The sequence below is a fragment of the Oryzias latipes genome, chromosome 8, assembly GCF_002234675.1.
Source record: "Oryzias latipes chromosome 8, ASM223467v1".
In the NCBI taxonomy this organism is placed as follows: Eukaryota; Metazoa; Chordata; class Actinopteri; order Beloniformes; family Adrianichthyidae; genus Oryzias; species Oryzias latipes.
Genome location: NC_019866.2, coordinates 11,282,687 through 11,507,215, shown reverse-complemented (window position 1 = coordinate 11,507,215; position 224,529 = coordinate 11,282,687). Strand labels below are relative to the sequence as shown.

Here is a 224,529-nt window from a genome sequence, read left to right as displayed (position 1 = left end):
TTCACAGCCATGAGGCTGAAAAGTTAGTGGCAGAACTGAGCGCGGTGTGCAGACGCTCAGGCAGAGAAAGAATGAAAAGGCTGCAGGAGCAGTCTTAGAGCGCAGGGCCCTCAGCTCCTCAAGGTCACCCAGCTGCTGTGTAAAGCCGTGTAGGCAGCTGCTTCGTGTTGCTCCACAAAACCTGCGCTCTGAAACACGCATTTGGTTTGTGTAACGCTGCAAACACAGATTCTTCAGCAGGGCGAATCACCCCCACCGCTTCTCCTCGGTTCTGTCGAGACAGGACTGTCGAGATGCAGTCTGACACCGGTCGGACAGACGGCATTGCCGTCTGATCGTCCGAATGCCCGTCGGTCGGGTGGGAATCTGACCAGACCCTCTCGCTCCCTTCCCGATCTCGCAGCAGCAGCTTTGCACGTGAGATTTCAGCTGCAGTCTTCTCTAGGCTCTACGAAGAGAGCTCCTTCACAGAGAAGATTTAGTGGCCGTTCCGGTGGGGATTTGCCCTGCCGTAAAACGGGACGGTCTGAGCGAGGCACTTGGAGTGCACCGCAGTGCAAGAAAAACCCCTTCCTTCTCTCATGACCTGTGAGCGAGGAAAGCGAACGGTTTCTGTGTTTCAAAGCAGTGAGGTTCTCAGGGAACACGGAGCGCCCTGCAACAAAAGTGTCTCTTAGCTGTGCTGAGGCAGGATTTGAAGTATCACTAATCACGAAGATAAAAATAAATGAGTTTGTTCCAAGCTGGTTTTGTTTCAGACACACGTGAATGATTTCTTTCACTAGATGTACCGAAACACTGAAAAGGGTTTTTGTATCCCGTGACTGAAACAGCGCTAAATGATGATGGAAGCTGCTCTTTGGGGCAGACGGTGCAGTCATGAGCAGCAGGCCTCCTAGTCTCAGCTGGACGAAGACCGGGCAGGACGCAATGTGCATTTTTACTTTTTAAAACAAAATATAGTGGTATGAAGTATGAAGTATGAAGACGTATGTCTGGGCCAGTGCAGTCAGGTCTCCTAATCTGAGATGGGAGGCTCAGAAGTCACTTTTAACTGTACCTGTTTTACATGAGCTCTCATTCTTATTCATTTCTACGTTTTTAATGTTAAAACTACTATTGTAAATGTAATTTATTGTTTCCTCCCCCTAGCCAAGACTCCCTTGAAAAAAGGAGATTCTTAATCTCAATGGGACGATTCCTAAGTAAATGAAAGTTACATTAAAAAAGTGTCCACTTCACAGCCATGAGGCCGAAAAGTTAGTGGCAGAACTGAGGTCGAGGTGCAGACGCTCAGGCAGAGAAAGAATGAAAAGGCTGCAGGAGCAGTCGCAGAGCGCAGGGCCCTCAGCTCCTCAAGGTCACCCAGCTGCTGTGTAAAGCCGTGTAGGCAGCTCCATCGTGTTGCTCCACAAAACCTGCGCTCTGAAACACGCATTTGGTTTGTGTAACGCTGCAAACGCAGATTCTTCAGCAGGGCGAATCACCCCCACCGCTTCTCCTGGGTTCTGTCGAGACAGGACTGTCGAGATGCAGTCTGACACCGGTCGGACAGACGGCATTGCGGTCTGATCGTCCGAATGCCCGTCGGTCGGGTGGGAATCTGACCGGACCCGCTCGCTCCCTTCCCGATCTCGCAGCAGCAGCTTTGCACGTGAGATTTCAGCTGCAGTCTTCTCTAGGCTCTACGAAGAGAGCTCCTTCACAGAGAGGATTTAGTGGCCGTTCCGGTGGGGATTTGCCCTGCCGTAAAACGGGACGGTCTGAGCGAGGCACTTGGAGTGCACCGCAGTGCAAGAAAAACCCCTTCCTTCTCTCATGACCTGTGAGCGAGGAAAGCGAACGGTTTCTGTGTTTCAAAGCAGTGAGGTTCTCAGGGAACACGGAGCGCCCTGCAACAAAAGTGTCTCTTAGCTGTGCTGAGGCAGGATTTGAAGTATCACTAATCACGAAGATAAAAATAAATGAGTTTGTTCCAAGCTGGTTTTGTTTCAGACACACGTGAATGATTTCTTTCACTAGATGTACCGAAACACTGAAAAGGGTTTTTGTATCCCGTGACTGAAACAGCGCTAAATGATGATGGAAGCTGCTCTTTGGGGCAGACGGTGCAGTCATGAGCAGCAGGCCTCCTAGTCTCAGCTGGACGAAGACCGGGCAGGACGCAATGTGCATTTTTACTTTTTAAAACAAAATATAGTGGTATGAAGTATGAAGTATGAAGACGTATGTCTGGGCCAGTGCAGTCAGGTCTCCTAATCTGAGATGGGAGGCTCAGAAGTCACTTTTAACTGTACCTGTTTTACATGAGCTCTCATTCTTATTCATTTCTACGTTTTTAATGTTGAAACGTCTATTGTAAATGTAATTTATTGTTTCCTCCCCCTAGCCAAGACTCCCTTGAAAAAAGGAGATTCTTAATCTCAATGGGACAATTCCTAAGTAAATGAAAGTTACATTAAAAAAGTGTCCACTTCACAGCCATGAGGCTGAAAAGTTAGTGGCAGAACTGAGGTCGAGGTGCAGACGCTCAGGCAGAGAAAGAATGAAAAGGCTTCAGGAGCAGTCGCAGAGCGCAGGGCCCTCAGCTCCTCAAGGTCACCCAGCTGCTGTGTAAAGCCGTGTAGGCAGCTCCATCGTGTTGCTCCACAAAACCTGCGCTCTGAAACACGCATTTGGTTTGTGTAACGCTGCAAACACAGATTCTTCAGCAGGGCGAATCACCCCCACCGCTTCTCCTGGGTTCTGTCGAGACAGGACTGTCGAGATGCAGTCTGACACCGGTCGGACAGACGGCATTGCCGTCTGATCGTCCGAATGCCCGTCGGTCGGGTGGGAATCTGACCGGACCCGCTCGCTCCCTTCCCGATCTCGCAGCAGCAGCTTTGCACGTGAGATTTCAGCGGCAGTCTTCTCTAGGCTCTACGAAGAGAGCTCCTTCACAGAGAGGATTTAGTGGCCGTTCCGGTGGGGATTTGCCCTGCCGTAAAACGGGACGGTCTGAGCGAGGCACTTGGAGTGCACCGCAGTGCAAGAAAAACCCCTTCCTTCTCTCATGACCTGTGAGCGAGGAAAGCGAACGGTTTCTGTGTTTCAAAGCAGTGAGGTTCTCAGGGAACACGGAGCGCCCTGCAACAAAAGTGTCTCTTAGCTGTGCTGAGGCAGGATTTGAAGTATCACTAATCACGAAGATAAAAATAAATGAGTTTGTTCCAAGCTGGTTTTGTTTCAGACACACGTGAATGATTCCTTTCACTAGATGTACCGAATAAACTGAAAAGGGTTTTTGTATCCCGTGACTGAAACAGCGCTAAATGATGATGGAAGCTGCTCTTGTGGGCAGACGGTGCAGTCATGAGCAGCAGGCCTCCTAGTCTCAGCTGGACGAAGACCGGGCAGGACGCAATGTGCATTTTTACTTTTTAAAACAAAATATAGTGGTATGAAGTATGAAGTATGAAGACGTATGTCTGGGCCAGTGCAGTCAGGTCTCCTAGTCTGAGATGGGAGGCTCAGAAGTCACTTTTAACTGTACCTGTTTTACATGAGCTCTCATTCTTTTTTATTTCTATGTTTTTAATGTTGAAACGTCTATTGTAAATGTAATTTATTGTTTCCCCCAACCTAGCCAAGACTCCCTTGAAAAAAGGAGATTCTTAATCTCAATGGGACGATTCCTAAGTAAATGAAAGTTACATTAAAAAAGTGTCCACTTCACAGCCATGAGGCCGAAAAGTTAGTGGCAGAACTGAGGTCGAGGTGCAGACGCTCAGGCAGAGAAAGAATGAAAAGGCTGCAGGAGCAGTCTTAGAGCGCAGGGCCCTCAGCTCCTCAAGGTCACCCAGCTGCTGTGTAAAGCCGTGTAGGCAGCTCCATCGTGTTGCTCCACAAAACCTGCGCTCTGAAACACGCATTTGGTTTGTGTAACGCTGCAAACACAGATTCTTCAGCAGGGCGAATCACCCCCACCGCTTCTCCTGGGTTCTGTCGAGACAGGACTGTCGAGATGCAGTCTGACACCGGTCGGACAGACAGCATTGCCGTCTGATCGTCCGAATGCCCGTCGGTCGGGTGGGAATCTGACCGGACCCGCTCGCTCCCTTACCGATTTCACAGCAGCAGCTTTGCACGTGAGATTTCAGCTGCAGTCTTCTCTAGGCTCTACGAAGAGAGCTCCTTCACAGAGAGGATTTAGTGGCCGTTCCGGTGGGGATTTGCCCTGCCGTAGAACGGAACGGTCTGAGCGAGGCACTCGGAGTGCACCGCAGTCTCAGAAAAACCCCTCCCTTCTCTCATGACCTGTGAGCGAGGAAAGCGAAAGGTTTCTGTGTTTCAAAGCAGGGAGGTTCTCAGGGAACACGGAGCAGAGAGCGCCCTGCAACAAAATGTGTCTTAGCTGTGCTGAGGCAGGATTTGCAGTATCACTAATCACGAAGATAAAAATAAATGAGTTTGTTCCAAGCTGGTTTTGTTTCAGACACACGTGAATGATTTCTTTCACTAGATGTACCGAAACACTGAAAAGGGTTTTTGTATCCCGTGACTGAAACAGCGCTAAATGATGATGGAAGCTGCTCTTTGGGTCAGACGGTGCAGTCATGAGCAGCAGGCCTCCTAGTCTCAGCTGGACGAAGACCGGGCAGGACGCAATGTGCATTTTTACTCTTTAAAACAAAATATAGTAGTATGAAGTATGAAGTATGAAGACGTGTGTGGGACAGTGCAGTCAGGTCTCCTAGTCTTAGATGGGAGGCGAAAGTCACTTTTAACTGTACCTGTTTTACATGAGCTCTCATTCTTATTTATTTCTATGTTTTTAATGTTGACATTTTTATTGTAAATGTAATTTATTGTTTCCTCCCCCTAGCCAAGACTCCCTTGAAAAAAGGAAATTCTTAATCTCAATGGGACGATTCCTAAGTAAATGAAAGTTAAATTTAAAAAAAAGTGTCCACTTCACAGCCATGAGGCTGAAAAGTTAGTGGCAGAACTGAGGTCGAGGTGCAGACGCTCAGGCAGAAAAAGAATGAAAAGGCTGCAGGAGCAGTCGCAGAGCGCAGGGCCCTCAGCTCTCCAAGGTCACCCAGCTGCTGTGTAAAGCCGTGTAGGCAGCTCCTTTGTGTTGCTCCACAAAACCTGCGCTCTGAAACACGCATTTGGTTTGTGTAATGCTGCAAACGCAGATTCTTCAGCAGGGTGAATCACCCCCACCGCTTCTCCTGGGTTCTGTCGAGACAGGACTGTCGAGATGCAGTCTGACACCGGTCGGACAGACAGCATTGCCGTCTGATCGTCCGAATGCCCGTCGGTCGGGTGGGAATCTGACCGGACTCGCTCGCTCCCTTACCGATTTCACAGCAGCAGCTTTGCACGTGAGATTTCAGCTGCAGTCTTCTCTAGGCTCTACGAAGAGAGCTCCTTCACAGAGAGGATTTAGTGGCCGTTCCGGTGGGGATTTGCCCTGCCGTAGAACGTGACGGTCTGAGCGAGGCACTTGGAGTGCACCGCAGTCTCAGAAAAACCCCTCCCTTCTTTCATTCCTCGTGAGCGAGGAAAGCGAAAGGTTTCTGTGTTTCAAAGCAGTGAGGTTCTCAGGGAACACGGAGCAGAGAGCGCCCTGCAACAAAATGTGTCTTAGCTGTGCTGAGGCAGGATTTGCAGTATCACTAATCACGAAGATAAAAATAAATGAGTTTGTTCCAAGCTGGTTTTGTTTCAGACACACGTGAATGATTTCTTTCACTAGATGTACCGAAACACTGAAAAGGGTTTTTGTATCCCGTGACTGAAACAGCGCTAAATGATGATGGAAGCTGCTCTTTGGGGCAGACGGTGCAGTCATGAGCAGCAGGCCTCCTAGTCTCAGCTGGACGAAGACCGGGCAGGACGCAATGTGCATTTTTACTTTTTAAAACAAAATATAGTGGTATGAAGTATGAAGTATGAAGATGTATGTCTGGGCCAGTGCAGTCAGGTCTCCTAGTCTGAGATGGGAGGCTCAGAAGTCACTTTCAACTGTACCTGTTTTACATGAGCTCTCATTCTTTTTTATTTCTATGGTTTTTAATGTTGACATTTTTATTGTAAATGTAATTTATTGTTTCCCCCCCCTAGCCAAGACTCCCTTGAAAAAAGGAGATTCTTAATCTCAATGGGACGATTCCTAAGTAAATGAAAGTTACATTAAAAAAGTCTCCACTTCACAGCCATGAGGCCGAAAAGTTAGTGGCAGAACTGAGGTCGAGGTGCAGACGCTCAGGCAGAGAAAGAATGAAAAGGCTTCAGGAGCAGTCGCAGAGCGCAGGGCCCTCAGCTCCTCAAGGTCACCCAGCTGCTGTGTAAAGCCGTGTAGGCAGCTCCATCGTGTTGCTCCACAAAACCTGCGCTCTGAAACACGCATTTGGTTTGTGTAACGCTGCAAACACAGATTCTTCAGCAGGGCGAATCACCCCCACCGCTTCTCCTGGGTTCTGTCGAGACAGGACTGTCGAGATGCAGTCTGACACCGGTCGGACAGACGGCATTGCCGTCTGATCGTCCGAATGCCCGTCGGTCGGGTGGGAATCTGACCGGACCCGCTCGCTCCCTTCCCGATCTCGCAGCAGCAGCTTTGCACGTGAGATTTCAGCTGCAGTCTTCTCTAGGCTCTACGAAGAGAGCTCCTTCACAGAGAGGATTTAGTGGCCGTTCCGGTGGGGATTTGCCCTGCCGTAAAACGGGACGGTCTGAGCGAGGCACTTGGAGTGCACCGCAGTGCAAGAAAAACCCCTTCCTTCTCTCATGACCTGTGAGCGAGGAAAGCGAACGGTTTCTGTGTTTCAAAGCAGTGAGGTTCTCAGGGAACACGGAGCGCCCTGCAACAAAAGTGTCTCTTAGCTGTGCTGAGGCAGGATTTGAAGTATCACTAATCACGAAGATAAAAATAAATGAGTTTGTTCCAAGCTGGTTTTGTTTCAGACACACGTGAATGATTTCTTTCACTAGATGTACCGAAACACTGAAAAGGGTTTTTGTATCCCGTGACTGAAACAGCGCTAAATGATGATGGAAGCTGCTCTTATGGGCAGACGGTGCAGTCATGAGCAGCAGGCCTCCTAGTCTCAGCTGGACGAAGACTGGGCAGGACCCAATGTGCATTTTTACTTTTTAAAACAAAATATAGTGGTAAGAAGTATGAAGACGTATGTCTGGGACAGTGCAGTCAGGTCTCCTAGTCTGAGATGGGAGGCTCAGAAGTCACTTTTAACTGTACCTGTTTTACATGAGCTCTCATTCTTATTTATTTCTATGGTTTTTAATGTTGGAACGTCTATTGTAAATGTAATTTATTGTTTCCCCCCCCTAGCCAAGACTCCCTTGAAAAAAGGAGATTCTTAATCTCAATGGGACGATTCCTAAGTAAATGAAAGTTACATTAAAAAAGTCTCCACTTCACAGCCATGAGGCCGAAAAGTTAGTGGCAGAACTGAGGTCGAGGTGCAGACGCTCAGGCAGAGAAAGAATGAAAAGGCTTCAGGAGCAGTCGCAGAGCGCAGGGCCCTCAGCTCCTCAAGGTCACCCAGCTGCTGTGTAAAGCCGTGTAGGCAGCTCCATCGTGTTGCTCCACAAAACCTGCGCTCTGAAACACGCATTTGGTTTGTGTAACGCTGCAAACACAGATTCTTCAGCAGGGCGAATCACCCCCACCGCTTCTCCTGGGTTCTGTCGAGACAGGACTGTCGAGATGCAGTCTGACACCGGTCGGACAGACGGCATTGCCGTCTGATCGTCCGAATGCCCGTCGGTCGGGTGGGAATCTGACCGGACCCGCTCGCTCCCTTCCCGATCTCGCAGCAGCAGCTTTGCACGTGAGATTTCAGCTGCAGTCTTCTCTAGGCTCTACGAAGAGAGCTCCTTCACAGAGAGGATTTAGTGGCCGTTCCGGTGGGGATTTGCCCTGCCGTAAAACGGGACGGTCTGAGCGAGGCACTCGGAGTGCACCGCAGTCTCAGAAAAACCCCTCCCTTCTTTCATGACTTGTGAGCGAGGAAAGCGAACGGTTTCTGTGTTTCAAAGCAGTGAGGTTCTCAGGGAACACGGAGCGCCCTGCAACAAAAGTGTCTCTTAGCTGTGCTGAGGCAGGATTTGAAGTATCACTAATCACAAAGATAAAAATAAATGAGTTTGTTCCAAGCTGGTTTTGTTTCAGACACACGTGAATGATTTCTTTCACTAGATGTACCGAAACACTGAAAAGGGTTTTTGTATCCCGTGACTGAAACAGCGCTAAATGATGATGGAAGCTGCTCTTTGGGGCAGACGGTGCAGTCATGAGCAGCAGGCCTCCTAGTCTCAGCTGGACGAAGACTGGGCAGGACGCAACGTGCATTTTTCCTTTTTAAAACAAAATATAGTGGTATGAAGTATGAAGTATGAAGACGTATGTCTGGGCCAGTGCAGTCAGGTCTCCTAATCTGAGATGGGAGGCTCAGAAGTCACTTTTAACTGTACCTGTTTTACATGAGCTCTCATTCTTATTCATTTCTACGTTTTTAATGTTGGAACGTCTATTGTAAATGTAATTTATTGTTTCCCCCCCCTAGCCAAGACTCCCTTGAAAAGGAGATTCTTAATCTCAACGCGACGATTCCTAAGTAAATGAAAGTTACATTAAAAAAGTGTCCACTTCACAGCCATGAGGCTGAAAAGTTAGTGGCAGAACTGAGGTCGAGGTGCAGACGCTCAGGCAGAGAAAGAATGAAAAGGCTGCAGGAGCAGTCTTAGAGCGCACGGCCCACTGCTCTTCAAGGTCACCCAGCTGCTGTGTAAAGCCGTGTAGGCAGCTCCTTTGTGTTGCTCCACAAAACCTGCGCTCTGAAACACGTATTTGGTTTGTGTAATGCTGCAAACGCAGATTCTTCAGCAGGGCGAATCACCCCCACCGCTTCTCCTCGGTTCTGTCGAGACAGGACTGTCGAGATGCAGTCTGACACCGGTCGGACAGACAGCATTGCCGTCTGATCGTCCGAATGCCCGTCGGTCGGGTGGGAATCTGACCGGACCCTTCCCGATCTCGCAGCAGCAGCTTTGCACGTGAGATTTCAGCGGCAGTCTTCTCTAGGCTCTACGAAGAGAGCTCCGTCACAGAGAGGATTTAGTGGCTGTTCCGGTGGGGATTTGCCCTGCCGTAGAACGGAACGGTCTAAGCGAGGCACTCGGAGTGCACCGCAGTGCCACAAAAAACCCCTCCCTTCTCTCCTGACTTGTGAGCGAGGAAAGCGAACGGCGTCTGTGTTTCAGAGCTGGGAGGTTCTCAGGGAGCAGGCAGCACCCTGCTCAAGCCGTGTTCGCTCCCCTGTTTTGACTGTGATCAAACACTGTCACAGTCACTGAGATCATCATCTCATCACTCCAGCCAGTTAAGGAATTCTGAGGTGAGTGTTTGAGTGTTTGTCATTATTTGTCATTTGACCAAAAATCTAGTCCCCACTAAAATAACATTGAATTCAATGTTAACATTGCCAAAAAAAATGTCCTGTCAAAGTTTTGGGAGTTTTGTGTGTGTGTGTGTGTGTGTGTGTTTGTCATTAATACATTAAGGGGACCTCAGCCTGGTAGCACACTCACGGTGTGGGGACCAATTTTATTGTGGGGACCAAAAACCTGGTAACCCACTAAAATAACAATGAATGTTGTATTTTTTTGTGTGCATGGATTTATTTACTGGGTGACCAGAGGCATGGCATTCAACGCCATGATTTTTTCACAAAGACAGGTCAAATGATGGAATCCATTTCAGAAACCAGGACCTGCGGCAGGTTGGAGCCCCGCTAGGCCTGAAACATTCACTTGAAACGGTATATCACCCACAGTCTGCCTCTGAGCTGAGCCTCCCTGACACAGCGCTCTGTGGTGTGACTGGTCGCTGAGGCCTTCGTGCGGTTCCCTTCACCCCACCCCACCTGAGTTTTTCTATGGAGCTTCATGACTTTCAGAGGGCAGAGGAGGACCTGCGTGCTCCCCTGATGGTGCAGGCTGCGTGGATTCCTCAGACGCGACAGGCTGCGGCCTGCCTCGGAGCTGAGCCTCGCTGACACAGCGCTCTGGGGTGTGACTGGTCGCTTAAGCCGCTCGTGCGGTTCCCTGCACCTAAACCTGAGCCTTTCCATGAAGCTTCATGACCTGTCAGAGGGGAGAGGATTGGACCTGCTGGCTGTTCTCAGTCAAGGCGCTCCGCCAGCCCGCCCGTCAGTCGGCAGTATTTGGGAATCTCTCCGTACCAGGAGCCATGGGAGCATCGCCACAGCGTCAGCCCTGACTGGGACGGCAGCAGAGTCCGCTTCACAGCCGTGTGGCTGCGAACTTAGACTTCGGCTGCTGTTTGGCAGCAGAAATGAGGACGAGGCAAAGCTGCAGGACGAGGTGCAGAAACTCAGGCAGAACGAGCAACGGCTGCAGAAGGTGTCGAAGAGCGCAGCTGCCCGTCTCATCAAGGTCACCAAGCTTCTGTGTGATCGCAACAAGCCGTGTCGGCTCCCCTGTTTTGCCTGTGATCAGTCACCGTCACTGAGATCGCAGTCTCATCACTCCAGCAAGGTAAGAAATTCTGAGATGAAGTTTGAAAATCACATCGACTGTGTGTGTGTGTTTTACAGACACGGTGACCTCCGTCAGAGGTCAGAGCCTCTCTGACACAGCGCACTTTGGTGTGACTCGTCGCAGCTCGTGCAGTTCCCTTCACCCAACCTGAACCTTTCTATAGAGCTACGAGTGCTGTCAGAGGGGAGAGGATGGACCTGCCGGCTGCTCTCAGTCACGGCGCTCTCCAGCCTGCCTCTCGGTTTGCTGCCCTGCAGGTGCGGGGCTGATCTGCGGCTTTGCTCCATCGGGGTTGCTTCACATGTCTACGAGCTCTCCACCTGAAGCTATTGTGAATGTTTTGTGAAGTTTTCACTGGCTGTAAAATAAAAAAAATAAAAAAAAAACAGAATAGAATATCCAAACGAACCCAGAATGTTTTTTTTGTATGATGACGTTTTTATTACAACATGACTCGGGGATCCAACCCCAGGCATGGTCCCGAAACAGCCCACAGGTCAGCGGAATGGAGAGAGAGAGAGAGAGAGAGTCGGCCTTCCAGCACCACATCTGAAGCTATTGCTAATGTTCTGTCAGGTATTCACTGGCTGTAAAATTAAAAACAAAAAATAAAAAACAGGACAGAATATCCAAACGAAACCACAATTGTCTCTTTACAGAAGCTTTTCGGAGTGTTTTGATGTCGTGTAACTGTATATGTGTGGGTTTTTTTTTTACCTTGTGATCTGTGTATGTTTTGATTTTATTTTGAGAACCTGGGGTGAAATTGACTTTATGCTTGTGGTTTATGAGGTTCGTGAAAAAGGGCACAGCAAAGGGTAGCACATCTTCACAATGAGGCTGGCTCGTGAGAGACGTCATCAGCTTTTCAGCTTTCTCTAGATTGTCCGGATATACATCATCCTCCTTGTCCTCTTGATCTGCAGCAGCTCCATCCTCTAGGCTTCTCCAACTCCTCAACACTTACTGTCTGTTCTGGTTTCTCTTCCACAGTTCCTTTGTGTTTCAGATTCTGGGGCACCGGACTCTGTGTTTTTTTCTTTCCTTTTTCTTCTCATGTCTGATGGAACCAGCTGACCCAAGCAGCGGCATCGTCAGTTGTCTGTCTTCTTCATCGTGATCTTTCTTTTTTTCAGGTGTGATTACGTCTGTTGTGATTTCGTGTTTTGTGTTTGTTGCTTTTTTTTGTTGTTGCTTTTTGTTTGTTCACTTGGTTTTGTTTTTGTTTGTTTGTGGTTTGATTGGTTCACTCGTAGTCCACCTCCTTTCCTCCGCCATTGACAGCCGGGTCCCAAAGGTAGACGATGACCTTTTTGGCAGCAGGTAGTCCGGGGTTTGGTGGGTGGTGAGGGAGATCCGGTGGTACTGTGTTTGTTATATTTTGTCTATCTGTTGCTTTGTTTGTGTGTGTGTGTGTGTGGATATTGTGGGGAGTAGATCCAAACGGGGGTATTGTGGAGGTATGTTCTAAATTATTTCTATTAAGCATTGAATGGATTCTATATATGCATGTATACTGTATTGCAGAAATATGCTTGATTCCTTTCCTCAGTAGCAGATAGCAGGTATCACGGTCACCAGTAGGCGTGTATAGTTCAGCGCGCTGCCTTGTGGGGTACGTGACTTTCGGTCTCTGTTTTCTCTCTGTACTGGAGTGTTTATGGAGCCACGACACCAGCGATGCAGACTAAACAAAAACACACCAGTCTAATGTTGTATTTTGTATGTTTTCATCTTCCCTTACGGGATAAATTTAATGAAAAAGTTTTTGTTTTGTTTGCCTTTAGGCCGGAGAGAGCAGACAGCCACAGAGCCTAACAGGTCGTGTTTCTCCACCTCTCCCCTCTTACAAAAGGTTTGAAAATTCATGCAAACTCTTGTTTGACCTTTAGTTTCCCATTTCATTTTTTATGACGTCCTGAACCATGCGAATCTGCGAAGGCTGGACAAGACGCCGACAGAAGAAAGCCGCTAAAATCTCACTCCCAAAGCTGCAGCTGTGAGGGGGTCCGAACGAGATATCAACCCCTCCGACCAGCGCCGGCAGGTGGGTTCTATCTGTTTTTTTTTCCCACTCTGTGAAAATCAAGTGAAAATTCTGACTGAAAGAAAAAAAAAAGGTTCTGCTCCAAAAAAGCAGTTTCGCTGCCTTGTTGGGTCCGCGGTGACCCCAACAGAAACCTGGATGATATATAGTCCCGCACGCTGCCTCGCGGGGTCTGCGGTGACCCCAGCGGTAACCTGGACGATGTATAGTCCCGCACGCTGCCTCGTGGGGTCGCCGGCGACCCCAGCGGAAACCTGGACCAAATATAGTCCTGGGCGCTGCTTTGTGGGGTCTGCGGGTAACCTTGTCAAGACAGCGTAGGGGATCGTCAAATCAGCCTAAGGGGTGCGGGAGGGTTATAATGAGACTGTCGGTAAGAGAGAGTTCTCACGTTGATGGTGGGAAAACGCTATGTTTTGTCTGTCAGGACCGGCTGGTAGGAGACAGTTCTCACGTTGATGGTGGGAAAACGCTATGTTTTGTCTGTCAGGACCGGCTGGTAGGAGACAGTTCTCACGTTGATGGTGGGAAAACGGGATGTTTTGTCTGTCAAGACCAAGATCCAAGGTCGCTCTGTGTCCGTTATCTGTGAGAAAAGAAGAGTTTTTGCAGGACCAAACATAATATAGAAAGTTAATGAAAAGACGGAAATGTTAAAATTACTGTTTTCTGACAGAAAAACAAGCCCAAGCTCTAGCCTCTTCCCCGCGCTGCCTCGTGGGGTCTGCGGGTAACCTTGTCAAGACAGCGTAGGGGATCTTCAAATAAGCCTTAGGGGTGCGGGAGGGTTATGGTGAGAATGTTGGTAAGAGAGAGTTCTCACGTTGATGGTGGGAAAACGCTATGTTTTGTCTGTCAAGACCAGGTGGTAGGAGACAGTTCTCACGTTGATGGTGGGAAAACGCTATGTTTTGTCTGTCAAGACCAGGTGGTAGGAGACAGTTCTCACGTTGACTGTGGGAAAACGCTATGTTTTGTCTGTCAGGACCAGGTGGTAGGAGACAGTTCTCACGTTGACGGTGGGAAAACGCTATGTTTTGTCTGTCAGGACCAGGTGGTAGGAGACAGTTCTCACGTTGACGGTGGGAAAACGCTATGTTTTGTCTGTCAGGACCAGGTGGTAGGAGACAGTTCTCACGTTGACGGTGGGATAACGCTATGTTTTGTCTGTCAGGACCAGGTGGTAGGAGACAGTTCTCACGTTGACGGTGGGAAAACGGGATGTTTTGTCTGTCAAGACCAGGATCCAAGGTCGCTCTGTGTCCGTTATCTGTGAGAAAAGAAGAGTGTTTGCAGGACCAAACATAATATAGAAAGTTAATGAAAAGACGGAAATGTTAAAATTACTGTTTTCTGACAGAAAAACAAGCCCAAGCTCTAGCCTTTCCCCCGCGCTGCCTCGTGGGGTCTGCGGGTAACCTTGTCAAGACAGCGTAGGGCATCTTCAAATCAGCCTTAGGGGTGCGGGAGGGTTATGGTGAGAATGTTGGTAAGAGAGAGTTCTCACGTTGATGGTGGGAAAACGCTATGTTTTGTCTGTCAAGACCAGGTGGTAGGAGACAGTTCTCACGTTGACGGTGGGAAAACGCTATGTTTTGTCTGTCAAGACCAGGTGGTAGGAGACAGTTCTCACGTTGACGGTGGGAAAACGCTATGTTTTGTCTGTCAAGACCAGGTGGTAGGAGACAGTTCTCACGTTGACGGTGGGAAAACGCTATGTTTTGTCTATCAGGACCAGGTGGTAGGAGACAGTTCTCACGTTGACGGTGGGAAAACGCTATGTTTTGTCTGTCAGGACCAGGTGGTAGGAGACAGTTCTCACGTTGACGGTGGGAAAACGGGATGTTTTGTCTGTCAAGACCAGGATCCAAGGTCGCTCTGTGTCCGTTATCTGTGAGAAAAGAAGAGTGTTTGCAGGACCAAACATAATATAGAAAGTTAATGAAAAGATGGAAATGTTAAAATTACTGTTTTCTGACAGAAAAACAAGCCCAAGCTCTAGCCTCTTCCCTGCGCTGCCTTTCGGGGTCTGAGGTACCCCAACGTAAACTTAAAGAAAATATAGTTCCGTGCGGCCTTGTGGGGCTCTGAGGTACCCCAACGTAAACTTAAATAAAATACATTCCAGCGTGCTGCTTTGTGGGGTCCGCGGGGATCCCCACGTAAACCAAAACAAATTACAGTCCCGTACGCTGCCTTGTGGGGTCCTGCAAACCCCTCATGACAGATAACGTAAACCAAAATAAAATATAGTTCAGCGCGCTGCCTTGTGGGGTACAGGTGACCCCTCTAGACAGACAAAGTAAACCAAAACAGAATATAGTTCAGCGCGCTGCATTGTGGGGTCACGCGAACCCCTCAAGACATACAGGATAGACCGAAACAAAACACAGTTTAGCGCGTTACCTTGTGGGGTACGCGAGACCCCTCAAACCAGCCTAAGGGGCGCGGGAGGGATACTTGGCCTTTGGAGGACTATATTTCTCACCGTAAAGGTGGGGTCACTTGGAGAACTAGTCGAAATAACGTTGGGGTCGTGTGGACCCCTCGAGACAGCGTTGGGGTTCCTCAAATCAGCCTAAGGGGAGCTGGAGGGATACTTGGCCTTCGTAGGACTACATTTCTCAAAGTAAAGGTGGGGTCACTTGGAGAACTCATAGAAGTAAGAGTGGGGTCGCGCTGACCCCTCGAGGCAGCGTTGGGGTTCCTCAAATCAGCCTAAGGGGAGTGGGAGGGATACTTGGCCTTCGTAGGACTACATTTCTCAAAGTAAAGGTGGGGTCACTTGGAGAACTCGTAGAAGTAAGGTCGGGGTCGCGTGGACCCCTCGAGACAGCGTTGGGGTTCCTCGAATTAGCCTAAGGGGAGCTGTAGGGATACTTGGCCTTCGTAGGACTACATTTCTCAAAGTAAAGGTGGGGTCACTTGGAGAACTCGTAGAAGTAAGGTTCGGGTCGCGTGGACCCCTCGAGACAGCGTTGGGGTTCCTCAAATCAGCCTGAGTGGCGCGGGAGGGTTATGGTGAGACTGTGGGTAGGAGACAGTTCTCGCGTTGATGGTGGGAAAACGCTACGTTTTGTCTGTCAAGACCAGGTGGTAGGAGGCAGTTCTCACGTTGATGGTGGGAAAACAGGATGTTTTGTCTGTGAAGACCAGGATCCAAGGCCGCTCTGTGTACCCTTTTCAATGTAAGGGCTGTATTCCCTAACTGTGTGACAATCGAGTGAACATTCTGACAGCCTAAGGGTAAGGTGGGATCACTTGGAGAACTTGTCAGAGTAAGTTTGGGGTCATGTGGACCCTTCATTACAGCGTAGGGGATCCTGAAACCAGTCTTAGGGGAGTGGGAGGGTTAAGTGTACTTCTGTTTCATCTCAAACTTTAGAAATATAAAAACACAACACAATTTAGAAGTAAAAAAGAGATCTACCATGACTCAAAATATAAATGTCTCAACTCTGACCTTGTTCAGGAAATATCCAAGCCCCTTCTTAAAAAAACACAAGACTCTGGAGGAATTTCTTTTTTGTAATATTGACCAAATTAGATTTCAAAGGTATTTATTTGACATAGTGTAGTTAAAGTTTGGCAACATTCAAAATGAAATAAAATATTGTATTAACATATTTAAAATAGTTTTTATTAAAGCAACATTTGGAAAAAGGCTATATAGATAATTATATAGATTAATCATCAGTTTTGGCCATAGATTTGTTCAGAGAGTCTGTATTTATAGGAATCAGTCTTTTATGTTAGATGGAGTTAAAAATGCTTAAAAAATAGATCATTTCAAACACACTATAATGGCCTCAATTACCAAGACACATTTTAAAATATTAAAAACTCTCCATAAATCCTGAGACAAAATTTATCCCAGATTAATGATTTAGCTAATTAATTAATAGATTTTGGCCTTTAAAAAGGCATGTTGAATTGCCTGGCAAAACAAACACAAGCAGGTAGCTGCACGAGGTTAAGGGTGTTTGGAACCCGCAGGGAAAGGTTGCGCTCAGCATATTGGAACGCGTCCTTCCAGCGTGTTGCTGTTTCTAGGAGGCGCTGTTGGAGGCCGGAAGAGTTGGAGACAAGCACGATGACGGTGGTCGAACAGGGGTTGAGAAAGACTAAGCAAAATGAGTCCCTGCTACTGAAGCTTCGTGCGCCTCAGCGGCAGCAATCTGCGTCTAACAGAAACCGTCGGGACTGAAGGAAACACGTTGCTTTCTTCTGTCTTCTTTCCGTTGTGAAGGTATGGAAATCGATGTTATCCTCCCACTAATACTAATGCGACTAATGTCGAATTACATCCATAAAGGCGTCGATAGTGATAGGAAACAGGGAGGGATCTAAGTCAAATTCTCCGCTCCTGCGTGATCACGCGTGGATCAGGCATATCAGTTCCAATGCATGTCCTCTACTTCTTCCTGACTGATGGATGGATGGATCATGGATACATAGATGGATGTAGCAGATGGTACCAATATTTTTCCATTGTTTCATTCATGATAAGGCGCACAGGTTAACGCCTGCTTACGTTTCCTGTGCCCTGCATGCTGACAGACTCAGACAGATGGCTACAGGAATAGAAACTGTATTGATCAGTGCCTCCGTTGTGGTGGTATGTATTTGTGAGACTGAAACAGGAAAGAGTCACCAGCTAGTTCTGAAAGAATGACAGGAATTTGATGAATGTGATAAAAAAATAAAGATGGCACACTGGCTGTTCTGTCCCCCCCTGCCCTTTCCTCTTTTTCAGTATGATCTCAGACGTTTGCCCCCCTCTGGGCAACTGAACCTCACATGTCCACGGAACTGTGATCTACTTCCACGTTTGATTCATCAGGCTGTTAGTGGGGGGGGCTTCATGGTGTGTGTTTCCTGTCCGGAGTGCGGATGCGTGGGCGTACAGACATGGAGAGCTATGAGGAGTTCTGTCTGCGGAGTTTGGTCTTACTGCAAGAAGAGCGGAAACTTCGAAAGAAGTGTGAACCTTTCTTCTCCCTAAAGGCTCAATCTGCCATCTGCTTTTATGGAAGAGCCGTGCTTTCCCCTCTGGTGAGGAAAAAAAAAGATATTTTTCTATTAAGTTTAGTTAAAAACATGGGTGCACCTTCTTTCCATGACTGACGATTGGTCCATCACTTAATTCCAATCTCCATGCTTAGGAATTTTTGTCAAGTGAAGAGAAGTTCTGCTGCACAACAGTTTGTTTAAATCAGCAGTTAGCAGGGAAAAGCTAATTGATGATGTGGAAAATCAGGCCTCTTTGAGGGACTCATCTGTCTTGTGACTGCTGACAAATTGAGTCCTCAAGAAGTCACATGACTCAAGTCCCTAACTAAATTTAAAGAGCGACAAAAACATACAAGAAGGTTGGAAGTCCGTGTGTCATTGGATTTCATCTGTGCTGCTGCTCTCCAGAAACTCTTAAAGTATATTTTTGTTGTGGTAGAGAGGAAAGGGATGTTAAAACGTGTGGCGCTTTTTCCAGCTGAGCGCACAGCAACGCTCCGAGATGTGCGGCTACAAACAGAAGGCGGTCCAGCTGGAGCAAGACAGACAGAACCAGCAGAGAAACAAGCTGCCGGCTCAGAACATTCTGGATCAAGCTCAGGTCAGCAGCACAGTGTGAATTTCTGTATTTTCATACAAGTGCAACACGTTAGAAACATTTTCCTGTACAAGTTGTAAGGCTTCCCCCTTTTTAACATAATAAAGCTGAAGTAAAGCCTTCCTGTTGCCTCTGCTGACATTTGGAGCTTTTGCAAGCTTTTGTGAATCATTCTAATTTTAACTGAGGACAGTCGGAGCTTCTCTGTTTTACTTACAAAGTGAAAGTTCTTTAAGAATTTCCAATTGTCAAATCTCTATTGTAGCTTTTATATTACCACTGTTTAGTAATAAATTCCAGTTTGGTTATTAGATTACATAATTGGAGACACAGGAAAACATAAACTAAACAAAGATGGTAAAAAGATTTTATATAATATTTATGAAGGGAATATAAGAATTAGTGTTATTATTTTGGAAGTATTCCTGTTCTGTTTAGCCAAACTCCCAAACCGTAAGAAAGTAGATTTTTTCCTATCTAATGTAGTCTTTTAATTTCTTTGATTTAAAGATAAAATTATACTTTAGATGTGCTGACAATTGTGATCTCATCTTTAAGTCTGTATTTATTTTATTAGGGATTTATTCTGCTGTGCATCTAATAGTTTTATTTGTCAAACTCCGTAGCGTTGTTATGATTTTGTAATGTGGTAGGACATAGTAGAATATGTTTTCCTTTTGATTCTGACAGGCAGATATTATTTATTTTGTGAGTTTGATTTCTCTTTTTCTTCTCCTTTAATGGAAATCCTTGAGCAGGACTTTTTGCTTCCTGTTTTTGGCATCTCCTGTGAATTTTGGTAAATTTTTTTGCAGGCTTCCAGAAGTCAAATCTGCAAGAAACATGTTTTAAGCAGGATGCTCATTTAGATATTGCCCTAAATTGAATTCCCTGTTGTTTTTTGATAGTTCTTTTGTTTTGAACCATCAGTTCACTTGGTTGATTGTATTTCCTGATAGTTGACCACAGTATTTGTTTAAAGCTGTGTGAGTTTTCCAAAACTTGTCACTTTCTAATTTGACTAATTGCATGATACAGAAAAAAAGTCCAAAGTTCTTTCAAAGTTCTGGTTTACACAGTCTGATGATCTGATTAACTGGCATTAGTTAGAGTAAAAATACTTTAGTATCTTTTGTCTTTTGTACGACAGTAAAGCAAATGAATGCCAAAGTTTAGGTGCAGAAAATAATAATTGGTTTTTATAGCAAAATGGACGAGGACCTAGAAAAATAAAGCATAAAAACAATAAAATTTGCTCTCAAACCAAAACTGTAACCTATCTTTACAATCCGATCACCACGCATTATTTCCCTCAGGTGCAGAACGTTTCAAGCAAATGGGATGACAAGGCACCAGTGTTTCAATCTCCAAAATCTGGTGGGTACACCCTGGTTACTGACTCACCCGGGCTCCTCAGAGACCCAGGATGTGGACTTCAAGTTAAGGAGCCAGCGACTTTGTGCTCTGAGACCTCAACCCTCAATGGTTACAGAACAGAAGAAGACGTGACAGCAGAAAAGAGCGATGATGAAGGTGATGACGATGAGGATATTAGCTTGGACAGCCTTCTTAAGAGGTCGAGGGAGTATGTGAAGAAGGAGCAGCAGGGATCCAAAGCTGACCGTACAGTCAGCAAGACTCCTTCAACAGAGGCCGCGTCCCGGAAAGAAGAGAAGAGCCCTGTGAAGGACACAGGAGTTGAGTTTGGATTCAGTCTGCACCACAGCCCAATTGGCCTGCCTCCCATCCACCATCAAGCTCTGTATGACCCCAGCTCTCAAAAGTCAGTCTCACCAAGCAAATCCGAACACAATGCTTCTCCTCCCTCTCTGGAGCCCAGCGTCCTCTCCTTTTCAAACAGACGCAAACCACGGCCTCTGTCTACGGGGAACATCCATATTTCCTTCCCAATTAGCCCAACTGACCTTATTCCTCGAAGCCCAGGAAGGTCAGAGGAAGCTTCATCAGCAGCTTTTCCATCCACTGTTCAGTGTTGCCCGATGAAGAAGGATGGTGTCAATCATCGATCCACTCACTGTGATACTAGTCCAGAGCTGGAGAACAGACAGCCTGGTAACGCCACAGTGCCCACCCCTGTGTTACACCATGATCATCTGACTGCAGGTTTTCGCCGCCGCTGCCACACGCTGGACAGTCAGATGAACATTTACCAGACTGCTGCTGGGCATATGGACCGCAGTCAAGAAAGAGTGCCTCGCTTCATGGCAGGGGTTGTGCGCCTTCCCCCAACCCGACACACCCCTGCAGCAACTTCAGAGCAGTCTTATGAAGGGGACGGCACCTTTTCATCTCTGCCAAGGCCACACACAACTCCTGATTCAGTCTCATTTAGGCTTAAGTCTGATCACTCTCAGGAGCCAAACAGTGGTATGAAAGCATCAACTGTCTTCAGAAACTCAGCCGCCAACGCAGGTGAGTCTATCTGGAACAGCCTGTTTTCACTCGTCTGTTTATTACTCTGTCCATTTAATCACAGAAACTTTATAGTGATAAAAACAAAATAATGTGAACGACGCTATACCAACAGAAGACTCCCAGTGGCGAGCACAAGCTCTGGAAAACTTACAAAGGCGCCTGGATGAGGAGCATGGCTTGAAGATGTCTCTGCTCCTTGCTGAGCAGGAGAAAGAGCAACAGTGTCCCCACTTGGTCAGCTCATGCAATCACAAAGTATGTCAAAAATCCTAAATCGATATTTTGTGTAATGAGCTGTATTCGAATATTTATAGTACAATTTCTCCGTTAAAACGTGAAATAAAAATATTTTTGTTTTACCTTGTGATTTTGTGTGTGTGCAGGAGCTTGAGGAGAGAAGGCCAAAGAAACAGGGTTTTGTGCAGCCATTAAGTGAAGATCCCTGTGGTTGGAACTGTAGGTGTGTGAACAGCAGCTGTCCTGCTATTAGTCCCTCCTGTCCTGGACTAAGCCCAGTTAGAACACCGTCTGAGCTATCCCCTGGACACAGTTTAGGTACCACTTCAAACTACATATTCAAAAGAGTAATTTTACTGTAGCATTCATTCCCACAATGAAAGTATGTGATGTTTTTCTTCTCCAGGTTTTCACAATCCTAGTGTAACCTTTCCCTCTGTCCAGCTTCCTGTTTATCTGTGGGGTTCCACTCGAGGCGCCAACAAATCAAGAGCAAGGTTGAGCCTGGTGGGTACAATCCTGTATGTGTTTGATGCCATTCCGTTTGGTTTTTAGGCCTTGTGTTTTGAAGCTGTGCTTTTTCTGAACTGCCTTTATTTCTCAAATAACACCCTCCCTCTGGGGTTTGCAGGTTTTGACAGCAGAGCAGCAGAGAGCGTTCTGCCGAATCTGCGCCATCATTCGCGGCTTTCTTGTGCGCAGGCTGCTCAAGACAGAAAAAGTCAAAAATCTTCGCCAAACTATCGTGGTACGCTCGTCCACTTAAAAACAGGATGCCAAATTGTTGTTCAACAAAAGCCTGCAATTTTCTATCAATAAATAATTGATCTAAGCTGCAACAAAAGATGTAAACTGTTAATGTGTTTTCAGGACACACAGGAGTTTATCCGCTCATTTCAGAATGAAGCAGAGCAGAAGAAGAGCACCTACTCAGAACAAGATGTCTCTTTGCAGGAGCGAGTCAGAGCCCAGGTATGACTGTAGTTACCATCTGCAGACAGCAGAGGTCCCTCTTTCTCTGTGTTTACATGACTTTACTGTCATTTCAGTTGCGTGCAGCCCTGTATGACATCCATGACATTTTTTTTGAAATGTCATTGATGGATCGCTTAACGCTCCTGCAGCAGGAGAGGCAGCTGCGTGCAGAGAGGAAACTGCGAGACTTGGTAAACTGAAAACACTGGATCGTAATAGTGACAAATGAGAGGAAGGCATCTCTTTTGTGGCTCTTAAAATAAAAAAAGAAATCCACATGTTGTTCTCTGCAGGAGAAAGCCAAGAGCACCAAGGAGAGATTGTCTCTTTCTGCTGCCACACAGAGATCTCTGGACAGAAAAAAGAGGTGAAATATGATGAAATTACAAAAGATGTTCTTGTTTTTGATTTAAAAAAACCTTCAGAGGCTTTATTTAGCATTTTTCTTATTCTTTTTGCTTCTTCAGAGTCGGTGAATCTCCAGCACAGGCCAGGAAGGTGCCGCCGAAGCAAAAAAGCCCCGCCGCCAACAGGTCCCAGATTTTATGTTATTCAATTCAATTCTTTTTTATTTATTTAGCCCAATATTACAACAATAGTTGTCTCAATGGGCTCATACCGGTAATTGTATAATAAACATGAAATCATGAAGAACATAAAGTCCTAGAATTGAAAACTATACAGACTAAGCTAAACTGGGCATCCCTGTCCTTAGACCCTTCTCGGTAAGGAAAAGCCCCCCCCCTAAAAAAAAGGATTCCCTATTATTTAAGGTTCTTTTTATTTTCAAGTATATGTTGTCTTGAATCCCAACATTTAAAGCATTTTTATTTATGTTTTCCACCACTTTCAGAGTTCAGAAGACAAGTCAAGGCCAGAATTGCTCCGGTCAACTGAACCGTCAGGGGTGAGTTCAAATTTCTATATCACGGTTTTGTTACAAAGCATTTTACTGTTTGTAAGGATATACATTTTTTTGAGTAATTGGAACCAAATAAATAATTCAAAACTGTGAATATGGTTTTTAAACTCAAGCTTTGGTTTTATGCTGATTTAAACTTCTTTTTTTTCTATTAAAGTAATAGTTTTGGCCATTCTCCACTACTTTCTCTTGAAAACTATTTTACATTATGTTTTACATTATAAGTAATCTGAATCAAATTGCACTTTCTTTTAGTTAATTTTATTGATGGATTATATATATTATTGATGGAAAAGAATAAACATATATTTTTAGAACAAAATAAAACAGTTTTGCTTGATTGTCAAATCAGTTTGATTGTCATTTAAGAAAAGATCGAATATTCGTAATTGTGAATGTTTTCCTTGTTTATATAAATCTACATTTGTTTTGTTCTTTAAAATCTTAATGCAGTTATCAGCTCTGCTTTCTGACTTGCAAAAACAGTTTAGCTGTTGCTAAAAAAAAATTAGGATTCAAAGGTACAATTTTTGTTAGATGCGCACAGAAAAATAGCTGTATTTATGCCAGGTTAAATGAAATATTTAATGCATGTTTAGCCTAAATGAACTGAGTGTCTCTGTTTTCAGGAGCTGGTACAGAAAGACTCCAGAGGAGAGAGTAAGGCGCTCAGACAGCCTAAAGAAGCAGCATTCTCTGGGTTAACACAAGAAAATCCTGTGAACTTGAATGTTTTTTCATGTATTACATATCCCGCATCACTGAAACTCACCAGTACTGCTGAAAAAGAACAATAACGCTGTTTTGTGTCTATTGTTTGAATTGAAATGGTGATAATCACTACCACACTTTATATCACTCATAAACACTGTCACACGTCACGCTGCTTTTTGACTTGTGCCACCTGCGAATGTAGTTTTTATGTTTTCTCAAAGTGTCACCCTTTAAGCTTAAGAGAACACTGCTGTTGAAGGAAATTAGTCGTGTGTATAAAAAAAAAGCGTAAGAAAGGTCACAGGTAAATGTAAAGATTATGGATCTGTGCCTCTAATTAAGCTTTAGTACACTAAGCATGCAAGTTTGTGAATAACATGGAGACATTAAGTGCTTATACATTCAAAGCCATTTAACTGAACATATTTATTATTATAAATACATACCTTAAGTCATAAATATATGGTTTTGTTTAAGGGCTTTGAGTATCATGTGCTTTCTGAGTTTAAGGTGCTGAATTTTCATGAATCCTAACACTTTATTTAAAGAAAAAAATGTATTTATATCCATATGAGTTTGTTTATACTTTTTTGGTGCTGTTACAGTAATGTAGCTTTACATGGAGATGCACAGCAGCCAAACAGTTTTGTTAAAAAAAAAAAAAGACTGTAGTAAAATAAAGGAAAGCCTTACAGACAAAAAGTCGTATAAATTCCTGGTCAAAGCACATGTCACTGAATTTATATGTGGTAACTAACTACAGACCTTCATGTAGTCCTCACACCGTCATAGAATTTGGTGTCCTGTAATATTTCTGTGATGTCTTTAGGTATATTTATTTGTTTTTATTTAATATTATTGTGTTTTATAAGGCCTAAAATGAACACTTCATAAATCCATGTTTTATATTACAAATGTATAGTTGAATAATCTTGTCAGATGATGAAGCTGCAATGTTTTACACAACTGACTGTCTTGATGTAACTACAGCGACAAACAATTACTAGTAAATGTCCAACACTAAAAGGTAAGAGGATTACATCACAACCCTAACACTGGAGAATTCACAGGGTCAAATTTGGCTATGGTATTTATTTTTTTATTGTATCTATTTGTTTCTATTTTTCTTATTTTATAATTTTATTTTTTGGTCTCTGTTAATAGCTTCAAAAAGGGGGGGGGGGGGGGGGGGGGGGGGGAGAGCTATATTAACTTAAAAAACCCAGAAGAAAATTGTTCTCCAGGGAAAAATGTTTATCACAGATTTTTTTTAAGAAATACAGCTTGTATTTTGGTTTCTGTTTTTACTCATCTCCTTCTGTTATTGTATACAAGAAAGTTCATTTTAGTTTTGGATCATTTTTTAGAGTTTATTGTTTGCTTCAATAAACTGGGGTCACCGGTTGCCATGAAAAAAACCTTAAAGTATGATTGTTCTGCCTTCATGCTTTATAGTTAAGAAGTGCTCATTATAGTCAATTCTGCATCCCCTTTTCTACTTTGAGTTGAAAGATAAATCGAATTGAATTCAACATTATTTTCTTACAAGTTTTCTTTAAATTCATTCAGTTCATTATCAAAATATGTAAAAACAATATTAAATTTTTACAAACTGAAATGATAACAGGAAAACATAATCTGTTGTATTTTTTGAAGTTTTAAAAGTAGACAAAAATCTCAGCAATTGTCAGTAAAACAGTTTTAGCCATCAGTGTTACCAAATACACATTCACAAACTGATGGCAGCTCTGCTGCCGAACACTGGCGCCAACCCACAACCACCGGGAGCAATGTGGGGTTCAGTGTCTTACCCAAGGACACTTTGACACATTTGATGGGATGGGCGGGAACTGAACTTGCGATCTTCCACTCTATCTCTGCACCTCAGTAATCTTATTTAACAAATCGTTTTTTTTTATTCTGAGTTTGCTTCTTTCCTGTAATTATTCAGTAGAATAGCTTTTGTATTTATCCTGAAGTTAGTGTCAATAACAGCATCATTATAACAGAACAAATTATTTATTTGTTCCCATGCTATAAGCATTAAAACATTAATTGTTTGTTGTGTTCTTTACTTTTTATACATAGATTTCCTAAAGGAAAGATTATAGTTTGTTTTAATTATTAATATTTTATAAACTGGATATATTAGTAGGAAGTTGATTTGACCAACTTGTGCACATAAAAATCTAAAAAAAACATTCTACCCTCAGAGTGTCACACAAGGGGGCAGCATAGTCGGTGTTTAAGCATGCAACAATAAATATACGCTTTAATTTTGAAAAACCTTCTTAATTTATTTTAAGGAAAGATGACAGTAGAAAAAATAAAACAAAAACAATTAGAAATAATTATAGTGAATTGATATTTTTGATGGGAATGAACATGTGTTTGTTAACAACATCAAACTGTAAACTTTGTGCAACTTGTCCCATTTGGGCCCCTTTTCACCTGCTTTAGGTGCCAAGCCCAGCTAAACAGACCTTTCCATGACCCTGTTTAGTGGTAACAGGTGTAGCCAGTGACTTTGGAACAGCACACCGCCCCAAAATCAGCCCAACAAAAGTTCTTTCAGAACCCAATCCCTCAAGGGAGACAGGCTTGATCCTGGACTGGACCTGACTCAGCTGAAGCCACCCAGGTGTGTCATGGCTCCCTCGACTCAATGGATCTTTTATTTACCACCTGTTTACCTCACTTTAACCTCATTTCCCTTCATTTTCCTGGCCTGTATTTTTAGATGTGTGAAGAAACGGGGGATTTTTCTGTTGTCTCAAACAGGAAAATGTAGAAAAACAGATTAGTGGTCATGGTGACCCCATTGATATAAAAATAAACGAGTGAAAAACACAACATGGGGGCGCAAAATGGTAAAGGCCTCCACCAAACACAAAGATCAATAAAACCATGTGCTAAAAAGAGTCTAACTTTGGGAGTGCCTCTGCAGTTTTCTTTCTTCAGCGATGTGGGTTTTTGTTGCATGAATGTCAACTTCTGGCCAAAAAGGGTCATTTTAAGGGCAGTTAAAAAAAAGAGTTAATCTCCCTCATCTCATGTGTCCAGTTGAACCTAATGCCACAAAGCTGCATTTTCTACTGAAACAGGTAACACAAATAGCGTGTGTGATAAACTGAGGCAAGCATGTTTTGTTTTTCCATTCTTGTGCTTGTATGACAATTTTGTGACATATACACATTTTTGAAATCATATCATCACATTAAAAATCTTTAAAAAAAATTAACAATTCTATTGTTGGGAGACGGTGGATCACACGTTCAACAGATTTTCTGGTCAAGATGACCTTTGCCAACTCTGGCAGTGAGGCAATGTGTTTATTAGCAAGCCAAACAAACAGAATGAATGTTTCATTTTTTTAACCCTTGTGCTATCTTAGATGACCCCACCCTTGCATTGACGTGTTCTCCCTACCACGACAAAGGTGGATAAAGGTGGAAAGTAATCCATGGACACCAGTGAAGATCACAAATCATTGAAGAAAAATGGTTCAGCGCACTGTCTAGTGGGTCTAGATGACCCAACTCCCAATGTTAAAGTGTCTAGGATAGCACAAGGGTTAATTAATCCTAAACTAAACAAAAATGAAAAGTTTGTGATGCTGTGTTCTCAGATTAAATGCTTTCCTCTCTGATGTGCTTTTAAGCTCGCTGCTGTTTTCAGTCTGGAATTAACCTGGATTTGTGTCATATTTTTGCAGGCAACAAAAAGCTACTGTTATTTTTTCTCTGTTCAACCCTATAAAAGGTAGGTACGTCATGTGAAGGAGTGCAGCTGTGTCACTTTGTAACATTCATATGTGCACTGGCTCATTTTGCTCATCTAAAAGTAAGGTATCCTGTACTAAACCTAAGAGTGTATAAATAATTGTGTACTGTTAGCTGTCAATGCCGGAAAGTGAAATGACAATGAAAAAATGATAAACTCTCAGTAGCTCTCCGTGTCAGAGAAATGTAGAATTTCCCAAAATAAAACATTTTCTGCTGTTTTTGCCTTTTAGTGTCACACATTAGAATTGAATTGTAGTAATAAAAGCTCCACCGATGAGCCTGTGTGTGACGTGTTATTATTTTAAGGCTCTCATTAGCTCTTTTTTAAACCATTTTCTTGTGCAGTATACTTTGCTTTTCACATTCATTTGACCATTTTGAGTCTGCCAGCCTGTTGTTTCTTGGAGATTCCGTTGATCAATTAGGAAACCTCTTGGGTCTCTCATTGACCCAGTGCCACCTCATCTTTTTAGAGATCTCCAACTTGGTAACATCAAGAATGGGGCCTTTGAGAAATGTTATTTTGCTTAGTTGGTGCTGCACATGACCAAAAGTCATCATTGAAACTTGTGACATTTGTTGTAAACCAGAAAAAAAAATCTGCACAAACCTGTGCTGAAAATCCTCATGGCATCATTTTGTGTCTGTTTGAGGTATGAGAACTGATGAAGGTGAAGCAGATAGTCTGTTTTAGAGGACCTGGATCCAGTTCACCAAAACACAGGAAATGATGCCATTGTGCATTAAGGCATTTCTGGAATGATGCTTCCACAAACTGAGGATCACCAGAATGATTTAGGAGGTTTAAGTTAAGATTTAGATGGAGGAGATCAACAAGGCTTGTCACCTGGTAACTAAACAGCCTGTCACATGCTTCAAAAGTATTTTTGCAGGAGACAAAAACCTGTCGTTCTTTTTTCTCTGTTCAACCCCATAAAAGGCAGGAATGCTGTGTGAAGGACTGCAGCTGGTACTCTGGTGCCACTTTGCTGAGTCCCTGCAATTTCTCCAGTCAGTTTCATCCACAGCTGACAGCAAGAGGGAAGCCCCCCCCCCCCCCCCCCCCCCCCCATCCTACGGAAGAAAAATACATCCTGATCTTCTCACTAACTCGGGTTAAGATGCAGCAACACACTGCAGCTTTATTTCAGTTGGACAATATGCTCCTTGACAACAAAGGCACAGTGCAGCCGAAATCTATTTTACTCAGATAAAACCGTTTTTACTCCTTTTTGCTATTTTTTTTTTTGCACATTTGAAAATGTTTCACCTCACAGATGTCTCTTTCTTTGATTTCCATGCAATTTTTCCCATTTTAGTACCATTTATAGCCTTTTGGGAATATTAGCTCAGATGTTTCCCGCAACTTATAAAGCAAAGGTCTAGCCAAGTATGAAGCATTTTATGGAGCACCCTACACTTAGAAGAAGGAGTAATGGTTCACCTTTGGATTTCTGTATAAAATGAACACCTCTTTACTTTTATGGTCAGGAATGAAGTGAGAGCTGTTCAAGTCTGTTTCAGTAAATGGAAAACCCAGAACTGAACACATAGCGCGTGCACACATCCGCACACCAACATAAATAAATGTTGATGGAGCCACGGCTGTCCCACAACTCTGCGGGACTCTGGGAGCGTTAACAATGTCTCTTTTGCTCCCGAAGGCTCTTCTTCCATCCCCTCCTTCCTTCCCACATGAAGCCTTCTTTCCTTCCATAACCTACTTAAAACCGCCAGCGGTAACCTCAACTTCAGTATGAAAATAGACAGCTTCCCCTCGTTTCCATATGCCACTGAGCATGTCACATTTAAAGCGGTCCTATACTGCGTTTGACAGTAGGCCTTAAATAAAAACCATGGTGGATTTTCTTTTTAGTGACACAAAAGGGTTGGTTTCTGAGAGGAGATGTAACATCCGTCTAAAGAATAGAGCCATAAAAATTAGAACCAAAGTCACTTGAGCTAATAGGGTGCATCACGTGGTTTAAGATCAAGTTGTTGTTGTTCACCTTTCAGCATACCCCTTCAGGGGTTCGCCAATGCGAATCAGCTTTCACTGATTTACACAGGTGGTTTGGCAGAGATTTTTACACCACATGCCTAACCTAACACAAGCCTGTATTTTATCAGGGCTGGAGACCAACACAGGGGAAACCAGACTTGGGCCCCCTTGTTCCCACATAGTTAGGGTCTTACCCAAGAACCCAGACTGGATGAAGTTCATCGCGCACCCTGGGAAACAAATCCGGGTTTCCCCTGTGTTGGTCCTGCACCCAGCCAACTGATCCATCCAGCCGCTACATGGTGTGAGATCTTTTAAAGATGGAAAAGTTTCTGCTACGGGAGAGACCAACACAGGTGACCTAGATCAGTAGAAGAGCTGGAAATCTGTGGTACTCAAAGGATCTTTTGGTCCAGAAGGATTTGGCTATGTCCATTTTTAAATTAGAATTAGAATTATTTTAAAGAAACATGTTTATTCTTACTTGCATATCCTTAAATGACTGGCCAACTTTTGGTGAAAAGCAGAAATTGTAAAATACTGAGCAACGTTTGTCGAATTTTGATGCACATGTTGCGTTGAGACAGTACAGATTAAGTTTGAGTACATGTGAATCCATGTGATTCTTTCCAGTTTGTGGCCTTGTCTCCTGCTTCATGCGGCAGGTTCACTCACCAGGCGTGGGAAGACTTCTGTACCCATCAGCAGCATGGCTGAGCTTGTGGCTTAACTGCTGCCACACTACACAATTATAAACCATCCCAGGATATGCTTTGTAATCTTCTCTCACACCCATTTTGTCAGAGTTTTAATCAGCTGTCAGGACTGCGCTGTGAGTCTATGATCCATTCTGGAAGAAAAAAAAACAGCATTCCTTCACTGTGAACAAGGTTGACAAGCACAGGATTATTTCATTAACAGGCTTGTGTTTGGCTGAATATCAAGGCCCATTCCATTCAAGATTGCACTGCTGTATTTCATCTTGTTTATGTATTCCTTCATTACTTCATAGTCAACGTCCAACAAGGCTCAGAGCAGGCAGAGGCTCAAAATTTAGTACCTGGCTATGCTCCTGTGGGTGTGAGTGCTTAACATGAAGCAGAACTGTGTCCATCCATCTTACATCTCCTCCATTATTATCTTACTTTCACTGCCTGAAAACTAGATAATAAACATAATTTTGCCTTTTTCTTATCTGTTTCTGATGTATTTTAACAACATATTAAACTTATGAAGCTGTGGGATGGTCTAAAGAGGAAGAACAGGTGCAAAGGCAAAGACTTTCTCCCTATTAGTTGACACATGACATTTTAAAGTCTTTTATTTTCCTCAGCCTCACCTTTGGTTGATTTATAAAGAGATTTTAGCTTGCAAATGTTATCTTTTTGGCTGTTTAGGGAGTGCAACAATGGGGATACCATCGTGAGGATTCAATTCTTCTTCTTTGGCACATGGATTGAAGGGAATAATTTAGAGTGAAAAGGGGGGAAAGTGGAGGGCTTATCCTCATAGACTGCCTAAATGAAACGCATTATTGTTAAAAGAGGGAAATCCACCAAAGAGGAAAAATATTTTCATGGTGAAAGAATAAAATGTATTATTCATTGTTTAACCTAGCAAAGGATTTAAGAAACCCATTCACAGTTTGACCTTTTCTCCTCTCTCCCCTCCTGGGTTTCCCTCCGTGCTGCCATTAACACAAAAAAACAAGTCCAAACTTATTCAGAGTGGGAAAATATAAAGCCAAGGGGAACTTTATGGCTGAGAAATCCTTGTTTTGTTGGCAAGTCTGTGTTTATTTCTATTTTTTTTTTGGTTTAAAAAAACTTTCCAATAGGCGTGCTGCATGTGTCAGGAAAAACTAAATCTTTATTTTACTGCTGACTTGTGGGAGGTGCAAACATTTGAATCAGAAAGTGTGAAAGCAATTTCCACCATAAGCCGAATGATGAACATGCAGCCGCACACAGCTCTTCATCGATTTGGAAAAACTGTTTTCACCTAAAATGTGTCATTTCATTTTTTTTAAAAAGGAACAAATCTGCTTTTGATGAATTGGGATCATTTCCAAGGAGCAGTTATGTAGATTCATACATTCCGTGACCTATAGATGGTGCAATATAACCAGTCAATTGGCAGTTTGATTGTACCCCAAATAAAAGGTAATGGCTCCTTATTTTTTGTGTGAGAGCTTAAGGGTTAAATAAAAATATCAAATCCATATTTATTAGCCTTTTTAGACATAATCATGTTAATGTTAAGCATCTCGAATGTCATTCTTGTTTACCTAGAAAAATAAACATGAAGGGTAGATTCAGTTGCTGATGTGTTATAATTTTTTTTGCTCAATGCCAAATTTAGGCACTGAATACCTCATGCTTAAAAGAAAGTGATCAAATATTTATTTGATCTATAGGGGAAAAAAATCCCTAAATAGGTTAATTTTTCTAGGCCATTAACATGGAAATGAAAGAAGTTCATTTACGTTTTCACTATCTGGGAACTTAATGACTTGTATGACTCAATTTTGACTACATGGACAAATCTCTGCTGCAGAACGAACACTTTAGTCTTCATTGATGCCCAAATACTTCTGTGTACTCCATGTAAACATATTAAACTATATCCGACTCTGGAAGCTTCTCTCTAACTCTTTTGGGGCAGCAGTGTTCCTGGACTCCTGGCTGGCTCTAGTGGGATCCTCCTCCTGGCTGGTAGATTTTAACCACAAAGGAGAGCAACTTCCCGATTATCTTTCCACACTCACCTTTGCCAGTAGGTGAAAAAGAGGCTAAGATTGCACCACAAGAGATCAGAAGTGAAGACATGTGGCATTTCACTGCAAAGATCTAAATTTCAGATCTTTATTAAATCTTGAAAACATCCCAGAAAAGCCACAAGGACATATCAATATTTGTTGTACTGGTGGAAGACTTCCTCTTTGCTCTGTGATCATAACTACTACATAACTAACTTTGTAATGTATAAATATAGGCTAAGAGCACGAGAAGACATGCAAACATGCCACGTACCTACCTGTAATTCTCATTTCTTTGGTAGAGACTATACCTAATTTACTCCAATTTAAAGGTATCTAATTTAAAGGTATCTGCAAACGTTGATGGAGCATTTGAGCATTTTCAAAGCATTTAGGTTTAAAACATGTTTTTTTTTTAAATCTTTGCATTGAGAGTGATGAATATATGACAGGAAACAAGAGAAAATATGCAATCAAAGTTATTGGCTGGAGTCGAAATGGGGACATGCTGCTGGTCCATCACAATGTCCTGAAGCAGATCTCTTGTAGTCCCAAAGGTCTCACACCCCAGAGTAAACAATTGAGCTCCCATCAGGTGAGTGCTTGTGGGTGGGATACACCTGAGTCATAAACCTTTCCTCTATAAACTACTATCCCCTCAGCTAATAGCTCATTAGATTGACTCTCTGACCCAACTTCACCGCCCAGAGGATCAAAAATAGCAGGTCTGAAAGGAGCAATTGTAGAAGAAAGGAGGGGAGGGGGTGGGGGTCATCATTTCTTCAGGGTAACTCCTTGATACCTTAAGGGATGAACACATCTAATGTGATGTCAGCACAAAAGTAAACTTTTCCATGCAGTGGAAGTAAAAAAAAAAAAAAGTAAAGTTGGCCTTTGCAAGTAGGCCTGAAGTGTGCTGAAGCTCATATAACTCAAACATAATCACATGCCTGTTAAACTGATAAAATCTGAATCAAAGGCTTGAGAAGCTTCCTTGCTCTCATATAGAAAGTGCTAAATGCCAAAGCTAGATAAGGCCCACTGGCTTGAGGCCCAAATCCAGATCCTATTGAAGTTTATTCAACCTATAATTCAACCTTTAACCAACAAACACGTCTTTCAGTAAAAACGGAGAGAAAGGAAGACGTTGCCAGCGGAGAAGAACTGTGTACACAGAAGCATGTTTCTATACGAGCAGAGGAGTCAAAATCCCTCAACATTGGATCGTTCCCAAGAGAGAAATGCATACAGATATCATGTTTCTTCTTGCAGCTTGTAACACAAGCGCCCAAAGGTGTCTTAAGCTGTTTCCCTTCTTCTCTCTATGAAAGTTCTTGTAGTTCAAAGAGGTCAGCTTAGTAGAGGGGAAAAAACACACCTAAAGCCTGAAGTCTGATGTTGTTTTACCCATGCACCGTGATAGCACCTGGTTACTGTTTTCTGTGATGCGCTTTAGTTGCCGCCATTTTTCATGTCAGACTGCCAGTGGCATCCCGCAGGGTTGAATTTTGGGTCACGTCAGCGTGGTGCCAAGTGTCCTGGTGTCTCCATTGCTGAGAAGTCACACTAACACGCATAGATGTACAAGGAATTTACATGCGCAGACAAATGGCACACTCGTAACTGCTGGTGGTCCGGTGTGACATGATAACTGCACATGCACACTTCCACAGACCCCAGTCCTCTGTCTGTTTGCCACATGATTAATTATCCCAGCTGCCATTATACATTCAGGGAAGACATTCCTCAAAATTATGCATGCACACACATGTGTGTATATATCTAAATTCGTACAATGCAAGTGATGACGTTTTGCTTTAAACAAATGGGAAAAGCTAACATAGATTTAAAAGTTGATTAAAAAAGTCATTTCCTAAGATGTTTCCCAAAATCGAACTAGTTTTTTAGGATCTTGTTTTCTTAATTTGGATCACTTCTCTAAAACTGTGGACCAGAATTAAATAAAAATAGTCTGAAAAAAGCACATCAGATTAAAAGCTTTGATCAAAGAATAAAACTACAACTTTATCTTATGTCATTATGCGTGTTTTGGAGCACACTTCACTGGAAGCTAAAGAAAAGGGGTGAATAGTAAAGCCTTTATGCATTGGGCACTTTATCTCCCCACATTGACTATAATCTTTCACCTCATCCCCCCTCCCTCTCGGTTCTTTGATTTTTCTCTTTCTTCTTTTTGCTGAAGGAGCTGACTGTGCTGCTCTGTGAGCGCTCCGAGTGCACCTGTCTGTTGTGCTTTGTTCCCTTTTCCACAATATGATGGGAAAAGCTTGAATTAACAATGCATATGGGTGCTTTGGGGAGGGGGGCCCTCTGCACCCTGTTTAATCATTCTTCGGGTTCTGGTACCTAATCGTGAGGCTCCATGCAGCTCTCCTGCAGGTGTGGCCCCTCTGAACCCCTTCCAGACACATTTCACATGTATTCCTTCTTCTACACACATATAGCATCATTTTCAGAAAATGCATTTTAAAACATTTTGCAACTTTGCATCTGTTCTGATGAAAAAGCAAGAGAAGTTCAAGCATACGTCAGCCCTGTTCAAGGGAGGGCAAACACACGAACACCAAGCAAGCTACAAGACAGGATTATCAGGATCTGACCTGCTGACCCTGAGGAGGTCATGTGTGAGGTGTCGGCTGCAATTGGTGGCCACACCCACACTCTGTCTGATGTTTCAGGAATCTCTGCAGTGCCGTCCTGGAAGACCACACAGGACAAAGTGAAGCAGAACATATCTTTGAGAGGAGGCCAAAAATCATATTTAGGGAACTGACAAATGTGCTTTCCTGTGTGTTTTGTATTTGTATTTAACCATCATCTTTCTCTATTTGAAAAGCATTTGGAACACTAAAGGTTGTCTGCAGAGTTATTGTTGGAATAAAGTTGTTGACCAACAAACTAAAATGGCAAACAGGTAACATAATCTTTTGATTAAATAGGTCATTTCAGGTAGAAAGGTAGGACCATGAGTTTAAGACTTTATAAGAATTAGATGTTTCATGTATTCACAGCATTAACCTTCATGCACTCCACTAACATGTAGTGATTTCTTTTCTCTTCACTCTGCAAGTTCTGTTCTTTGTTATCGATAATTTTAACTCAGTTGATGATGTAATAAAACCCAAAAACCGAGATGTTAATTAGGCTACCATTGATTATGATTGCATTTTTTAGACTCAATTATTTTAAATGCAATGACAATCAATCGAAACGTATTAGTCCCAAGATGTCTTTGCTGTCAACAGTTCTTAGACTGCCTCTGACACAAATATATGTTTAAAAAAAATTGGAACCAGCAACAAAAAGAATATTTTAAAAAATCGTGTGCTAGCATTAAACTTTGGTTTCTCTAAGTTTATCAGAGTTTAAAAAAAAAAATGTTTGCTAAGACAATTTTGACCTTTTGACCGGAAGCCATTAAAAAACATTCATGCAACAAAGTTGTTTTTTAAAGTTTGTTGGATCTGATGAATACTGTTATAATAAAAAGAAAAGCAGATTGAGGTAGATGGCGTGTGGTAGCTGACACGAGACGCTGATGGACCAACTTGACATCAACTTTTCTAACGATATTTAGATTCCTGGACAATTGTGTGTGTCTCTCATCTTTCCCTGTGTTCATGTTTGGGGCTTCAGATACCTGATGGAGTTCACAGAAATGACAGGTTCACCTAAGTGTAGCCCAACTTTTGGTGTTGAAACCTTTAGTGTCGACTTTTACTCAGGCACAGCAGGAACTCAGCTTGAACGTCTTTTGTGCGTCTGAATCCTCTCTGTCGCTTTGGCATAAACTAGCTGGAAAGTTGTCAACTCTCTTTGTGTGGCGTTGATCTACTGCATCAAATGTTTCTCTTTGGGTTGGTCTCCACGTTCCACGCCTTCTTTCTACTTGCTGCAGCGTCTGTCTTCTCAATTAGTGGCTCAAATACACAAAAGCATGAAATAATAGCAGGTTTAATTCATGTTGGTTCCTTCGTCTGTGTTTATATTGTGAGGTGAACCTTCATTTAGAATATGAAAAGCCCATGAGTGCTCTGCAGCGTTTGAGCAGTCTCTTCTGAAGGCATGCACCTCCTACCTTTCCTTGGTCTTAACATCAACACCACAAAATTTCCCTAGACTCCTTGTGTGCATGCATGGATATTCATTTAACATGTGCTGCCATGTGTGCACATAACCATGAGCCGATGTGTATGTCAAATAATTGTGTATGTATATATCTGACTGTGCTTTTGCAGGAGTTGGTGCTGGCCGCAATCACTTTTGATGAATATCTACTTTGGCTTTGGAGAGTTGTGCTTTTTCCAGTGGGTGACTCATGGGGCTTCTGACGGATGCCTGTACCAATTTACTGCTACGACCACTGCTGCTGCTCCTGTTCCCCACCCCAAGTGTGTCTCTGAGTTTGTGTGTGCAATGCAAGTCAATGAATCAGTGTTCTGTGAATTTGCTGGTTGTGGTTGCAGTTTCCAGATTCTGATTATGGACTTTCCACTTCTCTGTTGAACAGCAGACGAGGAGAGTAAAAAAGGGGTGCGGGACAGCCACAGTTCTTTTACGAGACACTATACAATCTCACACATACACAAACACAGCTTAGTATGGTGTTCCTGGCAACATTGACTTGCCATCAGATCGAAACACCACATGCAGTCACATACATCACATAGGAGACAAATGGTTCCCCCTTTTAGGTGTTATTTATCAAATAGTAACAAGCGTTCATCTGGTCCTTGCCTGACCTTTGAAATACTGAAATAATACTTGATAATAGCTGGGTTTTTCGAGATAAAACATTATCTTCGTTATTTTCAATTCGTCACAGATTGGCTCATTCTTTTCAAAGTTTTGCTTCATTTCTTTACTGTTTACAGGGTTTTGCATGACAGCTTCTCAATCACGTTGAGACATGGACTTTAGTTGGGCTTAAGAGCCCACCCTAATTATGCAGTTGCAGGTTTTACGCTCTGTGTGAACATATCATCTCATTGAATGACCCAATTCCAGGTAATGTCTAGACCACCAGAAATCATAGTGGAAAGTTGTTTGTGCCAATATTCTGTTTCACTCCTGCACTGCGGACAAACATCTTTCCTTTGTTTTGCTACAATCGTGTAATTAGTGAAACGCAAAAGGTGCCGCTTTGTTTGATTCAGGGAGAAGAGGCGTCTTACTGGAAACTTTTTCAAATGCTTTAGAAATATAATGTTTTTTAGGAGTAGTGTTGAGACTTCCCAATACACAGAATTGTGGACCTTGCAATCAATCTGTTCAATCAATCTGAAGTTTTAAGGTTTTTCTGAGCATTTTAGGGAAAGGAAAATTACTCCTGAAATTGTCACTATCTCCAAATGAGACAATTTCTTTCATCAAGAGCAATGGAGACTAAGTTGTTTGGAATTGTCCCTAAAACTTCTCCCATAAGCAGCTGCAGTTTCTTATTTGAAATGCTGCAGATGCTATTTCACTTGCATAGCAGTAGCAGGGACGCAATGTATTCATTATGAACTTGAAAGGATATCATAACATTTAGAAGTATCACATACTGATCTTGAACGTTGTATTTGTCAAAATTTAGACCCACTGAGAACAATAGAATAGAATAGAATAGAATAGAATAGAATAGATTAGGACGTTATGGATTCCACAAAGGAGAAATTACCTAAAAGTCCCAACTGAGGAAACACAGAAAAAAAAACATTTTTTTTCAGTACTGTTGACGACCTAAATTAAACCCAGGATGGACCCTTAGGGGACACCTCTAAAGCTACGGTCACACCGCCCTTTGCAACGCATATTCAAGAGGCCACTTCCAATGAAAAGTTTATGTAAATGAGATTAAACACGTGTCTCGGGCTTCCACATTGAAAACTCTCTTGTTTTCTTGTGTCGCTATGCAAGTTTCTACAACAGTTTACAGGCTCAATGTACAAACGGCGCAGCCATTGAATGTGCGTTCTTGTTTAATCAGGTGAACTTTGACCAATCAGGGACTCGGATTTGGAGGTGATTCATTAGAAAAAAGCCCCTTCCTGCTTGTCCAGTGTGAACACAATAGGCTAAATGCGCATTCAAGAACCCACGTTTAGAACGTTCTTGAGCATGGATCACATGCCCTGTGTGTTCGTAGCTTAGGAAATGCAGCCTTTGGCATGTACACACTGGGTTCAGTTAGAAAAGCAACCATGAAATGTGTGTCTATTTTATCAAATATGCTTGAGAAGTCAACAAATATAATACAAGTCAACAAATATAATGTGAACTCTAAGAGTTAGTCTGAGCCGAAGGAATCCTAATTTTACAACTGTATTTGGCTTGTTATTATGCAGTGGCTTGTCTGTGCAGGTATAAAGACAACATAAAGTTTCAGACTTTAGGCTAAATGTCTTCAAATAAAACTCATCGTGAAGCCCCACCAAGACTTTTAAAAGATAAAGAAAATCTGTGAAATCAAAGGAGGAAACTTTGGTTATTTCAGAATAGCATTGGAGGATTTAAATGAACCTGTCAAAATTGAAGTCAAGCAGGACAATATTTCTGTTCAAAATAGCAGCTGCCTATTTTACATCCACAGTTGAGTGCACAGGCTGCTGGTGTTAAGTCGAGGGGCCACAGGGCAATCAAACAAGCTTTTAAAACCAGAAAACGTGACTTCATCAAGGTAAATGGAATAAAGATTCATGGTCATTACTGATCCCCAGGTTAAAATTGTAAAGCTTGGACTAACAGTCACACTGTAAGAGCAATACTTGTTTGTACTCATGGTACTTGTCTTCATTTTGAAAAACATTGACATCATTCAACAGGACATGGATGAAATGCATAAACCTTTTTAAGACTGCGTGACTAATTGCTGGCTGCTCTTAAGCCATCACAAACTTCAATCCATGGCCAGCTCATTGAGATCATGAAGATACACGTCATCCTTTGCGCCACGCATTCTTTTATTTTTACCTTTCATTTTCCACTAGACAGCAGGAGGAAAGAGTTCAATCTTTGGGGGCTTTGATGCCCCATGTGAATGACTTGCCCACCTAGCCAGGAGTCCCTCTTAATTCTCTTCAGATGGTAAAAAGTGCCAAATTTCATTTAGTTGTTACCGGTGTGCCAGAAGCGGAGCCTTTTATCAGGTATCCTCCCTGTGGGTGGAAAGACTTAATTCCATTCACCCTGTTTTAGCAATTCCTTTCCTCAAAGGTGAGTACTGGAGCCCAAAGTAACCAATCCAATTTCTGTTTTCATCCCAGGACTGAGTTTACCCAGCAGCATGTGACTACACCCAAATTTAGCTGCCCACAGAGTGCCTGAGTCAAATCATCTGTGTTTGTCATGCAAATAATAAATATTTCTTAATGGCTCTTCTATGATTCTCCAGATCCTTCCTCATTATTTTCTGTCAGTTCTGTGATCTCAACAGAGATTTTATCCTCTGGACTTCCAGAAATAATCCTATACCAATATTGACACGTGCTAAAGAAGTTCACCTGTGGTGGAAGAGTTGGGGCAGAGGACTGGGAGGAGGGTTGTGGAACTGAGGGCCAAACCACAAGGTTGCACATATGAAGGAAGGATGGTCAGCGGAACAACAGTGCTTCAAAGACCCCTGTTGGAACCACAAATGTGAACACTGCTCACTTCGCCTCTAAAGCTCAGTTCTTTTTTCAAAAAAGGCCAACATGAGAGCATTATTTCCAAACAGCCATTTTCAGGGGTAAGACTAACTTCTATATGTCTTGTGTATGCACTTATGCATGGAAACTTGTGTGTGATTTTTCACAGACCTCATATTTACCTTTACAGGTTTAGCTCATGGAGAATCATACTCTTTTGGCACCAAAGCCCCCTATCTGTTCTGCCCAGTTCTGTGGCTCAGATATGGATAGACTTGGCCGGGCAGGGTCGCTCTGGGCACCAGTCCCATCTTCACATTGAAGTGATGAAGGAGGACTCTGTCCCACAGCAAAATCTCCTTCAACCACAGCTGCAGAGGTGAGGAGGCACCCAGGGGACACGCTGGCTGGCGTCTGAGGAGACGTTCACACAACTGGCAAGCGCGAGTTTGGCTGTTCTGGAGGTGGCGGTGCCAGCATGTCTTACCCACTGCTGCCATGCTCAGCTGTCAAGTTCTGTGTTCCTGTGGGTCAGCAAACGCTATCTCTTTGTGAAAAGACAGCATGGAGGTTCATGTGTGTCTGGATGCATTACAGATTATATTTTAGTGATAAATGCTGTTCGTCTTTTTTATTTCACAAATGTAAAATTAACCTCTAATGCTACGTTGGCACTGGGCACATGCAAGCGTTCAAGAACCCACTTAACTCAGGTTAGTGAAAGCACTTATAGGATATAGTTTTCATTCTGTACTGTTGTTCAATGTCCATGCGTTTTGCATGAAGAGCCCAAAAACACACTTAAAACTTGAGTAGCTACTTCTGAACACATGACTTTTGAATGCGGAAGCCCAAAATATGCATATACATGTGTTAACATAGACTTTTCACTGGACGTGGTCACTTGACCGCACGTTGCTGAGGTCGGTGTGAACGTAGCAGAAGGACTTTGTTTCTTCCACTTTACCCTTCTCTTCAAGTCGATCATTTCTTTTCATAACACGCTGGTGAGCTTTTACTGTAATCTGCCCAGGTGCTGGTGAAGATGGAGCTGTGATAATGGACCATCACATGAAAGAAGGATCAAAGCTTCTCTTGAAGATCTGATGATGGTTGAGGGTCCCTGCATAGGGGTAGGGCCTCGTGCTTCAGAGATTTGTTTGTCAGTGAAAAGGCCTATCATACCGGTTTGCAGTGCTTTCTTCAGTTAAGAACTAAAGCAACTTAAATGTCTGAAACGTCTTGGAAATCCCTGGTTAATACAAAATACTGAGTAAACCTGGCAATTTGTGGTCATAGCATAATTAAGGTTTTAGGTTTAAATGTTAGCAATAAAGTATGAGGTGTAGAACGTTTTTTTGTTTTGGGCCAGTCTTGACTCACGTGAGTAGCACAGCTTGCCACCTGTTTCATGGGAAAGCAATATTCGTCACAAGAATTCTCAAATCCAAGGGGGGATAAAGAGAGATGAGGAATAAAGAAGAATGGAAAAGCATTTAGTTTGAGCATGCAGAGTGCATTCCGAGGCTCAGTTCACAGGTTCCAAAGACAAGCTGATGGAAGTGAGCCAGGATCCCTCGCACGGGAGGGTATGAGAGGGAAAGAGAGGACAGAAGAAGATGGAGTGGGAAAGGGGGAGCTTTTGAGAATGGTTTGCCAGTTGAAGAGGGCATTAAAGGTGTATTTTCTTTAATCTGGAGCCTTCAGGTTGCTGATGGACAAAGCACAGTGAGTGATGGAGGGACGAAAAAGAGGAGAGGCATGAGAAGATCTACAGCTGGACTTCCTCAATACCCTTTACCCTCGTAACCTCTGTTTGCCTTCTGTTTGCCCCGTATCAACTCCTCCCAAAAAAATGTAACAGTCTCCTTGCTAAGGCTCCAAAATTTATTGGATGAAAGAAAAAGATGAATGTGGCAGTGATGGAATAAGGATGTTCCGTGAATTGTTGACCTCAACTGTTAGGTAAAAGAGGGGCTTTGACTAGGAGCAGCTGCCAACCGGTGTCCTGCCAGGACTGATACTTCAAGGGGAAACCGTAAGACAACCGCGCCACTAGTGGTTTATCACGCCCTCTCCAGTTTGTCTTTGTCCCACACACAGATGCACGGCAGCCCAGACTCCAGGATCCCAGACTCTCAGACGAGACTTAGTTAAAGTGTGGAGGACAAGCAATGCTCTTTGTGCAATGACAACACTGTTCTTTCCTCCGAAAGGAACTCACTGACAGATGGTTCAGCTGTTAGCAGAAAGATGGATGGGAACACTTTGTAACTTTAAGAGATACTGAGAAGAAACAAACTGATATGACCAGGAGATATAGAGATCAAGAAGACATGGGAACTGGAAAAAAAAAAACTGCATGAAATTGAATTTGTTGAGATCAGACCTGAAGCAACACGGACCACAGTTGAGACGCAGTGACATAGCAGGCCAGATTACTGTCTCCACTGTCTCTCAGTTGGACCTCACTGCCACCCAATCTCCATCCATGGGGGCTTGAAACCCAGGCCATGAGAGGGTGGGGCAGGGTCAGAGGTTGTGAGTTACAGGGTTGACAGACAAGAGAGATTGATGTCCGTTGACAAAACCTGAGCCTAACTCAGTCTGAGCAGCAGCCTGTTTCCCAGGGGAGCGGGCAAGAGGGAGATCAGAAAACAGCCCCCCATTTCTTTATGACTGTGGTCAACTAGCACCTCACAAATACCCCGCTTTTTTTCTTTTTAGATCATAGCTTTTTAAATCCTTGGTCTTTTAAAATAAATGTTAAAGGAAAAATGTTAGAATTAAATTGAATAACTGTTTTTTTTTTTTTCAAAAGATGCATGAAAGTAAGAGGGTGCATGATAGCTGCATGAACTTTCACAGATAGGGTTACATGGGGATAAATTCTTAGACTAAAACATACTTAAACTTGCAAAAAGATATTGTTAAACTCAGACAGCTGTGCTCATGAAAAATGAAGACAGGCTACGCTTTATTGGTTGTTTTGACGTAAGAATGTCCCAGCACTTCCTGCAGAGCAGAGTCAGCGTGGAAGATGTAAATAGAACCCCGGACCACTGTGAGAGTGGACTTTTTTACTCTCTTCTTCTTTTTCTTCTCTTGTTACATGAAGTCATTCATGTGGAACATGAGAGCCGCCTCCAGCCCTCTGCTCAGAGAAAGTGACACATAGGTTATACAGTGTTTAAAGATGTGCACAGAGTTGTAAACTTCAACAGCGTGGGGCAGATCTGTGTTGTCTGACACTCATGCTGCCGCAGAGCCGCTGACGAGACGTCACGTCTGGCTATGCGGTCCCTCTTAGAGAGAGCAGCGCAGTTATATTTAAGCTCAAAATTCAAAAAAAGAAAAAAAGACTACCAGTATTTAAAAAAAAATTATTCTGTCATCAAAGAGTTTGAATAACCACAAGTAAGAAAGACTGTAACAATCCTCTTTCACAAAATGGACCATAAAAAGTTGATTATTTCAACATCTTGTCACCTGAAATTATTTCCAGCTATGAAAAAAATAACTTATGTGTTTAGCTCTTAAGTAGTTGCAAAATGAAGGTCAGTTTGGAGCAAAAAACATTGATCAATAGTCATCAAGGGGTTAAAAACTGTATGTCAAATTTGAATTATAATTTAGTTTTTTTTTAAATATACCAAAGGTTTTCAACCTAGAACACTTTAAAGCCATTTACGGGTTGATTTCTTACTAACTACAACCAAAGTAGGAGCCACAAAGTCTGACTTTACCCAGTAAAAAGACACTAATTTGTATCTATGTTATTGTTACTATTATGATTACCATAAATAAACTATTATTTTGGCAAGATTTAAACATAATAACCTTTTTTGTCTAAATCTAAAATAGTTTGTAACTTTTCACAAAGGCTCACATGAGGGTTTTTTTCAAAATAAGACACCCTGTGTCAGATATGGTCATTTCACTGCAACAAATGTAGTAGTAGGCAACATATTTTCAGTTTATTCTTGTTGGTGAACTTCTGTCATGAATTCACAAACATAACAAACTAAAATTAAATAAGATCCAACTAAGGTACCCTAAGTGACTGGCGTTTTTTGGACCAAATTTCACTTTAATTCTTAAAAATTGTAATTTTTAATCCTATAAATTATTTCCTGATGTGCCAAAACCAATATTAACGTACACATTTATTGGGTATATTTGATTCCTATACCTTTTTAAAAGTCAAGCACTCTCTGGTTGGAATTATGGAAGGAAAAGTTTAATTCCACTTAAAAAGAATCTCAGAAAACTGATAGACCCTTTTCCCAGATTTCAGACTACAACAGAAAAAGAGTGTTCTAATTCGCTGAACTTTCAGGTTTGAACCGGTCGACCTTCCTCCATCTCCGCTGGAGTTCAGCCTGTCAGATGGAAAAGGTGAGAATTAGTTGTAAACAGAGAATCTGTGGCTGTTTGAAGCCAAACGGGGAGGTCATGTTCACATCGCTGGTCACTTCCACCCGGTTTCCTCCATTGATTGGGAATGTTTATCACATTAGAGAAAGGTCAAGGAGGGCTCAAGTCAGAAAGAGGTTGGTAGCTGCCACCCTGCAGTCTGACTAATGATAGTGTCCAGAGTCTGAGCACAGACTGGAAACTTGTTGAGAAGGACTGATGTTGAAAGAACAAACACATGTGGATGTAGATCAAGAAGTGCTTTAGAAACAACGCCAGTTTCTTTGTCAAACATATAAATACTCTGATAATATCCTCACTCCTCCCCTTTAATTTGCAGCATTTGCAGGTCTCATGTCATCAACACACTCACACAATGCTTTCATCTCCAGACAGAGTCCTGGTTAAGGGTGTCCCTCTCTGACCTGCGCCGTGTCGTGGGTTAGCCTTCAGCACAAAGGCATCCTTTTTCAAAAGTGACAGACCAAGGAGACCCCCACCACCACCTCTTCTAAGTTTGACCCCCTTGTTGACTTAATTGTTTGCAATGCCAGGGCCATTCCCCACCCAATTGTAGTCACACCCTAGGCCATTGCAGGGAGGCCCAAAGGCCAATTATTTCCTTATTGTTGACACAGAGAACCAAAATTCCCTCCTCCCACCCGGCTCCTGTCCTCCCATGTACTCTGGTGTCTCCCTGGTTCTCTCTCTCTCCTAAATCTTTTTCAGGACCACCTAGGTATTTGGACTCACTAATGCATACTTGAAATAGAGTTTTTTTTCTTCTGTTTTGGTGTTGGCAGGATTTCTCTCTGCTCATGCTCTACATACCATTGGAGATCCATTAACAATGTTGCCCTTAGGGCTGACTGACAGGCAGGTGTGAGGGGTTAAAGGCCGACTGCCATACAGGCAAATTCCTTTGTTTACTTTGTGACATTTAGGTTTAAAAGAAAATAATTCATGTTATTTGATGAATTTTCTTCAATTTTGCTCAAACCTGTCGCACTTGTCAGACAGGAATTTCCCTAGTGGTTCTTTTCTTATTGTTCAATAATAAATAGGTTTGGAGAACCCACTAGAAATACACAATATCTTCTCTTTCCCTTTTTTTAATCTTAAAGAAATGTGCAAGAAAATGTTTCTTTTTACATAATTGTTCTAAAACATTACAAGCAAGTTACTCATTTTGATTTTTTTAATGGAAATTGTATTTTGACAGTTTACAACAATGAATGATTTGTCCTTGAAAACATTACTTAGTGATATTTCTCTGACTGTAATATACTTTTAAATTATAATTTTTATAAAACACGTGTTATGTATATACGGTCTATGTAGATATACAGTAATAATAAATTTACCTATATATACTGTATAACAAATCTTTCATTTTTGTAGAGCTCTCTTTCAGTTTTTGTGTTTTGACGGTTTTAGTTTGGGTTCAATTTGAACAAGTTATGTTCACACCTGTGCTATATTTATCTGAGCTTGTTAGTTTAAATATTTCTCAATGTTATAAATCCTTGATAGAAAAATAATTTGACACATTCTTGCCTTTTCATTTTTTATTTCTATTTTTTATTTTGTTTGTTTGTTTCCAGCTTTCTAGGTTTTAATTTTCGCTCATTTATCTTTTTTTTGCCATCTGTAACCCCCATCTGTAACTAAAGGCACATTTTGGATTCAAATTTATGCAAGAAGCAGAAACACACAAAGTGGAGTTGGCCATGACGGATGCCATTCTGCCATCCTTCCAGAGGCACAAGTCTAATTTTCTGTCCATGGTCCTTAAGTTAAACAATTAAGTACAACAATTTCTAATCCATGTGCGGTTACTGATCACAAAACAGACAAACTCTTGTGCATATATTTTTAAAAGTATGAGTATAGAATGACTGCTTCATTTTTCAAATGAGCATTTTTTGGTAAAAGCAAGCACGCTGCTCTTTAATTCCAGTGCATGCTGAAAATCCCACCTATACTGAGAGGTTATGCTCACATCTGCATCCTGTTCTCCTTCTGTGGCTGTGCTGCACGGTATTTTGCAGTACAGTGTATTTCAACAAAGTTGTCTTTATGTTCAGCCGTTCAGTGTGACTGCATGTGTCATTAAGCCAAAACAGAGTGCAAGAGCGTGGTTTTGGTATTCATTAGCATGTGCCCAGATCCCCTCTTTGTTTGCCACACAGAAAGGTTCACGTTTTTGCACAGTGTGTGACAATAAATGCTCTGCAGAGGATACAAGTCCCACCAGGTGTGTGTGTGAAGAGTGTGACGCCTCGATGATTTACTGCTGCAGGTCTGTGCTTTTTAACAAGTTGGAGGAGCCTCTCAAAAAGGATGGATAAGTTGGGCCCTTGGGAGCCATACTGGCTACTACAGAGAGGTTCCTGAGCCACCAGAGACGGAGCTGCAAACAGGGTGTCGGTCCAGGGCGGTGTGGGCTGGAGCAAAGCTGTGGTGTGACGAATGGGACACCCGAGCCTAACTGTAACACCACCAGCGTGGTAGGTCCCCCTAATCACTCTGGCAGCATAACTGGCAGCATCATGTTTCAGATTCTTCTGTGTGAGATGGTGGAGATCTGGCCCAGTGGGGTTGAAGTGTCTGGATCACTTTGTCAACAAACATTTACGGATTCTCCTGCACACACCTCCACATGCCCAGCAATACTTGCATTAAAAAAAACCATCAATTGCTTCCATACACACACACATGGGGGTGCACAAGGCTGCCACAGCAAATGATTTATGACTGGAATCTGCTGAAATGTGATCACTTTTCATGCTTTCAGTAAAGAGAAACTTCTAAAGTGAAGTTAATGCTCCAAACTGTTTTTTTCTAATAAAAACTAGTCCACTTTAGGTAAAAAGTTTTAAAAATCTGTGTTATTTGTTCTTTAAATTTGCTGCACGATTGCATAAACGTTAAAATAAAATGTTTTTCTGTGAATAAAGACTTCTCTAAATTTGCAACTGAGGTTAAAAGAGGCTTCCAGATTTTAAAAGCTGATGCTGGGAGATACAGTCCTCTGTTGACATGGTAAACTATCAGTTACCCAAGTTAATTAAACATCTAATAGCTTGCGTTGAGCAGATGGCTGGAGGTGAAGCATGTCCTGCTCCCCATGCTCTTTGGGGTTTTATTTCGGGATCAGCTATAGTGGGGTGGGGTGAGAAGGGGGCAGCGGACTGTCTCTGTGCCCAGGACTAAAGCCCCCCTGTTTTGGCACAGGAGACCCACACCTCCCCTCATCTTTGCCGACATCCACCAAGAGCCAAATTTAGGTGGTGGGAGGGGAACTGCACAGGCAGATATTTTAGTGCGCTGTGTGTCAATAGTGGTGTGTGCCAAACTAAACTCCGTTTGCACTTGTTTCTCCACTTAATCGCTCATCTAAACAAGCTTGAGGGTTGGTGGGAAAAGAGGAAGAAGAACTCGGAGGGGGGTTTGGAAGGTGGAAAGGTGAGGAGGCAAGAGGAGGGGAGTGGATGGACTTTGCCAAAATAAATGGATGAATGCTGTCTTTGACTGAGTCATATCTTTGAAGTAAGTTATAATTGCAGGGCGCGTGTTGAGTCCGTGCAAAAGGCCAAACGGAGATGCTTGACTGTGTCATCACTTGACTACAAACAACATCAGTTGGGCTCAAACTTATTATTTTCTTTGAAAAAAAAAATAAGTGCAACATTCAGAGATTTTGCCATAACTGATAATGAGGAGGCAACGCAACCTGGTGTTGAGCATTCTCACAAAGCTCCTTTCACAGCAGCATGCAGCTGTAAGCAAACACTTGAATCTGTGTGCTCTGCATACATGTTTGTATGTGAATCTCTGTTCCCTGCTGCACATACATCAGAGAGACAGAACGTGTGTGCTGCAACATGAAAGCTGGTCATAGTGGGGTTAAACCTTTTCTGACCACGATGTTTTTCCATACAGGGGGGTGACAGGGTTGCATATGCTTTGATTAATACACAGGCCCTTGATGTCTTATTTATGAAAAATAAACCAGAGCAGCTCAGCAATTATTAAAGTAAGCTCCCTGAAGAATACCTCACAATACACCTTTCAGCTACTAAAAAAAAAAAAAAAAGAATTTCTGAGGCCAAAAAAGTGTTTTTTAATGTTCCACTGCTGCACTTCAGAAGCGGGAAAATCCCGGCTTGGTGTTGCCTTACAATAGCTCTCGGTGTAAAGTTTTTTTTAAATGGAAAAGTAAACAAAGGCAGGATCAGTGAAGTGTTGCACAGAGCGGGAAGTGTACTTGTCAGGGCAGGGCCTAAAGAGGATGCTAGGTGTTTCTGGTCTTTTGTTCCAATAAAAAGAGACAAAGATTCCTGAAAGTTGAACTAGTGTGATGAGAAGATGGAGTGGCTGATCTACTTGAAGCAGCTGTTTGATGTTTCTCTGGAACGACTGATCCCTGACACTTTTTTACAAATTAATGTCACATTAGAATAAAATCAGTATGGGAGGATTTGTAGTTTTGATTTTTTGCTCATTATTTTTAATTTAGTTAGAATGAAAAAATAAAATAAAGAAAACATTTAGTTGATTTAAAGCAAAATTTAGTTGATTTAAAGCAAAAGTGTATACAATTGCAGCTGAAAATTCAAGTTTTCCCAAGTGCACTTGATCAATTTAATTTTTTTGGTCTGGATAACAAATCTGTGCTAAAATTTCAAAGTTTCAGAACAGCTATGATCAATGATAGTGATTTACACCACAGTAAACGGCCTGTGCCTTCATCACTGCCAGGCAAAGAGTGAGAACAGATCAGGCTAAACTGAGATGTCAGCAACCATAAAAAAGGGTAAATTTCATGGCCACCCAAAACTGCTCTAGTTTTCATTCTTGCTTCCAACTCCATGCATTCTGTGGCAAGGACTTTGTCTTGGGCAACAGCAGACAGATTTCCTCTTTGCATGCAAACCATGATTCTTACTGCACAATTTCAGGGACAAGTGGACAAAAGCAGAAAGTTTTTTTTAGGGATCAGGTTTTTTTACAAATCTTTCGAATGTGTTCAGTTCTGAGCAAAAGCTTCAAAACTAATGAAGGGCAATATTTAATCAAAACAAAAGGTGATATTTTGGGCTACCTCACCTCTCCTCAGATTAGATAACTAAAGCTGTAGCAAATGCTTAAAGTCTTCCATTGCCTTTCTCCACGCATGCCAACCAGAGGGAGGAAAGAACGACAGCCTTTGTGTTGTTTTTCTTTTAGTCAACCAGTCCGAACGCTTGGCCCCACCAACCACTGCTGCAGCACAGAAAGTCTGGAAGAAAGGATAAAAACTATCAAGGTCACAAAGATGTGAAGTATTGAGAAAGAAAAAGTTATAAGTAAAGGACAAGGAACCTTGTCAAAAATAAAAACGTATTATTTAGGAAGAAGTGTGAGAACAAGTGGAAACGTTTTAGGGAAAAAAGGATGAAAAAATATACACATAAATATATATATATATATATATATATATATATATATATATATATATATATATATATATATATATATATATATATATATATATATATATATATATATATATATATACACACACACACACACACACACACACACACACACATATATATATATATATTAGGATAAAGCCTAGAATAGCTGGTATGAACTGAATATTGCCATCATTTTAAAACAAACAGAGAAAGATGGGGAAGAAAATGATGATAGAAGACAGATCTGGATTATATCCAAGTCAAATAACACACACTTGTGTTTCTTTGTTGTACAACTCTGCTAACTGAGCTGCCCTGGGTCCCTTTCATCTCCAGCTCTGAAGGGACAGCCAGCATACGTGAAAATGGCTCATGTAACAAAGGTACAAACGCCTAGTTCCTCAAGTCATTCGCAAGCTGCAGACAGCATGCAGACAGATGGAAGGCCTGCATGTGCCAAACAAAGATGTCATACCTGTACAGCAAACCGGGGGAGACAAGATGAGAAGATGGTAAAAAACATAGTGAACCAATGCATGCATGACAGCATTAATCAGGAAAAAACAAGATTTATTTAAGGATGTCCTCTTATAGGTGAAAAAATGAAATTGAAAAGGACAGGATGAAATTACAAAATTTTACAAAGGACATGCATATCATTTGAGAGAATACCTAATGAAAATAAATAATTTATGATTTTTTCGTTTTGTGTAGACAACATAGGTTTGAACAAACAGTCAAATCTTGAAGAACATTGAATAAACGTTTCCAGTGTTTTGTGTTGTTTTGTGGTGACTGTTGCATGGGTTGAATCCACAGTTTACCTTACCTTAGTGACAGGAAATTACACTGGCTTATCGACAGGTAACATCGATGAATAAAGATCGAATGATAAAGAAAGATGGCATGAATACACATAACTCTTTCACTAAGACAACCACACTACCAAGCAAAACAGATGAGTTGGCAAACTTTTGGAAAACTTACAAGTGCTCAGTCAAAACAAAATAAATGTGAAAGTGTATTAAAGTGTTTATTTCTCACAAAAAAACAACCCCAAAGTGATATTTTGTTCCATTCTCGCTTCTCTGAGCATTCCTCTAAAAACCTCTGAGCACTAGCGCCTCCCAATTCACGATAACTAGTGGATTCTCATATTCATACATAGGAAAGTGAGGAACAGCCCCATCCAGTAAAGATGCTAAAAATTTTCTTTTATAGGCATAATATGCACTACTATCTCTGCGAAAGTTTGGATGTTTGTTTTTGTGGGCAACATGCAGAAACACTGCCGAGACCGGCGCTAGGTTGACTTCATGAAATGGGCGGCACCCACAAGGAGCGAAAGCCTGTGCCTCCAAGTTTCAGGCATCTTACTTCCAGGTTGGAACTTTTCTGCAAAATCAACAAATGTTTTAATAAAAAATAATCTTTCGTGTGCCAAAAGGTAATATATTTTCACAAGTGTGGATATTGTATTTCTCTGAAAAGCACGAAATAGACCCTCTGACGTTGTAATGTAACATCGAAAAACACATTAGAATGCAATTAAGGTTCAAACTGAGCATAAATATTTTATGTGTGACAACCAAGACCCCAGCTTACATTCTTAAAGTTGATGCAAAACCAGGAAGTACCAAATTTGCAGTTCTTTAATAGACCACTTGAGGCTGGTGTCAGAAATTTCCTAATGATGTAAAAATTTCAGTTTTTACACCGAAAACTACTGGATTCCATTTTTTTATTGGTATTGTTTTATTTCTAATCCATGCCAACTGTGGGTCTGGTTAAAATGATGTTGAGTTGGAGTTGTTGTTGTCATTGTGCTCCCCCTATTCAGACAGTATTTTTACCTCATAGAATCCAACGAGTGAAGTAAGAGGTTAACTGCCCGGAGTATTAATGTCTGTGGTAACAAATGTATTCACTGGGATTCTGAACAGTGAAAAAAATCTACAAAGGCACGGCCATATTGACTGAGGTTTACTACACCCAAAAACAAACTCCCACTTTGCTCAACAGAGTGAAGTGGGAGTTTTGTTGAGTCTACCGGGGTCCACCCACCTGCTAATCACAAAAACACATAATTTGGTCCAAATGTAGGTATTATGAAAAAAAAAATTAACAACAGGCAGAACACACAATTTAATTACATTAAATCTGACTTTTCAACATGTGTGTCAATAGGAAGTTGCTCCTCTCTTCTGTTTGGTTGCACAAATATGTTATCTTCCACTGATACTACACAACATTGGGAATTCAGTTTGCATGTCAACATTTTGTGTGGTTAATATTATATTTAATCACCAATTTGTCTAATTATAATAATAATAATAATAATAATAATAATAATAATAATAATAATAATAATAATAATAGAATAGTCCAAGAAAGCTGAACAGTGCAGTTTAAAACTTATTTTTAGATTAGCAAACAAAAAGCAAATTATTTTGTTCACAGTACAAATCTTAACACTCAATACAACTCAAAAAAGTAAAAAGAACTACTCTGTGTTGACTGACAGGACAGTAGAATCTCCTTCAAAACATAAAAAATATGAATTCCTGTCTTTTTTCATCTCACTGAATACAAGAAAGTGTTTTTCTTTGACTGCAAATTTGGATTAATATAATAAGTCTGATATCATTTATGTTTAAAAGCAAAGAAAGTATAATCGTTCTTTCAAAATACAAGACAATGAACTCATGTGGCCTTCACTGTTTCGTCATGACAACTTACATCTTAGTCAGATTTTTGTAGAATGACAGACCTGGAGGTGGCAGGACGCTGTAGCATGAGCAAAGAGATGTGTTTTGCTGATGTTATCAGAACAGCTGTAAACAATTCTTTCTCAGAACAATCTCTGAGACAAAGTGAACACAGAGGTTTGCTGATTGTAAACTAAAACATATTACTGTGATAAAAAAAGACATATGCTAGCGATTTATACAGAACCAACAATTTGCATGGCAAAAGTTATTTTATAACTTTCGTTTTTATTGATCGTGTCTTTTATGAAACTTTATTTCTCAATTTGTAACTTGCCATATTTTAGTCTGTGATCCGGATGTTATCTCACCTATCGCATTACCTCCGTCTTTTCTTTTCCAGCTTACCCGTCACAGCTCAGTTCCACTCCACCATACGCACCGACATCAAACCTCTCACCGTCCTTTTGAAGAAAAAAAAACATTCTAGTTACATTTTGACCCTCATCTCATGCATCCATTTGTCAGCTGGACTGAAACGTGATCCGTCACACAGACTGTGAATTGAAATCTATCTAAACTTCTGCAGTGGGTTTGTTTTTTCTTCCGTAGGCATGTCTGCTTTCTTGTCTTGTTTGATTGCATTGGAAGGTGCAGATGTCAAAACCTTGTCACATTGTTGACGCATTTTCTGCAAATTGAATAGATGGCTGCATGGAAATGCAGTAGAAACTGAGGTTGTGAGAGCCTTTATACTCAGATACAATCTCATCAAATCCATTTATTGTACACTAAGGGATAAGGGAGAGGATAAGGCAGCACACAGTCTCTGTTTTGTCCTATCCGTCTGAAGCAGTGACATGTGGCCAGGTTTTTCCCACCTGATCCCAATCAGTGAATCAGACACGGTTAATATTTCCTCAGCAGACATCCAGTTCATAAATTTATTGAAACGTCCTCTTCAACCCTGTCTGATTCTCTGTGAATAATCTCCCATCTGTACAGTCTCTGTGTACAGATGCTCGTGTTGACTAATATTTTGGAGCAGGGCAGGATTTGTTAGCAGGTTTCTGCACAGTAAGGACATTCCTCTGAACGTCTGTTTTCCGCCTGTGTCTTATAGTCTTGTTCCGAGCAGCTCATTAAGCTCTGTGCCTTCAGGCCTCAGCTTTTTTCACCTCTTGTTGTTTTCTTTTTTAAAGAGATTCAATGACTCACAAATGAAAGGTGAACAGGAGACCCAAACAAACAGGAATGCATGTCATTCAAAAAAGCAGATGGAAATGAATTTTTTTTTTTTGCTTTTTGAAAAACTATTTGTCGTTTTGTTGTGTAATGGTGGCTCTGAAATGGGAACATTTTCTAAAATGAACCGCACATGAAATGAAGAGAGAGAAATGACTAGAAGTGGTACCATGCTGCCAAAATACCAGAAAAAAACAACAATATGAGGAAGTATTTAATATTCATATATGTTTTGATGTTCAAGACTTGCTGAACCCATTTAAAGATTGACTAAACACTAACATCTGTTACTGTTTAGTCATAATAACGCAGATGAGCTCCTGATCAGATTATCAGAATTATCTTAATAAGCAAATTACTTGCACTTTGATTCTCCTTTGCATCATCTGTTTTGTAATAAATAATACCACATGGTAAATGTGACTGCCTTGTTTAGTCTTTGGCTCAACGGAGAGACATGCAGACAGACGGAAATGCTGTCTGAATAACTCGAAGTCTGTGAATTTAAGGTTGTCTGATGGTAATAAAATGGAATTAAAAAATTGCCTAACTTCCATGCACCCATCCATCCATCTTCTTCCGCTCATCCAGACCAGGTCTAAGCAAAGATGCCCAGACTTCCCTAGCCCCGGCCACTCCTCTGGGGGACTCCGAGACGTTCCCAAGCCAGGTTAAAGACTTAGCGTCTGCAGCGTGTCCTGGCTCTTCCCCGGGACCTCCGCCCAGTGGGACATGCCCTTAACACCTCCCCAGGGAGGCGTCCAGGAGGCACCAGACTACATGTCCGAGCAACCTTAACTGCCTCCTTTCGATGTGGAGGAGTAGCAGCTCTACTCCGAGCTCTCTGCGGGTGACCAAGCTTCTCACCCTATCCCCCAGGGGTTTCGCCCAGCCATCCTACGGAGGAAGCTCATCTCAGCTGCTTCACCCACCCAGAGAGGGCAAACTGCCTTTCTCCAGTCAAATTGTCTAACTATTATCAAAGTAACATGTGGCTGTGTCAGTTCAACCAAAAAGCAAAACAATTTTTGATCAGAAAATTGAAAAAAAGAAAAAAAATAATTCTACAGCAAACCATGGAATTGCAACCAATGTCACACAATCATAAAGGGCCAAAGGGTTTACTTAAGTTTTTCTCCTTTATAGTTTTTTTTCTTCAATTACTTGCATTATCTTTCACAAAAATTGTACAATATTCTCAAAAATTAATCCTGTTAAGCCACTATCTTATACAATGTTGGTGGAAAGCAGCAGAGACAATCCCCACTCTCTGTCTTTGAATCAGAAGCACACAAGCATTTCTTAATGCTTTTTAAGCATTTATAAAATGAAACATATCTCTCAGCACTAATCAATGTCATTAGGTGAGCCTTATTGATTTATAATAAAGAAGAAAGAGGCTAAAAAGTAAAGTCTCTGCAAGTCCTTCTCGGTTGAGCACATTAACAAAGGAGTACGCACATGTGACCACCAACACACAACCTCTGTGTGAAACAAAGAGAGCTTTGTTTGGCAGAGGAGAATTAAACCGGTGATTCTTTTTCACTTTTTTTCACAGTTGGAAAGACATATCATTATTATGCTGTACGTACATGGAGTGCATTACATCACCTTTTTCCAAATGAGTCCCGCCCTCCTGTTGGGACTCATCTGTGGATGTAATTTGCAATGGAAAAATGTTTCCATTTTGAAAAAACCTTTGTTTATTAAGAGGCCAGTCTTAGCATGTCTTTTTCAAAACTGTATTTTAAAGTCATTAAAATACATAAAAGACATAACTTTTTCACATTTATAACCTCAGTAACTTTCCGGGCACATCTAATAAAAGTTTATCAGCCGTAAAAGAGAATCAAAGTTTACCAGCTTCTATAACTTGTTTCTTGCATTTATCAAATTATTGTAGATTTTTGAAAAGAGAAAGGTATATGTTGAAAAAGAAACAATAAATAGTTGAAGCCCACATTGTTTTGATTCTATCCATCCATTGCTTTGTCCTGTGGAGGGTCATGCAGCCTAAACCAGCCTTTGTAGGGTGAAGCAGGGCAATCCCTGGAAAGGCCCTCATTTCATCGCAGGGGGGGGTGTTATTATAATAAAATATTAAACTTTGGACAGCCACAAACAGTTGCACATTTGAAGTCTTCTTGTTTGAACTGCAGCACAAATCACGTCAGCATGATGTGTGAAACAAGCTCTGAGCACGATCCATTCAGGAGATTTAAATCACAAGCTTTTCCAAAGATGATATAAGTATGAATCCAGTTCACTGCTGCTTACATTCTGCAATTGTGTCTGGAGTGTCTGAGCCTAAAAAGACTTTGAGCTTTTGCAACAGTTTAAAGACCTGTTCTCGTGGTATTTTTCTCAAGATAGGGCACATGTACAAGAAAAATAAAGCTTAAAACTGCATTTCTGATCATTTCTTTGTTCAAATTGTTGTTAGTCTGGTGCAGAGAAAAAATGTAGTTGGAAAAAGCTTGTAGTTCTCCCTGCTTAGACTTATACTTTACTGTATCAATATTGATATGCTAAAAATTCAGATTTTTCTATTCTGTCATAATTATTACCATCCGCCATATCTGCCATAATGCGTGCAACTTCCTATTAACATGTTTGAATTAAATTTCAATAACAATTTGTCGATAGTAGGCTGGTAGAAGTTAGAAACTGGGAAAAGTACGAGGCATCATTGTATTTTATGACTAATTTTATGTTTTGTACAATTAGTATAGCCCATTGAGCTTACCTAGTTGTAATTTTGGGCTATACAAATAAAACTGAATTGACTTGAATTAAATAGTTGTGACAAAGAAGCTACTACAGCAAACTGCAACCTCGCTGCTCCGCTCCAATTTCATGCACTTATAGACGACTAGATCCATGTAAGTCTTAGTTTTCCTCATTCGAGTTGGCAGCTGGCTCAAAGCTGTATGGCTGGATAGATGCAATTATACCACAATATTGCTCCAGCAATCCAGCTTGGATGGCAGGAAGTAGGGGTGGGCTTCCTCTGCACTAAAGTTTCCGCTCACAACTCAGAGGTGAATTTCTAAAAAACTGCTGCTGCTCTGTAGAAACAATGTCCTATAAAACTAAGTCCTAGTTTTTAGATTTTGGCCAAAAACTCCATTAAAAGATAATTGGAGAAGGACTTTAAATTTTTTTTTAAACAATCAAACTGCTGTATTTGGAGTAAAAGAGCCAATACTAATGGCTAATGCCATGCTTTCAAGTCCCAAATGAAATAATCTTATATGGGTTTTTTCAATCAAAAGCCCTTTTTTTCTGTATACATGTGCATTGGAAAGCATCATCTTTCTAATCTTTCTGCGCCATTAAAGGAAAGAGCACACTTCTCCTTAAATGATTTCAACACCTTGACTTCTTAAGCCAGAGAGCTTCGAGCTGTCAAGCATGATATCATTCATCTAGAGCTCAGGAAGACTGATACGACTGTTGTGGTCGCTGCCTGCTGACATCTCTGTTGTGGTCGCGTTTCAAAGATAAATCAAATGGAATCTTGTTTGTATGGTCTTTGGGGGAAGTGATAAAGAGTGACTTCACAGGTGAGCTGAAATATTATTTTGAGCTCAAGTTACAAACCAGTTACTTTCCTGAGCAGATCATTTTAAGAAAATCACATTCCATAAATCTTTTATTAAACTCCCTTCAATCTCTCTTTGACATGTTGAGCTTGCATCAACCTGAATTCAATAGCCAACGTCCAAATCTTATCTCTTAATTAACCTTCACAACTTCCAACCTGTTTTTGTTCTCTTTTCATGTCACCCTCTAACCCCGTGCTCTGTTTTTACATCCCTGCAGGTCGCCAGTCTTTCAAACACAGGAAATCTGTTCTGGAAAACTAAGTTTGTGTGTCGCTCTCCTTTAAAGTGAAGGCATCAAGCAGGAAAGTAAATATTGGACGGGGAAAGTAGCAGCCAAACAAAGTGAAGCTAAATTGGCGTGGCTGCATAGCTGAGCTCTGGCTGATGTCCATGCTGATAGAAGCTCAGGCAGGAGGACACTAGCATCTCCAGGTTGAGAGAAGAAGAAAAATAGGCATCTGGTTCTATCAGTGGTGTGTTAGGGCTGTGAGGGATGCAGTTGTTGATTTGATTAAAGCAGACCACTTAGATTTTTTAAAGCTTTTTTAAAAACAGCAAAGGATGAGCAGAGCTCACCTATGAAGCGCAGACTGAGGCTAGCTTCATTTTAAATTTTTTAAAGCACATTTTCTCAAATGTTTGTCCCTCTTGTTTATCAATTGCACACATTTAAAAGAATTTAAAAGAAAAAAAAAAGAAACTGATGGGCAATAATATTTATTTAAAACTGATCCTGTCTCAAACCTTGGATTATGGCTCTCATATGTTACACATCAGGCTTATCAGCGTCCTGAAGCACTCTGGCCCCTCCCACCTTGCACATTTCAAAGTTGGAAAAAAGTGTCTCATTTCCACACCAGACAATTCAAGCAACTCAAATCAGCAGTATGAATATTCGTCTGTGGGTAAACCGATAGGAATGTCTTAAGACACAACACGTAATTTGGCAAGCGATGAGTTAAAAGAGGGGATATTTCCCAACATGTCCAAACGATGTTGCTCTTCAAAGATGCTGCGTGGAGATTTAAATGGTGGAATGTGGGGTGAAATCAAAGCCTGCATATTAAGCAGCCCAGCAAAGGAGGGGGAAAAAAACGATACACAGATATGTTTAGGTGAAGGGGGGTGTGCTGAACATTCCTATAAAGTTGCCGTGGGGACAGTCAAAGCTGTGTTCCATGAGCGTGTCCACATGTTGACAGCTTTACGCTTTCGGTCCGTCTTTTTAACTGCTTCCCTGGAGAAAAAAACCCAAAGCAATCGTCTCTCATTGCCCTCGCTGTAGAAGCTGAAAGAAAAATCTGTCTCAGGCTGAAGTTAAAGCATGGCGATTAACACCTAAGCAGAAAGAGAAACACTACGGAACAGGAAGGCCGTATCCTTTGAAAAGGTCAACAAGTATTAAAATGTTTCCACTCACAACAGGTGATCTGTCCAAAATCCAGACAACTTCACGGAGCAGACATCAGATGAACACGTTGGTTGAGTTTGCAAACTTATAAACCTTTTTTACGACCCAAAGAAAAAGCATAAAGCTGCACCCTTAATCGCAGTAGATGGAGCATGGTCTGTTTGAATCTGACAGAAAACGTCACAGGCTGTTGAGAAAGTTATATGGCAAACTCAGTAAAAGTACTTTTTCCCTATTAGTCACAATAATACATTGTCAAGGAGAGGAGTTGGGTATTCTTTCGAAAACCAAAATTCGGACTAATTTTAACATTGTGGGGGGAAAAAGCCCAATAAAGTCCCACTCCGATCATCTTTTGATCTATTGTCAAAGCCTTCCCGATGGTCTTTTGTTTATGATTATGCTGTTTTTATAGAAACTGTCATTTTCAAGGACACAGTTTCTGTAGAGCTGCGGTAGTTCATCAGAAATACACCTCGAAGTTGTGAGCGGGAATGTTGGCGCTGAGTAAGCCCGCCCTTACTTTCCGTCATCCATCTGTTTACATACTCGAGCAACACTGGAGCTGTCCAGCTGTACAGTTTTGAGCCTTATGCCAGCTCGGACAAGAAAGATGAAGCTGACATGGATCCATTCATCAAGTGGATGCATCCAGATGGAAGCAATGAGCTTGTGGCCAATAGTAGTTTGTATGTAACAACTACAAGCTTTATTGTCTGCTCCTGATTCACCACAATTTCAATAAATAGATACTCAGAAACAAAATTTTTAGCTTATTTTCTTTATATATATGTCCTCCATCATGAGAAAAAATGCAGAATGTTAAAAACATTGAAAACATCATTTTCTTTTAACCCTTGTGCTATTTAAGATGACCCCACCCTTACATTGACTTGTTCTCCCTACCGTGACAAAGGTTGATAAAGGTGGAAAGATTTCATGTAATCCATGGACACCAGTGAAGATCACAAATCATTGAAGAAAAAAGGTTCAGAACACTGTCTAGTGGGTCTAGATGACCCAACTCCCAATGTTAAAGTGCCAAGGATAGGACAAGGGTTAAGTAGGTTTTCAAAACTTCTTGACATTGCATCACTTGTATTAAGTTTTATTAGTAGTAATTTTCAGTGAATGTTCAAATAGATAAACATTCACTTTTTAATATTGTGCCTTTCTCTTTACAGTTTTTTCAAACTTTTTACTTACATGCTGTTCCCAAATTGGTACAAGACTCAGATTTTTTAGTATAAATAGCGTCAAAAGAGGAATTGTGCCAGACTGGAATATCCTCCTCAAGGGCGTCTGCTGGATGATGCCCAGACTGCTGCAACAGAAAATGACCAAGAACAGGAAGGATAGGGAGGGGGTGCAAAAATAAAAGAGATAAAATGTAGAAATGTGGGCCATCAAAAACAAGAAAATAAAAAATTGACTGAGTGGAAAATAGAATTAAAAATGGTAGAAAGTTTAAAAAGCGGACCAAGGAATTTTTTGGAGAACATGGGAGGAAACCAACAGAGGTGATATCTGTTTTGCTTGAAGCACAGGAGGCAGATTGAGTAAAAAGGAGGACGCATTCAGAACAAGTTATTTCACATTTTTGTCAGCATGATACTCCCCTCCTAGCTGTAAGCTATTTAGTAATTTCTTTTCTTTCCGACAAAACAGTTTTCCTGCATCAGAAAGAAACACTGGCAGTTCTGAAATATGAGACATAAAAAGTGCACCTGTCAAAAGCAGAATTCATGCAAAAAAAAAAAAAATTAGTAGCAATTTCTTACTGGAGTGCCACTGTAAAACATATAAAGTACGTCATGTGTAGTTGCGTAAACTGTGAATGCATTTCAGCATGACAGCACTGTGTCAGTTGTGCGTCTGTGTGCATGCAGCCACAGAAGCTTTGTTTATAGCAACAGCAGCCACTGTCAGTCGGAAAGCGACCGTGCTATTTTATGGGGGTTAAAGGTGTGAGGTCAATGAGGCGACACTTGGAACTGTGGGGGGAAACTGGAGTGGACCATTCCACGCCTGTCGCAGTTGAGACACAATAACAGAACGTCCTGACCTTGTTCCTTGGGTGTTTTTGAGGTACAAGAAGAGACGGATTAGTTTTGATAATAGATTTCGTGAAAAGAAACAAGGAAGCTGAATGTGTCAAGTTACCAGCACAGTAATGAGAAATGACCACAAAGTCACGTCACTTTTGTGAATTCCAATCTGGCACACCATGAATCAGTAGTCACACTGTTAAACTTCAAGAAAAAAGGAAGTACATGGCCATAATTGAGAAATTTGTGGTTAATAAAAGAGCCAACAAGGCCTCCCAGAAGGGCTACAGCCTGAGGAACGAGTTCCCGAAAGATTTTGGGGGGTTAACTGAACTTTTAGGCTCAAGATCTGTTTCTGATAAAAACACAAAAGCCATACAAGCTTCATGTCGGCCCATTCAGCTGGAAGATCTTTGCACTAACACAATGCCACCACTGTCACTCCAGTGAGCCTGCAGATGCTTGCTTTTGATGTCCCATCACGCTAAGTCACACTCAAAAATAGATGAAAAAGTCTTGTTTTTTTCTGCAGGCTATGTGGTATTTCACTCCTCCAACTTTATTCTGGGTTTGCCATCAAGGTCTATTTTCAGAATTCAACTCTCCATCTGGTGACTTCAAGGATAATTATTGGAATTGGAATGCAGGAGTGAAAATTTAAAAAAAAAAATTTTTTAAAAGAGACAAAAAGTAACTGCTTTCTGTGGTCAAGTCAGAGGGGCAAAAAAACAAGTGCTCAATAACATTATCAACCCATCTGTTCCCTCTTTAATCCCCCAGGCCTGAATACCATGACAGTTTTCCCTCCTCAGACATGAATCTTCAGGAGGCAACATTGGTTTTAACCCAAAACCTGAAGCAGACTTGTGATAATATTAGCTTAGGCTCATTTTTATTCCAGACTTTTTCTAAAGCAAATCCGTACTGACAAGAAATTCAATCAAAGTCTCTCAGCTCAAAAAGGAAATACTATGAAGGAAAGATTTAATGAGAAGGTTCCATCACATAAACAGTAAAACAGATGATACTTCTCATAGGCATGACAACACTAAATGCCACCCACACTTTAGCCTGGCATCCACCACATGCATGCGTGGTACTAGAACTTGATCAAAGTGTTTGTTCGCGTCATGAGACAAGAGACGAAAAGAGGCAGAAGATTGGAATAAAGAACAGAATGTTGTCTCATCTGATGAATTCGAAGATATGACTTTAAATCTTTGTGCGTTATCACAAAGCAGAGATCAACATGAAGACAGGGCAACGAGGAAGAGAGCAATAAGAGGAGCGTGCCTATCTCAGCTCGCCATCTATTCTACAGCAACTTGACCAATAACACGGGGGATAAAGCTGTGGCAAAAACAACACATAAACAAGCAAGTGTTTGGCGTCTGATACACAAGGCTGAGTACAACAAACATAACAAATAAAGCTCTTTTTCCTTACAAACTCCAGGTACCACTTAATCTTTCAATAATTCCTCATCTTTTATTTATAGTTTCTTCATTTTTTAGCTTAAAAAGTCATGTTAGCCTCCTGCTCTTCACTTCCTTCCCTCCACTTTCTCTCACATTCAGAACCTCAATCTCACTCTGTTTTCCTCTCTTCTTACATGTCCTTACACATTTACACACATGGCTCGCTGCCAGGAGTTCACATACAAGAGCCTTTGTCCCAATTTGCTTTAAGACAAATGTTTCAAGCTTTAAACGTCCTCAAATTATCAAACAAAAACATTGTCCCAGTGAAGTATTGGTTTCTGCTGTACAAACTTACCATCATTGCCCTTTGACTCCCACATACACACGAGCCTCCGAGCGCTCGGCGTCTTGAATCAACTCAAAGCTGAAATGCACACTTGCGCCACTGGCACATAAGCAACAAAGGTCTACACAGACGCTGTTGTTCTGGGACAGTAAGGTAGTTATCCATGCCACAGTGGGAACATAAAGCAGTCAATAGATGAATGCTATCTTTATATCTACTGCACCAGAGGTGATTTGAAACGTTGCCACTGGACGTCATGGAGCCCCTCTCTGAAACCCGGCCTTTGAAGCACTGACAGGGCCGACAGAATAAGCGCCAGCTCTTTGATAGCAGCGGTGGGGAAAGGAAAACTTGAGGGTTTAGAGGAAGCATTATTTAGTTACAGCTCGGTCAAATACTCTGCATTTTATAGAGGAGAGCTGGAATGAACCACATTGGACGGAAAGTCCTTTTGTCAAGACAATTAAGTGAAAAGTGAATTCCCCTTAGACTTAAAGACCCACTCCAAGAAAAATTGGGTTTTTGGTGTTTTTAACATGTTCTTGTGGCATTTGTCTTAAAATTGCCATTCTGAGTATTTCTTTGTTCCTTGGGAATCAGGAGCAGACAAAAGAAAACTGTGTAGTTGTGACGTAGAACTTACAACAAACTCCCTGCTCCGCTCCATTTTGACGCATCCACTTGTAAATGACTAGATCCATGTAGGTCTTTGTTTTCCTCATTTAAGCCGGCATCTGGCTCAAAACGGAACAGCTGGAAAGGGCATATATTCGTTGCCATTTTTGTTGCACTGGTAATGTTAGATTGGGGGTGTGAGGGGCTGTCAGCTAGCAGGACTTATGTCCTCAAAATTGACACAGGTTTTTAGATTTGGGCTAAAAATGGCATAATCAAAAGTTGAAAGACCACTGGGAACGCTTTTAAGATAGATCAAAAAATGAATGAAGTGGGACTCTAAAGATCACAAAAATACCATTTCACACTTTTTGAAAAACAAAAGCAATTATTCAACCCAAATGAAGTAACTTTTACGTCCTGTTTTCCCGTCACACATCATCAAAGGACCCTTTGGCACTTTCTGCCGGTAAGAAGTCAGAACTCTGTCTCCTCCTCTGGTCACCGGTGGGAACCGTCTACAGAGTTCAAAATGCACTTCATCTCCCAGCAACCCCAGTGCACAGTTCCTGGATGCCACACACCTGACTTTCATTTGCAATCACTCACATTACACTTAAGCACTGCACTGAGCATCACTCGGTGTAAAGTATTGTTAGTGCCACTCTGCCTGCATTACAAAACGTTATATCCTGACTTGATCTATATATATGTATATGTATATTGCCCTGGCTCCAAGAACGGAAATGCAGATGCACTTCCTCGTCTATATGACACCTCTGCGGAGGAACCAGTCGCACCAGAACCCGTCGTGCCCTCATCGCTGATCCTGGCTCCCGTACAGTGGGACATAATGACTGAGTTATCTGAGCACAATGCTACTGAGGCTCTACCGCCGTCCTGTCGGCTGATAGGGTGCACGTCCCTCCATCCCATCGTCAACAGGGTCTCAACCTTGTGCTTGACTTGCCTGCAGCCGGACACCCAGGTATGGCCAGCACACAATCAATAACTGCAAACTCTTTCATGGTGGCACACGCTGCAGGCAGACATCTGCCTGTTTTGTGACTCTGCCTATAGGACTTCAGGTAAACCAATACATTACGTCAGTAAGCAGCTCGTGTCTCGCCACTTCAGGCCCCAGAGGGCTTTCAGAAGAGAACCATAAACACAATGGCTGGCAGAGGGGGAGAGAGTTAATTACTGTAGCTGATTCATTTGCCAACAACCGGTTCACCTCTGATGGGTGGTTCTAATGAGATTCAGGCTTCCAAAAAGCACAATGTGTTTTTCATGGGACTTTGAACCGAAAAGGCCACAAACTGAGTCACTGCTTTAACTTGTGGTGAAGACAGTGGTCTCATTACAAGTTTGGTAATATAAAGCCTTTGGGATAATTACAGCTGTTGAGAAAAAATCATAACAATCAACTATTTCTCATTTTTATTTTCTGTTAGTAAACTAATTTGACAAATTTTCATAGTAGCTCTGGCTTACACTTGAATTTCCACCCCTGTGTTTGCTAATACAGGGCAAATAAGAATTTGGATCTGAGAGTGGTAGACTCCTGACCTTTGGAGGGTGGACCCCACCATTCACTCAATGAGTTTAAGATGCTCCGGAGCTCCCACAACCCTAAACAGGAAAATCTGGTTATGGAACGGTCAGATCTGCCAGTAGGTAAGGTTTGTTGCGAGGAATGCAAATCACGTTTCAATTCACCTGGAGATGATTATCCTGCTGTTTGAAATACGAAGCCCAAGCAAAAATGCCATAAACCTACGTTCTGCTCAGCAGCCGACCACAAATGACTCCTGCGACTGCTTAAAAAAAGTAATTAACATGGAAGCCTGTGAGAAAATGACTTCACTTGTCACTTGATTTGTGACCTCAGAAAACATTTTCTTAATGAGTTTCTGACCTCATTTGTTTATTCTGCAGATGACTCAACAGAAAAACATGTGAATTTGTAAACTATGGTCTGTTTAAGGTGAAAAAATGTAAGGAGCACTATGTTTATAACAGCAAATAACATGCAACAGTAATGAGTTAGGTTTATGACAACAGTCAATGCTAAAATAGCAGATCCACCACTTTTGGGATTCATGATTTAATTGTAAGAGCAGAAAATGAGGTGTTTATTATTTTTCCGGTCACATTTAATGCACAAAAAAATAATTTCTTCCGAATGTTTTTCAGAATCAGGGCATGTATTTTTTGAAAAACATAAATAAAGCACAGAGTGCAATAAAAACACACAGGATGGTCTGATAACAATTTACTTGACTGCATTTTTTTAAATTTCCTTTGCATGAACTTGTTTAACATAAGTTTATATTCAACTGAAAGTGTTCAACTTTACAAACTCCAAAGACAAATCAAGCAATTTAAGCTTCGAAAACATTTTTAAAAATTAAAAATAAAATAAAATTTCATTTTTGTGAGGACAGCATGACCTTTTGGACCTTCGTTATGGTAGCAGAGCAAAAAAAGACAGACAGTTGTTCTTTCAGTATGTTGTTTACATGGTAAAGACTGTAATGAGCACAGAACACTGCGTCCAACACTGAAAAACAAAAGTCCTGTGTATGCCATTACCTAAAATCTCACATGTTCGCTACACAAATCTACTAATTGACATTCCGTTGTGGTTGTTTGTGGTATGCCGGCACATTATCTCGCACATTTTGTATCGTGTATTTCTGGGACGAAGAGGCCCAACTCTCTGGTTGTAAGCGAACAAAATCAGGTCAGTCCGGCCAACAGCAACATTTTTAAGAAACAAATGACATCAAACCTCAATAAATTCCTCTATAGATCATACATTCATTACAAAATTCTGTTCAAAATCCTCAAAGTGCCCTAATGAATGCTTTTCTTTGCCCCATGATTCTGGCTGCAACTTAGACTGAACAGTTAGCACTTTCAAAATAAAGGGGTACCAGATTAATCGCATTTGAAAACAATTGCATCACAAGTTTTGAAAATTTGAAACAGAAATCATAACTCAGTCAATCTAAGGTAGTGTTAGATGTAAAAGCAATGACCTGTGTTGTATTTTTAAAAAAAGGGTAATTTATCTTGTCAAAAGGGACACTGACAGTTATAAAAAAAATAAAATTATTTTTTCACACTTAAAAAAGGAGGAAAAATGCAAATAAAAGAGCAACAGACCTTTAAAAACATCAAACTTACATTTTTTTGAACAAATATAAACTACAATACATCATAAAAAACATAAACATTGGGGCAGACATGTAGAAAAAAGAAAACAGGGTACGGTTGGGGCTCCTGCCAGAAGACACAATGTCTGTCAATATGGTAATTTAACCCCCATCCTAGTTGCTCAAACCACAGTGTTACGGGAACTATTATGAAGTTTTGGATCATAATTTGTCTATTTTTTTTTAATCAAACCGAGAAATTGGACCACAAGAGCCACAGAAATGAATGGCAAGGTTAGAGGACAAATATGGACTGTGGTGTGTACATTACGAAGTGTAATTGAGCATCGTGATGTAACAGAAGTAAAAAATGACAAGGCAGCATTATTTTTACAGTGGTCATCTGTGTGTGCTGCCCACTACATCAAAGAGAATGCGACGGAAAAAAGAGGATCACAAAGCTTACCCTAAACTTGTCACCACAGCTCCCTGAGGCAAGACAGAGGATTACTGAGGTCTTTATAGAGGCCTTCACACCCCAGAGGACCCCACCCACAGCTAAGCATGGGTTCACAGAATCACACACATATACCTACATCAAACACAATCACCCATGGCTTTCTGCAGTCTGTGTAAACCTTTGTCAAGTGTCAGCAGCTGATGAAATGAAACTTTAAATTAAAAATATCTTGATTTTTTTGAATTTAGTTGGTATGTAGAATGCAGATGCAAAGGGATTCCTAAAACCTAAAAGGTTTTTACATGTGCTATGTCTAATAAAAATGCTATGTAGCAGTATAAGTTCACAGTCATTTTGACTGCTTTCAAAATTTGCAACATCATAACTTGGATAACTTGGTTTAAAAAAAAAAACTATGGACTGATACGACTCGTATGTTTCCTAAACGTGTGTATATTTTGTTCTATCATTGTTTTATCATTAAAAAAACAAAAGAGATCTGAGTATTACTATCTTAAATGACCATGGGAGTCAATCTGACTGCATGTTTTTTTTCAGGGGGTTTCATGTTTCACTAGTTGCTACATTTTCCCGCTCTTCCTCCATCTCTGTTGTCTTCTTGCTTTTTATGCTCCCTGAAACTAAAACCCCGTTATGGCTTTATTCTAAACCCCAGAGAGGCAAACATAACACATATAAAGAAAATGAGCATTACAAAGGGTTACCATAAAATGGAAAAGGCCTGATAAGATGAAAATTCCATGAAGTAAAACTAAGTGGGTTCCAATGTTTAGGGTTACATTTTAGTCAAAAGTCATTTTTAATGTATTGTTGATACATTTGTTCCCAAATTAAATTAATGGAACGTATTATTTAACTGTTGGTGAGTGAAGGTAAAAATCTTAAGACATCCTACATCAATTCAATTCAATTCAATTCAATTCAATTTTATTTGTATAGCCCAAAATCACAACAACAATCGTCTCGGTGGGCTTCGAAGTAAAACATGAACTCAAAAGGATCATGAATACAAAGAGTTCAACAGGAAAATACTAAAATGAACTAACAAACTGACTAAGCTATGCTGGCATCCCTGCCCTTAGACCCCCCTTCGCGTTAAGGAAAAACTCCTAAAAAACCTTTTCACAAACTTTTTCTCTATTATGTTGCAATAAAAGAAAAACGCTAATTTTGAAGTTTTTCGCCTAGTTTCATTATAAATTGTTGAGCAGGTAAAACTCTCCTCACCTATAAAGCTACGGAAACACTCAACATGCATTCAATAACGTGTAAAACGTGTATTATTTAATGTGCATTAAGCCCAAGGCATCTTTTTCTTTTGCTACTGTTTACTAGCAGCGCATGTCTGCCACTGAACACCAGGAAGAGGCCTGGTGTGAAATTTGGAAGGGGTGAAAATCTAGCTAATCAGTCTGCAGGCTTTTCCTTTCAGAGCTCTAGTCCAGCAATTTCAAATGGTTGCCAATTCCATGAATGTAAAGGGACGCCATCCATGAATCTCTACCAAATCCGAGACCCTGATTGGTCAAAGTTCGACCAACTTGCAACACGCGCTTAATGGAACGTAGAGCCCAACAACGGTCGTAGAAACTTGGATAGTGACCCATGAACCAGAGAGTTTTGAGTGCAAAAGTCCAAAATGCATATTTACGGATGTCTATATAAAAGTGGCTGTCTGAACACACGTTGCCAAGGGGGGTGTGAACATAGCTTTAGAGTTAAAAAATGCTAAACTTATAGAAATGGGCTAACAAACACATACTGTAATACATATGAGGCATTTTATGGATCAATACAGTCTTTAGCTTGAATTGTAGAACACTCAGCAAACCCAGCTCTTGAATAATGAACACTGTGTGATGGATATGTGTCTCTTGGGTAGAGCTTAAATAAGAAAGTGGGAGTGAAAGAGGCATTCCCGGACGGTGAGCACATGCTCTTTCCTTTACCAGCAGGTCTGACATGACAGTCTTTTCCCTCTGAGCAAATGTGCGTGGCATCGTGCAATGATTTACACCTCCAGCTCAGCACAACAATGAATTTTTCTTTTAAAATAGCAGGTGTTGAAGAGTTTTTAGCTCTTGGAGAGCAAATTAAAGGGAAAGGTGGACAGAGGCAGGGCTGAGCCAGAGTTAAGCATTCTTATTGTGTTGTCAAACGTGCCTGCAGTTCAGAGAGTTTCCAAACCGCTGGCGGGCCTGTTTCTCATCTTACGACAATAACTTCCAGCAGTTCACTACTGGTTGCACTTATGGTGCTGCTGTTATTAGCTTTGGGGAAAGTCATCTCTGAGATATGCAGGTCAGACTGGAACCACTGAAAATAAACCATGGGTTAGTGGGAACTGTGCATGTATGCATTTAAGGATCTGCACAATCTGCAATGACATCATCTCACCAAGCACAGAAAATATGAAAAAGCTGTGCAGATAAACCAGACCGACTGAATCACCAGACAAAGCATTCCACGAAATCTGAAAAAGGCTGGGAGCAACCATTGGGGATTGAAGTGTAAAGGAGCAACACAAAGGGAAGCCCTCATCTTACCAAATGAGAGATCAAAGTTATAGCAGATGAGGTGCTTCAGCAAGAACTAAAATGAGACCATTGGAAGTTAGGACAAAACAAATGGGGTACTGTGAGATTTGAGATTTGCTAATGTTAACATGCTGTCAGGATCCCTTAATGTTCCCCCCACCATTTCCCCATCGCTCATTCCCTCCTGCCCCTCTGTCATGACCTTCCCCACTCCAACCAGACGGCTTCCACTCCGGCTCTTACAGCCTCACCTCTCATCAAAGACGGTCATGTGGGGGGTTTCTTCAGAAGATAACCTCACAAAAATGCATGTAGCTTTTGAGTGAACATAGCTGGAAGTTCACAGCAAGAAGAAAGAGGCTTCAGAAGGTTTTTAACATAGAAATCACAAGATTATTAGTGTGACATTTTCCTTGTAGAACAGCTACACATATATTAAATGCATTTAAATTACCTTCTAATTTTTACTAAGGTATTTTCTGCTTGTTTTTTCACAACAATATTAATTTTGGGTGGGAATTTAAGATCTTTTGTTAAAATGTTTTTGTAATTCTTAAAATACCCACTCGTGCGAAAATGGACATTTTTCTGATGATAGAGATTTAAAGAAAATTAAGCTCAAAATTGCATTTCTGAGTATTTCTTTGATCAAATTGTTGTGAATCAGGAGCAGACAAAAAATGCCATTTAAAAAAGCTTGTAGTTGAGACAGAAGCTACTACAGCAAGCCACAAGCTCCCTACTGCTCCATTCTGATGCATCCACTTGCAGATGACTAGCTCCATGTACGTCTTTGTTTTCCTCAATCTGAGCTGGAATCTGGACCAATACAGTATGGCTGGATAGCTCCAATATTGCCCGCCATTTATTTTGCACTGGCAATGTTAGGTTGGGGTTATGAGGGTCTGTGAGCTAGCGGGAGAGTGTGTAAGAGAACGGATGACGGGAAATAGAAGAGGGCTTACTCTTTTTAATGTTTCTAGTTGTTTAGTTATCTTAGTTACTATCTTATTATTTCTAGTTGTTTATGCTCTTATTTTCTTTTGGTTAATTACCCATTAATCCTAAGTTTCTCTTATAACAGAATTAAGTCTAAGCCATCAGTAGACGATTATCTGACAGGTAGTTTCACAGATATATTGTTAAAAAGAAAATTATAGATGCAATTGTTTTTGAAGGAGCTTCTGGAAATTTTATATAATTTAAATTTTAATGTAGTAAACAGGTAACAAACAAAAAAGTCAGACTCAGATCTCTGTAAAGACAAAAATTATCAGTCTTCCCTGACCAAAATCAATCAAAAAAGAGTTTGGAACCATTTTCATAATATGTAAAATGGAGAGAAAAAACTTTTGTTTATCTGTCTCTGACCTAAAAAAGGGCAATAATACCTAAATTACAAGGTTACAAGACTTCATTATCCCTAACAAGACAAAAATCTTCTGAAAATGTCCACATGATTACCTCAACCAGTCCCACAGTCGTGCACACTGTTCTCTTTTTTTCTGTTTTTTCCCCCTTAATTCTTGTGAAATGTGTGGGTTTAGCACCAGGTGCGTCTGACACCTGCCAGCTGGGGTGAACAGTGTGAGGTCTGCTGTGATGCTCTCATCATACCCTCATCAGACAGGTAGAAGGGCACCTGATTCCCACAATCTCTGAGTAAACCCCTGCAACACAGAGACACTTCAAAAAGCTCGCCCATTTTCCTTGTCTACAAAATAGCCTGAAACCAGGTGGTCCTCTCAAATGTAGAATTATGGGATGTTGAATACTTTTAAGGGGAACCTCAATCTGAACATCATCAGACAGACAAAACTCCCTAAGATGAGAAAGAGGCTGACTTCTGCAGAGCTCATTACTCTTGAAGTAGTGGCTGGATCAAAGTAAACACTGATAATGGTTACACCACACTTAATACTCCGGCTCAAGAATGTTGGTCAGGCTGGCTACTCCCGACCTCACACATGTAATTGCACACACAAAAGCTCATGCACATCCATGTGCATTCATGCACATGCACATTCTAGACTTTCTTCCTCTTTTCCCACAAACCGAACGCCGCTAACGCCTTCTTTCTAATTGTAGATTGATTTACTCGATGTGCAAAGACAAACTGGCTTCCCTTTCCGTGCTGCCATAGGAAAATGTGCACACTCACAAGCACCCATGAAGTCGACCTTTTTTCTCCTAATTACAACACACCCTAACTTCCTCTCAGAGCATTAGAAGCTGACTTATCACCCTCCAGAGGCCTCTGCTCTCTGCAGTTCCTGCGACACGCCTTTCTTCACTCCCATCTCTTCTTGATTCTCTCCTCCCTCCGTTTAATAAAAACTGACAGAGGCCCTGCCAGGTTCACTTCAGTCAGAAAATACTTAGGAGGTAAAAGGAGTTGTGTACTTATGGATCAGCTGTGAGGCTTTCCAGGCATTCCTTAAACCTCCACACAGATGCTGACAACAACTTCCAGAAATACAGATTTGACTAAGAGGAAGTGGAAACTAATTCCATCACTTTTCCAGTAAAGCCTGTAAATCCAGGATTGCATGGATTAGTGCAGCCTGTGCCCGTTTCATTTAAAAAAAATTGATAAAGGTTTGTCTCAAGTTTGGGCAGTCGGTTTTGTGAAGTTTAACTGGATAAAGTTTGCATTGAAGTGGAAGCGTGAATAAGAGAGAGATCCTGTGTCAGCAAATTTCCATTGAGGGATCGAGGAGGCAACAGTTCATCTCCAGGCTATCAGCGGCATCAGCCACCCCCAGCATCCCCCCTTCTCCCCAAGGGATCCAGAGTGCAATGATCCAGTTTCAGAGCTGTTCTTTTGGGGCCAAAATGTGGTCTCATCTTTTGCTATGGCCCAGAAAGCTGACAGGTGATGGGACGGTGACAAAGGGTTGTAAAGAAAAGTGAGCAAAGAAGGTTGATATGGGAAAGAAGGAAGTAGAGCAGGGAGGAGGTCAAACTTTGATCCTCATTGAAACCCTTTTAGTAGAAATCTTAAATAGCCTTTTATACATTCTATACCACAGGTTTGAATTAAACTTTAATATGAGCGAAAAGAAAGTAAAAGAAAGTAGCAATGCTTGTTACTTATCTTCCTTTTATCCTTGCTTGCATGAAGGGAAAGTCGATAGTCTGCCACCCATGACTGAAACTAGAGACCACAACTCAGAAATGAAGGCAAGCACCATCACCTCAACTATCTTGCTCCTGAATCAGCCTTTGCTGCCCTAATCCAGTGTTTACATTTTACGCTGGGCAGTAATGATAGCCATGAGACCATGGACCACACCACGACCCTATACACCTTCCTCTCTCCCACCGCCCCCACCACATTTCACTGCTAACCCCAAGCTGTTTTCACAGGAGCCAAATACCTTAAATATATAATTAGCAGGGTCATTTGTACAAAGGGGGCCCTGGCAAAGTCATGAGCAGAACTGTGTTAGAGTTAGAGTGTGTGTGGGGGGCAGAGAGAGGCTGATGAAGGAGGAAAAAAAAGACGGGGGGGGGGGGGGGGGGGGGGATATGAAGACATGAGTGAGCGGCAAACAACAAAGACCAGCATATGCGGCTGTGGCCTCAAACAAACCCTGCCGCCGCCTTGCTCAAAGGCCATCTCTGCCTTTCCTCAAAACCCAGAGGCCACAGTCTGGGGCAGGGAGGAGAAACATAAGAGGGGGACAGGAAGGAGGCATGAAGTTAAAGAGATCTGTACTCTGGGAAGGAAATAGTCAAAGGTAATTATGAGGAGTTTTCTGTCAATCAAACCAAGTTCTGTCAATCAAATTACCAACAGGCAATGAACATGGAAACTCAATATTTTCGCTAGAATGGGCACATTTTACATTTACATTCATTGTAAAATCTCACTTTTCTGCATGCCAATGGTGTATGGTTAACCTACGGGCACCGTCGCACTCATGTGCACTCTATGCACACGCTGCACACATACTTAATCACACGCAAACATAAAGCCCATTCAGGAGCCCTCTTAACACCTTACCTGCCCCCTGGTGCCCCTCTGGCATTGTTTATAAAAGCACGTCCACTTAAGCGCTGACCTGTCTGGCCTTTCTTGCTGTGGTGCCGATTACCCACATCCTGAGTCCACTCCATTCCCTCTTTTCTGCCCCCCACCCCCCACCAGCCTTTGGACTCTCACTCCTCGGGATATTCCCAATCCTCCTCCCGTTTTCCCCACCGTGACATATTGTTTTTCTTTCCCCGCACTGTGAATGCACTGCACTCACCATTCTAAACCTCCAGTTCAACCCTCCCCACATCTCTGTGAATAAAGCTGTGCAGGTCAGATAAAAACAATAAAATCAATCAAGCCACTGCTCTTCCTTTTATCTTTACTTTATTGACTTTATCCTCTGTTCCACTGGCTGGCCCAGTCGCTGTTTCTCTGATCCTTTCTTTCTTTTATGTTTTGCCTTTCTTTATCTGACTCCCTATTGAGGTAATAAGCTGGGTGTACGGCTGGGAAGTGCAAAGGAGAAGGACTTTCATGTCCCTCAGCCCTGGGATTAGAGTGAGCTCGGGCAAAAGCAATAAAGCCCCCAGAACGCGCCGTCTGCTGCTGGTAGATCCTGGAATAAAGCCCAGCTCCTGCTTGGCCCACAAGCCTGAGAAAGCTCACATTTCCTGTGTACACCACCCTCACATCCAGCTTCCGTTTTGCCTGCATCAAGACATGGCAGCTCCACATGTTCTCGTCTACAAAATGAGTACATCTGTCACTTATTTCAAACACTTTAAATTACCCTTAACTTGCTTATAAGTTGACAGTTTTTTGTGTGCATAATGTGTTAAGTTTTTATGTTGAATGACTAATAACTTTATTTAAATGTTAAACTTCTCAATCATTTTTATATAGAACTCAAGATTTACTCAAGATAAAGAATTTTAGAGTGGAGTTTTTTTTATTGTGAATTAGAATTGTTTCTGTTTCTTCAATCAAAGGGAAGTATTTGGCTCCATGTGTGGTCCCTTGTTTCCTGAGAGCACTACAGTAGTGAAACATCACTGCTTCAGATAAAGCAGAAGTGGTTAGTTTGCTCATGGTCAGCTGTGTGTTGTTGTGTCCACAGATGATCAGACATTGATACAACTGTGACTCAGTCAGGCATTTCTCGCTTGTCTTTCGGTTCACTGTGACTCATTCATTGCTCTGTAAGTCCGACTAACCCCAGACGACTTCTCATTGCAAAACAGGGTGGGAGAAAACTGTTGTTTTGGCCCAGATTGCACATTTATCACTGCTAAAAGAACTAGCAGGAAAGTACTTGTTTGTTCCGCTGGAGTGCAGGGTCAGGTCAGCACTGTAATGTTTTCAGACCACCTCAGCGCACATCATCATCTGTGCTGATTGTACGCGGCTGCATAGACATCCCTCCACGGGGTGGAGTGATTTGTTCTCCTGTCAACTGGGAAGTTAAGCCTAACTAAACAATGAGCCCATTCATGAACTCGTCCATTTACTTTGCTCACTCATTCACTCTTTAAGATGGACTTTGCTCTTTGCCAGAACAACATATGGGCTTATGAAGGCTATGAAGCTATGAAGCAAAGCGGCGGCCAGCTTCCTTATCAGCACCAACGATGCATAAAACGACCTGCCTTTATGAGCAGAGAGGCTGTGTCTGTTTTTGTGGGGATTTTGTTTGTCCGAAACAGATTCACACTGCAAATAGAATAAATGTAGAATATTTATGCTTGTTTGGAATAAATCTGTTAAGTTTTGCTTCTTAAGACTATTACTTTAAACCTTGTTAGCATTTCCAGTTTGTATGGAGATGAGCAGAAAAGGTAAAATACAGGTTAAACCCAAAACATTTAGAAACAAGCTTTAGAATTTCTAAAGATTGGCTCCAGATTTCTATACTTTTATGACAAATTAATGTCACCGCAAATAAAACATAAATGCTTTTATGATTTGGTTGCCTAATATGAAAAATGAATTGTGCCATAAAGACACTTAAACCACTGCAGCATATGCCAAATTACTCAGCCACTGGCTGTTAAGATTCCTGTCTGAGCTGCTTTATCCCTTTATCCTTCTTTCTTTTTTCACAGCTGATGTAAACAAGCTAACAAACACTGGCAGCCATGACTTCTTTGTCCATTTTTCCGACTTTTCTTTTTCTTCATTGATGAAATTTTGTCATTCAACCACAACAAAGACAAATAACATATATGGATATAAGTATGCATAATATATTTCATTAAAAAAAATAAAGCATCTTCCTGTACTGACTTTCACATCCCCTCCTTGCACACACATATTCAAACCATATGCAAAAGTTCAATCAGATATACTGCAATATAATACGAAACATGGTTTTGAAAGAGAAAAACTAAAAAAACATTGACACTGAGATTGTGATACTGAAGAATACAAAGAACCATACCACACAGACAACTTGCATTTCTGTGAGATCATAAAAAAAACTTTTTCTGCCTTTTCTTAACTATTGAAAGAGACAGAAAAAATTGTCCACACGTATAAATAGTTTGTAAGTAGCGACGCGTCCTCGGTTTTTAAATTTAAACTGTACATAGCAGGTGAGCAAAGTCACAGAGGTTCTTGGAAAAAAAAAAAAAGGATTTGCTTCTATTCAGAGCAAATCTCCAACACCCATCTGCTGTCTGTCACTCATTCTTTTTGCATTATTGTTCCAAAACCTGTCTCTTATTTTACTTCTTCTTGGGTGTGGGAGACACATTTAAACTACGGAGGGCCCTCATGATGAGTTGGTGAGCTGGATTCCCATCAAAGCCTGATCCAATATCTGTTTTTGTCCAAAGTCTGCTGAAAAAGTTGAGTCCAAATCCCTTTCATCGTCTCCCATCGGGATCATTCTGTCCTGTTCGAGCTGCACCTTCTTCTCTGTCGGTGGAACAGTTCAGCTGGCGGGGTATGGGGCAGAGTTCTTCCTGTTTTAAGCACCTTTGGCATCTTTCTGGGTTTAGCCTGTTGTCTCTTTTTCAGCCACTTTATTGAAAAGTCTTTAGCAAAGATCGCATGGCGATGGGGAAGAGGACAGAGCAGGTGTCCTGTTGGTGGCATCCTCTTTTTTTTAATGTCCCTTCCAAGGAGAAGTGCCTTGCTCTGACCGGTCTCACCTCACATCCACTGAGAAAAGGAGAGGGAAGATGAAAATGAGTGACAAGGCAACTAAAAAACGCTTTTTGGATCAGAAGATATTTCCTTAATTACTTCATGCATTTTATTAACAAGATTGCCTGATTGACAAATGAGGGGGGTCATCAATTTTTTTTCTTTTATGGTTTAACACTGAGACCTTTGTTTTTCTCTGTTTTGGGAGCGTGCAAGAACAGAAACACCAAAAATGTCCTCTATTTGAGACAGTGATGACAAGGTGGGAACATCAAAAACAACAAACACATAAGAAAAAGATGTGTCTTTTCAAGAAACTGCACAAACTGTGGTTTTACAGCACAATGCAACAGAAAGAGGTGCAAAAAAAAGCCCCCAAACACACTGAAGCATGACACAAAGAGCAAATATGGGAAGTGAGTGTGCTCAGCAGACCACAAGTTCAACATGCAGCTTTGGGGACAATGCTCATCAGCCCTCCTCACACTGATTGGTTGTGTGATGTGACTGGTGACAGTGATTGGCAGGCCCTCGTTGTGCCCTGATTGAGCTGGTGAAACACCAAAACGTGAGACGTCAGCACACGAGTCCTACCTGTTCCTTTCTCGGCCTTCCAGTAGATTTTTGGGTAATGAGATCAACTTTATTATGTCACCAATAAGTCCTTGCTGGGTCTTAGCATTTTAGGTTTCCTTTTTTTACCTTTAGCCCTACGATGGCCTGAAAATACAGTTGAGAAGGGGGGATAGGCAGGAGGATTAAAAGCAAAAAGCAGGGTTTTTGAGACAAAAAAGCACAACAGCCTTGAGATTGAAAAGTGCAAAGATATAACTATGAATTCTTTGCATGCCTTGTCAGCGAACACATTACAGCACTTATCTACTCCCAAGGAAAGAAAAGCTTCAGGAAATGGCAGTTACTTGCAGTCATGCCAAGCAGCCTTTGAACACACATTTGCACAAACTGTCCCATATGAAGCACAAGCAGGAAGCTTTTGAGCTTTGCTGCAGGTGGACGTGTCTGCTCAGTGATTATCAAGTCAGTCAACGCAAAGCCAGGGAGAGGCGCACATAAGAAAAGGGAGCAGGTTTCAGCTACAAAACTCTGCAGAAACTCTGCAATAAGCGTCACATTTACCTGTGTCTGCATCTGAGTGCTCTAATACATGATGCTGCGACGTGCACACACACTCCAGGTGGTCTTCTAACCGCACAAAGACTTCTTTCAGCTTAGGTTTCCTCCTGATGTATTCCACCTTGGCTACCTAAAGAGAGAAATATTTAAAAGGATTAATAACAATCTTTAATATGTTCAGTTCTCTTTGAAGCCATCAGTTCTTTGTCACCAATGTCAAAACTATAGACTTTTATTCCTGCTCCATAGGAGTTTAAGGAACTCTGATCATGTCTTGATCTATTGCAAAAGTGTTCCCAGTGGTCTTTTAATGATGATTATGCTGTTTTAGGCTAAATACAAAAAACGTGTGTCGTTATTGAGGACATAGTTTTTGCAGAGCAGCAGTTGTTCATTAGAAATTTCACCTTTTTGAGTTGTTGATGGCACTGTTAATGTAAGCCTGCCCTCATTTCCCCTCATCCCTTTGTTTCCACTCTCTCAACAAAAATGGCGAACACTATTGGAGCTATCCAGCTATACAGTTTTGAGCCAGATACCAGCTCAGACAATGAAAACATAGACAAACATGGATGTATTTGTCTGCAAGTGGATGCATCAGAATGGAGCAGAGCAGGGAGCTTGTGGCTTGCTATTATAGGTTCTACGTCACAGAGGCTAATTCCATTTACATTATTTTTCATCTGCTACTGATTCACAACAATTTTAATTAAAAATTAAAATAGCAATTTTTAGTTAAATTGTTTTATATATGTCCTCCACCATGAAAAATGCAACAAGAACATGTTAAAAACACAATTTTCATTTTTAAAACATCAGTAAAGAAAGGATGGAGGGCATGGTTGGGGGGTGGGGGTGGGGTTCTACTGTGGGAATATTAAATCTGGCAGCACATAGGAAACTGGGAGATCCCCCAGCACCATGACTGAAGCATCCACATCCAAACAGACACCCACCTAAACTCATTTGTCTTGTCCTAACATGTTAGTTTAAAGCCATGTTCTTACATGGATACCTTTTGTATTGCATAGCATGCAAAAAAGAAGTACAGATCCTCTGGTCTGTTTAGGACAGGAAAAGCTCAGACAGCAACATTTACAACCTAATAAAGACTAAGAGCTAGACAAGAATTCCTGGGACTCCAGGTAACACCCTGTCAGGACCTTTCCTTCCCACGTGGAAGCTGGAAACTCTCAGTCCTAACTGGAGGTTATGCATATGTCAACATTTGAGGATGAGCTTAGATAAAAGCTAAATAGAAGTTAAAAAAGGGTGGCTGCATGCTTTCGGTTCTCGGAGGAGAGCAGGTAACATCCCAGCCCAAGACTGATGAGCCCCAAGCAACAGGAAGCATTATTCCTCTCTCAATAAATCTGCTGCACGAGAAATTATATTAGCCAACAAACTTCAGTAATTATTGGTGTTATGAAAGCACTGTTCTGCAGTGGGCAAATACAAATGAGAAGCAGAGAGATTAGGGCTTTAACAGTAGCTGGAGGCTGATCTGGTGTAGCTGGAAATGAGGAAGAAGTAGGGAAACACCAGCTTGAGAAGCCACTCCTTTGCAACAGTTTCTAACCATGGAAGGAAAAGAAAGAAGAAAAAAAAGGGAGTGAAAAGAGGATAAGTAAGCAGGAGAGGTATGTGGTGAGCAAACAGATGACAAAGGGTGTCTGGCTTATTGGTGGTGTGTTTGCTGTTACCGAGCCCTGAAAGAGAAGGAGAGCGGGTGAAAGGCCAGAGTGAGAAGAGCGGCGAGTAGGAAGGTGAACCAGCGCTCTCATTAGAGAACGCAAGGGTGTATGTGTCTGTTTGTGTGTGTGTGTGTGCGTGCGTGCGTGTGTGGGTGTGCATGTGTGTGTGTGAACAAATAGATGGGTTTTTTTGGAGGAGGGGGTATTTAAAGAGGGAAAAGACAGACTAATTACGGCTCAAATGAGATGACGTTCATGTGTAATATATTACTGTCTAGTTTTTGACCCAATACCTGTAGAATGTAATAGAACAACAGGAAGCATGGATATGTTATCAATAGTGCATTATCTGATGAACACAAGGACAAACAATTTCTAGAAAAATGCTGATTCGTGTTTAATCGCATTATCTCGCTGAAAAATGGGGGAAGAAGAAGAGATGAAAGAAGCAGCTGCCTAAGTGAGTGGCTCTGCTGCCACTGGTTACAGGGACGTCTGTGCTGAGGGGGCTTTAGACCAATAGGAAGCAGAAAGCCCCATCTGATGCTCCTGATGACCAATGCAGAAGCAACCAAACAGCTATTTACAGAAGGTTGGAGCAACACTCTCCCACGATTTAAAAGCATGCCTGCTTACCCCTCAAGCACCAGGGCTCAAAACCCTTCCCTACAAAGTTTACAATCATGCACACAGGTTTGTTTATATAATCTTATTTCCCTCTAATGGCTTTTTTTCTTTAAAAAAAGTCTATGCTAGAAGAAAATAAATTAGTTGCTTTTCTATGTCTCAGTTTGCCACTTCCACTCCAGCTCAGTGTCACTTAATTCCCACATCAAACATAGATCAGAAACAGTGGACAGAGGCCCTGCACTCTCTTGCATAAATCAAATGACTGTAGACTCCCTGGAAGGACTGGGCCATGTGAAAAAAGTTCCCTGAGTGGCTGAGATCCAGAGGTTTTAAGGGTGAGACGTAAGGCTCTGGGAATTACACCCCCTCGGTTACTCCTGTGTCACCACAACCCTCCCAGTGAAGCTCATTGTCCCACTCAGACTAATTGGGAATACCCTAAGCAGAGAAAACAGATGAGAGCCCATCAGAGGGGAAAGCTTTTCTCCAGCCCTCCAAGAACAACACAGCAGGGATGTGGATGTGCACTGCAGGCCATGGCAAACTGGAACAGTGACAGAGGCAAGCAAAAATAAATAAAGTCTATGTATGTGTTTGCAGAATGGAAACAGGCATGGTAGGGTTACAATCCTCTGGTCAATGGGGGCATTAGTCTACAGAGGCGGTCAGTGTTTGCAGCCCAGAAAAAAGAAGAGGTTTGTTTGTACACCTGTCCCTGGAAATTAGAGGAAAAATATAAGAGAACCAGAAAAGACTGAAGATCCTGGGACAGCATGCTGCCCCACTCACTGAGGTTAACTTAGGGAGTTTTAGAAGAAGGAAACTGTATTTATCTTCAAAAATAAATAAATAAACGCCCCAAAACTCATGTCGCATCTTTAAAATGCATTTCTTCCATTTAATATTTTCTCTGAATAATAAAAGATTTAAAGACAAACTTAACATCTAAACACTAACATGTAGAAAAAAATTCTGGTAAAATTTGACAATTTTTGATAAAAGAAAAAGCAAGTAAAAAGAGACTGAACAGCTATAACAGACAATCAGACCCTACTACCAAGGGGGTCCACAGAAAAGGAGGATGACGTCACTGGGAGAAGAAGGGGTTGAGTGAAAAGGTGAAATATGATTTTAAAAAGCTGCTTTTTTCGCTGGAGATGATGCATTCCAGCTTGTGCAGCGGTAGCCAAGCTCTCAGGCTCCTGACTTTGTCGAGACACTCCCAGGGTCTGTGACCTGCCCCACATGCACACACAGCTATACACACAAACTCCCTCACCCTTCCTCATCTCAAGTTGAGTGAATCAAAGGGAAAATAATTCACAGCTGTAAAAGACTTCAAACGGGGGAGGCCCCTCATTCCTCTCTGAAGCCCCCACCCTGCCGCACCCAGTCCTTCCAATGATCATAAATCATTCTCACTGTATCGCAGCTTTTTATTTATGAAACACCCCGTAAGTCCAAATCCTGCACAACCACGCTAGCGCTTAGCCCAGAACGGGGTCTGTAGAGGTAACTGTCGATGTGTATGTTTGTGCACAGGGGATGGGATTGGGAGCGGTGCTGAGAGATGTGGGGACCCCGACACTCAGTGGCTCGCCTGTTTCCGCCTGGCCTCGGTCAGCCTCCGCTTTGATCCAGCAGCCATCAACACTTCATTACTCCGCCGCCCGTCTCCCCTTGACTGCAGCTTCACACAAATGGCCTCATAGGGTCTCCCAGTGTGAAGCGCTTACTCTCTCCCAACGCTCAGCTTGGGATGACATACATGTGTGCTGATGACCCACAGTGACCTCTGCAAAGTACTCACTTCATCGACGATTGAGTGGGAGCTATTAAACAAAAAGGAAATTACAGACATGGCTAAACAGCAACAGTAATGTGTCAAATTACTGCATTGAAACCATGTTGGTAGTTGATTCTCATGTTCCTCTGCTATTTTAACACATGTGGTCTCCAAGCCCTCAGTCCCATTATGAAAATAATTTAACAGCTACAGTAAATTAGGCCTAAAGCAAGAATTTAGAGAATGAAAGAAAGTTTTTGAACCAATCTATAGTGCTTGCAAGCCTGCATGTGTGCTAAGTCACATGCAATAAATGAAAAACGACGGGGTGTAATAGAATTCAGTCCGATGCAAGTCCAAAGAGGATGAGTGACAGGTTCACACTTTGCCAGCATCATTCCTCGCTGCTCTCCCTAGCCCTTGAGAAGAACATGCAGTTATCCAAACTTGCTCAGATGCTAAACAAGAACGCACAAAGACGAGGCAGAACAAGTAGGCAAAAGCCAAAATGTATTGGAAATTTCTCTTTATAGCCTCCACAGTGAAAATCCCTGGGAGAACAACTAAAACTAGTGGACACAGCTGTGGAGAATAGGTGACAAGATGAAGGAATTTCATGATCTCTAAGAAACATTGAAACAAAAGAAAATTATTTCTGAAAAAGTAAAAAAATATATATATTTTTTTGTCTTCTTTTTATCTAAACACGGAGGCAGCCTGACATGACAGGACATTGCACATCAATGCTTCACTTTGCTCTGTTTTAAAGTAAGGCATGCAAACACGGAACCAGCTATGCAACAAACACATGCACAAACTCACTTTTATGGGCAAACTATAGCAATAAATCAAAGGGGATTCCAAGAGAAAAAGTCTGAGAAGAACGAGAGGCAAAAGGAAGACAAAGAAAAAAATAAAGAATGGGACTTTAAGAGCTGCCCCTTTCCCTCCCCAGGCTGCTTCTATTTAAGGTTTCCTTTTTTATTACCCCACTACTGAACAGGACAGGCTTGTGCAAAACAGGGCATGCACAGACCCGGTCTGTTTTTTTGGATCCATGGATCCAAAAAAACTGCAGATGAGAATGGAAAACATACACACATCTTTGTAAAGATGCAAAGAAAACAAATGTGTTTTCTCCCCCATCCGTGGCTTGCAAAAGCAAAACAAGTCACGATAGGCACAAAGAGTTTTTGCCTTTCTAATAACTGCAGGATGGTGCGACCCCTTGTTCTAACAAAGAGGTCAGACAGAAGGCTAAAGCTGGCATGAGACAATGTTTCTTACACCCAGTGTGGTAAATATGCACTGACCGGGCTGATGACCTTTTCCGGGATCCAAATTCTTTGAGGCCACTTTAGCCAGCGGCTAAAACTACACAGAAAACCCCAACCCATCAAGTCTGTGTGCTGGTTTTGTCCTCAGCTTCATGTGGGGGGCATGAACAAAGTAGCACTGACTGGAGTATTCCAGGAATCAATCTGTATAGCATCTTGCATGCCGGCAGACTCCCTCCATCCCTCTTCACTGCCGATCAGACACAAAGCTCCTATTGATGATGGCGGACACCAAAAGTCTGGCAAACTTGTAGCTAGATGAGCTTGCATGCAGACAGACTGACACTGTTGTGTATCAAGGATTGACTGTCTTACTGCAGGATGAGTCAGCATTACTGATCATACCCCCTGTGTGCTGTTTGTTTGCCCTCTACAAAATGTTGAAGACATCGAAGAAAATCCAGTTTGGCCGAAAGGTGGGGGCATCAATTTACCAAAGACTGGCACATGTTTGATCACTCTGCCAGTCTATCGAGACAGAATCTTTCAAATCTGGCACACGATAAGGCAGAAAGCCCAGTGCCCGTGGCTGGGCAACATCACAAAGACTGCAGAGATAATTAAGTACAGATATAGACTCACTTAGGAAGACAAACACAGTCAAACTGTTCCTGGATATCCTGTTTATCCTCGGGTTGTCTCATACTCTTATAGAGCAGGCCTCATAACTCCAATACCTCCAAACAAAGGCTTCTACCAGCTGACAGTCTGCAGAATAAATATACTAGAAATACATCTTAAACTGCAGTCACCATGTCGGCTCTGATCCCTAACAGAGCAACATGTTTTCAGGGAAAAGGTGCCAAAGAGACTCTACGAACAGAGAACCCTTCTTCTGTTCTGCGCTCTTTCTTTGCCACTTTGTCTTCTCTGGGCACGCCAGAGCTCCCCAAACAAACGGCAGGCCAAACAAGCCAAGCGCTGAGCAGAATCCATGCAACAGCCAGTGACACATTCTCCAGACACAGGAGACGTTTTTCCTCCTCTCTGTCCCGCTCTGTTCCTACATGTCTTACCCTTGGCAGGAGCATCCCTTTTTGGGGTTGGTCCCTCAAGAGAAGCCCTGACTACAAGTGCCAAAAGACATCTTTCAGAGCCCACCCCCTCACCCCGTCCCTCCTGCCTCCATTCTCGCAGTCACCTTGGACTTCCATCAAACATGCAACAGAGTGAATAAGGAGGAGGGTGGAGATCTGCAAAGAAGAATGAGATAGAAATCGGATGGACGGAGGCACATTTGGTTTTCAAATCTTGGAAAGTTGATTTGGGGGAGGTGCCGGGCAGAGAGCAGAAAGCAGGCATGTGTTTCACTTACCTGGTGGAAAGTACTGAGAAAGGTGGTGTTTGGGGTGGATGTGACAGTCTTGTGTTGCACATTTAGTCAGAATCATTGACTGTATAACAGAACTGGACCGAGCGAGTGTGACGTCACCCACAGAAAATGGCTTTCTTCCAGCTTCAATGAAATAAAAGCAATTTAGTAACCATTTTTTCATGATACAAACATCGACTTGTTGGTGGCAGATGATGCCAGCAGTAAGCAGTGTAGCTTAGCAAGAACGGTTATTCTGACAAATAGAATGACTTGAGTAATCGCTGTTCATTTCTCAATTGAAGTCTATGCGATTTTGGCTTCTTGGAACCAGTAGGTACTTCCTATTTGGAATGCAAGGGGTCACTCAGTCCAGTCCTCTTAAATAGTCAATGGTCAGAACAAAGACAGCCCACCCTTGCCTCACCTTCACAGTACGGTGGTGCTTGCGGGATGGGTGGCAGCGCATGTTGCTGGTGTTGCAGCAGCCCGTGCAGCGTTTCACCTCCACACAGGGGGGCCATATCAGGAAGTTGGCAGAGGTCGGATCCACCTGGCTCCTGGGGATCTCATAGATCACAGTCCGTGTCTTACACACCGCCGGGACTGCTTCTTCGACTGTAAGAGGGACAAGACCCGTAAACACGTTTGGCCTGCATGTCGAAATTTGATGATACATTGTTGATGTAGGCTTGTAATCAGCTCCTTTCACCCACAACTGCTAACATTCCTTTCTCATTGTTTGAGCGCTTACTTGATGTGAGATCTGTGAATGACATCCAACTTTTCTAAAAAACTGTTAAAAATCTATTTTATCCAAAAGGCTTATCTCATTTCAGCTATGGAGAACTCAAGGAGTGCTCCATTGTTTGGAGTCAATGGCATTAAGACCTTCTGCAGCCAGGAGATCCAATAATCTGGAAGGCACTTCAAACTAACAGACTGAAAGACAACAATCAGTCTGCTAGATTATGTTGTGAAGATGTTATGCCCATCGTGCATAGAATGTAAGAGCTTTCACAGGCTGCTGCCAAAGTGCTACACTATATCATAATCTTATGATGTGGCACAGATATGGGAAATACCACCGGCCACTTCCCCTTGAGCTGCTAAGACAGACATGGAGGGCGCGCAGACAGTCTTAACACACACATTGCACATGCTATGATACTCCACGCCTCGATCAGATATCGTACCGCGTGGCGTTTTATGAAGAAATCTGACTGAGAGCCCAGGCGAGCTGCAACTTGAACCCTGAATGCCTGGAATTTCCACGCTCAAGGATATATTTCTCTCCTGATGCGTGCCTTAGATCTGCAAGCCTCAGGTCAATTAAAAGGCTTCTTGTCAGACGTCCCCGTCAACCTCATAGAGCCTGCTCTCTCATGCTCCCTTGATTGCCATAAATACTAGGTAGATGTCTTCATTAGGGTTCCTCTTATCCTCTAAAAAGTGGCATAAAAAAACCCACTAACTGTTAGTTTTGGATGACATTAGTGTAAAACGATCTGTTTCATCCTCTGGGAACTGTTAGGTTAGAAGTGTTTTGTCAGATATGCTACTTTCGGGGCATTTGCATGCTGCGCACGCCAGCTCGGGATGCTGTCAAATCGTGATGCAACCTCTGAGCGGTGGAAATCTTACCAATGCTCCTCTTGCGTCGGCTGTGGAGCTGCGAGCTCTTCAGGTCGTTGAAGTAACCGTGATGACGAGATAAGTTCTTATGGTGGTTGTGGTGTTTGTGGTACTTGTGCTCCTCAATAACATCGTTTCCCGTACCTCGTCGAAAGAGAAAAAGAAAGGCGCATTCTGATCATCCAATAGACACTTGACTGTGTTTCCACTCATCACAAAATGATTATCACTCTGATTTTTAAGATGAAACTCTTTTTTTGCTATGAACTGTGCAGCTGCTAACAAACTGAGTAAAACACTCCACGGTTCACAGGGTAAAGGGAGGAGGCAGCCTCACACAGCTCTTTGTGTAATTGCTAGATGTTTCCTAGCCACACTCACTGATTTGGCTGGACCGTCTTAGCTGGAATCAAGTTGCTAACTCATGTTGAGTCAGCATGGACTTTTTAAAAAACACTGTGCTCTCAAAAACACTGAGGACAAAAGTGGTCATCACAGGTGGTGCTCAGTTGCCATTATTCCTGCAGCTAATTAGCGGTTTCGTGTCACTCATCTGCTGAAAATGTTTGCTTTTCAGTCTTTTGGTGGCTTGGGAAAGTACATGTTTTGCAATGCTGCAAGGCTAACATCTTAAATCTCTCAAACTCCAGACCAATATAGCCAGTTCAGCTTTTTCCACAGTTCTGGTCATCTGATAAAGCATGCTTGTTTTGGTCCCCACCCAGAATAAAACGTGGATTACAGAAAAGTGCTGGAGCAGCTATAAAATGATAAAACCTGTCAGCATTTGTCCCTCAGAGTGTCTGAGACTGTTTGCAAAGTGGGTGGGTCTACCTGTCTGGAAGTAAAGAATGTCCATCCCTCCTGGCTAACACAACCAACAACTGTTCACTTTACATAAACATTCATTATCAAACAGAATTCCTCCTATTATCCTCCAAAACAAGCTAAAACCTAGAGTACACAAGCAAACCAAAGCATGAACACTGTCCACTCATCCAGCTGCTTTGTACTCCAACCAGAATCATCTAGAGGGATTTTCTCTATTTATACACAGTCCACCACAAGGATCGCCTATTTATTTGACTTTTGTTGCCTTCATTCCCCAGTTCTGACGAGCTTAATGGAGTCCCTCCAGTAAGAGTGGAGGGATTTTCCTCTCAACTTGATGTGCAGTCAGTCAGGCAGCTACTGACCCAGAACCAAAGGTTCACGGAAGGGAAGTGTTGCCTGCAGCTGAAGCTGGAAGTTGGGCAAGAGGCTGAGCGATCAGTCTGTCAGGCCGGTGCACTTAAAAAACACATGGACATACTGTACACTGACGTGACATATAGTACACAGTCAAACATGCTTCCACACTGCTGTCCACAGCTGTGTCAGGTATATTTCTTTAGCAAACATTTAGCTCACGAGCATAGCCACTCCTGCTGAGATTTATTTTATTTCTCCTTGGCTTAATGCATCCATCGCTTCAGAGGCGGCAGAGGGTGTAGCAACACCTGATAGGAGAATTTGAAGCAGAGTATAAAGAAGTCCTTTAAGGATGCTTCTGTCGTTTTTTTGCCTTTTACCCTTTTAAGAGAACAACATTAAATATAGAAAGCTCTGATTCATGGGGAAGAAATAGCTAGTTAAATAAGAAACAGCAGAGGAGTGGAGTGAGGGGATTGCTGTCCTCCTGGTTCCAGGTGACTAAGAGGTAATAACACGCCTGGAGCATTGAGACAAGAAAAAGAGGACAGGAGACAGTCTCTTGCCATGAATCAGGCTTTCATGACTGGCAAATTGCTCCCTCCATTAGCTGAGGGCCTCGACCCTCCCTTCCCTCCTCCTCATCTTTTTCTTAACTTCTCACAGAAAATCGGCTTGATTCTCAGCCTTCCTAAAGAGTTTTATTGTGCTGTGAAGTAGGATGCGAATGCAGATGAGTTGAACCCAAGGAGACAAAAATGTGCCTGCTTTTTTAAAAAACAAAGCAGGTTGTACAATAATTTGCTGCCAGTTTGAGTGGGAATAAAACTCGATATTTCTTTGACATCCTCCTCCGCCCTCCCCCCCCCCCCCCCCCTGTCAAGAGTCAGGTTCCCTCTTCTGTCAAAGTCCGTCTCTGGAAGAGATAAGAGGAGGCAGCCAGGGGGCCAACTCAGAAGGGACTAAGTCAAAAGAAGAGGAGTACCTCATCTGGCCAGACAACCACCTGCAGACTTTGACGGGGTCACACCAACTGTCAGTCAGAGCCGAAGACACAGTCCTCGCGGAAAAAAAAGTCATGCAAGTCTGCACTAAAGACGGCGGCAAATGACAGACAATAACTGTATGCCCTCCAGGCTTGAATTTTACAGTTACCCTTCAAGAAACAAAGATCACTGACGGAACAAACACAGAAAAGGACACAACTTTTTTGCTGCCTTTTAGAAAGAAATTCCTGAAAGGTTTTTTCTTGCCAATTAGTTAGTGGCTGTTCAACCAAGGGTAAAGTTTTTGATTTGAAAACACCACAAAGGTAATTTTTTTCTACATTTGATGTGAAATACTCTGCCCTGTCAGCTTCCCTCCTACCTAAAGCTTTGAAAATCCCCATCTGGCTGGCGTCAAAAGTCTTGAAACGAGTTGACCGTGGGCCGGCAAGCTGACCCTCAGACAGATTTATGTCCTCATAATAATAATCGGGCTACTACTGTTTCCCTGCAAAACATTACTCTGCTTGTAGACAGGCATGTTAATTTAATTATTACAAAAAGCTCTTCCCATGCTTAAGGCACAAATCTGATCTGAACCAAACATAAAGTGAGATAATGTTGTTGGGGAGCACTGGCTGCTTTGAAATAACTCAAAAAATATGTAGAGCTCTTCATTAATGCTGCCCTGGGAGAAGCAAACATTTGTTTACACAAAATGAAAGATCATGCTTAGTGTCGCTTTGTTACATGGAAGTTTGGGGATTATTAATGAGCAGCTGGGTAAATTTCCTGTTAAAGTAAATGCAATAATTACCTATTTCCATCAACAAACCTTTGGGATTTGAAATACAGAAGAAGCCAATGTACACATAAACTCATGTGAAGAAAAAAAAACCTCCAGACAGAATCCCTGCACTTAAAAAAACATGAACAACTTTCCGGCAAGGAAATTACTCCACTTCCAGGGAAAAAAAATGTCTGACCGATGTGCACCTGTTAGGGTTCAACTCTGTGCATACAAGTTTTGAGTGGTTTTTACCATTTTGCTCAAAGATATGGTTGAATAAACTCACATATTTATTCTGTGGAAACTTTTTTTCCAAACTGCAGGAGGGAAAAAAAGGATCAAGAGGCAGAATTTACCTACGGAGTCAATCTCCAGTAGCCGCTGGAGGTCGCTAATGCTGTGGATTTCACTGTGGGACAGTCGATCTATCAGCTCCTGGGGGAACTTCGCTTCCTTCATGTTGGGGGTGGGGGGACAGAGGAGTGGGAGGAAAGAAATCAAACAAGACACGAGCGTTAGAGACGTGTTGGCTCAATGGGAAACGTTTTTGTAATTGTTTGACTGAATAAATAAAGGTTCAGACAAGCGCCAGGGGGAATCGGGATTGGACAACTGTGCGCAAAGCAGATCTGTTTTCATACATTCCTCTGGTCCAAGGAGAGAAAGTGGCGCAGAAGAAAATGCCAGATTGTGTAGTTTCTTTAAACAATAAATGTGTGCTGAAAAAAACAGTTTTGCACAAACTAAAAACTTTTCAATCCCCCGATAACTTGTTGGATATAAGTAATATAAAAAAGAGTGATCCAAAACAGTCTTTGAAGTTTCCTAGTTTCAGCCTGGGGGCGTCAGGTCGTGCGTACTGCGCGTCGCCACACTTTGCACTTGTTGCAGCCATTCGTGCAGCCTCAAAGAAAAAAAAAAGGGTGGTGGTGGGGGGGGGGGGGTGCTATTTTTAATCACCCAGAGCGGTTCCCCAGGACGCGCTTATGGCCCAACCAAAAAATGTTTGCAGTTGGCTCAGGCCGTGCACAGATTTGGAACAAAAGTACAAAAATAACTGCGTCTACGCGCGCCTGTGCGCGTGCAGTGCTGGCTCTTCAAAGCGCACTTGTCCTCGCTGGGATTTGAACTGATATGGTGCTTGTTTAGTCTGCTGTTAATGAAACGTTATATTACAGCAAATTTCCAATTCGTTTGTCCCTTCATCTCTGCTAAATTATTAATTGAAGGTTAATTTAGTTGGGAATCATCTCTAAATAATAAAACATCTTTTTGCGCTTTTTTTATTGAACAACTTAGTGCTGTCTACATGAGGTATGCGTGTTCCGTGGGACCTTTGCACCCTAACAGGAATAAAACTCACACCAAGACATGGGCCAGATAAACTACACGACCCCGCAGGCGGTAGACTTTACCTCAGCGGTGGCCAGCAGGTACGTCGTCCACAGCAGGAAGTACCAAAGTGCGGCTCTCATCTCCCTTCAAATCAAAGTTAACCCCAAAAGCGAAAAAGCTACTGATGTGTAGGAGCCCCAAAGTCGCTCCTGGCCCCAGAGGATCCACAACCATCCCCTCAGGGAGAGGAATGGGGAGGGGGGGGGTGGTCCGGGTTACTCAGTCAGACGTGGTGCTGCACTTGCTTCACAGTAACTGGGAGAGGTTGAGGGGGCTGCCAGTTAATTGCTGTTCACATCGGAGCTGCGTCTTCTCGAGCGAGTCCTGCGCTGCAGCTCCTCATAAATCCTCAAGCGCAACTGAGGCAATTCCAAGAAACGAGCCTGACGCGCATTGCACTTGTCCTTCACCTTAAAACAAAGCCTCAAACTTCAACACAACGCCAAGACAAAACACTCCTCTATTTGGAAAACATTTGAAAAACACCTATTACTATTTGGAAACTAAGAATTAAGTCCTTTATCAAATAATCCCAAAAGAGGCGCGCAGGAAAAGAGAAAAAGCCCTCCGAGTTGTGCTATCCAGAGTGCGTCTTGCAGAGGTCTATGCAGGTCCTTGGCTGCGTGGGACTCTGGAGTGAATGGTGTCAGAGAGCCTCTGAAGCGCTGGATATAGTGAGCCAGCAGCTCCGTGCCCGTTGCGCCTCCCCTCGCGTTTTGGTAATCGTGCATCTATTCAGCAGAGAGAGCTGGTTGGCTGCTTGTATGACTTAAGACTGCAAAAAGCACATCTTCCCTCCCCCTCCCACAAGACTTGTGAGAGAGAGTCCATTGAGGGATTTTTCAGTCACTGTGTGAGATGATGTAAAGAAAATGGTGAACAAATGATGAATCATTGGAAGGTTTTGGGATGAAAACAATGCATCTGAAATTGGCTCTTTTCGTTTATCTGCACATTAACTATACATTTTACCATTCATTTTAATCTTTCACAATTGTTTTGAGCACAGGTAGACTTTTAGGTGTAGGCTGCACTGACTGGTCAGAACTTGTCTGGAGGAAGCTGGAAGTTGTGTTTGTGATGCGCAGGAAGGTCTGGAAGTTAAGCCCAAAGGGTCTGATAAAGAGATACCTGCAGGAGCAGAAACACAGACACCTCAGCAGCCAGCAGGGAGCAACAGGTCAGCCGACCCGGTGGTCCTCCGTGTCCACTCAGCTGGATCCTGCAAGACAAGCTTTGGGGATTTGTGGTTAGAAACCTGCAGTAAAACAGAAGATTGTCAGTGTGATATTTTTTTCTTCCGCCAAAGTATTTAAACAGATTTTTTAGTAGGTGAAGCCCTTGACTTCACGGTTACATGAGCAACTGTGAGCAGTAATGTTTATGATCTCAAGAAGAACTGACTCAGACAGGTTGATCATCCCTTCTGGGATAGACACTACACTGTTGTCATGGTTACATCACAAGTCAGCCTCCCCTCCTGAAAGGGCTTCCCTGCTGCATGACTCGTGTTTCCTATAGATGTGTGTTTCATATCATCAAAGAAAAAGGAGGGGGGGTGGAAAAACAGACTGAGACAGTGGAATATTTATTGACAGGAGGTGATATCATAAAAAAAGGAAAACAGGTGAGCACAGAAAAGCATTCCTTAACTTTTTCGCTCCCCGTCATTCTGCCTGCTTCTTGCAGGAGCCATGAGGTAACACGTTTATTGGCAACTGAGGCCTGTGTACCTCACAACATTAACCCAATTAAATGATTTTATAGATGCTGCTGCACAGTAAATATAGCTATAAAGACTTCGCGGAGGACGCTGTGAGAGGTGATGACTGCTGTTTCTTCCCTGGGCCACACATACTTCCCAGGGAAAAGAACAATGGGAAGAGGGAAGCTTTTTCTAAATATTAGGGTAGATGGGAGCTGCAAGTGATTTGATCTTGTTGCTAGTTTTCCTCCTCTGCTTTTGGTAGCCATGATTTTAAGCATTTTCTGTTGTCATAAATCAGAGAAACTTCATTTAAAAAAATAAATAAACCAGATTCAGTTAAAAATTAAAGGTCTACGCCTGGTTTAATTCCCCATTTGGACATCACAGAAATCCAAATTCACTATGTTGTCTTCTGTTCATGTTTATCAGGAGTCTGCTGATATCATAATTGCCTCCATATTCAAATGTAGAGCCTTTTACTTAATTGTCTAGATTGTGTTTTTTAGTTGTCTTTTTAAACCATCAATAAACACTTAAATGTGTTTTTCAAACTCTGCTTTTTCAAATCCTCATAACTTGAACATAAACCTTCACATCAGAATCTTAGTCTCAACTTGATCCCAGTGCAGCTGAACTCTGACCGTGCAACGAAAGCAAGGAATCTCACACTTCAATGTGCCGGAGAACCATAAAAAGATACCAGAACTGACAATAGAAACCAATTATGGCGATAGCCTTGTGTCCTTTTTTACTGTCACACTCAGACGTGTTTTCCACTAGTAGTCCTGATTCTACGACACCTTCTAACGAAGTTTCAGATTGGATTGCCTTGCAACAGAGAAACAAACACAGATCTTAACTCTATGTCCCCCCATTACTATTCTACCCAAGCACCACCCAGGAACATTACAAGCTTGCATGAGTCATGACTCAAAGACCAAGCTTTCTGACTGGAGTGATTCCCTCCTTGCTCCTCAGGCTGGAATTTGTCCTCACCAACTAAAGTCTTAACCAGCTCATCAGAATGACAGAGGTGAAGCCCCCAGCGGGTTTTTCTCCCCCCACCTACAAGCACTTGTAATCTACGTACAAAAATTGGTGGAAACATTTATAGGATTGCTCGTGTACACACGTAGAAGTCGTTCAGGTGATATTTCCCAGGAGCAAAGGTACATTCCAGAGAGTGGCAGCAATTTAGATATGACTTGAAAGTCATCCAGAGCAGAGTGCATATCCAGGGCAACCTCTCTTCACATAAACAAGCAGTGCACATATGCAAATCTGCATGTCATGCAGTGGAGGGAGGCAAAGTAAAGCCGCCATATTACAACCGGCTACACGCAGCTGCTCTTTTATAGGGACGATTACTGGCAGCCATTTACAAGACTTAATCTGTCTAACATGCATAGCAACCTGAATGAAATGCTCTGTGGGGCCTCTCTGCACCCCTATAGACCCCTTTCTCCTTAAAGGCACTATAGCTGTGCAGGCATTCTGGGGGCACAATACCAAACTGCTCTTTCACAAGTCACAATACTGTAATCAAATCCAAGTCTGGGATCAAAAATGGCGCCACATGCACACATAAAGCTGGTGGTTGGAAGTATACAAGGCAGTCTTCCAGCTGCAACGCATTATGTATTACAGCACCGCACTTGAGTTGTTAAGAGACCAGGGCATCCTCTCTGTGTGATCTCCAGATCTGTCTGATTGTGTTTTGGTGTTGTCATAATTCTGCCCCTGACAGTTTTACTCTGCATTCTGCCATGAAAGTTTTCCTGAGAGGGCTACAAAGAAGTGATCAGAGAGAAATCTGGCCAGGAGGTTTCTAAGTGTCCTAGCAGCCATCCCTGCACCCAGGTGGGATCTGAATCAGATCCCTTTATTGGGAACAAAAAACGCCCCTTCAACCCCCACGCAAAAAAAAACAAAGATGTTCTTTTATTGATAGAATATTTAGGATTTACACACCTGCCTTCCCTCATGTGCATTTACCGAATTTCTCAAACGAACAGACAGACGCAATCCGGGTACAGGTCCCTACATGCAGCTCCACGTTCCCCTGTTTTGGCTCATTTTCCCCCTAAAACACTGCTCCTTTATTCTCCATAAACGAGAAAAAAAAACACCCTCTTTCTACACAAACACGAGCAGTAAAAAGGGGACTTCCAGTCACTAAGAAATAGCAGCATAATTGCCAGTGCTCTGTTGTCTATCAAGACCTGACCTTTTCAACATGTGTGTGCCATGTTGGGAGCGGTGGGAACCGGCAAGGAGGAAGACAGGGGTCTCCCCGGCTCTGCTGTGGTCTGAATCAACTCCCTCCCTCTCCCCGTCTCTCCACTTTGCTTTCCTTAAACTATGGGAATCCATAAGTTCAGAGGCAAGTGGACACGACCGACTGACAAATCCTGCAATCTTGGCAGGAGAACATCAACGCTGGGACAGGGCGATGTGGAAAGACCGGCGGGACACAGAAGTGCCCTGTCTCAGAAAGATCCCGGGGGGAATGGAGGAAAGTCTGAGGTCTGTGAGTGAAGCCAAGACACTGGAGTGGCAAGCTCGCTGTCAGTGCCAGTGGGAAAATAGCAAAGCAGTATTTCCTTACATGAGTTTGGCCTCGGAATCAGGACATTAAAGAGAGAAACATATACAAGGACATGTTTCAAATAAACACAAGAGAATTAGCTGAATTTTGCATCAGTGGAAACACAAAAAGTGGGTTTAACTTGGCAACTAAGGTCATGCAAACAGCCGTGAAAAAAGATATAGAGAAACGATTAAAAACAAGTAATTGCTAAATGAACGGGCTGCTATACAATGACATGTCGTTGTTGCTTTATGACAAATGAGCCAAGTTTTCCGAGAGGCCATGCAAAGCTGTCCTCAGAGACGTGTTTGGAGGCCATAAGCTCATAATTACTAAAATTGGAACGTCAGCTGGGGCTTTCACCTTTATGCTTTATTCTTTCTGACTTTCCATGGCCTGGTCAGCTCAAATTAGGCAGCAAGAACTCTATGATGAGGGTGGCGCTTGTGGTGATGTATGGGATTAAGAGAATTCTCTGTCTGACTGGAGTGACGAAAGAGGGAAGACGGCATAGACCAGAGTTGGATGTGCGAGGAAATGTGGAAAGGCTGCAAAAGGTTGGACGGAAAAGATCTCACCAAGAGGAAAGGATGCTTGGAGAATCAACTTTCCGGTTAATTGATGCTTCGGCTCGAGAGCAGCACAACCAAACATGGCTTGTGGCAGAAACAGAGCAAGTGCTCTGAATTTCCTCACTGATTGTCAAACATGTACAACAGAGCTACGAAACCCGTTTGCCTCCAGGAGAGAAGCCCTTCCTGGTTTATGGGCCGTACCGTGAAGCTTTTTTTGCACGCATTGTGGTAATGATTAACAGGAGTTAATGTGAGCCCCTTACCCCCCCAAAAAAACTCCCAAGAAGCTGGAGGAGCTCTGTAGCTGCCTTTAAAAACCATTACAGGAGGCATTCAGTGCTTTTATTGTTATTATTGGAAGCTCTAAAAATAGAACACCCAAGAGGTAAGATGTCAGCAATTTCCTATCTTCGTTAAAACTGACAGACACAATCAAGGAGGGACAAATATAATAATATTTTTTGGCGCTGACCATTCTGGACGTAAACGAAGAGAACCTGTATTCTCGTTCTTCGTCCTTCACTCAAGATGAAGTGTCAAAATCCTGAGTCAGAAAGAGATCACAACAAACCGATTATCAACAGGAAGTGGCGCCATTATGGGCTTAAAGTTAGCAGAGAGCGCTCTCTTGTTACAGCTTTCAGTCAAATCCACACATTCCATCAGGGTTTAGGGGGAGCCGGGTCTCCTCCGAACAGGGTCCTGCGGGGTTTTAGGGATAACTGGGGCCACCTTGGCTGCACTCTCCAGGCTCTGCCATCCCCTGGAGCACCGCTGAATCCAAAAAGTATAAATTTCTCAGTTCTCAAGAAGGATTGTCAAACGTTTGGGTGGCCTGACAATCTAAAGACTCTTGACAGCATTTGAGGTGTCTTCAAGCACCTGCAATGAGAAGATGTGTTGTCGGGGATACGACCTAACCCTGTAGAGACAGAATAATGATGACTTCTGAACTTCTGATTTGAAAACATGAGATTCCGAAAAGGAATATTCTGGGGTCAAAGGTTTTCTGATATTTTCTGGGTAGGCTTCTCCGAAACTATCCTCAAGGGATCTTTTATCTAATGTATTCCTACATCTTTCTAAAAAGGATGAGTTTGGCTGCTGCTCTGATTGGAACTCAAAACCTCAAAGATTCCCCCGAGAGTGGGAGCGGAAAAATCCAAAACAACAAACAATTGAGACAACTGCTCCTATGCGTCTCCTGGGACTGAGGTTGGAGCTGCTGTGAAGTGATGCATTGTGCCGGGTTGGGATCAATGTGGGAAGGAGATTGCAGAGTCATGCGCATGATGGAATATCACACTCAGAAAAATGCTCCTGACCTGCTTCCCCTTTTCGTTTTTTTTTTTTCTTTTCTCTCCCCCTGCATGCAGAATGTCAGCTGAACATTCGAGTCTTTTGTTTGTTTTCGCAACACGTCGTTTGGAAGCGAGTCACACGAGGTTCTGCTCGCTGGGAAAAGCTTTGAAATCAAGGCCAAAACTGAAGCGAGCTGGGGGGGCCTGGATTCAGCGCTGCTACATGTTAAAATGTTTACTTGTCCAACAGGAAATGAGCAACAATAACAAGCTTGGGAAAGTAAAAGCTAAATAACAAACAAATACCTCATCTCCTCCTTCAGTTCCTAATTTTTTATTTCTTTTCTCCATTTTTTCTGCTTCTTTGCACTTCTTGCACAGTCCCTTCTTTCAAAAAAGCGACTTTGATTTTTCTTTTTTTAGATATTTTACATAGAAATAAATTTGATGTGTCCCTGAATCCTTTTTGGTTTGAAATAGCTGTAATGGTCTGATTGAACTTTTTTTTTTTAACTCTTTCTTTTTCTGACCTCTGCTCAATTCCCACCTCTCCTCCCTAAGCTTTCAATCCTATCAGCCTCACTGTTGCTCGGCCACCTGTGACCACGCCTGGGTGGTGGGAAACCTGAAGCAGGAGGAAATGAACAAGAAGAAATAACGATTTCTTTTTCTTTTAATGCTTCCAGCCATAAGAGGGAATGGAGGAAAATGACATCTATGGGAATAAAAAGAAAAGAAAATGGGAAACAAAAGAGAGAAGTTTAAGGGAAACAGATGATCTCATGGGATTTTGGGTTGCTGCATCCAGTAATGGGGTGCAACAAACACAAACAACCACACACACCACATTCTTCCCTGGCTTTTTATCTTGTAAATTCTTTGCAGTTAAAAGAAAAAATAGTCAAATGAGGAGCAACGTGCTTGTAAATTGACAGGGCAAAAAAAAATTACAATGTTGGTGTTATTTTATGCACAAATGTGAGTGGGTTTTGGTGGAACTAAAAAGTGACAGAAAGCAGGCCTGGTTTCAGGTCAGTGAAGGTGGTGCACCATTCTTCCTTTTCCCCAACAGCTCCATGCTCCAACCGCCACCATAATTACCTGCTCCATGCTTTATGTCCTCCTCATTCTTTTTCTTCCCAGCAGTGCACTGGAGCATCCTGCTGTTTGGATAATAAAACACAAGTGTGTGGAATCAAACTCCTCTATAGGAGGAGCTGTGTGATTGAAAGCATCTGCAGCACGGATGTTGGTGATTGAAGGAGTAAAGGTGATGGGGCTGCTCCCGATTTCCATATCTGCTTGATTTCTTCATCTCAAAGAACACAAAGAAAGGAGTTGGAACAACTAACACAAAGTAAAATTAAATAGGGAAAATTAAACTAAATATATATATTTTTCTAGTGATATTGAATATTGAAGTATACGCAGCAGGAATATGGTCAAGAAAAACCCATATAAGATTATTGGGGCATTTTCATTGGAATCATATCTTAGTCTTTGCAGATAAAAGGCAATCCATCCTAACAGTCTGTTAGTTTTAATGTCAAAGCAAAAGAGTTGGACGGTAAAACATATGAGATGAGGGGAGTATTCAACTCGATGTCAGCGAGTGGCGGGCACATTCCACAGTTGATTTAGTGAGCATTAAGATGAAGAGGAATGTGTCAAAGCTGAGGGGGCTTTAGTCCGGAGCGGGAGGAGCTCCGATGGCAAAGATTGAGGGATTTCTGCACGGTGAAGGATGGAGAGCAGGAAGGATGAGCGTTTTATGAAGAGAAGAGTAAGATATAATAGAGATGGCAAGGTGAGTTGGAAAAGACCAGAGAGGAGAGGAGAGGAGAGGAGAGGAGAGGAGAGGAGAGGATTCAATTCAATTCAATTCAATTCAATTTTATTTGTATAGCCCAAAATCACAACAACAGTCGTCTCGATGGGCTTCGAAGTAAAACATGAAATCAAAAGGATCACGAATACAAAGAGTTCAATAGAAAAATACTAAAATGAACTAACAAACTGACTAAGCTATACTGGCATCCCTGCCCTTAGACCCCCCTTCGCGGTAAGGAAAAACTCCCAAAAAAACCGGATTCCGGAAAAAACGAAGAAACCTCAGGGGTGCCCACATGAAGGAGGGATCCTCCCCCAGGACGGACAGGCGATTTACCAGAACTCTTAGAGAAGAATTAACTTATCTAAATCTACAACTACATATATAAAAGTCCAGCAGACGAGCTTCATCCAGCCGTGGTTGTGGGGACAGTCAAAGGCGCGAGTCGAGCCGGAGACAGGAACCACAGCCAGGTGTAGGAGCAGGAGCAGAGACGAGGTACTCGGTCAGGCACAGAGCAGAGACGAGCCAGAGATGAGCCAGAGGCAGGATCCACAGCCAGGTGTAGGAGCAGGAGCAGAGACGAGGTAAACGGTCAGGAACAGGAGCACGGATGAGCCAACTGGAGTCTGGAAGCACTCCCACTCCCCAGGAGGGGAGAGGAAAAGAGGGACAATACATGAATCGCACTGCACCAAACAGAGGCATGGAGAACTAAATGATAAATTATGATCAAGAATAGAGGAGAGGAAGGGTAGAAGTAAAAAAGGAAAGAGGACAGAACCCCAGTGCACCATAGTTACCCCAGCTTCAACTTCTAGCAGCCTTTTAAAAGAAATAGTTATTATTAAGTTTAATTTAAACAAACTAACATTAAGTTAAATAATCTCTGAATACTAACTAGTCTGACAATAAGCCTGTCCAAAGAGGAATGTTTTCAGTCTAGCTTTGAATGCAGAAACTGAGTCGGCCTCTCTTACATGAGCTGGGAGTTTATTCCATAAGACAGGGGCTTGGTGGCTAAACGCTCTACCTCCAACCGTACTTTTACTAATTCTAGGAACCACAAGCAGTCCTGCATTTTGCGAGCGAAGTGTTCTTATTGGATGGTAAGGGACTATGAGGTCCTTAATATAGGACGGGGCCATTCCATGTAAGGCCTTATAGGTTAACAGGAGGATCTTGAACTTAATTCTAGAATCAACTGGGAGCCAATGGAGCGAAACTAACACAGGAGTGATGTGATGTCTTCTGCTAGTTCCAGCTAACAATCTAGCTGCTGCGTTCTGAACAAGCTGGAGACTTCTTAAGGAACTCTTAGGACACGCTGCTAACAAGGAGTTACAGTAATCCAGCCTCGACGTAACAAATGCATGGATGAGTTTTTCAGCATCACTCTTAGAAAGTATATTTCTGATCTTAGCAATATTCCGCAGGTGAAAAAAGGCAGTTCTGCACGCCTGAGATATGTGAGCCTTAAATGATAAATCCTGGTCAAGTAAAACCCCAAGGTTTCTAACTGTGGAATTGGGGGCTATACTTATACCATCCAGGGAGACTATCTGAGACTAGAGGAGAGGAGAGGAGAGGAGAGGATGCTGGAAGCTTTCCTAAAAAAAAAAAGAAGGGAGAAAAATCAAGCAGATTTAGACTTAGCTTTATTTTCCAAGATTATTAATAGTCAAAAGAAAAAATTACAAGAAAGGGCATACAGAAGGATTTTTTTAAACAATTCCATATACACAACATGAGTTGCTGGTTCAGATGTGGAAGTTGATCAAAAGAAAGCAACGCACATTTATTACGTCACTCCAACGTCTATAATTATTGACTTTGAACTGCAGGCGTGTGGTGCAGACACAATATCAATCAGAGAAAATCAGTTTTAACAAATTGTCAGGTTAGATTTGTTTTTGTTGAAGCTTTGCAAGTCCTGAGACCGGGTAAACAAATGAGCGCTTTACGTGAGTTTTTATTTTTTTAGACCGTGTTTGCAAAGTGGATGTAAAACGCTACAGTACCTTTGGAATATAAAAGCTCAGGTTAGACTGAGCTGCTTCAGAAAACCATACTTTTTATTATTTTTGACAGAACACCACACAAAGAGTTAAAAACCTGCAAAACTAAACATAAAAGTTTGCATTTTTTAAGCCAAAAAAGGAAGAAAAACATGGCTAAGCATTTACTAAAAGTGAGACGAAAGCTTTTTCGTTGTGAGTCGTAACAACAAAAACTTATTACTGCTACAGTGTGCATTTGAAAAAAAAAAAGTGAAAAATTAAGATGCTAACAAGTATTTCAAGAATGGATCTGTTTATTTTAAATGACCTATAACATGCTGTGATGCACAGATAATACATTAGTAGAAGGATTAAGTTGTGTTTGGCTGAAGCCTTTTTTTGAGAAGTTTCAAAATAAAAGTTAACAAAAGTGTGCCTCCTGAAACTCCTCAAATGAAACTAACAGTTTTAGCAACATTTTTTGAACTCTTAAAGCTACAATAAATGGTAACAAAAATCTGCTTGCTTTGATTTAGAATCGTACCACAGTCAAAAGTGAAGTAGGAAAAAGCCAAACGGCAAGCGAGTGAAGAAATGCATGGCCACTTCCTCACGCTGTACGTAAACATGACTGCACTTCATCCATGCTTCCTGACTTTATCCATCTCCTTCAGAAATGACTTGAAAGTGCAAACATTGTTCTCAGGCAGTCTTGCATGCGTCATTTATATCTGACACACTCTGCACGATCTGTTCACATTAAATCATTAGCCTTCTCACATGGTCGTTTGACATAAAGCTACCACAGCACAGATCAAGTCAAAGTGCACAGAAAAGAAACAAGCAAATAATTAAAAAAAAAAAAAAAAACATTTCAAAATTGCAGAAAACAAGCACTTTCTTGTTGGGGATGTTGAATCCACCTTATGGCAACCTCACATCCTGCTTGACGCCGTCTTCGAAATTCAGATGCTGATGATGAACACCCCTGCTGGTGGGGGCTTTGACCTGTCACACGGTGAGGGAGATGAAGCTGTTGTATCTCTGGATGTTTCTCTTGAGGATCTCAGAGCAGGGCCCCAGCACGCGCTCAAAGCGGGGCCTGTCCAGCTTTACACACTTGAGGGGGCCTCGGGCCACCACCGTGGCTGCCCGGGGCCGGTTCAACAGCAGGGCGATCTCACCTGGAGGAGCCAAAGTTTGTCAAAAATGGATTTGTACCGAAACATTGATAATTGCTTGGATTCTTTTGGATTGAATATATGCAGTGATGATGTAATATAAAGTCATCTCAACAAGATACAAGCTTAAATGAAAAAAAAGGGAAAAAGGGAAGTAAAATAATTGGAAAAACAATTGACTTTTTTTGTTGCCGTTGCTCAAACCATTTTATTTTGCAATCAATTTCTGTTATTCTTAAGATGCTATTGACCATTTTTATTTTTAAAAAAATCACATTTTGTTTTTTAATAATAGGGTTTATTTTGTTCTTTGGGATTCAGAGAAATAGAAAAAAAAAACGCTCAGATGACACTGACCAAAGTAGTCGGATGGTCCAAGGCGTCCAACCTCCACATATTCCTCGTTGTCAGAGCGGCGCTGCAGAACGGAGGCTATTCCCTGCAGACAGAAGGCAGGGACATGAAGGAAACACTGGAATAAAAGGAGGAGGGTGTGCGTGCAGGACGGGAGGATAAAGAGGGTTAAGCTGAAAATCATCTGTAGGACGTTTGATGGGACCACAGGTGTGCAGGGTTTAGTCCCCTCTTTGCTGGAATGGACACCTGCAGAGTTCAAAACCTATTAGAAACATCTGTTCCAAAAGACTTAGGACCCTCTAAGAACCTGAGCATCTTTCTCAACATCATCACCTTCCCAGAACTGTATTTTATAAGAGAGCAAACCCTTTTTTTGTGCTTTCAGGCAGAATCTGCAGAGTCCAACAGCTGATGTCTTCTGCAGAGACTTCAGCAAACATGCTGGACGTCTTGCCATCATCCCCTGGTTGTTGTTGTTGTGTGTGGGATGTGTGCGTGTGTGAGTCATCTAAAAAGTCTAACAGAGGAATAAAGATTTCCATTTCCTCTGCCCAACAGATGACAACAGCTCCTGCTGTCAAGCTTTGCAGCTGCTGACAAACTTCATGTGAGCGTGTGAGAATATGCTGCAACATCCATCTTTCTGCATGCTACCTCACTAGCTTGAATACTAAAAAATATATGCTAAAATTTACCAAGCATAGTTCAATATGTGTCAATGTTGACGTTAGGTAGATGTTTACGTGCACTGCACAAGTTCTGTAAATGATGGCTGCAACAAATCTGGCAGAGAACGAGCTCAGAATCACCAGACTCTCTTATTGTGTCTTAATCTTTCTCTGATCTTGTTACTACTCGCATGAACTGGGCTAATAATGTTAAATATGAACATAATGGGACTGAACACGAAGTGAGTCAGTGCGAGCGGACGAAGGTGAGACTGTTATTTGAGTGAAGGAGATGTGTGTGACTCAGTTTGTGGCAGAAATGAGTTGTCCAGAAGAAGAGGAGGCTATCCAAGTGAATATCACCATACAAGTGTTCCAGCAAATATGTGGACAGCAGAACGGATTCAGGCTTTGGAACATGGGTCTCCTTCCCACTTTGAACTAAGATAATTACACTGTGGCCTAAATGTTGTTGTTGCATATGTCTTACTTTCCTGACACTGTTCCGAAGTTTCAGTTCAAATCACTTTCACGTTAAAGCTAATGTTAATAAAAATGGCGGATGACCACATACTGCAGTTATGAAGCTGTATTTTTCACTGATTTTACTCAATTTGTTACAAAAACTACAGAAATCAAATCCAGAAAAAAATCAATGTGCACAAAGAGAATATGTTTTTGGAACAAAAAAATATCTTTTTTTTTAGGTTTAATCTGCTCAGACTGATTGGTTTAGAAACATTTATGAAAAGTAAACTGTATTTGGACTTTTTAAGCATAAACACTCAACATATACAATAAAGTCCTCGTCTGCTCAATGATGCAACTATGGGCACATTTCCAGCAAATAAATAAAGCCTGCAAAGACATATTTAATTTCCTGCTGTAGTCGTGTACTTTTAATTGAACCTCTTGTGCATATATACAAACAAGATTTAGACAGCATAAGGAGGAAGTGAGTGTTTTGAGACTGTGCATTCTTATGTGTGTTGTTGATTTTTTTGGTTTAGAAAGCTGCTAAAGTTGACCAAAAAAGGCACCACAGTCTCATGAGAAAACATGCAAGAAGGGTTTTAGACAGGAAGTTTCTTCAAAGTAAACGTGCAAACACAGACTGTGGAGACATTTTACAATGCCATGACGACATTTGTTAAAAACAGCATGGCTGGTTTTTGTCCTGTATGTGGTTTTTAGTATTAGTATTTTAGTATTAGTAAAGTATTGCTTTACATTTTTGATCAAAATCCTTTTTTTTTTTTTGCTCCTGAAGAAGTAATTTAAAGACCCGCACCAATGAGAATTGTGCAGTAGAGCACAGATGGATGAAGGGAAGTGGGGCAGGCTCACTCCATGCCAACAGTCCCGCCCACAACTCAGAGGTGTATTTCCAATAAACTCTTCCTATGTCCTAGAAAACCATACAGTTTTTGGTTTGTGGCTAAAAACAGCATTTTCTTTATTAAAACACCACTGGGAACACTTTTAAAATAGATCATTCATGTCTGTGAATGCCATGTAACAAGTGCCATGTAAAAGCCCCACCTGCAGTGACCCCTTTCATTCAAGTTCCCATTTGGGCTCGGTGAGAAGATAAACAGATGGTGGAACATATTGTTCTCAGTCTCTGAAAAACATAAATCTTTTTACGGTTAAGATTTCCACCTCAGGTGACCGCTCACAATGCTGCTTCTGCATCATTTGAACAATTTCTGCCAGCATGGTTTTGAGGTTGAAGGGGGCACTGACTGTTTATAATCCGGTGAAAGACTCTTCTTTCAATTCTTGTCCAAACAAAGAGAGTGAGACAGTGCAGCTCTGCGGCTTCGGTTGTTCATGGGTGGACGGGCCTCCTCCAGTGTGGTCCAGATAACCATCGTGTGTACCACCCCAGGGGCAGTGCTGTGCTCCACAGACACGTTTTTTTATAAACACCGGGGGGCTTTCACTGTCCAACTCAGTGTGTGTGAGAATGAAGCAGTAAAGATGGAGAAAAGAAGGGAACTCTCCTAACACTCCCAAATTAATAGGTAAAAAATGCATCATGCCTTAAGTGTAACGCATCAAATGGCAGCGACAAGTCAAATGTTAACAAGCAGTAAGAGCGCCAACATGCAAAAAGGAACGGAGAAGGGTGCAGGCACTGATGGAGAAAGGGGATATCCAGAGTAGCCTGATCATGGGGCCACCCAGCACCAGGAGTGTCTGCACCTTCTCATTCAAACACCAACACAGCTTACTTACTAAACACAGCAGCGCTTCTCACTAAATTCCCTCTCAGCAGTCTGAGGGCTCCTTATAATGACTTCACTGCAGTAAAACCCTGTTGGCCTTTCCTTCACTCTTTGTCAGTACATTTTTTTAACCTAAAAATATATTGAATTTATTGATCCAAATGGAATAAAAGGTTCAAGTCCCACTCCCATTATCTTTTGGTGTATTCTAAAGTGTTCCCAATACCTTTTAATTATGATTATGACGTTTTTGGCCCAAATTGTATTAAAATGTATCTTTTTTTAGGACATAGTTTCTGCAGAGCAGCAGTAGTTCATTAGAAATTTGCATCTGAGTTGTGGGATGGACTGTTGGTGAGGAGCAACCCCACCCCCACTTCCCATCACCGATGTTTGCACCCATGTCCTGCTAGCTTACAGCCCCTCACAACCCCGGACCAGTGCAAAAAAAAAAGGAAGTAATGACATGGATCTAATCGTCTACAAGTGGATGCATCAGAATGGAGCGGAGCAGGGAGCTTGCTGATTGAAGTTTCTACATCACAGCACAAGTGTTTTTTTAGATGGCCTTTTTTCAGCTGCTCCTGATTTAAAATAAAGACATACTCCTAAGCTGGAGCTTAATTTTCTATATGTCCCCCATTATCAGCATGATGCCACTAGAACATGTTAAAAACACTAAAACCAGTATTTTTATCAGTATGGGTTTTTAGGGACTATTAACAGAGACATGAACAAAGGCTTTTCTATCATTCTGCAAGTCATGAATATTTTTGTGTGAGGTCAGAAAAAAAAGATAAATCCCGATGACTGGAAGAGATCAGGGGGAAGAGAAGTGAACAGTGAACCGTCGTGATAATATAGACTGTTTTCATGCAGAAGTCAACAGCCGTTTGTAATCTCATCTATTTTCTTCAAAATCAAATTACATTTCTTCAATTCAAAAGAAAAGACTTCTTTTAGACTTAATGGTCCGTGTTACAGAGCTTTTTTTTTGCCTATAAACACGCTTGAATGTGCAACAAAGGAGCGACGTTAGTGAAAGTTGGGTCACAGACAATGCAGAATGAAAGCAGGTTGAAGGTAAAACAGAGCCGATACAAAGAAAGGTGAGATCAAGTCTTTGAGGCTTTCCGTGCCTGTAAAGGCTTGTTTGTATAATAAGAGGAAAAAAAATGTAAACAGGTCACTTTTCTTTAGGGCCCCTTTTCTCCTGCAGGGCACATAAAGTGATGAATCTCCCCCTCCCTTTATTAATCTTGCAACATGTATTTAATAGTTACATAGATTTGTCTAAGGCTGAGATGAGACAAACTGCAGAAACATAAAGGAAAGAGTTTAAAGACACAGACAATAAAGTTTGAGATAGTAAAAGGGAAAAAAACAACAAAGTTTGACGTCTTATATCACAATTAGAAGAAAATTTAACAGAAAAGATATGTTGATGAAAAAGAATTGTCAGAGGACATATCTCGTTATAACTCAAATCCTCTTTTCCTTTTTTTGTTTTTTACTTGTGATCCCTCAAATCGACCCACAAGTCCCTGCCTCTTTGACTCATCCTTCCCTCTCTCGTCTCCCTCCCAGGAGGCGAGGTCTCCTGACCCTGTGTGAAAATCAGCAGCATGCATTCCACCACAGTCTGCCTGGCTCTGGGAAAATCTGACAGCATGAGACATTAACAGAGGAGAAGTGAGACTTTGCAGGATGATGTGCAAGGCTATATATATATATATATATGGAAATTTTTATATTTTATACATTTTGTTAAAAATGCAGCAGAGAATTGAAGCGTCTTTCCTTTATCCTCGTTGTCTCCTACACTTGTGATTCATTTCTATTCTTCTAATGTTCAAATTTTGAAGAACAAAATAGATGAGTCAGCATTAGTACGAGTAATATTTGAGAAAACAAGACTTTAGAGGGTTTTTGGACCTCTTTTTGATACTTCCAACTAAAACTGGCATTTAAATAGATGGAATTACAAACACACTCAGCTTTTTTAATGAGTGAAGTGCAGATTTCTTAATTTACTTTATGATCATGATTGCAGTTTTAATAATTTGGTCTGATTTAAAGGTAAAAACATAAACTGCATAGACTCACTCGAAGAAATATGGATGTGATATATCTGAAAGGAGGCAAAAAGTGCAACGTTTGGCTGAAGGAAGGATTGCAGGAGGAGAAAGAGCGCTGTGCTGGAAGGGCACAGGTGAGGAGCAAGAATGAGTCAAAACAGGGATAACGACAGATCCATCACTCTGCACCCTCGATATAATTCTCCTTCGATTTAACCGCTAGTAAGCTTTCTAAACAAAACACAGGGAGAACTGGTTCTGGAAATAGAGTAAGCAAAGTGGATGAAAAGATTTTGAGGACATTTGAAAACTAGATAAAAACAGGAGGCAAAGGATAATACAGCAATTGGCCCCAACTCTCTGCAGTCTGAATTTTCTGAACTTGACCCTGGTGAAAGCAGTATAAGTATGGAGTTAATCAAAAGTGTGTCAGGATGACAGGCAGGGGGCCCTTCAGAGGCCCCAGTTCCACAAAGCCTGTAGTGTGAAGGGGGGGGGGGGGTCTGAGAAGGAATGGTGGCAGAGAGCACCACCTGGTAATCTGCCTGCTGTTGGCAATAAACTGGGATCAATTCTGATGTCAAGGAGATGACAGGAACCTCCACTGTGGTGCCTACCTGTTTCCCTTTCCACGTTTAAAAAACTATGATACAGGAAGTGTAAGGATGGTTAATTACCAAGGTCACATGACAGGACTTACCTCTGTAATTATGAAGAAGTCATCGCCCGGCTCTCCTTGCACCACAATCTTTTCTCCATCCTCAAACTGAACAGGCTCCAGAGCATCAGCCACAGTCAGCCGCTCCCACTTATCCAAAGACTCTGTTAAGTGTTAGTCACATTGAGCAGGTTATTCTCACTTGGTTTGTGCAGAACACACTCATTTACACAGTTTTCCAGTAAAATGCTGAGATTAATTCCCTCTGAGGCTAATCCAGTCATTCATCAGGAAGCCTACATATCTTAGATCCTCCGACTACTCCCTCATGTCATGGAGGCCTATGAGGCTTAAACACTGAGACTGAGCCCTAAATCAGCTCTGCTGAGTATGGATGTGGTGACAGTCATCTGCTTTATGCTCAAGACAGTCCAGTACCCGTTACCCAGGGTAAAGTAAACAAACCAAGGCTGTCCAGTGTCTGCTGAGAGTTCATTCTTAGCCAATGTGTGGAATTTAAAACAAAAGTCATTTTGGTTTGATCACTTTTAAAGATTGTGTCTTGAAGGAGGGAACACAAACATCACAGCATGGAAGGGCTAATAGCTTATAATAGTTCTATCATTTCAAAAACATGAGTTTTTAATTTTTTTTATTAAACTCTGGGTTCGTGCTGTGGTATTTGTTTTTTTCTGGAAGTTTTAGATGAATTTTAAAGATGATCTTTCACACATTTGCTGTAGACATTAGTGAAACGCTGCCTTTAACAGAGAAATTTACATCATTTTTGATCATGAAAAGCTCTGTATCTTTAAGGTGTTTCACTTTTGGTTATAGTTAATAGTGTGTATTTACATATGAAGTGGGACTCATCTGTATTAAAGACACTCCTCATCCTCATCCTCAGCTTCTAGCTTCATTGCTTTCATTTGTTTAAGACAAAGGCTGGAGGCGTAAAACTACGACAGGATTTTTTGTCTGAAACTATTGTCTCCTCATGTGTTCAGTAACTGATCCCTGCATGTCTGTTTGTGTGAATGCATAACTGTGTATGTACTTAGGATTATCTAGGATAGGTTTGCTGATTTAGAAGTGTCCAGTGTCCCCTGCAGTGGGGCCGGGGTGTCTGACGGACCCCAGATGGATGTTTTCTGTCTGGCTGCAAGCAAAAGGCTGGAGGTCCATGGAGGTGATCTTTAACGGCAAGGCAAGTAACACGATACACAAATGTCCTGACTAAAGAACCTACATTTCGCGCTTCACTGACCCTGCACCCACTTAGATTCCCTAGTAGCACACATGCATAGTAAACATCCAGAGAAGTGAAGTAACCGCTTGCCTGCTGAGGTGCATTTGTGTGTCCGTGTGTTTGTTTTTTTCTACCTTCACTCCATCACATCAAGAGCTTGTTCCCAATTTCGTGGCTATCTCAAAGATCAAAGAAAAAACAAAAACGCTCCCTCTCCCTGCCCCTCCTCCAATTCAAAGAGGCGGAGCCGAGTAGCGAGCTGTAAAGCACTTCGATGAGGAAGGCTGGTGTTTGAAATTAGGCCTCAAAAAGGGAGCCACTCAAGAGAAGGAGGTGAATGAAAAGAAAGCGGATCTCAGAGTTTGACTAAGAACTGAACAGTGTATGTGTTTACTCACCCAGCAAATAACTCTGTACAGGGGGCACGGCCTTACTCTATACACTGCACACACAATCAAGTGGGAAGGGATGGGATGTCTCTTCCAATTGCATTTGGTTTGAAATCTCTGAATGAATTCACTTGCCATCCCTCCAGATCCTGTGTAGGATGGCGTTCTCCAAATTCCAGCGCTAAAGAGGGGCTTAACTTAACCTCTGATTCTTTAATTGTTCACACTAAGAAATGGCCGAGTGTTACTGACTTAAGTGCGAACACTGTGAGGAGATTAAGATTGTACACAGACCATACACAGCTATGGGCCTCATGTGTCAACGTGTGCTTGAGTTTCCGTGGATTAATCTACGACATATGTTGATTTAAAGGCCTGCTGGTTGTGCAGCATAAGCACTACTACAGAAAAAACTCACAAGAAAAGACAAAGACGCAAAAATAAATTGATGGCAATGTTTTACAGCACAAGACAAACTTGTAACTTTATTTTTCTGTAAGAAAAACCTTTTATTGTCTCGTCTAACCTAATTACGGCCGACAGAAACAAACATAATTTAAAAGTTTTTGAACTGGCATTAGGCAGAAGCCTGGAATGAGGTTAGGAGTGACAGTAATGGGCTTTTGAAATCCTAGTTGTGCAACATAACACTTAGGAGCTTTAGAGAGGATTATTTCAGTTAATGAAAGCAGGTTTTTTAAAATTTAGAAAGATTATGCAGGCAACTTTTTAAAGGCAGGACATATTTATAGAAAAATCATACATTTACTCATATATCCAGATTTCTTTTTCTGTTTTGTATGACAGACAAAGCTGCTACAATTCAATCAATTTGATGGAGGTTTAGATGCTTACCAAGAATGGAGACTTTGCTGAGGAACTCCTCATACATCTTTCTCTTTCTTAAAGTGCTCCCCTGTAAAACAAACATAGAGAACACATTAAAACATTCTACATGCTCCCAAAATGGTATTGTTCCACCGAAAACTTCAAAAGTTCCTTATTCTGTAAATCATTATCATTAACTGAGTGTCTGATGTTTAAGAAGTGGAGTAGATTCTTTGCTTTCTTCATTGCTGAGAATAACAGCTGTATTTAGAAATGCAGCACAGTCATTACCATCTGAAAAGATTAAAATAATTATCACTTTTGTACACCTTGTAGAAATCTGCATTTTATTTTTAATCACAGAGCAAAAAATTGGGAAAGATCTATTTTTGAAACATATAAACTTGCCTTAAAAAAGCATTTCTTGGTTTAAATGTGACTGTATTGTTTTTTTTCAAATGTATTTGCACCTACTTTTCTTTAAAGAACAACTTTGATCATCTTTTGATCTATTTCAAAAGTGTTCCCAGTGGTCTTTTAATTATAACTGTGCAGTTTTTGGCAAAAAAAACCTGTTTTCTAGGACATAGTTTCTGCAGAGAAGCAGGAGGTCATTTGATATTCACCAATGAGTTGATGTGGGACAACCCTGCCCCCTATTCCCCTCACTGTTGCTGAACACTATCTGTTTACACGCCGTCCTACAGCCCGTCATACCCCAAATTTTAATCTTAATTTGTTCTTTAATAACATGTTAAAAGCACTAAACCCACAATTTTCCTTGGAGTAAGTCTTTAAAGTGAACATCAAGTTTGATGTACAACTACTGCGAAATACCAAAAATATACAATGTAGCTCAAGTACAAGATAATCAGTGATTAAAAAATCGCAGTTCATGGGGTCAGGCTTGTGAAGGTGTGCAGCAGAGATGGAGTAATGTGCATTGCATGTGTGTGTCTGTGTGTGTGGCCCACCCCACCCACCAGGCAGGGGACTTTCCCCTTTCTGCCTCTTGCCATGAAAATCAGGTGCTTCCTGACAAGTCTAGGCCCAGAGGACCCCTTCCCTGACTGCATTTCATCCTCACTGCACAGAACCCCTCAGAGAGCGGGAACATTAAGAGAAGAAGAGAAAAAATTCAGCAAGGAGAGAGGATCCTGTCCGCCCTGTGTCTGTCTTTGCATGTGGAAGTGATATATTGAGGCTTGGGGTATCTTAAGTGCAAGTCCCTCCGTCCAACTACTGCCTCTAATTTCATATAATTTCACATTTTGTCTTAAAAGGGGAGAAAATCTTCCCAAGTGAGTCAACGTTAAGTTCGGAATTGTAAACAAGTTGATTAAAGGAATTCTAGCCTGCGCTGCTCCTATCCCGGATAAATGATTCGAGTGTGCGTCTGGATGCAGGCAGCGCATGCAGTCTGTTTTTAGTTCTGCCACTTATGCTTGGCTGCCGTCTCTGCAGGAACCAAACCTGCTCATTACGTGAACAAACAGCAACACTCGAACAGAGTCTCACATGTACCTTGAAATTCAGACACACATGCCCTCCACCTCCTAAAGACCTTCAACAAAGCTTACTCAGCTTAAAGGCTTACTGTGCGTACATAACAAAACATTATACAGAACGTGTGATTGATGCGACTGCAGCAGGATGGGCTCTGTGTGGCAGAGTAGAACGAGGGGGGGACTGGGGAAAAAGGAATGCAAGTGATGCATTGCAACATTTTTTTAATGAAAAGCATTGCAGTCATCATTTATGTGGTTGGGGAACATAATTTTTCTCTTTGGATTCGTCTTTATCTGCATGTCTTAATCAATCTACGTGGGAGGGCCTGAGCTCATGTGCGTTGTTTCAAACTCTCCTGCTCCTCTTGGCCATGATGCTGCTCCTTCTGTGGTTAAAGATGAACCAGCCTCTGTCTGTTTGCTGTCTTTGAGATAGAATCATCAAAGGGTTGGAGGTGTGGAGCAAAGCCAGACTAAACCAACTATACCTTATGCCTTCGTCTCCCATCCCCTTCATCTCTGTCCAAAGCGAAACACCACCCGCTCCACCGCCTTTGACGCTCTTAATTATTCGGTATAATTCATCCTCGTTTCCTTTTGTTGCGTGTTCTGTATGTTGACAGTGGTCTGTCAGTTGGTTAATGGCTTTGCCTGTAACTGTCAGGGTGAAAATACCACCATGACACAACAAGGTGTGTATTCCATAACTGATGGCAACACAATAGGCAGAGCGTGTTTATCGTGAGGAATGGAGTTATATTGTTTGAGTAGGTGTCAACAGTTCAAGGCAAAATTTTAATATATAGATTTTTATGGACCCAAGTTAACATGTAAATGACAGGCGGAGAGTTTTTTGGCATCATATATTTTTATTAGTTCAACAATTTTTTGTAACACTCTTTATACTAAGCTCCAGTAAATCATTTGTGAAAAAGTTCAGAGAAATCAGGTTCGATCTAAGGAGACTGCATGCAGGCCTGATGGACACTCTTTGTTCCAGTTCCTTTTTTGAAGGTGGCACAAACAAACTAGCTCTAATTTAATTATTCAATCTTGTGTTGTGTAATAGTGATAATATTAAATCCAAAATTTGATTAAGTGATTTCTCAGCATGTCTTGGGAACCTAGTAATTATATTAAAAAATGGAGACGTCCTCGAAAATCTCTCTGTACTCATCCAAAAATTATTTCCGGAGATTAAATACTTAAAGATATAGTCCTCTGTGATTTCTTAAAGATTGTGTTTCAAAATTCTGAATAATCAGCAAGTGAACGTAAAATTATACTTAATCTTCAATATAGAGAGTTAGCAGTGATGCAAGGCGTGGCAACAGGACTGAAAACAATAAAAAAAACACACCTTCTGAGCTCCTAACTCAACCCAGAAAAACTCTGGGTGTGATTTTCTCTGCGAAACAAACACATATATTTAAACAAAGACAGAATTCTCATTGCACTGGCTGACAACCCTGCCAGAATACCACACTTTGGGAAAAAAAGACTTTTACAAATCATTGACAGCAATAATTAACTACAGGTTCACATAACTGAATTGTGTTATTTCCACCCCCCTTCTGCAGCAGCTGGTGGAAATGAGAGAATGAAAGCTGCAGAGTTTGAGAATCCTCTCAAAGAAAGGTTACCCAGGCAGATTGTGCCATCACTTTAAGTATGTGCTTAGGGGTGAACATGAGTGCTAAGCAGGCCGACTTTAAACTGGACAGAAAGGTCCGAAACCGAATCTTCCTTCCTCCCTATGAGATCTGTTTGACATCAAACTGAGTTTTTTTCACAGCTGCAACTGGCAGAGACTGCAGGAAGTGGCACAATTACCGTAATTTCTGGACTAAGAATGCACCTGATTATAAGCCGCACCCATTACATTTTTAAAGGATAAACCATTTTGTACATACATAAGCCGCACCTGCCCACATTGAAACGTGTTGTATGTGAGGATGTGTATGTGCTGAAACCGCGCGCGTGTGTAAGAGGAGGGAGCCCGTGCAGCGGAAGGATGGAGCAAGAGCGCGCAGCGGAAGTGAGTTGGGGGTGCGCGTTTATGTTTGATAGGCAGAGAAATAAAAGAAGGTTTCCCCAAAAAGAACGGTGATCGATTCTTTGTTAACCCACTCTGGACGCTCTGAGGGTCTTCTTTTACCGACCACCGTCAGAAAGAAAAAAAGTAATTGCAGAAAAGGTTCAACACATTATATATTAACAAAGAAAGACGGTACAAATAAAGAGTTTTTAAAGTTTTAACAATATAACTGAGCTTTTCTTTCCAAACAGGGCCTGTGACGCGGCAGTAACACGGCAGCAATATGGTAGTAATAGCCCAAAAAACCTTCCGATAAAATTCACTGAGAGCAGCGGTAACTTATGCCTATGCACAGCGGCACGTGCCGTGCAAAAGCAAGCGCTGCGCGTGCGTGAACCGCAAGTTTTCTTCCACAACAGTGACACACCGTAACACAGCACTAACACGGCTGGTTTAAAAACATAAACCTAAAAGAGGAAAAAAAAAAAGGCTGTTCTGCTGTATTTGCGCTCTCTGAGATTCAAACGCTGGGCTGTATCAACAATTTGGTCCCAGCAAAGAAATAAACGTCTACTAGCCCTGTTCAAGAGCAATGGTGTCCCGACTGATTAGTTGCAATTTGCGTCCCGACCGGGACCGGACCGAAAAGAACAGCGGTTTACGACTGCGGTCTGAAGCCTGAGGCTGAAAAGTAACACATGGAAGTCTTCCTCTTGAGTGTCGGATTGGAATAACGTCAGATATTCTTTGCCACACACTCTCCGTCTCTCCTTGATTGTTGCTGTCAGTGTCACTCTCATCCTGAGGCAAATTCTCTCCTGAGCTCGCGCTGTCCTCTCCGTCACGCAGCAGACCAGCTTTTTGAAACCCGTTGGTGATGGTGGATTTTTTACACTGCTTTTAACTTAAAAGCTGCGTCATTTGCATTTCTTCCTGGATTTTTCATGATGAGGGTCTGTTCGTGCTATTCATTGCCAAGGTGGGAATTTACATTAAACTTGCGTCTTCCTCGACACATTTACTGTATTCCCCAGTCTCACTCTTACCCTTTCTGCTCGAGCGCCCCCACCGGCCGTTAGAAAAAAATGCATAAAAAACAAAAAAGCATAAATAAGCCGCAGGGTTGAAAGCATTTGACAAAAGTAGCGGCTTATAATCCGGAAATTACGTTTAAGTGAAGTTTTGGGAAAAAAAAGGTATTAAATAAACATTTGAGGAAGTATTTAGATGGACGAGTCACACACGTATGCCCTCACATGTACAATAATTAATCATTCCAGCCCAAACGTTACTGTGTTTGTCTGGTACAGGACTGAGTATGCCAACCAGGCAGAACACCTTGTGTTTCCTCTTCAAACATTTAGACATTCCAGAAAGATAAGCTCCTGGAAAGGGAAGTGTGTATGCAGCCATTAAAACTGACCCTTCCTCTCCTGTACTTACTACTCCTTAACTCTTAATTTTTCCCCCATTTTCATTTCAGGGCAGATGTAAGGAGGCTCTAAAATGTAAGAAAGAGATGTGTTTGCGCACAAGTGTTGCATCTGTAAAAAAAAATCATTTATAAATAAGGCAGCTGCTGTAAGTGTTGGAGGGAGTTTTAAGTGCTTAAGTGGTGGAAAGTATTTCAAGGTAAGGACTGTGAAAAAGTAGTCTTCAATAGTACCTTTTTAGTGTAAGTCTTTCTACACCATGAGTTTTTCTCTGCCGCACCATAGACTGACGGCTTTGTCTTTTTTGTTTAGGCATCAAATTCTCTTATCTTAAAATAATTAATGATTTGCAAACTGGTTGTTATCTTTGAAAAAAAAAGTAGAATAATTATTAAAATTCAAACAAACTTTTTACCATAAAAAGGAAAATTGAAAAAATAAAACATGAAGTCAATTTAAGGGTTATTCTTTTTGTTGGACAGTACACAGGTTTTACTTTTTTGTAATATTAGTGTATGAGGTAACACCTGAAGATGGTGTTACACTAAGGAAATTAAGCAATGTCATGCTTCTGCTCCCTCAAGAAAAATAGTAAAATGAAGGTGTTTATACTATGGCAGTTTTCCGAATAAATCCCTTGAAATCATTGAAGTCTTGCGTATCTTAAATGTGCCATGATAGTAAAGGAGAAATTTATTATATAAACAAATGCAACACGTAGATAAAAGTAATAAAAATCTTAAACTTCTCCAATTAAATGAAGTTTTTTTTTTCATAAGTTGCATCTTTTCGGAGGGGATCGTCTTACCATGAGGATGCGCCGGTAGCTGTCCCGGTCAATGCCCCACAGCTTCAGATCAGTCTTGGCCTTGACAGTTGCAGCTCTTGGAGTCCCATAGATTAGGGCTAGTTCTCCAAAACTACCTCCTTCTCCAATGTTGGTCACCAACTCACCATTAACATACACCTGTAGAGAGAGTAATGGAGAAGAGAAATGACATCTGCGGTAGGTAAAGCTTTATGACAACAAGAAATTGAGGGATGATTGTGTGTTTTAGTCACTTTAGTTATTCTAGGTATCCTTTTCTTGCCACTTTTTTTATGTCCTCTTTTACTCAGTGAAACATAGGAATCTATTCTCATATCTACTGTACATTTGATCAATCCCACATAGACCCATGCATTTGGCTTGGCATTTGGCCATCAAAATCTTTCAGACACCGCAACATCACAGAGGCCCATGGAGGCTACTCTCTCAGGTCGTTGCAGTTTCACCTGTCAACACACTACCCACTTTTTTGTTGACCTGATAACAAAGAAAGAAAGAAAGGGAAGAAGGTAAGCAGGGTTTACCCCTCACTTGCTCCTGAGAACTGCCACAACTGTTATTAAGAGGCAGGATAGACCACAGATGTCATATCTTTTACAGCCAACTGAAATAGATTCAGAGCTTTAGAAGAATGGTCAGGGTTTTGTGGAGGCTAGGACTGGGAATACTTAAATGTGGCAGCAAAGTTAGAATATAATCGATAGAGTTGTGGTTTCCAGTTTATGGCATTGACCACTGTCCGTGAAAACCAGACGCCTTCGTGTAATCAAGGGTAAAAACAGTGGCAAGTGGGGGCTCGGGCTGACAAAAAAGTCAAGCCTCAAACATCATGTGATGTCTTGCAGCTGTCACTTCATATTCAGGAACAACAACTAAGTGGCTGGCATTAATTAACCAACAAATCAAAAGAACTGGAGCTGGATGAGCATGTAGTGTATTTGCACTTGTAGTTACTCAGAGTTTCTCTCTCTGGGCATGCCTGTGGCTATTTTAAGGGTGTATGATAGAGAGTCTGTAAATTTAAAATACCCTGGCAACCGTAAATAATAAAGCAATAAACTTCCTCCAGCAAACTAAGCACTTGTTAGGATAAAAGAATTTAATTGAATTATCTCGTGACTTTTGGGTTATAAAATGCCAAATATAGATGACTCAATGCTACTTGCATTTTTTTTCAAATCAGATAATCCTGCATTTCAAAAATGAAAGCTTTAATATCTTTTGTGGTGAACCCGCAAGCCAAACTCTGCAAGCTCACAGTTTTGTGTAGAAGCACGGAGGATTGTTTACATTAGTGGCAGCTTTCAGGCAATTTATGGGTTGCTGGCAGATTTACACCCCTGTCTAATGAGAGACATCTCCACACTCTAATAACCTCGGCACTGATCTTGAAGTACTTTGGTGCCAGGGCTGTGGCTGCGTGGCAGCCATTGTCTGCAGAGTTGGAAGACTGTGGAACTCCATGGAGGAGCATGATGTTTCTGAATTTGAGTCTTCCAGTAACTGGAGTACACAATGAAAAGGAAAAGCAGATGCAGATTCACTGCTGGCATCGCTGAGCAGAAAACAACTTTTGATTTAACATTTTTGGAAGGGAAATTAGGAAAGAGGTCAAAAGGAGTATCTGTGAGTCAAACGATCTATGCAGAAAGTTGGGAGAGAAGATTAAAAACAAAAATTAAACACATAAGATTGGATTACTAATTGAAAAGTTGTAAAACTTCCCAAGGACTAACTCAAGTCAAGAAGGGCCTAATTGAGACAGAGCATATTAAAACATTTTACTGTCAAATTGGCTAAAACCACAAAACTGCATTTTAAAATAAAGCATTCAACAAAAGCACATTACTATTGTGTAAGGAATTCCAGAGGTTGTGCTTAGTAAAAAGGAGAAAAAATGAAGTCACTGAAGGGAGGAAAACAGGGATTCCCTCATGTTACAGCTGTAGTCATAACAATATTCTACTCTCCCCAATAATTAATATTTTTAACCTCAGCTGAGGAAAACATATTAGGTGTTTATCAAATTTAGAAAGGGGGTTTAAAATGCTGCTATAAAAAATAAACTACAACAATAATCATCAACAGCTCTGTTTTTTTCAACTAAACCAGATAGTTAGAGCCGTTACTAAAATGGCTTGATTTCGTTGTTGCTATTGTCATGGTAGATTTTTTTGGCACTATATTTAAGATTTCTAAGTAGACAGTAAGCTGACATATTTCCATTTAATAATGACATTTCCTTGACAAGTTTTTAATTCCCCCCCCCCCCCCAAAAAAAAAACTGTTTTTTGCTCAAATTGTAAACACTGAAACTGTTTTTAAAAGATGAACACTTTTTTTTTTTTAATATTTGAAGTCAGCTACCATCTCTGTACGTACTGCTGTAAATTGATAAGGTTGCTTCCTGTTTAACTTGCCATCAGCTCCCGTTATAACTCTCCACTTAGTCCTATCGCAATGTTAGGCTTCCTAAGACAAAGGATCTTCTCAGTTTGGGAGCCTTGAGGGAGCATTCAGTTCTAAAACAGCATGTACAGATTGTCATCAAAGTGGAACGTGGCCCTAAATAAAAGAACATGGGGGCATTTCCACAACCTGCCCATTTTTCTGGAAGTCAAATGTAGATTCAGGACAGCTAAGATTTACCCCATGGAAAGACTGTTTGAAAAATGCCTTTATGACAAATTAATACAACTTGGAAAAACTGTAAATTAGGACACAGTTTGATGGTTAGATTATAGAAAGTTATCATCAAGTCAGTGGTTTCATTAATGCTTTCCTAACTTTATTTTTGACATTGTGTCAATTTAAAAAACATGTACAATCAAAGAATTGACAGCAAGCTAAGTCTGTTTCTCTGGTATCTAGAGGACTTTAGAAAAGTGTAAAAAGATGTGGACTTAGTGAAGCATTTTTAAGTATATGTATCTGTGATTCTTTTAATGATTTATTAATAAAAGTGACTAAATGGTTGCATATGGTCACTTACATCCACTTCACCCTGGTCAATCACATAGAAGTTATCTCCCTCGTCACCTGGAGGTGAGAAAGGAGGAAAAGCAGAGGGGGTTTAAAGGCAGAAAAACACATAAACACCCAAAGAAAAGCACTCTAAGTAACAATAAAATAAAGCTTTTTATTTTATAACAATATTTTGTCTGGTTTATTTCAATAAGATTACATGCAGCAAAGACAATGTGCTTTAAATATGTCAGCATGGGCTACCAAATAAAGGTTTATACACCATTAACCGTTTCCAGTTTCATTCCAACAGAAGAAAATGCATTTTATGATTTAAGGACGTGAATACATTTATTATATAGCATCTAAACATAAAAAAAATTCCTGGTTTAGTCAGAAAGTCTTTTTAACTGGTCATGGGAATATTTAGTAAAATATGGTTCCCACAAAAATAAATGCAGTAAATTTTACTTTGTGGTCAAAGACGTGTGTAGCTGAGCTCGCAAACTATTTAATCTTTACTGCGATGTATAATTTGAAAAACCTATAGATTGCTTACCAAAACGACCATTCAAAACACGTGATTTCTCCTTTTATGAGTATTCACTAGAACGGTGTTAACTTTAATGTTTTTGAAAAGCTTTGATAAGCCATTTGGTTTACTACTGACCACCTAAAAGACTCCCATGTCAATTGATTCTTTTAAATCATAACATAAAGAAATAAGTTTGAAGGAAAAAAAAGCCGTTTCTTCAACTAATTGAGTTTGGAAGACATTCTATGGAAATGCTATGGCATTTCACCTGCAGCCAACTCTTGCAATAGGATGCAAAAGTAGCTTCATTCAGAGGCTCAGGTAAGTAGTAAAGCATCAGTCAAAATGACAAGTATGCATGTCTATACATCTTGTATGGACCAAGTTAGGATGTGTGCATCTCCTGCCTTTGAGTTCACCTGCAGAGTTGAAAGCCCTGTGAGTAAAGTTCACAAGAGTTCACACGCCTAATTAATACTGAGTGGAGTGGAGGGCTCGTTAATCATACAGCTCTATTTGTCACACAAAACGCTCCTCGTCTGTCTGAAGGTCTGTCCGACTGAAGACCCCTGAGACCCATACACAAACACACTCACAACCTGCTGCAACCTGGCCTCCACCAATTTTTCTTCTCTGCCTTTCATCTCATCTATCGCTCCTTTAGTTCCCTCTCACTATGCATGTCTTTTCTTCAGCTCTTCCTGTCTTTTATCACTTTGGTGCCCAGTCTTTTGTTTTGCACCTTTTGCTTGAGAGTGCAGGCAAATATTTGACCAGAACCTGCACACACTCATACACATTCACAGTGTGGTCTTGTTTCAACAGAAACTTATAGTAGTACATTCTGCTCAGGTTCTGTAGCTTTACTTAAACAAGCATCTTTTTTTTATTATTTTACCCACAATGCTGCAGCACTTCGTCTATCCAAGCTAACTTTAGGTTCAAATCTTTTTAATTATTGGACTTAAACATTTAATATTGGAATTGTTTTTCTGATTCAGATATTTTCATCATCGTAAAACTGCTATTTAAAATCAACTGATGATTAATAATAATAATAGGCAGCAGAGTACAATCAAAATGCCTGAACACTCAGTTTTGGATGTTATGATACAATAAATTCCACCCTTGTTTAAATGCAACAAAAGCTTTGGAGTGATAACTCCTTGTTCTGTTTAAATAAAGTCAACAAAGTTGGTTACAGGGTTAAATTCTTTAAGTTGTAAAGCAGTCCAGACCATAGCCATGACATCAGCAATGTATATACCGCTCTCCTTAGTGTATATAACAATGGACTGTCTGGGAGAAAGGGGTTCTTGTAAAGCTAGCTAGACTTTTTATCACCAAATTAGGACTGATATATTTCTGTATGCTGTTTTAGGAGAAGCTGGGAGAGCCTGATTGATGGCTGTCCACTCACAGTGTTTGTGTGGCCTAATCCACAAGCATCAACTGTGGTTTTAACACATTTTGTGAAAGCTAAATATTGTCTGTATAACTGTGTGTTAAGAGGGTTTCAATTATGTGATGAAACGTGCCCATGTTTGATAGAACTATGAGTGGGAGAGCAGCAAAAATGCAGCTCAGTCTGTTGGTCTGTGTTTCTTCAAAGATCAAGGAAGGCGTGAGTAAAGGTTTTGCTGACTGATAGGTAGAAGAGGGAGACGTAACAGCTAACTAAGGCTGCAAGAACCTATGAGTAAAGAAAAGAAAGCAAAGGGAGTGGTAGAACCTAAATAAACATTAATGCTGGCGGTGGCAACCCAACTGATGTATTCTTTGAGATAAGCTCGTTCTGGATAATTGGCCAGAATGTCTTTCTAAGTGTTTCCTTGCCATTAAAGTGGGTTAGGGGTTTAAGTCCATGCAAGGACAAGGTCATCGATTTAATCACAAACCAGGAAAGAAAATTCACCAACGGCTCAGTTTATAAAACAACAGAAAATTGTGAACGTACCTTGCTGGATAACTGTTTCCCCCGCAATGTGGGTGACTGGGAACATGGCATCAAAGATGTCACTGAGGAAGAAAAAACACATTTGAACCATATGGAGCACATATAAATGGAGATAGTAGCAATACAGAAAAGATTCAAAACTGCAGACCAAAAAAACAGACATGAGGACTCTAGCTTGTGTTTAGAACTGATCAACATCCAACCAAACACCCACTACCTGCTGGTAAAACTATCAAAAACAAAGCATGCACGTCAAGTAGACCACAAAAGTTTAGTTCATCATCATCATTGTTAACTTAGCTTTTCTTTTTGCTTTTGACCTTTTCAGATTTTTTGGGCTGAATGATCCAGACATATGAGAATTCTATCATTGGCAGGAAGAGGTTTCAGCTGCTCTGTCTGCATCTTACCATCACAGTGGTTCAGCAAAAAGGCTTAAAAAGACTTTTTTGTTTTGTTTTATTTCACTATTAAAGATTGTATCTCTGGAAGCATCTCCTTTTGAAGGCACAGAAATAACAAACAGAACCAGGGAAAAAGCACTTGTAGGACGTTTGCTAATCGGCCTGTTAAATGCATGTATGCTGAGAAGATTACAGCTCCTCTCGTGAATGTGTTGGGGCAAGTGAAATATCCGTACTCTCCTTCTCTTGTCTGCCTCAAACCTTCGGGGTGTATTTAGCTATCTAATCAGCTGCATACCGCCCACCTTATAGAGAAATATAGAAGAAGAAAAAATAGAAAAAAAACAATAAATGAGGGTCAGAAACACAAGACGTTAGTGAATGTGAAGCAAGCCTAAACCTGCATGGAGTTCTATTTGTGCGTGTACGTGCCATTAAATGTGTGTTTTTGAGCCAGTGGGTCTGAGTACATACTGCCTGTGAAAACACACAGGTTAGTACAAAATTATGAGGGGGTGTAGATTACATGTCTTCTGCTGAAAGTGCATGAGAATATGCAACGCCAAGCAGAGATAGAGAGGAACTCCAACTCTTTATTCATACAGACTTGCATCACATGAAACTCCCAGAGGAAGAAAGGAAAAATATAGGTAAACAGATGTAACATCTAAGGATGTTATTTAGTGGTTTGGAAGTGGTTTGGAAATGAGCTGACCCTGCTGGCTTTTGTTTATGTGACAATGAATGGAAAGCACACTTAAGAAGGTGGATTTCCGCCAAAAAGACCCACAGGTAGGTAGGTAAGTGCTGCGGATTGCAGCTGGCCATTGACTCACATATGAACCCACACACACAAACGAAAATAAAAAAAAACATGCACTCTTTGAAGTGTAAAAGCATTAAATTAAAGATGTACAACACCGTACTGCAAATCTTTTGAAGGACATGCGGTCCTCAGATGCAGCTGTGCATCTAAAGAGTCACACAGCTGACGGAGTGCGGACACCTTCTGACTAGAACAACATATTTATGCACAGGCCTTTTTGATCAAACCATTCATACTGGCATGGCTGCATAACACGCAAGCCCGGATGCTTTGATGGTGATTAGTCAAAGCAACATCTGCAGGAGTGCCCTCAACTCCACTAACATCTGTGACCGCCTGCACTTGGCATGGAGTCTGTTTATTCAAGGACCTTTTGAGCATTTGGGTTTTGGTCACATTGAGCTGGATTATGAAAATAATTACCTGAGCGAAGCAGAAAGGTCAAGAGTGCAAACTGAACAGAGAGCAAAAAGTACAGGAAATGTACTTTTACTTTTTCCTCTTTTATAGTTTTGAGAAAAATGTTGGGAGAAAATGAGGGGGGATCTAAAGGAAGGGCCTTAATTGATGCAGTTTAGTACAAGTATTTGAATGAGAAAGCATCACAAAATGAAAACACATGATAAATAGATGGCTGCAAACATAAAAAGTCAAGGATCAAAGACAAACTCAGGTGATCTCTTTTTCCTTTCTATGCTCCTTTCTGTTAACTCTGAATGCACAACCCTGATGCATTTATGAGACTAATTACTTCCTCTTGCCCTTTCCCGTCTCTTTTCCTTTTCCACCCCCCCAAACACTTTCTTCATGTCTGTTCTTGATCATCTTTCCTCTCTCCTCGATTCTCCCCTCTAACTTTTGTTTTTCACGCATCTCTTGGTTTATCGCATCTGCTTAGTGGGTCTCAGATGAAGTGATTATTCTAGGCCTTTCCGTTACCTGTTGCCCCCACCCCACCCCCTGACCGTATGAAAAGGCACATTAACCCCCACCAACAATGGATGTGTTGTTCTGACAGAGACAGATATAAGACACGGGTGCAAAGAGACCCAGCAGAGAATGAGGGGCGACTAGGAAGTTCATCTTCACCCTAGGTTGGAGGACAAAGCTTCTGTCATGGTTGAGATATGTGAAGACAGGTCTGGAGAATGCACTTACTAAACTACAGCATGTTTGAAAACTACACAGGTTTAGGAGCATTTTAGAAATATTTTAAATAAAAGTTTATTTGCTAGTTAAATATTTTTCAAATTGCAGACGAGTGACTGTTTATTATTACTTTTAAAGACTCGTAAAGTGTTTAGCTTTGGGGGATTTCAAACATCAGACATTAAATGGGTAGGTTTTTTTTGCCATACAGTCCTGCACCCACTCTCCCTCTCTCTCCACAGATGTTTATTTGTTTGGCAGCAATTATCTTATCTTTGACATTACTACACTGCCATTACACCATTAACACAAAACCTTTTTAACAAGGCGGCATGCTGCCACGTCTGTGGTTCTTAATGGGCCGCAGAGTGTTAAGTACACTCTTCTAGAGGAGTCCAGGTTTTAGAGTATGCAGAATATATACAAACGGTACTGTCTTGCATAATAGAACTTCCCAAGTCTCTAAGCTTGGCAGTCGTGTATCTTTGGTTTTTCCTGGTAAGAAGCGGACTAAAGGGCTCATTTTTCATGTTGGTAGTAATTCAGGGTGCTGGTTCTGGTGAATCAGAACAATAGTGTGTTGCACTGCCAGCCTAAACACACTAAAATACAGTCCATTTGCACAACATTTGTGCGCTGTGTGGTGACAAAAGTAACAGACAGGGAGGTCCAATTTTTGCAAAAATAGCTTGTTTTTGTACAGCACATATTCATGTTTCAGGACTAGGTAAACTATGGGATGAAAAAAAGGGGTCACCCTTAGCAAATCAGAACTTTAAGAAAATTAGAGGGAGCCTATAAACCCTGTTTTCTGCACTGTTTTTAATAACTTTAAGTGGCACATAACAGTGAACAACATGTTTTATTTTGGCTGTTGCATTTAGTCTGAATATTTAGTGAAAACACAAGGATGTAAACACAAATTAGATATACAGCAAGGAGCGGAATAAAAAAAGAGCAGTTTAGTCCCAAATTACAGCTTTATGAGGCTGACTAAGAGCTGCGAGTTGAATGTCTGCTGTTTAGAGCGAGCAATAGTTACTCACATAGAGCAACCGACTCACCCCGTCGAGCTGCTTTGTATTTTTTGAATTACACAAGTGTTTGAGCAAGCACAAGCATCAGCATACACTCACTCCGACAGCTGGGTATCAGAGTGAAAGTCAGAGAAAAAGGGGGGAATATGCGGCAGAAATAATTATAAAGCACTGAAGCGTACATGTTGATTATTTAAAACATAAAAACCCTTAGTAGGAGCCATTCAAGCAAACAGTGAAGGTTTTTAAAAGTATCATTAACAGACATCAAAACTGCTATTTGCAATGTATTAAAGCGTTTGACTAAAAGAATGGAGCACATTAAGTTTCATTGACCATTTTGACCACAAAAGTCTCTCTGGGGTATCAGAAAGAACCAAAGAAATAACATACCTTTTGACAAACTTTGTGTTTTTTATAAGCAGAACCCAATAAACAAATGTACATATTTTTTTTGAAAAATGTATATAAACTGTTCTAAAACTTGCAAAACTTAAGACCCAAAATAGAGTTAGAAGTACGTTTAATTTCAACAATTCCATGCAAGCAAACATGTATGGAATTTAACAGAATTCCCTTTTAGCGTTTTAAATTTTTGCCTGCATCTGAAACAGACAGAACATGTTAGCACACTTTTAAAAGCACACACCTGGCTCTGTTTGGTTTATAAGGGGTGTAAACCAAGATGCATCCTGCAGTTTTAAGCTCTAGATGTGTTTCTGCTTCTATGTGGTCTGCGGGGCCACAGCACCTGAGGGCTGCTGCATTCATTCTGGTGATCTGTGTGACCCGTCTTAAAACTTGGGGATGAAACCTGCCGTTTACATGCACTGAAAACACCAGACCACCTCAGAGAAAGAGCACTGACAATGACGATGATGATGATGATAATGAAAGGGAGTTTAAGATATACTCTGCCATTTAAGCCTAAATTCCATCATTTTTTACTTCAGAACATCAAAGTATGGATGCTGTGTTATAATGACATAATAAAGGTAACCGGAAATAAAGGACAAATGACTTGCTTGAAAAATATTTCACAACCTGAGCATCAAATCAGTACATATTAACCTGAATGGTAACTGGCACCTCGGTTTTTGCTTGTTTGCCAGCAACAGCTTCTTGAAAACCCAATCCAAGTCACAGAAGACTTGACTGCAAATATACAAGATTTCAAAACATTTAGGCAGTGACACTAGCGCCTACTATTCCAACTGCTACTCAAACACTTGATCTGGCTTTGAGGAAGCCATGGAGCAAAAAACATGGCAAGAAAAACAAACAAAAAAAAGATTACAAAAATTGGGGAGGGATGTGCAAAGAAAGGAGTTTCACATAGTGGATAAGCATCCACCTTTGTCAATATCCTTCTTGTGTCACAGCAGAATCTCTTAAGTTGTATATAAATGATCGGATTCTGCACAATTGAACAATGTGTAATTGTTCATAAGCACATAATAGGATGTGCTATGCATCATACTGTCTGAAACTACCAAAGCTCCACTTTGCCTTGTGTTTTATATTTTATCCGGTAAAGTAAAAATCCAAGTTAAGATCATTTGAACTACACTGGTGTCTGAACTTCTTAAAGCTCTTGTTTGCAGATACAGCCGTTTTACAGCTGTATCTGGTGGTCAAACATATACCAATTGCTGGTGCGCTCGTGATGTCATTTTAAAAACATGACAAACAGACCCAACCCTTATGCCTCTCCTCATCTTTCCTCTCCCCTTCCCTTCCCTTCTTTTGAACATTTTCACAGCAAAGTGTGGGGTTTACAGACCCACTCCAGTCATCTTTTGATCTATTTTAAAAGCATTCCCAGTGGTCTTTTAATTAAAATTATGCCGTTTAGCTGTGTTGTTTTCTAGGACATAGTTTCTGCAGAGTGCCAGTAGTTCATTAAAAATTTTGTCTCTGAGTGTGGGCGGGACTGTTGGCGCAAAGCAACCCCACCACCCTTGCCGTCACTCTTATAAAATCTGTTTACACGATCTCATGCTAGCTTATGGTCCCTCACACCCACAAACTAACATTACCAGTGCAACAAAAATGGCCAAGAATATTGGAGCTATGCAGGCGTCTAGTTTTGAGCCAGATGCCAGCTCAGATGAGAAAAATAAAGATGTAAATGGAAATTGTATTTTTTTGTCTGCTCCCGATTCACATTGATTTGAATAAAGAAGTTCTCAATTTTGAGATTAACTTTTTTTTTTATATATGTCTTCCATCATCTTCAGACAATATGCATTTTCTTTACTCCTTGATTGTATTGTTTTCCAACAATATGGAGTCTCTCTCCTTTTGTTTTTTTCTCTTACTCTCTCCTTTTGCTGTCAGTCTTGGTGACATTTTCAGCATTCGGGGATTTTCACACTTCCCTAATGCCCTTCTCACTATTGCTTTTTGCCCCAGGACAGGAAAGAGCTAGCTCTTCCTCTGCTAAGATAGTAAAAGGGTCAGGGTTGAATCAGGTGCTGACAGGATCAAGCACCTACTTCTCTGATGTAGACATGTCACTACAAAAAAGGGAAACCAGGAGCACATGAGGGGAGACACACTCACTTTCTTATTATTATTGTTAGAGAAAATAAATTCTATCAAATGGACATAAAATAACTTGTTTTGTAAAAGTGCCAACAGTTTTGCACTTAAATATTTTTTTTCCCAAATAAATCCACACACAAGCTGCTAAACATCACAAGGAATGTCGACATCCCATGCCCCCACCCCCCCTTTCCTCCCTCCTTCACCACTCCTCCAATCATTTCCCCCTCACAGAAGACAAGCAAGAATGAGAACAAGATAAGCATTTGAGTAGCAGATGAGGACACAAATTGCCCTTTGTTGGGGTTTCAAACTTGAGAGTTGTTTACACAACAAGGCACATTACACATGTGCGCTCAAACGACCACAAGCTAAAACTGAGATGAAGAAAGACTGAGGAAACACGTCCCAGGGACAGAGAACAGGAAAAGATCAACTGACTGGGAATGACTGACAGGACAGAAATGAAGGAGGTGATTCCTTTGAGCTGCTAAAAAGTTACAGTGCTTGTTTTCATTTATGTGTCTAAACCTGATCAAACAGTTTGTGAGGTAATGGTGCACCGGGTGCATGCAGACATCTGACTGGCATGAAGCCCTCCCATCTGTAAAGACAGCCTCGTTCACACAGTTTGTGGACACAGTCAAGTAACATTGAGTGAAACCAGTATCACAGTGAAACTGTTTCACATTAGAAATTGGACTACTCTTCTACTTTTTGCTTTTTTTGCATGACATTATGAATTCATAATGGTACTGCTCTCTGACAAAATATTTTGTAAAACCAGTAAAGTTTTAAAGATTTAAACATACCCATGTAAGATAAGCAAGGCAAACCGAACAGCAGCTTGTGTTCACTAAAAAAACGTATAAAATCAAGAGATTGTCTAGAAGGCTTCATCAACAACTTCTCATACCTAAAGGCAAAAAAAATGAATTGATAAGGCTACAAAATTATCTCCTGTGATTCCCACTTCAATTTCCAATTTTATGTGATTTGATAAAATGCTGATGTATTTGTAAAATGTCAAATCTAAAACCAATTTGGTTTAGTTATTAAGGTATAAAGGTATTTCATTTAAATAATAAAATTAAGGTGGAAATTTTTTAAATTAAATTTAAAAAGAAATTGCTTAAAAAATTGATGTATTTTATGAATAATATCTCCTTTTCTAAGTGATTTGATTAAGTTAAAAGATTTTTCAAACTACCGTAGTTTTAATAAGAAAACCTATAATTGGGGATAATTAACATTGTTTTCAGCCTCAATCCAATGTATTCTTGACAACTTAAAAGTAAAAAAACAGAAATGTTGAAATAAGCTCAAAAAACCAAATCAAATTGAATTGATTTTACATTACATGTGACTCTGTTATGAATGGTCAAGAAGATAATAAAGAAACTTCCATGAACCACTGGAAAAATGAAATATTCACAGAAATGTTGATTTAGTAATTATAATTGATTTAGCGGTCAGACTTTAGGATTACTGGAACTACGATAGTTTGTTAAGAAAATTTGAATTATAACTGCTGCAGCCACCATGACAAACAATCCCTTTGATGAAGACGTACAGTCTGCAACAGGCCTCAAACAGCAAATCACCGGGCATAGAAATAGGATGAGTGCCTCTAATCTAAATGAAACTCAAAGGGAGTGACACCATCTAAGCAATGAGGAGGTCATGGGAGAATTAGCACACTATAACAAGACTTTTGTCCGTGTTTGTGCACTGGAACCTATCGTAGAGGCATGGACAAAGCAGACGTGATGTATACAATAGGAGGCCATGGGGCGACCCAGGCAACTCCATCAGCCTGCACCGTCCTCTGCTGAAGTGAGGTGGTCAAAGCAGGGTCTGTGCTTTAGGCCTGACTGTGTTGTGGTTCCGTGGGTGTGCCTCCGCAGTGACTACCGTACTCTACACCTGCTTCTCATCATCTCCTCAGCTGCAGCTCATCACAGAGATTATTTATTCTGAGATGGAGCCGTCGGCAAACGCCAGATTATTGTGCCTCATGAGATTCTGCCAGCCCTTTTATTTCCCTTCCTGTCAGCCCGTTTACTTGCCTCCCTGCCTATCAGCAAACTCCGCCAGTCTGCTCATCTGCCTCCCTGCCTGTCTGCAAGCTCTGCCAGTCTGCTCACCTGCCAGTCTGCTTACCTGCCGGCCTGTTCTCCTCCCCTCCATTCATCCCCTCTGTCTCATAAGAATAAAACCCAGTGCGCCACTCTATTTTCGTGTTCGTGCTTGGATTCTGCAAAACCCCACCAATTTCACAGCAGACTGGAGTTGAGTGACGCTGTAAGGCTGTAGGAACATCACGTCCTCACATGATCTGTACATGATCACGACTGATGTGAAAACTGTGTTGCCAACTAATTCATTTAGTTTCAGGTACTTCAGACGAGAACTCTCATTAGGATGATGCGTTTTGCAATGTATATATCTAAACCTTATCTCTAATTGGGCCTATGATGCATTAGCAAAAGTTTGATACACAAAACAGATGCTCATACAAAATGACACAACACAAAAGCTTCCTCACTTTGAGGTTTTTTGCAGTTAGAAGAAGAAAGATGAATTATACCTGGTTCACCTGGTGGGGATGATAGTGTGCAAATGTTTTTGCCTATAAATATAGATGTGTTTGTGTTTATGAGTACTCCTACAAACATCTGTGAGCTAACAAGACATACGTGATTATTTACTCAATCCATAAGATACATGCTGATTGGATTCTCCTATTATAATGCATAATACTGTGGTTGGCATGAACGTTAAGTGAAAGTTGTTCAAGCTGAAGCAAAGATTTAATAAGCTGGGTGATGTAGGGGATTTGTAAGCGGTTTGTTAGCTGTGGGGTAGATAGCGGTGGGGATGGTCGAGGCTCAGCCAGCCCCGCAGGTCTCCTGTGGTGTGTGACCTCTTCGCCTGGCCCCTGGCATTGTGGCAGCAGTACAAAGCCATGCAGGGGACGGAGAGAGATGGCTGCACATGAATGTGGGGGAGGGACTTGGGTGGGTGAATATAGACGTGAATGAGCCAGAACAGAAGGATGGAAGGACAGGAACAAGTACTCTGAATAACCTTAAAGCTCTTAAGAAACACTAGAGGACAGACAAAGAGCTGGCAAAGGTAGAGCCTAAAAATCACAAAAATCAATATAAACAACAAAATGAAAATCACAGTGACTTTTATATTTCCCCTAAACTATAACTAACTTTAAGAAAAAAAAAAGTAAGTTGCATGTGCACACCTTTGTGCATAGAAACACACAAGAGCTGAGCAAAGAAAGCACCGATGATGAGGATGCTCCCTACCCGTCTCTTTTATGTGCATCAAAAACCCCCAAAGGGGGTTGTTGCACAGCTGCAGCAGACTCACCGTCACAGAGCAGTTGTGATGTCAGAACTTCAAACTCCAGTTTTGTCACACTTCACAAACAAATAAGGGTTGCTTTGGAAAAGTCTGTCTTTGTTACACTTTCAGACCCTCGCCCCACTAAAAAGCATGGCTGCAGTATCGAGTTACTGTTACTGAGCTATCAGATCCAGGGACGACAGCTGTGTTTATCTGATATGGCCAGACAGTAAACTATCTCCCCTTGGTTTCTCTTTGTTGCTTTGACTCCTGGCATAGGCCTTACATAAACTTCCTTTAAAGCACTTGATGGGACTAATCTTTTTCAGATACTAGTAAGCTTTCCTTCACAAACGGATTTATTTATTAATTAAATGTTTTAACACTGCTTCTGTTTGCATTTTATCTCAGAGTGTGGGTATACTGAAGATGTTCCCTGTCCATCAGCAGGGACTTTTGCAGAAGATACAAAGGTCATGGTTTGAGGGTCAAGGGGGCAGCTAATTAGCCATTTCATCAACTGATTACTCTGCTTGTTAATTAGAGGATTAAACCTGGAAGGATGAGGTAAGTACCAACACTTTTTAAATATATTTTTTTAAATTGTGTCATTTGCTACAAGGTTTTTATGGAGGCTTTTTCATTTAGTGCTATGACTGCATATATGGAGCTAAGAAACATAACATGTGCTCTACAGGTAATCTATTACATTTGGCTACTACGATTTAAGTTACAGGCCTAAAAGGTTTAACAACTTCTGTAAAGGGACAACAGAGCTGCGTTACAGTTTTCTAAACCTTCCCCAGAGAGCTCCACAAAATGGATAAACAGGGTTTCTTTATTCACGCCTGCCAGACAGTGTCTGTGAATGTACAGAGAGAGGGGCTTCTTGTGTTTACACTGCTCCCCAAGAGAAGCTTTGTGGTACCAGGGCATTAGACTAATGTAGGCAAAGAGAGACTGTTTGATTAGTGAATATTCATCTGTTTGTGCCTCTTAATTTTTGCTCGGCACCCCTCTGTTTTAACACACATGTTGCCAGGTTTCCTTATAGCTGCGAGAAACTGTTGATAATAACAAATCTAACGCTACTAAATAGAGACGTTTACCTTTTTATGGCATAAAGATGGATAGGAAAACAGATCAAAACCAGTATTAGATGTTTTAAATAATTTAAACATTGACAGTCAATGATAAGTGGGAGTAGGTCAATGTAGTAAATTGCTGTGCACATGAATATATAAAGTGCATGTATAGGTGTGCAGATGCATTTAAACCAAACTTGACTAAAGACTTAAACTGTATCTAAGTTTCAGTAATATTTAAATATTGCATTTTGATTTGTTGATACTTTTATGTTTAAGTTTTAAAAGGGAAATGTTTGTATTTCTAGTCTAGCTAGAACCAAAGAAATGATAAAAATGTGTTTGCATTCGGACTTTGTTTATGTTTAATGATGTTTATGTCTGTTTTTTTACAAAGAAATGTATAGCTATACAATTCTTTAATACAAAAAAAAGTCAAAAACTACAGTAAAACTGTAAAACTATTTATGCTAACCCCCTACATTGCTTCACTAATCCTCTTTCTTTGAATCAAAATGGTCACATTAAGGAAATCAATTGAAAAATTAATTTAGAAGCAACTTTTAATGGTTTTAAATTTTCTTGATTTTCTTTTAAACAAATGATGGCAGTATTCCATTTTAAATAAGTACATGTAACTCAATCACAGGGGACGTCACGCAAACAAACAAGGAACTGGACATCCTTCATTACTCCAAAAAATGGAAGAAGGAAAGAGAGACAATGTTAGATTTGTCCCCTGTGGGTTACTGCTTTCATATGAATGTGCTAAAAGGCTGGGATACAAAGGAGGATTGGGGGCCCCAAGAATTTTTTTGGGGGGAATCAATTGATTATTGTGCAGTGAAATAAATAAATACAAAAAATGATTTTCAAACAATTGAACAAAAATGAATGCACTTTAACAACCAGTCAAAAGTTAAACTCTATAACCTGCTTTTTCTTAATAACAGTGAACAGACTTTGTTAAAACCCCTAAAGAACTAAAATGTGCTCAACAATGTGCTTTAACATCCAGGCAGCTGGAGAAAAATACTGACTAACACACACACACACACACACACACCCACACACACACACACGTGTGGCTGGTGCAGCTCAAAAACTATGAGGCTATAAAGTTTGACACACAGAACGGCGAGTTAATCAGAAACTCTGCATTCGCAGCTGGAGACATACTGGGAAAACTACCCGACATTCATACTCGTTACTATACCTCAAATACACGCGTGTGTCTGTGTGTGCAGGCTTTTCAAGACAGGATAATCCCTTCTAGCTTTGGTAGGGCTGCCGGTATTTGTGTTTCTGGTATCTGAGCGCGTGCTATAGCTTTAGCCTTTTATCTTTCACTGTCACTTTGACTGCTTCGACTTTTCTCTTTAATCTTAAACCAATGATGATTTGTTGAAAACGTCTCCAATTTGGAATCAGACAAATACAAATTTGAAATCTATTAGATATGAAAAAAGGAAGGCAAAGGGTGCAACAAAAGAGTGAAGTAGGAGATCTTTAAATTAACAAGGCAAAATATCATTAAAGCACTTAAATTGTTACTAAAAGTCTTTTACATAACACTAAGTTTACCTGCTTTCAAGGTCTGCATAGTCTCCCAGCACTCCTGGGAAGGTAAGTGAGTAAATTACGAAAATTGGAAAAAAAATTATAAATCACACAGAGAGTAGGAAAAGATGATGGGAGAAAAACAAGGGAGGAAAGGAAAGATAAGTGCAGCGAAAGAGAGCAGAAGCACGCAGGAAACAAATGGCTTCATTGTTTTTTTTTTATAATAGTTGGTCCTCAAAGGAATGATGGCATAATACTAGGGGAACAAATTGTGTGGAACTACTGATCGCTTAATCACACAGGAATCTTCCGTGATACAAACACAGGTATTGTTGAATTTTTTTCTTTAAACTAAGAAATCCAAAAGTCGGATCCGCTTTTTAAGAGTCCAAAAAACACAAAGATTTGATCTGATGTTTGTTTAAACTGCAATAACCCCTCTGAAAAAGGAACAACGGGATCCATCACTACATTTTCACCCACGTAGACCATATGTGCAAGAACATCTGACAAACCAAAGGGTCAGCTGCTTGCAGAATGAGAGAAGAGCACCAAGACAAGCTGTAGGGAGCTGTGCAGTCAGAATCCATCTGCTGCTTTGCGTCAGTCCAAGGCAGCTCTGGCACACAAAAAAACCTCATGTACTTTACACAGTGAATATATAAATCCAAACAACAGAAAGCCTCAAAATGAAAAACAAATATTTTCCAGCCTAATGCTGGGTTTTGGTTTTGATTGCCTCCAATAACAAGGACACCAATGACTAATGTAGACGGTAAAAGCTGTGAGATATTAGAAGTGGGGAAATGCACCAACTAACTGATTATTTCTAGTTTGGTTTGTGTATTTCTTTTTTTTAGCTTGGCGAAAATGTTGAGCGAAGATTGGCATATCTATGAATTTGAAGACTTAAAGCCTTAAACCCAAAACGCAACACAATGTTACCAAGCCAGCTGTCCAGTCATCGTGAAAGTCCTGGAAGGCTGTACAACAACAAAAAGGAGGGAGAACAATAAAGAATAGAACAGAGTTCAATGAAAAATGTAAGACATGAATTTATCTTTGCCAATCCAAGATCAAGTCATAACTTGGATTCTTTTATAGAAACATGACAAAATGTCATGAGTGAAAATCACTCTGAGCCAGTCCTGATATATGTTAAGCGACACAAAGTGACACTCTGTGCACTTGTTAAAAAGTTAAGTAGTGCCACTGAGTCTGATCACAGCCCTTTTACCCGTTTCAATGACCTGTTGTAGCTACAGAAACCTTATCAAACAACAAATGCAAAATGTATCATAGATATTTACTGGTTTCCATATACCGATACTTTAGTGGCGTTTCAAAATCTAGGAAATTTGAGCAAACTAAGCTAAAATAACATCCATTTGTGTCCAACTTGAAATTGCGCTGTGAACATTGCATTGACAAGGGCAAGATTTAATGCTTTATCCGTTTAGTTTTGAAAGGTGTACTAATACTTATAAAAAAAATCAACAAGGAAAATCCAGAAAGTGAAACGGCACATAGGACAGCCAGTTGGAGAAACGGCATTGTGAAAAACTTCAAGACTTGATGAAAACTGAATTACTTAGCCCAGCATGCCAAAAAGCACTGAGTCAATTAAAACATGATGGCTTATGGTTTGATTCCAACTATTTTTCTTTTCTAACTTTAATCTGCAGCTTCAGCCACCAGAGTATGACATTTTTCAAACTGTCCAGATGTATCACAAGTTGCACTCCGATGTAACTCTTTAAACACAGTGACATGCAATCAGAGGCCTGACTGCTTGTGCCAAAGAGGCATTTCAAATTGTCAGCTGACGAAAGAAAGGCAAAACTGTGTTTTGGGTTTGGGCTGCAGTCGCTCCTGCCAACAGGAAAGCTCCGGTGTTTTCTTCTCCATGGGGGCATAATGGATTCTCTCCGCCAATGAAACACTACTCCGGCTGGCAGACAAATCTGCCAGCCACCTAAGAGTCTTCCCACAATACACCCTCCCCTGTCATAGCCAGATTTGGCTGTCAATGGAGATCTGGGACAGATGGAAGAATGATGAGAGGATGGCTGAAGATAGGAAGAATGTGAAAGCACAATAAATATGAGCAGATGGTGAGATAAAAGGAGACACTGAGAGAACTTGGCATTTCTTCCCTCTTTCTTGAGAATAATGACAGAGAGTTGCTAATTTCTTTGTGCACCACAGCCCACATCTGAAACTTGATACAACTATATTCACCGGTTACTATAACAACCAGCATCAAAATACAACATAGGCAGACAGATGCATTAGTTGTCCAAAAACACCTATCATATACCCCTCTACTTTTGTCCTGTCTTTGGGTTTTCATCTCCTCTTTCAGCATCTCTGCAGACTTAATAGGCAATAGGCATCATATTTTCAAGTGCAAAACTTCCCGTCAAATTTTCTATTTGTGTTTTCCATCTAACATTGCACACATCCATGCACTTGCATAAACCGGCTCTTAAAATTCAGAAGATTTTAACCTTGTGCTGTTTACTTCAAAGGTTTTTAGGCATGTAAAACGTTTAAAGAGGTCAACAGAAAAAAGGAAAGGATGCTGGTGACACACAAAACTTTGTTGCTTGACCTACATGTTGTGGTTTCTGGATTTGATCCACATCAACATAAATCATTCCACATCAATCATTTAAGTGGGACAAGAATCTAACTAGTTTAAATAGGAGGAATTAAGGAATAAAAGCCTACAACACACACAAAAAATGCTTTTAAAACATAACGATTACATATTGTGTAGTATACATAAATGTGTTACCAATTATTTTCTACACATAAAACATTTTTAAAATGATGACAATATGTTCGTACGAGGGGCATCCAGATTTATGACATATTTTGGACAACAGGGGTTCCGTACCTTCTTTCGTTGTCGTCCAGGTGAGCGAACAGCACATTCTTGGAAATGGCCTTAGCCAAGGCAGTCATGGTCTTGTAGTCTTTTGGAATCACCTGTGAAGAAATAAATTCAACAGTACAAACAAATTGCAGGCAGACACATAAAACAAAACCCAACACAAACGCGGAATATAGTCAACTTCAAAAGTGGACTAAATCAAGTAATTAAAGGGAAGTGTATTGGCAAACTCTGAAAGAAAAAGTTTGGATATATTTTGGGAAAGCCCATCTGTTCAGGGATTACACTCAAAATGGCGAACAGGGTCTTAAAAATGCGCACAAGCCCTAAGCTCATTCATAAAACATGCATTTTCATGTCCCTGGCTTTTTGGTGTGTGCTCATGCAAAGGGAACATCTGAAGCCACAACAAAGCAGCCGATTACTAAAGCCACCAAAAAAGAAGGTTATATGTATTCTCACATTTAGCCTCTATGTAAAAATGACAAACTAAAAAGAAAAAAAAGAAGAAAGTGTTATTAAAATATATTTCTCCAGAACAACTGGTTGAGGGAGTGTGAGTCTGTTTGGCCTCTCACAGGGGAGAGAAGAAAGGTTGTAATTAAGTTAAGGGAACAGATGTCTCCACATGAAGAGAACCACATTGTGCAGTGTACAATATGTACAGAAGTGCACACATAACCACATTACATGTGTAAGAGGGCACCAAGGTTGTATCTGTCTGTTGCACAACAAGCTTAGCTGGTAAGTTGGCAGAAAGAAAATGAGTCTGGTCAAAGCTGAAAACTCAAACCAGGGGGGAAAAAGGAGATTTTTAGGTCACATCTACTACAGGCTTTAGCTTCCAATACATCTGAGACACAACTTCACTCTATTTTTTAAAGATTTTTTAATTTGGGGGTGGGGTGGGGTGGGGTGTTGCTTTCTTAATAGCAGAAATTGGGACAGCCAGAAAGAAACCTTTAATGGTTTTCTATCAAGGTTAAGAAGCAAAACATCTCTTTCACTTTATTTTCCCTATGTTTTCTAATTAAAAGCCACTATTAATCATGCTTTTCAGTCTTGTATCCAATAGACATCACCATCTGTTAAGGCTTAGCAATTTGTATCAAATCCATTTTAATTAAATGGGAAATGATGGGTAATTAATTGTGATCTGTTCAATCAGCTGTGATTTCACAGTCAATGAAATTGATGTAGGTAGATGAGTGTAAATTTAAAAAAAAGCACCGTGTCTGAGTTTGTGATAATTATTACACAAAAGAACACACTCTTCCCTCCCACGTGAAGGCTTTTATTTTCTAATTTGATTTTAATTTAATTTTCTGAGCTCTATCTGCAGAGTATTAAACGGCGACAGTATTTCTTTTACCACAAGCCTCTTACGTGGCTCTGGGTATACGTCTGTGGGTTTTTCTGAGTATGTCACTCCTTTAGTGACAACGGTGAGAAAAGATTGATACAACAGCAGGCTTTATAGGAATACATAGAGGCTGCAGTGTGTGGCAGAAATGCAGATGCATGAGAGTATAGGCACATGCTGTAGAGGATTTTCAATTGCTATGTGGTGATGGGGCTCAAGCCCTTATGTCATTACCCAGTAATTCCTGTCAGGGTAAATATAATTGAACATTTACAACAATGACACACTAAGTGAAGTGAATATAAGCTTGTGTGGGAAAGAATGTATCTACATGGTGCGTTCAAACGTAAGTTTTATTTTGAAATATAGGAGTATTTTAAGTCTTGAGCTCTTGGGCGGGCTGACCTTGCGTACGTAGCTGACAGCATCCTCCTCAGTGTACACTTCAGCACTGACTCCTCCCCTGCGCCGGCGGGCCTTGACGACAGGGTTAGGGGGTGGAGGGGACACCTCATCGTCGTGCGAGTCTGACTGGCTGTTAGATTTCTGGCGTGCCATAATATGCTTGCATTCTTCCTGAAAGTGCAGAAGCAGAAACAAGAAGTTCATTTATTTTGTAAATTAGTTATTGACAAAAAGAGCAAAGAAAAAGAAAATATAAGGTTAAAAAAAGGTTCTGTCAATCGAAACAACTTTTTAGAAATAAATAGCACAAGAAACAATAATGACTTTATTTTTCTAATAACAAAAGCATAAAAATATTGACAATACACCTAAACTCCTTTTCAAGGCAAGAGAAAATAAAAGGTTTGACAGGTATCTCACTTTCTTGACTTCTGCCCGACACTGAAAAGGCAACAATGAGTACGTTTAAATCTGTTCAAAAGGAATAATAAGGAACAAAGAAAACAGGAACAACATAAAACCGATTAAAAACTATTGAGCACAAAACTTATCAACACGTTATTCAAGCAATGAATGATTCAACCAGATAGCAGGAGAGCAGCAATGACTACCATTTGCTGGTTTGTTTATTTTTCAGCCAAATGTGACCATATCTGCTGTGGATCTTTCTGCACCTGCTCTTTATTATTACACAACCATTTCTGCTGCTTTTGGGCATTTTATGGTATTTTATGACACAAAGATTGTAGATGACAATAACTATATTTAGTTTGACATATTTTGGTTGAATAAAGTTAAAGGATTTTTTAAAGACTTTTTAATTTAAGAGGTTAAGTGTTTCAGACAATTTCAAAAAAGATTAGTTTTAATTTGAATAGTTCTTAAATCATGGGATATGAAATATTACTGTTGACTGTTGTGATCTGCTTGTCTAAAAAAAAAAGCAAAAAAAAAAAAACAGAACTCGTGCTGGCAGTAACAATCGGAGAGAATGCAGAAGACCTTGAGCAAGAATTTCCACTTTTCCACATCTTAATAAATAACGGCAGGAGGAAGGAGGAAGGGAAAGAAGGACATGGAGAGGAAATGAAAGACGAGCTGTGTCAGAATGTTCAGTAGAAATTCTGACTCAAAGAGACAGAAACTGAGCATAAATGACAGGAGGAGACTGAAACTGCACAAACACGACTAGCCAGCCCACACCTTCAATACCAGCTTCTCTGAACATCATGAAAGAAGAGGATGGAACAGTCTAAATCTTTTCTGCAATGATAAACAGCATTAACTACTTATGTTTACTATTCATTAATTAACCAGAAGCCTGACTCAGACTTAAAAAAAAATACAGCTTTTTCTAGGTCTCTGGATCCTGTCTTTCTTCTCTCTTCTAACTGCTCATTGCATCTTATTATGGGCTTTGCATACTGTCTGTGTAAACTAGAATGCTAATGAAGATGCAAACACACACACACACGTCAAAAAACCAAGCAAACAAGCTTCAGGACACACACGATTACGCAGATCTTGCTTACGCAGAGTCACCGCCTGAGGGAACACAGCCAGCAGGAAAAAGAAAGAAAACAACTACAGAGCAGCAATGATGCAAACAACTCACACACATTATTGCACAGCACCTCAGCAACACATGCACAGGCAGAGTACAGGGGATGTGCACGAGGAGGGATGAGAGCTCCTGCACTCAGCTAAATAAAGGTGATAAGGTCTGCAGTTAGGGTGACATGCTGCAAACTCCTGCACTAAGAACTAAAAAAAAGCTGTGCATACAAGGATGACTCTTTTCCTGAAAGTTAATGACTCTAGCATGCGCTGCTAATAAATTTTGACCAAATATCACAAAATATTTACTCACTCAAACTATTGAACACATCTATTTTGCAACAAGGCTTGCACAAAATTGCATCCAAACTGTTCAAGGTATTGTCTCCTCCTGGAGGGATCACTTCAGGAATGTAAACAAATGTTTCCCTTTCAATAAAAGCTATTTACCATGGCATGGAGGGCCCTTGGCCAGGCCTGCTGTGTCCCTCAGCCTCTCAGAGGCACCAGGCATCGAGTCAAACTGTGTTTGTGTTCCATTAAGAATGGGAGTCTAGACACATGGATTCCCATCTCAATGGCACATTAAAAGATGTTAGCATCCTTCCATTTATGCAGGAAATGTAGGCAGATAATCCAAGTTGGTGCACAAGAGAAAAAGTGTCCAAATTCCCCCAAACCCAGAGAAACAGCAGCCGGAGAGCTGGTCTACTGATGAAAACACTGATCGCAGCAAAAAGTCTGCCTTTCCATCGCTCCTGCGCAACTGTGTCACTGATTCCTACCCTCGCTCTGGCTCCCTCTCTCACTCTCACAATCAGGTGGCGCAATGAGCAAGCTCTTCTCGCTACCTTCTGTCACTATGACAACGGGGCACTGCAAGCATCCTGAGCAGTGGAGACTGATCAGGAAGCAACGGTACTTCACACACCTACATCTCAACACACAAGCTTTGACAGCATTTACAGACTCACTCACTTGCCTTCCTCCTCTCTTTTTCTGTCAAAGTGAGTCATTGCACATAATCTACAATGTAACTGTCCTCAACATGGGCTTCTGATGGAAACAAATGGCATGACTGCATATTCTCCCTCCATGAATGGAACCAATGTAACCATCATTTTGCCTTACATTTCCTTTACGTGCTTTCCTCTTGGATCATTGGGTCAGTACACAAGTGAGAACATTGTGCTCCAATCTTCGACAAGTCTTCTCATTGTTTAGTGTCCAGTGACCAAGCAGGACAAAAATAACATACACAGCACCCCAAGCTTAACCAACTTCTTAAGAATTGAAGAATTAGCTCAGGGCTCTATATTACTAATCTGCAGATTGAAAGAAATAACTGCAGTCTGGTTCTGAAGGCGCCTTTGAAAAGGCATTTCTCTGTCAATATTCTCCCTCTGGTTTCTTTCTAGCATTGAAACCATCCGCCTAGATTAGATTCCTTTCCTCTCTTTCTTTCCCTCCTCTGCTCTTTCTGCGTCATAATTGGCAGCTGTGAGCAAAAGAGAGAGGACAAACGAGACAGAGGACACTGGCATCAGCAGGACAAAAAGCTCCTTTCTCTCCAAAAAGGTTCATTCGCTTAAAGAGCAAAAAAATATGAGCAAAACATGACACAAACCCGATCCCACACACACCATTTTATTAAAACCCATTTGCTGTTCCACTTTAAAACAATTAACTGGTGAGTAATGTTATTAAAATGAGACAGTTCTGTTCTTTTCATGACCTGAATCCGTTTGCATGAGCAAATTTAAACAACATCTCGCATTAACTCCTGATTTAATGCTTGTCGTGCAGCAAAAACTAATCCAAAATCATAAAATGTTGGTTTTGCTTAGCACAAATCCACTAAAAGTTCATTGTAGCAGAAAGTTAATTAAAAGAAACGCAGACATCCATCAGTGATTACCTTTTATAGCCCCCGTCCACAGCGACATAGGCAGTTTCACTCTCCACTACTTGGACTGAAAGCGTGCAAGTGAACCAAATACAACAAAGTACCAAACACATTCACAACTACACACACAATCACACACAGGTAATGAAGCGTGCAAAGCTAATCCACCAGTGGAGCTAACAGTCTACTCATCACTCTGTTCCACACCATTACAGCCTTACAATGGGCAGAATGTTCACTGCTGTATTAGGTCTGACAATGGTGATGATGTTCACCAACTTCATTTTCCCCTCATAGACACAAGAACATCAACTGGGTGTACTCATTAATGCCCCATTGCTTCTTTCTATTCTGTTAGGAGGCTGAAAATGTTTCTTCGAAACTTTCAATTCAGTTATTTCATCATTTCTGTGACAACATATCAATGAACTGTAGGATAAATTTGCGTAAAATCCTGTACTTGGCCCGTTTTTGGCAGCTCTGGCTGCTAATGGATTGAAGAGGGATACAATGGGCAGATGAAAGCGGACAAAGAAGGACCACCATGAAGAGAGAACTTGAAGAGGGTCTGATTTACCTGTAGAAAATCATGATGAGCATGGGCGAAGACTTAGAGCCTGGGTCACTGCGCATACATACAGAATGATTTGACTAAGCATGGTGGTGATGAATAACTAAAGAGGATGGACACCAACAACATATGTGAGTTACCTTTAAGGTTCTTGTGCATGGAAAGCATTCTTTAAGCTCTAAACTTGAACTCAAGTTTTCTGGATGTTTTTGTAACTAAACTATAAAAATACACACAAAAATGTGTAGCTCAGAAAACAGGGAAAAGTAAAAAAGAAGTTTGAAAGGTTGCAGACAAAAGCAAAACCCTGCAAAAAAAAAAAATGTAAATTTGTTATAATTTTGTTGAGTATTATATCTGAATGGCACAGTCCTCACTGCCTGTAAGGCAGGCAGTGAGGACTCCCTGATGTTAAAGATGGGGTTGGCAGACCTTTATAACATGTTATACAAAGTGTAATAACTGAGCTAAAGAAGAATAAAAACCTGGTTGAGCCTGTTTGTAACACTCTATATGTGTTTATCTGACAACCAGAGTGATTTGAAGCAACTGCAAGGGTTTTTAAAGTTATATAACAAGCTGTAAAATATACACCAGCCTGTTATACATAATATATACAACGGGCTGGTCCAGAGAAGGCATGGGAGCTATTGGAAAGACAAGAAAGCTTATCCAGTTTCAACTTAAGTTTGACACAGCAGACTTAACAGAAGGAACAGGGCTGTGGACTTTTAAGGCTTTAAAGCCACCAGCCAAAAACGAAAAAGCAAGATCCTGGATAACATCAGAGAGACTGATCTTAACAATAAATCCCTTAGAAAATGCCTCAAGGGGGAAAACCCAGTAGGCAAAAAAAAAACGCTTAAGTGGAGTAATAAGGTTCTAATAAAAGACTAATCAGAAAACCCCCCAAATGGTCTGAACTGATCACGTCAGAACAAGAACAGGCTCCAAGTGTGAAAACAAAAGGTCAGATCTGCCACAATAAACAAAGTCCCAGGTGTAGGTACAGGTCAAAGAGGCTGAGAAGAACGATAACTACACTAAAACGTACGAGGAATGCCATAACAATTGACTGTGAAAGTGTACCAGAAGAACATCTGTGCTTGGAATAAGTTTCTAGTCCTGTAGTCAAAATAAGATATACTTCAAGGGTTGTTGGCGAAAAAAATTAGAATAAAAGGTCCTATGCAACTTTCTGGTCCAAGCTGACACTAGTATAGTTCACAAAAAGGACTAGAAAACTTCTGAAAAGACAGTGGTAATCAATAATGTGATTTTAGGTAGGAAAATCACAAAACTAGGATTTATTGTGCCATTCTGAAAACAAGTTATTTTACTCTCAAAAATGCATAAAAATGCAAGATAATCAGGTGCCTGAAATGCATTTTTTAAGATGACAAGCTCTATCAAACACTTCTGAAAAAAGATGAGAGAGGCCAGTAATTTTCATCAACTTCCCTCAACTACGAGACAAAATGAGGGAAAAAACACATTGTCTGATTTTTAAATAATTAATTTTCAAATTGTGGTGGACGGGCTGCACGGTGGCGCAGTGGTTAGCGCTCTTGCCTCACAGCAAGAAGGCCCCCGGCTGGGGGACATGAGAAACACAACATCAGTGAGGGGGCCTTTCTGTGTGGAGTCTGCATGTTCTCCCCATGCATGCGTGGGTTCTCTCCGGGATCTCTGGCTTCCTCCCACCATCCAAAAACATGCTTCATAGGTTAATTGGCAACCCTTAAATTGTCCAATGTGAGTGAGTGTGTGATATGTGTGACCCTGCGACAGACTGGCGACCTGTCCAGGGCATCCCCTACTTTCGCCCACAAGTGGCCGAAAGGAAAAAAACGGAATAGAAAAGGAACGAATGAATCGTGGTGGAAAATAGGTATTTGGTCAATAACAAAGTTCAACTCAAAATCTACAGGCTTGCTGGAGACAATGTGGGGGTCAAGAAGGGAATCATACTCATATTTTCTGGTCATGTCCTAAATTACTATCTTTTTGGAATGATGTAACAACTGTCATAAAAAATGTTATTGGATATCACCTGCCAAACGAGTTTACAACTCTGTATCTGGGTAATATTGAAGACTCTGTACTGAATGAAGATGTTTACCTAGTAAGGATATTACTCTTGGCAAGCAAGAAAACGATAACAAAAAAATGGCACAAAGTAGAGCCCCCTGGAAAAGATGACTGGTTGAAGATCATATGGACCATTTACTCAGTGGAAAAATTGACATTTCTACTCAAATTAAAATTAGACGTTTTCAAAAAAAAATGGAAAAAATGGTACAACTATATGGAAAACCAATAAAAGGTTTAGAGGATTTCGTGTAGGTATTAAAAAAAAAAAAAAAAAAATGTAATAACAATAAGAAAAACAGCCCAATTGCAGTTAGTTGTGTCTGTTCTGTTGTTTGTTGTGGTTGCTGACCCGTGTATGTAAATGCTGACAACTGAAAACGTTCAATAAAAACAAAGTAAAAAAAAAAAAAAAAAAAAAAAAAAATAACAAAGTTCAACTCAATAATTCGTTATATACCCTTTGTTGGCAATGACAGCAGTCAAACGTTTTCTGTAAATCTTCACAAGGTTTCCACAAACTGTTGCTGGTATTTTGGCCCATTCCTCCATGAAGATCTCCTCTAGAGCAGCGATGTTTTGGTTCTGTTGCTGGGCAACACAGACTTTCAACTCCCTTCAAAGATTTTCTATGGGGTTGAGATGTGGAGACTGGCTAGGCCACTCCAGGACTTTGAAATGCTTCTTACGAAGCCATTCCTTCGTTACCAGGGCAGTGTATTTGGAATTGTTGTCATGCTGAAAGACTGTGCAAAGTTTTATCTTCAATGCCCTTGCTGATGGAAGGAAGGATGAAGGTTTTCACTCAAAATCTGACGATCCACGGCCCCATTCATTCTTTCCTTTACAAAGATCACTCATCCTGGTCCTGTTGCGGAAAAACAGCCTCAAAGCATGATGTTTCCACCCCCATTCTTTACAGTATGTATTGTGGTATTTGGATGCAACTCAGCATTGTTTCTCTTCCAAACACAATGAGTACAGTTCTTACCAAAACATTCAATTTTGGTTTCATCAAACCATATGAAATCCTCCCAATCCTCTTCTGGATCATCCAAATACTCTCTAACAAACTTTAGACCGGCCTGCTCATGTACTGGCTTTAGCAGAGAGTCACGTCTGGCACTGCAGGATTTGAGTCCCTGGCGGTGTAGTGTGATACTGATGGTAGCCTTTGTTCCTTTTGTCCCAGCTCTCTGCAGGTTATTCACTAGGTCCCCCGTGTGGTTCTGAGATTTTGTTCACCGTTCTTGTGATCCTTTTGACCCCATGGGGTGAGCTCTTGCTAGGAGCCCCAGATCTAGGGAGATTATCAGTGGTCTCGTATGCCTTCCATTTCCTGAAAATTACTCCCACAGTTGATTTCTTCACACCAAGTTGCTTATTTTATTGCAGATTCAGTCTTCCCAGCCAGGTCAACAATTTGGTTTCTGGTGTCCTTAGACAGCTCTTTGGTGTTGGCCAGAGTAGAGTTTGGAGTGTGACTGTTTGAGGTTGTGGACAGGTGTCTTTTATATAAATAACTATTTCAAACAGGTGCCATTAATACAGTGGAGGACAGAGGGTCTTCTTGTCGGTGACCAAATACTTATGTTCCACCACAATTTGTAAATAGTTTTTTTTTTTTAAATCAGAAAATGTTATTTCTGATTTTTTTTCTCTCATTTTGTCTCTGATAGTTGAGGTATACCTATGATATAAATTACACGCCTCTCTCATCTTTATAATTTGCCCCACTGCATTTCCAGTTTACAAACCGAGCAGGTTAGTGCATGAAATGTTTCATAGTTTCAACAAAAAAATACAAAATACCCAGCCTTTTTTAAAATTCTTATTCATGATCATCATTGAATCTGCTTTTAAGGTTAAAGAGTTGTGATCATGCAACACAAATATTACACAAAATCAGGAAGACATGTCACCTTGTCCATCCTTAAAAAGTCAGCTATGTCAATTTAAAAAAGCTGCTTTGTGTTTTTACTGAAGAGAACATTACTTTTGTGCAATTACACACTGAGCACATGATGGTGGGGAGATGAGGGCACCCATCTGACACTGGCATTGTGCAGATAAAAGGCAGCATTACCATGCATAGATGGGCAGGATGAAAAGAGAGAGGTCATCTATTATTTTCACATTTGGAACTACTGTGTCAAGACTGTATTACAAAAATACAAAAGTTGCAGAAAGAAAGAAAAAAAAGAAAGAAGAACAAAAAAAGGAAACCAAAAAGGTAAGATTTTCCTTATGTCAGAATTTCTTTTTCAGAAATAAAATAAATATTTCTGTAAAACAAGAAAAAGACTGAAAAAACCCTCAAGAAGGACACAGGATGTACAAAAGGGGTTTATCAAATCCAGGACTCTGTACAGCCTTTGCATCTTGTGCTGTTTCCTAGGATTCCATGTGCAGAGCACTATGTGTATTACAGAAAATGAACATGATTAAAAATGAACCCAAAAAGAAAAACCAGAAAGAAATTAAATTTCAACTATTCATTTTGTAATATTTTTAACATAAAATATTAAATGTAAGTTGTTGTTTTTTTATTCCTGATTCAAAAAAAACCTCTGGAGTACTTCACTCCTCTGTGTTTTATATACCTATAATACTACTCAGGGTCAGTGAGGGGCGGAGTCTAACCCAACCCAAGTCCTTGGGTGGCCAGCAGGGTAAAGGTCACTTACTCCATCACAGAGATAACGCTCAGACAAACAAGCATGCACACTATCTTAAAATAATTACATATTTGAAATGTTTAGTATATATAGAATAGTTTTCTGCACTTGGAAGTGTTTTCTTTAGGATAACAGTTAGGAGTAACATACATGGATTCAAATGAAAAGGAAATAATATTTTGCTTTCAAAAAATGTTGTGAAAGTTACTGAGTGTGGCAGGAAAAGAAAACTGTAATCCTCTTAAAAACTGGGACAGCACAGAAGCCTGCACAGCCGGTTTCAGCTCTCTGAACAACTGACCTCATATTCTGAGCACTTTTGTTGACAGCATGACGCCTTTGTAAGCATTTCTGCAAGTTTTTTTTCCCACAGGTTGCAGACAAAGCTACGCTTATAGAACAATCCACTTTATCCCCCCCAAAAAAGGTAATTTTTAATTCTGTGTATCAATACACAAAGTTAGACAAACTTTTTACTATGAGCAAGTCAAGATTTATGTTAAAAGATGTAGAGAGAACAAGAAAACAATTTATCTTTTAAACTCCATTATCATTTTCTCTCTGAGCAAAGAGAACAATGCAGCCTTTTTAATGACAGCCACCCGTTAGCCTTATGAAACCAAAGCACGTTCTACAGCAGCAGACTGAGGAGTTACAAATTTACACCCGCTTGGCACAGGCAATGATTACAACCTATAGGTGAATTAAGTGCTTAAGCAGTAAACAGCACCAACAGTTCTGCCACCTTGTTACATAAAAGATGTAGCTGCTGCACCATAGACAGTAAAGGCTGAGATCAAGACTCTTAAACATCAACTAATGGCAGAAATTGGGATATGGATGCTTTGACATGCGATGAGTCTAACTCAGTATATAGTTTGAGCCATTTTATGAAGATTTTTTTAAACTTACTAAAGCTGGGCTCACTTCCATAAGTATTCAGGATACTCTGACTATGCAGCATTATAGAGAAAAAATATAAACAGCAGCAGCTTCAAGTTTGTCAGTTATTCACATGAACAATCAAAGAAACAATAGTTTCAACTCAACTTGTCCCTTTCATTTCACTACTCCCTGTGTTGCATAGTAGAAGTATGGTGGAAGAAACTATTTTCATTTCCAAAATGTTACTAACTTTGTATCTGTAGGTTCAAATTTGTATCCCAAGCTTAGCTCTTGCATTATTTAAAAAAAATCTGCTGAAGCAGCTGACTAAAAAAAGAATAAAAAAAACTCCAAGGACCAGATGCTTGTCATATGACAGCAAAAAGCACACGACAACATTGCAGCAAAGATAAGGACTACCCCCTCCAGACATCAGAACACTAAGCTCTGTCCTTCTGCATATGATCTTTCATTACAATCACTCCTCTTGTTGGTAGGTTAATTTTTTTTTTTTCTTCATGGCTGGGTTTTTATTAACACCCTGCAGCCTCAGCTCACACACCTTGATGACCTCTTTGTATCACTGGTGTTAAAGAGAAGCTCATTGTTCAGACAAGTGCATCTCATGATCCACTTGTGAGCAACAGCCAGGTCTCTCAATGGTCTGAACCCACACAGCTGTTAAGCTAAATATGAGGTTAAGCATATGTTACAGAAGCTCATTAATTGTGTTTGATTGTGCCCGTGTTTATTAAAGAAAAGTTGTACTTTCCTTTGTCCTCTGCTGGGTTAAAACATCCCAAATGCAGATCCAAGAAGTCTAATCTCTGTCTCTAAATACAAAGACTGAAGCCTTTTATGGGAGCTGATCTGATTTTACCTAATGGATTCTCCTATTACAAAAATGAAAATGAAACCTTTATTATAAACAGGTTAAGTATAATCTTCTTTGTTAATTCTAAGTGACTGGAATGTTCCTACAATGCTTATGAAATAGCACAAACTTTTGATTATATTTAGCCAAAAAATATGTGTAAAAAACACAACAAAGCATAACTAAAAAGTAAACACTTTGTTTTAATCTAAAATATTTTTTTTCCAGAAATGTATAAAAACTGCTTATTTCTAGAAGACACTGCAATAAAAATACAGATCATAACACATTTTCAAGATTAAAAAGCAACATAAACCACCATCATATACACAAAGTTTCATATTTTATGATCAAATTTATTACCAACCTTTTCCAGCTTTTCAAAATGTTCCCGCAGGAACTTCATAGGACGCTCAGGCTTAGCGATGCAGAGGTTCACGATGCACTCTTTGAGGATTTGCTGAATGTTGTGCTTCTGCACAAAGATCTCGCAGCTCTTCAAACTCTCATCTTCTTCCAGGGTGGAGGAGGAGGTGGCCATCTTATCTTTTATCTCTGTGGCAAACAATTGGGGAAATTCAGGGAGGATTAAAAGAGGAGGGGAAGGAGAGAGACTTTTTGGCAGAGGAGAAAAGTGGGAGAACAGAAATGGTGGTGGGAGGGTGAAAACGAGCAAACACAGGGGAAACAGTGGAAGAAAAACATGTGAGAAAGGAGGGTGAAGGATCCATCAACATTTGTTTTTGTTTCCATGAGGTTAATTAAGCTAGCTGATGTCTGAACATGATCCCTTACAAAATATGCAAACTGATGCAGATGTCTGTTTCTGAAAGGAGAAATGTCTGGCATTACACATGGACACTGCATAAACTGATCAGGAATAACCTTCTGTTGTAATAATAATAATTATATTCAATAGGGATGTAATTTCATTTGGAGTAATGTTGAAATAACGTATATATACCATATAACAATATATATAATCATGTAACAAAATATATATCGAAAAACCTTGCAAATGTCATCTATTAAGTAAATTCGGGGCATTACAATATGAACAACAAATACAAAAGAGATCCAAACTAATTTTGTAGAAATTCTGAGTTGGAGAACACGATGACACTAAAGGTATGACCTGTTCCCAAACTCTAAGATGAGTGTACTAAAAGATAACAAAATGCGACATTGTACAACAAGGCAATACTTGAGTGTTAAAGTGTACTTCTGGTATCTATTCATTCACAGAAATATCTCCAAAAATATATTTTTAACAATGTTGTATTTAAAAGATCTATTTTATTTTTTAAAAATCAGTCAAAACATAAAGAAACAAAGACATAAACAGTATTTTTTCTTTAGCATTTAAACGTTATCTGTACACAAACAAATGGCACGTGCAGTAAATGTTTGGAAACATGAACATTTGGCTTGTTTTATGAGTAAAAATTACAGTGTTAGATAAAAGGTGATACAATTTTGTCTATTTTTAACAGCAAATGCGCACAATACATTGACTCAACAGATTAACCAAATGAAACTACATCGCTGTTTTTTCTTCTTCTAACCAGACAGGAAGTGAAGTAGAATTGAATATTCAGTTGAGTTACTTCCTCAAAGGGAAAATCACGGATGATTCTGCATTAAAAATCAATTACGGGTACAGGACTTCGCTTGTATCGAGTGAGGTTTCCTCACCATAAAAAAGCCGCAGTTTTTCATTATTTATGGGCTATTTTTTTTAATAAACGCGAAGCAACCGATATTACTGTGCACCTGTTCAGAAATGAAGCTAACACGGTTAGCCCTTAGCTAGCCTCAAAATGACAAAAACAAACCCGAAACGAATTTTTTTTTTTAACGAACTGCGACGGCAAAATAACCCTAACGCCATTTGAAGGCCTGGTTCAAATGGCTTTCTTCTACACACAAGTGGGGCGGTGATGTCCCTACCGTTCTTTCTGGAGGATGCTCAGTGAGAAAACACCCCTCTGCTTCTGCTGCTGCTGCTGCTGGTGCTAGATGGATGAGGTGCTGCTGGTTAGCGGGATGCTGCTGCTGCTGCTGCTCTGCCTCTGCGTCAGTTCCATTGACGTCAATCTGTCATTTTTTTTTAGAACCGCAGCGGCGCTCTCTCGAGGCCAGGCACGTGGCAACGCGCCTACAGGTAAAAAAAAAAAAACACTTAAAGGAAACAACCACCAGTAAGTAAATAAACAAACATGCAACAAAAATGAAAGTACTTGTTTTTGGTCATTTATTTGTTAAAGCAATTCTTTTTTGGGGGGAAAATGCGTTTGTTGGATAGGTACACTTAAAAAAATCAGTCAAATATTTACAAATATTGCTGTTGCTTCTGACTTGTTTTGAGTTTCTTTAGATACCCAGGTCACTGATTGGGATCACTAGTGAGCACTGGCCCTTCTGCAGTGGTCAGTTTGCTCCATGTCTGGCTGATTAAGCCAGCAGAATTGCAACTATAACATAATGTGCTGAGAAACAACATTGTTTAAAGTGAGCACACGTCTCATCTCCATCCATTGTAACCCCATATTAAGAACTGCCTAATCTCCATGAATGGACCATCCAAGAAATACTTGCTATAAATAAACAAAGTGCCAAAAGACATGATCATAATAAAAAAAAAAGTTTATGCAGTTGTTGAGCTATATTTAAAAATTTGAGAGCATTCCGTTTATAACCATATATCTCTGCTTCAGACGCAGTCTGAATTAATGAGCCTCAAAGGCAATGTACTATTTTAAAAACATTAATCTTTGGCTGTTTGATAACTGATTATATTGTTGATTCATGTAGTCGGATGCTTACTGTTTGTCTTTTTTGGGGGGGGACTAGTAAGAAGTTATATTTAATCAAATTAATTAGCCAATGTATTCAAATTGAAAGAAATTCTTAGAAAGGTTGGAAAAGTTATTGCTGATTTTGTCCAACTTTTAGATAAAATATTAATAATAAAAGTACACCTAGCATGATATCTTATTAGGCCTACTATATACCTCAATATTAGAAAACAAGAGTCCTTGAACCAAATGACACTTGCAAGTAATACAGATTCTCAAAAAGACAAACACAATGTTTTTGACTGTTTGTTTTCTCATAACTTGTTTTATTTAGCTTGCTAATATCTTTCTTTTTTCTTTTTCCATTTTAAGGGGTTAATTTTATTATATATTACAGGTTAAAAAATAGTTTTTGGGTAGTATCTTACAATTCTAGGTTATAACGTTTATGAGACATGATCCTATTTTCATGACGTAACTCTTTTTTTTAAACAGCTTCTGTTTTTGTAGAAAATTCTGACAACTTTTCCTAATGAGTTTGTTCTAAAAAGTCGACAGGCAGACCCAATATCTGCGTGTTAGTGTTTGTGACGAGCAAACAATAAAGCTTTGGCATTTTTGAATACGTCGCTACCGTAAAGCGGCCCTTTGTTTGTCGTGCAGCGTCAGGTTACCATAACGACAGTCAAGATGGCAGCAACAGCAGGTGGAGAGGAGCACGTTTCCTCGGAAGTTTTAAGAGGACTTGCCCATCATTTAAACTGCCTAAACGAGGACAACAAAGCGACAAGAAAGAGAGCTATCGAGTTCATAAAGAAAGAGACGGTGGACAAAGGACTTTCCAGCGGCGTCCTCCAGGAAATATTCTCAGCCCTTCTCAAACCTCTTCTCAAATGTCTTTCAGACCCAATGGAAAGATGCAGGGAAACTGCTATTTCAGTCATAACAGAGTTTATTCGTTGTGTTCCCAAACCCGAGGAGTTCCTGCCGTATTTAATGCCGTGTCTGGCTCAGCGGTTTGGTGAGAACGAGATTCTAGAACCGGCGGAAGAGCTTCGTTTGTCGGCCGTGGATCTGTTGAGTCTGACCGTGGAGGTTTGCGGAAAACATTTGGCGCCTTATGTGAGCGAAATGATCAGAATTTTACAGAGAACTATCGTCGACCCCTTCCCGGATGTTAAAAGAGAAAGCTGCAGATGCACCGTCAAACTTGCGCAGACTGTTCCAGGTTTGTAAAAGGGTCTCATTGATTGGCTAGAAAGTCTGTTGCCATGGTTTCGATGTACACAGTCACGTCGGCATTAATACAGCTGTTATAGCTGCAGTTCTTTTTATTTTATAGAAATCCATCTTTTAAAATGAAAAGCATCTAACTATTTAATCACTTTAATTCACAAGAAAGAAACCTTGAGGGAAAAAAATAACCAATGAAAAGTAATATCACATTTCCAAAAGTTGTTTATTTATTCAAATAATCAGAAATGTTGTGTAGGACATGTATGAGAGCTGTAAGATAGTGGTGAGTTTTGTGCTGTTGGTGTGATGGAGGAGGTTAAGGTGGAGGCATCTTGTTTGCTGTGTGTTGATTAAAAGCAGAGAAGAAAATGTCTAGTACTGAAAATGATGGCCATAAACAAAAAATGATTTTCTTTCTCCTTTCAGAGCATTTTCACATGCAAGCTGACAGTCTTGTCAAGCCTCTCATGATGACGATAACTCATCAGCACTCACGGGTGCGGGTGGCAGTCATCGAAGCCACTGGGTCGGTCATTCAACACGGGAGTGGAAGAAACATGGATGACGTTCTCCCACACCTGAGTCAGAGATTTTTGGATGATTCACCACAGGTTAATTTTGTCTCCTTCTTTTAGGATCTTCTCTGGTATGTTTCTTTTTTCTTTTTTTTTTTCTAAAGCCTTTGTTGTAGGAGTGTGTATAGACAGAGTTTTCTTCAATAGAACAAATGTTTAAAGGTCCCTTTTTTGGTACAGGTGAGAAAAGCTGTGACTGCCGTGGTTGGGAATTGGCTGTTGCACCTGAGAGACAGATACTCTTATTTTCACAAACTGATTCCTCTCCTGCTGAGCAACACCACTGATGAAATCCCAGAAATAAGGTCAAAAACTTCCCTTTCATTTGTTGCTCTCTTAAAGAATTAATTTAAGTAACTCCATATAAAGTGTGTGGCTTTTTATTTTCCAAATCAGTTACAAATAAGGGATGGATAAAGATCATTTAAAAGGATTTTTTTTTTCTTTTTTACTCCAGACTTCTAGCAGCCGATTTATGGAAACGAGCAGGAACACAGTGGGAGAAGGAAAATGAGGAGGACATAAAAGACAAGATGGACTTTCTTCTCGCTCCTCCAGCACACTACCCACCAGGAGGTCAGCTACTGGAGAAGTTTCTTCATAAATTTGGCATAGTTTAATGCATAACATAATAATGTTAAACTTAAAGAAAATAGCTATTGTAAAATGGTTCTTGATCCACCGCATCTTTTGTCATCAAACCACTCTAGATATGAAGACAAGAACAAACATTCTCTTTAGACCGAGTATTATTTCGTGTTTTGAGGATTATTTAGCTTGACCTCTTATTTAGTTGATGTACTAATCAGTTTTTTCCCCAAAATATGGTTTTGCTTAGATGTATGACATGGAAGAGAAGCTGTGTTATCTGGAGGAGCTGGTTGGGATAATTTTGGATAAAATAAATAGATTGTACCTCTGCCTCCACATCTCCTCAGACATGAAGGTGGGGGGAGAGGAGGATGCTTGTGCTCTGAGTCCAAACTTAGTTCTGGAAAAGCAATAGATAATGGACGTACGAGATGCATGGTTGGCCCAACTTGATTTTACACTTTTTTTTATCTCAATTGTGCAGGTAAAACAAGATCATCATCTCCTTTTCTATTTGCATCCATGCATCTATCTCCTCTTCCCGCTTAGTCCTGTGCAGGGTCACTGAGGTTGATGGAGCTTATCCCAAATACTTAAGGGCAAAGGCCTTGGACACTGGACAATTTGGCAGTCCATACACAAACAAGCACACTTATTTTTAAGAGTTTTAATTAGAGTCACTTATGAACTTATAAAACATTTTTTTGGGCTCCCATGCCAGAGTTTCCAGAACTTCACATGGAAAGGACAAAGCAGGGATTTGGGATTCTTTCCTGCTGTGAGGCGACAGGGTTTGCCACCCCACCACCTCACAGCCCTGCAGCCAGACCCTTTCCATTTCCATGAATTATTTTAACACAGTTTGCAACCACAAACAGTGAAGGGAGAGGATGACTTGATGCTTTAGCCCACAGCTGAGCTCAAAATTTGCAGTGGCATAAGGATGCCACTGTAAAAAGACATTTTTATGCTTGTTTTGTTGACAGCATTAAACAAAACTCTGTCAAAGTAAAAAAGAAATCCAGATTATTAAACAGCAAACAGCACAGTTGTTACAAGCCAAACTGTCCATTATATTTAAAATTGTTTATAATTCACAAGTGAAATAGAAACACAAAAAATTGGTGACAAGAAAATAAAAACTCAATTAAAACATCACTAATTTCTTCACAAACCCATCCCAACGGGATGTGTAACTTCTATTCTTATTTTGCATTTAATCAAAGTTGCTAGCCTGCCAAAAAAAGGCAAAAAACAATCACCAAAAACCAGTTTAGTCTTTGGACATTAAAGGAAAGAAAGAAGAGCGTCTCCTGTCTTGCCTTCGTAAATCTGCCAGCCCTCCCAAAGTGTAGGAGGTCACTGCAAGACAGAGGGAGACCACCAGAAATGCTCTTGTTTGGTCTTGCTGTAGCATGCTTCTCTGATTTATCTCTGGTCCTTCTTTTCTGAGGAAAGAAAGGGATGTACAATCGAATCAACAATTTGAGAAAACACAAGCTTTTACAAACCCCTAAAGGGCAATTATTTAGAGCAAGATATGTCTCGATTTTTTTATTTCATTGTTACATTTGTTGTTTTGTCTTCCAGTGGATCGTCCAGTTTTGGGCTGCAGAGAATTGGTTGTAAGAAACCTCGGGAGGCTGATCCCAGCTATCACCCATGATCTGACTGACTGGCTGGTGCCGACGCGCATCAGGACCTCCCAGCTTCTCTCTGTGCTGCTGCTGCATGCTGAGGACCACAGCACTCAGCATCTGCAGCCCCTGCTAGAGACCCTCTACCGCACTTGTACAGAGACAGAAAAGGAGGTGGTCAAAAACGTGGGTCTATAAGAAACTTGTATCACTTTATTGTTTCCATTCAATAATCAAAATGAGAAAAAAAATGGACAAATCATCTCCTTCATCTCTTTGTCTCTGCCAGTGCCTGGCAGCTGCAAAACTGATAGGGACTTTTGTTCCTCCGCCCGTCTTCCTCAAGCTGTTGCTGGACCGTGTTAACACCCCACACTCTTCCGCTTGCTCCTGGGCCCCCTTAATGGTTCTGGCTGCAGTTCTGCAAGGCTGCTCCAAACCACTCCTCAAGCCACACCTCCAGCAGATTGCCGACACTTTGGTCCAGCCCAGCGTCTGCCAGGAATACCAGCAGGTCAGTGGGGTTGGCTGGGCTTTAGATGTAGTTGACCTGTTTTTAACTTCTTTACCTGAGAATGAGTGTTCTTCCAGTAACCTTGTTTAACTCATTCACACCAACTACAAACACATCTTCCTGTGAACTCTGCATCAGTGTCGTCGGGAAGTCTGGTGTGACACAGAGTGAAACACCGTTTTTATTCTCTTAGCCTTAATTTTTGCACCTTTAACTTCCTGCCTGGATTCTTGGGTACAGGAATAGATTTAATGATAAAATGACTTTCAAAGGGGCTTTAGCTGAACACTCTTTAATAACACCACTGTACACGAGGGATTCAGTGAGGTCACTTCTCCGAAATGCCATCTCTGGTAGAAAAACAAAGCATTTGTTTTTCAAATCTAGGGTTTCAAGTCTTTGATCAAACCAGTTCTGTTTGTTCAATATCGCATTTCACTCTTTTTTAAATAGCAGACAAAATCATTAGAATACCATCAACATTTTTCTGCAAATAAGTTTCCCAGCAGAGTTTGTTTTTTTCACGCATGTTATCTAACTGAGATCTATTTTCTGGTAAAACTGACTCACCTACACCCATGACCTCACCCTCGCAGACGAGCCTACAGGAATGTTCCCCGAGATAAAAATAACAAAAATCCAACAATCACACGTCACCCCTGCAATTGCCACCCTGACCCCTCAGAGTAGTCAACAGTTTGGTTTGTGTGTGTTCTTTTTTTTTTTTAGGCAGGCAAACTGCAGTTCAGTCCGGTCGTGAATAAGAGCCGTGAAATTTCAAAGCCTGCCTGGTAGGGATCAGTAACAAATGAGGAAATCGGCCTCTTGTCGCCGGCCTTCGGGGTCATCCAGACAGAAAATTAACAGGACGACGCGGTTACATGCTGTCGCACAGATGCAGACAGACCTCTGCTTCCTCTTTGCCCGTTTCTCCATCCATCTTCCTCTGTTATCCCATCTCGCTCACTGTTTTGAAGAGGAAAGCGTGGGGCATTGTCACGCTAAGCTCATCCAGACCAACCACCTGCAGCAGTCTTTGCCAATAGGAATAATTCATCATCATGTGTGTCTGTAAAAAGCCCCAAAGCGATGGATCTGCTGCTGTTTTTAATGTTTGATTTGCTGGAGATCCAAACTGGTTTCAGAATACTTCCATTCAGCTTGAAATCAAAACATAGAACAAAAAAAGATCTAATATTTGAGTTAAATTGGTAATTTTAAGGTTATAAAGAAGCAGGGAAACTGTAAGTCACATCAGGTGATCCTGAAGAAACATAACCTCTCCTCTTCCAAACTCTGTTTTCTTTTCTGTTTTATTTCAAGAGAAAACGACAGCGCACAAAAATAAATGACAGATGCTCAACCCGAATTAAAAATAACAGTCATGAAATGAAAGTTAGGTCCTGAGCCTGAGAGATATAAAAAGCAAACTCAGTGGTTCCAAAAAGCCACTAATTTCTGAGGTCTTCTTATAAATCACACCAGGGCTCCTTTAAAGGGGTATTCCTCACAGATTAACAAAGCACTAACCATGGCATTCTTTCCACCGCTTACTGTCTTTGTTTAAAGTTAGCATGGCAACAAGAGCATCACAAGAGCATAACTGCAGTGCGAGAGTTAAACGGTCAGATAATTGGCATTTTTTTACAGTCAGGTTTAATAACTGTAGACATGCTGTCTTTGGAAAAAAATTGGCCACACAGGCTGCAAAAAACACTTCCAGACTTATTGCATTTCCCACCTGGATGCCCATCATTTGCCCTGAATGAAACCTAAACAGGCCATTAAAGATACTAAAGTCATTCAATGTTTTTTTCTGAAAATTAAGGCTTTAAATGGTGATTACATTTTTTCCCCTGTTGTTTAGAAGAAAAATACTGTCTTAACAGCCAAATATATACCTATAAAAGGGGAGCACATTTTTATTTTAGTAAAAAGCTGTGTTCACCTTTGCATGAACACAGTAGTCAACATGTGGAACTGTCTAACTGGTCAGCGCAGAATTATCCTACAGAGTAAAGATTAAAAAGGGGGTTAAACCTAGGTGGGGCGGTTGGGGGCTTGTCTTGGAGCAGAGTAAAAATGGGAAAAGGTAGATTTCTGCATTTGTGCCTGAAAAGGAGTCAAAAAGGGAAAAAAGAGAATACATTTAAAAGTACATTTTGGCTCAGTCCATTTAGACTGAAGGTGGTGTCAGAACTGAATGATTGGGTGAGATAGACAGATGTGACATGCCTTTATTGTCACTGTCCACTTGGACAATGAAATTGGAGTATTCACCATTCCAGCAAAAAGAAATCTAACAAGTATAATATAAAACATGTCATTGTGCAAATATAGGAAAGGAAATGTGCAAATATATAAAATGTCTGTAATAATGTGTAGAGTGACATGTACAGGTATAAGCATGTCAGATGTGCAAAAACAGCATGGAAGTGGGGAAGTGTTGACAGGTTTACACAGGATAAATATTTAAATCAGCAGGTATACATGTGCATATATACATATACATATATATAAACATATGCATTGGCATGTGCCGTGGCAAATTTGATCTGAGCATTCTGGAGTTGAGCATGGCTATTGCCTTCGGAAAGAAGCTATTTTCAGGTCTGTTTGTTTTAGTTCTGATGCCTCTGTAGCGCCTCCCAGAGGGCAACTAGTCGAACAAGTCTGAGCCAGGGTGTGATCTGTCCTTGATGATGGTTTGAGCCCTACTGAGGCAGCGTGCGCAGTGGATGTCAGTCAGGGTGGGGAGAGTAGCCTCCAATAATCTTCTGAGCTGTCTCTACGATTCTCTGCAGCCTCTCCTTATCCGCAATGGTGCAGCTGGCAAACCATATTGTTATGCAGTATGTGAGCAGGCTCTCGCTGGATGAGTGGTATAAGGCCAGCAGGAGGTTGGTGCTGATTTTGTTCTTCCTCAGGACCCGCAGGAAGTGCAGACGCTGCTGAACCTTTTTGATGATAGTTGTGATGTTGGATGTCCAAGACAGGCCGGCAGCGATAAGGCAGCCCAGGAACCTGAACATGTGGACCCTCTCTACATGCTCCCCATTGATATGGAGGGGGGGCTGGGTCGGTGGGCTGGGTCATGCTTCCTGAAGTCAATGAAGATCTCCCTGGTTTTCCTGGTGTTTTGAGTAAGATTGTTCTCTGAGGGCCAGGTTGTCAGCTTCAGGACCTCCTCTCTGTAGGCAGAATCATCACCTCTGGGGATGAGTCCAACCACTGTGGTGTCGTCGGCAAACTTGATGAAGCGGTTATTTTTGTGGGCTGGACTGCAGTCATAAGTGTAGAGGCAGTACAGCAGGGGACTTAGCACACATCCCTGTGGGGAGCCGATGCTCAGTGTTTGGGTGGAGGAGAGGTGGCCAAGTCTTACAGTCTGTGTTTGAGAGGAAGTTATAATCCCCCATATAAATCTAAAATGCTACTTAAGTTCCATTGATTGTTATAAACATGATAAAAATGGACTTAATTGGCAAGAAATTAGAACAGCTGAATCCTTGAGAAACCCCACTTTTTCAATTAGCATAATAAAAAAGAAAGACTTTACCTGCATGTAAAGGGGCTGTGTTTGTTTTCTTGTTGCCATAGTAACATCAGTTGGGTTAACTCCCCATTGGAGAGGAGTCTATGGCCTGGAAGAGCTATTTAAAGAGGAGCTTGGTGGGCGTAAGTGATGTATGAAGCAGTGGACCGATGCACACACCGTGTAATGAGGCCCCTGGAGCGTGCCTCCTCCAATAAAACCAGGTGTATGCGCCCAGCTCCAGGTGTCCTCCTAGTCGTTAATTTTTCCTCTTTCTACTGCTGTACTCCAATTCTGTTTTCTGTGCAAGCACCAGAAGACGCTTTTTTTTTTTTTTTAGCTGTGCACTTCAAAAATCCTGCAAATGCTTTTTTACTCCAACAGTGGGTAACAGTTGGGAGTGATCGGGCACCCCCAACCTAAAAACTTTTAATATATGAAAGCAAGGTGGAGTTAGAATAAAAATATGTGGTTTACGAGTAAGTCTGTACGTGTGTGGCTGGTGTGCCTCTCATGGCTGAAACACTCTCTGCTGGACTAAAGCAAACACCTGCAGGGCTTTCACAGCACAAGCACACACCCTTTTACTCTCAAACACACTTACAAGCTGTCCACCCCTCCCTCAGTGACACCCCCCCACACACACAAGTTTCTAATGACAGACTCCCTGAAAACAGGAAAAGAGCTCTTGGGTCCCAGTGATGGCATGGAAATTATCCTGAGCTGGGTTTTTGTCGAAACTTGACCTCACCACAACACAAGTGAGAACAATCACACTCTGTCATGTTCGCATATGGAATGCAGAATTACACTCCTAGTTGCTAAACATATTCTTTAAAAAAATAAAAGAAACACCTGTTTTATTTTTTAGTTTTTATCTGACCTTACCGGCTAGAACAGGAATAGGCCTGCACAATAAATTGCAAATTTATCGTTATCGTCAAGCTGCGCAAAACGTGTAACGCAAAAGTCGGTGAAAATTGGAATAAATGGTTACTTTAAATGTGCTAAAACAATCTTATGACAGCTTGAAGTATTTAAGGAATCCAATAAATCCCTTTATACATTTGACCAATCAGATGGAGCCCTTTTATGCTAGATGTTTGCCTCCTTTGTAGACGAGGGTCATTTGGAGTATAATTTAAAATATGTTGACTCTTATTTAAGTGAAACTGTTGCAGGGAAATGAAAATGATGTTTTGGGTTGTTTTGCTATTTATAGTTATATCGTCATCGCAATATTGATCACTAATATTGCAAGTTTTCCTCATATCGGCTCGCATTCAAATTTCTATAAGCTTGCAGGCTTCTGTCATAAAATTGATGTGGCTTCCACCACTTTCTAAGAACTGTGTGTACTTTTTTTTTGAATATGTATCACTTTATATGAACCTAGATTTAATGACAAACGTTTTGTTTTTGTTTTTTTCCTGGACAGACTTTTTCTTTTCATTTCATTTCTGGTGTGCAAATCAGAAATGCACAGTAATGTTGTTAAAATGTCTTTAGATATATTTCTATTCTATGTGAAATAATTGAAAAATATTTCATAGCAATTAAATGTAATTGAATATATAATTTGCATTTAATGTTAAAGAGTGTAGACCGATTGTTTGCCCCTCACGCATTTCACCCCACCAAATCTAGCCCTCTTTGCAAAACGTTTGGACACCCCTGGGCTAGACTATTATGTGTAATATTTCTTGCCAGTACTCGACCAAACAGTTGTCCTCATAATTTTTAATGGTTTTACCCTTCCTCCTTCTCAGGTTGTGTACTTGCAGCAGTTGCTGACGTGTGTGGATGTGCTGCTGCGTCAGTGCGAGTCCGACTGTGGCGCAGTCAGCCTGCAGCTGCTGCAGGTGCTGATCAGCATCCAGAGCCTCTCTGCAGAGCCGCAGCTGATTGCAAAGGTGAGGAAAGTTAAGAACTTCATGTTCAAACCCACATCTCTCTTTACCTGAATGGCGATTTTAAAAAAGTGGCTCATGTCCTTCTCGCTTTGCTTTTTTTCCTCTTCTTTTACTAGAAAGGTGAGCAGGTTTTATGGCACAAAAACTATTCAAGGAATGTAAAAATCTGTACTCTATTTTAAAGTGGGCATGGCCAGCTGTATAATTACCCACTTAGCCATGGAAGCTCAAATTGCAGCCTTGGAGCGAAACTTTTAAATCCAACCTTAGGTGAAAACGAGGATGGTGAAAGATGGAAAAAGAAGTTAAGTAGACAGACAGGCTTGGATGAAAACAGATGGGCAGAGATTAGCGGTTTTTCCTGGTTGGTTTGTGACATCACCCAAGCTTGTTTTACTTTCACGAAAAGCTTCCCAGCTGGCAAAACCAGATCCCGCTCGGGCGGTCAGCCTGCAAATCCGAGGGGCAAACCATCGCAGTGACAAAGTAAGGCGATGGTGTCTGAGGTCAGCCTGTCACCCCGCTTCTTGTATCCCTCACAGGCTGATGACAGGGAGAGGAGCGGGAAGGAAGTGGCACAGATGCTGAGCAGATACCACATCGGCCACCAGCGTGAATGTGTGTGTTTACGTCTGCCTGCATCTGTGTGTGTGCGCTCACACAAGGAGCAATATTAGAGAAGATGGGAAGGAATGAATAAAAGAAAAATAAGGGAGGGTGAGAATAACCTCGGGCATTCCTGGACTTGGAGGAAAAGCAGAAATTGTTTTCCCAGAATAAAGGGCATGCCTTTCCCATCAATGGACAACTCAGGGGTGTACAGCTTTCTTCTTAAGGGGCTAAACACTGACTCAGACATCTCCGACTCTTTTTTTTTTTTTTTGTCCCTAAGGGACGAAGAGGAGAACCGAAATGCCCTAAAGGTCACTTCCCCTGACCCTAAAAACTTAACTAATTATTTACTGTGCTTTTTTTTCTCTCTCTCTCTCTCATCTTTCCCTTTTCCCTCTCAGCTCAGTTTTTATTGATGTGAATTTTTGTCTGTCTGTTCACATCTCTGTCAATGTTTCTAACAGTTCCTGTCTGAGTGTTTGTTCAAGTGGTTTTACATGTGAGCCTTCTCCCAGCTTTGTTGTTCTTTCCATGGTTTACATCGAGTTTCATGCTTCTCATGCGAGCGTGACCTTAAGGAACCTCAAATACCCCAATAAGAGCTCAACTTGAAACTGAAAATCCAGCATTGGATATTTCATTTTCATTAAACTCTTACACTTGGCTGTCCTCAGGCCTTGGAGAGCGCACACTTTCTGGGTAAAGTGCAGGACCTGGACTTGATGGAGCTCTATAGACAGCACATGGGACAGCTGCTGGACTGGTTGTTTGCCTCCGTCAGTAGTTGGTCTAGTTATTCTCCACAGAGACTCCAGCTTCACATCATTGTCACACAATCGGGTGAGTCATTAAGCATGCAAACTTTAGATTCATAAAACACTTAAATATTAGATAAAAACACCTGATTAGTTTTATTCTTGAAGTACAAGGAAGTCTCCAGCTGTTACAGCTTTTTTTTCTTCTGTTTTTTGGAAAAGTTAATAAAATGACCTCAAAAATGACATCAGAAACATAAAAATTTATTTACAAGAGGTTGTTCAGCTTTAGTTTTTTCTATTTTCAAAGCCGTTCTGTTGTTATGTTACAATTGTAATAGCTTAAAGACCTGCTCCAAGCATCTTTTGACCCATTTTTAAAATTGTTCCCAGTGGGCTTTTCATTATGATTTTTTTGTTTTGTTCAAAATATGCCTCGGAAAAGCCCACTCTCACTTCCCATCATCCATCTGTTTATATGCTCTCCTGCTAGCTTACATCCCCTTACACCCCCAATCTAACATTACCGGTCCAACAAAAATGCCGAGCAATTTCGGAGATATCCAACCGTACAGTTTAGAGTCAGATGCCATCTCGGACGAGGAAATCGGAGACGTTCATGGATCTATTTGTCTACAAGTGGATGCATCTGAATGGAGTGGAGCAGGGAGCTTGTGACCTGCTGTTGTAGCTTCTAAATCACAACTACAAGCTTTTTCCAATGACATCTTTTGTTGGCATCTGATTCACAATGATTTGAATAAAGACACTTGGAGCTACATTTTCTTAATATACCGTATGTCTTTCATTTTGAGAAAAATGCATTTATTTGGTCCTAAAAGATAAATAGCAAGTCCCCTAGCAAATAAAAAGAAGTTTCTTTTTTTTTTGTTTGTTTAAGAAAAGAGACTGTTCCCAAACCCCTATTTTTATATTTGACTTCTGCATTTCGTAGCTACAGTAGATAAAAAGACAGCAAAATACCAGAAAAATGTATATATACCGGTATATATAATCCTGTTACTCTTAGACTCTTCCAGTTCAGTTTTTACCAAACAGAGGTGTTTGTGTAATGCCAAAAATAGCCTAGCTAAGAATAAAAGGATTACATCAATGCTTAGCTAAGATACTGTCCTGGCACACCTCGAAGGCAGCAAGCATCAGTGGAGGAGAACTGACTTAAGCAGGAAAATGCCTCAATGAAGCAGAAACGACCAGCAGAGCGACCAGCAACCTTTTTAGATTTTTGTTCCAAGTAGATGAAAAGTAGAAGAAAAGAAAACTTGTTACCAGGAAGCAGAGAAGCAGATGCAACTGCCTAAACTGATGTTGTAGCTTGTCTGTCTCTCAAACCAGAAGTTAGAAATAAACATAACTGATGTTGGTGCACTCAAGTATAGACTTTTAGAATTTTTTGTAAAATTTCAAATTGTTTTGTTGATATTTTGTGTGTGTTGTCCACAGGAGGTTAAAAGGCTGGGTTCTGTTCTTCTCTTCCTTTAATACGGAGCAATGCTTTGTCCTCTCCACCTCCTCTCTGCTATGCGCTTTCATCTCCGTCTCAGTCTGCCTCCGTCTCCACTCTGTCTAGTTGCCACAGTGCCTCTAATCCGCGCACTCACAGTTCTGACTGACCGGTCCGATCTAACGCCACACAAGGACCTGCAGGCTGCTCGCCACATCAAACGGCAGAAAAGCTGCCTGCTGTTGACCTTCTCCTGGACCCGAGGCCACTCTCTCGCTTTTTAACACAACCCAAGGACATCAAAACAGAAAGAGTGCAGGCACCATTTGAGGGCTGCATGACTCAGCGATTTCAGCCCAGTTCAGAGCAATTGTCGGTAGTTGATGTGACAACTGAGAATTGTTTGTTCTTGCTTGTTCATCAGCTCTTCACACGCTCCACCAAAATGTATTTTTACACCGGAAGAATTATTGCTCTCCTGTGTCTGTCTCAGTCTTTTGTTCTGCGTTATCTGATGTAGTCTGACAGTTATCCTCCACTTCTTACAGTAAGTGTGGGAATGTTGGTCAAGGTCAGTCTACGATTCATTTGTTGGTTTTCTTATATTTGATTCCTACGGAGGAAAGCCCCTCTGTCTTTTTTTTTGTTTTTCTGGCTCACATCCTCAGTCGGTGTCAGGCTTTCCTCTGTCTCCTCTCTGTAACAATCGAGTCCAAACGGGGCACAGACACTTATCACAGCTTAAACACACTCTGCCTGCTATATTTAGCTGTGTAAACATGTAGGCAGACTGGTGCTGGGTGAAGTGTGCGGGTATGAAAGGAACTGGAAGTATTTACACTCCGAGTTTCTCACTTTCCTGTAAAGGGTAGAAACACTTAGTCACACGATGTGAAACTGTCTCACTGCTTCTGAAGTCTGGGGAATTATAATAATACATGTGAGATTCCCAAAATGGCAAGAAAATGTAGCTTTTAGTGAGACTTTTAGTGAGACTTTTCCAAATGTTGATGGACTCTACCTTCTCTAATTCTGATTACAATAAAGCCAGCTTAGATTGGTGGATCAAAACATAATTGGCGATATCTAACTTTTTTGACAAGGCATTGTTAAAAGCAAAATTTAAAACTCCTTTTTCCACGGCTGCACCCAAAGCAAACAGCAGTCCAGCTGCAATTTCCTGTCCTTGAAATGTGTTTTGTGGACTCGTTTTATGTTTTTGGCTCCAAGCACAGATATGTTTTTGCACAGGTGTGCAAAGAGGGACAATTCAATGAAAGATTAATATCCAGTTGGAACATTTAAAAAATGTTTGTGAAAAATGTTTTTTGGAAATTCTGCCTTTTAACTGCTAAGAAAGAAGCAGCACGAATGTGTTTTTAACTATTTTTATTATAAAACCAGTGCGTGCAAAATGGATGGATAAGTCATAAAAAGGTAACAATTGTGCTAAAATAATATTTCTTTTGTGCTTTAGGTCCAGTTATCGGAGAGTTTTTGAACCAGCTGATGCCTATTGTCAACAGCTGCCTCCAGCCAGACAGAGACAAAGAAATGAGGATGAGCATTTTCACAATGCTGGCCAAACTGCTGCTGGATGGAAGCAACACTCTGGATTCACAGGGGTGAGTGGGACACACACGTCTGTGTGGGAAACTAGGAGACGGTGGAAACATTGGATAAAAAGGAAACAAATACGTTTTTAGTCACAGAAAAACAAGACATAGGATTAAAGAAATGTATCAATAAACTTTTATGAGTTATAGAATCATAATTTTGTACATGAAAAATATTTTTTACTAGAATTTCTTAAGTGGGGCTTCATAACCATATCAATTATATCCTCATTTTTTCTTTTCTAAACCAATAATTGGAAATATTAAAAAATGAATAAAAAGTTTTTTGGCTGAAAAAATACTATAATTTGCTTAAAAGGAAAATAATTTATGGATTTGATGAATCAATACCATTCAAAATATTACCAACTTAATCTTAAGTTGTTTAAAAATAATCATGCATAATATTACAGAAGGAATAAGAGATGTCAAGTTTGGCTGATTGAAGCTGTTTTAAGATGACACTAGTGATTTTAGGGAAGTCTCATCTTCCCTTGGGAAGTTGACAGTCCTCTTTTTTGTGAACAGTTATTGAATGGCGAAGTAGGCAGAGCTTCAGGAATGCTTGACACATGTTTGAGGAGCCCCACCGGCCAGCTGTGCAGCCTCTGTTTGCTTTGAATGCTTAAAATTCAAGGCCTTTTCTTGGGTCCCTATGATCACAGCAGCTGCTCCTATCAATCAGTTTGACAAACTCCAACTGTGTGGTTGCCGTGGATACGGCTGCATATTGGGTAACTAGCTTTAACCTAGCTGCCAAAAGGTTGAGGTATTTCCTTTGGTAAATATGAGGAAAGGATATTTAAAATAAAACTATCTGTGACAATGGAAACTCATAAACAACAGGAAATGTTTTTAGGATGGAATATTTTGCCACCTTTTGCCAAAAGAATTTGAAAATCAGCTTTTTTTCCCCCCATAAATAACTGCATCAAACAAAAGACGCCTGTCTCTGCGCCGCTCTCTGCTCCCTTTCCAGAGATATATCTGTTACAGAGCCACAAAAAACGCAGAAACCACGCTGTACCCTCAGAAGGTTTCAAACAACAGCTGTGTGGTCTGCCATCATTTTCCTTCATCAACCTTCCATTCAGAATTTATGTCTCAATCTTTATTTGACTGCTTTTAGGCCACACACACCATATATCATTAAGAAGACAATGATAGTCATAGAGAAAAACCTCGCTTCTTTGTTGTAAATCCAAAATGACATAATGACTCCTTTTCTAAAGAACAAGCTGAAAGGGAAAGGCTCCTTTCATCCACTCAAGTTCCTTTTTTTATGTGGATTTTTGTGCTGTAATTAAAAAAGATGGATTTGAAATCTAAGAGGTACAAATGAAAGTTTATACTTCATCCTGCATGTGAAAGACTCAAATCTCATGCAACTATAAAGATAAAAAGCAAGCTTTCAAGGTTGTATGGACAGCCTAATTTGAAGTTTGAAGATTTACTGCTCTTAGATACACTAACATGAAACAAGGCTGAATGAAACTGAAAAAGAACTTTCTTTTTTAGGCCATTTACAGTTTATAGACTGAGAATTTTTAAAGACATGTGATCTGTAAAGAAATGTAATTAAAGCCCCAAATCAAAAAAACGTTATTTAAAGTGCGATTTTGAGTGTTTTTACTCATTTTTTATATAAGCTCTTAAAAAGTACAGACTCTACTAATTAGAGATGCAAATTCTCGATTTCTCAAAAACATGCTTCATAGGTTAATTGGCAACTCTAAATTGTCCATAGGTGTGAATGTGAGAGTGCATGGGTGTGTGATTGTGGACGTTCTACCCTGCGACAGACTGGCGACCTGTCCAGGGCATCCCCTGCCTACGCCCAAGTAGCCGGGATAGGCTCTGGCAGCCCCGTGACCCCGAAAGGGACAAAGCGGTACAGAAAATGAATGAATGAATGAAATTCTCGATTTAAAAAAAATTGATACATTTTTTAAAAAACAGACTGATATGAGATCCCGTTTTGGAAAAAGATTTGGAATAGTTGTTGGTTAGGTACTATAGTAAGGCATGGAGGTGGAAGTATCATGGTGTGGGTGCAAAAGGTACCTGATGTGTTAATATTTATTTAGTATTGCATCCGTTAAGTTACATTTTTCTAATTCACTTAATTTTTATTAGTTACTTCTCTTTTTTTTATAACAAAGCTTTTTTTTAAAGTTGTAATTTAATACAGTGACTTTCAAAAAAAAAGATATCATTTAAAATGAATTCTATATGTCCAAACATTGAAATTTCTTGCATTGTTCTTGAAAAAAGTTTTGTTTTATGTTCAAATGATTTGTATGAATAAGTGCAGACAACTTTTATGATCAGCCTCGCCATCTGCCAAAGAGTCCCAGTCAAAGGCTCCGACCCACAACGGATGTCTTTGATTGAAAAAATGAGAAGAGCATTGTAGCGTGCTTTTGTTGAACACATTAAAGGCTTGTTTTTTGTTTTTTTTTCATAAAAGCACCATAAATGTGTGACGTTCAACATTTTAAAGTTGGTGTTTCAAACACCTGTTTCCTGCTTAAAACAGACAGCAGGCTCAAACACCTGCAAACACATACTGAAGGCATGTTGCCTGTTCAACATGGAAACAAGTCCTTCCACCCTTCTCATGGCATCGCTCATGAGGAGATGTCAACACCTGTCAAACTGATGCAGCTGAGCCAACTTAGTACCCAGCAGTGAAACACAGGCTCCCCCTACAGGCACTGAAATGTTATAGCAGACTCAGAAGAAATGCCCTACTACAAAAGAGGGAGTGAGTGCTTTTTTAATCACAACCAATTTAAACAAAAGTGTGCGTACATTTCAATTAAAGTCTACTTTAAAACAGTTCTCTCTTTTTTGTATCATTCTAGGCGTTTCCGCGATGAAGCAGAATCATTTCTTTGCAACATCCTGCTTCCTAACCTGGTGTGGAAAGCAGGACGCACCGCTGGCGCCCTGCGCACCTCAGCCCTAAGCTGTCTGTTGGCTCTACTGCATGGAGGCGCCATCACACCTGGACAGGTATATCAGAGGACTCTTCAAAAATGCAGTTAAAAAAATAGTTTTTTGTCTGCAGATGCTACTAAAATAAAGATCTCATACCTGTCTATAAAGTACTTTTATAGATTCCCGTGTCAAGAAAAAGATGCGGCATTGCATTCCTGAAACCATTACATACTCTGTTTGGTTCATCCTTCATCAGAAAAAAAAAGGCATCCCACTTGACTATTTAGGAAAATATACTGCTCTCCATCTTTCAGTCTTCAGGCTCAGAAAGTTGGCCGCTGCAGGTAGCAGGTGTACGCTGGGGCAGCCAGGCTCACATACCTTTTTGTCCCCGGGGTACAATGCCGCCACTGTTCTGGGCCTTTGTTAAATGTAGGAACAGTCACCCCAACACGGCCTTGCACCTGCCTGTCAGAGCATGTGCTGAGTTACAGTGTCCGTGCTCACCAGACGCGCGCACGTTGCTTGTGCGTTTCTTCTAGACGCACGTCCTTAACTGTAGAGCAGCGCGAACATCTCAGGGGGGGCCGCCAGGTGTGCACGATCAAACTGTTTAACGACAACCAAATGAGGCGGCGCTGTTTCATCACTCCGGGCCGGGAGGACAACAGGCAACATGTGCTGGAGATGTGCAGAAGGTCGTGTTTTCCAGGCATAAAACAGCTTTTCATTTCAGAAGGACATTGTTTCCTCTCCGCTCCCTGTGAAAACAATTAGTAGCTCCAGTTACATTCAGAGCATTGTCACTGATGTAATGCTGGATAACATGTCTGCCAAGTTTTTCCTCCTCTTCCCACACTCTGTGCGTTTTATTGTTTCCCTCATGTGGTTTTGATCACAAACACACAGAGGTTTTAGCCATCACCTCTTAGGCTCACCTTGTTTGTCCATTACCTGTTTTCTATCCAGCAGTGTGAGTGAAACATCAGCCATCACTGGAATTAAAGCTGTTTAAACCCAGCTTTTGCTCTTTTTTTTACTTCAAAAACTCCCAAAAAAACTAAAAGAATCTTTCATTCTTCAACAAATAATTTCATTCGAATAAATCTGCATTTCTCTGAATGCAGCTGCTGTGCCTGGAGGAGAAGCTGAGTCCTCATGTGCTGTCGTCCCTGGAGGAAGATTCTCAGATGGGAAGGCTTATGGCCTGTCGCTCTCTGTCTGCGATGCTGAAGCTGATAGGACGCAGCATGCGGCAGGACACTCTAAACCGGATATATCCTGGTAAGTTAAAAAGAGACGATCTCACTACCACACCGCGTTCCACATTATTGTGAAAGGGATATTATTCTGTTTTTTCTAAATGGTCGATGCAAATGACAGTCAGGATATTTTTTTAAGACTTTAACTGTTTGAGTATGAATGAAATGTTATCATGCAAACCTCCCAATCATGTGTTTTTTTCATAATTTAAATGCATTTAAATCCAAATTAGAGGTAATTATAAGTATCCAAAGATACTTTAAATGGAAATGGTCATCTGTTGAAGTCATTTTTACTGAAATTCCAATGGAAAACATCTTAATAGGTTAAGTTACATTTTAACTTAGACCCTTCATTTTGTAGCAGCTGCACAATTCTTGCATCCATTGAACTTTGGAAAGTTTTGCTGGAATTTCTGTGCAGGATGTCAGAATAGCCTCCCAGAGCTGCTGTTGGGATGTGTGGGTGTGGCCTCCCACCCTCACAGATGTTTTGATGAGGATGCTCCAAATGTTCTCAGTAACCACACCGTGAATTTCTCTCCTTTAATGTCCATAGCAGCCAATGATGCAGAGGTATTCCTTGCAGCATGAGAGGGTGCGTTGTCATCCATGAACATGATTCCGTTTGTCTTCTTGTTCTATGGAAGAAAATGGTCAGTCAGAAACTCCACCTAATTTTCAGAGGTCATTTTCACTCCTGCAGGGACCCTGAAAGGGCTGAACTGTTTCCTCCCTACAAATCAAAACCACCAGCAGCATAAAATATCTGTTTGCTGCTTTGTGATGACATTTGCTGCTCTCCTACCCTGAAGTGTTTGTCTGGCAGAAACCTTCCTCATTCTGCCTTTATCGACACAAACTTGTGTGTGCTGTAAAGGCAGTTAAGAAAGTGCCTTTTTGTTTCTGCAGAGCTCCTAAAGCGTCTGGATGACAGCAACGCTGAGGTGCGTGCTGCGGCTCTGCATGGCGTGGGGCTCTGGTTTTCCAGCCTGACCAAAGACTACAGCCCTGAAGTGTGCGCCCCTCATCTCCAGCTCCTCTTTCAGCAGCTGCTGCTGCACCTGGATGACCCCAACCCTGCAGTTCAGGACCAAGTGCTCGGTGAGACAGGGCGGGGTGTTGAGAATTGGAGCTGGTGTGAGGAAAACGTCTTATTTAAACCCGCTTTATTTGCCTGAAATGGGTTTTTTTATGTGATTATCTTTCCCGTTTGATTTTAACCTGCATCTAGGGAAGTCGGCACACTTGGGGATGAGAGGAATTTGGGGTGACCTCAGTCAAAACACAAGATTACTTCCACTGGCATGCTCCCAAGAAATCCGCTCCTCTATTATTTCAAAGCTTCCCTTTATCCTTCTTTTCCACTCAATTTATCACTGAAAGGACCGTGAACAGTTTCCCCTGCCAAACTGTTAAAGTCCACTAAGGGGAGGGCTGCTTCATGGGGTTCAAGAGGGAAATCCAAGATCCAGATAACCCACCTGAGAGGGTTCACAGGTTAATCTGTGAGTCCTGATATCTGCCCGGCTCCATCTATCCTTTTGCGTACCAACAGTGTGGACAGATTGAGGCGTGTGTGGCCTGAGTCTGCCTCTCCGCTCTGGATCCGCCGGCAGCCGTCTCCTCTAATGAGAAACCCATGAGCCACCCCCCCCCCTTTTACCACATCTTCACATCTGTCTTCAGACTCATCCCACTTAATCCCTCCATCTTTTATCTGTCAGTCTCTCCTCCTCGTGTCTTGCCCTCTGTTTTCTCTGCAGCCACATAGCTGTGCTTTTTTACTGCCGGAAAGTCTTAGTCTCTGTTTTTTTCCCTGAAGTGTGTAACTCATCTCCTCTGGACTTTCACTCTGTCCTGCTCATCGTGAATTTTACCCCGTCCTCAGTTTTGACAGACCCCAGGTGAGCGCTATTGGATGAACCGAGTGGCTGCGCTTCATTCATCCTCTGTCTTTAGAAAATAAATAAATAAATATTCTAATCCCAACATATAAAAAAAAAAGCTAAACTTAACCTAAAAATATATTTTATCTTGTTTTCAGTCTTTTATTGTTCTTTAATTTCTGGGGGAAAAAATGTCTTTCTAAGCTTAAAAATCTAGAAAACAGCAGTTATGTTTCACCCTCCCTTCTTCCTCCTTCCTCTCTTATCTTGATCACAACACAAAGGTTTCATTTTAACTATTAAAACTGCAAAAAGGATGTACATTTAAAACTACATTTTTAGTCAAAAACCTTCAACAAGACTTATTTCAGTCCCAGATGACAATCATTAACCGAACAAATCTATCGTGGTTAGAAAGTAGAGCTATTTTTGTCCTTTTTTCAGAGAAAACAATGCAAAAACAAACTTATGTCAAACATTTGTAACAGTCTTGTGTAATGTGATCGTCTTAGAAGGATTTAAGAAACAAGTTAAAAAATGAAATAAAAAATAAACTATCACAAATATTTTTCTTTTGGTTCAGTTAAGGAACTTTGCTTCTTTTTATATTGTCTTAGTGTTATTCACAGCTACTAAAAGTTGAATTACTAATTGTTTTAATGAAACAGGAAAAGCATAAGATATGACATTCTTTATTTTTTATATTCTTTAATTCAAGACTTGTAGTCATATTTCATTAAAAACAGGAAAAAAATGAAAATTCTGTTTCTGCGAATTTAATGAATTTTTCTTTTCTTTTAAATAAAAAATGTGGTTACAAATGTCCTTGACGTCAGCTGTCTTATTGTTCTATCAATACTCATTTCATAAAGAAATATATTTAATTATAGATTTTAAGACTACTTTAAAACAAAAACATAAGTGTTGTTCCTAAATTCTGATCAATGCTGATGTTGTAAAGTGATATTTAATTTTTAAAGGATCAAAAGTAAAATCTGTGACTGCAAATAAAAAAAAGGGACGAATATTTTAAATAGAAGAGCATGTGCAAAAGATCAATCCTCAGAAAGTCTGAAAAGAGAGGATTTCCCATTTTATGACTGATCTGAAATATCTGACAGCATCCTCGATTGCATCACTGTGTTGAAGCATCCTTTGTTGCCTCTCTTCTCTCGTTCCGGTCTCATGTCTGTAATAGTTTAGTCCATTCTTGTGGTTCTTGCATTTCAAACACGTCTTTGATGTGGTTCAGTGTCTGCAGCGCAGTGATGGACAGCTCTGCCGTCGCCTCTCCCTCCGCCCTTCTCATTTCCCCCTTTAGTGCTCACTTCTCACGGGCCATCCTTGTTTTCTTTTTATTCATGTCTGACACGCTGCATCTATCCATCCGTCCCAGCTAACCCCCTTGTCCTCAGGACAGGGCATGCTGTAAGGGGTTATTAGCAGGATAACTGATCTTGACTGATTACCTGTCTCCACGGTGACGGCAGTTCCAAATGTTAGGAATTTAATATTCGCCTGAAAATCAGTACATGATGAGGGAAGGAAGCAGATGAGCTGTGTCTTACTGTTCCCCATGAAGAAAAGTGAATGACAATAGACTTTAAAGGGTGTTTGAGCGCCATCTGCTGGATTCCTCACTCACATCTACAGTTGGTAATTGGAAACTTTTTACATTAATTTTTAATGAAAAATATGTATTTTTGACCCACATTTATTATTTCCCTCTTCTCTATTGTTTTTGGAATGTTCGTAACATCTCTTTGTGCTCTGTCTTCTTTTTCCTTATTGTGTGCTCAGAAATCCTAAAAAAGGCCAGTGTGGTCCATCCTGTGCTTCTGAAGAGGGAGGCTGAGGCTGTGAAGGACAAACACCGCAGTCCTGTGTACTGCGAGCAGCTGCTTCAACACATCAGCTCACTTTCTGCAGAGACCACAGCACCTGGTTCAGAGTAACACCAGAGACGAGACACACAGAGGATGGAGATTCACAGCCAAACCCTCATGGAGGAATTTTAGAACCATTTTCCTAAACATTCATGCAACTTTCTACTCTCATTCTGTTGTTAAACTGGTTCCAATGTTTGATTTTAATAAAAAGGTTTTTTGGATTGTGACTTCTGTGTTTTCTAAAACATTTTTGCTGGAAGTCCCATTCATTCATTCATTCATTCATTGGAGCCTATTCCGGCCACTTGTGGGTGAAGGCAGGGTACATCCTGGTCAGGTCTCCAGTCTGTCGCAGGACAACAATTGTGCACCCATGCACACTCACATTCATACCAATTTTGAACCAGTAGCCCTATAGCCAACCTTTTCATAAAGAAAAAAGAGCAAAACCCATATTTGCGCTCTGGATGCACCAAACCCGTCCTTAACACAAGGTTTGTCTTGCAAGATCTGTAATATCTCCAACCTTTAATGCTGGAGAACCAATGGGTCAAATGTGGCTCCCGTTTTCCAATTTTTTCCTTCTTTGTTTTTTGGCTGTTGTTACGGTAATTGCTGCTACCCAAAATGCATAACAATGTGTGTTTTTTCTGATATTTAAGGAGATTTAGGTGAAAATTGAAAGGGAGCTGTCACCAATCCTGTATTTTCTTCATCCTGGTCAGATTAAATTCACATTCACAGTAAACGAGCTCAAGGCAAGGCCCGTTTATTTGTTTAGCACAATTCATACACAAAGTAATTCAAAGTGCTTCACAAAACAGGAAAATGCATTAAAATCCCATTACATAACAGTTTAAAGATTAAAAACGGGAATGATAATTATAAAATTTGCTTTAAAAGAAAGGAACGAAAAGAAAATGAAAAGAGGTGTCGATAAGGACCCTTCAGTTATATACACGGCTAAACGGGAATGTTTTGAGTCTAGATTTGAACCTTGGCAGAGTAGAGGCCTTTCTCACAACCTCAGGGAGACTGTTCCAGCTTTTAGCTGCATTTGATTGAAACGCTGATTCCCCTTGTTTAGTCCTGACTCTGGGCACCTGCAGGAGGCCGGTCCCTGAGGTCCTCAGAGTCCGAGATGGCTCATATGGCGCTAACATGTCAGAGATGTACTTTGGTGCAAGGCCATGGAAAGACTTGTAAACAAGCAGAGCTGCTTTAAAGTCTATTCTGTGAGCTTCAGTAGGCCAGTGCAAAGACCTGAGCACAGGACTGATGTGATGGTACCTCCTGGTTCTAGTCAGGTCACGAGCAGCAGCGTTCTGGATGTACTGAAGCTGTTTTACAGCTCGTCTGGGGAGGCCAGTGAGCAGGCTGTGACAGTAATCTAACCTACTGGAGGCAAATCCAGGAATAGGTATCTCCAGGTCTGGCTTTGACACTATGTTTTTGATTTTGGCAATGTTTTTTAGATGGTAGAATGCTGCTCAAAACTCAAATTGTGTTTATCCTCTGTTAATGAACCTGTGTGTTAGAGTTAAGTAATTTTTTCATTTGCTTACACGCTATTATCACCATATGTTCCTATCTTTCAGTAAGAAAACATTGACCTGAAAAGTTCTGATTATACAAGAATATGATGTTCCTGTACTGCTTGATTGAATGACCCACTTTTATGTTATCAACGCTGGCCACCAATAAAACCAGACTGGATACACTGAGAAGGCAGAACTCCTCTGTGACAGTTCCTGCTGTCAAAGACCGATTCTCCTGCAGAAGTCTAGCAAAGGTTCTCATCCCCTGTGTGGTTCTTCTCTTTATTAAGGAAAAAGTCAGAACCCTGACACTGTGAAGAGTTTTATTGGAGTTGGAACCATAATAACATGTCATTTGATTATTTTAAATAAACTGTGTGTATTGTGGCAACAGACCACTGGTTTACCTAGGGTACATGTTTACATTCAAGTTAGATGGCCCCACCCTTATATTGACGTGTTCTCCCTACCATGACAAAGGTGGATAAAGGTGGAAAGATTTCATGTAATCCATGGACACCAGTGAAGATCACAAATCATTGAAGAAAAAAGGTTCAGCGCACTGTGGGTCTAGATGACCCAACTCCCAATGTTAAAGTGCCTAGGATAGCACAAGGGTTAAAAACGGGTTCACTGGCATAGGTTTTAAATCAGAATAGGTCTATGTTCAAACTGTCAGGTTTTTCATGTTAAACCTCAGGACGCACCCATACATCAGTCATGTTATGGGTGCCACCTCCACCTTTCAAACACTGCCAGGTTTGAGTCATTTAATAATCCTCATAGTCTGCAGTTGTGTCTGTTCGCACAAAAATAGATAATTTGCATTTAAAGCTTTGTTGATGTTTTTTTCCAAACCAAGAAAGTGCTTTAAGCCTCCCACCCCTCATCAAAAGAACTTATTAAACAAATTATGTCATTTTCTTGCGTTAAAGGCGCAACATGTTGTGTCATTGGCGGCACGCTGTCTCTTTAAGGCGCACGGGGAGGCGTGTGAGGACGTAGAGTGACGCGTTCCGTCGGTGTTCGGCGAGCGCCCGCTGCCGTTTCAGGTTATGTGACATTGGGACATTGAGCAGGACACCTACGCGCTGGAGCCACTGCATGTTCTGAGCCTAGGGGACATCTGGACAGCAGGTGAAGGAATACGTGGGGGACAGATTAAGGACGCAGACTGGGATGCGTAAAAGCAGCTGGATGAGAAGTGCGCGGCGCTCGCTCCCTGAGGGTTTCCTAACAGATTTGTCTCTCAGGTCAACTCTGCGCACTAAGTTTCTCAGCACGGACAGTTTGATCTTTTTTATTGTTTAGGAATGTTTCCCCCTGAAGCGTCTTAATTTCGTAAGTGCCAACTTATACACGTGTGCAAGTAAATGATGTACACAATCACCAGGGGTCCTAGTAAGCTGGCCACTCAGCGACGGACAGGTGAGTCTCCGGCGTCTTTACGCACTCCTTTAAGCACATGGGGCTTTAAAGGGCTGTCTCTGCAGGGCCTACTCAGCAGCCGGACAGCAAAACAAGTGACTTCAAACATAAACAGACGTCCTGGAACATGCCTGAGTAAGTCTGCGCCCTCCTGACGGTTTCTGAGAGATGTTTACTTGCTGCAAATTAAAGATGCGTCGCTGCCTCTGAGTGAGTGGGATCGCTTTAGTGATTTTGAAACAGCCAGCCTGGCCCTGAGTGTGTTTGTATGTGACCTTGTTGGCACATGGTCGGTCATGCAGCTGCTGCAACTCCTGCTAGGCCAACCTTGCTTTCAACACCTGATCAAAGGCCGGCTCAAATCTTTTTAGGACACTTTCTGCTCTAAAACAAAGTTGTTGTTTTTTATTTTAAAAAAAAAAAAAAAACCTTCTTTGCATCCACCAGCCTCCCTGCACCCAGGATAGTTTTCAAAAGCCAGAATGGGAAGAAGTACCATCATCCTGCACCGGCTCTCCCAGCAGACAGTCGACAGGAAAGTTTCTCCCCCCTCCATGAGGAGAATGTCACGTTCATATCTTCCGGTAAGGACCAGAAACATTTGTCTCTGCACCCAGGCACCTGTCCTTCCTTTTGTCATTTTGTAAGTGCCGAAGTTTTACTATCGGCGTTTTTAAAGTCTCCAAACCAGCCTCGCCCGCACAGCTGCTCCAACATTGATAGCCACAACCAGGGAACACCCCCCCCCCCCCCTCACACACACACACACACACATCCAGCGACACGTGCTGACAGAAACAGCCACCCGGGCTCTGATATCAACACCTCGGCCTCTCATTGGGGAGGAAAGAATCATTGTTCAAACTAGAAGATGAAGCCTTTAGTTTGGAATCACACAGTGACCCAGTTTTAAAGTGTGGGGGCTCCTTTGAACATTCACTGAATCTCTTTGTACCCCCCCCCCCCCCCACCACCAAAAAAAAAAAAAAAAAAGAACTCACTTGGGCCGGCCCCGTCTTACTTCCTGTGTCCTCTTAGCCGCTGGCATTGAAGCTCAGCCCCAGCAGCTCATAAACAACTTTGCTAACCTTGCAGTTGAACACACAAGGGCACAAAGGAGAAACCTACCCCCCCCACCCCTCAGGGGGATTTACTTTTTGCCAGGAACCCTCACAGGTGGCTGAAAATCCAACGTACCTGCAGGCATTTAATCTGCACGCTGTGTGTTTATTTGAGATACAAACATTTGCAGCGTGTGCAGCTGCCTCTGTGGACATCACTGGTCGGCTATGGTGGGTGTGATGCTTTTTTTTGTTTTGTTTTTTAAGACCCACTCCAATGAAAATTGTGTTTTTAACATGTTCGTGAGGGATTTTTCTCATGGTGAATGACATGTATAAAGAAAATGAAGATCAAGATAGCATTTCTGAGTATTTCTTTCTTCAGATAGTTGTAAATAAAGAGCAGGATGAAGAAATGCTGTTTAAAAAAGCTTGAAGTTGTGACAACGGCAAGCCACAAGCTCTCTGCTTTACTCCATTCTGATGCATCCGCTTGTAGAAAAATAGATCCATGTACGTCTGGCATCTGACTCAAAACTGTACAGATGGAAAGCTCCAATTATTTTTTTATTTTTTCCATCAGCTGAGCAAGCAGATCAGAGCCGGAGGCCTCTTTTGTTGGACAGATTTTACTGCTACAATAGGAGTTTATGGATCTTCTGACAAACTAAGGGTATATTTGTATAAACCCTTTTTGTATTTGAGGCTAAGCTTTATTTATAATGTTTATATTTACATGTATTCCTTGTTGGACCGGATGGAAAAAAAGAAGACAGAAGGAGAGAGAGAGTGGGATGTTAGAGATGGGGGGGATAAGGGGTTAAGATGGGGGAGATAATAACATAAGTGTCATAAGTAAATAGCATGACTTGGTTCTTACACACACAAACCTACACACACCAACAAATAGTGTGCACACAACTATTTACAGGTTTGAAGTATGTTCACACATACAGACTCATTCACTTTGTGCACGTAGTTGGGTACATACAAGATATGCATAACCAATGTTCTTGGAGAGGGGTGGATAAACAATACCCATACTTGTGCTAAAGTGAATGAGCAAGAATGACATTTTTGTTACACCGTTAATGTTAGGTTGGGGTTGTGAGGGGCTGTGACCTAGCAGAAGAGCGTGTTAACAAAGGGATGATGGGAAATGGGGCAGACTTTACTCCACGCTAATGATCCCACCCATAATTCAGAGGCAAATTTTTAATGAAATCCTGCTGCTCTACAGAAACTATGTCCAAGAAAACTAGACATTTTTAAATTTAGACTAAAAAAGGCATTGTATAATTACAAAACCACTGGGAACGCTTTTAAAAATGGCTTAAAAGAGGATCGGAGTGGGGACTTTGAACCCGGAAAGATGGGCTTATTGTTGGTGTTTATGCTGGCTGCACTGACGGAGCTGCATTTTCAGCCTGGCAGGAGGTGATCCAGCAGCAGCAGGAGGAGGAGGTGGAGGTTTCCCAAAGAGCTGTTCACTACAGAGAAACAACTCCAGGGACGCACATTGATGGTGAGTTCAGCTGGTTCTTCTGCTTTTTGTCTCAGGTGACGTTACAGGAAAAAAAGATGCTAGATTGTTAACAGATTGTTTTTTTAATGAAAAAGTCAGAAGCACAACTTTAAGAATGACAAGGGTTATATATTATACAAGATATAAGCATCACGCATTGATTACATTTTAATTAAAAAGGGATATTTTAAAAACATCACAGAAAGTACTTTGAAGCAGAAATGGAGTATTACACGAGTTTTAACTTATACAAGTTTTTTGGGGGGAGTTTCACGATGTGTCCACAAGGGGGCAGTCACATTTAAAATATAAAAACTTGGATATGTCAAATTAAACAGACTTTTAAGAAATGTTTTAAAGTATCATTTTGGAATTTCAGATTTTTTGTCTTTTGTTTCATTAATACTTTGGTTTTACCAGCAGAATGAACGATGTAAAGTCATTCATCTGAGCAGTTGCTTGCGCAACAAATGTCGTCTTGTAGTTCCTCATTTCAACCACTAGGGGGCTGCAAATGCTTTTAAACATTTTGCTTTTTTCTTTTACAACTTTACTGGGAATGACCTGCTTTTTCTGCAAATACTTATAAGAACGTATTTTTTCTTTCACCTTAAGGTTTTGTAAACAGAAAAAATATTGGCCATGTTTCAGCAAATGTCTATAGACAAAGTGTGTGGTTACTTCACCTATGTTTGAGTTATTTTTTTGTTAAATCTGACTTTTCAAGGTTACTCCATGGCTGATGACTGAACTGTCAATCAAGAAACTACACCCCCAATTTAGATCAACTTTAATAACATAGCCTATCAAAACTCAAATACAGAAGGGGAAAAATATTATGTAAGCACAGAAAATTGAGTGTTGAATTTTATTACATTGAAAGGAATCAGAAGGAATTTTTTTCCATTTTAACTATTTGAACCTTTAAATTAGTCAGTTTTGATTGTTTTAACCACAAACCTGTAAGTCAAACAGTTTTGCAACAAAAACCTTTCAAGCTGTTGGATTTGTTTGAAAACTGACCAGACGTTTTCCTCTGACTTGTCGAATCTGTCAGGTTTTGTGCCCTTGGATCTGGATGAATGGTGGGCCCAGCGCTTTTTAGCAAACATTGACAAGCTCTCCTGACGCTGAAGAGGGTTTGTGGCCCTCTTGCCAAAGGTTTCGCCCTGCTGTAAGGCGGCTGACGCGGTGGAAACCCGGGCTGCTGGCTCCAAGTGCCTGAACATGGTTCCCATGGACTGAGCATGCTGGGATGCTGCTGCTGAAGCAGAGAATCACTTCAACTGAACTTAGTCCACATCTGATTGTTGAGTCTGAGACAAACAAGGACGACTACAAGCTGAAGTTCTAATGTTTTGATGCTCACAGATGTTCTGCTAACATGCAGTAAAAAAAAGTGTTTAAATAAGCGGTTTGTCTTTATTAAACCCTCAAATTGAGCCGTTTTCCACTAAAACAAGCTGTGGTATGAACAGCTCAGGTTTCTGCATCACTTCAATGTTCTCACCTCTAACACGAGCTGCTGATCTTTCAGAGGATGTAGAGTCAGGAGGACATTCAGCCTCTTTCTGGGGCTTGACGGCAGGATTACAGACACAGCCAGATAACCACGAGCAGTTTGTACAGTTACAACAGGAAAACTGCCTTTCAAGCATCAACATGCTCTACTAATGAGATTATGGCGCTTCAGGGATGAAAAAGTGCTTTAAATAGTCTTTTGTTCTCCACGTATGACACTCCTGATTGGCCCTCCAACTGCGAAAAGTTTTTCATCTTTACACTCGCTTGTCCATCAGTGTTTCTCCAGAGCCTTGGTCAGGAGGTCGTTGAGGCGGGCGATCATGGGTCTGGGATCGTCGTTCAGTCCCGCAGCGATCATGGCGTTGTCATAAACCTGAAACACAAGGATATTTGAGACGTTTCTCGTCTAAAGCTCCTGTTCTGAATCCACGCTTGAAGGTAAAGCGCAGCACCTGCTCCAGTAACAGAACAGCCAGCTCAGAGTTTGAGTCCTTCAGCGTGTGCAGCTTCTTGATCAGATCGTGTCTAAAATAGAAGCAAAAGTCAGAAGTCTGTTCAAATCCACAGAAGTGGAGGACCACATGTGGGCGGGGCTCTCACCCTGCATTGATCTCCAGTGTAGGCTGCAGGATCTGGGCTCTTTCCTCAGCGCTGCGAGCCAGCTGCTGAGTGCGCAGGAAGTGGCGTGCGGCGCCCATTTCTAAGACGGTGATCATGGCGGGGTGGGTGTCCAGACGAGGAGTCAGCTGAGGGTCAGAGCAGGAACAATTTATTTACCGTTTTGGCTAAAAAGGAGGAGAGCGGAAAGCTTCAAATGCTGAATGTGATTCCTGATCTGCACGTTTACCTTGATATTCGTGACTCGAGGACCTAAAGCGTTCTTCATCCAGGCCATCAGGTCGTCGGCCTGCTCCTGTGTCAGACGCTCAGATGCTGCGGAGGACAAACGCTCACCTTTCAGCTCTGACACAAAAGAGGTCTGCGAGAGCCCGGCTTCTAGGGATGGTACGGACCTGGCTTGCTGTCCTCAAACTTCTCCTCCTTGTAGTGATCCACCATGATGTCCGTCTCCACGGAGATGAGCTTCTTCTTGTCAAACTCCCTGAGGTGGAGCAGGGTCAGCTCGTCAAACTGCTCATAGCAGAACAGCACCTACATGGTGGAACGACGGAGATCAGGCGCCTTCAGACAACCCCAGTTGTGAACCAGTGCTTTGTTTAAAACAAAAACCTCCATGTTTTTACCTCCATGTCCTTCTTCTTCATGGCTTCAAAGTACGGCGAGTGCTCTGCTAAATGTCGGTTGGGGGCGCACAGGTAGTAGATGTTGCGCGTGCCGGCCTTCATACGCGAGCCGTACTCCATCAGGTTCGTCTGCTGGCCGGCCGGTAAAGCCGATGACTCGAAACGCAAAAGCTTGGCGATGTCCTCCTACAGAGAAGCAGCAAAACGCTAATCAAACTAAAAAGAATCTTTACAACACTTTCTGTTCCAACTTCAGAGTCCAAATAGAAAGCGGGCACCTTGATGTCTTGCTCCTGGGTGGTGACAATCCCCTCCCTCATGAACAGACCGTAATCTTCAAAGAACGTGTTGTATTTCTCAGGCTCCTTCTTGCTTTGGTCCAGCAGGAAGCGGATGACTCTCTGCTGCAGAACATCCCGAAGCTTCCTGCAGAGGCAGCGGGAGAGCAGTCAGCACCAGAGAGCCAACTTTGATGGAACACAGGAAATCACGATAAATAACCGCTCTCTGTTCAACTATTCAAATGTAGTCAGGGCTCTCACTTTTTAGACGTTTAATAGGAATTTTACTAAAGTTTTAATATTAAACTCAAAAGGGAACATTTTTAGTGTCCTTGTCTTCATGAATGTTTTGGGTCACCTTGGTGACCACTTTTAGATCTCAATTCATGCCTGCACAAAAACGTCCCCAACATGTCAAACCTCAACATGATCTGCTTCAGTCAAAAATTACAGGACAGCAAAAGAAAAGAGCGGATTCCACATGTTTGATCTGACACCTGATATCCACACGGATGCCTGGCTTATGGGGGAAAAGGACAACTTTTAGTGGCAAAGAAATGAATGATTCAATTGGATTTACAGGTGGACATTATTTGAATTTAAACAGATTTTTTCAAACAACTCGTTTTCATTTTAAATCTGCAACTGTTCACATAAGTATTACTTTAAACCCAAAGGTGGAAAAAACAAACAAATCTGTATTAGAAATTGCTTAAAGGAACAATTAATCCATAACTGAGCTGAAGTCGAATCGTCCAAAGAAGATGCCATGTTTTAGAAACTATAGGTGTGTCCGAATTCCTTCACTCATCAATTCATAGTGTACTATATAGTGCGTTTGTCATTTTGTTGTGCTGTCCGAATCTCCAATTCCTAAATCGAGTGCCCTACAAATTTCCCAGAAGTCTCTGCGAAAATCCAGTGTGCATCGATGCTCACTAGATTGGCGAATGTAAACCACAATGCATTGCGTTTGAACATTTTTGTGAAAAAAAATTATGTTTAAAGTATTTTTTTTAAACCATTAACGTTTTCATCTTCAGAACAGAGTGGATTCATAAATGGTCATGACTCATATTTCATATCAATGAGATTTTCACTTTGACGTCGTCATTTGCATTTAAAAACAAAAAAGAGGTAGTGATCATGGTGTCCGATTTGCTTTCAAAGTCCAGGGCACTAGATAGTCCAGCACTATATAGTTTTTTAGTAGTTGGGGAGTTTGGTGGGACATAGACTTAGTTCTAGAAAATGACACAGGTTTCTTTGATTTTGGCAAAAAGCGACCCTCTCATGATTAAAAGTCCCCTGAGAAGACTTTCAAAGTAGATGACAAGACTGTCAGAGTGGGACTTTAAAGCCACAGCTGCCCCTTGGAGTTAGGTTTGGGAAAAAGTACCATAAATATCTTTGGATTTTGCTGCTGTACCTGATGAGGGCGCTCTCTTGCAGGAGCTCTCGACTCAGATTCAGAGGGATGTCTTCACTGTCCACCACGCCTGCAAACCGAAAGAATAACCACCGATCCAAATCCCCGCCCCCTTTTCTCCATGATGCACGAGTGCTCGGAGGAATACAGACCTCGGAGGAAGCGCAGCCACTTAGGAAGAATATCAGAGGCTTTGGTCTGGATCAGAACCTTTCTGCTGTACAGAGCCACGCTGGAGCCCATCTCCCTGCTCACGTCAAACATGCTGGGCTTCTGTTGACATCAACGTTCACTCAGCCGTCACACAAAAACCTTCATATCTCCAAGTATAAATGTCTTTTTGGTCACATCCTGGACCTTGAAGTGACCTTCTCACCGAGTCAGGGACATAAAAGATGCTGCGGATGTTGAGGGGGGCGTCGGCTCGGTAGTGCAGCGTGTACCGGGGCTTATCGTAGGCCTGAGCGATGTAGCGGTAAAACTCCTCATGCTGCCAGTCGCTGATTTCTTTAGGCTCCATCAGCCACAAGGCCTAAAAACAGAAACAAAGGGTGTTACACGTGAGCAAGCAATATTTCTAAACAAGTAAATTCAAACTAAAAATGTCATCACAACAATTTCATCATTTCAATTTGAGGTTTTTCCTTTAGGAGTTATGAGAAGAGAATCACCTTTTATGTTGAGACCAATAAAGTTCCAATAACAACTCACCTGCAGAGTGTTTAGTCGACGGCCATTCAGGAAAATAGGGAAGCTGACAAAGTTGCTGTATTTTGTCACCACCTCTGTAAAAAAAACAAAAGGCAACATTTTGTTAGACAGAAGAAAGATATTATAATTTACCCACAACTCCATTTTTACCTTTAACCCTATCCTCGGAGGAGAACTCCTTGCAGTCATCTTTAAGGTGCAGCACAATTTTTGTTCCTTGTTGGACTCCACTGGCTTCTGCAACTTCAAAAAGTCCAGAGCTGACGGAGAAAACAACATCAAGGCAGAGGTTATTCACCGTCTTTGTAACCAATAAATGCAATCTTGCACAATATTCTTTCTAAAACATGTAAATTAAGCATTTGTTCTCACATCGGGGGAATTTTTAGTGCCTACAGCTAAAACAAAAGGAAGGGGTCTTTCATTAGAAGCATCTGTCATTAGACTCACCCATCGGAGGACCACTTGTATCCGGGTGCATCCCGATCTGCAGACCGAGTGAAGACATCGACGCGGTCAGCCACCATGAACGCCGAGTAGAAACCAACTCCAAACTGACCAATGATGGAGCTGCTTGCCTCTGCCTGGTTCTGCAGAGCATCCAGGAACGCCTGCAGAGCACAAGAAACGGTTCACATGCCGCAAACGGAAGACACAAACATTTTTCAGCTTCCAAAACAAAATGCAACTATTTCAAAGTAGAGGGTCGGAAATAAACGGTAAAATTTCATCATCAAAAAATAACAATCAACTAAAGTTAAAGTAAAGTATGTGTTCAAAATACAACAAACACATTTTTCTTTATAAGGTACAGGGATAGTTTATGTTACTTTATAGTGTACTATGCAGTGTATTTTTACACATGTATGTGTGTATATGTACAATATAAAATAGAGCAAGGTCTGAATAAAACAGGATAAGAAAAAGGATTTTCTTCCAATTCATTTTCCCTCCGAGTCATGCTTTGTCACATTCCTTTGTTGGTCTTGTTGATTTAATGGTTGCTCTCCTTTAGTCTTTTGTGATTTTCATTCATCAATGTTTTAGAAAAACAAATGTGGTGATGATGGAGACTATAATTGATTTGTGAAGAAAGCACACTCACTTTTGAACCAGAGCGAGCGATAGTACCTAGATTGGCCACCAACTCCTCTTTGTTCATGCCAACTCCTGTATCCTAAAAGAAAAAAGAATCCTAAAAACTCAGATGTACAGCATGTTGTACCACATTTATCCACCAGGTGGCAGCGAAATAACAAACGGCCTAAAACCATCCCAACCCCAGAACCATTTTGATTTGTAGGAGCAAACATGGGTTTTTTTGTGGTTTATTTAAAAAGGTTTTTTCTTATAAATCATATTTTTTATTTAACCATTAGAGTCACAGTACCTGGATGGTGATGGTGCCTTTTCCGGCATCCGTCTTCAGATGGATCTCCATTGGAGCCGTTTCTCCTCCTGCTGTGATAAGTTTATGCCTCAGCTTTTCCAGAGCGTCACTGCCATTAGAAATCAGCTCCCTGATGAACACCTGAAGAAATGACAAGTAAACATGTTGAACGAAATAAAAAAAAATAAAATAAAAAAAAGACAGTGCGAAGCTGTCTTCTTTCTCTTACTTCTTTCTCTGAGTACAAGGACCTGGCAACAATGTCTAAGAGTTTTTTTGTTTCAGCTTGAAATTCATGTTTGGAAAAACTACCTGAAAACAGAAAAAGATCACTACATTAGGGAATGAAGAGAAAATGTGTACATCATTGTTACAGGAGATTTTAAGCTGCTGATTTGACACCTTGCACGGATTCAGTGTCACTTATAATGGTGTGTAGAGGCTCCACTTCAGGCTCTTTCTCAACTTCCTGAGTGCTATAGAAAGACTGCTGGCTCAGGACGTGACAAGACCCCTGCAACCTGCACAACTTGGGCTGACAGTGCCGCTTCTGCAAAGCCTGTAGATCTGACAAAAGGGAAAATTAAGGCAAAGAAATGAATAAAAACAACTTGAAGATCAGCATTTCAGACAAACAAGCTTATTTAAAAATCTTTATTGTATCATATTTTCTTAACCAAACAGAACAGCTTAAACTGCAATATTTAGATAGTGTTTATAATTAGAAAGAAACATCCAAGAGGCCTTGTGGAGCAAATAGAATAAATAAAAAGGTATCCCAATTCTCCAAGGTCACCTCTGCCCAAGCTGTTTCTGATCTGACCTCCATCATCATGAGTGGGCTGGATATCATTTTAGATAATGGCGTGGACATCCCTACCCCAAAAACTAGTTTGGCCAACCTCGATGGAAGTGCAAACAAACATTTGTGGCAATTGCCAATAACCACCCAAACAATGTTTAATTAAGTTTGACCCACTACTGCTTCCGTAGTTGTAGTAATTTAATTTACCCACATTCGAATATATTTAAAATCTCAAATGTTTCTCCATCAGCTTCAAGTCAAGCCTTTGGCATGAGCACCAACTCCAGATAAACTTGCTCCAGATAAACTTTAGGATGCTGAGGCTGTCAACTCAACAGCTAGGCTAACTAACTCTGCTAGCTTACGAACACATCTTACCTCTAGCAAGTGGAAGCGACATGGTGCGGCTGCTCAGTCCTCGTGACATTACTCGGGAATTGGACCTTTGAAGAGAACTGAGTCCGAATCGACACAAACCCAGAAAGCGTGACATTGTGGCGGATTGATTTGGAAAACACCAGCAGACCAAAAACGTGACCTGCGAGGACACACGCTAAACGACGCACAGGGAATCTCCACGCGCGCCTGAAAATGACGTCAGATAGGTGTCCAAAATCTGCCTGATGACAATTAAAAACAGAAGAAAACTGACTGCTACTGATGGGTTTAAATCCATTTGGGTTATGATCATAACGATATGTTATTATTCGAATGTATATATTGTACCACTAAAAATGTACATTGCAATGTAAGCTTGAATTTTCTTTGTTTCACCATTAAAATAAATACAAACCAAGTCTGTGGCACACAGGTTTATTTAACAATATGATATAGAAATATGAAATGAGCCATTTGAACCAGTTTATACATCTGATTTCATTCTTATTTTCTATTCATACCATATTTACAGTACTGTCTAGCTGCTTGATTTACATTGGAGAATAGTTCCTCATCAATTCAAGTTTAATGGAAGAGAAAAAGATGCACAAAACTCTCTGAACACAAATCAGCAGTCAAACAATGGAATTTCCCACCACAGGCAAAAGAGGTTCAATACATAGACAATTCTTTAAATGTAAAAACAAACAAAGCAATGTAGGAAAATCTGCCAGCAAAACGCTGAGCCATGGCCAGTGAAAAAAAAAGAAATCTGGCACATATTAACATTACAAGCTTTAAAGCAGGTGTCTTTCTTACCAGCATGATGTGTTTGTGTGTGCAATACGAAGTGTAGATCTATACAAATAAGTAAATCTCTATTAGACTCTGCAACCAGGAAAGAAATTAAGGCTTTCCCAAAGGCAGTTATCTCAAAAAAGGGTGTATTATTTGAATAAATTAGCCAGGAACAAGGAAACTAAACAAGAGGTCAAACCTGGCAGAAAACTCCCAAGCAATTTTACATACTCCTCAACACAAGTACAATATTAATTTGCAAAAGTACAAAAAAGAATACAACAAAATATTTTTGTTTCCAATTTTTTTTTTTCAAAAGTCAAATGTAGATCAACTGAAAAACAAATTAAAACACAATGACATGGGTAAACTCTTGCAAAGCTGATCTGAACCAAAATTTGATTTCTGTCCTTTTCCCCAGCGCATGTAAATCATTCTGGTTTAGGAAAAAAGTAGTTAATTGCTAAAGGAAAGTTCACAGTCCAGAGGCCTTTTAAGACTCATTTGTTTGTATTTCTTTCTTTTTACATAAGTCGGTAGAAAACCTTTCAGTTGAAAACGAGTCCTCTTTCTTAAAATGCTACAATCCTTCAACAAATTTTTCCAGAGTGTCTCCGGTTGTGTCACCCACCATGCCCATGTCGTTTCCTAAAGCCCCTCGATTTGGTGTGTTCAGCTGTGGGAGCATGGCGCTCTGCTCAGGTGTTCCCATGTGCCCTTGCTCCATGGAGCCAGACATGGGAGCGAGGCTGGGATGTGGAGAGTTGGAGTGTAGAGCTGCATGTTGAGGCGATGGATGTGGTTGTATTCGTGGGGAGGAGCCGGAATGAGGAGCCTGTTGTGATGGCGGCCGTGGGGACTGGACCGGGGCGGGGGAGCGCACTTGATTTCCCAGGGTGTTGGCCATGGTTTGGCCCTGTAGGTGAGCTACTCCCGGGGCTTGGCCTTGTAGCATATGAGGCTGCGGACTCATGGAGTTAGCCTGTGCTGGAGAGCCCATCTGCTGCTTCATCTGTTGGGGCTGAAGCAAGCGCTGTTGGAGGACCATCCTGGAGCTGTCGACGCCCATGCCAGGTTGCCCCATTTGGGATGTAGGAGGGAGCTGGCTCATGGGTCCCCCGCCTCCTTGCATAGTCATTTGCTGCTGCATACAGATCTGGGAGAAGTTTGCTTGTCCCGTCTGCTGGGGAGGAAACTGACCGTGGACCTGATTCAAGCCTCCCTGTGACTGCATTTGCTGCATCCTGAACATCTGCTGCCTGCGGTACAGCTGGGGGTTTCCATTTTGAGCAGGATTCATCATCTGGCCTTGAGGACCTATGGACATCATGCCCTGTGGTCCTGCCGGCTGCCGAGGTTGCTGCTGGGGAGAAATCCCCGGTCTGGGCACCTGGTTTGCCATTGATGACATAACCTGCATTCCAGCCTGGGAGCCCATCATGGCCTGTGGGTTCTGCTGCTGCTGCGCCTGCTGCTGCTGCTGCTGCTGTGGTTGCTGGCTGGCCTGGTACTTTGCCGTTCTCTGTTTGATGAAAGCAGCCATGAGGTGTGGGTTCGACTTTAAGATGGTCAGGACCTGCTGCTGTTGGTGCGGAGAGCTGGGAGATTTGAGGAAGTGCAGTAATTCCTGCAGGGCATTTTGAGTGATGTTGCTTGGTATTCCCCGGGGCATGTTCTGTTGCTGTTGTGTCATGCCCTGTTGCGAGGGCATCTGGGAAGGCATGACCCCAGGCATTTGAAGACCGTGTTGCTGTGGCATCATGGGCCTCTGCATGAGCTGACCCGGCTGTAGCATTGGGGTTCCCTGAGCCTGTTGAGAAACCATGGGACCTTGCTGGGGAGGGACTTGTGGCTGAGAACCCTGGGGCTTCTGCATGCCAGGGTTCCACTGGCCTTGCTGCATAGCCGGCATCACCTGGGGACCCCGTGGCCCTTGCACCATCTGCATCTGGTTTGGCCCAGGCCCCATCATACGAGAGTGGTTCATGTGCATCCCGTTCATAGCATAATTTGTCTGCAGCTGCTTTGCCTTGGCTACCATCTGGATCTCATGAGCCACTTTCTGGGCTGCCAGCAGTTGCTGCTGTTGCTGTGGAGGCGGAGGCTGCTGTTGGTGTGGCATGTTTGGCATTGGGGACAGCTGCTGATGGAGTGGGGACGACGGAGGCCCAGGTTTACCCTGTGGAACAGGCGTTGTGGGCTGACTACCGCGACCATTACCGGGGAACCCCTGGGCAATGTTGGCAGGGTTTGGTGGTTGCTGTTGGGGTTGGTTAGGCATGGGCTGGGGAGTCTGGGGGGTATTAGGCTGCTGCAGAGAATTTGGGGTGTCCAGGGCAGTGGAGGTAGGTGGAGATGGCATCGGCATTCCTCTTCCAGCCATAGTGGCCATTCTGCGGCGCATCATTTGAGCCTGATGCAGCCTGTGCTGCAGCTGCTGCTGATGGAGCTTTTGCTTAATGTTGAGACAGAATGGAACTGGACATTTGTTCTCCTGACAGTGCTTGGCATGATAACAACATAAAGCAATAAGCTGTTTGCAAACCGGACAGCCACCATTGGTCTTGCGCTTGCAGCCCTTGGTGTGCTGAACTACCCTCTTCATCTTCTGACATGACGACAGCGAGCAGTTGGCGTTGCGGCATTGGCAGGCGTGGACAAGGGACTGGATGCAGCGCTGGATGCTGAGACGCCGATTCTCCTGTGGGCTCTTGGAGGCCTCCCCACCCTGACCGTTGCTGTCATCGTCCAAGCCTAGGCCCCATTTCACCATCTGATGCTCATGGCCCTTGGTCTTGTAGCAGTTAATGCATAGGTCATAATCCTGATGACACGTGAAAGGAGCACATGAAAGTTAAATGTCATTTAAGTGGAAAGTTTTATATATAAAAAGTATAGAAACATTTATGATGTCAAGTGTTTTTTTTACCTCACAAACAGTGCAATGCCAGCGGGTTTCCACGTGATGCTTGCACTCATTGCAAGTGTAAACAAAGCGGTCCTGGCCCTGGTTGTGCAGCTCCACCAACATGCACATTGTACTCCACTTGCATCTCCTCAGCGAGCTGAACTCCCAGTGCTTGTCCCTGGCCAAAGTCAAAAAGGCATCACGGCCATCCATGAGGTCACAAGTAAGCAGGGGGTCTGGGTCCATAATGGGCGGCAAGGTGTTGATGACGGGCCCAGCATGGAGGTGTATGACAAAAAACACCTGAGGCACACAAAGTTTGTTAGTCTCGAGCGTCAAGAACAACTCCATGTAATTGAGAGATACATATTTTTCCTTAATGACAGTGACTCCATGAGACAAGTACATTGCTGTGAAACCCTTAAATAAACAAAAGTGGGCTGGAAAAAGAAGAGTATTTTAGTCTCAGGACAAAAGAAAGTTGCAGATGGGAAGTTGACCCACCTCCTTATGTTTTTCCATTGTGGCGTAAAGTTTTTGTGACAGATCATTGGCCACATTTGGCATCCCGGGTTTTTTCTTATTGGCCCGACTAAGACTGCTTTTGTTCTTGTTGGTTTTCTTGTTGTTCTTCTTTTTGGCATTCTTGCTGTCAGCCTGGGCCCCCTGTAACAAAGACACATGAGGATCCGATAATGTAATTAGAGTAAAGAGTGGCAAACAATCCTGTAGCAGCCGGAGCTTTCACAGATGAAATATCCAATCATGTTTAAATCTTAAGTCTTTTTAATCACTGGGTTCATAATGATCTTGTGACAAAAATGTAATGTTCTTCATGTTAACATACCTCTGTAGTCTCAGAAGAGGCTGTGTTCTCCTCTTTTTTCCTTTCCTCCTCCTCCTGCTCCAGCTCCTTAATGCTCTCCTCCAGTACATTAGGCCAAAAGTCTCCTTCGAAGTACGGCAGCTCATTGGCACTCGTCAGCCTATCTTCTGTAGCCTGCTTGAAAATGTCCTGAAACAAACAAACATGCTCTCATTAGAGGAGAGTAAGTTGCATTTTGGCATGACTACATATTCACACATGAATTACATCATTGCACAGTGCGGGAGCACTTTACAGATGGAGTAGAATTTAAGCCACTCCAAGGAAATTTGCCAATTCTGCATCACAAATTGATTTGATCACAAAATCAGGATGTATGGACATTGATTTATATGCATAAGAAATGCATGTGGTTTCCACCAAAATACTCAAAGTTAAAAAAAAAATTGTTAATATTCTGACAGATGGAACAGCAAAAATATTTCAAACATTAAAAAAAATATTATCTAATGAACCATTTCTGAGGGGTTTCTGACCTTGTAATCATGCAAAATCCGCTCAGCAAAAGCTTTGTCCAGCATCTTGCGGTACCACTCTTGGAGCCTTTTGGGCTTTGGGATTTTCTGGTCAGGAGGGTGGCAGTGGAAAATGTAGTCATCTCCTTCACTTGGAGGACAAGCCCAAATGTGACCCATCACATACCTGATTAAAAAATAAAACATTATAAGCTATTTTTTATCAGCAACTGTTGTGCATATGTCCGTCTGAAGGGGAAAACCACAATGTTAGTTTGCACCCACCCAAGTTTCTTTACATACTCCAGGTAACCTATTAGGATCTCATGGTACACTGCAGTCCTTAGCAAACGTGGCTTGAAGAAGTGAACACTGTCAAGGTATGATATGTAAACCCGCCTGAAAGACAAAAACAAAACTCTGATTGGAAGGAGAGGAAAAGAAGCTTTATTTCTACAGGGAGGCCAACTGAGAGCAAGCTCTCATTTTCCTTGAGAGGGAAGCAATATAGAAACAGTTAACATATCAGTAAAAGTTAAAAGAAGAACAATTAACATTCAAAATTCATCACATTTTACTAGGAAATACTAAATGTATACATTACATTATTGACCCCCCCTCCCCCCAAAAAAAACGAGAAAAAAAACTAAAAACACTTTATTTGGTACATAAAGTTTAAAAAATAAGATTTTTTTTAAAATAAAACAATAGAAAGATCCTTTTAGCAATTTATAAAACAAAAAAGGCTTATTATTTGATGCTATTCAGAAAAAATGAATTAGCCATCTTCATCTACCATTTTAATAATAATTTAAGTTAATGCCAACAAAGTTTTGTGAAAATAAATGTTTGCAGTATTATTTTAAGGTGTTTTTGAATTGTATTGTTACCTGGTGTTTGGAAAAGGACAATCAGAGCCATATTCCTGGACGTGCATGCCGAAGAAACAAACGTCCACACCGTCTATTTCCTCAAATGCAAAAAGTGCTTTGGTTCTGTAAGGGAAGTTTTCCATCATCTCGCCTGAGTCTACAAACCTGCCAGCAAAAACACAAAAAACAAATATGATGACTGCTCTTCAAAAGGGTTCCTTAGAATGGTACACCTCTGTGATTAAGTTAATGTAACAAGCTAAAATTAGTTTTTTACTCGAGAAAGCTGCTTTCTGAACAGTCCTGAGACAAGGCTCTCAATTATGTTAAGAGGAGAAGCAAATATGGACCTCACCTCGACTTCATGCCGGGCTTAACATCGACTGATTTATCAGAGCTAGCAACAACCCGCACAAACACTTCACCAGCTTCTGGGTGGTTTTGTCGCTTCAAGTATTTGTTGACTCTGTCCTCGATGTATGTCCCTAGCCTGGTAGTCTGCAACCCTGCCAAAAGACAAATATATGTTAGACTATTTATGAGTTTTTTTTCTTTATATTTAAAAGTTAATAACATTTTTATAACTGACTTCGAGCTGAGAACTTGTTTTCTTTTTTTGTCTTGCCAGACTTCTTTAGGCAGTTGTCACAGATGAAACTGGAAAAATAAACAGCTGCTAAGTTTTAAACTTCTATTTGTATAGAAAGGAATTCAACCACAAATTGAATACTTTCACCAAAAATAGCTGTCACAGTAACTAGACTTACCCTGATGGCCAAATGACTTCATAGTGTAGCACACATATCTGATGCATTTTTCTTTCACAATCTTTACATTCAACAAACCTAGAAAAAGACAAACACATTCATTTCATTTTTTAAAAACATGTAAAGAAGAGTCACATATATTAACATGGCAACCAGTCAAAATAAACTCACGGTTCTGGGTCCAATGTGTCATTTTTCTTCTTTTCAAACTGTTCTTTCGATATCACACTGATCAGAAAGAGAAACAGGAAATGCACGCTCAAGATGGATGCTGTGACTGAAACATTTATCCACAAAACCAAACCCTTAGATGCAAACGCGACCATCAGCACCGGCAGGGTCAACTTACGTCTGTGGTTGTGCAGGATCGTCCCCCAGGGTCACACTGTTGCCCTGGATCTCATTGAAGCACTTCTCACAGAAGTGATACCTGTCAGCAATAAGGCCATATTTGGGTGAACTGCACCCAGCACACAGTAGCAGCACAGGTAAACCGGAGAACAGGCACAGGAATGTGGAGTGAATGGAGCAACAACCAAGGACCGGGGATGGGCAGACAGACATGACAACAAACACACATACACACAGGCAGAGATACAGGTTAGTAACAACTGAAATGGTCGGGATTCAGCCCATCAGCCACACTAAAACAATGAAGGAAACATGCTTAAGGATGATGTTAATGAGATTCCCAACATTTAATGAATTTTCTGAGACATCTACAGCATGCTAAACAATCAAAACGAAACATCCACAACAAAATAGTACGTTACTATTGTAAACCATGCCGTAAACATCATGCATAATGAACAGGTGAGAGTGTAAGAAGGGTGCCTAAGATGATTATGGGATGATCATGCGAAAAATACATGCAAAAATATCTATCACAAAAATAAACAAATATTTCATGTTATAAGTCCCTCCAAAGATGACGCATCGAGCATTTCCCATGCTAGTCAATCCATAGAAAGCAACATCATAGTTTAAACAAATTTAAAACATTTTCCTAATCCTCTCCTGGGATATTGCTATGATTATTTCAACATTCTGCTTTGACGTCTGACATATGCATCAACTCTGTATTTGCTATCAAGTTAAAAGGTAAGAGCTATCATTAGAGGAGCTGCAATAGCGGCCTTTGCACGCAAGGGGGTGCTTTTGAGCCAGATTAGTAAAAAAGAAAAAAGAGAAGTCAGTGGACAATCACTATGGTCAGTAAATCTGATAGGACCCCCATAAAAATGTATAAATGAGGATTGGCAGATGTGTGGAGAGGTATTAGGTTTTATTTCTAAGGGACACTGTTTAAGGGACTCTAATGCAGGGAATGTTTAGTTTGCACTTTACCTGTTTTGATAGCTGTAGTAGGTGCCATCCCTGGAGATGGTGCACAACTGTTTGCCATAGCAACACAACGTCTGAGGTGAGAATTCATACTGTGGGAATAACCGAGAAAGCACTCACATGTCACTGTGAATTCATTAGCAGCCAGTAAACACAAACATGTGAAGGCCGATAGGATCAATAGAAAATATGTTTCCCTGCTTTTGCTCTTTTTTTTCTTCTTCTCAGTTTCTTTTGACTTCCAGTCTCTCACCTTTCTACCACAGCAGTAGCCAAGGGACTGCATGACGGGATCGATCTCTACTTCAAAGACTTCTGCCAGTTTGGTGCAGTACTTGTAAACCCGAGATGTTTTACGGTTGTACAGCCAGGCGTTGTTGAACATGAGCCACACGTCTTCCACATACTGCCATGGCTCCTGGTACTGACCAGTGTCCAACTTGCGCTTGATGGTGGATAGGTCAATAGGGTTTTTCACAATGTCAAAATAGTCCTGCAAGACAAAAGCTCGACTTATTAAGTTTTTAAAAGAACAATTCTTTTAATAATTATTATCATGTTAAAATAAGGGAATATATTATTAAAATGTGGAGACTCACAGGAATGCCCAACAACATAGGGTCCACAGGTTGACGGAAGGGCAGGGACTCTGGGTCCTGTCTGTAGAGGGCCTCCAGTGTTGGCATGAGGGCTTGTCTCAGTTCTTCAGGTTTAAAAACTAGACAAAAAACAGTTTATGTTGGACATTAAGCAGACTATAAATGCTGCATCTGCAGCAACAAATGACCTAAACAGGTAGAATGATGAAAAATAGAAGCAAATTTATGCTTCTGGTCTATACTTCCTCAAAAAACTATTACGAAGCATCTGGGCTTTACACTGTGGATCTTCAAAACAGATGTTAAGTGTTAGAAGCACAAAGTTCTTATCGGTAGATTATTTTCAAAAGAAAAAGTTGGGCTTAAATTGGGCTTACTCTTTTTGTGATTCTGAGAGGTTGATGTGCTGTTCGCTCCACCTTCCTCCTCTTCTTTGGGTTCCGTCTTCACCTCTGTTTTAATCGCCGGCTCTGCTTCCATTGGTTCCTGCTTTGGTTTAGCTGCATCTGGCTCCTCCTTTTTTACAACTGAGGGTTTGGTTTCATCGTCCTGCTGTACAAACAAAAACATATATTTAGCAACCAACAGGTAGAAAACTAGTTACCTGTAAAAAAGAGACAAATTTAGAGTTTATACTCTGTTATTCTGTAGATGTGAGAAAAGCTTGTTGCTGCCTGAGGTTACATTTCACAATAGTCCCCCTGGCATTTAGAGACCAATCAACTAATCTAACCCAGTGACCACAAATCTACATATTAATATCAGCACTTACCTCCATTTTTATATCATCTGGTTTCTTCTCGATGCAATTTTCATCTTCTTCATTCTTTACTGACTTGACTTCAGTGCCATTCATGTCAGGCAGAACCGGGTGGGAGCCAGGCTCAGCCACAGAGCCCGGAGTAGGCACCCTGTTATCTACACTCGCTGCCGCCTGGGACAACTATTAGAGGGAAATCAGGCACTAATCACAATCATTTCTTTATTAAATTGAATTGACACAGATAAAGACTTCAAAGACAGGTCAGGTGGTTTAATTTGAGTCTACAAAGACGTAAGGAATTAGAAGCGTGGAGGAAAAGAACTGGTGTCTCACCGGGGTGCTGGGGTGCTGTGCCTGCACTGAAGTGCACTGCTGCATCTGACTGGGGGGTTCGGGTTGGGGCTGCTGGGGGGTCACAGGCTGAGAGGGGACAGATGGGGGGCCCATGGTTGAGGGCGGGCGAGGAAGGCTATTGGGTATGTGAGATGGGGTGAAAGAGGACCCCATGGAGGAGCTAGGAGTGGAAGGCCGAGGCACCTGAGCCTGTGCAGCAGCATGGGGTGTTTGCTGCTGGTGAGGCTGCAGGGTGGCTGAGGCATTAGGTGGAGGAGTGGTACCCAAGGGGGGTTGAGCTGTGGGGCCAGGGGGTAGCTGGGAACCGAGAGAGCCCAGTGCATTCATAGGGAGACTAGAGTTTTGAGGTTGCTGGAACAAAGTGGTCATATTGTTACCTTTACAATTAAACACCAATACCACAGCATCACTAATGCACAAGATTTCACAATCACAGAAACGGCATGCTAACAAGAGAACAAATCCTCTCACCTGTGCAGCAGCGGCTTGTGACATGGCCTGTCCCGAGCCTACATTCACATTCATTGCACCGCTAGTGGAACTTTGAAACTGGCCCTGTGGCATGAACTGGACTTGGTTGGGTTGCTGAGACACCATGTTATTAGTATGACTACTCATTACTCCTTGATTGTGAGAGATCCCTGTTGGAGACACGCCCATCTAAATGATAAAACATAAAGTAGATGAATCAATACAAAAATAATTATCCATCTCCGAATAACTTATTATTAGAATGCAGTTTAATAAACTCCAATTACAGTTGTAAACCTACAACTGTACACCACACTCAATGAAAGGAAATGGCAACAGTATGCAGACAGACGGAACAAAACTGGCTGTAAGCCAAGCTGTGACTTACACTACAGACTATTCATTAGCCATCAGGCAGCCTGTCCAGAAATGAATTAGGACCAGCGTAAGGCATGGAAGTATATTTTTTCCTGTTGATGCTTTTGTGTCCAAATAGTAATAGTAATAATAAAAAGACAGCCAAAAGAAGAGAAAAATATAAAGTCAAAGTAAAATCATAGCACTAAAAATGTGCTTCATAAATATCAGAAAATCTGTGGGCATATGATTTTTTGTCATTCTGAGATTAAAAGCCCCTTAACCTTTTCCCCAATAAAGAAACGCAATCTAGAATTAGAGTCTACAAATACTCTACAACAGCGGTCCCCACCCCCCGGGCCGCGGACCAGTCCGTGGGTCATTTGGTACCGGGCCACACAGAAAGAATAAATAACTTACATGACTTCCGTTTTATTTATTTCGGAATCTGAAAGATGTTTTATTTTGGAAAATTGCCAGCTTCTCTGTTACATCTGTCTATGTCACTCTTGACGCAGGCCAATTCGCTCTTCTCGGTCACGTGATAGGATACCGCTAAAATAAAACCCAGAAGCTAGCAAAATTAGTAAAAAACAAACGCTTTCGGAAAATTCCTTTTCCAAGGGAAAAAGGCCCTGCCAGGAGACAGAAGACGAGCCTTCAACTCCCAAAAAATAAAGCTACATTTAATAGACAGTATCAGGAGTCCTACTTAAAATACGAATTTATCCCAATGGGAGATTCCCACGCACCATTCAGCATTGTGGTGAGTCGGATTTTCCATGCACTTATTTTGAAGGCATGTTTAAATGTTATCATAGCGATTAGCGACCAGAGAGTGTTGCAGGCAGAGAGAACGTTGCTCATGTCATAATTCATTTTTATTGTCATGATTAGAAAATACCACGGTTTTCATGCAGGTCATATCATATCACTTTGTTGTACTGTAGTGTCGGTCACGTGCACGTTTTGTCTGATGTCGGAGTTCTGTAGGCTCCAGCCAGGGGTTACTGTCGGAGCAGGCATCAATCCCCTTTGCCTGCTTTGGTCAAAATAGGGTTGAGCACGGGTGGCAGTTATGTTGTCTCACCCTTAGTTATTTCTTCCTGTTGTGTTTACTTCTTTTTAGCACCATGAGTGTGGGAAGGGGAGCGGATGATGACACCTGTGCGATGTACAATGCTTTGTCATAATAAAAGTGCAGAGTACGTCTTATCACGTGTCTCTGCCTCTATTGTGGCGTTGCTGCAGTGTGTGTCCGCGACATATCTCATACCGGTCCGTGAGAATTTTGCCAGACATCAAACTGGTCCGTGGCACAATAAAGGTGGGGACCGGTGCTCTACAACATGTGTGCCCAATACCTAGATCACGATTGACCGGCACACCGTTCAGATGTTGATACACGGCGCGCTGCGGCGCTGTTGACATAACTACAAACACGTGTGTCCAATTCAACAAGCTGCTGAACGAAAAATGAAAGCTGAACTTTTCATCATCTTGTAATCTTGCGCGTCCATCTAAATGTAACCATTTAATTCAAAATAACTGTAATTTTCAATTTAAAGCCGGATTTAAAGTCTATGTATTTAAACACATAAATATGAAAATTCCAAATTATGAGCTTCTGGAGCTGATTGTTTCCAAAGTAGCTCACATGCTGTTGTTTTGTAATTTTTTCTTTCACGTTACTGTAGGCTGCGTTCACACCAAACGAGATTTGCACGACAAATTCACGTCGGCAGCCCTCCTTTGGCTGCGGGGCCAATCCTCTGCTCGCTGCCTGTCCAAAAATGCTACATGGAGCGGTGTCTGTGTTTATGCAATTTACAATAGCATAAGGATACATTGTCATATGCACTGTAAGGAAACAGGTTTCTCTGTACAATGAGATTTACTTTGCTGTTCGCTCTGAATGCCAAAAGGTTAAAAGGTTAAATAAAATAAAACAAAATAAAGATAGGGTAGGATATTTACAGAACATCTGAAACATTCACACCAATCATAAAATATAACTGTGATAGTAAATGAATAAACCTATATACAAATCGACTGTCATTTTAATTCCAATAATGCAACAATCAAGAAAATCTTTGAGCAAATAAAACAAAGCTAAAACATCATACCAAGTTGTAAAGCTACTAATGACATGAAAATTGTAAAAAAAAAAATGTCTCACTGGTTGAACAGGGGGCATGTTCATTTGCTGTGGATGGCTCATTGGAGAAGGGGCCCGCGCTCCCATGGGTGCCTGAGGCATCTGTGGATTCTGCATCGTCATTGGATTAAAATGGTTGATTCCTGCGGGAACGCATGCACACAATTATACACCTGTTCCAGATACTTGGGAATGACTGTAATTTAATAATCTATTTCCTAACGGGCTGGAAAAGAGCCTGCTGCGAGCTCTGAAGTGTTTAGCTGTCTGAGCACTTAACCAATTACACACAGGTGGGACAAAATAGTTTCATTCCAGTTTCTTTACTTTTATGTTTTTGGAATTGGAAAAAAAAACAGAAACAAACAAATGTATTTTTTCCAGAAGAGATTTATTTTTCATGGTAACAATTGCTGAAAGTGCAATGACAAAACTCATACCTTGAGGCACCTGCATGCGGTTCATCATTTGATTTGGCATGTTGGGCATAGAAACAGGTCCATCTGCAGGCAGACATGGCCATTTAATGTTCTTGTCAAAGTTAAGTTCAGAGTTTAAAGACGCTGAGGTACTAACTTGGAGGCCGAACAGGTTGTGCCGGGCACATGGTGTTGGGCTGAGGCAATCCAGGCTGCTGTGACCTGGCTGTGGCCACAACGTTGCGATCTTTTTCTCGTGAGCGTCTCTTCTCTTCCAGTTCCTTCTGGATCTTGTAAATCTTTTCTGCCAGGAAATGATAGTACTCATCCTGGATTAAAAAAAAAAAGAAGAAAAACTCAGACATTTTTCATGTAATCTTTTACACAGACACAAATTTGGGGTAGGGAGTGAGTGTTGTTTTTAAGTTACCCTGCTGTTAGCCGACTCATACATGTCACCCTCTACTTTGCGAGCATAAGCCACCAGGTTATCCATTCGCCTGTCTTTTAGTGCAGCGGGATCTGGGGTAGGGAATATGGCTTGTACTCTGAAAAAGACAAAAAGGAACCGTTATGCCATTTTGCATCTTGTGCCATCACAAAACTCCTCCAAACACTCATACTCTTAAAGTACTTACAGTTTGTGCACCAGGTGGGTGCGCAGGTCCTGAGTGACGTGTTCATGCCAGGCCTTCCTTACCCCCGTAGCAGACAGAGGGGTAGCAGTGGGCAGGTTTCCTATGCCTCCTAATACTGACCCATCTGTCATCAGTTGACTGCAGAACAGACACAGGAAATTGTGGAACAATGTTTTGGAACAACAGAAATGGAAGATTGTTTTTTTTTTTACTGAGAATTGTTTGATGGAGTAAATAAAGACAGATGACTCACTTGTGTAGTGTGGAGGGTAAAGACGAGTCAGAGTGCAAGCCACTCTGGTCTGTGGAAGAGGTACCCATATTTCCTGGCATCTGGTTCATCTGGTTAGCACCTTAAAAATAAAAAGATTTGCCAAAAGTTCACCAACATAGTAATACAGATAGCTGCACATAATTAGCTAGTCTATTTCTCCATACCTAATGCATTCATATTTCGCAGCTGCTGGTGCTGGGTACCTGGAGGGTTTTGCTGAGCGGGCCCCTGACCCTGGACCTGAGCAGAAGACTGGTTACCATATGGGAGCCCCAGGGCTGCGTAGGCCCTCTGCATGGAGCTGGGGTCAATGTGTGATGTCCCACTGCTGATCGTTGTGGCACTAGGCTGGCTGGGTCCAGCTGTATTGATGGCTTTCTGCAGGTTAGCCCCAGGTGAACTCAACAGAGCTGAAGAGACAAGAGGAAGAAAAAAAGTCAATTCATTAAGAAACCAGGTCTTATGGAGAAACAATTACTCCAAATAATATAATTTTTCTTTTGTAAATAAAAATAGCATAATAAAATAAAATATATGAATTAACTTATATTAGGTAAATTTCAAACTCAAATGTTTAATTTGATTTAATAACTCTAAATGTGGTCTTTGTTGAGGTTCTATCTGAATCCTCAGCTGCTTCCTGCTGTGTTGATCGCTGACAGAGAGCATGCCGACTTTGTGGGGGATTTAAATCTGTCACAGGGTCTTTTAACCAATTAAAGAGCGTGCTGCCCTCAGACCCTGCCCCCACTAATGGCAGCCGCTGCTGAGGCCCTCCCCTAGGTATCAGATTACAAGCCCAGCCTTTCTACAGGAATCCTCTCATAGTTCCACTTTCCAGTCTGCAAGCCAGCACAGAATTGTAACAGGAAAACACAACCTGCAGGTGGCGCCACTAAATCCTACACACTTCCTTGAAAAATATGGGATATCCCTATTGTTTGACAGTTAACAGGTTTTAAAGATTTCTTTCATTATTTTGGTTTAAAAAATCAAACAATAAAAAGAAATTGTATCTGCTTTTTCAGTTTCTCCAATGCATTATTTGAATGAACTAAACGACAAAAGGGCTGCTGGAGCTACTCACGCTGCTGATTCCTCTTGTCACTTGCGTTTTTCAAAGGTAAGCACACTGGGCAGTCATGCCTCGTACAGTTCTTCCAGTGAGAAATTATCTGTCTGGACGACGCACAGTGAGCCACTGTGGAGAGAAACCCAAGGTAATCCAAAACACAAGGTTGAAGGAAGATAAATAATCCAGTAGTACCTGACAATTTAATTATCTGATAAAAACAAATGCAACAGAACTTTCAGAAACATGGTGGACACAAACTTTGGGACAAAATAGAAAAATAAAACCATTGAATGTTAAAACTATGCAAACAAATCTGGTGAACATGTCATAAAACAATAAATGTAGACATGTATTTATCACAAAAGCTGACACGGTGCAGAAATCAAAGTTCAAAACCATATAATAGTTCAGATAAGCAAAAATCTTGGGCTTATTAAAATATTCACTTGTCATTTTGTTTTGAACATACAGGTAAACATTGTTTTAAGGAATGAAAGCCTGCGACATTTAGATTAAGTTAGATGAATAACTTGGAGATCTGAAAACGTTAACTCACCTTGGCAGGACTTGCCAGCCTGGCAGTGGGTCATGTGGTTAAGTACGTTCTTCATGGTGCGGCAGTGGGGCAGAGCGCAGCTCCTCACCTCGCCGTTAGCCTGCTCCCGCCGCTGGCACTTGTGTGCATGAAGCAGCAAGACCAGCTGCTGCTGGATAAGTTTTCGCTTCTCTGGGTCAGCCGTTGGGCCTCCTGACACACCACCAGCTCCAGCAACCATGCCCATTGACGCTACCTGTTGCTGCATCTGGAATTGCAAAGAATGTAATACTATCAATTTTAAACGTCAAGATTTCAATAATGCATAAAACAAAACCAGGACCAAGACACTTGGATAAGCGGCGAAATGTTTCAATTAGGGCTGCACGATATGAGAAAAAATCGCGATTTGTGATATCGGTGATTAATATTGCGTTGACGATATAACTATATTTAACGATATACATGACCAAATAGCAAAACAACCCAAAACATCATTTCCATTTCACTGCAACAGTTTAAATAAGAGTCAATAGTTATACACGCCAAATAACCCTAGTCAACATAGGGAGGTAAGCATCTAACATAAAAGGGGTCCATCCTATCGGTCAAGAACATGAAGGGGTCCATCCGATTGGTCAAATGCAAAAAGGGATTTATTTGATCTGTTAGATGGTAAATGGCATATGCCGGTATAATGCTTTTCTACCTTTCTTGAAGGCCCAAAGTGCTTTAAAGTCACAATCCCATTCACACATTTACACACTAATGGCTTCACCAGAGGCAAGGTGGGGTTTAGTGTCATGCCCAAGGACACTTCGGGGTGGGAATCGAACCTGCAATCATCCTAAAAGAGGTAGACCAGCCTTCCTCTGACACAAAGTAGCCCCCTTGGCAACCTAAATACTTCAAGCTCCCACAAGATCATTTTAGGACATTTAAGGTAACCATTTATTTCACAGACTTTTGCTATATGCGTACTGCACAGCTTGATATCGTGATAACGATAAATTTGCGATTTATTTTGCAGGTCTAGTTTCAATTCAAGAAGGTTTTAAGTACAGTTGCTACGACTCAACTTCATGACAATGAACTTTTTTTTGGTTTTTTTAAATCAGTAATATTATAGATTATTATCAGATATTAGGGAACTGCCTTTTGATTTAAAAAAAAATATGAAAACAATCAGTAATCAGATGATGCTCATGTTAAATCATTGATGTATTTTTGTCCTAGATTGCCCACTAAATATTGCAAACTAAAATGAAGTAAATGATCTGTGTGGACAAATGTCAAAGAAAACTGCATAAAAATATATGGTTAATAATCTAAAACTAAGTCAGGCTTTATCCTGGGCCTTGATAATAGAGATAACCAATTTATATCATTTGAAAACTGAAATAATGGGCTGAATGATGTATAACTATGTCATCTGTAAACATTAATCTGTACCTCATTTGTTCTGTCACAGGGGACGTTAATTGTGTTTTGGTACTAGAAGGTAATCACAAGGTATCTTCTAATATCTTACGATGCAAACACTGTTCTACTACAAAGCCTAGAAGACTACTGGGAAGTCCATCAAGCTTCCCTGTCTCCAGTAACTAAATGCATGACTTTGTAAGTGAGGGGAGGAGCAGCATTTGTGAGCAGGAAAGAGGTGGAGCTGAACAGTGATAACTGTTTTGTAAGTCTGTTATTTAGAAGAAAGCCCCCCTAGGTCCAAGAAGTGCTGCAGAAGCTGTGTATTCCCTTGAATGTGGTGCACAAAAAACTAACAGCTCTACAGGGGATCAGCTAAACTCTGCTGGAGGGAAAAATACACATTTCTTTTCAGCAGCTTTGAATGCACAGCAAGAAAAACTTGCAGCTGAGCCAAAGTAAAATTAGTTACCTCCACCCATATTAGGCTTTTTCTGCAAGTTATAGAATAATTAAGATTTTTCTGAGCCAAACTGGTATTTTGAATTGACTTTTTCTTTTAACAAGTGCATCCTCTTGCTGATTAAAACATCTCTCACTTCTTGTCATTGACCTTACCCTAGACTGTGTACCGGTAAATGTAAGAACATTCTTTCTAAATACTTCTGACCTAAGGACAAGTAAAAAGACAACAGAGGGGAAAAAACACAAAGAAAAACTAGTTCAGGTGGACAAAGACTCACCATATTTGGCACATTTCCAACTCCTTTCAGATCAGCGGCATGGAATTGGGGCAAGTTGTTGGAAATGGCTGCCTTGCTCTGAAGTTGAGGGTTGACTGCTGACCCCATCTGCTGCACCCCAGTCGGACCATACTGCTGGCTAAACTGAGCTCCCGACATGGCCATCTAAAGTAAAGAAGCAGGAGAGAAGGTAGACATTAGATTGTTTTCTTGAATGGACATCAATACTAATTCTGTACACCAATTCCAAATTAACAGTTAATAAGTCCAAATATTAAAATGGATTTTGTGTTTGTGTGCATGGGGTGGGGTTGGGGGGGTAAAAGGACTAAAGGCCCGTACACACCGGGACGAATATTCGCCAGGCGTTATTCGCCAGCGTTTTTCGTCACGTTTTTTGTGTTCACACCCAGGCGATTTTCGCTGACGATGAGCCGAGCGAACATGCAATTTCATTCCCTGACATTAGATGGTGCTTAATGTAAACAGAAATACTCCTGTACACAAGGTGGCGCTGCGCAACTTTACGCTTCTTAAACTCGCTTTTCCCTCAGAAGAAGAGAGCAAGTATTTACGCGCTTGTCAGAATCAAACAAAGAAAACATGAATATTTCAAGCACCAGTTGCTCCAACTGGTGCTTGGTTCGGGGATATTTTAGAATGTCCGTCATTATTTCTTCGCGGCTGTGTAGATGCAACTCGGCGTCTATCTTCTTCGCTGGTATGTGTGCTCAGCAAGGCAGTTTTGTGTTTGAGCGCCCCCAAGTTGTGTTTTACTGTAACTTCAGAAGCTCCAGACACGTGTGCAAAAGCGCCGTTCTCATTGGTCGAATAGATTTCGACGCGACGCGTAAAAAAAAAAAAACGAACCAGAGGCGTTTTTTTTTTTACGCTTTGACGCGTGGCGTTTTTTCGCGTCGGTGTGCACACTCTCATTGGTGCCCTTTGTTTAGTCACGAGGCGTCAAACGTCGGCGAAAATCGCGTGCGAAATTCGTCCCGGTGTGTACGGGCCTTAATACTACAATCAATCACTGGGTGGCAAAGTCTGCTCCACAGGTTATTGTTCTGGTAAATCTAAAGTTGTTTGTAATGTTTTGTTTCAAAAACGCATTTCCTTATTTACCCAGCTCCCCGTTTCCGATAATGTCATAATTTGCTTGTGTGAGGCTCCAGAATGTTAACACAGTTACACTGAGCCTTTATCACTAAAAATTACAAGTGAGGTTAGGAATCTTAGCATGATTATGTACTCTGACTAACACTTTAAAGGTCAACTTAAATCAATAGCATTACCAACATTTTACCATCTAAAAACCATTGACAGACTTCTAAAGGAGACCTAGAAATATTTATTTACACATTTAACACCGGAGGGTTAAACTAAAGTAACCCTCTACCCACTGGACTCAGTAGACGTAATGTAAGGCAGCTGCAGAACATCAAGAATGCTGCTGCTCGAGTCTTGACTAAAACCAGGAAGTGCAACCACATCAATCCTGTTTTCAGGTCAGCAGTCGTTTCCTGACGCCCAGAGAATAGACTTGAAAACATCTCCGCTTGTGTACAAGTTTCTCCATGGCTTAGCACCAAATTAATTCTGGGATATATTGGTCCCATATAAACCACCTTGGACTCTGAGGAAATCTGGGACAAGCTTCCTGGAGGTGCCCACAGCCAGGACTAAACATGGTGAAGCAGTTTCAGTTACATGCAGGTGACTTTTGACAAGCATCAGCTTTGACAGTAGCTGCAGTTACATGTGCAAAATATCTTAGATCAGCTCAAAGATCGGAAAAGAATTAAACTGTGTACATGGGCCGAGAAAAACCTCATCCGATCATAACAAACGTTTACATACGCCACATTTTCGGTCGGAATAAATAATTTGGACATGCGCAGAACTATCTAAAATACTGGAAACGACTGTAGTAGAAGAAATATTGAGTTCCGTTATAAACAAAATAAAGTTGCGGCATAGAGCGAGATGATTTTCTATACCTGCTTTTATTATTGTTATGATTATTATTAAGTGCTTGTTCGCTCATAATCTTTTTCAATCCGTGCTTTTTTTCATGGCGGAACGGAGCTTAAAGAAGGGTTAGGGTTAGGCTTCTACGTGCCAACATTTATCCGCGGGTGCAGTTAAAACCGTGGGGGCATTGCCGCAATCTGCATCTTGACTGACATCAGTCGTTATTTTGACTGGACACGATTAGAAAACAAGTATTCACGTGATTGTTTACACAGTTTCTCAGGACTGCATGGCATTTCTCCATTCCAAAGGTGCCTCCGTTAGCTCACAAACCGCTTCAGAGCCGCTCCTCTGCTCGGAGACACGGTCCTGCCTGGAGACAAGGTTCTCCTGAGTTCAGCAGTTCGCTTCTACAGAGCGACGGCAAACACGAAGCTACGAGTCCGGCTGCTCTGCTCGGAGACATGCTTTGCATGGGTGGCGCAGGCAACCGGTCCTGTTCGCGCTCCAAAGCTTTCTCTGGAGCACCACACCGTTTACGCATGACGCAAAGCCAGTGCAGTTGTTACGCACAATCAGAATAAACTGTTTATATGCACCACGATCGGATCAACAATCGGTATAACCGGCCTAAAGGCCTGTACACACCGGGACGAATTTCGCGCGCGATATTCGCCGACGTTTAACGCCTCGTGACTAAACAAAGGGCACCAATGTCAGTGTGCACACCGACGCGAAAAACGCCACGCGTAAAAGCGTAATTTTTTTAAAAACGCCTCGGGTTCGTTTTTTTGGTATGACGTCACAAAAACTATACGACCAATGAGAATGGCGCTTTTGCACACGTGTCAGGAGCTTCTGAAGTTACAGTAAAACACAACTTGGGGGCGCTCAAACACAAAACTGTCTTGCTGAACACACATACGTCACGGCGAAGAAGACATACGCCAAGTACCGTCTACACTGCCATGAAGAAATAAGACGAAGAAGATGCACTCACTGACGGACATTCTAAAATATCCCCGAAAACGCTCATGATACATTTTCAGCTCTTGTACCAGTCGATAAAACTCCGCACGTTCTTCTCTTCTCGTAACTATGGGATGTACCCAAAATCGAAGTCTTTTCCGGCGTCTTCCATCACTCAACAGAACAATAATTTCTTCATCGCTGGAACTGGAGCTAGAGCTACTGGTGCTGGAAATATTCATGTTTTCTTTGTTTGATTCTGACAAGAGCGTAAATACTTGCTCTCTTCTTCTGAGTAAAAAGTGACTTTAAGAAGCGTAAAGTTGCGCAGCGCCACCTTGTGTACAGGGGGTATTTCTGGTTTACATTAAGCGCCATCTAACATCAAGGAATGAAATTGCATGTTCGCTCGGCTCATCGTCAGCGAAAATCGCCTGGGTGTGAACACAAAAAACGTGGCGAAAAACGCTGGTGAATATTCGTCCCGGTGTGTACGGGCCTTAACTCGATCGTACAGAAATTTTGATCCGAATGAGTCTGATTTGAGCAAAGTATTCTGAACGGTGTGATTACATGACGCATTTTTATTCTGATCAGGCGTTCATTCCGATTACTTTTGTCCATGTAACCGCAGCTAATGTTCACCTCCAGACTAAAATCTGCTCTTTTTAAATCAGGGTATGAAAATATTTAACTTGCACTCTTATTTTGTTCATTTTTTGAGAGATCTTAAGGACAATTTGAAATCTTTCCATTTTAAAATTGTGATTTTGTCCTGACTGAGATTAGTTTAGAATAACATTATTTAAAATTGTCAGACAGTAAAAAGATGGAAAAACTGAAATGCAGATAAAATCCTGGAAAGCCAGTGTCACTTTCTTTTTTACATTTTACAGGCACTTTTGAGCTACTATTTCTAAAATTGTAATTGCTTGTCCTTAATCTAGTTTTTTGGAAAACTTGGTCAAAAAGGTTATTTTTCAATATTGTAGTTAGTCTTTATTGCACCGGTAATGTTAGGGTGGGGTTGTGAGGGGCTGTAAGCTAGTGGGAGAGAGTGTAAACAAAGGAATGAAGGAAAATCAGCATAGGGTTACTTCAGCTCCAGCAGTCTTGCCTACAATTTAGAGGCAATTTTCTAATAACTCTTGCTGCTGTGCAGAAAATTCGTCTTGAAAAAAAAAACAACACAACCTTTTTGATCCTGACTAAAAACTACATAATAAATAAAAGACCACTGGGAACGGGTTTTACAATAGATAAAAATAATGTTGGAGTGGAACTTTATAGACATCTATTTCTCCCTTGAAAGCTTACAGTAAGCACACTTACATGCGTATGCTTTCTTGTTCAGTGTTTGATTTAACTGGTTTACAAAATACTTAACTAGAGTTTACCTTGGCATTTGCTTTGTCCAGGCTTTGGTCAGTATGACCTGTGAGGACTTGGCCTTTTTATTTGATTAGCAAATAGATGGTGGAGAGTTAACTGTTGAAACACACTTTAAATAGGTGTGGCCTCTCACTTTATGCATGTTCACAAACATCTATGATGTAGTGATCACGTTTTTTATGATGCTGCTTAGTCTCACATGGTCGTTTTTAAGACTTTCCAAAATCTCACTGCAAAAGCTAAACATTTCCCATCAGGATGAACATTTCATTTTTATCTTAAACTAAAGAAACCTATCAAACATTTATTTTCAGTAAAATGGTTAACACTGTCACGTGATCTTTGCATCCAGTTGTCTAGAGCTTCAACCTGGGTTTTGTCTGATAGGTAAGGCAGCAATACCATTTGGCTCGCTGAAAGAACAAGCCCTGCCCTTCCAGAGAAAAAGCATTCATGACACACGTACAGAAAGAGCAGCTTGCACAACAAATCAGTCCTGCGCTACTGACTGCCCCTCCCCCTCAACTGCACAGAAAGCCACAGATGCTTGCCCACTGCCTGCCTCTCATTCACACATTCCGCCTTCTCTAACACAAGGGCTCTCCCACTTGATGATCTGCACTTAACACAGAGAAGTGGCGATAGGTGAGAGGATTGCAGTACTAAAGGCCTTCAGTGATTCTCGTTTTCTTGGCAAAGTTAATGTTGAACTTCTTGTAATAATGTAATAATGCATTTAAATCAACAAATGTAAACAACTTTGATAGGTAGAAAAATTATTCATAAAAATATAGCTTCATTTAGTAAATGTTAACATTCTATCTATTTCGAGGCATTCTGATCATAAACCCATATAATATATTTCTTAAAATAGTACCTCAAAATAAATAAATACAACAGAAATCAATGTGCCTTTTTAACCTTTAATATTTAGCTCTGCAATTCTTACCATTTCCAAATTGTGAATTTAATGTTTTTGTTATAATTACAATGATAATAAACTTTGAAACCATATTATATTCAAGTCACACATTAAAATATATACATTTCTGTGGGAAAGGCGGGGCTTGTTTCTTGTGGTGATATCGTTTGCAACAATGGTGGTGTGAACTAGCCTGTTGGTTTAATCTTGGCTTCCTGTCAAACCACAAACCCCTGCATGTCTCAGACAATGGAAGAAACATTTTCTCACATTGAGCACTTCAAAGTCTATGAAAGTATAGTTATTCAAAGAGAAAGCAGCCAGCAACATCTTGTAAACAATATCTCATTCAGAAATGTGGATGTATGTGCAATGGTGCCATACCAGAAACAAGGCAATTTGTCTTTATTTTATTGCTTATTATGATTTCCAGATTAACAAAGGGGTACCCATAATGTGTGATATAATAAACAGAATTTACAATATACCCATTTTTTAAGATATTCAACATCTGGCTTTCTTTTATCTCCCTGCATTCTAACTGGTTATACCATAGCTCATCTTCTTCCTACAAATCAATCTAAATTGTCTGAATTCAAATAAGTAGCATTCTAAATATCTATTTTTAGCCTGCAAAGTTGGTAAACCTCAAGAACTTTTTTAGAAATTCAAAATCTAAGAAATTTCTGTTTTAAAACTATTGTAACAGTCCTAACAAACTGTTAGCAATGTAAATAAATAATGGTGTAGGCTTAAAATAAACAAAATCTGCACATTTCATTCAGCCATAATAAACTAACAATAATCTTTTTGACAGATTATTGTAATCAAATAGGTAAACAGTTGACGAGTTATAAGCCAAACTATGGTTCATTTTAAACTTACTTTATTCATGTTCCCGGATTGTTGAGCATTCATTGTGTTGTGTACTGCCATCTGAGGTCCTCCTTGGGTTAGGGTTTCTGCCAGCGCGCTGCCTCCAACACCAGGTCCAGGACTTACTTGTGTCCCTTGCATGCCTTGACCTTGATACTGCATTCCGGGTCTCCCCCGACCCATTGGTCCCATAGCACCATTCATGACTTGTCCTGTCTGGCCCATCATACCATGACTCTGACCACTGTTCAACAGGGCCTGATTAAAACCCATGCCTGTACTTCCATTGCTTTGTCCAGAAGGAACACCTACTTTCTGACCTTGAGGAGAGTTTTGATGATTGGGGGAGCCCTGTCCCAGTGGACCTTTACCCAGCACCGAACCTAGCTGGCTTCCGATTGAAGAGTTGAATGTCCCTCCCAAAGTTGAAGAACTTCCCGGTCGCAAGAGCTCAGACAACTGCTTGTGTTTGGCTGCAGCATCGGGAATAACTGAATTGTGACCTGGACCCCCTCCGCCTGGACCACTAATAGTGGATAATCCCGTTTCTCCGTTGGGGATGAGCTCATCTGGAAGATCATTTTCCAAGTCAAATAGGGATACAAGATCTAGAAAGAAAAAAAAAAGACATAAAAAGAGTGAGTGAAAAAACTTGTAACATTCACGGCACATCTTTTTAATCTTTCATCTCACAAACAGAACAAATAATAAATTGTGAAACAAGTTCTTGTTGTTATTCCCTTTGAAAAAGGCCATATTGCCCAGTCCTACTCTCACTTTACAGAAGTTTCTATGGATGCCTTCACTTCTACCAATAAAAGTCTAAGTGACACAGTAACCTTCACATTCCACAATCAATATTTAGACTGGAAAGGGCAAAAGATTTAACTTAAGTAAAGAGCTGGGCATCATCACCAAACCAAATGATCAAATTCATTTAATTTAAATTCACAAATGAACAAATTATTTAGATTTCAAACCCAAAATAACTACTACGAACTGGAAAATGTATATGTGTTTCCTGTGACGTCATTTCCGGGTGAGTGTAATCCAGTGCTTGATCGTTGTTTGACTGTTTGCACCTGTTCGGTATTAGGCCCGATTGCTATTACTCAACTCACTGGCTTCTACCTCTTCTGCTTTCACCCCTCTATCCTGCCCCATGTGCCATATGTTCAGTGAGGATCCTGCCTCCTTTAGTAAGGATAGTAGTAGGTGTGTTAAGTGTAGTCTTATCGTAGACTTGGTGGCCAGGCTAGAGCAGTTAGGAGCGCTGCTTCGCACATTGGAAGCTAAGCCAGCTGGCCAGGTTGTTACTCGTGGCACAGGTCTCACTACCAGGGCTAAACGAGCTACCGCCCCAGCATCTCCCCAGCAGCCGAGGAATACACAGGATGGCTTTGTACCGATGGGAAGGAAGCATAGTGCGAAGCAAAAATACTTGTTGTGTTATCCGGGGTCCAGAGAAGGTGACATTGAGGGAAACCGTAGGATGTTAGCCCAGAGTAAGTCTAGGTTCCGTGGATCATAATTCACGCAGGCGGTAATGACGCCTGACAGAGACAATCAGAGGTTCTCAAATTAAAATTAGAATCAGTGTGCAAACTTGCTAAGTTGATGTCAGACATTGTAATTTTCTCTGGTCCCCTGATGAACCTAGTCAGTGATGAAATGTACAGTCGTTTCTCTGGTCCCCTGATGAATCTACCGTAATTTCCGGACTATAAGCCGCTACTTTTTTCCTGCGCTTATTCAGTGACGCGGCTAATTTATGGATTTAATTGGCGGCCGCCATGTACGTACTTTCGGACTCAGTGAATGGTTTGAATTCTTTATCTAACACCAAGCACAAGTCATTTGTTTTTCAACACACTAAACAGCCAAATAGCATGGACTTAACTTCAGTCATGGTTCAACAAAACGAAACACGCATGCCCGGCCGCATCCCAGAATCCTTTGGTGCCATTAGACCCAACGTGCACGTGATCGCCGCAACATTAGGATGAAGCTTTCAAGTTAAAAGCAATCGTTAAAAGCAGCTTGAAAAAATCCACCATCACCAACGGGTTTGGAAAAGCTGGTCAGCTGCGTGACGGAGAGAACAGCGCATGGGGTGAATTTACCTCTGAGTCATAGTGACTCGGCTGGCTGCACGTAAATATGTGGGAATAACATCAGCCTTTATTTTGCCGGGACACGACTGGAAACACAAATCCACGTGATCGTTTTTACGGTTTCTAAGGACTGACCACAATTTTGCATTGAAAAGCTCACAGCCTCCGTGTGAGCTGGAGACATGTTCTGCGGGGCCGGTGGCAGTCTGATGGCTCCCACACGTAACAACGCATCCGCCCCTCATCCACAAAACGTACAGTGTTAAGTCTGATTGCTCTGCACAGACATGATTTGCTCCTCCCTGGAGCCGCCCTGGCCAGAGGTGTCGGAGAAGTTAGGAAGGGGAGCGCGCGGGGCAAGCGCAGAGCGCAGAGGCGTCCGCGGCGCAACAGTGTTTGTTGTGGAAGGAAACTTCTGACGCACGCGCCGCGCTGAGGCGCTGGTATCGCGCTGAGGCGCGCTTTTCAGTCGCCGCTGCATTATTTTACTGGTGTGTTTTTTTAACCAGCCCTGTTACTCCCATAACGCTGCCGCGTCACAAGCGGAAGGAGAGCTTTTCCCGTTCACCCCTCCATGCACTGCTGATACTTGCTCATTCTTAAAAACGTACAACAGTGTGGCGAGCCGGGCGTTGGCCCCGCCTTTAGCCCCTAAGACTCATGGGAAATGGGAGATCGCGGATGTAAATTTCCTCATCATAACTGAGGGATGTAATGTTGATTATATGGTTACTGTTTTTAATTTTATGTATGATACCTAGATTGTCAATAAGTAAAAAAAAACTAAAAAAATAAATAAATAAATAAACCATAACTGAGGAACTTGTGAACAGAATAGATCTCCATGCTGTTTAGCAGATGTGGGTATACTCAAATGCATGAGCCTGAGGCAAGGCTGACTCCTTCCACAGTGTGGTAATGAATCACACTTGCTTTGGGTGTCAGGACGTGATTTGTCAGGTTTACCATATTGCCTAATACATGCGGCTCTTACTCCGATGCGGCTTGTGTATGTTTAAAGCAGTTAAACACGTGAAAATGGGTGGGTGCGGCTTGTAATCGGGTGCGCTTTGTAGTCCGGAATTTACAGCCGATGAAATGTACAGCCGCTTTTCAACACTTAACCGCTGGTTAGCTAGATGGTGCCCAGAAAACAGCGCTGGCTTTGTTGACAATGGAGCGCGTTTTGGGGAATGCCTGGCAGTAGACTTTGGCGAAAGTCTAACTAGACCTAGTTGTGCAATCTGACAACCCAGAGACGATACCCAGGCACAGAGCAGCAGTTTACAACTCTCCTCTGAGCCTCCAAACCCCATGCAGGGATAGTCGAGCAGTTTCTACCTTTAGCTTATGTGCTGTAAGGCAGAACAGAAACAGAGACTTGGCTCCAACTGAATGATTATGTTAGGCTGAATGAAGCAACCCCCCCCCCCCCCCCCCACACACACACACAGTTATAATAACTATCAGAAGAGGTGGTTCAGCAGTAATATTACTGTCTAGCTTACTTCTTAGCACTACAGTCAAACATGTTTATAACTCCTTTGAGAACATCATATTGTCTATAAATCGCCCAAACAGGAAGACTCAAAAAGCCGATTTATCCATAATTATTTATCACCATCCCATATTCAGATTTTTGATCTGAGTTCTCTGACCATTTATCGACTACTGTTTTAGATTCTGATTAAATTATAATATCGGAATTTTAATATTCATTAGGGCTGGGAATCACTGGGTACCTCACGATGCGATACGATTTGCGATACATTGCTCACGATAACGATACCATCACGATATGGCGATACTGTGATAATCGATATATCTTGTCTCTGACAACTCACGATATATTAAACTTTAAGAAAGAAGAACTTGAAAAACTGTTTTTTGGAAAATATTTCCCCATTTATTTTTTAAAAACAATCATAATGAACAACTTGTGTCCTATTTGGTGTAATGAATAACAGACTTTTGTGTAACATTGCTGAAATTAGTAATACTCTGTCTTTGACAAACAATGACAATTTTCATTTGGAAATATCTGTAAAATTTGGTTTAAACGATAGCGAACATGAACAGCAGCCATTATTTAGTACAGAATTGCTGTAAACAGGATAAAAAATGATTAGGTCAACTAGCTGCCAGACACATTGTTAGTAACTTTTGAAAAACAAAAGCATAGCCATTGCTTAAATTAAAAGAAATAGCTGTTAATCAGATATTAATTCTGTGAACAAATTATAGTGTCTTTGTTAAAAATAAATGACACCATTTAGTGCAAATGTGGTGTAAACAAAATTAAAATTCTCCACTGGCTTTTTAGCGTCAAGCTGCTCGTCTACCGCTACTTAGAGGAGAAGGGGGGTCTATGGGCAGGGATGCCACTCTTTCTTCCGTTTTCATCTCAAACGTAACTTTGGTCTGGCCGTACAGCGCAGGGATCCTTTTTTCAGTATTTCCGAGAGGGAATGTCAAAGTGTGGCTCTAATGCATTCAATAAAACCCCAAATCCCTTGTTCTCCACTTCCCGTTTTGTTTTCCGTTTGTTATTGCCGCTGCTCTGTCTCGCAGAAGACGGCGGTAGCTTCGTCTAGAAAAAAAGTATCCTCGCTGGGCTGTAAGCCTGCACAATACACCGCAAATTTATCGTTATCGCAATATCCAGCTCTGCAATATGCATATCGCAAAAGACGGCGAATATCGCAATAAATCGCAAATCCAAAATGTGTTAAAACAATCTTTTAGCAGCTTGAAGCATTTAACGAATCAAATAAATCCCTTTATGCTTTGACCAATCAGATGGACGCCTTCCCATTGTTGACCAATCAGATGGAGGCCTATTATGGTTAGATGTTTGTCCCCCATGTCGATGAGGGTCATTTGGAGTACAGTAAACCCTTGTTTTTCGCGGGGGTTACGTTCCAGAAAGAACCCGAGATAGGCAAAATCCGTGAAGTAGAAACCTCTATTTTTTTTAACAATTATTATACAATTAAATACTCTATTATACATTGGAAAGAAAGAACAAACCATTTTACAGGCTCAAGCAATTGTTTCACAAATCAAAGTACTTTAAAAACGTTTATTTTTCAACAAATAACTTCTGTACTGTACTGTCAAATAATAATTTGAAACATCGCTGTAAACAGAAGGCTTCAAATCGCGGAGATAAGCCCCGCCCACCGCGACCCGAGAGTAATTAAATTAAACGGGAGAAAATTTAAAATGATCATGAAAAAAATACAAAGTACAAACGGACAAATAGTGGCTCAGGTGTATTTCAATGCTCTTCATTCTGAGAAGCTGCAGTGTTTTCTCTTTCTCAAGCCCGCGGTGCAGCTGTGTGTGTTTGTTCGGGAGAAGAACATAGTGATTGACAGTTGGTGTTGCTCTTTTTCTATGGGTTTTAGAGAAACTTGAAATTGCAAGATGATTTGCATGTACGTAATTTGGAAAGCTGATTTACGTACGTGTACATATTAAACTGCAACATTATTGACGCACAGGTAGAGAAGAAGCGGAGTGACTTTTTTAGTCAATCAGAATGCAGAACACAATGCACGATGCAAATCCGTGAAGTAGCGAAACCGTGAAAAGTAAACCGCTTTATAGCAAGGGATCACTGTATAATTTTTAAACTGTTGCAATGAAATGGGAATGATATTTTTGTTTATTTTTCTGTTTGTTTATTTACCGCAAATTTATCGTTATCGCAATATTGATCACTAATATCGCATATCGCAAGTTTTCCTCATATCGTGCAGCCCTAGTGGGCTGTGTCGGCTTCAGGCCAGCAACAACCACGGCTTTCTCACACAACTCCGTTGATGCAGCTTCAATGCTGCCGGCGCGTCTTTTAAGTTGCTGCTTTCGCTTCTCATTGTTTTTCCCCCCGCCATCTTTGTTTGAATGTGTGTTCTTCTTCGTCTGCCCGCAACAGCCAATCTCGCAACGAGCGCCCCCTATCGACCCTCCGAAGAATTGTCTTACCAAAGGATGGTTAATATAACGTTTTACAGGATCTTTAAATGTAAATAAAAGGTCGATACTTGACGAAGACGTCTCGAGAATCAATCGCGGGACTAAATATCGCGATATCGCCATATCGATATTTTGGCACACCCCTAATATTCATGCTGATGACCCTTAGTGACGGTCTAGGAAATCCATTTGCAGCTTTATTAGATAATGTTGGTTTCACACAAAGCATAAATGAACCCACTAACAGTCACAAGCACACCCCGGATCTTGTTTTAACTCATGGTATAGAGATAAGCCAGCTGTGTGTCCTTCGTCAGATCATTTTCTAGTTACCTTCCAGTTTACATTAGAAAATGCTACTGCGCCAGTCAATAAAACACATTATCTAACCGTTTTTTGTCTGAGTTTAAACTCACAGTTCAACCAATACTTAGTAAAATGGCAAGCAAATACTCTGAGACCAGCTCCCATAGCTCCAGTCCCAGTAAAAACCACCAGTTTGTTAATAATGCCTTACAAGCCCTCAGGAGAACACTTCATGTTTGAAACCTAAGCTTGTTAGACAAAACAGAGTAGCACCGTAATTTAATGCAATGAAACACGTTCTCTTAAACAAGTAACCCGTAAGTTAGAAAGAGAATGGCGCCCCTCCGGCTCAGAGCAGTCTCTGAATACTTGGAAACATAGCCTCTTAAATTATATATATTTTAAAAAGCTCTACGTAGAGCTAGAACCCCGTACTATTCAACTTTAATAGCAGAAAATGGAAATAATCTAAGATTTCTTTTTAGGACAATAGCCAGGCTAACCAGCAGTCAGAGCTCAGTATAATCACATATTCCTGCTACTCGCAGCTCTGAAAATGCCCTTAAATTCTTTGTTAGTAAAATCTCTAATATTAGACATAATACCTCTCTAGAAACAGGTTACGTTCCACAGTCTTTTAAATATGCAGTTGTTCAACCTCTTCTGAAAAAGTCCAGTTTAGATCCTAGCAATCTGGCCAACTATAGACAGATATCAAACATCTCCTTTATTTCAAAAATCCTAGAAAGAGTTGTAGTGAAGCTGCTTTACCACCACCTCGCGCCCCCGGTCATCCCCCAACTCCATTTGAATGAAGCCCATCTGCTGGACTATTTAGTCATGTAGTTGTAGAGTTAGATAAGGTAATTCTTTTCTAAAAGTTCTGGTGCATTGCCTGTAGTCCTGGGAAGACATCCCTCCTTCATGTGGACATCCCTAAGGTTTCTTCTTTTTTTTCCCGGAATCAGTTTTTTAAAGGAGTTTTTCTTTACCGAAAAGGAGGGTCTAAGGCCAGGGATACCCAGTTTAGCCTAGTCTGCATAGTATAGTTTAGCAATTACCTATTAATTTCTATGACTAAAAAAATACTAAATGTGAGTTTTTAAGTGAGCATGTGCAGATTTTTGTCACTCAGGATCCTGAGGTTCACCAGATTTGTGTGCATTTGGGTACCTCTATTCTCAGCTGTTGCAGAGATTATGTCCTCTGTTTTGTCACCAGAGATAAACCACAGAATAAATCATATATGCTATTTAGGTCTACACAGTATACCGCAAATGTATCGTTATCGCAATATCAAGCTGTGCAATATGCATATAGTAAAAGAAAGCGAAAATTGCAATAAATGGTTACCTTAAATCTGCAACAATCTTATGGCAACTTGAAGCATTTAACAAATCAAATAAATCCCTTTATGCATTCGACCAATCGGATGGACCCCTTCACGTTGTTGACCAATCAGATGGAGCCCTTTTATTATGTTAGATGTTTGCCTCATATGTTGACAAGGGCCATTTGGAGCATAATTTTTAAACTGTTGCAATGAAATGGGAATGATGTTTTTGGTTGTTTTGCTATTTATTTATATATCGCAAATTATATCGTTATCGCAATATTAATCACTAGTATCACATATTGAGAGTTTTCCTCATATCGTTCAGCCCTAATGTTATTCCTCTATCATAGCATATTTAAGGGAACACAGGTGTGTCTTGCAGTTCCCTTGAGGCTCTTGCTGGCACCTTAAATTATGTCATATCAATGGGTTGTCATTCGTGTGGCAAATACATTCTAAAGTATTTTTAAGGACAATGTAAAATACCCACACTTTTTCTGTACAGGTGATGCTGTCATACAGTGCTCTTACACCCTAAACATTAGTGACGTCAGCATGCTATTGACAGCGTGCAAATGCTGCATGCTCAGAGTGTGCAAGTGATATGAAATTGCCTGTAGGACACACGTTAGGTTGTTCACACAAACTACGCTCTGAATGTCTAATTTCCAAATTTCTTACAGCAAGCACGGAGCGTGCAAGAGGCACACACTTTTCACTTGAACAGGATTATCTAGCTCCTTAAGCTGTGCACAGGTGGGGTGGGGGGGGGGGGGTTAAAATGAAAAATCCTTATGACGTACCTCACCTACTTCACGTGCTAAGTGTTCACTACAACCTATCGCCCGCAGCATGCCCGTACAAAAAAGATCCATGACCATTTTTTCTCTACAAGCTTACCAATTAGTCTACAATCTTAAAGGGCCTTGATCGTGCTAAATCTTTTTTCTTTTAGCTTTTAAGTGTATTATAATGTTTCCGCCTCATGAAAAGAAACCCCAAAGCATTGTTTTGATCCGTTCGTGTATTTCTGAGTAAACCTCTAAAAACCTGCGCTGAGCACCAGCCCCTCCTAACCCACGGAAACGAGCGGGTTCTCGCAAGCTGACATAGACAAGTGAGGAACAGCCCATTCCAGGAAGAGTTTGAGCTGCCAACACCGCCCCAGGTTAACACCCCCTTTCTCTGCAGAGCTAGCAATGATCGGCAAAACTCTTTCCTTTTATATGCACAATATACACATCCATCTTTTCAAGGAACAGCCCCTTCCAGGAAGAGTTTGACCTACCAACACCGCCCCAGGTTAACACCCCCTTTCTCTGCGGAGCAAGCAATGATCAGCAAAACTCTTTCCTTTTATATGCACAATAAACACATCCATCTTTGCAAAAGTTTGGAAGTGGGTTTTTTCGCGAGCAGGACACAGACACGCTGGCGAATCCGACTCTCGGTTGACATCATGAAACGGGTGGCACCCAAAGCCTCAGAGATCGAGTCACCTTACTTACGGGTAGGAAAATGAGCTGCGAAAATGGCTCATATTTCAAAAAAAGTGTGTTCTTTAGTGTGGCAAAGTAATATATTACCAAATACATGGATGTTTAATATAAAACGCTTAAGAATAGCCTGGTATAGGCCCTTTGAAATTTTGTAGCTGCAGACAGCGATGTCCACCCATAAGAACAACCGTGATTAAGCCATTAAGTTAACATTCTGTGAACATTTATTTTTTGGTGTCATAGATACTGAGATAAAATGTAAAAAAATACCATGCCTGTTTTTATTCTTATTTGTACATTTATTAGAGGGATTGGGTGGTCTGAGTTGTATGTGCAGTAGTGCTCCATTTCAAGCAAGTTGAGCTGTATGAAGCTAAAGTGCCCAGAAACAAACAGTAATTAGTTATTATTTGGGGCTTTAACAATTTTTCTAATCAAGATATTTACAGACAGAATAATTTACTGATGAGGAGGAACTATGCCATTTAAAACCAAACCACACTTAAGGCAACTTACTGTGTAAGTGTCTTGCTCAAGAACACTTAGACACGTGCCTGCAGCTGCCAGGAATCTAACCACAAACCCTTCAGCTGGAAGATGACTGCTTTACCTCTCAGCTACAGCCACCATAATTTACAAGTTTTTAAAACAAATATAGTTTTCTGTGCACATTTATGAGTTTTACACATTTAGTTTCAAAATGAAGGATGCTCAAATCTTCAGACACAACGCCCCTGTGAGTGGGTTTCTCATTAATATATGCACTATTTTACATTCTAAAATTACTAATACAAATATAAATACACCATGAAAATGTTATTCTTTCAATTGCAAATAAAACAAAGAGATACATGTCTTAATACTGCCAGTCTGCAGCAGTGAGATTGAAGAAAGCCTGTCATTCGCCGGTGGTACTAATGTGCCCACTCAACCATACTAATTAAAACAAGCTTGGCACTGACTTGTGGCCACGGGTGCAAACACATTGTGACATGAGCCTAGAGCATCACAAAAAAATTGTCACACATTAACATGAACATCAAAGACTGCTAATCTGACTGAATCCAGCGGTTGGTCCAGCTTCCATGAAGCATTATTGAAAAGGATTTGGTCAAAATACCACGGTTCTACTGAAGAGGCGAGTCACCGACAATTCTTTATTGGCATTATTCATCCTCTGAATTACTCATTTTCTTTTTTTTACCCGTTTATGAAGCACAATTTTACTTGAAATTAGTCATTTTCTTTTTTATACCCGTTTATGAAGCACAATTTTACTTGAAAAAATACACATTGTTAACCTGCAATTTCTATTCATTTTTTTTTTCAAATAAAGTAAATTTACTACAGTACAGTACTCACTTTGGAAAGCCAAATATAAGTTAGCGGAGTATTAAATTGCAAATGGAGTTATTGTAAAGTTAAAATGGAAGCTTAAGTATAAAAACAATGTAATAAAGTCTTTAAAGCGAGAATGCACTGCTGATGTATGTAAAACTGCCTGTCTTCCTCTTTTGAACAAACTTCCTGGGACTTGAAAGAAAAAAAAAAGCTAAAAATGGCAGTAGGCCTAAATATTTTTATTTTCAAGCATTTGAGTGACGTATCATTCATGTGTATGCAGGTACAGTACTGCATTAATATAATAGTTAGACCCTATCGGCAAAGCTCTGTAATGTTTTGTGACATCCGATTTGGTTTGAAAAAGAGTTTTCCTGTTTCAACATTTTAGCGGTTTCTCTTTTCAAACCTGATGCAAAACACAGATCACCAAAATTGCACCAGTAAACAGATTTCTTCCGTCAGTTGCATGCTTCTTTATCAGTGGTGAATAGAACTACCACTGGGAACCTATTATAACTCTAATAATATATAGCTATGTAATTTCTGACTGGGTTTACTGGTTAGCTTAATGGAAATTTCATTTTCATTGATACATCTGAATAAAACGTTAGCAGAAAAGTTAGACCTAAGTAACACAAGCATAGTTTTTTATACCTATAAATTTTCTAAGATTGCACAAAGATTTTGCTTTTAAGACGGGTTTAATTTGATCAGTTCTTTGTTTTGAAGAAAAAAAAATTCCGCCAGCAATCATAATTTAGTTATCTTGTATCACAAAAGTAAACTGATGAAATATTAACTCATCTCTTCCAAACAAACAGACAGTCTTTTGCACAGGCTGTATTCATTTAAACTTTTTAAAAACTACAAGCAGTTAATGAATCTCAAATATGGAGCTAGATCTTATAGAAAATAGTGTCTCATGGGTTGCACATGCTATCATTGTGTAAATAGTCATGAAATTTTAAATATGTCACTCACATAGCAGAACTCAATTGATTCATTGACAAAAACATGAGTTATGGGTAAGACGCTTATAGAAGATCAAAAAACAAAGGCATTTTAAGTCAAGAAACAAATTTCACGCCAGCTTCTAATCGTGCTCAAAGCCTGTATACATCATTTCCTTTCATTTTCCATGTCTTAGCAGCCCATGCAGCTGAGCAAAAAGCTGATCTGCAGGTTGGACTGGTAAAGGCAAAGACCCTAAGGCCACTGTGTTATAACCCTCTGTCAGAGTTTTTTTTTTTTTTTTTTTTTAGCAATAATGTTACATCATCTTTTTTTGTTGTCACGTTTAAAAAAAAAGGTTAAGAGGTATTATGGTGTGAGTGTATGTGTAGCTTTTCAAAGGCATTTCCTAAAGGATGCAGCGGATTGTCCCCCGTGCCTTCCACCTGAACAGGGATGGCATATGAATGATGAGAAATCTGTAACGGAGAAACTATGTGGAATTTTATCAAAATAAAAAGCCGGTAAAGAAATCAGTGCTTTCTTACATCTCCTCAAAAATGTGATCTATGATTTTTGAATGTATCCCTACAAAACTCAAGTTCAACAGCCTGTTGAGTCCCTCTGCAGTTCATTTGGAGTCACCTTTTACCTGAACTCATTTCTGCATGCATATGTATTCTAGGGTATTCCAAATGAACCAATAGGTACCTGTGGAGGGAACTTAATGTACAGTTGTGTGGTGATCTTGTGCATCCCGTGTGTGAATGGTGTGTGTTAGCTGAGCGCTCTCTTTAAAACCAGGAAGAGTGTCTATGCCATAAGAGGAAAAGTAATTTCTCGCTGTTATTAGGAGAGATCTGAAGGCTGTCCTTACCTGGACCATCCGATCCCGAGAGAGGGGAGTTAAGCTTGGGTCGCTTTGCCATGGGGGGTACCGCATCCAGCAGATTGTCAGCCATCCTCCTGGTCAGTGTTTTTGAATGGACGGTGATGCAAGAAATAAATACCGAGAGGTATATTCTTGGTCAGCGGCACGTAATAATAAGTAACTTTTTCTCAACGCAGCGAGTGCAGGACTAATTATCACCGCTGTTTTCTTTTTTAAACCTCCCTTGTTCTTCTTCACGGGCAGACAGGCGAAACGCTGCCGAAGGGAAAAGCGCTTCAAAAGAAAGGCAACAGCGCCACGCTTCGCCACCGAAGATCACCCCATGATAATCCAACACCCAACACCCACATAATTATACGCAAAAAAATACGTTCAAAAATTATTTTAGCACGAGAAAAATAAATAAAAATCAATCACGAAGCATTACACAACGCGAAAGCGAATCTCCTTGCCAGTAGATCGCCGGTTTCACATTTGTACAGAATCATCTTTTTCGCAGTAAAAACTGACGGCCATAAAATTTAAATTTGGCATAAATAAAGAGAAGAAAATTCACCAAATATTTTCTATGAGTTGGAATTTTTTTTCTCGTCGCTGTCTCCAGGTAAAAACAGCGTCTGTGGACGGAGGTACACCGAGAAGCGGCGCTCTCTAAAGGGAAATCAAATATACAGTACTCTTTCGAAACGACTAAAAACCGTTGTCCCCGCGTTTGGATTAATTTTGAACGACAAAACTAATACTTCGATTTTTTTGTCGGAAAATGTCTTCATAGCCCGGACTGGGTGGCCGAAATCGGTTTTTAAAAATGTTGCTCCCCTAGAAATCCAGACTCGGAGCCGCGTCAAGATGGCGGCTGTTGATTCCTCCGATACAAAAAAAAAGTTTTTTTTTCTTCCCAGCTAGACTGAGGGAGGAGGGAGGGTGTCGTGCCCGTGCCCTGACGCCCTGACGTAAACCTGTGTCCCACCATGCGTCATACAGACGTACTAAGAATTGCCTTTAGGCGTAAAGTGAATGAAAAAAGGAAATTTTGTCTTCTTCCGGCTTTGAATTTTGCTTACGCATAACTCCAAACCCAACGTAAATATGCTAATTTTAAAGGAAAAAGTTCTCTTGTTTTACAAACCATATTCCTAATACAATACCTGCATTACAAAAACTAAGGGATTCTTATCACCTAAAATCAAGTTGTTTTTTTTAGCATATTTTAAATAAAATAAGTTAAATCAATTCTTACTTTGACGTATTTACAGACTGCATAAAAATGGCTACATAGTTTTATCTAGAAAAGTGAAAA

At 41.1% G+C, this 224,529-nt stretch overlaps 7 protein-coding genes and 1 long non-coding RNA gene across 17 annotated transcripts; 3 read left to right on the top strand and 5 right to left on the bottom strand.

Moving 5' to 3' along the window:
* The first annotated feature begins 16,665 nt into the window (after positions 1-16,665).
* Positions 16,666-24,184, top strand: ccp110 (centriolar coiled-coil protein 110). Of its 2 annotated transcripts, none has more exons than XM_023957558.1 (14): positions 16,666-16,874; positions 17,382-17,680; positions 18,117-18,239; positions 19,553-20,669; positions 20,788-20,927; positions 21,056-21,227; positions 21,316-21,416; positions 21,541-21,657; positions 21,780-21,881; positions 21,959-22,075; positions 22,178-22,251; positions 22,352-22,417; positions 22,738-22,791; positions 23,436-24,184. In XM_023957558.1, exons 2-14 carry the CDS (start codon positions 17,519-17,521, stop codon positions 23,509-23,511), a joined length of 2,421 nt encoding a protein of 806 aa, XP_023813326.1. In that variant the 5' UTR covers positions 16,666-16,874; positions 17,382-17,518; the 3' UTR covers positions 23,512-24,184. The 2 variants fall into 2 exon arrangements, with proteins under 2 accessions (XP_023813326.1, XP_023813325.1); XM_023957557.1 differs by having other exon boundaries at positions 16,667-16,874; positions 20,785-20,927.
* A 50,684-nt stretch (positions 24,185-74,868) lies between these two features.
* pdgfa (platelet derived growth factor subunit A) lies at positions 74,869-90,841 on the bottom strand. 2 transcript variants are annotated; one of them, XR_909157.3, is made up of 7 exons: positions 90,201-90,841; positions 89,142-89,238; positions 85,828-85,962; positions 84,611-84,801; positions 77,428-77,554; positions 76,885-77,010; positions 74,869-76,305 (listed from the first exon to the last, which is right to left on the bottom strand). XR_909157.3 is itself a non-coding variant. In XM_011478188.3 (6 exons), the coding sequence occupies exons 1-6, from the start codon at positions 90,258-90,260 to the stop codon at positions 76,292-76,294; spliced, it is 624 nt and encodes a 207-aa protein (XP_011476490.1). In that variant the 5' UTR covers positions 90,261-90,840; the 3' UTR covers positions 74,869-76,291. The 2 variants fall into 2 exon arrangements, 1 of the variants encoding a protein (XP_011476490.1); XM_011478188.3 differs by lacking the exon at positions 76,885-77,010 and having other exon boundaries at positions 90,201-90,840.
* An 8,985-nt stretch (positions 90,842-99,826) lies between these two features.
* prkar1b (protein kinase cAMP-dependent type I regulatory subunit beta) lies at positions 99,827-150,398 on the bottom strand. 4 transcript variants are annotated; one of them, XM_011478185.3, is made up of 11 exons: positions 150,242-150,398; positions 148,659-148,905; positions 137,730-137,900; positions 135,965-136,056; positions 121,089-121,150; positions 118,625-118,671; positions 115,612-115,770; positions 109,852-109,912; positions 107,401-107,522; positions 101,724-101,805; positions 99,827-101,369 (listed from the first exon to the last, which is right to left on the bottom strand). In XM_011478185.3, exons 2-11 carry the CDS (start codon positions 148,830-148,832, stop codon positions 101,197-101,199), a joined length of 1,143 nt encoding a protein of 380 aa, XP_011476487.1. In that variant the 5' UTR covers positions 148,833-148,905; positions 150,242-150,398; the 3' UTR covers positions 99,827-101,196. The 4 variants fall into 4 exon arrangements, with proteins under 4 accessions (XP_011476487.1, XP_004071482.1, XP_020560967.1 ...); XM_004071434.4 differs by having other exon boundaries at positions 148,659-148,846; XM_020705308.2 differs by lacking the exons at positions 148,659-148,905; positions 150,242-150,398 and adding an exon at positions 141,205-141,225.
* Positions 150,399-151,705: 1,307 nt separating this feature from the next.
* Positions 151,706-173,748, top strand: dnaaf5 (dynein axonemal assembly factor 5). Its single transcript, XM_011478184.2, has 13 exons — positions 151,706-152,317; positions 152,752-152,936; positions 153,081-153,205; positions 153,358-153,476; positions 155,082-155,314; positions 155,418-155,642; positions 160,947-161,090; positions 162,377-162,542; positions 165,400-165,547; positions 168,406-168,556; positions 169,609-169,765; positions 170,656-170,847; positions 173,433-173,748. Exons 1-13 carry the CDS (start codon positions 151,780-151,782, stop codon positions 173,585-173,587), a joined length of 2,538 nt encoding a protein of 845 aa, XP_011476486.1. The 5' UTR covers positions 151,706-151,779; the 3' UTR covers positions 173,588-173,748.
* Positions 154,144-155,151, bottom strand: LOC110015473. Its single transcript, XR_002290678.1, has 2 exons — positions 155,061-155,151; positions 154,144-154,939 (listed from the first exon to the last, which is right to left on the bottom strand). It is a non-coding gene; the product is annotated as an uncharacterized LOC110015473 (long non-coding RNA).
* A 2,312-nt stretch (positions 173,749-176,060) lies between the features above and the next one.
* Positions 176,061-180,484, top strand: LOC101156014 (MAPK regulated corepressor interacting protein 2-like). 3 transcript variants are annotated; one of them, XM_023957556.1, is made up of 6 exons: positions 176,061-176,263; positions 176,371-176,487; positions 176,553-176,622; positions 176,935-177,071; positions 178,975-179,073; positions 180,131-180,484. In XM_023957556.1, the coding sequence occupies exons 2-6, from the start codon at positions 176,433-176,435 to the stop codon at positions 180,199-180,201; spliced, it is 432 nt and encodes a 143-aa protein (XP_023813324.1). In that variant the 5' UTR covers positions 176,061-176,263; positions 176,371-176,432; the 3' UTR covers positions 180,202-180,484. The 3 variants fall into 3 exon arrangements, with proteins under 3 accessions (XP_023813324.1, XP_023813323.1, XP_023813322.1); XM_023957554.1 differs by having other exon boundaries at positions 176,066-176,196; XM_023957555.1 differs by having other exon boundaries at positions 176,061-176,487.
* On the bottom strand, positions 179,847-187,038 carry trap1 (TNF receptor associated protein 1). The gene is made up of 18 exons (XM_004071432.4): positions 186,836-187,038; positions 186,055-186,219; positions 185,882-185,964; positions 185,653-185,793; positions 185,368-185,439; positions 184,713-184,873; positions 184,413-184,522; positions 184,263-184,336; positions 183,928-184,083; positions 183,704-183,824; positions 183,552-183,621; positions 182,120-182,267; positions 181,842-182,027; positions 181,611-181,749; positions 181,445-181,530; positions 181,198-181,343; positions 181,050-181,122; positions 179,847-180,970 (listed from the first exon to the last, which is right to left on the bottom strand). Exons 1-18 carry the CDS (start codon positions 186,948-186,950, stop codon positions 180,869-180,871), a joined length of 2,148 nt encoding a protein of 715 aa, XP_004071480.1. The 5' UTR covers positions 186,951-187,038; the 3' UTR covers positions 179,847-180,868.
* Positions 187,039-187,254: 216 nt separating this feature from the next.
* Positions 187,255-224,110, bottom strand: LOC101155770 (CREB-binding protein). 3 transcript variants are annotated; one of them, XM_020705306.2, is made up of 31 exons: positions 223,215-224,110; positions 210,816-211,414; positions 204,674-204,838; positions 202,530-202,776; positions 201,986-202,099; positions 201,063-201,308; positions 200,878-200,977; positions 200,625-200,762; positions 200,417-200,534; positions 200,144-200,315; positions 200,008-200,070; positions 199,589-199,710; positions 197,053-197,241; positions 196,561-196,932; positions 196,237-196,407; positions 195,842-196,016; positions 195,465-195,583; positions 195,119-195,358; positions 194,869-194,957; positions 193,871-193,981; positions 193,693-193,749; positions 193,522-193,599; positions 193,344-193,411; positions 193,110-193,260; positions 192,773-192,919; positions 192,168-192,281; positions 191,904-192,069; positions 191,389-191,556; positions 191,046-191,207; positions 190,563-190,844; positions 187,255-190,457 (listed from the first exon to the last, which is right to left on the bottom strand). In XM_020705306.2, exons 1-31 carry the CDS (start codon positions 223,297-223,299, stop codon positions 188,214-188,216), a joined length of 7,272 nt encoding a protein of 2,423 aa, XP_020560965.1. In that variant the 5' UTR covers positions 223,300-224,110; the 3' UTR covers positions 187,255-188,213. The 3 variants fall into 3 exon arrangements, with proteins under 3 accessions (XP_020560965.1, XP_011476485.1, XP_020560966.1); XM_011478183.3 differs by having other exon boundaries at positions 193,871-193,951; XM_020705307.2 differs by having other exon boundaries at positions 201,102-201,308.
* Positions 224,111-224,529: the final 419 nt, after the last annotated feature.

Coding starts and splice junctions, on each gene's coding strand:
- LOC101155770 (XM_020705306.2), bottom strand. CDS start 223,299: ATGGCTGACAATCTGCTGGATGCGGTACCCCCCATGGCAAAGCGACCC. Junction 197,242..199,588: donor ACATGCCCCCTGTTCAACCA/GTGAGACATTTT, acceptor TTTATCATTTAG/ATGGGCGTGTCTCCAACAGG. Junction 195,584..195,841: donor CTCTCAGAATCACAAAAAGA/GTAAGCCCAATT, acceptor TTTTTTGTCTAG/TTTTTAAACCTGAAGAACTG.
- trap1 (XM_004071432.4), bottom strand. CDS start 186,950: ATGTCACGCTTTCTGGGTTTGTGTCGATTCGGACTCAGTTCTCTTCAA. Junction 183,622..183,703: donor GTGGCTGCGCTTCCTCCGAG/GTCTGTATTCCT, acceptor TTCGGTTTGCAG/GCGTGGTGGACAGTGAAGAC. Junction 182,028..182,119: donor CCCAGGAGCAAGACATCAAG/GTGCCCGCTTTC, acceptor GCTTCTCTGTAG/GAGGACATCGCCAAGCTTTT.
- pdgfa (XM_011478188.3), bottom strand. CDS start 90,260: ATGAGAGCCGCACTTTGGTACTTCCTGCTGTGGACGACGTACCTGCTG. Junction 89,239..90,200: donor ACCTGCTGGCCACCGCTGAG/GTAAAGTCTACC, acceptor CCCAACATGAAG/GAAGCGAAGTTCCCCCAGGA. Junction 85,963..89,141: donor ACTGGAGATTGACTCCGTAG/GTAAATTCTGCC, acceptor TCTTTCGACGAG/GTACGGGAAACGATGTTATT.
- prkar1b (XM_011478185.3), bottom strand. CDS start 148,832: ATGGCCACCTCCTCCTCCACCCTGGAAGAAGATGAGAGTTTGAAGAGC. Junction 137,901..148,658: donor ATTTTGAAAAGCTGGAAAAG/GTTGGTAATAAA, acceptor CTGCACTTTCAG/GAAGAATGCAAGCATATTAT. Junction 101,370..101,723: donor TGGACCATCCGACTACTTTG/GTCAGTGTCATC, acceptor TGGCTCCTCCAG/GTGAGATCGCCCTGCTGTTG.
- ccp110 (XM_023957557.1), top strand. CDS start 17,519: ATGCGTGGGCGTACAGACATGGAGAGCTATGAGGAGTTCTGTCTGCGG. Junction 21,658..21,779: donor ATCTTCGCCAAACTATCGTG/GTACGCTCGTCC, acceptor ATGTGTTTTCAG/GACACACAGGAGTTTATCCG. Junction 22,252..22,351: donor TCTCTGGACAGAAAAAAGAG/GTGAAATATGAT, acceptor TTGCTTCTTCAG/AGTCGGTGAATCTCCAGCAC.
- dnaaf5 (XM_011478184.2), top strand. CDS start 151,780: ATGGCAGCAACAGCAGGTGGAGAGGAGCACGTTTCCTCGGAAGTTTTA. Junction 162,543..165,399: donor CATCATTGTCACACAATCGG/GTGAGTCATTAA, acceptor TTTGTGCTTTAG/GTCCAGTTATCGGAGAGTTT. Junction 165,548..168,405: donor AACACTCTGGATTCACAGGG/GTGAGTGGGACA, acceptor GTATCATTCTAG/GCGTTTCCGCGATGAAGCAG.
- LOC101156014 (XM_023957556.1), top strand. CDS start 176,433: ATGATGTACACAATCACCAGGGGTCCTAGTAAGCTGGCCACTCAGCGA. Junction 176,623..176,934: donor ACGTCCTGGAACATGCCTGA/GTAAGTCTGCGC, acceptor TGCATCCACCAG/CCTCCCTGCACCCAGGATAG. Junction 179,074..180,130: donor TCCAGGGACGCACATTGATG/GTGAGTTCAGCT, acceptor CGAATCTGTCAG/GTTTTGTGCCCTTGGATCTG.